This window comes from Camelus bactrianus, chromosome 2 (genome assembly GCF_048773025.1).
Source record: "Camelus bactrianus isolate YW-2024 breed Bactrian camel chromosome 2, ASM4877302v1, whole genome shotgun sequence".
Taxonomy (NCBI): Eukaryota; Metazoa; Chordata; class Mammalia; order Artiodactyla; family Camelidae; genus Camelus; species Camelus bactrianus.
The window spans coordinates 17,366,745-17,655,102 of record NC_133540.1 but is presented as its reverse complement, the minus strand read 5'-3'; the positions used below and the strand labels follow the sequence as shown (position 1 = coordinate 17,655,102).

The 288,358-nt window shown below is 43.1% G+C and overlaps 3 protein-coding genes across 9 annotated transcripts; 1 reads left to right on the top strand and 2 right to left on the bottom strand.

Moving 5' to 3' along the window:
• The first annotated feature begins 5,873 nt into the window (after positions 1-5,873).
• Positions 5,874-29,728, top strand: ASIC5 (acid sensing ion channel subunit family member 5). The gene is made up of 10 exons (XM_010955483.3): positions 5,874-5,913; positions 8,146-8,452; positions 13,608-13,845; positions 14,470-14,595; positions 17,032-17,181; positions 18,100-18,247; positions 19,903-19,959; positions 21,500-21,668; positions 27,879-27,970; positions 29,411-29,728. The coding sequence occupies exons 1-10, from the start codon at positions 5,874-5,876 to the stop codon at positions 29,599-29,601; spliced, it is 1,518 nt and encodes a 505-aa protein (XP_010953785.2). The 3' UTR covers positions 29,602-29,728.
• An 18,135-nt stretch (positions 29,729-47,863) lies between these two features.
• On the bottom strand, positions 47,864-94,233 carry GUCY1B1 (guanylate cyclase 1 soluble subunit beta 1). Of its 3 annotated transcripts, none has more exons than XM_074376529.1 (14): positions 94,075-94,233; positions 93,531-93,604; positions 78,211-78,311; positions 76,622-76,740; positions 64,381-64,578; positions 61,291-61,521; positions 59,417-59,533; positions 57,546-57,679; positions 54,811-55,008; positions 52,259-52,496; positions 51,103-51,243; positions 50,462-50,616; positions 50,002-50,128; positions 47,864-49,024 (listed from the first exon to the last, which is right to left on the bottom strand). In XM_074376529.1, the coding sequence occupies exons 1-14, from the start codon at positions 94,075-94,077 to the stop codon at positions 49,001-49,003; spliced, it is 1,860 nt and encodes a 619-aa protein (XP_074232630.1). In that variant the 5' UTR covers positions 94,078-94,233; the 3' UTR covers positions 47,864-49,000. The 3 variants fall into 3 exon arrangements, with proteins under 3 accessions (XP_074232630.1, XP_074232636.1, XP_074232638.1); XM_074376535.1 differs by lacking the exon at positions 94,075-94,233 and adding an exon at positions 93,821-94,045; XM_074376537.1 differs by lacking the exon at positions 93,531-93,604 and having other exon boundaries at positions 94,075-94,093.
• A 19,979-nt stretch (positions 94,234-114,212) lies between these two features.
• GUCY1A1 (guanylate cyclase 1 soluble subunit alpha 1) lies at positions 114,213-169,325 on the bottom strand. 5 transcript variants are annotated; one of them, XM_074376514.1, is made up of 10 exons: positions 169,109-169,325; positions 145,709-145,807; positions 143,937-144,343; positions 137,846-137,907; positions 134,454-134,512; positions 132,133-132,848; positions 130,098-130,583; positions 126,579-126,722; positions 121,858-122,012; positions 114,213-116,138 (listed from the first exon to the last, which is right to left on the bottom strand). In XM_074376514.1, the coding sequence occupies exons 3-10, from the start codon at positions 144,195-144,197 to the stop codon at positions 115,937-115,939; spliced, it is 2,085 nt and encodes a 694-aa protein (XP_074232615.1). In that variant the 5' UTR covers positions 144,198-144,343; positions 145,709-145,807; positions 169,109-169,325; the 3' UTR covers positions 114,213-115,936. The 5 variants fall into 5 exon arrangements, with proteins under 5 accessions (XP_074232615.1, XP_074232606.1, XP_074232610.1 ...); XM_074376505.1 differs by lacking the exon at positions 169,109-169,325 and adding an exon at positions 168,330-168,999; XM_074376509.1 differs by lacking the exon at positions 169,109-169,325 and adding an exon at positions 167,901-168,195.
• Positions 169,326-288,358: the final 119,033 nt, after the last annotated feature.

Below are 288,358 nucleotides of genomic sequence, written 5' to 3'. Positions count from 1 at the left end.
CCTGCTATACCGATTTACCCCAAGTGTGACGGCTTACAACAATAGAAATAAATGTATTCTCCTCCAGTTCTCCCAAAGTCCTAAATGCGGGCGCTGCCGGGACCACACTCCCCCAGGCTCCAGGGAAGGTTCTCCCAGCTTCTCCCAGCATCTGGTGGCTCGCGGAGCTCCCTGACTAATGAGAGCATCACTCCAGTCGCTCCTCCATCTCCACACAGCTGTGTTCTCTGCAAGTCCGTGTCCAAATCTCCTTCTCTGTTCTCTGTAAAGACAGCAGTCACTGGACTTGGGACCCACCCCAAATCCAAGACTACTTCACCTTGAGATACTTCACTAATCACGTTGCCAGAGACTCTGCTTCCAAATAAGGTCACATCTGAGGTCCTGTGGGGGGACCTGAGTGTGGGGGAACACTGCTCATCCCACTGCAGCGTGTGAAATCCACATGGGAAAACTCAGTCATTTACGTTACATGATCTCTGACGGTCTGTGCCTCTGGAATGTTCCACCTTAAACATGTGCCACCTTGGAGTTCACTTCGCTTTCTTTTTGGAAGATGCACTGAGCACACAACTTCTAATCCTTCTTTAGTGTAGTCCCCAGAGGTAGGAAAATGATGGCAAATCAAGTTCTAAGTAGTTGGAAGGCAGGCCCATTTCCCCCAAATGTCCTGTGGCACAAACAGGTAAGAGTTCAGAGCTGAGAAAACAGACAGGAACATAAAAGTGCCAGTAGAATGTTTGGGTAACTTGACCCTTTCCCGGCAACCTTGACCCACTGTGTCATGTACGGTGCAGACACAGGATTTTGCAACCTCCGGGGCCTGCAGGTTAAGCATTAGTGGAGTCCTTCCCCCTACCTAGGCCAATTACAGGAACATTTTCAATACCATGAGGAATACCGCAGAGGTGTTTAAACAGAGGCTGTTTCCCTGATGGCGTGGCAGCAGGAGGGCAAACAGAAACCTCCCACAGCCCCGGCCAATAGCCGGTTCCAGCAGAGACTGGAGCGGGGAGCGCGCAGGCAGGATCCCCAGGGCTTTCATTCTCAGAAGGCTGAACACACCAGCTGGGGTGGGCTTTTTGAATGTGTAAACAGTTAGGCTATATCCGATGTTCATTTAATATACGTCCGCTAATGAGGGTGTTACAGATATGTACATTTTCCTGTGTATATTTCTCCCATATGTGTTACCAGACAGTTGCTTCCTGTACTTAAAGGTCCAAGGATGAACATTCATTCAGTCAGCCCATGAAAACACAAATCAGAGCGATTCTGTTTGGCTAACAAGTCCAACACCTTATTGAAGACACTCAGAAACAGGATAAACAGAAAGTCTGGGGGTCACCTTCGTGTTGACTCAAGAAGTTTTGTTTCTAGATTATCTGCTAAAAAAGTATGAAATAAACATAGTGAAGGAAATTGAGTTACTTAAAGGGAAAATCCAAAAGTTAGCATGTCTGCATGTTGTTTTACCCCACTTTTTATAAATAGCCACCCAAATAACTGATCGCTAAAATGATCGTAAACCAGACCTTCTCTTCCACAGCTGAGTATTTTGGTGATTGGAACTGAATGATTCGAGTGGAAAGCATCGCAAGTTTATATCATCAAAGTAACAATGCTTTTCCTCTAAGATTCATGTTTTGAGTTACGAACTTTTAATAGCTAACTGTGAAAAATCTGACAGTAGTAGAAACAGTAAACTTATTTCCGTTAGTCCCTCCAGAAAGGGTGCCAATTTAAAGAACTGTTTAAAATAGCAATCACGGGGATAAGTTTTAATGTACAGATTAATAAAATAATTCATTAATTTAAAAAATAAGAGAGATCAGAAGTTAAGCTCTTTTTTTATAACATTTTTTATTGATTTATAATCATTTTACAATGTTGTGTCAAATTCTAGTGTTCAGCACAATTTTTCAGTCATTCGTGGACATATACACACTCATTGTCACATTTTTTTCTCTCTGAGTTATCATAACATTTTGTGTATATTTCCCTGTACAGACGAGTGCCAACAAAAATACAGAAGGAAGATGGAGAATAGCATGCTTTTGTGAAGGTCATAACAATTACTGATTCAGATAGGATTCAGTGATTTACGCTAAAATCACTGGGTGAAAGGTTGGGAAAAAGATACTCTAATCACAATGATTACTTATTAATTACAAAAGGGAAAAGGCACATTTACAAAGGAGAACTCAGACTGACCACCTACGCCAGGAGATAAGACTTAACTGTTACCAACAGTAGGGGAAAGTGAGGTCACAGCCTCTTGAGGACACACGTCGCCTGCATGGTTCTCCAGGGACCTCAGACACTTGACCTGAGCCTGATTATGACGCAGGAACCGGACAACCCCGAATCAAGGAGCATTCTGCAAAACGCCTGACAGGGAGTCTTCAAAAATAGCAGTGTAATGAGAAGACAAAAAAACAAGAATAAATTAATGGCTAGGGAACCGTTCTGGATTTAAAGTGAATAAACAGAAATGACAGGGGTGTGTAGTCCACATCCTTGATGGGATTTTGGATTGGGACATAAAACATAAGGTTTGATTGAGGAGAATCTGGAAATATTCAGTACGGAATATATGCTAAATAATGGTGCTGTATCAAAACTAAGTTTTCTGAGTGAGATTTTTATATATTTCCATAAGAGGACAACCTTTTCCTTAAGCAATACGAGGATGGTTCATTTAGACGTGAAGACAAAGGAAATGTGGGAAAACAATAAAAATTAGACAATCACAGTATGGCATATATAGGGGTTCATCACTCAGTTTTGTCAACTTTCTGTAAGTTTGCACTTTTCAAAATACAAGTTTGGAAAAATTACAGTAATTTTATTACGTCATGATAGAGTGTGCATAATGAAAAAATACAAGGTTAGGACAAACTTTTCATTCAATCAACAAATATTTATTGACTGCCTCCAATCTGCCAAATATTTTTCTACCCAGTTGGGTAGATCAACCAAAAACAGGCAGAGCCCTGCCTTCGTGGACTCTATGTTTTCTCCTCCTGTCTGAGCCTCCTCTGCTGTTAAATGTGTGAAGTGGGGGTGGCAGAAGGGCCGGACTTCTAGTAACACAAGCTCCCTTTCTGCACTAAATGCTGTCATTTCAGATCTGTGAACCATTTGCCTCGTATAGATATGATGCAGTGGCTAATTTCTTCCACTTAGTATTTTATTAAAAAGTATTTTATATATTGTCATGAACACACGACACTAATCCACAAAGCATAACAGAAAATCGTTATGACATAACAGAAAAAGTTCTGATTTTGTGTTCTTACAAACCCAAAGTAAGACAGCACTGAATTATTTATTAAGAGCACTGAATTATTTATTATTTATTACTAATTATTTATTTATTAAGTTGTGAGTTTGCTTTGTTTTTCTTTCCAAGATGATTAAGAAAAATGTCTACCTCCAATAAAAGCAGAAGTATCCTCTACCCTGTCTTCTTTGCAGACCCTGTACTCTCTATCAAATCTGTCTAAATCAAAAAGAAATTGCATCACTATTAACAGTTAATGCATTGCCCCAAATAGAAAGAATTTATTAATTTTAATTCAGAGCTGAATTTAAAAGTCGTAGCTAAAGAGGACCTTTTTTATATCTTTAGATATATGCTAATTCAATCAGATCAAAATTTTTATAAAAAAATAAGATTTTTTGAAGAACAGAATAAAAATGTGTTTGTACAACGGACACTGGACCAGAATATATGTCTCTAGATACTACATAAAATTCTTAATGTTGCTCATGCTCTGGATTCAAAAGCAAAGTCAGAGAAAGTGTTTTCCCCATCTGCTCTCTTTCCTTCATCTTTTACATTTAATCAGGACTCATGAGTGGCTTTCTGTGGTGGGTGCTACTTGGGCAAGGGTGGTAGGTGACAATTGTCCAGAACTCTCTAGATGCTCACTGGATTTGGTTTTGTCACGGAGTCCCCAGCCTTTATGTTTGCGTGCACGTTAAGGAGTGGTGAAGGGAGAAATCTGATGATCTGTCTTTTGCCAAGTGCACTCACTGTGCAAATCCAGGGCTGTGGGTGGGGGAGGCACAAGGAAGAGGTGGGAGGTTGTGGTCCTTAATGAGAAATCTTAGGGGCCTGAGATGACAAGGATGCAGGGCTCTGAGTCCCAGCGGGGACGAGGAAGGCAAACGCGGGGCGGGGCGTCCTCGCTAGACAAAAATGCGGCTTGAATTTACTAAAAGTCGCCAATGGGGTGGAGCTGACCGGGAAGCATGCTTGAAACTGAGGAGAGAAGGAGAAAAAGAAGAGATGTCGGGACATTCATTCCAAAGTAGAAGAGAGGTGGTGGGTATCAGAGCAGGGCCAGCACCGGGCTGCAAGCACCATGTTTGAAAGTCACAGAAGAGAGGACAACTGAGCAAAGACAAGGTGCTCTTTAATACCATTCTCTGTCTAGCAGAGGCCAACAAGGAAGGAGCGGTCTTTCCTTTCTACCTGTTCCACTCTTTCCCCTCTTTGCACTAATACGGAAGTAATAGAGTCAAGAAGAGAGAAGCGAAAACATGACGTCATTGGTAAGAAAATTTCTACTTACGCCTGAGCCTCGGTTAAATTGGGATGTGGATAAAATACAGCTTTCGAGGCTCTCTGTCTTTGTCTTGATTTCCCTCCCCGGATGTCGCCCCCAGGGCACCCCTGTCCCCACCTGCCCTGCTCTGAACTCTGCTAAGGACTCCACCCAAGAAGTTCTAATAGTGAGTAAGTGACGGGACAGGACACTGTTGTGTCACCTGCACAATGCTGCAGAAAGATGCTGAGAAGAAGGAAGGGAGGACCAGCAAGGGAAGGGAGGGAGGACAGATGAGTGAGAGGATGCCGGGTTTTCAGACTGTTACCAAGGTCATAATTAACCCTGAAGAAGAGATCTTTATTAAGGGAGAAATTCATCCATCGTAGGATTGAAATCTGTAACTTGATGGTTGGGGACGTCTTTCCAGACCTTCACTTACATCCCTTGAAGTCTCTTAGTTTGCTTCCATATAAGACTAGTTTTAACTCAGAGTCCTGAGTTTCCAAGAAAATATACGCAACACACATAACCATGTTACTAGTTAGTAGCGATGTTATCTATAAAACATGACCACAGCAACTCTAAAAGGCTCCAAGCAGAGATACATGTAATTCCTTAATCGAGTCAAGAGGTGGCGCCCTTCAGACACCATAATGTACATTCTCCAGTTTATTCGTTAATACAATGAGTTCTAGTAATTTCTCAAAAGTTGTTCCTGTGAATAAATGGTTAGCATTGGTGCTTTATTGAATTTGAATCCTTGCAGCACTCATTTCTTCACCAGGAGATATTTTCTGGTATTTTATTTTGTCATTTTCATCGATTATCATTTCTGTTTAAAACAGCTTCATCTGCCATTTATAAACTTCAACAAAGACAAGACGTCTCTACCTCCCAAATCCCATTCCAACTGCATTTTGATTCAAAGTGATACAAAGCGAGAGGAGAGATAAGAACCAAGGAGACTTTCTGCCAGGTGAGTTAGCTGAGTGTCAATTAGAGGTGATTCTAGAACCACAATTATTTGTAAGAATCGTCCCTTTAATTCTGAGAAACCAATTTCCTTAATTACGTTTTTTTGATTTCCCTCCGTGAGAGCTTCTCCTTGGTCAATAAATGCCCATAGCTGGTTTGGCCCGCATTTTTGGTTTGCCGATTATGCGTTTTATGAGGTAAAACACAGCAACACAAACATTTAAATTGCCCCAGTTTTACAACCTCAACTGCTGTCTTTTATATAAAGGTCACAAAATGAATACAGTTACTGGTGAAAATTGGTTACACCACCAGGACTCCCGCTTGCTGAAACTGGAAATGGAGCATACTGAGAAATCAAAAGCTCATGTTGGAAAAGGTGGGTAAAAGGTAAAATCCCCAGAACAGTTACAATTTGCATCCCTAAAAGCTAGAAATTAGCAACAGAAAGGGGACTTCTATTTGTCACTGTGGAAATTTGATCTCCGATATTGCTCGGGTATATTATGAGTAACAGCAGGAGAGTAATGTGTACGAGGGAGTTGCGTGTATGTAGTTTCACAGTGTTACTCCATGCTAGGCTGCCTTTTGGTTTTATTTTGTTGCATTTTGTTGGTTTCTATTTATCATGTGCCTACAGTTTTCGGTTTAAAATACAGCAAAACTTGTTTCATGTTCCTCGAAGTGCTTCTGTGAAGAAGAGGGTTCGGTTCCAGAGCACTGGCTGTGATTGCATAGTACACACTTCCAGCCGGGAGGGTGAGGCGTCGCCGGCTCGCAGGCTGGCAGGCTCTGCGTTACACCAATCCTGATCTCCCCAACAGCACATCACCTTGTCTCTTTACCTTCCACCTAAAACAATATTGTTTTAAGAACTCTTTCGAAACCCTTAGCAAGTGATTGAGAACATGCCGGGAAAGCCAAGGTAATTGTCAAGGAGTAAATTTATATTCAAGGAGCTGGGTCTTGACAGATCAACTTGAAATTTATATTTTCAGGTTAATGCTTCCAACCAGCCATACTTTGGCTGATCAATTACTGATGACTCAGTTACTCTTCCCCTGTGGTGGGAAGGGTGTCAGATACCGAGAGGCCGGGTTGGCCTTCTGTCAGACTCAGTTCTTCACAGGTCTTTGTAGCCAGTGGCTAAATTATACATAAAAGAGCATTATTAAATTTATTTTGCTTATGGATAATAACCATAACTTTTCTTACATTTCTGATTTTGCTCTGGGACTGTGCAGTTACTTTATACATATATATCTCTTAATTCATTTTTTTTTTAAAATCAGTATATGCAAATTTTATTTACAAACCAGAACCAGACTCACAGAAAAAGAAGAAAAACTGTGGTTCCCAAGAGGGAAAGGAGCTGAGAGGGATGGGTTAGGAGTTTGCGATTAGCAGACACACACTACTGTATATAAAATAGATAAACAACAAGGGCCTATTTTATAGCACAGGAAACTGTATTCAGTTTTTTGTAATAACATGTAATACAAAAGAATATGAAAAATACATATGTATGTACATGTATAACTGAGTCGCTTTGCTGTACACCTGAAGCTAGCATTGTAAATTGACTACACTTCAATAAAAAATAAAAATTAAATTTTTAAGAACCCAGTATGGGGAGAAAGTATAAAATCTTAGTTCAAAGTCAAGCTAACCAGATTAACACACAATTTCCTGCTTGGTATACAGCCTCTATAAAATAATCAGAATATAATTTGTAACTGCGTCCTAGCACTTTGCAGATGAAACGGAGTCCCTTAGGAAACGTATATATCTTGTATGTATCACTATATACCTCATGACTTAACTTTAGCTAATTGACTAGACTTATGAAATATTAGATGATGATTTAATGAAACCCTTTAGAAGTGCATTCATGCTGAGCAGTTGACAGAAACAATACTTTCTGAATTGAAGTAAAGGATATACAAGTTAATTCACCAAGTTACCAGCATTTGTGAGACCATTAAGAACTCAACTCTTAGATGAGAATTTTAGACAGTGTTTAAAAATCCTTGAGTATTTTGCCATTTATCACATCACTACTAAATGAGCAGAGTGACAAAAATATCTAATAGGAATTGAGGATCTGTCCTGGCCCGGGTAACATGCTAAGCCACCCACCCATTCATTTAATATTCACAACAAACTCGTGAGGCAGAGGCTGTTACTTCCATCTGACAGAAGAGAAACGGAGTCTTAGGAAGATTGAAAAATTGGCTAAAGTAGCACATGTCACTGTGCCTGGGCCAGAAGCTAAGTTTTTAAAGATTAAGAGTTGTCGAAAGCAACCCATTCAGGGTGGATTGATTGAAACCGAAAACACCAGCACATTAAGACGATGGCGCCAAGAGGTTTGCATCAGCAAGAAGCATCCTCTGAAGAGCATCGGCATGTTCTCATTAGACCCCTGCAGTCAGCACTTCTATTTTTTGACCCCAAATGAGCCATGCAACTCAAGGTGAATTCTGAGTCCTCATGCAGGCACATAAAAGGATAACGTGTTTAAACTTACGTGGGTCTTGTTTTTCACATGTAGCATTAGGGTTTCCTAACTCATTACCTTTTTGTTTGTTTTATTATTTTTAAATCTCAGGACTCTTGCAAAAGATAAGGCTCTACCTTTCAGAGAAATCTCTACCATCTCCCAGTGACCGAGAGAAGCTGGACCACGACTTTGCCACCTCCACTTCCTTCCACGGTGTACACAATGTTGTCCGCAACCGGAGCAGAATTCGCAAGGTGGTCTGGTTGGCGGTGGTCCTGGGCTCGGTCTTGCTGCTGGTCTGGCAGATCTACGGTCGCCTGATCCACTATTTCACCTGGCCCACCACGACGTCCGTGGAGGTTCAGTACGTGGAAAATATAGAGTTCCCGGCTGTGACGTTTTGCAATTTAAACAGGTAAAAACTACTCTTTCAATAATAACAAGTCTCCATAACTTCACTAGTATAACTTTTCTTGGATGACTGAAATAGAGTTTATTATGTGATATTTAATATACATAAGACTATTGAAGTTCTTATATTGTCCTTAAAAACACACATTCAGGGGCAAAGAAGCTGACTGATTTCTTCTTTATTTTCCCTCTTTTCCTTCTTTCTTTTCTTCCACAATTATATGCTAGGCAAAGCACCAAACCCTGTGGTTACACAGATGTATAAGTCTTCATCCTTGCATTTAAAAAGCTTGTTAATTAGTAAAAAGGAAAGAAATATCAGTAATCACAAGGCGATATGTGTGGTAACTGTTCGTTACACTCAAGGTGTGTGCAGGGGCTCTGAGAGAACAGAGGACAGGGGACAGTCTCTGTCTGTGTCCTGGAAGTCTGGGTGTCAAAGGATGGCCAGTGTGCAGGGGGGACCAAGAGGGAACCGCTGTGCAAAGGATGGAGACATGAGATCTCTGATGTGTTCGGGACAAGGTACTTACTCGAAGAGAAGCACAGCCAGCTCCCAGGGTGTGTGACCTGTGCACGCACTTGGTTCAGTGCTCTGCTGTTTGGGGGGCCTTGACCACAGCTCCCTCCAGAAGAGTGCAGTTTGCTGCCTGTGCGCCAGGTCTCCTGTGGGGAGGGCAGCCTTCCCACACGAGATCTTCCATGAAGAGCCTTGTAACCGCCTGTGGTCAACTTGAACAACCACAGGTAGGAGGTGCGCCTTGGGGCAGGGACGTGGTTTCCTTCAGATCCACCACTAATGGGCTATTTTGACCATCGGCCAGTCATTACAGCTTTTTAAGCATCAATTTGTGTAGGTAAGAAATGACATGATGTCTTCTACATTACACGTTTGCTGTTCCGTGAGATGAGGTGATACAGACACCAGTTGTGCCATCCTGGGCGTTCTTTGGACAGGTGTTCAATATGCACTAGATACTACAGCTTGTTTGTGTGGTCGTTAGATATGTATCAAGGTATATATCAAGGTCCCAAAGAGTCAATCAAATGCCTCCCTAAAGAGTTTCAATGCTATTGCCCCATGGTATTTTAAATGGTATGTGTTCTAACGAAAGCAAAGATTGGTTAGAGTGATGGAAATGCTAGCTATCTTGATTGTGGTAGTGGTTTCATTGGTGTATATACACCTATCAAAATCCATCAGATTACACATCTGAAATATGTGTAGTTTACAGGAACCATAACACAATAAAGGTGTTAAAAAAAAAAAAAGAATCCATAGCCATTAAAAAAAGCAAAGATTCGTTGAAAATATCCTTCATTAAAGGGAAAGGCCTGTGTTATTTTGTGAATGGCGGTATGAGGGCCCTCAGAGGTCTTTTCCCAGAGAAACAACCATAATTGGTGAATTTTATTTAAAAAAATCAACCATTTAGAAGTTAATCACCAAAATATAGAAGGAGTTCCTACAACTCAATAGCATAAAACAAAAACAAAACTCCTAAGAACTCAATTTAAAATGTACTCAAGACTTGAATAGACACTGTTCCAAAGAAGGCTTACAAATGGCCAGCAGGTATATGAAAAAATGCTCAGGGTCGCAAAGCGTCAGAAAAATGCAAATCAACACCACAATTAGATATCACCTCACACCTATCAGACGGCCATTATCAAAAAAACAAAAGGACAACAAATGTTGAGGAGGATGTAAAAACCTTGGAACCCTTGCACACTGTTGGTGGGAATGCAAAATGGTGCATCTGCTACGGAAAGTGGGATGGAGGTTCCTCAGGAAATTGAAAATAGATCTACCATATGATCTAGCAATCTCACTCCTAAGTCTTTATCCAAAAGAATTCAAATCAGGATCTTGAAAAGATATTAACACTCCCATAGGCATTGCCTAAGATCTAGACACAATCTACATGCACACTGGCAGACAAATGGACAAAAGAAAAGTCGAATGTGCACAAAGTGGAATAGTATTCAGCTGTTAGAACAAAGGAAATTCTGTAAAATGAGACCATGTGCATCAACCTTCAGGATGTTATGCTAAGTTAAATAAGCCAGTAACAGAAATGCACATACTGCGTGACTGCACTTATGTGAGGTGTTGGATATAGTCAAATTCATAGCGCCACAGAGTGCAATGTGGCTGCCAGGGCCTGGGGGCGAGGGTAATGGAAGCAAGGAGTTTCTGGTCAAAGGGCACGGAGTTTCAGTTAATTAGGACGCATGAGTTCTAGAGATGTGCTGTAGAGCACTGTACCCACACTCAGCTTCACTGCACTGCACACTTCCAATGTTAGGAGGACCGATCTGCTAAGTATTCTTATCACAGGAGGTAACCCTTTTTAAAATTTAGCAGAAAAAAGAGAAAATTATTATATCTACTACAATAATTAGAATATCATAAAGTGTACATATATATATGTGTGCATGTATACACAACCACTTAAAGTATCTGGAAATTGTCCTCAGGGGATACAGAGAATGCAGAAATACTTACTCAAGAAAATGCATGCAATTGCAACAAGAACATGCAGAGTCTACAGAACTTGAGTCACAAACCACTCCTTCCTTCCCCGTTTCTGTCTCAGTGTGACAGAAGCTCCACTCCAGGTGGGTTTGACCAGGAAGACGGGGCTCCTTCTCCTCCCAGTTTCCAGTCGAGGGCTCCCTGTGCCTTGGCGGATGCAGGTTGTCAACATTCCCCATCCAATCCCTCTCTGTGTCGCAGAGGCTGAATTCCAGACGAGTACAGTTAGGCGGCTGGAGGCTCCCTTCCTTAAGGGACCCCTGCTTATGAGGCAGAAGCTCTATCTAGGGTGTGGTAGGTTGAAATAATCACCCTCATCTCCACCTGCCCAAGGATGGAGGTTCTGCACTGAGAGAGACAAAGTCAGAAGACCATATGCCACACCCCTGCTCAGAACCCTCCTTGTAAATATTTTGCCTGGAGGGAAAGGCAGGCCAGGAGGCTCTCCCTAAGGGAATTCCGCTTAGAACAGAGCGTGGGGAAGTTCGCCTTGGCCTGTAACAGAGAACTTGTAAAGTTCAAGTCCAAGGGTGCTCTCAAAAACACTACAGATGTTGATGGTAAACAACCAAAATGAGGCTAGTAAGTCCATAAAAAGAACAAGATAAACCACAGCCTAGCTAGTTTTACAGTGGGAATCCAAGAAAGAGGAGTCCTCCTGGGGTCAGAAGAATGTTCGAAGACTGGTCTGAAAATCTGCTGTGAAAAGGCCCAAATTTAACTACCTTACACGCTGAAGCAACTTATGCCCCAGGATATTATTAAAGACAACAGAACTGAAGAGAATGAAAAGACAACCCACAGAATGAGAAAAACAATTGCAAAAGATGTATCTGGTAAAGAACTCATCAAGAACATACAAAGAGTGATTAAACCTTAAAAATTAGAAAAGAAGCAACTTGATTTAAAAATGGGCCTTTTTGAGTTTATTTTTGTGTATGGTGTGAGAGAGTGTTCTAACTTCATTGATTTACATAAACTCAAAATGGCTTAAAGACGTAAACATAAGGCAAGACACTAAACCTCCTAGAAGAAAATATAGGTGAAACATTTTCTGACACAAATCTTAGCAATGTTTTCCCAGGGCAGTCTATCCAGGGAATAGAAATAAAAGCAAAAATAAGCAAATGGGACCTAAATAAACTTATATGCTTTTGCTCGGCAAAGGAAACCATAAACAAAACAAAATGACAGCCTATGGAGTGGGAGAAAATGTTTGCAAATGGATAAAGAAGTTGTGGTGTATTTATACAATGGAATACTACTCAGCCATAACAAAGAATAAAATATTGCAGCAATATGGATGGAGCTGGAGATCGTCATTCTAAGTGAAGTTAAGTCGGATAGCGAAAGAAAAATATCATATGATATCACTCATATGTGAAATTTAAAATAAGAAAAAAGAGGACACTACTGAACTCATCTACAAAACAGAAACAGACTCACAGACATGGTAAACAATCTTATGGTTAGTGGGGGAAGGGGATGGGAAGGGATAAATTTGGGAGTTTGAGATTTGCAAATGTTAACCACTATATATAAAAATAGATTTAAGAAACCAAACTTCTTCTGTATAGCACAGAGAACTATATTCAATATCTTATAATAACCTATAATGAAAAAGAGTATGAAAAGGAATACAGGTATGTATATGGATGACTGAAACATTATGCTGTACACTGGAAACTGACACACTGTAACTGACTATACACGTCAATTAAAAAAATAAAAAAGAAATAAAAGAAATGTAAGTTATGAAAATAAAGAACCATACATAATGCAAGGCAGAAATTGCTCAGCAAAATAAAATAACAAAGTACTTATTAAGCAAACGGACTACTTCTACTTTAACTGCCAAGAAGTCACTTTGACAATAAAGAGGCATTTATTGAATAAATATTTGCCTTACACTCACCATATTCCAGGCACTCTTCTAAATGTTTTGGAAAAAAATAATTTGACCATACAAGTAACATTTTGAGATGGGATATATTAAAACCTACCAGTGGAATGACGTGTACCATATATTAACATACACTAGATTTACACATGAGGACCCTGAGTCACAGTGAAACGAAAATATGTACTAAGTCACCCCGTGAAGTGGCTGTAAAAATCAGGCCTTGATCAGACGAGCAGAACCACCATGAGGGACAAAGCATAAAGTATGTATCATGGGGGCTGAGCCCCACTAAATCACAGGGGCTGGAAAGAAGTCCTTGTAGGTCTGCTGCCTCTGTTTCTGGGGCTGGACCCGAAGTCAGCAGGACTGGCGATTAGAAGGAAGGTAGATGTGTGTCACCACCTTCGGTCCAGCTTGGATTTGAACCTAGAAGTCTGCTCCTAAGTCCGCATTCTTAGCAGTGACCCATTCCCACCACTCTTGATGTTGGGTCCTGAAGGTCCCTTTAGAAGTACCCAGATCAAGGGCTGGGAGGCATTCTAGGCAAATGAAACGATGTGCAGAAACACAAGGTAGTTTACAGAAGGCGACAAAGACCTCTTAGGGACCTGTTTTTTATCACAGTATTATAAATGAGGAGATAAGATGGAAGAGACGACGGGGTCCAGGCATGGTCTGCTAGAGTCCTCTAAATACCGCCTTTATCTCCACTAATAGGTTCCAGACAGAAGCTGCCACCAAATTTGGCATTATTTTTTTCTTATGGCACATTGTATCCAAAGTCCTTCATCTTCAGGAAATCAGTACCAATTCCACTGGCTCTAAAGAGGCTATTGATTTTCTCGCAAGTCACCAAAACTTCAGCATTACGGAGTTCGTCAAGAAAAAAGGTTTTTATCTCAACAGGAGCACTTTGTTAGAATGCGACTTCTTTGGAAAGCCATGTGGCCCAGAGGTAAGGATTCCATATTTCTTCAAATACCATCAATATAATAAGCTACTTCATTGCACCATTTCACACTGAGATAAAGTTTACTCCTATGGAGAATCAGTCTGCATTTGATCAACCAAAGATTATATTTCATTATATTTCATTAGTTCAGCCTTATGGTACCAGGGGCATAGCATACACGTGAGACATACTGCCTTTTTCAAGCAGTTTGAAAGGGAAAAATAGGGAACAGACATCTCTGGTGATAGTCCTTCTAGAAGGAAAACCTTATCCATTTGTCTATATCCTGCCAAGGAGTCAACCAACCCCGGATCGGGGAGTACTTAGTGCACATTTATTGAAAACAAGGGACCCATGCAGGTCACTCCCCTGTTGCTCAGGAGCCATCTGTGCATGAAAATGTCTCAGTTAGATACTCCTGCACAGATTGACAAGTGTGGCTTACGAAACCCAACAACTGTTACTGGATACAAACCCAAAGGGCCAGGTGAGCCGTGCTTTCTGCTGTTTCTGCATTCTCACTTCAGGCCCTGTGATTAAGAAAAGAATTTTAGAGCAATGCAAACTTCCAAAGTGGCCAGAGTACCCCGCTGATTGTAGTTTCTTCGGTTTATTTTCGTATTTGAGGACTTTGTGCACGTCTTCACTGAATATGGAAACTGTTTTACTTTTAATCATGGCGACAACCTCCAAGCAAAGGGAAAAGTGGGTGTTTCTGGAAGAGGCTTAAGCTTGCTCTTCAACATCAATCAGGTATTGAATTTTCTTAAACTGAACCAGGGTTCAGGACAGGAACAATGTGTGGGAGTTTCAGAACCGTTTGTCTTGGGAGATGTTCTCATGAGTTCATTTTTTGTTAGTTTAGCCAAGAGTCTTATGGATGAACAAACTACTGGCTTAGAGATTAAAAAGGCACAACTGAGAGGCAGAACCTGGATAGTTTTAGCTGTACTACTTACTATCATCATTAGGACTCTGGAAATGTTCATGCCACAAAACAAGGAAACTAGAGATTTCTAAATCAGAATGCACATAGTTCATTTAAGACAACCCTATGCATTTTAAAAATAATTCTTAGGTTTTAGGTAATATGTTTAGAAAGAAGCCATACACAGACATTTGGCAAGTCCTAGGATCCATACTCCAAAACGCTGATGACAAACTTGCTTTGCAAAAGTGTTGTGTTACTGGACTTTGCCTAGCTCTGTGTGTCGTTGGTCCAAGAAGTTCTAAGGAAGCATGTGTCCAGACACCTGAGAATGCAGTGGTGTTCACTTCAGGAGTTCCTGGTAGAGCTCTCACCCAAGGTTATTTCTTACCTTCTGTCTTGCACAATCATTTCTAGCATTACACACTTAGAGGTATTCGGTTTTGTAAACAAAAAGTCTGAAATGCTGTTGAATGAAGTATCCAAAATCACAAGAAATTGATGGCAAAGATGAGAAATAAAACTAGCCTCCCTGAATTCCAGCAAGGTACCCACCTCCCCAATCCTAGTGAACAAAGCCACTGGTTACATGCCAGGAACCTCTCTTAAGGTGTGCTTCGTAACTCACCTGCGTCCATTCAAGACACTTTCCTTCATGTTCAGAAGCAGTGCAGGTACCCTGCTCCTGTGTCTACTTCATCAATATTTTCATGTTATTTAAGAATTAGCCAGATGGTCACTTTGAATTTTATATGATTAATTTTACAAGCTGAAGTTTCTCAAATATTTTTAGAATACAATTAAAATCTGCAAATTCAACGCAACATTCCACAAGTAAATAGAACTGAAATATTTCTCCAGACTAGCCAGTTAAGTGTTCCTTGGAGGGTCATGACAGGACCAGGGGAAACAGGGTCCGGAGTTTCAGATGCAAGATGAAGCATATTTATTAAATGCAATCTCATGTGCAGTTGACTCATTGACAAGAAAAACCACCCCATTCGCAAGGCCACTCCCCCTCCTTGTGGCCTGAAATCACAGCTAATAGCAAAGGCACCAGAAGTTTAGTCTTAAATTGGCTCATCTGACAGAAGGTTTATAGAAAATCTTGGTATATGTAAATAGTAAATTGGTGTAGCCACTGTGGAGGACAGTATGGAGGTTCCTTAAAAAACTGAAAATAGACCTACCATGTGATCCAGCAATCCCACTCCTGGGCATAAAAGGAATGGAAACAACCCAAATGTCCATCAACAGATGACTGGATAAAGAAGATGTGACATACATACATATATATATATATGTATGTAATGGAATACTACTCAATCATAAAAAGAATGAAATAATGCTATTTGTAGCAGTGTGGATGGACCTAGAGATTATCATACTACATGAAGTTAAGTCAGAGAAAAAAACATCAAATAATATCACCTATATGTGGAGTCTGAAAAATGGCACAAATGAATTTATTTACAAAACAGAGACAGATACGCAGACATAGAAAACAAACTTGTGGCTCCCCAGGGGAAATGGGAGGGGAGGGAGAGATTAGGACTTTGGGGTTTGCAGACACACTACTGTATATAAACTAGATAAACTACAAGACCCTACTGTAGAGCACAGGGAACTACATTCAGTAACTTGTAATAACATATAATGGAAAAGAAACTGAAAAAGAATTGATATGTATGTATGACTGAATCACTGTGCTGTACATCAGAAACTAACAACATTGTAAATCAACTAAAAAATGATTTAAAAAATTGTTTTGTAAAACTTAAATTCATTTTCCCATAAAAGCATTAAGGAAGTAGTGTGAGTCTTCACTTTTGTGGGAAAATGAATTGCCTTTTAAGTAAGACCAGATATTTTTGTTGCAAAGAGAAGAAGTGGGGTGAATAATTTTGTAAAGCAAATGAAGCAAAGAGAACAGCCAAGGAGGAAGCAACTGCAGGCAAGCAGGGGAGGAGAGGCCCGGGGACATCAGGCGAGGAGCAGTCATGATGTGCATTGTGACTGTCCCCTAAGGTGACAAACATCCGTGTGAAACCTTCCAAGCTTAGAAGTGGGAATCAGCCTTGAAAAGTATGTCTTAGGTGTTTAACTTTCGCCGCTTTCCTATAAAAAGAGATGGCATCCTGATACGAGATACCTGATTTTAAGCAAGGCAAGTGCTCTCCTGAGATGACCACATGCAATCTTAAACTCATGCAGCGTTGACGTCTACTTGCAGTTTGACAAGAAGCGCATTTTGGTTTCAGGAGGAATTCACGGATGACCCCACCCTTGGTTTTGTGGATGCTGGGATCGTCTTTGCAATCCATTCGCCCGTGAAGGTGCCACAGCTGGACGGCTTAGGCTTGTTGTCGCCAGTGGGGACGCACGCGCGGGTGACCATCCGCCAGGTGAAGGTGAGCGTCTGCAGACGCAGTGCCCGAGGGACATCCCTAATGCCTCTGCGTGGACACACCCTTCTCCCAGGCCTTCTGACACCCCAGAAATTCCATAGTTCCATTCAGATCCCTTACAGGGAGGCTCACATGTCATGAAACAGTGAATTCACATGCACAATATAACTGAACGCTGGCAGCCTCACCAAGTCCAGCTACACTTTGACTGTCATTCCAGTTGGAAGGGACAGTGTCTGAGGAAATGCCAAGGGGGCTGAACTGTGCGTTTTCTCAGAGGGGCATTCGAGAAGGAGAAAGTCTGCAGGAGGAGCAGGGTTTCTGGGGTCAGAAGTGTCTGGCTGGTTTCCACTTGCCAGATCCCTGCCCTGTAACTTCCTCGATTCACCTCCCGAATTTCCATCTCCTCTCTGCACACTGGGGGCTGCGGAGCAGGGGACGTTTATTTGCACACTGGGAGGTGGGGGGTACTTCCTTTCACAGCTATCAGGAAATTCAAGTGAAATGACACGAAGAAAGCGCTAAGCATCCTGCCTGGCACACAGTAGGTCCTCAGTGCAGGGTTTTCTCTGTGATTTTGGTTGCTGGTTTGTGCGTGGGTTGAGTGAGATGCTAAAATATCATTTCCATAAAGGATACCACTTTTCCTTGTGGGAGTTAATTTTTAGAGCAGTCGGTCTGATTTTATCGACTCACTGCAGGCACAGAGCAGTTGGGATGTGTGTTAAAGGCCAACGATTAGACTCACTTCCAGGGATTTTCAGGTTAACAGAGTAGGCAAAATACACAAATGCAGTCAACTGGAAAAAAAAAATCAGTGACCTTCGAGAGAAAAGTGAAGATGTGTATCTCTTCTTGGGGTGGAGGTGCGTGAGTGAGCTCAGAAAAATCTCCTCAACCATGTGTTGACTTTGTCTTAAGACAGTGCATCAAGAATACCCTTGGGGAGAATGCAACCCTCACATCCAGCTGCAGAATTTCAGGACATACAGCACCTGTGGGTGCCTGAAGGAATGCAAAGCTCGGCACATAGAGCAGCTGTGTGGATGCGTCCCCTTCCTGCTTCCTGGTAAATAGACAACGGCTGCGTCCCCTCTTGACTTCTAGGTGGTTAACCCGAGACACGGAGATAAACGTGTCATGGAACTCTTTTCCATGCTTAAGAAAGTCTACGCTGCAAAGTCAATCATTTGACAAATGGCAGCTGGCAGACTGTACATCATGGACTCATAGTAGAGATTTCTGGAAAAGGAAAGAGCCCTGTGTTGTCTGAGCTGGTCCCCAGGTCTCATTTTCCACATTTTCAGCTGGGTGCTCTCGAGTAGCTAAAGCTGCTTATCAGGGTTTCCTCAGTGTGACCTCATTCCTAATTATCTTTCCAAAGTTACTGGGGAAAAGTCTGAACTGGTAGATGGAAAATGATATTATATTTTTAAAATGTCTCCTTTCTTACAAAACAAAAGCTGAGTAATATGGACCAGAAACTAGGCAAGAGGAAGTATGAAACACAGGCATGACATTTGCACAAACTTCAGGGTCGATCAAGTGTTTTCAGGACAATGTGTCATTTGGTTTGGTCCTCACGCATCCGTCTAAGTCAACTTACCGGTGAGGAAACTGAGATTTACAGCTATTACACGGACTAGCTACAGAATCTCCACCAACACGTTGTAGAGGACGTTGTCAAAGCCAGCCTCTCAGCTATGGGCCATTTCCTGAATTCCATCCTTCTTTGTAGTGGGGGAAATACCATTGCAAGAAAGAAGGAACATTTTGGAAAAGAGAGCTATTTACCAACAATGGTGGAGGTAGTTTTTTTCATTTTTCACTTCTTCACAAAGCACACTTCCTCTTAGTCCACTGAACTTACCCACAAGTTGTAGGTGGACGATCTCTTTTGGTCATTTTCAGGGCCATTAACTACACACTGAGGCTAACCTGTGATACATGGGTTATAGCAATGGACAAATACTGTATGAAGATGCAGCGGGCGGGTATAGTTCAGAGGTAGAGCGTGTGCTTAGTATGCACGAGGTCCTGGGTTCAGTCCCCAGTACCTCCACTGAAAAATAAGTAAACCTAATTACCTCCTCTCTCCCACCCCACCCCCAAAATCAATAAAAAGATGCAGAGGCTAAGTCTTTAAAGTCAGCCCGGGATTAAACCCAGCTCTGGTACATACTGATTTTGTCTCAAGGTCCACAGCAGGTGCTTAACAACTGTTGGCACTTCCCCGGCCCACCCTGCCACTGGAAATGCAGCCGACTGGGTGTGCGAGTGCGTATCAATTTAAATCAGTGAGCAGAGGGCGTGGGGTGGAAGGTGAACAGAATGAACAGGACATTTGTCCCTAACTGCTCAGGCCACTTTCTGAACCTGGGTTTCTTCATTTGTAAAACGATGATTTCCACATCATTGGACTACAGTAGAAAAAGAATGGGATGATAAATTCAAAAGCAATTTTAAATTTCAGAACTAGGGGCAGTTTAAAATTATTATTACTGCTTAAGAAGATTTTAGAATGATACAGATGGAAAGAAACGTGGAAGTAAAAAAAAAAACACGGTTATCCTTCCTCTCAGTGTGGATTTCCGCGGGGTGTTATGTTTTCACGGGTTTTTTTTTTGCAAAAGAATAAATGGATGGATGGATGGAAGGTATTTTGTCATTATGCCACTTATTTCATAAAATGTAAAGTCTATATTTACACTTATTATTTTTAAGGAAACGGGGTAGAGTGTGACCTGCAAAAGTTTTACAACTGTGTGTCTCCCGTACTCGGTAAGTGGCTTCATTTCTTCCTTTATTTTCAGGATTTATATGAAAGTTGCTCAGAGCAATACAAGACTCTACATCATACTGTGGATAGTTCAGAAATGAAACAGGAGAGGCTATAAGGGGTAATTTTTCAACGTCCTTAAAATTAGCAACTATAGCTTACATAGACACAGACAGTAAAACGAAACAGGAAGCCCTGTGATTTCAAGATACATCTGAATTAAAGGTACGCAGTGACAAAGTAACAGCAAGAGACCTCTGGGTTTTATTTCTAATTTTTTTAATTTAAACTTTACAGTCAAAATAGCTTCATTGATTTTTCTCATCACATAAATAAAGCATGCTTGTTGTGACTAGTGCAGACGTCACAAATAGGAAAGAGTCACATGGGAGTCAGCAGACGTAGCACAGCTTTGAGAGTTACTGTCACAGCTTAGGTGACTGTTCTTTTACTCTTCATTTCATTACATGTGCTTCATAATTAGGTGCACAGATATAATTTTACATAAGTGGAGTCACAACCATACATGCCACCTTTACCTTCTTAAACAGCATTTTTTTGCTTATATCTCTCTTAACTTTCAACCAGTGTTAACACTCTAGAATACTCAGCCCTAATTTTCTCCACAAATGCAGCTTCATATTTATGACTTTAGGTCCCTGGTTATTTCATTGAGATGGAATCATATTATATCCCCTTCTATGAAACCTGCTGCTCTAACGCACCGTGAAAACGTCTCCAGGGCCACAGGAATAGACTTACAGGCTCTTTTCAAGGGTGGTAACATATTTCATGGAACGGGTGTGGGTGGGAGAGATCTTATGGTTTTAATAGCTCGCAAGCTGAATACGTGTAAGTCCTATCACCGACCACTGATGTAAAGTTACGTTGTCAATTTCTTGTAATTTCACACCCCTGCCGGGGGCTGTGGGGGAAGTTTGGGGAAACAAATCATGCACGTATTATGGAATAGTGGGCTCAGGAAAGTGTGTATGTGTGTACATGTGTATACGTGTATGTGTGTATATGTATGTGTATTGTGTACTGGGTATGTGTGTACATGTATGTACGTTTGTGTGTGTACATGTATATCGTGTATTGTGTACATATGTGTGTACACGTGTGTGCGTGTATGTGTGTGCATGTGTGTGCATGTATACATGTATGTGTGCATCCGTGCGTGTATATGTGTGTGTACGTGTGTGTGTGTACGTGTGTGTGTACGTGTGTGTGTGTGTAGTAAAGTGTGGTGGGTTTTGCCAGTAGTCTAACTAGAGGATACATACAAAAGTCAGGGCCTGAAGGGGAAGCAATGTTATAGAGTCTGGAAAACAAGCCTGAAGTTGGTCATTAATCAGGTTTTGCTGTATTAAGTTAAAATATAAATAAAATATGAATATCATTTGTTAAAGTAGTGATAGAACTTGTTAACCACAGTTTTAAGCATTGAAAGTGAAATGACAAAATATTAAAAAGCTCTTTCCGCCCACTGTGAATAGAGTAGTCCTCTTCTCTGAGTTCCTGGGTTAATTTTCATTTCAGACCACATTGAAGTTAAGGGACTGTGTACAAAGGGAACACATAATTCCAGCTGCCCTGTCCCTTGTGAAGAAACGGAGTACCCTGCTACTGTTTCTTACTCAATGTTTCCAAGTCACCAAGCTTTGAAACATCTTTCCAGGAAGTTGAATCGAAGCTGGGACTACATCAGGTAACCTTTTTCAGTCTGGTAAATTATTTGTAATTAACATATTTTCTTTATTTTCAAAGACTTGGGACATGAAATCCTGATCAACCGAAGGAAGCTATGACTTACATTAATGAATGATCGGTGGAAGCCTAGAATTCTAAAAGTAGAAAATTGAATTAATTGAATTGAGCGAAAGGTAAAATGAGGCCAGCCTGAGTAATTTGCTTATGATCTTACCTTTTTTTGGCCCAACCGGGAATAATGCTGACTAATATCAGTTCACTTGTGTAAACATGAAATCTCTTTCTTGTCTATTATTATAGTTGAGTCTTCTAAGAACTGTTTAAGGTAGACGGAGCACGGAGTAGCCTCATTTTACAGACGAGGGGACTGAGGACCCTGGCATTTTGAGAAACCATCCTGTGAAGGTAGTTCACACAAGGAATTTATGCCCAAAGCCCACGACTCAATATATTTCCACCGAGACATATGGCAGTTTTGATGAACTGAGGACTCTGTTAGGTTTCTTTCTGCTACACCATGCCTCTTAGAAATTACAAACCAAACGTCATAAAGAACTCTCTATTTTTAAGTCAGGGAGCAACCTTAACATTTCTCTTTGTATTTTATTTATATTTTCAAGCTGAAAACCTGAAATAGCAGCACAGTACATTTGGTGTTTGTACTTACAGCTATTATAATAAAGTATATTAACTAATTAAAAGCTGATTTACTTTTATGCAGTCAAGGCTCTAACTCTGAAAGCATGCTTTGATTCCAGTGTTAAGCTGGTATTTATTTTAATGAGACAAACAAACAAACTAAAAACGCTCTCCTGCGTAAATGCCTAGACAGTAAAGCATTCTTTCAAATCAGGAAGAAAAAGTATTTTCATCAAGACAAGGTTGCTAAGGTATCATTTCAAACACTTAGCAGATAAAAAGATGTAAAGTAGAAAAATCACAATTATATCTTTGTTAACACTTTGATCTCCAGTACAGATATCTATTTGTATTTCACTTTAATATGGAAACTGGTGTACTTAGAGTATTGTTGCCAAGTCCAAACTCGTTCTGCTCGCTGCACGACAGGCCAATAAATCAGGAGACGAGGTGTCGGGGCAAGGACTAGTGAGTTTATTCGGAAAGCTTACAGACTGACAGGATGGCAGACTAATGTCTTGGAGAACCATCCTGCTCCAGTCAGAATATGGGCTCCTTCTATACAAAAATACAAGTGGTTGGTTGTTGCAAACTTCTTGCTGCAGGCATTCTTTGTTCTTGCAGCCGTCCACGTGGGCCAGATCATGATGTCCCTGTAAACTTCTAACAAAACAGAGGTTATTCTCTATTTTGCAACTTGCCATTGCTACATAAGTGCTTAAGACCTAACATCCTTAAAGCTCAGAGCCCTGAGAATAGGCTCTCCTGGACATTTCAGGCTAAAGGCAACATTGTTTTACAGAAGGTACAGAGCTAAGCCTAGAAAGCAGGGCACAGTGGTTAAAGCTAAAGGAACAGATCCAATATAGTCAGGTTTGTTCTCTATTACAGTATGACTCCTTATTTAACTGTGACTGAGAAGAGCACATTGTGTGATTTTTGGCTGAGAGAGCCCCTGAGTTTCCTATTTAGCATGCAGAGAATGTAGGCGTGATGTTGGAGACGTTTTGGTGAATCAGAAAAGAAATCCATTGTGAAACAAGATGGTCCTAGAGAACATAGCTTGTTTTTTCCTAAAACTTTTATTAGAAGTAGTTATCTGGTTAATCTCATCATGTAACTGACATGTGTGGCCCATACATGGTTGGGATAGGGGAAGCCACTAGGCAGGTGGTGGATCGGCGCAGCTGGACTCAAGGGTGACCAGATCCTAGTCAGAGCCGGTGGTTAGAAGTCACACATAAATTAAAACACCAGTTTGTACACGGGGACCAGAAATCAAAGAGTGGTAAATCAGAAAATACAAGTAGTTTGTCAGGAAAGCAGATATAAAATCTTAGCATTGCGAACATTTGAAACAAAGCAACACCAGACCAGGACCAGTCCGGAGCCCCACACAGCGGTGACTGAATTCCATTAAGACGAAGATAAGAATTTAGCCTGACAGAAGCAGGCCACGTGGGAGTGAATGGACCGGTCAGTTGTGGCTGAATTTAGGTCAATTTCATTAGCAAAACAAATGAACTTTAAAAAATTTTTGGCCTTAATTTAACACATTCTTAGGTAAAATTTGTATAAAATTATTTACTTTATGCAAAACAAATTTATTCCCCTAAATACAGCAGTTACATTCAAGCACCCAGAAGTATTTTTGTTTTGTAAACGCAGTGAACTATTTTTCTTTGATTTTCTCATCCTTATTAAAATCCAGATTTATTTCATAATTGTGCCTCTCCTGACATAAACAAATATTCTTGGGCTAAAACCCTGAACAGTTTCACTATCACCATGAGGTGTAGACGGGACAAGTAACCTGCCTGAGAAAATACACGTCACAGTGTTTTTGTAGAGAATGAAATTCTCTTCTCTCAAAAACACAAATGACTAATGCTTGGAAATGGCTACAAGTTTTGTGCTAGGGAAATCAAACAGAATTATCAGTTTACATGCAAATTGGGAGCACCGTGGAGGACAAAAAGATCGCAATATTACTAAAATTTCTGGGCTCCTAAGACAACTTTATTAGTTCTTCCACTTTGGCAAACTGTTTTATTATTTGCAAATATTACAATACCCTCCAATTATCTACTTAAAGACAGGACATTTTCCTGTTGCCCAGGGTTAAACCAATAGAAATTAAGTAAACACATTAATGATAAATTTTGAATTAATTCTATTTGGGGATATTGATTTCTGAAATGGTAAATAATCAAGACAGTGATTTGCAGCCATGCTTCTGAGATGTATTTTGACACCACCTAATTCCAGGAAACTTTGCTAATAGGATCTATTCGTAATGATAATTATTGTTGCCTCTGAAAGTCATCAGCTGGTTGGTTTCCACCTCGGCTTATAAGACAGATTAATATTTATCTGTTCATTCATTGGTTTCATCTTCAACATGTTCCCTTACTTGTCCATTTTACAAATATGCAGGGAGGGCCTACTGTGTGTCAGGGCTCCAGGGTGTTCTCAAAGCTAGAGACATGTCAGCGTAAAACACAAGCCCTGCCCTGATACATTTCCCCCCCGGGTGAGGATGGACGGTGAGCGTGTACAGGCGGGTCAGGCGGAGGTGGTCCTCGGCACCAAGGAGCATGATCCAGCGAGGTCTTCCTGGGAGGTGACAGCCGAGCAAAGCCCTAAACCAGGTGCCTGAGGGGGAAGCCCTAGGCTTTCTTATCGGCCTAACTCTTCGGGGATGAGGAGAGGGAAATGTGGCATTTGAAAGCTGTCAGCCCTGGAACGTCAAAACACGTCAGTGAATTGTTCAGACTCAACTGTATTTATACTCTCACACTTTTTAGCTTCAAGGTCACTTTGTACTCTTAAAAAATCACTGAGTCCAACTGAGCTTTTCTTCGTGTGAGACGTAAGTGGCAGTAATTGCCATTTTCGAAATTTAAGCTGTGAAATTCTTTTCTTGACTAATTCACTGAAAATAGCAATAATACTTGTACTGCATGGTAATGTAAGTGAAAGCTTTTTACAAACAGTAACATTTTCCAAGGCAAAATCAATGTTGGAAGAGAAGGGGTATTGGTTCAGAAGGTTGTTGACTGCTTCAGAGTCTGGCTTAATTAGTAGAAGCAAGCTGGATTCTCATTTGTGCATTTAACCTGTTGGTTTATGTTGCTTGGTTGGAGAACAGTTGCTTGTGTCAAACAGATGTGTAGCTGGAAAGGGGGGGTATGTTTTAATAGCCTTTACGGATAACTGTGATTTTTTTCCTTGATGACACATCCAACCTTGAGTGTGCTCTCTTCAGTGTTCATTGCAGTTTGTTTCTTACAGTTATCCCACAGGGACTGGGACCAACTATCCACTCAAAATTTGATTAGACTAGTGAGATTTATGATGCCAAAGGTGCATCAAGAGGATATGAAAATTTTATTTATTGCTCCCGTAATGACACTTTCTGGGAAGAGTAGGGCACGCTCCCAAGTAGAACCTCTGTGGGTCTGACAGAAGGGGATGATGGCTTTGCCTTCCCATGTGGTTATAAGGCAGGGCTTGGGTGAGTGGTCCCGGATGAGGACCAGAGTTCGTGTGGTTGGAATCTTCCCAGGTATCAAAGGAGAAACCCTGTACTTTCTTATCAGCCAAACTCTTTGGGGAACGAGGAGAGGGAAGGGGAGCATTTGCAAGCTGTCCACCCTGGAACGTCAAAGCCTATCAGTGAACTGTTCAGACGCAACTGTATTTGTATTGATTGATCTTGCACTTCGAACATGTGATGCAGAGCATCATTTACCGGAAGTTCGAAAAATTCTCCGAGCTATGGCACATTTTCCAAATATCAGTCCACTTTGTTATATAATATACACTTCATTTTAATAGCATTACTTATCCTATCATAAAAGTCCTTAAAAAGTGGGGAGCTGAGCTCATTATAGCAGACACAAATTTTCCAAAATTCTAAATGCAGTGTAAAATCAAAGCTTGACATTTATCATTGACTACAAGTCTTATCTGTTGTTTTCCTCAATGCCACAGAGCTGTTTTGCTCATTTTTGCTGCAAATGTCTGCCAGATACCAAAGTCTGAATAACCACAGTTTGTCATTCATTCATTCTTGTGGAAAGGCTATTCCGTCTAACAAGTGGCTACTGCAGCTTCCGTGAAACAACAAGCCTAGTGAAAATCTCAAATAACGTGTTAGTATTTTATGAGAATGACGTTGACCCTGTGACCCTCCAGAAAGGATGATGGGGCCCCTAGGGTCCTGCGACCACACTGTGAACGCTGCTTCCCTAAAGGGGGCCTCAGCACTCCACGAGGAAAGAACATTTCAGAAGGAGGGAAAACCAAACACAGAAGGAGGTCATAGGCCAACAGCACGCCCCGTGCATGGCTAGAGGAACACTGAAGCTGCCATTCTGCCTTCTTCATTGAGGATGAGGTTGGTGTGTCAGGAGGCAGAGGAAGTGATGGCCAAGACTGCCTGGGTGTGAGTCACTGGGAAGAGGTGGTGGCCGATGGAAACCCCATAAGGGCCATGGAGGGGTTTCACTGGCAAATAATGGGAAGTCTCTGGGGAGTTCTGAGCAGGTGAGTAAGGTGATTTGCAAGTTGTATGAGTATTATTTTGCTTTTTGTGTGAAGAACAAAGGGTGTGTATCCGTGGGGTGGATTACCTTAAAGTCAGAAGCAGGAAGACCAGCTGGAAAGCTACTGCGGAATCCAGTGAGAGGTGATGGAAGCTTAGGCAAAGGTGGTAGCGGTGGGTGGGGTGAGAGGAGCTTGGATTCTAGTTTATTTTGAAGGTAAAGCAAATATTTACTGATGGATGGGTTGGCTGTGCAGTGTTATTGTATTATAAGTCGGGAAATGTCAAGAGTTTGACTTGGAATATGTTCGATTTGAAATACCTATTGAACATCCAAGTAGCACTAACCAGAGGCAATTCAGTATATCAGTGAAGTTCAAGGTGGAACTCTGGGCTCCTGTGAGGGTGCATGAGATGGCACAGAGAGTTATCATTTTAAAACAGTGGTTAGCTCTTCTGGTCACAGTAAGAAAGCAGACTCTGCCCTAAATAATATATTAATGATTTGAGATAAATGACTACCATTTATTGAACACCCAATATTTGCCAGGCACTATGCCAGTTCTTTTCATATATTATTTAATTTCGTCTTGGAGAGCTCTAAAATCCTGACTACAGATAAGACAGCTGATACCCAGGAGATCCCCCTGGTTTCTGCAAGAGTCACAGAAGTAACACGGGACAGGACCAAGATTTGAATTAAAATGAGACACACACTCAGATGCTTGTAAATATTCTAATATACTCAGGAGATATTTACATTTAATGTCTTTTTCCAGTTTCTCAGGAATGAGGCATAGAAAAATGATTGGATCAGAGGAAAAATTCTTTTCCCTAAATACCAACATAACACGAACGCCTTCCAAACGAAGCTCTTGTGATTAGTACTGAATACAAGGATGTTTCTCAAATCTGATGTTAAACAGCATCTGAACCAAAAATAAATGCTACTTTTGCCAAAGAGGAATTGAAAGGAGTGCTGACAATCTTGAGCTAGACTAACTCTGTTTTTACCCCCAGGGAGAATCTTGTGAACATTGAAATAAACTATGGTGACTTAAACTATAAGATTACCCAACAGCAGAAAGCAGTCAGTGTGTCTGAGCTACTTGGTAAGTCGTTCCTCAATTTAAAAAATATTCTATCAGATTTTTTATTTTCATCTTTAAGGTTTAGCTTATCAGTGGAGGAAAAGAATCAATAGAGATTGTCATCCACCTGCCATTTAAATCTGACACTTTTCCACTCCCTGGGCACCCTCCAGCAAACTTGCAGAAGCGCTCACAGAGAACAGGCTGTGTCTGTCACACTCACACTCAGCATTCCGCCTCCCCTCCGACACCGCCCCGGCAAGGGACTATTGTCGCGTGTTGCACTTTCTGGGTCGAAGTTCTGGCGTAGGTTTCTCAGACTCCACCCAGAGCTCCACCCAGATGGGTTGAAAGAGACCAGGCAAGCAAAATCTGGCACTGCCGACGCGACCACTGCCTGCTAGCGCTCCTCCGTCACTCGGTCCTTAGCAAACGTCACCGCCGATTTCCCAGTTCTGACTGCATCTTAGAGCAGGGCATGTCAGGGACAGGAGCAGGTACCAGAGTCAGGCAACCGCCATCATACGCTGGCAGCTGAGCCCTTGATCAGGGAGGAAACACACACATTCCTCAAAGTTCTTGCAGAAGCCTGAACTCCGTCGCCATGAGTTACAAAAATAGCATCGTCCTAAGAATGGCCTTGATGGGGAGAAAAGGATTAATAACATTATCTATTTACAGAGGGAGTGATTCAGGAGTCAAATTGATAGAGACAAAAAGTAGGATAGAGGTTGCAAGGGGAGGGGGCAGTAAAGGGTTAGTGTTTGATGGGGACAGAGTTTCAGTTTGGGAAGATGAGAAAGTTCTGGGCACGGGAGGTGGTGGTGACGGTTGCACAACAACGTAATGTACGTAATGCCGCAGAACGACACGCTTAAAATTGGTGAAAATGGGAAATGTTATGTTATGTACATTTTACCACAAAAAGGCGCAAACAATAAAGGCATGTAGATTTTTAAAACTTCTTTTTAAAAAAAAAGGCAGTGCTATATTTTAGTTTAATGAAATACTGCAAATGCTTAAAAAAGATATGGTTTGGACACCTGAAGCCACAAATTGCTTGGAAATTCGTTTGTGGAAAACATAATTACCTAATAATGCCATCCTGTTGTACAATTTCTGATCTACATGCAACACTTAGAAATGAATTTATAGGATGTTTTATGATGTTGCCTAGATTTAATATCCCCCAAAGTCTTTGAGGTACATTTTTGAAAATAAATGTTACGTTTTTTGCCTCTCTTTTTTTGAGATAATTTATGTGAATATTATTTTAAGATATTTAAGGTATTAATTGCTGTCACACCGTTATACCAAACTTAAAATAATGCCATTAACTCATATTCGTATAATACCCATTGTTATTAACTTATTAGCTTACAGTTTAAAATCTAATAACATTTAATTTCCTTTTTAGGAAAAAACACGATTTATTCACTTTCTGTATTGGCTTTATTACAGCAGATGTCGGTGGCCAGCTGGGGCTATTTTGTGGGGCCAGTGTGATTACGATCATAGAAATTATCGAGTATATATTCACCAATGTCTACTGGCTTTGCATTTTGTTCCTCCTGAAGATACTGGACATGACCCAGGGGACTTCTCCACCTCAGAATTGTCTGGGAAATAAAAATGGCATAGAGGAATGCTGAGGTCCACTAGGGACAAAGGCTTCTGATTTTCTCTGCACAATACCCACAGATTTACTCATGACTAACTCACTGTTAAGTAACTTTACATTGTAGCTTTGGGGACTCAATAAAATCCATTGTGGATATATATCTCTTCATAGGTATCTTGTCTGTGTCTGTACCAAGTGTATATATATATATATTAATTTATATATAAAAAAGAAAAAAACACCATCTTGTGTTTTTTTTTCACCATGGAATTCCCAGCCCCTAAGACAGTAGAGGCTCACACAGAAGGCATTTCAGAACTATTCTTTAATAAATGAATATTTGCATAATAGTAAAAGATATTCTTTATGACTAACTGTATAAATTAGACCTGATCAATGAACTGTATTTGAGGAGACAAGATACTGTTCTATGCAGGAAATAATACATAGAATTTGTGCTTTAGAAAATTTCTGAGAATTTTTATTTCCAGGAAAATTCAACGTGACTTATTTTCTTTTGTCTAGAGAGTTCTAGAAGGGAAGGGTAGGATCTGTATCCATTTCCTAGACAGGTGGATACTTAAAATAAATCAATGTGAAAGCAAAGATAAATCTGTGCTATACTGAGAGTACACAGCGTTTATCATTTTTCCTCTTATTTAATCCAGAGAGGAAATTCCAGACTTGAAATGTTCTCATTGCCCCTCATGCAATCAGCCTACTTTCAGTCTCTGAGAATACTCAATCAAGGATGAATTGTCCAGAAATTCTGTCAAACACATTGAAGAAATAACCATCAAGTCACAGAATTCTAACCCCAAATTCATTCTGTCTAGCATCACTGGGTCTCATTCCCTTCTCGGCCACATGAGACTAACTTCTGAAAATCTAAAGATGTTGTTTTCAAGCTTAATTATGCACAAGTGCTAGTGACACTTCCAGGAAAGAAAACGAAACACAAAACAAGGTAAAATTGAGACAAATGTGAAACAGACAAAATGGATGTCTTTTCACCAAAAGTTCTCTTGGGAACTTGGAAAGATAGCGTGTTCCCTCACGAGGCTACTTCTTTTGATTCTTTATTACTAAATGCACCGTCTAAATACCACAGATGGTGACAGACAGACCAGGGAAGAGTTGGACTTGGCTGAAAAGACCATCAACTGCCTGTGAATCTTTGTCCTCGTTTCTTTGCATAAACGATCAAAGGGCGGAAAATTGGATGGTAAACACAAGGCAATGGAGAAGATGCTCAGGATGAGCATTAATCTTCACTTCGTTGCCATATTCAGCATCCAATTCTCCAGAATGTTAAAGGTAGGCATGCTACTTCATTTGGGATAGACCAAGGTAGGAAGACAGCGAGTTTCTGTCACCTGCAGAAAAATGGAATCATCCTTCTGAGGGATTTGAATCTTGAGGGTCCAAGCAGCCCTAGGCTTGTGACATGAAAGCCAGCAGTGGGTCACTCTCAAGTGACACGACACTGAGGCAAGTCACGGCAGGTGCCAATAAAGGTTTGGGTCTCTGGTATAAATCTCCTGTTGCGGAGGGATGGGGCCATATGAGAACCAGGAGCTGCGGAAGGCCATGTCGGACAACCAGACGGACAACTGGGGGGCTACAGCCCGGCTGCAGGGGAGCCATTAGGGTTAGCAAGGAGCTGCAGATGGGAGAGAAAGCAGGGAAGGCCTGTTGTCGTGACCCCACGTGCACCTGAGCCCGTAAGTGCAGTGCATTTATGGCTTTGGCTGATAGCCATCATTGGCTGATAGCTTTCTAGGGCAGTTTCACCTTTCACTCAATTGTAATTTGTCCTGCTAAATGAGAACCTCTAGGATTGCCCACTTTCCACCCACGCTGAATATTTTAACTTTAATTAAAGCACAAATCATTTTGGATAGATAGATCATCAAGTGGACGTATGCAGATTAGAGTGTCTGGCAGAAACCTAACATTGCACCTCGGCACAAAGCACTGGACACTGAGGACTGGGAGTCACTGGGGGCAGCAACTACATCTAATCCTTTAAGGAATTAATTATTTGTTACCGAGCTTCTATGAAGACAGATCCTGTCGCTAAGACATCAAATAATTCAAACTCCCCAAAATAACTGCAGTACCAGAGAGACTTTCCAGCAAAGACAGAGCAACTCAGTAGAAATCCTGAGAAAACTGAGAAAATGGAAGTGGTTCTTATGGGAGCATACTTGATGGCAGCTCTGGAGGAGGAGAAGGGAGGAAGAAAATTAAATCCAAAAACAGGTGGTAGCTGTTCATTTAAAACCAATGACAAAATCGCTGATCAGTCTAAATGCCACGGCTCTCTCTGCTGTAGCAAAGCAAGTTGCTGATACACTGAAAGGTGTAAGTCATATCCTGTGACCCAGCAAGCCCACTCCTGGGCATATATCCAGAGGGGACTCTAATTCAAAAAGACACATGCACCCCAATGGTCACAGCAGCACTATTTACAATAGCCAAGACATGGAAGCAACCTAACTGTCCATCAACAGATGACTGGATAAAGAAGTTGTGGTATATTTATACAATGGAATAGTACTCAGCCATAAAAAAGAATAAAACAATGCCATTTGCAGCAATGTGGCTGAACCTGAAGATCATCATACTAAGTGAAGTCAGTCATAAAGAGAAAGAAAAATGCCATATGATATCACTTATATGTGGAATCTAAAAAAAAAAAAAGACACAAATGAACTTATTTACAAAACAGAAACAGACTCACAGACACAGAAAACAGACTTATGGTTATGGGGGTAGGAGGTGGGAAGGGATAAATTGGGAATTTGAGGTGTGCAGATACCATCTAATACATATAAAACAGATAAACAACAAGGTCCTATTGTGTAGCACAGGGAACTATATTCAATATCTTGTAGTAGCTTGTAATGAAAAATAATATAAAAACGAGTGTATGTATGTATATGTATGACTGAAACATGATGCTGTACACCAGAAACTGACACAACATTGAAACTATGTACTTCAATAAACAGAGAAAAAAGAAAGAAAAAGAAATTAAAGATGAGTCAGTTTGGAAACCAGCCACCCTTCACCCTGCAAATGGTAACACTTTGGTTGCACAGGTAAGAGTGAGTTCACACAATGGCCATTCTAGAGGGCATGTCTGGGAACACTGATGCTTGGAAATCCACCTCCAGAATAATGTTTGGAAATTTATGGACTAATGGGATTCGCCAAAGGCCTTGCTCTATGGCCAATCAAATGGGCTGCCAATAACTGGACAGTCACAATATCTCTCTATGGGGAATGCAATTTTAGAAATCTCTGTAGGAATTCTGACAAAGAATGAATAAGGACTCAGTCTTGGTTTCATACCCTCTCCTCCAGCCTCAGGGACACATTACTTTGAAAACTCAAGAAGTATATGGGAGTATCCTTAGCGCAGACCCAAGGTAACTGAGAATTATGGCAAGTACTGTGAATCATAGCAAGCACCTGCACCTCCATTTGGGATGGTTTTTTGAGCAACGAGAAACAGTGTATAAGGCAGAGCTGCACCAGAAGTAGGGCCAGGAACTCACTCACCTGAGACCCTCCATGACCCGTGAAGTGTAAATGTGGGCAAAACCACAGAACTGTCCTGTGTGACTGCACATCCTGAGTGCAGAGAGACTGGGGCACGTGAGAAACTATTCCTGGCAGTCACGAGATGTCTTCAATGCCGTTAGCATGAACACTGTTAAAATTAAATACAAGATGGAAACTAAACTGGAAAATTCACTGAACAGACAAAACCATTTAAACTAGGTAACCAAAACTCAGCTGGTTTATTTCATGAACAAAAGTGAAACTTTCCTTATTTCTTGTAAAGCTCCCAGTTCTTTTTTTTTAGGCAGGGGTGGGGCAGGTCATCAGGTTTATTTGTTTAACCTTTTTTTAATGGAGGCACATGAACCCATGACCTTGTGCATGCTAAGCACACACTCTACCACGGAGCTGTACCCTCCCCCCAGGCTCCTTGTTCTTGACCTGTCCTTCTCTGTACACTGAATACTCACTAAATACTATTTATTGTGTTGGTGGTTTTAATTTTGCTATTTCTGGATTTCTGACAATGCTGTTGCTGCCAAGTAAGTGTTCCACCTCTAACCACAGAATCCTGGCATTTCTCCTCGGATATTTGCTCTCCTTTCTCACTTTCTGTCATTTGTCCCCAAACCCTGCCTTCATTCCTGAAACTGGACAAGCGTCTCCTGGAACTCATCTCTCAACAACTTACAGCACAATGATGTTTCTTACCTATTTCTTATATTGTGACATTCTCTTATCCCAAATGATTTCAGAGTTTCTATTTTCCCCTCGCCTTCTGTAAGCTATCCACTCATCTTACAAATTCAGCATCAATTTTAAACTTCCTTCCCTCGGCTAATCCGGGCAGTTCTTTCTCTGACCCACAGCTTTGCCATGAGGATTTGTTCCTCAGTAACGCCCCACCGCCTTCTCCTCTTTAACAGCAATATCCTTCCTTTTCAGGGAGATTCTGAAACCTTTCCCATTCTTCAAGGTTATGCCTTCTTTGTTTAGTTTTCTCCCAGATTTTTCAATCTCTACTTAGTTCCTTTTTGTCTAAACACAGTAAAACGTTTATTCAGCACACATTTTTAATTACTTAAACATTACAATAAATCAGTAGCGAAAGAAGATAATTAAACACTTTACACAGAAGTTAACATAGAAAATGAGGTACATGCAATTGACACTTTTCTTTTTGTCTGATTATTAAGTATAATTAAAAATTGAAATTTAAGAAAATAAGAAAATAGTCATATGTCTACCATTCATATTTACCTAATATTATATTTCGTCCTATTTCCCTCATATTTTACATGTATTTAATCATGCTATATATGTTAATCTAAAACCTGCTTTTTTATGTCACATGTTTACTGTGTATTCATGTTAAAACATGAAGATCCAGCTGATCTGTTACACAAAATTACATCAATAAATGCACCATGACTGACTGATTTTTTTCCCCAAATTTGTGTTTACATAATTTCAATATTTTATCTATAGCAAAGATATTGCAGTGAAACTCTGTGTACATTTCCTTTGGTTATTAGAAGTGAAACTCATGGAATTGTTTGGAATATGCTTTCCCCCTTGACTATTGCCAAATTGATCTCTGACATAAACTAGCATTTTATACAGAAAACAGTAGCAAGAGAATTGAGTTCCCCATTATACTGTATTTCCCATCAAATTATAATGTGAGATTTTTGTGGGGTTTTTTTTGACCAATTTGACATATATGCATAGGTATCTCATTTTCGTAGGATGGAAGTTGAGACGCACCAGAGAACAGGAAATTATGGAACAGCAAGGAGAGGTGGCAGCAGAAATGGAATTAGGTGCCTGTGCAGCTTTGATTGGACCTGAGAATTAAAGTCAGCTGCTGGGGAGCTAGTGATGCCCAAAGAGTCAGCAGGATGGGCGGGAGTCCTACCTAAGCTCCGCGCCGCTCCACACGATGGAGCACGTGCTGCTCGGTGCTCAGGTTAAAGTCAGTACGCCTACTGGCCAATGTTGGGTTGTTCCGGCGTGGTGAGTAATCAGGGTGAGTGTGACACTTCCTGGGGGAAAACCAGTTCTAAATGAGAATTTACTCCCCCACATTGTTGGCCAATGTTTCATGTTCTGACCATTCTTCTGTGAGCAGTCACCCCCCCAAGGTTAATTACAATTTTTCTTGTCATGAAGAAAGTAAATGAAAAACTCTGTCTAGAAAAAAAAAAAAAGAAAGAAAGAAAAGTTATTTTAAATCATTCAGAAAACGAGTAAATTCATTTAGCCAGCAAGAAATGAACGGTTGGTTGACTTTGGAAAAATGTATCTACTGTAAGGACTTTGTTACTTCTGCTAAGTCATCTCATTACTAAAATTGTGAAAGCTTCCTGCAGCTTTTGTAGCTCTGATGGCAAAGTGATTGTCGGCATGTGAGTAATTACTTTTAGATTTGAGGTGCTAGAAAATTTTCTTCTAAGACTTAGCAAGAATGAAAGTGGTCTTAATGGAACGCCTGTATCCAAAATCAGAATAAAAACTGGAGAATGGCAGGAATCACAAGTCACACAAAAAGGGATTCAAATCTGCAAATCCAATTAGAATCAACTGAGACAGATTTTTCCCAGAATTTGAGGTTATGAGAAAATCAGAAAGAAGATTAAGCCCCACAAAAGTTGCTCAAAAATTTCTACAATATGGTCAGTTACTATCCATACAATAATATCTGGCAACTTTTATGCAAATCCATTATTCTAACTAAGAGTTCTTACGCATCTGCATTAAGTAAATACCCCATAGGAAGAGGAAGGAGCAGCTTGGATGATTCAAAGGTCAACTTTAAATGACATTCAGATTTTTCATATGCTAACAAACCATAGTACACCATGCAATTAAACATGACTTTTGTCAGTGACCATTCCAATGGTCTGAATAAATCAGTACATCTTTCTAAAGCCCTGGCAAGGTTTCTGCCTCTATTAAGAGCAAATCAAAATCACCTTGAAGCTAGTCCCCTTAACCTCCTGAGTCCAAAAAGGAGCTTTCTTAAATAAAATGCACTTTATTGTTCTTGTTTTGAGACAGAGAGAGAAAGAGGAAGGAAAGAAAGAGGTAACTACCCCCCACTACGTGGGAGCAGCACGATCGTCACTGCATGCATGACTCATTTAAAGATGTGTACAACAGGCATATTTAAACATGACTCAGAGAAAGAAAGGACACGCAGCTGCATGCTGTACAGGGGATGCATGTTCTTACAGGTATGATGCAGGCAGCTGTAAAAGAAAGAAATCTCTGTGACCTGGGCATCCCGGTCAAATAAAATAAAATAAAAATGCACATAAAATACTTCTGTACAGATGTATGACTCTCCATGGTCAGAGGTTGTTGGAAGGTCTGAAAACAAGAAAGAGAAATCCACCTCTTGGGTTCCTATACTAACAGTAAATGTTCAACCAAAATAAACATTACAAAAGGAATGGAAATAAAAATTAGGGGGGGAAACACTGCATAGTAATTAATATGTATTAATTAATATTTTTACCAAATATTAAAAAATTATTATAAAGAATATATTATAATAAAAAACACCTCAGTTCTAGGTCAACAAATGGCCAACAGGCACACGGTACAGCTAGATAACCCTAAAACAAACCCCACTATGTGTGAAAAATCAACATGGAATAAATTAGCCTTACAAAGCATTGGGAGAGTAAATGCTCTTTGATTTTAAAGGCAGTTATTTGGATTTTACAAGCTCATTTTTTATTTCTCACCACAAACCATTATAAACTCAGCATGAATTAAGATGAATAGAAGAGCAGAAACCATGAAACGTAAAAGGCAATACAGGAAAATATGTCTATAGTCCTCAGATGCTTAAAAGCTTTTTATATAGAGAGGCAAAGAAGAAATCATAATAGAGGTAAAAATAATATATTTCACAACATAAAAATTGTGTAGGTCAAAAATATGATAAAGATCATTCAATAACAAGCAAGAAACTGGAAAAAAATCTGCCACAAATACGACAAAGACAATAATTTATAAGCAAGGACTGCAGCATTATTTATAATGGAAATTGGAATTAAACTGTATGTCCGGCAAGAGAAGGATTATGAATAAATTGCGGATCAGCTACATAATGAAATAATAATTAATCTTTAAAGACCATGCCTAGGAAATTGGGAACAGGCAGCTGCAGAAAGCACCCAAAGTTCATGCTTGAGGGTAGCAGTGTATGCTGGGTGCTTCACGTTTCTGTCCATCACGTTGACCTAAGGGGTAATTACGAACCGTCTCAGACTTCCTGGGACAGACAGTTCTTTCTCTAAAGAAACGAGGCCGTGTCCGAAGGCTTGGTTGCTCGGGGCACAGCATCCTTCCGGTTTCTGAAACGCATGTCACGTGAACCCGCCCAGGGTTCAGGCCTGTCGGTGCCCTCCCTGGGCTGCACTCCCCTAAATATGTGCACTGATCACCTGGCACCATTCACGGATTTGCTCACTCACCTCTCACTGACCCATTTTCAGACTGCAAGCAACACCACCCCCATTTCTGCACACCAGTTCCTCCTCCTTCTGTTGTTTGTTTGTTTGTCTTTTCCCCCACAGAACGCATCACCTTCTATCATTTCACTTACTTTCATCTTAAATGTGGGGTTTACCGTCTCCCTCGGCTGGACTGCGGGCTCCCAGGGCGTGCATGAGCCGGTCCCCGCGGAAGCAGGGCTGCCCCCGCAGGTGCGCACACCCCCCCAGGCCCCGGGGGCCGGGTCTCCGCTCAGCCCGCCCCCGCGTCTAACTGAGTGGGGCTCCCGGCCCTGCTAACCTGGATGAGAACAACACGGGCGTACCCACCAGATGACATTTCCCACCAGTTCGACAGCCACTCGGTGAAGCCTTCAAAGACTCGGAAAAATGCTTACATATGAATATTGAGCCAAAAGGGGAGAATACAAAATTGTGTACAATCTAATACAACAAAGTCAATAAACGGGGAAATATACTATGAATACACGTGTAGTGTAGGGTTGTTCCCTGAGCATATTTTGAGAAAAAGTAACTTTCCTGTTATACTAAACAGAGTGTAGCACAGTGTTATTCTGAAGTGCTCCAGCTACTTTATACAGCAAACAAATCTCCTAGCCGAAAATATGCAATAGGTTAGTTTCAGGTACTTGTTAGTTAATTTGATTTCATTTTAGATCTATTACTCCGACTCTCCAGATTTCTCCCTTTTATCCCCAAGGAGTTAATTCATTCATAATTATTCCTGTCAAAATTATTCCATAAGGAAGACTTGTCCTAAATCCCTCATATATTTAATAATTTTTAACCATTTATTTAAATCAACATGGATTCAGAAAGGTTTTTGTTTTGTTTTGTTTTGTTTTTGATACTTTGGGTTATAATCTAATATTATCATTATTTATTTTGTTGCTCAAATCAGTTTCATAATAAGAAACACTGGAGAAGTCAGGGCCCTCCTTTTCTTGGAAAACACCCCAAGGATGAGTGAAGATTTTATATTTTGGTGTCATGGAGATATTTGTTTTTAGTCCAGTTTGGCAGTATAAATAACTTATGGTGAAAAAAATAGAACTTTCGTGTTATGGAAATAATATTATTCAAGGTAGAAATGTTTAAAAGTTGATACTTTTGTTTTTATTGTTATCTAGATTAACTCATGATTTAATTTGAAATGTAGCAAAACTTTAAAAATGATTTTTAACAATTTGATGATTTTTTGAACAATTAACATAATACAGTAGATAGTCATCTAATAATTGATTTAAGTCAGTAATTAAGATGTAGATAAAGATCAACAGTGCCATGTAAATAACATGTAATTTCTAAACTACTCAGTGAGACCTGGGAGGGTGACAGGCTTTATCTTTTCACTTAAACTGATGGTTGCTTGTGGCAAAAATCTGTAAAAATTCCCAAGGAAAGACAAAGTAAATTGGCAAACTCAGTTCATCACATTTTTAAATTTTGAGATCATGGATAACTTAAATGTCTGAGATATTTTAATATACACTTTAGTTTCAGAATGAAAATCAGCATAATTTGGGGTTTTGGCTTTTTTGGATTGGTTTCTGTTTGGTTGGTGTTTTGCTTTGGACAAAAAGAAGAGGCTGAATAGTATAAAATATTCAACATACACAAAATATTCATTGAACTGCCAACCAGGTAGCAGAGAGCCTAGTGAATCTCGTATTTTTAAAGGTAATGAAATGCTGGGGACAAGACATCACTTTGCCTTTTAGTCCCTTGGTCTCTATGTTAAATACAGATTTCTGATGCAGTGCAAATTGTTCCTAATCAAGTACCTTTAAAACGAAGAGGGAAAATATAGCAACAAAAACTGAGCAAGCCTTTAACTCGGCACCACAGCAGGTGCTGAGCAGTGAGGTCTGTGTTCACGCCCACGAGTTTACTGGGGGTCCCAAGGGTGTCACCAAGAACTTGTGACCCCGGGGTCAGCACCAGACAGCAGTATGTGCAGGACTGCCTTGCACTTGCTTATTTGGAGCCCAGAGATCAAGGAACGTTAGCATCTCTTTTTCAACTTTTATAACTCTATGAAAAAGTAAAGTCCAGTCCATATATTATCACTTAGTTAACAGTCAAACAAATCAGGTTTTTATTAATTTTAGTTCTATTTAAGGAAAAATAAAAAGTAAAGGAAAATCCAGCTTTTGAGTCTCCTTAAATTTTCAAGACTTTCAAATTCAGATCTCTGTATCTAAGTGTGATTTGGGTTTCTTCATGTACACACAGTTGTCATCTTGAATCTGGTTAGTAACATCGTATAAGTTCTCTAAAATACATTCACTCATACATCGGCACACTTTCATACACACTTGTGCTGGTGGGTGGGTGGGTGAAGGTATTTATGGGGAAGTCCAGGTGAATTTAAATTTAAAAAACATTGTAAAATTATGCTCAAATGACGGCATTTTACTACAGCAGGCAAACTGAGTACATATATTGAACCTATATAAAGATGAACGCATCATATATATATATATATATGTGTGTGTGTGTGTGTATTTTGCTAATCAAGTTCTTTTTTGAGAACACCATTTAAAAGAAAGTGCACACATGCTCCTGAGTGCTGAAGTCTGTTCACATGCATACAGAGTATTTGATCTGATTTTAAGAATAATTGCTAACAGTTTAAAACTTCTTCAAGTTCATGATAAATTGTCGTTTTTCTTCTGGAGACCATGGTTAAGGGAAACTGATGGCCCCAGCAGGTGGGCCAGGAGGGATCTGGGGGCCCGGGGCTCGCTGCGGTGGAGTATTGCCAGTGGAATGTGGAACCTTGAGGACAATAAGCTTTAATCTTTCTTTTTATATATATATATATTTGGTACAGCTATGCCTCTGGGAACAGAACTATGACTTTCTTTTTCTACTTTACCAGCCCATCAGAGGTCACTCTGGGATTAAGCAAACTCACAACCTGAAACCCTAAGGCCAATTTGGTTTTCTGCATAGTGGGGCCAATTACCAGTAGGACATGCCTCCACGTGGGTGCCATCCTCACGACTGCTGCCTTATGTCCTTCTCTAGACCTACTCTGGTCCCTGCCTGTGCCCCAGGCCTCCAAACCCTATTCTCCAGCGTTGGTCATAAGATTCGGGGCCAAAACCACCTGTCATATCCCCCTCCCTCACTCCTTCTCCACCTGTCCAGCTAAAACTGACAGTCTTCTGGTGTCAAGACACACAGCAGAAGTTCCTCACTGGCCGATCGCTCTGTGTACGTACCTGTAATCTGAGAGGCTGCCGAGCAGGCTGGTTGGAAGTGCAGACCTTTGCATCCGGTTACCACATATAATCACTGGCTGTTCCACTCGGCCCCTGTTTGACCTTAGGAAAGTAACCCAAACTTTCTGTGCTCCAGTTTCCTTTTAAATAAAATGTAGGTGATAAGAATATCTTCTCAATGGGTTACTACAAGGTTTAAACACATGCAGAATGTTTCAAATAATGCTGGGCAATGGGGGCATGCTGTAGTGACTGTAGTATTGCCCCCTGTTGCCGCCTGGAGGTGTGGGTTTTGGCATAAGCTTCAGGGAAAGCGGGGGTTCTGATCACCCCTTATCTGAACCTGTTCACATTAGCAGTTACAGCACAGACAGCATTTAAAGAAGTGTACATTTTTCAAAAGGGGTTTGTAACTTTTATTGTAGCGTTAACACCGTTTTTAAAAAGAACTCCTTTTTAAAAAGGCTTTGTGTGTTAAGAAATGAAAGGACCTGGGTTTAAAGAGTTTCAAATCTCAGAAATTCATACATCAGGAGCAACTTTTTGGTAAAATCACAGAGAAAGTCTTGTGGCTAGTCTGAAGAGTTCCTGCAGTTCTGGGACATTTTGTTGAGCACAAATTTTTTAAAAATTAAGACTTTTTAAATTATTATTTTTATTTTGGTGGGACCAGTAATTAGTTTTATTTATTTATTTATTTTTAATGGGGGTACCGTGGGTTGAACCCAGGACCTCATGCATGCTAAGCACTGAACTATACCCTCCCCCTCCAGAATCCTGCATGTATATACGTGTGCAAAACTTCTAGTGGTAGTCATCTGCAGTATTCACTTTTAGTTAATGCTTTGGTAATATTCTTGTCAAAGTACAAAAATAGCAGGTTGGGTCGAGGGGGAAAGAACAAGCTTCAGCAAGAATACAGATGAAAAGGAGAAAGGAGCGTGGGTGGTGATGACGAGCAAGATCTTTAGAAAGGGTCTTGCTTTGTCAGAAGATAATCAGTGCTGCTGGTGCTTTGTAATTGCTTCTTATGCAGAAATTGCAAAAGAACTGCCAAGTGAAAATGTAAGGTCCTGTGTCATCTCAAAACCTTAGGCTGCTAATGTTAGCGACTTACAAAAAGGTCCAATTTCTTCTTCCTTAAATATTTTTCTAAAAATCTCTCAGATAGAACTCATTTTTCTTTATTACTCTGCTGATCACCATTTAAATTGTGTTTAAGTTCAAAAGAAATGCTCTTTTCAAAACTGCATGTTATAAATTAAAATTGGAAAGTATAATGTTGAAAAATGAAAAAATACACTTTTTTCCTTTATTCAATGACCACTTTCAACTATTCATCTACTTTTCTTGTTTTGTTTTTATAAATAACGAAGTAGGACTCAATGTGCTGGCAAGGAGGAAACAAAACAAATACCTAAAATGGTGATTCGCTTTTTACAGTTTTTTTCCAGTTGTATCCATGAGCATCCTGTGTATCAACGACAACCACTGACTTCCCGTAATCAGCCAGCACTTGAGAAGTGGCTGGTGTTACATTAATTAAACAAGGAGGTGGTCGACATAAACAACCCAAACTCTGACACTGCAAATCCTCATGGTTAGAACACTGAAATATGAGGACAGCCAGTCACAGTCGGCCAACTAGCCTTTAGCCTGCAGCCTATCAACAATTTCTCTACTTTGCTTCCACCTTTTCTCCATGAAATTCTCTCCCGAGCTAGGAAGAGGTCTTCTAACTACTTCCGGTCGGTGCTGCATTTTTGCTCAAATAAACCTTAGAATTTTTGACAGGCCTCAGTTTATCTTTTACATTAGTCTACACTGAGATGTGCTGCAGATAGAAAATGCATATCTTAGGATGAAACACAGAATACAAATGTTTCATTAATAATTTTTTGTATGAACTACCTGATGAAATGATAGTATTTTGGATATATTGTGTTAAATGAAATATATAATTAAAACCAATGTCCCCGTTTCTTTCTACTTTTTAAAGTGTGGCTACTAGACATTTTTAAATTTAAAAGTTCACCTCCTAGGTGACTTGCATCTCTGTCGGACAATTCTACTGCTGCTCCATGCTGCTGAGAAAGCCCACCCTTGCTGTTTTCTAAAGAGGCTTAAAAAATTGTGCTTTGGAGGAAAAAACAGCTGTATTAGTCCATCCAGGAATTGCAACCACTCGCCTATGTAAATCTTGTTCTGTACTTGAAATTGAAGATATAAAACTATTAAACAGGTATGTTGCAAAACGTCATTGCACACACACTGGGCACCAGCAAGAGGCCTTGGGCTCCAGACACATCTCCCTCCCAGTCTGTCCCGCACAGAGCTCGTTCCCCACGGGGCTCCTTTGACAGCCCTCCAGACTTTCTGCTCAGACCTCAATCTGAATTCTGCCTGCTTTGGGAGACTGGCACTTTCCTGTGTCTCTGCTTCCAGGACACAGACCCCGCCTACCCCACTCAGGGCCCCTGCCTGTGCAGAAGCAGAGGAATCAGTCTCCGACTCATCCTGGGCCTTCACTGTAATGGTCTTTGCATCAAGACAACGGAAACGTCTTTGGTGACGTTATTTGTTCTAATACAGTCAAAGCTATGTGAGCTCACAGTGTCAAGTTGCGGTGCTATGGTTGCCAGAACTTTATGATTGTATTATAATCATGGGTCTATACAAATTATATTGAAGGTTATTCATGTGATGTGGAGAACCACAAAAGGGAAAGTATTTAGGGATTTTTAAAATTTTATTTTTAAAGTTGGTAAAAATATTTTTCTCAGCTTTATTAGGTATAAATGACAAATAAAAATTGCCTGTGAATGTGTGTGGCTGGTGTGTGTGTGTGTGTGTGTCTGTTGTGTGTGTGTGCCCACGGGTCGGTATTTCTCAGGAATCCTAACTTGATTCAAATTACAGTTGTGATTATATAATGAGTCTCCGTACAGAGGAACAAACGCGTGCATTCACTCTTAGTTACAATGGTCTCCGTGTCATTTCAAAGGAGAGGATCAGATTATCTGTTTATACACAATTTGATGTTAATATATTGTAAGTACACCATGATTTTGATTGTCCTAAAGAATTCTACCTCTGTTAATACAGTGTTAAAAGTTTTAAAAATTTGCAACAAGATTGTAGCAAATTATTGTTTAAGGAAAATAAATCATGTAAAAATTCTTTTTTAAAAGGTATTTAAACATAAATGTTACATTGAAGTTTATTCATGTGATGCAGAAAACCACGAAAGGGAAATTTTATACCTATTTGAGGTGTACACTGGGCTGCTTTGGTGTATGTACACCTTGTGAAATGAGCACCACGATCAAGCTAATTAGCAAGTCAGTTTGCACACTGTTATTTCTAGTATACGTCATTCACTGGGGACATCGTGCTGTATATTCGTCTCCGGAACGTATTCATCCTATGACTGAAAACCTGTACCCTTCTTCCAACTCCTGTCCCCTGGCGACCACCCTTCCACTCTATTTCTGTGAGTCCAACTTTCTTAGATTCTACCTCGAAGTGAGATCATGCAGCAGCTGTCTTTCTGTGTCTGGCTAATTTCACTTCACGTAAGGTCCTCAAGGTCCGTTGCTATTGTTGGAAATGGCAGGGTTTCCTTCTTTTTATAAACTACGTAACATTTCATTATATATATATATATATATAATACATATATATTATATATATATATTCTTTTCTTTTTTTAAACGGAGGTACTGGGGGTTGAACCCAGGACCTTGTGCATGCTAAGCCCACGCTCTACCCCTGAGCTATCCCCTCCCGCAATGCCATGTTTACTTTGTCCATTTATCCACTGATGGATACCTAGGTTGTTTCCATGTCTTGGTATGGAATTCTTTATTTCATGGGAAATATTTTGTAAGTTGACACAAAGTGGGCAATACGTTTTATTAGTAATAATAAAAGCATTAGGGGAGACATTATAGCTCAAGTGGTAGAGCATATGCTCAGCACGCACAAGGTCCTGGGTTCAACCCCCAGCATCTCCTCCAGAAACAAATAAACTCAATTACCTCCCTGCTCCCCCTTCCGCCAAATTTTTTTTTAATTGAATAATAAAAGCATTTACATGTCACACTCACTGATACTTGCTGTCTTCAGTGTTTAAGGGGTTATTTTCACTTCAAAAGGATTACTGCTTGAAAGAGAGGTACATTTTCTCCCCTTTTTTTTGTGCATCGAAAACACAGCTCTTTATTCGAGGATTTGAACGTGAGTAACGTACTTAGATAAATGTTATAGGGCTGATGTTGAATAGAAACACATACAGCAAGACTCTTACATCCTAATACGACCTAGTCATTCTGATTTTAGCTTAAGTCAAAAGTCCTCACCAGGTGTCTGCCTCAGAGTGGTGTATTTCGTAGGCGTTCGCTTTAAAATCTCTCAGCTCATCCACTCATTGTTCCTCGACTGTTAAAAAGAGTCCAGCCGAGACTTCAGAGTGTCTCAGAATTCCCAAAGGTCCAATCCAAAGTCATAGTATCCCTGCCCTGAAATGCTCACCCAAGGAATGATGGAATTTGAGGGCAAGGATTAACTTTAGATAATCGTCTGGTCCTGCTCCTTTTCACTGGTTAGGAAACTGGATCCTAAAGGGTCCAATGACTTGTCAGGACGCAAGTTTGGGTTTTTGGCCGGGACTGGATTCCAGTTCCCGACTGTACAGTGATTTTTTTTGTTTTGTTAATTTATCCTATACTATTTCCTCTCTTCGATAGAGTAGAAGTCGCAAGAACGAATCATTCAAGTGCATTTTTTATTAATGCAAAACATGGGGCTTTCCAGTTTTCTCCTTGTGAATAAGCAGTGCTTTCTCACGTGTATTTGACAGCTTTCAGCAAGAGCTAGATGCAACTTAGTTTGTCTATAATAGTTCTGTACAGAATTACAGCTTCTGTTACCAATTATCTGTTTTAACCAATGTACACAGCTTCCTCCAGAATTAGCAGGAAAAATCTGGGTGACATTTCTGAACAGGATATGTGTGAACAGATTTTGCAGTATGCAAATGTTTAATGTCTATCAGGTTAGAAACAACTATTTTCCTGACAGTTCTTCGAACATAGGGGAGAGTGGAGGGATAAACTCAAGACTGCACACAGGAAGGACAGGAAGGGTCTTCAGCTGACAGCCAGGGTGCTGAGCTGCACCTCCAGGGTAGACCCTGTTCCCCGTTCCCCCGCTCCCCCCACCCCTTAGATAGTAAGCAGCGTTCTCTGCTGCCCTCTAGAGGCTCCCAGAGCCACTCATCGGGGCAGCAAAGAGACCTCTAAAGGGAAGCAGGTAAGGGATTATTTTTCCCCTTTAAGAATTCTGCACCCATGTATTATGTAGAGTGTTCCCCCCCCAACCACAAAGCAATTCTCAGGACCCCACCTGGTGTCCTCCAGTTCAGCTCCATTCTGACACCATCTATGCAAAGCTAGCTCCTGATTCCTCAGGGTGGGGCTCAGTCCTACAAGGCTGTCAGAGCTCAGTGGCAAGGCCAGGTTGTCACCTGTGCTTCTGACCAGCTGGCAATAGAGCTAAGGTTCCCCCAACTCCCTGTTTGGGGCCGATTAAATTGCTAGAGCGGATCACCAACGCAAAGAGCCCTTTGGCTTACTAGATGATCAGCTTGTCATGAAAGGAAAGCCAGAGGGAGGAAGCTCGCGGCCCCGCCCCCTGGGCACACCTCTGTCCCTGCATCTCCACGTGTTCCCCACCCCGAAAGCTCTCCCAACCTTCCAGGGTTTATGGAAGCCTCACTACAGAAGCCCGTTTGATTAAATCATTGGCTATTGGCAACAATTTGACCTCCAGACCCTCTTCCCTCCCAGAGGTCAGAGGTCAGGGTGGGACTGAAAGTTCCAACCCTCTAATCTCAAGGTGGGTTCTCCTGGGAACCCGCACCCCCAAGTGCAGCCCCCGAACCACCTCATCAACGCAAAAGACACTGTCATTTTCATCACTGAGGAAATTCCTAGGGTTTTAGGAGCCCTGAGCTAGAACTGAAGATGCAGACTAAGACCAAATCTATGTATTTCTCATTCTAAATCGCATCACACCTTTCAGTGGCCAACAGAACATGTCATCTGGTGAAACAATCACAGATTCTAATAAGATGAAATAAGAAATTGGTTCCAAAATATACCTGTGTTCGTGTATAAATTGCTATTCTACTGTAAAATCTAAAAAACATGTACATGTATCAATTCAACCTGATAAACTCCTACCTGTGAGATAAAACCCGTATTTTATGGCAAGACATGAAAAATTTAACCGTGAAAAGCTTTCTCTGCCCTTTGGCCTCCTCTCCCGGCAATGAGCACCGTGTATCCACATTAGGCACCACTAAACCTGCCCCATTGGCAGAAATGTTGCCAGAGAGTAGCTTCTTGACGGAACGAATTCAAGAGTCAGGCACAGGAAAGGGAAAGCAAGTTTATTTAGAGCGATGCACACTCCCCAGACAGACACGGAGTGCAGGCTTCTAGACTGCTTCCGCTCCATTAATTCACCTTTAAACTAAACCATCATAAAATCCAGGGGACCCCTGCCGCCTCCTTCCCATCCCACCTGGTTCTCATTCTCTACATCTTTTTTCTGTGTCTGGAGAATGTTTTATCACCATATCAGACACTTTAGTTATCTCTATACAGGTCTTCCACCCCTAAAAGACTAGGCACTTTTCAGGAGCTGGCATCACTTTACGTTTATCCGCGTGTCCATCCCTCCAGGTCCAGTCTCCTCCTGTCACTTTGTTGGTACCAAAGAAAAACGCTTCAGAAGATGCTCGGTGAAGAGGTGGCGTTCAACTGTATCAACAGCAGTGGGGAAGCAACATTCAAGTTGACACTTGCTAAAATTATAAAGTGGACTTACAAAAATGGCACTGATCAAATGCTCAATGAGAACTTGAATATCATTTGTATTGAATTAAAAACCATCCAGAGACAAGTGGAAAAAATAATTTATTGCAGGTTCTCTTACGCATGAACACGGAACATGTACACACATGTCAGTGTGCTGATGGGAGATACTCAAATTCAAGACAGACATCTTTACACAAAAGTAGCTGTACTTGATTTCAGAAGGATGGCTATGAATAAATTATCAGAGAGAGAAAGGACAATGGGCCAATGAATCCAACAGGAATGCATTCTAGGTCAAAATTAAAGTCACTTTTCTGAACCTGATGCCCTGGATATAATCACATTCTTGTAAGCGAAGGGAAAGGAGCTCATTTCTGGAAATAAAAGGCCAGGGAAACCCAGCATTCTTCCCAGAGCTATCCCTGGCTGTGGTTGGAGCCCTAAAACGTATCCCAAACCGCCGTAACAGCTCATTGTGAAACAGCACCGCTCCCTGTAACAGCTGTGTGTGGTTTACTGAGAGTCGTAATACAAGGAACACGATGCAAATGACAGCATTCTAGAGCGATGATAATCACCACGTGATCTGAGTGAGTAACCAAACATCTTAGTCCCAGAGAAGTGTGCTGTCTCTGTCTGAAGCAAAGTCTGCACAATTCAAAACAGTCCCCATGTTCTCAGCACGGTTACATTCATTCTTATTTGAGGAGTCTGAAAATAAACCACTTTTTTTCTCTAAAACTGTGAATTCATTCTTTTAGAAAATGACTTCTCTAATGATATACACCGACATGATAGAACTTTTTTATATGTTATTGTCATTAAAATTTACATACACATATCTAGAGACAGCACTCAACAGATTTGGAAAAACCACGGTGTAACTACTCATGGCCAAATACTGTTCAGTTTCACGTCATTAAATTCATCGAGTATCTATTGGGTGCCTACGACTTGCAAATCACCACGGCAGGTGATGCCTGTAGTAGATTTTAAGACACGTGAAGCTCACATCGTCCACATCTAAAGGCGTAATATACTAAACCTTGAAAATTATCAAAAGCAGAGCTGAAATTGAATAATGAACAGTGAAAGATACACCCAGGAGAAAGGCTTGGGAAAACTGAGAAGGACAGAGGGGACGGCTGTCCCTAGGACTGGCGTGTGTCATGTGGGGATAACCCCACCTCTGTCCTCTTCGCCCCGTGGTCCAAGATTCAGTCATCATCCTGCTCTGTCTCCTTTAAAAAGTGGAAGAAACACGCGATTAATTTCTAGTGATGATAAAGCTTCTCGAACTCCCCAAAAATATTTCCTTTCTAAACAAGCGCGATCTGCATTCCTATCTACGGTTCTTCTAGGTCATTCCCACCCTGACGCTGGAGGAAACAGGCACCAAGTGAAGGAGCAGCACTTGAGGTGGGGTTTAACCTAGAAGGACACCAGTAAGCATGCCAGGACTGCTATTTAAAGGGAAAACAGCGCAAAGAAGATAAAGATAAATATTTTAAAACTTGGCATTCCATTCCTTTTAGGACTTCTACCCTGAAAGCATTTTGAGGGAATGCATATATCCAGGAAAAGAGAGAAAACCAAGCAGCCCCACTGCCTCTACGGAACCAATACATCAATCCGGGGACAAAGTATCAAACTTGTTTCTGACCCAACCCAGGGTGATGGGAACCAGGCGGGGCAGGACCTCAGGGTCCGGAGCCACCCACTGTGGTCCCAGGACTCCAGGGGGAGCCCCAGTGTTCCCAGCCCCTCGAGCACACGCGTTCTGGCTGGGGTCAGCTCTAGCACGAACCGAGAGCTTCCCTAAGGAAATCACATGGACTCTGGAACAGTACACATCACTTGTCTCTCGAGGAAAAACACACGAGGGACTAGCATGTCCAAGACCCCCAAACATTCCACCGGGGGACAGCATGGCCCTTGGAAGGATCTGAGTCTTCAGAACAGAAGACAGGTCTTCTCCATCTAGTGCTCTGGGTTCTAATTCATTAGCGGACAAAAGACGGCAACCACCAAGAATCCCCTGGGATCTCTGCATTGTTCTCACCAGCTCGTTAATGAATCAGTGCTTCCGCTGCTTCACTTAAGGGTTCGTGGAAGCAAGAACTCTTTTCAAAGGCAACATATTTTCAGTGATTAAGATTTAGCCACCCATATTTATACTCTGCCCTCAAAGAAGGAATTACCCTCTGATTAGTCATACCTTTGGTCCTGTGTTTTTTCTCGAAAGAAACCAAACTTGCATTGGCTCCTTTTTGCCCTTCATGGACACTGGGCCTCTGTGCTCCAAGTGGAACTGTGGGTCTGAATTCTCTGGTGTCATAAGACATCTGAAAGACAGGGGACAGGGGCAGGGAGAGGTGGGTGGAGTGTGGCTTATGGGGAAGTGACATCTACCGAAGTTATAAACTGAGACGGTCAGGACACCCACTGAAGTTATCTGAAGGGACCTCAAGTTTTGAGTAACAATGATCATATCAGAGATTCCTAAGACAATGTAGAACCATTTAAAATGGAAGTAATGGCACAATCTTCTCAAATAAGAAATGTCATCCTAGGAGCAGAGGTGATCACTGTTAGAGGAAATAAAACCCCTCAGGGAGTCAAACCATGGGCAACGGGGCATTTCTCAAGTCAGTAAATCCGAGGATGTGTTCTCTTACCTGTATGTATATTCAGACACATTTATTTTTCCTTTTTCTCCAGTGGTTTCTGTTCTGCTCGTGAGGTTGACAGTATTTCCGAAAAGACAGTACCGTGGCATCCTCTGCCCAATGACACCAGTAACCACCTCCCCCGTATGAATCCCGATTGTTATCTGTCGAGACCAAAGCTTTGCTTCAGTGACGCCAGCGACACAAATTCTTTGCTTACTTTATATTATGGAACAATGTCATCATATGAAAACCGCAAGAATTCCACATATATTAGACAGAATCAAAGACCCTCACGAAATCTGTCTTTCAAGACTTTCTGTAAAGTTTGAAGCTTTCAAAGATAAGAATCTGGTAACTTAATATGAGATACAGAGAAGAAATTAAAAAAAAAAAAAAACCAGAAGCGATAGGAGGTTTTATCTCATCCTCATGACTTTCAGCACATGAAATAAACTAGGTAATTTCAAATAGGCGGAAAGATTTTCCATTTCTATGGAAGAACACAATACAGTGGGTTCAATAAAACATCAGTCTTCATTGGCAAGATGCTCTTCCTTGTACATCATTAACGATTATCTGATCAAGGATATAAATCAGTTGTCTGACAAGGTCTACCACCACCGTTATGATGTCTATTTTGTACTAACCTGAACAGATTCACCATCTACTTGAACCTGGCCAGCGATTTCCATCATGTCCAAGGCCAGGTGGCAGATGGACCTAGCGTGGTGTATGCAGGGCTCTGGTAAACCACTCACCGTCATGTACTTGTCACCAACGGTCTCCACCTAAGAGCACAGACACTTACACGTGCATCAGGTAGTTATCAACAGGACGGCTTCATTTGCTATCCTGATACACAGAGCATCTTTCCAATGCTATCCGTAACTTTATAAACTCCCCTCCCGTGAATCTGATACATTCAGCTCCAACAGGAAGCAACCTCCTCCTTATTTGAAATTTCACACCTGGCACTCGAGATCCTTGATTACAGGCAGGTGCAGACGCAGCATTACTTCTCCTCCAGGAAGCCCTGGTTTCTCACCTCAGATACCCTTCCAATCCAGTAGAACAATTTATGATCCTATTTCCCCCTAAAACAGGGATGGTTTGAAGGGCCCAAGAGGCACTGCCTGAAGTTCAGTGATTTATCCTGGTCATTAGCCGTTTATTTATATGATGTGCTCACCAAGTGTGACACTGGAGCTCAGAAGAGGTCTATGAAATAAATACGCCCCGCGGCGCTCACATGCCTCCAGATGCCTGGGGGTGTTGCAGCATGCACTCTTGCCTTTATGAGGCAATATTCCACTGACTTCATTTTTCCAAGATCATATTTGTTTCCAATTGAAACAAAGGGCAGAGAGGCCTTAGAACTGTTTGTCTTCAAGCTGATGCTACGTGAAAGCAGGTCTGAGTCCCCAGGACCCTCCTCAGGCTCCCCGACTTCTTTACCGTCCAAATCATTTATAGATTTCAGTAAAAACGTCTCTCGCAGAGCACCGAAGCCAGTGCTATGTTTACGTTACGCGGGATAAACCACCTGCATGGACTTACTCGTGTCATCGCACGTAAGCTGCTGAACATTTTATTTTAACTAGGGAAGCGTCTGCGCCATCCGTCTTGGTTACGAGGAAGGGAGTGTTTTAGAACAAGAGGTAATTATTTAAGAAAATGGTAAATAGCCACGGCCTGCGAGCTGACTGCAGCGAGACTGCGGGGCTCCGGGCAGCGCCTGGGAGCCGGGCCTGGAAACCCAGAATCCAGAAGGGCGCCCAGAGGGCGGGCGGGGACCCCACTTGCCTTGTAAACAAAGGGGTTTTTCCGGGAATCCGTCAGGGTGTCGAAGCGGGTGTAGAGGTCGTTGAGAAGGTTGACGATCTTCATGGCGCCTTCCCCGGACGCGTGCTTGCTGCAGAAGGCGTTGAAGCCCACGATGCCGCTGAAGAGGATGGTCACGTTGTCGTACCTCTTGGCAGGCACGGGGCGCTTGTGTCGCAGCTCGTTGGCCACGGACGGAGGGAGGACGGAGTACAGCAGCCTGTTGGGGGCAGGACAGGCCGTGAGGGGGCCGAGGGCCGGCCCACGCCCTGCGCCCCGAGGACGCCCGAGCAGCCACACGTGTGAGTCGGGGACAGACAATGTAAAAAAGAATACTTGGTTTGAATCACAGGAAACGGCCCCAAATCCAAATGCATTCAAGCCGAATCAGAATAAGCCAACAAGCAGAGAGACGAGATAAAGGACGGACAGCAGAAGTCAAAGCTGCGTCTGCGGTCCCGGACTTGGGCCCTCCCACCGCGACACTCGCGGGCGAGAGCATCTTTGTTCGCCCAGCCCCGTGTGGGCTGTGGGAACCACCAGCCGGAGCACGCGGCCTCTCAGGTGCCAGGATCCTTCACGTGTCCTTCATTCAACACTAATAGAAGCAGGTCCCCTCCCCACCCCCTGGCTCCCTCGTGCCTCAACCCCAGGCAGGACACAGAGAAAGCAGGTGCAAACAGTCTAGGCAAGACAGTCGTTTCCACTGACAACCCGGGACCACACTGATGGCACCAGGGCTGTGCCAAGGGGACCAGAGAGGAAGCACCGCAGGGCAAGGGTGGGCGCTGGACAGAAACCACCGGCTTCAGACGACGACCCCGGACCAGACGATCCCGAGGGACAAATGACACCCCTCGGCCCCTGCCTCCCTGCGCCTCTTCCCTTCTCCGCGCCTCTCCCTCCTCGAGCCCCCTCCCTCCCACAACCTCTCCCTCACTGCGCCTCCTCCCCCCAGTCCCATCCCACCCTGCGCCCCCTCCCTTGCCGCAGCCCCTCCCTCCCCGAGGCCCCTCCCTCCCTGAGCCCAAGCATCCAGTGCCGGTTTTCAATGTGCCCAACGGAGCTGAGCGCCTGTGGTTCCTAGATTCAGTGGCTTGTCTCCAGTCCATTTCTAACTTTCAAACAGAGAACATTTTATGAAAGATTTGGGAGCTGTATTTGAATATTAAATGTGGGCAGTAGAACAATTCCGTTTCAACAAAAATGATGAGTCAGTGTTTAGAATTAAATCACCTTGAACAAAAAATGAAACCGAGGTGGTTTTTAATATAACAGCCCGAGCAGGGCCCTGAGTAACTCAGCCTTCCAAATCCATGTGCCTGTGAGCCTTAGTCCTACACACTACCTGATGAGCTCCATATATGTGTTATTCTTGACGGATGGAGCTATACCACGTACTAATATAACACACATTTTGTGTTGTTTTTCACAAGTAGGAGGAATGTGAGTTGCCCGCCCCCATCCCATATCCTTTTGGAAATTTGCAAAACACCTGGAAAGATGAAGGAGTTCGGTTCAGGTCATGAGGAAAAATCAAGTGGCCTCAGAAGAACCACAGCTTCCAGCTGCATTATACAAAGGCAGGGCAAGCCAGGTAAGGTTTCATCCAGGCTCCCGATAACAGCTGACAGGTATATGTTCCCCCACCCATGGGCAACAACACACGTATCTAAGCAAGAACAGCGCAGAAAATGAAGCTGGTTCCGAAGTTCTGGTGTTCAAGCAGCGACACAGTTCTTAAAGGAAGAGACATCAGCTCACCTCGCCAACAAGGTGACTTCCTATTACAGAAATGTTAGAAATGAACACACAAGGCCCTAGGTAAGATCCTCCCATCAAAGTCAGAGATTCAGTGCCTTTACTTAATATACTCAAGGCGGCCAAGGATGTGAACTTGTTTAAATGAGTTACTTGAAAATAAAATGTTGTCTTAAATGTTCCTTGACCGATATTTCACAATTGACTCCACCATTCAGAGACAAACAATAGCTCTGTATCTTGGTACTTTTGTTCCTTTAGCACATTACAAATGGAGTTGTTGTCATCCCAGGTGACATTACAGCCTGTCAGATTCACATCTGCCAAACCCTAAAATGGTCTGCAAGTCCAGGAAAATCAATCTTTTATAATATAACGGCCAATCCGAACTAAGCTCCGTGTTCAGTGCCCCCCTCAGCACTGGCCAGCCCCGGGCACAGAGAGGATGCTCAGGACACCCCACCCCGCTCGTGTGAGACGCGAGTGCACGGAGAGCTGGACTTGATCTATGCATCTGAACTGTCCCAGTGGCTTTCAGAGGGATGCTTTGGTGTACGTTCTTTCCACTTGGTTTGTCACACTAGAAGCCTTGCCCCTTTATCACTGAGACTGACTTATCCTTGTGGACAAAATCCCTGTTAAGTGATGTGGAAGAGACCCCTGCTGCCCAGACCCACAGGGTTAAGAGTCTGACCCTGCGCTCGCCAGCAGCAGAGCCGGTGGCTATGGGGGTTAGAGCCACGCACTTCCTCCCCGCGAGGGGACATTCTTACGTGTCTGTCTTCTTCTTCTCGTCCTCCAGGGCCCGCAAGGTGAGCTGCAGCCTGTCTGTGAGGATCTCCAGCTCCTGGGTCAGCTTGTACTCCTCTCGGAACTGCTCCCCCAGCAGCACGAGGTCCCGCGTGGCATCGTGCAGGGGGATGTCGCTCAGGTACAGCCCCCTCCGTGTCAGGTCGTCCAGGTTCATCACGCTGTCCGCAGAGAAGCAGGCAGAGTCAGTCCCTGGTGTCCCCGGGCAGCACCGACCCCTGCCCGCCGCTGTGGAGCCTAGCCCTGTCCCCCACCCGTCAAAGGGCGGGGCTGAAGGGGAGCCAAACACTGGAGGGAAGCAGCAGGAATGTGACGCCCTTCTTTTGAATGTCTAAATAGAGCAGTGAACTTGACCTGCACCCTGGCCAAGCTGCACTTTCTGATGCCCTCAGCCGAAACTGAAAGATGCTGTGAGAAACTGACTGTAAGCTGACTACTTCAATCCAAAAGAAAAAAAGAAAAGAAAAGATACTGTGAAAAACTGCCCTGTGGAATCTGCTCAGGTTTCATTTAACACAAGGCTGTCATTTGATGTTGCCACATTTTCCCCTCATTACAGAGAGATGGAGGAAAAGCCATCTTTACTCTCTTTAACAGGGACAATAACAGTTTGTTTTGAGAAACTCGTTCACTGTTGCCTCGTGGGTTCTGTGACTCTTTTCTCCTTCAGACACAGTGATTAAAACGTTGCGATCTGTGGCCCATCTCCCACGGGACGTTACATAGGACTTCCTAACATGTATTTTTCTGTGTTTCTCATTTCAGGCTCTGATGTCTTCTGCTACTCTCTTTATTTATTTTTTTTTTGACTAATTTTTCTCATTTATTGGAAAGATTATTTGTTCTGGCTGAGCTGTATGTGTTTTTGCAACTTATGTCATTTTTAGAACATGGTATTTATTGATTCAGTGAAGATCTGGCAAGGGAAAAGTTAACTGCTTTCTAAAAATGTATTCTTTGGCTAAAATGGCTTCCGGTTACATGATTGGCTTGAATTCGTTAAATGCAAAGTCATTACGTCTGGTCATTAGCAATAATCATTTCTCTAAAGCAACATAATGGAGTTGTGACTTCACTGAAGAATTTTGGATTAATAAAATGTCTCCATGTGATGCATTCTCAGCAGGAATGTGCATAAATCAAGGCAAAAATTAGCATGCCAATGAAGAAAAATAAAATGAGCCAAGAGTTTATAATTGACACACACCCCTCGGGAAAGAGGCCAGATCACCCACCAAATGGTACACAAGACCTGACAGCAGCAGAGGAAAAATGATTATAAGCTTAAAATGAAAATGAATGGTTAAATATGCTCATATGGAGACAGAAAACTTAATCAAATTATAAGTCTCATTGTTCTAAAAATTTATGTATTATTTATTATTTAAATGAGCTATTAACTTTTCTCCTATATTTAAACTATCACCTTGGAATTATTTATTTTATAAGTAAAACTGCTTTTAGCGGCTGTCTTAGTTAATTTGAGTATAAATTTTCTATACACATGAGCAGGCCCCATGCATGTATCAAGCTGTGAGTGTGTCTCTATGAAATCGATTTCTGCATGTGGTGATTAGCAGACAGACTCCAGATTCCCTGCTTATGTTTCTAAAGAAATCATTTTTCTCCATGAACAGAAATTGTCCCTGTTGAGAAGCTGTCATTCTGCTGATGCTCAACTAAGAAAGAGGCAGAAGGAAAAAACACAGCAGATGAAGATGTAGTGACAGCCACGTAGGTTATTGCTTAAAAACCATAAAGAGTTTGGGTCCCCTAATTTTGTCTCTTTTATTTCCATAATATATATTCTCAGGGGGGAAGAAACCCATCATTAGTCTAATCTTTAATACTATATTTATAATTTTAAAGAAGGTTGCTTCAAAATTTATTAGATTTTTCAGAAATTTTAAGACAGTATCTTCAAATAAAAAGTGATCATTTGGACTTTAAATTTTTAATCACTAGCCCACCAAAACATGCTTTCTCGAGTGTTTACTGAACAATGTGCCCAGATTTCGGTTATACAAAGTAATAAATTCACAAAATATCACCTAACACTGAGTTTTACAATTATGTATTGCTGCTGTCCTAAAGCGAATTTCGATACAGGTTTCTAACTCTGAATTCTTATGCATCTTTCAATAAAACGCTTTGTCAAATTGGGAAACTACCAACTTACAGTTTTATTTCCCTCTGGAGTTTACCATAAATAATATAATTTAAATAAATTTCAACTTAATAGTGTATTTTGCATAGTGTATCTCTGTTAAAGTAGCTAAATATTTTTAATATAAAAGTTTAAATCCAGAAATAATTAGAAAAGTAATCTCTTGGGTGCCAAATATACCCACATATTCACCTATCGTACGAGATGCTTTATAGAATCAGTTGTCTATGTGACATCTCTCTGGGAGGTACGGAGCCACAGAATTAACTAACTTCAGATCAGGCATCCCCTGATCTAATAGCATAAACACTCCGCAAATTGCTAAGACATGGCAGATAAAACAGAATTCACGATTTCTTCTGAGTTTATCACAAACGTTAAATGAAAGTACCTTCATTATGGAGAGAAGTTTAACAGAGCTGTAAAATCTAGTTACACTTTGTGCACCCGACTGAATAAAATGTCACCGAATTCCTTTGTTAGCTAACGGTGGGTACTTGCAACCATTATAATTAATCTAAAAAGGATTACCTTGGTGAACACAGGAAGAGAATGCTGTCCGCTTCAGGCAGGTAGATCATCTGACCCTTGAGACGTAAGCAGCTGATCTCGGTGCCGGTCAGCTCATCCTCACACTCTAATTTCTCTACATCCAGCAATCCTTCCTTGAAAGGGCAAGACACAGCCATTAACTCCTGCCCTTCTCCCCACCTGACAGATCAGCAAAGGACATGCCGAGCCCGCTTCCCACCAAACCCAGGGCACCAGTTAGAACAGGACAGGCAGGCCACCAGCCTTCTGCCAGGCAGCAGGCACCCTCATGTTACTGAGAAAGGCCAGCTGACCTCCTCCTCTGAACCCAGAAGAGCTACTTTCACACTTGTTTTTAGAGTAAATGGAAGAGCCAGGGTTTGGACCTGGGCACTTTTCCTCCAGAATTCCAGCTCCATCATTTGAAAGCTACAATACTGGTAACATCAACCAGAAATACCAAATAATGAATTCAAGACCGATTTATTGAGAAGTAGTTCTTTAACAATACAAAAGCTTTCTTCGGGGTGAGGGGTGGGAAGGGACAGACTGGGATTTCCAAATTTGTAGATACTGACAGGCATATGCAGAACAGGTAGACAAGATTACACTGTACAGCACAGGGAAATATATACAAGGTCTTATGGCAGCTCATAGCAAAAACAAAAATGTGACAATGAATATATGTATGTTCATGTATAACTGAAAACTTGTGCTCTACACTGGAATTTGACACAACATTGTAAAATGACTATAACTCAATAAAAAATGTAAAAAAAATTAAAAAACAAAACTGCTTGGCACAGAGATCAAAGACGGGGATCATCCATACAGCGTGGAATCTCAAAATTACCGAGTCACTATGCTGCACACCTGAAACTAACACAACACTGCAAGCCAAGTATCCTTCAATACATGTTTTATAATTTTTTTAATTGAAGTCTAGTTGATTCACAGGGTTGTGTTAGTTTCGGGTGTACTGCAAAGTGATTTAGTTACACATGTATTATCTTTTTTTGATTATTTTCCGTTATATGTTACTATAAGATATTGAATATAGTTCCCTGTGTTGTACAGTAGGACCTTGTTGTTTATCTATTTTATATACAGTAGTGTGTATCTGCTAATCCCAGATGCCTACATTCAAATTTTTATTTAAAGCATCTATGAATCTTACTTCTGATTTTCCAGTCTGGCTCCAGCACCTAATCCCAGGCAGGCTCCAGCAAAGACCCGACCAAGCCTCTCCACTCCCCACCCCCGCATTCACAGAGCAGCTGGAAGCAGTTAGTTCCAAATGCGTGAAGCGTGTGGGTATGACTCTGGGAGGCAGGAGGAAGGATGAAATGCATCCTCAGGGGCACTTCTGCTGTATCAGTACCAAGAACAGAAACTATGAGATCTGGGTGCTACCTACATTATCAATTGAATGAAAATGTTACCACTTTTATTCCCTCCCCCCTCAAAGTGGTAGAAAGAATAAAAGACAATTTAAGGAACAATAAACCAGTGGCTTTGAGTAAAGTTAAAAAAAAAATCTTTATTAGTTCTGATTTCTAAAATAGGACACTGTGGCTGTACCAGGAGTAAAAGATGTTGGTTTTCATATGTGCAACTGGGCTGTTCCGGCAAGATGTTCTCAGAATTTACTTTTGTTAATTCTAATCAGCTGACTGAGCTCCATGGCCCCTCAGGCAACCCCAAATCAATAAGGTTGATTTATTTCAACCCCTTGAAATAGGGTCCTTCAGGGCTGGCTCTGATCTCCCTGCCTTACCATCTCACAGAATGTTACTAACTACCCCTCTGGAACACGTCTCATCTGTGACATACCTTACTTTCCACGTTTAGAGAAACAGTATCTTGATTACCTTGCTTCTCAAGACGAAGACCGTGTTAATGTGTGAGAGGATGCCATGGAAACTAGTGTCAATGTGAGGGCGGACCAGGGAGAAGACAGACAGGAGGCTGCAGGTCCCCGGCTGGAGCTAAAGTGCAGATGAAAAGAAAAAGACACTTTTGAGTCAGAAGAATTCTTGCAATTTGGCATTAATTATTAGATTAAACCAGCTCAATAATACTTAAATGTAGAAAATCATAATTATTTGCAGAAAAATTACCTCCACTATGAACTCACACCTGCACTTACGCAACTCAGTGACTAAACGAACATCGTGTGGTTGTGTGAACAAAAAATCAGACAGAAAAAGAGAAATACTGTATGTTGTCACTCGTACGTGGAATCTAAAAAAAATGACACAAATGAACTTATTTACATAACAGAAACAGACTCACAGACACAGAGAATAAACGCATGGTTGCTGGAACGGGGAAGGGGGTGGTGGTGGAGGATAAATTGGGAGTTTGAGATTTGCAGACACACAATACTATATATAAAATACATAAACAACAAGTTTCTACTGTATAGCACAGGGAACTATATTCAATATCTTACAGTAAGTGATAATGAAAAAGAATATGAAAACAAATATATGTATGTCTATGTATGACTGAGACATTATCCTGTACACCAGAAATTGACACAGCATTGTAAACTAACTATACTCCAATAAAAAAAAAATGAATATACTAAACTAAAAAAACAAAACACATAAAACCGAATATGGCTTCAGACAACTAATATTCAAATCTAAAGCTAAGCTAAATGAGAAAAGACTTTTTAAAGAAAAAAGAAGAGAATCTGACTTTCAAAATATAGCATGAAGTGTTGAACATGTATGGCTTAACATGAAACTTAAATACCACAATCCCCCAGAAACACTCAGTTTATCAAGAGATGGCTGATCCAACAGTAACAGGTAACACTTAACAACTGCTCACGGGACCAGGCGCTGGACTAAATGTCCTTCCTGCACCCTCTCTCCTCACGTCACAGCAAAGGGAAAAGCGGGGGGAGGGCAGAGCTCCGTGGTAGAGCACGTGCTTAGCATGTAGGAGGTCCTGGGTTGGACACCCAGTACCTGCATGTACATACGTAAGTACATTCATACACACATACATACCTAAATAAACAAAACAAACAAATTAAATTACCCCTTCCAAAACCAAAAATATTCAAAACAAAGGGAAAACAGGCAAAGAGAGGGAAGAAACACGTTGTCGGTCATGCCTGGGGGAGAGAGCCCCACCCACACACTATTCTGCTTCCAGACTTACAGGTTTATGTCAAATTCCATTGCAGTTAATCCTGAACTATTACGTCTCCTTAATTACAAGCAAAAAGTATCTCTAGACATACGTTAGAAGGTGAGAGAAAAGAGGAAGTGGAAAGAAAGGAGTTTGCAAATGGGTCTGAATGAATCAAGCCAAATGTGCACTCAGCATCACCCGGTGCTGTCCTTTGATGCGTTTTCTACTAAACTTCATGGTAATCTCTTCCCCTTTCCTCTTCGGTATATTTTACATTTCCTTTTCCTTGCAAATGTCATTAGTTGACTTTGAAAGCTATACTCAGGTAGTAGATATCCAATGAATATTTGCTCAATGGTGAATAAATTCAGTGAAAGCTGACTGCTACTAGAAAGTCACTCACTTTCTCACTAAAACAAGTATACAGTTCCCACATAATTTTCCCACTGTCCTTTTCCTTGGGATTAAAACAGGAAAAAAAGCAGCTGTCTTAGGGCACAAGTGCACTCAGCTTCCATTACACAACTTGTGTGGTGCCCAGTGTGCTCCACACGGCCTGGCGTGTAACCGAGGGGCTAGATGAGTGAGGGGCTACCTGCGGGAGCACGCGGTATATGGCGTTGCCACACTGGGTGACCACCAGGTTCCGGTCAAATATGATGTGAAAAGGGAAAGCTTTGCAGAAGGTGTATGGGCTGATACGTGACTCCTGGGTGCCATTTTCTTCAAATCTGTCAAGATCTTCATAAAAATCCTCTTCCTTGGACTCCTTTTCTTCAATTAAAAATTGAGTGTGATCACATTCTTCATTTCTTTGCTGAATAACCTGATGCCAAAGGGGGAAATGATGTTAAATGTCTGTATTTCCACTTAGTTGAAACACTTAAATATCTAAGAAATTGGTTAGGAGAGTTGCATTTCTAGAAAGTTAACTTCAAATTTTTAATATGTGCAAATACTATACAAGCCTAAAATGGAAAACTATTTCTGGACATTGATCTATGAAATTTAAAGACCGAATAATAAATTGCAATAAAATTGCAAATCTGGTCCGAGTTCACTAGTCGTCCGTGCAGCCTCTTTGGTGGACTTTGGAGAAAAGCACCCCCTTGTCCCGGTGGGCTCGGCGCCCCCAGCCCAGCACACTCATCAAGTGAACTACGTGGTACAAAGTGGGGCTCTATAATATGATCAAACCTGACATGTACCGACAGAGGGAAATGAAATGGGGGAAATGCAAATTTTAAAATATACGCAATGTCATTTTTTACCCATCACTTGGCAAGTATATAAAATTACAGCACCAAACTGGGTAGGACACAGAAAGAGTCCTTTCACATTACCACTAACTTCAGAAAGGTTCATTCTGATGAACCTTTCTGAAGGACAGAGTGACAGAATGCACAACTGCCCCTTCCAAATTATATTCTTAGATTTAATTCCAAATCTGGGAATTCATTCCATGGAAGTAATCATAATTGTGAGTGAAGTTCTATAACTGAAAGAAATAACTACGTTTCTAAGATAATATTCACAGGCAAATGCATTACTAAGGTATAAAAGATTTTTTCCTTCTGAATTTAAGAAATGCAACCAACACGTCCTCTTACAAAGGGAAAACCTGTATTTCAACTGCAGTCAGATCAAAATACAAAACAGTGGGGACAACATTTCTTCAGTTACAGCTAAATGACAAAATGTTCCTCTTTTTCATTTTTTTTTCAGGAGTTCACTGCAGCGTTCTCTGACGCTTAAGAACAAATTGCAATTAATACCGCTGTTGTATGTATTCTCCCAGATACAGTTTCATGGTGAAATTAGAATCTTACTACTAAAACTGTCACATTCATCTCCTAAACTGGTTAAAGATTAGTATTCTTATTTATGATGTGAAAATTGTGCCTCATGAAGACTGATTTCCCCTAAAGTCTCATGAACAAATCAAACCAGAATCCATCCTGGAAGTCTGACATTCTGCTGTGCTTCCATTTCAGCTAGAGGAACAGAATTATATGCAACCTAAATTTACTAGTTAACTCCTCAATTCTGCTCTTCTGCTTTGGTTAAATTAGCAGAACGAACAGCTTTTCTGATCATATTTTTAACTTCTCCATAAATCACTTCCTGACATGGTCTGATAGTTCTTGCGCAGTTAAATTGTCTGGTAGCTCTGGACCTATTAAACTTATGGCTTCAACATAAGGATTCCTCAGGAAATTAAAATAGGGCCTTTGAAAAAAAATTAAAATACAAAATATAATTGCCAAATGCAAGTATTTCAGAAGTCTGTACTGGCATAGCTGGTAAGTGAAGTCCACGAGACAACCCAAATTATATAAAGGGAACTACACAATTAGGTAAAAACTTGAATTTTCCACAGCCCATGCTACTGCCGTCAATCTTCCACACCAAAGCTCTGGTAACCATGGCAACTGCAGCTTCCAAGGGAGCCCTCATTTATGCTTCTTTCCCGAAGTTTCTATGTACCTGCGTCCTGCTCGGCTTGGCTAAGTAAAAAGCAGGCCAGGAGTCGAGCCAGGATGCACAGACCCCTGGACACAGGCTCCCCACTAAACTTGTGGTGTCAGCTGGGTGTCAGGGTAAAAAATTGGAAGTGAAAAGCACAGATCATTGTAACTGAAATTCAGTCAGACTCCTAACCATGGAAGAATTTCAATCCTTTACCCAAGTTTTTAATTTTTAAATGTCTCTGGATTTGACAATGTCATATTACACAGAAAAACTAAGGATAAGCCTGGGGGTCAAGGAAGAATGGACACCAACTCCTGAAAGAAAACAAAAACGTCAAATCCAATGGGACCAACTGGATTAAATACATGGGATACTTTTGTAATAGAATCAATTTAAATGTTACAGTTTTTATTTCTATAAAATTGTACTTCGAGTTTGGGCTTCCCGTATGTGTTAGAATGTAACTATGGCATCTAAAAAAGCACTGCACTAGTTTTCTCATAAGGAAAGAAAACTGAAATAGGGCATCCCTCTGTCCACTTTTTTTAAATTTAGGGCCACTGAGAACGGCTCTGGGGGGCTGATACCCTGAGCACACAAACAGCAGCTCAGGGGAGAGGCCATCGGGGTCAGAAATACAGAAAAACGAGGGTTCTCCATGGCACAGCTGTGCTATCAATACCTTGAAATCATCACTCAAAACTAACATTTTTTTCAAGTATGAGGCTTGGCTTCTTTTACCAAGCAATCTAATTTTTTTTTTTTTAAAAAAGAAAAACTTAGCTCGTAAAATGAGATATTCTATCTACATCTCAGGGACGGACAGAAAAAAAAAAACCCACAAGGAAACAATGAACAGTAAGATAATACCTCGGTTCACATTATTTTAGCATGTGCTGTGTCACGGGTTTTCCTGTATTCTGAGGGCCACCACTTCCCAGCGAGTGTGTGCTCACAGGGAGTGCAAACCAAATTTCACGGTGCCTCGAGCAATGTATAATTAGAAAGCAAAATCTGCTCCCACCAGGAAAAAAATCTTGTATGTTGCATTCCAGGGCCAACTATAGAAGCCTGAGGGTGTTGCTGCCGTCACGGCTTACGTGGACCTCTGCTGAGGTCCAGCAGCAGCACTGACAGCTGAAGTAGACTCGCCGAGCATCCTTAACCCTCCGCAGGGGGTCTGGGCTCAGGCGTCCCCGAGACGGACCGTTACCTTCATGTCTATTTCAGTGCCGTGTATCTGCTGGGCGACCGTCTTGATGATCCCGATGACGATGTCCTGGAGCCCCTCTCTCTCTGAGTAGTAGTGCAGAATAAGCCCTTTGCCCTTTTCTGCATCAGTGCACCTGAAGGAAGGCGCCCGCATCCCCGGATAGATGGTGGCCAGGTGGTCATGCAGGGCGTCGAGATTCTGCAGTGAAGAGGAGACGGTGCCGAGTGAATGAGGCAGCCACATGGGCCGACCTGGGGAGACCAAGCTCAGGGAACAAGCCTCCGGCCTGCGCTTCGGGGGCTGACGGGCCAATACTCCCACCGCACACCCTTTCCCAGCTGCACCCAGACGTCTGCAAGGCAAGAACCTTGGGGAGATTGCAGCAAAAATGATGTGATTAAGAAAAACATTGGGGGGAGGGTGTAGCTCAGTGGTAGGGTGGTGCTCAGCATGCATGAGGTCCTGGGTTCAATCCCCGGTATCCCCGTATTCGATAAACCAATAATACCTAATTACCCTCCCCCCAAAATATAGAAATAAAGTAAAATGTAAAAAGAGAAACATCTGTAACTATTTAAACAGTTGAAACATTTTAAGGAAGGTAAACGAGCAAGTGGGATGTAAAATGGTTGCCTGAAATAGAAAGAGACACGCAGTTATGAGTGGAAAGCCGAGATGTGCATCATTACGGGAGTTTGGGGGCAGTTGTGTGTTTGTTACGATAAACAGTGAGGAGTGATCAAAGTGCACACATGTTACCCTGTGTTTACACTGCAACCCTCAAAGTGTGTTCCTGATGAAAAAAAAGACTCCATCAGAGCTATAAGCATATGAAAATATAAGCATTTTCTTTAGTGAAGTAATATTTTAGAAATTAAAATCACTTCAGGAATTAAATAATCATCATTTCTTCATGGTCATTCGTAGTCTCCCATCAAGGGACAGCTTCACACTCACCTGTGAGACGGAAACTTCTGAAACTGAAGTCTTGGAAAACCAATAAATATGCCAGTAAGTATTTTCTGTTCTTATAGCCTGGTTATTAATTTAGAACATACCAAACTCCCCACCACCTTGTATTACTAATATTAAAAAAAAATGAAAATGAATGTATGCGTGTATATTGTGCTGTACACCAGAAACTGACATATTGTAACTGACAGTACTTTAATTAAAAACAAAGGAAAAAAACAGATTTGTTTCAAGATTCCCAGAAGACATGGTGCAAGCTCTACTTTCACTGGGTCCTCCATGGGATGAAGAACAAGGTGGCTTTAGCACCAGGTAGACTTGAGTATAAATGATGACACTGTCATTTCATGATCACGTAGCCAATTCGCTCAACTCTTCCAAGACTTGATTTCTTCTGATAGGATGGAAATAAGTGAAATGCTGTCTATCAAGCACTGAGCACCTCAGGGGCAGGAAGCAGAATCGTGGTGTCCCCCAGGTTCCCAGGCCCCGGTCCCTTTGACTAGGTTAGCCCAGATGGCAGAAGAGAATTCGCAGATGGGGTTAAGGTCATGGTTCTCGAGTTGGAAAGATTACCCTGCAGGAGTGGCGGACCCCCTGATCACAGGACTGACTGAGTCCTTAAAAGCCAAGAACCTTTCCTGGTTACAGGGGAAGGGGGGTACAGTGACAGAAGACTGGAGGGACAGGAGCATGAGAAGGACCTGGAAAGAGGTCTCTAGGGCATGACCCAGCCCCAGCTGACGGCCAGGAAGGACACAGGATCCAAAGCCCCATGGCCTCATGGAACTGAATTCTGCCTACACCTGTCTGGTTACCCACCCCCAGAGCCAAAGGAAAGGGGTTCAGCCCTGCTGGTTCTGGTCCAGTGAGACCAGAAATGGACCTGCAACCTACAAAACTGTAGGATAATAAATCTGTGTTGTTTTAAGCCCTATGTTTGTGGTAACTGGTTCCCATAGCAATAAAAAAAATTCACTGATCAAATAGTAATCTGTCAATACTGATACCTGGTGATGATTGCCAGAGAGAATGGGGAAAGCAAACCGGTCTCAGAGCGCTGTGGGCCTCAAAGAACCCGCCTTAACAGGGGGCGCTGTGGGCCCAAAGGAACCACAGTTCTTGTTCAAACGTCTCAGGGAGGCCAGTTAGGGAAACAGAAGGATCCAGTAAGACATCGGGAAGGAGCTGGAGGGAGCATGGGTCCCAAATTCAGGAACCGCTCCATTAGGGCCCCTGCAGCCAGCAGTTTCATCCTCTGTCCCACCGTCCAGTCATCCACACACTGTGTGAAGCCATTGCAGGAGGGTGACATGTCCTGCGGTGTGCGGTGCAGGCTGGGACAGGGCAGGGCACAGGCTGATGACACAGACCCTGCCTGTAAGCTGATCACAGCTTAAATCACAAACGAACGTGCAGAGTGGCTTCTGACGCGTAAAGGGACAGGAAGACAGGTCCGGAGATGTCAGTGTGCAGCCAGGATCTGTGCGAGGCCACAAGAGGTGACACTGATTTAGATAAATGTTTCGACAGCTTCCTCAACGAGGTGAATGTGGCTTCTTTGAGAGATGCCTTCGTGCCTGGTGCTGAAATTTTGTTTTCTTTCCCCGAATTACACCTCTTATGCTCAAGTCGGGCCAGTTCTTTATTAAAATATCAAGTGGTCCTGAGAGTCTCGAGAGGCCGCCGTCAGCGGGTACAAGGACTCCCACATGGCGGACACTGAGAATGGACCATCCGGAGAAATATGTAAACAACCAGAGGCCTAGAAGTGTCCAGGGTAAGGGGTGCCAAGGGCTCTCCTATGACAAGTTCTCCTCCCGGGAACTCTTTCCCGGGAAAGGAAGACAACAAAGGTGGCTCCCCAGCCCTCCTGGATCCCTTCACACTTCTGCTGATGTTGTAAAAGGAGTAAGAGAAAATCCGGTGAGAAAAAAAAAATCACTAAAAGAGATTCACATGTGTCTCCATCTCCCCTGAAGCCAAAATTCAGCTCGGTGCTGCATTTAGGAAATTTCCTAACATGCTCAGACCCAGGTACTGCGTTGTGGCTCATTTTCAAGAAAAAATGTAAACCTGAGTTTAACAATAACTTGAAATATGTATTTTAAAGTTTTTTTTTTTCTATTTGTCTTCTATAACGTGTTCAAATGCAGGATGGCGTAAGTCAGCATGCCAACGTCATTTCCACACGCGTCTTTTCCATCCTGGGTGGTGTTACATCGGCGCATTTCCACGAGCAGCTAAACGGACGGCGGGAGGCAGTGACAATAGCATCGTCCCCCTGATCTGCACCACCGACGCTGACGAGGACGAGACGGGCCAGGATGCCGAAGACCACCACATCACACACCACCTGGAGACAGCCCTGCACCCTAAACGTGGAGCCACTTTAAATAAAAGTATTGCCAGTACATAAGTATTCATAGCAGTAATAAAGTGCTGCTGAATTCACCAAGTCAAGGCGAGTGGGAAACCAAACACACGAAGTCAGATGCTAATCCTTTAAGTCTTAGTGGTCATCAGCTCCCCAGAGACTGACTGTTTTATTGGGTCTGCTATTAATTAAGTGGACAAGTAAAGTGCTTTCCTGGAGCAGAAAAGATGTAACACCACTTAATGTAATATTGATTTTCTTTAGATGGTATCTAACCATAAAAACCACTCTTGGGATTTCTTTAGTTCCAGCTTTCTCTCCTTGGTTTTATACTCTCAAAATCAAAATGATCACCACAGCTTGTCTACCATGAGACATGGAATTCATGATTGAAAATTAAATTATTTTCATTGGAGTACATTTAGACTGCTCGAAAGGTGCCTTCTTCATGAACTAGAACTGTTTGCAGCAACCTCAAAGGCCACAAAAAAGATTCTCAAAAGAGCCAAGAGAAAACCTTGTCTGCATTTTATAAAACCATCTATACAAAATCAATTATTCATCCACGTGGTTGTAGCAATATCTTCTGGAGAACAAGAGTTTCATGTTAAAGCTGGTATTCTGTTCTGTTTCTAAATAGACCCCTGGAGATTGGTACTCAGAGAGAAGAGCTAATGGACGATGACAAACATCAGAGAAACAGAACACATGTAAACACATATAGATTGAACACTTTTAAACACAAGTAGATTCCCGGGAAACAGTAAATTAACAGTCAAGCAAAGCTCAGAGATGCTTTCGCTTTATTCTTCTTGGCTTTACGGACACTAGAACACAGGCAAGTCCACTCATCCATTTTGCCTCAAGACGCCAAAAGGTTAGTCTGAGGTTTTCATTTCATTCCTTTCATTGTTCTGATGTCATTTTACCACTTTGTCTACAAGCAAGATGAATGTGCTTTTTCTCAGGAATTCTGCTGTCTGTAGCCCAGTTCACCCTTCCCCCAGGCGTTACCATTCACAGAAGAAACACTAGCGCTGGCATCTCAGGAAACTAAAGTTCGAGATTTAGCACACACAGATTTGGGAAACAAAAGAGAATTTGTTAATCCTGTGAGAAATACTCTGAAGTTCCATGTTTTTCAAGATCTTGAAAGACTGCAAAACAAATGCAGAATCTCTCTTAAGATGTGTAGCAAAAAAAAGGCTTAAACGAAATTACAGAGGCAAAGTTTCCAGGAATGAACCACCTCATTTCTCTGCTCCCAGAGCATCTAATTAAAAATTCCCAAACGGTCCATATAAATAGGTAAAAGTAAGACCTTGCATCGAAAGTTTTGAGAGAGATTTTTCAGTCTTCAAGAATCTTTTCGCAGTGGACGGCATGAAGGGAGCTGTGTGTGTTATTTGAGAACGTTACTGAAGTTCAGATCAGGAAAACATCCTAAGTCAGTCATTGTAAACCTCTCTCTTTTAAGCAAAGAGGACAAATCGCCACATTTCCTTTCTTTTTATTGGTCAGGTTTCTGAAAAGCAAGACCGACACTAGCATTCACAGATGGAGTCATGTGATTTGAAAACCCTTTTTAAGTCTTACAAGAAAGAAGTCACTGTAGAATTTGAATATGAAAAAATTTAAACAAGTAAGACCTAAAGTGGAAAACTCCGCCCCATCTAACGAGAAACGCCAGGGCCAGGGCGTGAGGAGCTGGGGGTTCAGAGGAAGTAAGAGCTGGTGTTTAGCGGTGCTTGTCCAGCCTTTCCTTCTTCAAGCTGCTCCTTGGGGAACAGCCTTCCAACTGAAGAGATACAGCATGTCCCTTTTAAAAGAACTACTGTAAGGCCTCATTTAAAAAGAAAGTGTACAAGAGTCACTAAAATTATTTAAATGGTGGTATTTTTAAAACTGCTTATAGTTATTACCAGCCTCTCAAGAGAAATTTTAAAAAAAGTCATAGGAATACCTGTGTAAAGAGTTTCACTCGTCATACTGCTTTTACATTTGTGTTTTAAAAAATCTCATTTATATACATGTGCCAACCAATATTTTGTAAAAATTGTGAAAATATATACGAGCTATTTTTTTTTAAAGTCTTAAATTCTAAAATACTTATCTTCCTTTAAAAGTTCTCACATGTCAATTTTAAAATTGCAGGTGCCAACTAAGGGACGTTTCTTGCCACCCGGTTCTACAAGAAGTTAGTCATTTGGCCACTGGAGCCCTTGACCTGCAGGACACCCAGGAAGGAATTCAGGGTGAAGGTCAGGAATGAGGGAAAACTGTTACAGCTGGCCCTCAGGGAGTTAGATATTTTCAGGAGAAATGTTTCATGAACCCGGATTCTTGCATCTTCCCACACTTAGAAAAGCAATAAAACCATTAACTAAGATGTCTGTTCCTCGTGCTGACAGCAACCAAGCCGTGTCCTTGAGTGCACACACCCCCTTAGTCAGTGTCACACATACACTGACCCCCCCAACTGAACTGACCTCCTCAGAACAGTCCTCAGGGTCATCTGAGAGGCTGTACCCACCCCCACCCCCCCGGCTACAGTCCTCAGTAAGATCCTGAATAAACCCAACTCATAGCTCTGATGCTGTGCGTTTTTTTTTTCCCCCAAGTAGACACAGGTTATAGAAATTGGCGTTTTAGAGGTTGAGAAAAGTTCCTTCTGAAATTTAAAAGTTAAACACAAAAAGAATGGTACATTTTTTTCTAAGAAATATTATAAATAATTTAGAGAAGTATTAGAATGTCCCAGCTGTTCAGGAAAATCCTCATTATTTCCCAAAATAACACTTTGCACAAACATTGAAGAATTTTAGTTCAGTCATCAATCCCAGATTGCTCCTGGTGGGCTGGCCAAGCTACAATGCTGCCAAAACCGGGAGCCAACACGAACTGAAGAAAGTCTCATTGCAGGCTGAGCAGGGACCCCAGTAGAGGACTCAGTCCATGAACTGACAGGGTGAGTGAGATTCCACCAAACCAAAGTCAGTGGAAGAAGCCAGAGCTTCCAGCAAACTTGAGAGAGTATCAGGTTTGATCACTGCCCTGACATTTCTCTGCGTATTTAAGCAGGTGCCTCATTAAATCCTGACTGGTCTCTAAGGTTGCATATTACTCCTTTATTTTTCAGTAATACCTCCCATGCTCGTTCAGGTTTTATTTCACCTTTGTACAATTACTGGGGAGGTAAGAAATATATAGTGTAAGAATAACATATACCGCTGAAAATGAACTCAGAACCCTGCTGCGCACTGATTTGGGTTCCATTTGCAAAGGTTATATATCATCTCCCCTTTGCAACACGGACTCCTCAAAGCTCCCGACTCACCCATAAATACGTGAACACATGTGCACATACTAACGCAGATCAAAAAACAGGAAAACAGTACACAAAGTGCTGTTCCCATGATCCACTGCTGCATAACAAGGTGCCCCAAACTTACTGGCTTAACACAAAATGTTGGGTGGGAAGAGACAGACTGGGATTTCAAAATTGTAGAATAGATAAACAAGATTACACTGTATAGCACAGGGAAATATATACAAGATCTTATGGTAGCTCACAGAGAAAGGAATGTGACAATGAATATATATATGTTCATGTATAACTGAAAAATTGTGCTCTACACTGGAATTTGACACAACATTGTAAAATGATTATAATCAACAAAAAATGTTTAAAAAAAACCAGAAAATGCTATTCCGCATGGTTTTGGGGGCTGCCTGGACTCAGGCAGGGGGTTCTCCTGTTGGAGTCAGAAGCTGGGAATGGAGTCACCATCATTCTTTGACTTCCCAGGCTGACTTCCCAGGATGGTCACCCTAACGGCAGAGAGCTCAGCCGGCCCAGCTAAGTCTTCTGAGAGCCCACACATGACCTCTCCGGGCACCATGGGCTCCTCAGTCCACATGACGGGGTGCCTGGAGGGACCGTCCCAAGAGTAAGTGCTCTCAGATACTCGGGTGGAAAACTCAAGACCTCTTAGGAACCAGCCTAGGAAGGATCAAAATGTTACTCCTGCCACACTCTGTTGGTCAAGTAATCAGCAAAGCCATCCCAGATGCAAGGGTCAGGGGGGACTCCAGCCCTCGACAGAGAACAGGGAAACTCACACTGCAGAAGAGGGTTGAGATGGGGGACGCAAGTGCAGCGACTCTGGGAAAAACCCACCTGCAGGGACGCAAGAGGACACCGGAGAGCAGAGGTGAGCGGCGTCTACGGAGGACATCCCGTCAGACCACACGCTCCTCACCAGCTGTACTTTTAATGAGTTTTCAAACCCTACACATTCTCTGCTCTGTTTTAATCACTATACTGGATGCTTCAGACAGAAATTAGCTACAGCAGCAGCATGGTACCACATTTTATCCCTAATTTAAGAGTAAGAAAATGACTGAAATATGGTCTTATCTTGAAGACAATAAATACAGATAAAATGTATAAAATCCAAAAATCTACATCAAAATGTCTTCCTACTTTTTGTAAATCTCTTTTTGATAAACCACGTTTCTGCTTACTAAATCAGCTAAAGGATAATAATAAATTTCAAGGATTATCTACTTTTATCAATAATCCACAAGCTGATGGTTTTACAGGAGATTTAAGAAAAATCAATTCCAAACTGTGTACTATCTAGAGAGAGTAATATTTCTAAAAGGCTTCCTCTAAAAATGTTTCTTATATTTTGTTACTTCACCAACTTAGGATTTTTGGCTACTTTTTGTGGGAGTCTAGAGGTAGATTAATAATAGGCATGATGTAAACAATTTTAAATCCACTTTTGAAAAAATGAAAGCGATTGGCTACTCAGAGCCAGAAATTTAATACTGGCAGCAAAGCCTTTCAAAGGGACATTGTCCATTTTTTAAGCTGTTTGAATTGTTAAATTGTTTAAATTCACTAATCAAAGGAAATGACAAAAATCCACTTGAGAAACAAGTATTTTTCTGAAACTAAACTACAGGTACGATCTATGCAGCATCTCTTTAATATAAAATGTCTACAAAGAAACACAAGTATTATCTGGATAAAATAGCTTGGGCCAAAACAAATATATATACATACAACTCAGAATTAACTAATTCTATCATTCAAAGACTATTGATTGATTGCCTGTTACATGCCGCGCCTGGTTCTTAAAAAACTTTCAAAAATTACTTCAAGAAAAGTAAAAACAGAAAAATGTATTTTCAACAGAGAGCCATTCTTGATCATGTATCCAGTGAGAGGCTGGGAGAGACACATGTCCCCTCCCCCAGGAAGTCCTCCCTGGAAGGACGGCGAGCGATGGGAGGCGCCCAGGCTCCGGCTCCTGTGTCACCATTTCAGCAGCTATGTGGTTGCTGCCTGAGAGCTTCAAGTGGAAACATTAGGGTAAACATTTTAAAAGTTTCAAGTACTGTCACTTGTATACGAATCAATAAACAGTACTTTGCCATGTCTGCATGAAAAGGAAATTGGTCCAGTGTGTGTCTATTCTACATTTCAACCTATAACTCAGCTCTAAATATATATCTCACTCCAAATGGATTTTTGTTGGCCTTAATAAAAGGATTAATCTTGAGCTACTGGAGTATTTGCTTCCTATTTTTGTATGAACAGCAAATCTTCATTTACAAGAAAAATGTTCATTCATTTCCAGACACACATTGTATCTGTGCCGATAGCATCATTAAGAAATGACATGTGATCTCTGCCCTCTTGAAACTTACAGCCCAGCCCAACAAACAAGCAATGAACACAGCGTGAGAACTACTGTGTCTGGGGAAATAGGATGTCCTCTGAAAACACGAGACGTATCAGTCCCCAGACTCAAACGGGGCTGAGAACAGAGAGAGGGGTGGAGCCTTCCTGGAAGAAGCAATTTGACCAGCAGGATGACGAGGACTGATCTAGATGAAAAGGAGCAGGAACAGTGTTCCAAAAAAGGGAAGAGCAGGTGCAGAAGCTCAGAGGAGAGAGAGAGAGAGCATGCAAGACTGGAAAAAAAAAAAGATTCTAAAGCAGTTCTGTTCGGCTGGGCTGGAGGAGAGAAAGATGGAGACATAAGTAGTTTCAATTATTTTAAATACTTTTTACAATTTCAGTGAGCAATTGGGAATCACTGAAGGGTTTAGGCAAGTGATATGATGAGATATATTTACATTTCAGAAAAATCTCTAGTTCTAGAATGAAGAAGTCATTGGAGGGATTCGAAGAGAGGTGGGGAAACCCATCCTTTCTGTAGATACTGGAAGACTCTCCCACAGAAGTGCAGGGAAAATGAAGAAAAATGGTAGAATTCTGAAAATTCAGTATTTAGGGAACAGACTCTAAGGATTTCATGACTGGGTAAAATCAGGTGGTGTGAGAGAAAAAAAGTGAAACATCTTTACAATAAGGCCCAGTTTATCCTACTTTTTAATGAAAGGCTGAAGTTCACCATTAAGAGTATTTGATTAATGTATGGAATGAAAAATGTCTATTTTAAAATGTGAGCCAGGATCTTAAAACAATTTATGAAGATCAGTTGCTTAAGTCAGAGTCACTTATACAGGATAAAAGTCCATTTAATATATTTGTAATTAGCCTAATCCTAACATAAATATGTACTTTTAAGAAAAGCAGTATTTTAATACATTCAGTTTGCCATTAATATATGCAATTTCAAAACCAGGAAAAAAAAAACTCGATTAAAAATATACAGTATTGATGAAAACTTTACAGTTTCCTCATTGTTCACACTCACATGAAAAGACAAATAAAATAAAATCGTGTATAATTTAAAGCCATATTAGCTAAAACTGCCTGCTGACCTTGAGGAAAACAGACTTAAGAACTATTTAAGATAATGCTGGCATTAAAGCAAGTCACAAATGTCAGTCACATACACACTGTTAAACTTTCTAGCAGTCATGTTTTAAAAAAGGAAAAACAAACAGCTGAAATTACTGTTAATGATATATTTGCTATAACTCCGTATTTCCAAAATAATATCTTTTCAACACATGATCAATACGGAATCTGCATGAACAACCCCGCATTCTGTTTGAAACCTGGTGTGTATTTCATGCCCGCGGCACCACCTTTCAAACGCTGGGCTGTTATGTGGAGGCCACCCCCCTGGGCAGCCGGCTCTAGAACCTGGAGCCACACACACCAGGAGGCTGCCTGCTCGGTCACCCCTCTGTGCCTTTGCAAACTTAGCCGATGATCACAATGAGTAAAGGTTAAAAACATTTTAAAGCATTTGTACTGACTGTTTTGGTTACATAGATGTGACCATCAAGAGAATGTTAAAATTAAAAGAGAGGAACTGTGGGTTGACACGTTGCTGAGAAGGTGACAAGAGTCAACAAAGCTACTTAATAATAGAACATGTAATCAAAAACCAAATCCCCAAATACTTTTAAATCTCAAACTTAATTCATTTAAAATAACTAATGTCAGAGAAAGGCAAATATCCTATGATATCACTTACATGTGGAATCTAAGGAATAAAAATAATAAATGTTATTCACAAACCAAAAACAGACTCAGACATAGAAAACAAGCTATGGTTACCAAAGGGGAAAGGCTTAGGGAGGGGTAAATTAGGAGTTGGGATTAACAGATACACACTACGGTATATAAAATAGATAAACAACAAGGACCTACTGTATAGCACAGGGAACTATATTCAATAGCTTGTAATAACATATAATGAAAAAGAATCTGAAAAGAAAATGTATATATGTATGTGTATGTGTAACTGAATCACTTTGCTGTACACCTGAAACTAACATTGTAAATCAACTACACTTCAGTAAATTTTTTTTAATTCATTTAAATGCAACCAGTTAAAGGTTAATTTGAATATCTCCTGGGGGTTACTTCCTTTGGAAGTGACCGCTCTTTTGGAGACCAGGAGTTTGGTCAACTGCTAGCGGGGACTGCAAACCAGCTTCCCTCTTGATTTAACGCCATTTTAAGTTTATAAGAAAAAATGTCACTATGTAAACAACAGACATTTTGATTAAACACCATAGTTCTTATTTTGGCTGTTAAATCAATAATGCAGCTGGACTGAAAGTAGTTTACATTCCATCCAAACTGGGCCCCAGTTCAGCTAGTATTGTTCCGACATCATTTTCCAGCAAGATTTGGTTCTTCTCAGTGGCCAGTTTAGAAATACCCTTCACATAATGTTCAGTGTGAACACGTTTCCAGAAGAGGGTCTAACAAATGCCTGTGCTTAAAATAGCACAGTCGATCCAAAAATAGTCTCCCATCTAATGTGCAATTTACTAGTTAAAAAAAAAAAAAGGCAAGATAATTTTAACAAGACAAGAAGACAAAGGCCTTTGGCAACATTATTTATCTTTGACTTCACCTGAGACTAACTTTGGAGAATTTCCTGTTTTCCTTTCCTGAGTAGATGAACTAATACAGAACTCGGAGCAATGATCTCCAAATTTGAACTCTAGGTGCTTTAGCCAAAACAACGAGCTTCGGGCAGGACATCACAGACACTGCTACACGATTTAATTACACAACACAAATTCAGATGACTTACAAATAGAAAGTACGCCCATATTATATACATAAAAGCCAATGACCAGCAGAAAGCAGCATTTAGAAAAAGGCAGTTGAACAGATCACAACAGGCCAGGTCGAGTTTTTCAGAGAACACAACAACTTGCGTATTCAGAGTCAGGAACCAAAAATTAAAGAAAACAATGCCAAAATGTATTCAAGACCATCCAAAAACTATTATTATTTTATGTGAATTAGAAAAAAATGTCACTGTGATTCCATTTCAGCAGAAAGACACTCATGCAGCTGGCTGGGCAAAAGTATTCCAGCATCTACAGGTAAGAATCCAAGACTCAGAATTTTTAGCCACAGGACCTCAAATTGCTCACCTGGAGAAACTCTCTGACATTGGATCCCAGGACTCGCAGGATTGTATCGTAACCAGATTCTTGACAGAAGACAAAAAACATCTTCCCAAACATTTGGAGGATTTCTCCAGCATTGAGATCTATTTTATAGATTTGAGAGACAACAACAAAAACAAAACATATTAGAGGTGGAAAATTGTTAATGAGAGGAATGAAGGTATGTATATAATTTAAAAATGTTAAATACCCTGTTTTTGTGCAGAGTGACATCTAGCCAAGAACGTCCAATGAAGGTTTGTACTTACAAACAAAGCAATCAGTTTCTTAGCTCCTGTGACAAAATTTTGAGCTTTTTTTTAAACTTATATTTAAGGTAGAACTTATTTTTTCTGAAAATTACATAAAGATCTTGAAAATCATCAAGAACACACATGCTATTTTGGTACAGAATGGCTTTTCCTTATGCATATGTAATAACTTGGTTGCATACAGTAAGTACCCAAAGATCCTGCTTTTTCCTTAATATTCAATTATTATGTCCCAAAATTAAAATTTTTTTTCTGTAATATCAATTTTAATCACTATCTTATTCAACACAGGTATGCAACAATTTATTTCACAAATGTCAGCTTACTCAAAATAGAGGCTCTTTCTAATTCTTTAAAATGTAAGTTACTCTGAAATGGAAACACTCATACATCTTAATGCACATAAATCTAATAATTTCTTTAGGAAAAATTTCTAAAGGATTTCAACATTTTTAAAAAAGATTTTGACTGATGATGCAAAATTATTCTCCAAAAAAGTTGTCTTATTTTGCCATCAGATTTTAAAGTGTGAGTTTCCCCTTTAACTCTCCCCTTGACTATTTCATTTTTTAATTGCCAAATTTATATAAAATTATTTTACATTTGTGTCAATGTTGAGTACTAATGAGGCTGGATGTTTTTCTTATTATTAACAATTTACCATACTCTTCCATAATTCTTGTAGTTTAGTCTGCAAAAGGTGGTGTTCACTCTTCCAAGTGTATCTGAGAAAGCTGAAAAGCTGCTTTCTATTCTATCCAAACTGTAGCCCAGTTATAAATGAAGCACTATGAGAATAAGAGATATTACCTTAAGAACAACTTTTTTCCATAAAGCTTTTTTTTTTTTTTTTGCAGGGTGGGCGACTTGCCTTCTTTGCATGAGTTTTGACTGATATAGATCTCTGTTCTTGTTTTTCTTACCAATACCCAAGAAAACTTGTGATTACAGAAAAGATTTGGAGAAAATATTTTCTGTATACTACACTTGTAATTCCTAGGCCGTTGACACTGCAATATTAAGTTATTACCACATTATTAGCTCATTACATTAAGTAACAACATTTTTTTCCTTCCTCAACACATGGCTTTTTGTAGGGAGGGGCAGAGAGCTCCTCTATTCTCCAAAGAGTTTGTAAGAGGAAAGATAGAACTCAGGGTAGCCTAGGCCTAACATTATATGTGAATATCCCCCACAACCAGGGTTGTGCAGTGCATAGCCTGCACAACCATACAACATTACCCTTTGTCTTGGACACCTACTTGTAGCTCAACCAGAGAAGGAAAGTCACGTTCAACTTACTGAGGACTTTGCTTGCAGCAGCAACCAAATCATAAGTTTTAGAATCATCATATATGATTCGGACAAGAAACTGTCCTTCTTCGTCTAACTGTGCCTCTTTTCTAGAAAAACAAAAACAGCAGAGACAGGGGAAAGAGTTGAGATAAAAGAGCAGGGACTACAGCTCCAAGGATCACATAAAAATGGTTTTATATCTGAAACAGAATATGCTTTTGGCACATTTGTTCACATCGATGACATGTACCTAAAAGTCTGGTGACTAAGAACATCTTATTTCACATCCCCGTCCCCAAACTAAAATGATACATTTAAGTATGTCTTAGGAAGACTAACATGTGTGTGGTACTCTAATGCCCAGCACAATACCTGATAACAGCTGTAATCAAGAAATAACGTTTGGTAAATGAATAGTCAGCAAACATTTGTTGAGTCCCTATGTGCGCCAGGTCCTCTTCTAGGCATGAGGGTTCCAGCCTTTAGTAAGATTAAGTGCCCGACCTCTTGGAACAAATGCATTCTAGGAGGGGAGGCCGAAGAGGCATGAAACTAAGTCATATACACACAGATATAAGGGTGGGTGGTCTGGAGAAAAATTAAGCTGGGGAGGGGGAGGGATCTCATGTACAGGAGCAGGAAGCATCACTGAGAAGTTGCCAGTTGAGTCAAGTCTGAAGCCGCTCTGCGGGACCCGAGCCACCCGGACGGGCAGGACAGGCAGGTGTGTTCCGGGCGGAGGAAGAGCAGGTGCAGGAGGTCAGCCCGGGTGTTGGAGGAACAGAGGAGGAAGCAGAGGAGCCACAAGAGGAAGGATCAGAGGTAACCAGGGCCTGGTGCGAACGGGGTGATGCTTTCATGTACTTGGAAGAGATGAAGGTCCTGACACTTGTGATAGAAGCGGTGAGATGAACCGACCTCAGTGAAGGACGGACCTGCGGCTGCGCTGAGAATGGACCAGAGGCGCACAGGATGGAGCAGGGACGGAGCGAGGACAGAGCGAGGGCAGAGCAGGGAGACCAGCGGGGAGGCTACTGCGACATCCAGGAGAGAAATGTCGGTGATGGACTCCGGGTGGAGGCAGTTGGAGGGAGGGAGTGGCCCGGGTCCGGATGTTTCCTGAAGGCAAGTTCAGCACGGTTTGCTGATGAACTGGACACAGGATGTGGGAGGAGGGAAGGACGCAAGGATGACACTGCAGTTCTGGCCTGAGCAGCTGAAGGATGCTGTCACCGGGAGCTGAACTGGCAAAGAGGGTCAGCCCCAGAGCTGTGGTTTACATGTCCTAAGTGTGAGGCGCGAGTGGACTGGTAAAATCTTGCAGCACATCCTCAGCGTATTAAAGGCTCAGAACGCACACAGGATTAAAGAGGGGCAATCACAGTTCTCATTTCAGTAGCTGCCACGATTACATGAGTATGTTTACTTTGGTGGGATCTGGATTCTTTTTCTCCAACAAGTGTCTGTGTTGTTCAAAGTACCGTCTGCTTCGGAAGAGCACTGACGGGCAGGGTCCCAGAGAGCTTGTCCAGCTTGAGACCCACGAATTCAGGAGCATCCATCTCCACCTCTGACTCCAAACCCAGCCATCCAAGCCCCTGGAGGCTCCAGGAGAACAAACACAAGTGACGGAAAAGCCCCCACCCGCCACCCAGGCGGACACAACCACCTTCTCCCCTCGGAGGCGCTGCTGTCACAGCTGCTGGGACACCCGGGGCTGGGACACCGGCGTCTGCTCGAGGGAACAACTCCAGGCGGCAGCACAGCTTAGGTGCAGGCGGGATGGAGACTTCTCCCAGACAGCCTGTGTCCTTCAGGACAGGCCACCTGTCTGCCTGCCAGGACGCGCCAGCGTGCACGTTGGGGGAAGAGGAGCGTGATTTTGGCGGGCACGGAGATGTGACCTTCAGAGCCCAGAATGTACCAGCCGATGAACTTGGGCAAGTCACACAGAGCCTGTGAGCATTAAAATCCCTCTTTTCTAAAATGGGAGCAGTCGCATAATCCAGCTCCCACAGCTGTAAAGAGGTGAAGCACATACTAAGCGCGACGGGTATTACCAAAGCCCACAGCACTTATGTTCACAGACTCAGAAACGCAAAGGGTGCATGTAGGTGTGAGGTTCTCGCTCTGGCTGAACAGACACAGCTGTTAAACGAAAGGAACACATCTCTAAGACTTCAAGTCTTTTTAAAGCCAAAAGTCAGTGAAATAGCCCCAAATTATGAAGACAGAATGTACAAACACTGACTTGCCTTAAGACAAATGCTAGTGTGTATCTTACACGTTCTAATTTCTAACTGTATAAAAATATACAGTGTGGGAAAAGAAAACCTTTACAAAACCCTCCAGTGTCCTGAGATGACCACTGCTAATGTTATATTCAGGTTGCTCATACTTGAAATACTTGGATACGTTACACACACCAGATCATACTCCTATGAAACCTCCTTTCTTGACTTCCTATTGGAAGTAAATGTCAGTAAATCGATTTCTATGCCTGGACTACATAGAATTGCCTCGGTTACACACATTGAAGTTTCAACAGGTATTAAATTGCTCTTACTTTTTCACAAGCACAAACAAAAGGTTGTGATGAATACCTCTGTAACTAATATTTATATTTCTACGTAAAAAATAGGACACATTCCTAGAAATGGAATCGTTGAGTTGCAGGATTTGGAGGGCTTCATTTTTTTCTCCTTTTTGTCACTAACATTTTATTAGGAAACAGCAATGGTCTACAGATTGGGATTTCGAAGCCTCTGATTTAGGGCATTCTCATAAAACATAAACCAATCTTAATTAAAGATATAATGAAGTACAAATTAATTCATTGCTCTCACTGTGTCCTATCCTTTTTCTTCCAACTGGGGTAAATCAAACAACATAAATTTGTGTAACAGACTCAGTTTCTCAGAAACAGTCACCAATGAGCTACAAACAGAATACACAGTTCTTCTGCATGAAATAGAGAAATGGCCATCTCCCTAGGGACTCCCCCCCAACCATAAGTCAGTGCGTCCCTCTCTTCTGTCTCCTGCTTTAATAAAATAAGCTCCCTTATCTTTTAAGCTTTACTTCCTGAAGTGTTCAGCCCAACATACCTCCTGGAGGGAGGCTGAAACAGAAATTAAACAGCACTACATGAAAGGAAATAACCATCTTCTCTTAAAAATTTCACACTGAAAACCAATGAATTATTCAAAAGACTTAGAATTCCTTATTTACAGTTGTCTTGGGAAACTTTGAGTCACCTTTTAATTATCCTTCTTTTCCTCCTGGCGGGAGGGGGATGTTTTGCCGCAAATACTTGAACAGCTATTATGCCCCAAGCACTTTTCAAAGCACTTTTACTGTATCAGTGAACAAAATAAAGATCTCTGCCTTCATAGAACTTACACTTCAGCTGGCAGAAATAAGCGACAGCATATATATATATAATTATATTTATGAATCATTATGTTTACATAACATACGTGCAAATTGCATAATTTACTCCAAGATGATAAATGCTACAAAAGACAGCAGGGGAGGATACACGGTGAGACGAGGGGGTTGGAGGAGGAGGCGGGACACAAGGTTAAAGGCAGTGACAGCCGGCGGCTTCCTGAAGGAGTTAATGTTTGAGCAAAGACTCCAGGAGGCAAAATGACCCAATCTCTCTGGACCCACTTCACTTCTTTCTGTAGCCCATTCCTCCAATTCTTCCCTTTTCAGAGTGAAAGCTAATTGGAGATATTACACTTTATTGATGATCAGCTCACTCCATTCAGCTGAGCAGGGGAACTTACAGTGCAGAGAAGTAATAGCCAAAAAATTAATTTCAGGCAGTATTATTGTGATTAATGCCAGTAGACATTTTGAGCTAATAAACGCTTTCTTGGGGTCTCTTGATTCTCAATACAGCTTTTCTTCCAGCTTCCAGGAAAATTTAGGTTTGTTCAGACTTTGCGCTGGTTCAGCCTCCAGAGAGCACGGACACGTGATGACAGTAATCTCTCGGATATATTTTTAACATACATCTGCCTCCATCCTTTCAGGGAAGCTCTACAGCCTTCCTTCCAACGTGACACAATTTCTTCTCTCCTTAGTGTTAAAAATGTCTCTCACCAGCGACCTGAAGTCACAGAGGGTGACCACCACATGTAAGAGAGGTTGGGAAGGGAGCTGGTATTCTGGTTACATAAACAATGTCCACAGCTCACGCACTCTGACCGCGTAATTCTCCATCCCTCATCTTCCCAACCCATAACTTTCAAGGACTTTTTCTTCTTAAAAGCAAAGTAAAGGATGAATCCAACATACAGATATAACACTTGTAACAATACTTGACTTATTTTCTTGATGTGTAGAATGCCTTTTGTGCTTAGACCATCCCAATTCAGTCAGGCACATGAACCAAGTCTTCTAGACTCATTCATTATTCAGAACATATTTTTGAGCATCAATTTTGTCTAAATTGTTGTACTACACCAGGAAATTATGTAATTTCCTGTAATTTAAATTATATTTACATAGGAGGAGAACACAGGCTTCTCCAAGAAACATAGTTTAAAATTTCCCTGAAAAGAAAAAAACGACTTTGGACATAGGTTTGGTTTTCTTTCCAATACTTTTTCGGTGACAAAAAATACCGTATCAAGCCATAGGCAAAACGGAGCACAGTGTATTCAACACTGTTCATCTACCAAATGGTAACCAATGGAACAGCCATCACCATATATTTGGCTGGTGTGACTGCATTCCATTGTTTCCCATTATTATTATAAAAATCCCTTGGAAAACCCCAAACAGACATAGTGTTGCACTATTTCCAGATAGTATGACATACAGTAGTTTGTGTTATCTTCCCCTGTATACTTAATAACTGTGGTTTGGCAGGGGGGAGGCTAAGCATTAGAGTTTTCTACTTGGCGCATCACTCAGTGATTCGAGGGGGAGGTGTGGGGGGAGGACCAGGAAGCAAGTGGAGGAAGAGGGGGAGGGGGACAACACAGCCTTGGTGGCTTTCACTTAGCATCAGAATAATTAACCTAAAGTTGCTCTCAATTTGTGGATTCGCTGATAGGATTCATTCAGATAGCCAAAATCAAACAACTTCTAGCCCTCCTGGGAGCTTTAAAAACAAAGTCCAAACCTTCACCTGGAGACAGAACCAGAAATAATCCTATTCTATATATCTGTAGCCAGAATAAGTGTTAAAAATTGAGGAGGCAGATGTGGACAATTTTCCCACTGACAATTCATCTCCCACTTGCTCTTAGAAATGGTTACTTGCTGGAATTGAAACTGATCATTTCTTTACACTAATTACCTTTCCCCAAAAGGACAGTTGGCATTTTTCTCAGGGTGGGATTTTCTGGTTTTGTGGTTTCGCCATTTGTGTTTTTGATCACTGGTGCCTCACCTGGGTGCCCGGAATGGAGCCTGCACTCAGTGGATGTGTGCAAGTTTTAAAAGACATAAATGGATTAATTAAGTGTATTTCCTCACTAAAAATCAAACACTCAAACATCACTGGCAAAAAAAAAAACATAGTTTGTTTTCAAACTTAGGAATTTTTAAACTTACACCTAGATTTTAAAGTAGGTATACAAGTTGTCCGAAATACCCAGGCAGCATTCTTTATAACTCCACATTGGGGAGATATCTTCCTTAGCTGCAAAATGTGAGCGTACAAAAACTGAATTCACGTTCTGACACTGAGCTCCTGCTACTGTGCGCCCCTCAAGTAAGCTTAGTACATGGCAAAGGCGCTGGCTGTGAGGTAAAGAAGCTTCCCGGGGAGGTAGGAAAACCGGTATCCTAGGATGGGAGAGTCTGAATACAAGCATCCTGAAAATGGAGCCTCAGAATAATGTCTGGTCTCAGGCAGACGAGGTCAGCGCAAATCAAACCACCACCCTGACCAGTGACAGCTGCTCCTGCGAAAACCGCACTCACAGCCCAGGCTGTTTCAGAGACAGGATGCAGATGTCGCCTTGACGATAAATCCTAGGACAGTTCGTTTTAGTGAGGTCAGGACGGCACAGTCGTGGGGTGTGTCCAACCACTATTAAAGTTAAAACCTCCAACTGCAGTCTAAACACAGGTAACATATACACATAGTATCAATATATATAAACATATATATTATATATATTATATATATAATGTGTATATAATATGAACATATACATAGTATGAACACAGGTAACAATTATAAGTAACATCTAAAGATTAAAAATGTATATTGCTTTTTTTGGAGTAGTTGGGAAGCATTAATGGGCTCTCAGTTTTCAAGATCCCAACTCAAGGATTCCCCAGAAGTCTGAACCCGGAAGCAGGGAGCCGTCGAGGGGAGGAGCCTCTTCCAGGTGGTTCAGGTGCGTCTTCCTGGGTCCATGTCGTCACTCGTCCCAGCACTGTACACAGTGACAGTGAATGCTCTCCCAAGCGAGCTGCATTTATGAAGAGTATCACTCTTGATACATAACTGCATTTTTTTCTGACTGTGTCCAACTTGTCTTACTAATGAGACAGTCTCATTAGTAAATCGCCCCAGTTCTGGACACACAACCACCACAAACATCTCCAATGAGCCCTTTGCAGTCTCTTCATCGGACAAATGATGTCCCTCTGCCTGGGGTGTGGGTCCACCTCTGTTAACTCGCCTCCCCAGCACATCGGCCACAGCGCCTCCAGAAATAAACACACTGCTCTTAATTTCTGAGGCTCTGATTCTCTTTAGTAGACGTTCTGTTTCTGAATAAAGCCACCTTTAAAGACGTAACAGCCACAAGCACCTGGACAAGAGCTTGAAAAGCACCGGAAAACCAAAGCAAAGAGCACGGTACTAACACACCTGTACGAAGCCCGCTTCCAGGCTACGCTGTCTTTGGAAAGGAGACAGTTATAAGTCCTTCTCGTGTGGGGATATCACATAACATCCATGTCCAAACCTCTGCTCTGATGATTAATAAATGAGTGGTTTGAGGCAGGGATTTAAAGTCTTGAAGCCCCAAGGAGGGTATAGCTCAGTGGCAGAGAATGTGTTCAGCAATGCACGAGGTCCTGGGTTCAATCCCCAGTACCTCCACTAAAAAATAAGTAAATCTAATTACCTCCTCCCCAAAACAAACAAAAAGAGGTGGAATAAAATCTTGAAGCCTCAGTTCCCTTACTTAATGAACAAATCTATTTTCTACAGTGGATTTGAGGACTCGGGGAGTTGGTGACTGTGGGACCACACGGTAAGTGTCAATTTCTACAACCTGCTACATTCAAAACAGAGAGGCCAGGTGAGCATTCTCATCTAGTTTTCAAATTGAAGTTCAGCATTTTACAAACCTTTATCTGCAGTCTGTGACGCTGACCTTAAACAGCACCACAGATAGCTGCCTTGCAGACACCTGCTAAAGGAGCCAGTCTTCTCCTGAATCCAATCCAGTAAGTGTCTTTGAGTGTATGAGATCAGGGGTCTGACAGCAGCATTCTGAATCCTTTTCTTACAACTACGTATGCACTCTGACCCTTCCAAAAAGAGATGCTGTAACTTATTGCCATATCATCTGCCTTTGTTCATGTAAGAAATGCCCATTTCAATGGGGTTTCTAGTTTATTACATAGTAGTTGAAGATGTCACCGTTCTGACATAACAAATCCTGGCTACAGAAAAAAAAATATGTGTGGTGAATATATCTGTGCTCTATTCTCCAGAAACTAAAATGTGAAAGATAATTCACTTATACATATATGAATACGCAGAGGGGGGCTTTGTGCTGGTTGCAGAAGCTGCAGTTAAGGGAGACAAGACAGGCATTAATCACGCAATAAAATAGTTATAAACGCATGCATGTACTGTGAGGAAACAGCATAGTTCTGGAGGCGACAGAAGCCTTCCGTTAAGAAGTAAGACCTGTCCTGCCAGCTCAAAGCTGAGAACTGTTTCCACTGGAGGAAGGGTGGGGAGCATGGGGGAGAGGCCCTTCTGAGCACAGGTGTCACCCCCACGGGGAAGCTCAGCCTGGCCCAGGACCTGAAAACCTGCCCGCGAGGCTGGGTGCTGGGCACCGGTGGGGGTGTGGACGAAAGCTTCCTGTGTCTGGCTGATATGAAGACTGACCACAAAGAATTTCAACAAAGGAACAATTTACTATTTCGCGATCCAACACTAAGTGGCAAGTCGGTCAGAGTGTTCAGTACAACCAAGGACACGGTAACGAAAAGGAAGGATAAATCCATGGGAACGTTTATGTGTCCCCTGGAGAAGACACCGCTAACCTCATAGCTCTTGATATAGAAAAGATGCCCCACTTGCTGGACTTAAACAAAGACATGTTCCCCCCACTGTTTCCTGGTTAATGAGCCGAGAGGCAGAGCAGCGAATAGAAAAGCTGCAAGTCCTCACTCAGGTCCTGGCTGTCAGCCTCCCAGCCGGGCGGGGCAATAGATTTCCCTAACGCGCTTTCCCAGTGATGTCTGCATGGTCTCGACTCCTAACTGGCTTTCCAACACACAGGAGAGAAGGATGCACTTGAGTTTCCCATCCTGGAGAGAAGTGACAGGGTCAGAAGGACACTGTCCGCTGTGAGCAGGACGAGAGAACGGTCGGCGTTCGCCCTAAGGGGGTCTGGGAGTGAGGGAGGGAGAATGAGGATTTTCTGATTCCTCCTCCATCCCTGGTGCCCATTTTAACCTACAAAGCTTCTTTGACACCTGATTACATAATATGCTTCTGTGAGCTTTCTCCTTTTTTTTTAACTTCAAAAGATGACAGAATTCAGTTAAAACAAAGACCACGCTTGGCTTCTGGGTGATATTTCGATCATCAAAACAAGCCCTGAGACAAGGCTGCGAGCTGGCTCCCCACCTCAGCCACTGCTCATCACACGGCCGCGTTCTGTGTCCTATGTTCTGCACACAGAGCGCCCCGCGGGTCATGGGAAGGGGTCTGCTCTGGACACCAAGCCCCACCTGCACAGGTAACGTCGACCCTCAGTGAGCTTGTCAGCCCACACACTGTGCCTCCCGTCCTTCACGCTAACTGGCAGGTCTTCCTAGAGAAAAAGGTCCTGATCCTCACAATTATCTCATTTACTGACTTTTTTAACCTGTGTCTTCATTTGTTTGTTTTCTGAGGAAGTTTCTGGGAATGAAAATTAATACGGTTTCATTTTTGTATGTAAACTACATTGGCTCCTATTTCTTTCTCAAAAGTAGCAGCAACCCTGGCATCAGAAGAACAGGGTTGGATCACAAAAAGAATACATATGTATAACTGAATCACTTGGCTGTACACCTGAAACCAATATAACACTGTAAATCAACTATGCCTCAATTAAAAAAAAAAAAAATAAAGAGCAGAATTGGAGGTCTGATTCAACTTCCTGATATAATTCCTTAGAACAGTCCTTTAGCCTCTCGGGAACACAATTTCATCATTAAAGAAAAAAAAAAAGCATTGAGCTCCCTTATATATGAAAACTGAAAAGGAAAAACTCAGAACCACAGGACAGTGGCGGGTACCAGGGGCTGGGAGTATGTTGCTCGGAGGGTACAGATCACCAGCTACAAGACTAACAAGTTTGGGGACCAATGTTCTGCACGGCAATTATAGAGAACACGGGACCACATACTTAAAACTAGGAGAGTGGCTAGGAGAGCAGGTCTTCAGTGTTCTCACCACACACACATAAATTGTAACAGTGTGACGGGACGGAGGTGGTAGCTGATAATGTAATGGTACTCAGTTTGCAATGTACAAAAGTATCTCATCCACACATCAGACACCTTAAACTCACACAATGTTATGTGCCAATTCTAACTCAACAAAGTTGGGACAAAATGAGCTGGAAAGGCCTGTCCTGTTGCACGTGGATGCTGTGGCACTCGTGAAATTTCAGAGAGGAAGGGACTTTGGAAATTTTAGACAGCTTTTAAAATAAAAAAGTGCTGTTAATATTTTAAAACCTACTTGAGCAAGAATACAGGAAGGCATAGAAATGTAATGATATATATATATATGATACATATGTGACAATATAGCTTCATGAATATAAATATGAAAATTTGATTAAAACATGGCAAAATGTGGAACATAATTTGGTTTTAAGTTGTTTTGATAAAATGAATATTAAGAGCATATGGGAGCAGGGGGGATGGTATAGCTCAGTGGCAGAGTACATGCCTAGCATGCAGGAGGTCCTGGGTTCAATCCCTAGTACCTCCACTAAAAAAATAAATAAAACCCTAATTACCTACCCCTCAAAAAAAGAACTTAAAAAAAAGAGCATATGGGAGCAACCTAAATGTCCATCTACATGACTAGATAAAGAAGAGGTGATGTGTGTGTGTGTGTGTGTGTGTGTTTTCCACACAATGGAATACTACTCAGTCATGAAAAAGAATAAAATTCTGCCATTTGCCACAACATAGAATGGCCAGGAGGGTATTAAGCTTAGTGAAATATGTCTGATAGAGAAAGACAAATACTGTATGTTATCACATATATATGGGATCTGAAAAAAATCAAACTAATGAATTTTTTTTTTAAAAAAAAGCATATGCTGCACCTTCGAATAACAAATGGGGATGGGTAAGGGGGGATGCAATGAGGGCACACTTAGATGGGTGTAGCACCCAGACTTCCAAGAGTGACTATCATGTAAAGGAGCCTTTCCTATCTTTCAGGGGAGCTGGCAAAGGGAAAAGCTGAGAAACTTTGGTTTGGAGTAAAACTAGTAACAGCTACCATTTATGAGGCAGTTCTCTTTCACAACCTGTGTGAAGCACTTTACAGACATCATCCACCATCTCACAATCCTGGGGAGGTCACATATCTAGCTTATATTACAGCCAAGCATTTGATGAATACTGGAGTAAGAACCTCTTTTATAGGTTCCTCGTTATAGGAACCGTAATGATTAATTCCTTTTTTTAATTGAAGTATAGTCCGTTTACAACATTGTGTCAATTTCTGGAGTACTGCATATAATGATTAATTCATGATAAACAAATTCAACCAGATGCGTTACTTTCAAAACTGGAAAATAAGAGTATACTGCCCAACAGCCCAATGTTCCCATGTGTAAGTTACAGGCAGAAAAACCCAGACATAGTGAGAGTAGAAATAGCCCGACGTCTCTAGACTTTATCTGAAAGCGAGTATTGTTATTACATGCTTTCCTATCCTCTGTGCCTGAATACCGGACTATGCTCATTAAAAACAAGCTTAATGAGAGAATGAAAGAATGTTTAGGTCAATGAGTGAAAAAGCTTGCTGCCCTGCTAGAGGAAGTCAGATAAAACCATGCTGAACAATTATGCCTTCTCTGCACAGGGGAGATTACGGACAGCCTCCTAGAGGAACTTACTCCAGTATTTACCAACTAACAGTGTCATTAGTTCATCTTCAAATCTCATACCAAGATTTTGATCCAAATTTTTCTCTCAGTTCTCTGTAAAGCAGAGAAGAGCTAACCCGTACACCATGTCGCACTCTGGACTCTGGACTCTTCTTTTTATGTCATCCCTTGTCCTGCTCAACTCTAGGCAAGAGAGTTTTCAGGAAGGTGTTTTTTGTTTCTAATAGACTCTTTTTAACTGAAATATAGTCAACTTACAATGTTGTGTTAGTTTCTGGTGTACAGCATAGGGATTCATTTATACATGTATATATACATACATATATTCCTTTTCACATTCTTTCCCATATGGTTTACCCCAAGATACTGAATATAGTTCCCTGTGCTGTACAGCAGGACCTCGCTGTTTATCTATTTCATATATAATAGGTAGTATCTGCAATAAGATTTTTAATCATCTTAGATTTTTTTCATTTTTTGAATCCATCTTAACGTCCTAGTGAAGTTAGAAAATCTAAAACTGAGCCCAGTAATTTGATGTGAAGTTGCTTTAGTCAGGGCCACTGGGTAAGGAGGTGATTAAACCAAGGATTTAGGAGCTTTCTGAATATGTATGTCCTGACCTCATTTTTTTTTTTCCTGAAATGGTTGCTGTTTATCCTCACTTAGGACCCAGGACATCTAGAAAGGGCCACCTGAAAACAGAAAGGAAACCAACAAGGCAGGATCTGAAGTCGATTCAGACGGCTCTCTGGCTTTTTGATACATGTTTATGGCCACAATCAGTTCAGAGGGACAGAGGACAGCCCAGGCATCAGAAGATCCCACCCACCACCTCTTTTTGCTATTTGGGAGCTAAGAATGGCTTCTGCATTTTTGACATTTGACTGCTGTACAGGTACGCGTACAATCCTCGATACTGAATCCTGGCCTGCAGCACCAAAAATACTTACTGACCCTTTAAAGGAAACTGTCCCTCTTGACAATTTTTTTTCTTAAAAAGAGGAATTTAAAGCTCTTGGGAAATGGTTATACTATTGGTAGGAGGGAACGTGGGTACGGAGTTTACAGTGAAGCATTTCTGGCTTTAACCAGTCAGAATCTTCCATCTGGAATCTGTTACTTAGGACTGTCTTTGTCACTAAATGTGTGGCTTCCTTTCTCATGAACCATGGATGGCCGTTTCCTCCCAAACCAAAACAGTAGTATACGATGTTTTATAAACAGCAACAATTCAGATAGTTTCTCACAGAGCAAAAAGGAAGATAACAGGAGTTTGGTATGTACTGAGACAAAAAAAAAATGTTTTTTATATATTCAGTTTTCATAAAAAGGCAGAACTGAGAGTATCTTGGAGCAGTGTTCGCTGTGCTCCACCTCGGAGGAGATGGGGAGGTCAGAGGAGGGGTCAGGATCTCCCCAGGAACACTTTAACATGAGACCTTTCCAACTTCTCCCCTCCTGCCCCCAGGCACTGAGACTCTGCCACGCTAAGCAAATGCTCTTCCAGGGAACACACAGGCATCCCTCTGGGACGCTGACCGGGGAAAACCAAGGAGCTGTTATAACACCCTCAGTGCAGAAAGCTGAGCATCTCTCCTCCAGATGATAAACTGGGTCCGAGACAAGATGGGCTCCAGCAAGACAGATGCTTAGACAAAAACGAATCAGACCAACACCTGGACTGCAAACCCTGCTATAACTAATAGCATTTCCCTTGCAGGAGCACATAATCCCCGTGGTAATTCTGTAGGAAAAAGATTCATGTGATTTGCTTCATTTTACCGGAAGAAAAAGTGTGTTGTATGATTTAAATTATTAGCACCTAAATGAATTAAGAACATCGCCTGAGGCTACTTAAAGATATATTCATGAATTAGAAGATGTTGATATTTAATTAAAAATTAATAAATTATTTTAAAGTAAAATGCAACAGTATCCTTAGTGTGGTTTGGTAAAGTTCTCACCTCAGAGGAATTTGTAAAATTTTTAGATATTTTGATCTTCTGTGTGGAATAGCTGGCCAATGTAAACAAATCATTTGATAATTTAATTTTTTACATTTCTGAAACATTTCTCTATGATATGTCACTTTTCACCTCTGTATCTGACAACGATCTAAACTCATAATGGGTAAGACACGTTCTAAATCCGAGTAATATATATAAGACCGTTTAATCATAACAGCCATCTTTTATTGTGCTCTCAAAACTCATATTCACTGTCATCGCTTATCCACCAGGAAATCTGGGAATTTCTATCTTACCAATGAGAAAATATTATGTGGGAGATATATATGATGCTTTCATAAATTCACAAAGAAAGTGGTTTAAAAGCGAACTCATCTACAAAACAGAAACAGACTCACAGATAAAGTAAACAATCTTAGTTACCAGTGGGAAAGACGGTGCGAAGGGATAACCTGGGAGTTTGAGATTTGCATATACTAACTACTGTATACAAAACAGATAAACAAGTGTCTTCTGTACAGCACAGGGAACTATATTCAATACAATCTGTAATGAAAAAGACTATGAAAAGGAATATATGTATGTACATGTATGACTGAGACATTATGCTGTAACCAGAAACCGACATTGTAACTGACTACACTTCAATAAAAAAAGATAAACAAAAGTGGTTTAAAATCTTGCTCTTGATGCCTGCTTTCTCTGTGACACAGTCTACCAAGCAAAATAAAAACTGTAATTAATAAAGTTAACTAATAAACAGAAAATTCCAATTCCAAAGTAAGCTTTAGTGCCTAGGTTTTCACTTCACTGAACTGCATAAATGCCCAATCTCCATTTCTCTTTAGAATATGCAGATGTGCCCCTGGGGGGTAAAGTAAACCTCTTATGGAACAAGAAACAGTGCTCAATAATACAGACCCAAAGGAAGGAAAAGCTGCATTCCACTGCTTAATATTTAACCCTGGTCATTTCCATGGAAACAGATTTGTGTAAGAAATCACTGTCATGTAACTGCATAATAAAGCCTGCTAGAATTGACTGCTAATAATTGTAGTCTATTTAGGAAAAACAGCATGAGATCATCACCTACTTGATATAAGAAAATGAAATCAGTGAGTACAGGAAATCAGAGTAAATAACAATGTGGTCTCAGTCCCTCTGCCTCTCTTTGAAGGTGGCAGTTACACTGCCCCAATATGAAAATCCACACGGTACAGGGTTTTGGTGTAGCTACTTCGCTGTGGTCATCTAAACAAGTTAACGCGCAAATTTCACTAGAGTGGGAGAGAAAGAAAGAGATTTAAACTATGAGATTTCAACTTTGTTAAACCTCTAACTTTGCAAGATTGAGATGCTCAGTGTGTTCGCAGGGAGAGTGGCCCATCACTGCAGCACGTTCGGACTCTCAGGTGGGTGGGCTTTTCTGCGCACACCCAGAGCACGCGGCTCACAGCTCTGGACTGAAACCAGGACGCCCTCCCACAAGTGGCAGGCTTCACCACAACAGAAACAAAAAAAGGGGGGGGGCATTTTATTCAGATGAATAAATGCACTCAACCAACAGTCTCGGGCAAAGTGGGTTTCAGCATCCCCAAAGGGCCGCACGGTGTTTGCTGATGTGGGCAAGGTGTGTAAACGACAAACGAGCTGGTTTCCAAGGCCTCTGGAAGCCCGAGCACGGCCGAGGCCTCTTGGTCCCCCGGTCCCTCCGCGTGGGAGCCGCCGGCCCCCAGGCCCGGGAGCGGCGGGCGGGCGGCGCGTTCCCACGCCCGGGCCGGGTCTGGAGGCCGCGGTGACCCCGGCCCCCCCCCGCCCCCACCCTCGCCGCCCCGCCCGCCGCCCCTCCTCCGGGTCCGCTCCGGGGCGTGGGAGCGCGGCTGCGGCGGGAGTGGCGGGCGGAGCAGCGCCAAGGATGCGCGCCCCGCCACCCGGCAGGAAGCGGAGGATGCGGCGAGGCGCAGGGGCTGTAGCGGGCCGGGCGAGGCCGGGGCAGCCGGTCACTTACTTGATGTCCTCCCACACCTCCAGGCCGTAATTGCGGATCACCAGCAGCTCCAGCGCGTGATTCACGAATCCGTACTGCGGGGGCAGGAAACCGGGTGTCAGGGGCCAGCTGCGGGTGGGAAGGGGCGGGGGCCCTGCGCTGGACACTGGGGCCCGCGCCCTGCTTGCGCTCCGTTCCTGCGGGCGGACGGGTCCTCGGTGGTAAGGCCGGGCAGCCCAGGGGCGCCACCCCTGCCCCAGTCAGGGGCAGACCCTCCCGGTCTCTTCCGCCCCACCCCAGGACCCGCTCACCTGTCACCGCGTGGAGGTCGGCCGGGCATCCGGAAAGCGTGGCGGAGGGGACCGAACCCGACGCCTCCCCGGCCGCTCGGCCGCCCTGAACCGGGAGACACGCGCCTCGGCCGCACGTCCCCTCCCCAGCTCCGGAAGCAAAGGCACCGGCCGCCCCCGCCGCGACCCCCGACGTCCCCGTCTCCCCACTCCGGATGCAGGCCGACGGCGGGAAGGCCCGGCGAGCGTCTCCGAACCCAGCCGGGAGCACTCACCATGGTGTCCGCCCCCGGGCTGGGGACGCCGCCCCGCGCCGAGGCTCGGCGGAGGGACCAGGAGGCGGCTGCGGCGGCGACCGCGCAACGAGCCCGCGGCGCAGCGTCGAGCGGCCCCGGCGCCCAGCCCCGCGCGCCCTGATTGCCAGCGACGCGCAGCGAACCGCCGGGCGAGCCGCAGGCCTGGCCGCCGCCCCCCGGGCTTCCACCAATCGGCGCAGCGGAGCGAATTCGGATGCGCGCGGGGCCCGCGCTCGGGCCTTCCCACCCCCGCCCCGGTGACCCACCCGGCTGGTGCTGGAGGCCGCGACAGGGACCGCGGAGGAGCCACCGCGGAGCTCCCCGCACGGCCCGGGGCAAGGAGAAGGCAGTGCCGGGGACTCATCAATGTGCTCTTATCCAGAGGGTGCCCTTGGGTAGCGAAACCAGGGAGGGGAGTGTGTGTGTGTGTGTGTGTGTGTGTGTGTGTGTCTTTTGCAACGCACAAGCCTTAAAAGGAATCCGCCCTCCCTCGTGGTCAGCATCCTCATGTTCACAGTCGTGGTGCAGATAAACATTTCCTTTGTGGCTTGGTCCCTCCACAGTTTAAGGCAAACTGAAAGCTATTAATACAGCGCTCCACACGCTCCACTCTTAGTCACTGAGCCCAGTGGGTGAGCCAGCTGGAGCTGTCAGTGGTAGAGTTTTGGTGTGGGTCCTGTCAAAACCAGCTCTGCCCGTGACCAGCCTGCCCAGCAAGATCTAGTGAGGTTCTGGGCTTGATCCTGGGGGGACCCCGACCCTGCGCCCGGGCTGGGAGCCACCTCTCGCTGCAGGAGGGCATCTCCGACTGTCCACAATTTGGCCTCTGTTGCTGTGTTTCAGAGGTAACTGCTGAACTGGAAAAGGCCTGTACAAAACGAGCAGACTTTAATTACTCTACCTCCCAGTCTACTTTCTACCAGGCTCTTAGGATGGTTAATGCCCTGAGCCCCACCACCGGGACCCGATGGGAGAGCAGGGCCTGTCTGTTGACTAAAACTCCAGTGCCTGGGGTGTGTGGATACCTGGACTGTTGTAGGTCAACAGTGAGGACGGAAAGGCAAGTTTCGCTTCTAGGTCACCGGCTCAGAGCAACTGAGAAGCCACGATGGTCTTCCACGATGGGCGGGTCAGATCAAATGTCAAAGCAATAAAACTCTAGGTTGTTCTGATGACATGTACAGATTTAAAAGATGTGGTTATCACAAGTCTGTTGAGGGGGAAAACTGCTGAGTAAAATAAGCAACTTGGAAAAAAGTAAAATAAAACCATACAGGCTTCTGTACGCAGGCACTTCTGTTGAAACATGATTGATACAGAAATATTATATAGCAAACAAACAAAACAATTTCTATTACTAATGGTGGAATTTTTAAATAAATTTGAGGCTTTCATACAATGAAACACTTTGTATAATTATTAAAATATTAAGCCATTCTCGAACGTTAACAATTAATTTTGTTAGAACAGCCCATTACTCTAAACAGCCATGAAAAAGCTGGACGCATAGTGATGAGGAAGATAGCGTTAAATGGACAAGTGGCATGTGTATGTAATCACCTCCAGTGTTTTGTCTGTAAAGTGCTTGTGTAGAGTAAGGTGCTAATTGGATAACAACACAACCGTTGTTATAAACGTAAGCTTTTGGGAAGATGCAGAGGAGAGTTCTGAGATGCCTACTGTCTCTCATTAGAACAAGTGGCTGGAGGAACCAACATTTTTACTTTTTGATTTTTTTCTACACAGATGTAATTTTTTTTAAACTTGTGAAAAGACTTTTTGATGTATCTCGACCTGTCTTCCTTTGAACGGCAGTAGGACCCATGGTATGTCTCAGTCCAGAGTGTGCCACTGTGCCCCACACTCAGATTCTCTAAGTAAAGGGAGAGAATGTTGCTCTCTGGTGATGGAAATGGAGGGAAGTCCACCAGGAGAAGGATGTGAAAGGAAAGGAAGGATGCTGAGCATCTTTTCCTGTGCCCGTCGGCCAACTGTATGTCTTTTCCTCATTGGAGAAACGTCCATTTTCTGTCTTGTGCCTGTTTTTCACTGGGTTGTTCAGGGTTTTTTGCTATTGAGTTGTATGAGCCGTTTGTATATTCTGGAAATTAAGCCTTTGTCAGCTGCATAACCTATAATGAAAAAGAATATATATGTGTAAGTATGACTGAATCACTACACTGTCCACAAGGACCTAACACAACACTGTAAATTAACTTCAATAGAACAAGGAAAAAAATGGTGGGCTTCCCTGCCAGCTTTGTTTCTCTCTCTGAAATTCAAACTTCTGCTCTCATAGTCCATTTTGTCCAAGAATGTTTGCATTTGTCAATATATTACACTGTTTTGTTTGTTAATTACCTGACCGTCCCCTGAATCTAAAGGAAGTTCTGTTCACTGAAACTTTGCCAACATTCATTGGCCCACAGATACTTTAAGGGATTTGATGTTTAGGGAGAGAGGATGCCACCAGCCCTGAGGGCCCCAAAGTGCATCTCTTTGCTTCTGCAAGAGTCCTACCTGTTATCAGCAGGACAGCCAGTTCATAAGCAGATGACGTGGTGTTCCTGGAAACCGTGTAATGGTGGCCTCTCCGAGGAGGAGGACCAGGGCTAGAGGAAAGAGAGCCCCTGGGGAAGGGCTTAGCCAGCCGCAGAGTCAACGCCAACTATTTGAAGATCAGCCTACTGTGTGAAAAATAAATAAGTAGAAAGGTACTATGTGGCTTTCCCAAATGCCAGCTGAAATGACTCACATTTTCAGCTAATAAGAGGAAATTTGTTGGGTACGTTAAACATTAAGCGCAGAGTAAGCATTGTTTTCAAGGCTTTTCCAGCGACGGGAAGATAACAGACCCAAGGTTGGGTTAAAGAGGAAACATTCGGGGACTGTCCTCAGGTCTGCACGTTGCTTTTCAAAGCTTTGGTGTTTTGCCAGATTCTTCCTACCGCGGAATTAGGGCTTCTATTTTTGGATCACGTCACAGAGCATCGTGTCCTTTAATTTCAGCAGTTCCTTATACAATGTTTTGCTTGATAGTCATACGCTTCTTTAATCTGCGTGGCTCAGAGCCCGATTATTGTTTCTTCGTGAAGCTTCTGTTGCCAGTGCTGGATAAGCACAGACAGTCACACCTCCTGTGAGATTGTCGCTGCTACAGTCCCTCCGTCCTGACAACAGCAGAGAATTCCGAGTGCTCGTGAGCAAGGAGAAGAGTACGTTCCAAGTGTCATGTTACGTGATGTGGTTCTGATCGATGGCAAAGGAGATTCAATAATTCAGATTCCTAAAGAGGTGACATTCAGATTTCCTTTTAATTTGCAAATTAACTCTAAGTCACAGGGAAAAGGTATTACTGAAACAACAAAGTCCTATTTTATAACACAGAGAACTATATTCAATACCTTGTAGTAACCTATAATGAAAAAGAATATATATGTGTATGTATAACTGAATCCCTATGCTGTACATCAGAAACTAACACAACGTTGTAAATCAACTATACATCTATGTATATATGCAGAAGGTATTACTGAATATTAGGAGAAGCACTTTCTAAAGTTACTCTTCTGTACCAAATTCCTTTCAATGTTTATCTTGCCATCAGAATTTATAAACAAACCAAAAATACACATACATATATATGTTCAAGCATATATATATGTATAATGCTTGGACTCTATAAGTGAATTGAAAGAAATTAAAAAGAATTTAAAATGATACTTAGTGTCATGTTATAATAATTAGAAGCTTTAAGATAAATCAACTCATCACGAAGATGTATATTGGAATATATGCAATTAAGGAAAAATATGTTTTATTGCTGAGAAAAAGCTTATGAAAACCAGACTCAGCTCTAATGCTATGCTTCTGGAGTCAAACTGATTAAAATAAAAACTAACAAGTTTCTTACTTTGGCCACAGCCTACACTTACATGTGGCTGAGAGAGATAATGAGACTTAAAAAAAAAATAAGAATAGATCTACCATGAATATGTCAAAGATTCAAAGATTTATCTACTTTGAGCTCTGAAAGGTATTTTTACAGGTCATTTAGTAAAAACCTTTTTCTATATCAGGAAATTATGCACTTTGCTTTGCTGGGGAACAATGAACATTTAAAATATTAGCCAAGAAGTATTAATTAGTAAAGTAATGAATTATTGTCCTTAGAAGCCCTGGAAGATTTTAAGATTCCTAGGAAGACAGGGCTAAATATACCTTCCTCTTTTCTCACGTAGCGGTGGTTGGAATCGAGCCCTTGCATCACATATGTCGGTTTCAAAGTGGTCCACGACTCTTAAGAGCCTCTAGGTACTGCATTGAAGTGTGACTCCGTTCAATTACACACTGAGTGTCACCGGTGAGAAGGAAATAGAGGACCATGAGAACCACACATTCAACTGTCTGAATGCCTCTCTTTTTATCTTTCCCTGGTTGAAAAAGCAAAGGGCAAAGTTAGCTACGGGGACAGTCCAGTGTAGGAGTTAACCTATAGACTCCTGAGTCAGACTGCCTCTTTTTCACCATTGGGTAGAGGACTGATGTTGAACAAGTTTCCCAATTTTTCTCACTTATCACATGGGGAAAATAACAGATCAATACACTCCAGGGTTAAGGAGATTAAACACATTACCTCCCTCGCAGGTTTGTTGTGAGCAGCACGTGGTTTTGTGCGAGTGTGATCCTCCAGCAGTGGAAGGCGCACTCTGAATGCTCAGAAACTGATCACTTATGTTATTTTTCAGGTTGTCGCTGTGATTGCTGTTTTCAGAATCAACCACTAACCTGACGAAACTCCTTGTGCCCCTCTTCCAGAAATGCGATATGTCCCCCTCGTGGCGAGAGCACGGTGAAAAGAGCTAACATTTGTAAATCCCAAACTCCCAAACTTATCCCCTCCCACCCCGTTTCCCTAGTAACCATAAGATTGTACAGCAGAGACTGACACATTGTAATTGATTGCACTTCAATTTTTTTTTTTATTAAAGAGAGAGTGAAAAAGAAAAAAAGAGCTTAGAGGCGGCAGTTAGATGGTCCAGCTCAGCCTTGTCAGTTTCTTGCTGGGCAACTTCCCTGGAGCCTCTGACTCCCCATTTTATGACCGGGATGGCAGTGCCTGGCCCACTGTGCTCAGCCAAGGTACCAGGAGCATCACGTGAGATGTGTTTGAAAGCATAGCATCAGCTTTAAAGAGCCACCCGACTGTTACTTACAGCCTGGAATTAGGAGCTCCGGCGAGGACTCACGTAGGAAGCCCTGAGTGACACGTGACAACCTGACAACTCCTCGGCTGCGTCTACCTTGCATGTTCAGAATTCTGTACTTTTCTTTTTGTTAAAAATAAAATCCAGGGGAAAGGGGAAGGTGGAGGGATAAATTGGGAGTTTGGGATTTGCAGATACACACTACTGTATATAAAATAGATAAACAGCCAGGTCCTACTGTGTAGCACAGGGAACTACATACAGTATCTTGTAATGACCTGTAATGAGTCATAATATGAATCACTATGCTGTACACCAGAAATTAACACAACATGGCAAATAGACTATACTTCAATGAAAACATAAAATAAAATTCAAACCTAACTAAATTTTACAATAATATTATCAATTTTCTAACAAATATGAGTTAAAAATAATGAAAAGAAAACTGCCCTTCAATGCATTTACATAGAGTGTGAGCTTTTATTCTGAAGGGGTGCTTTATGAGCAACATAAAAAGTTGAAATTCTAGGCTGACGCGGTAAAATCTTACTCATTTTCATTGACATTTGAAGCAAAACAATTGCATTGAATGTACCCACTAGTATGTTTATCAAGTGTACATATTTATTAAAATGCCCTTTAGAATGCATTTTGAAGGCTCTTTCCTTCGCATGACAAAGAACATCAAGCTGAAATACAGAAACAAAAAGCCCTAAACCGGTTTGGCCAGATGCAAAGAGCCCTTAACGCAGCTTCCCTTGTGAAGCATCAGTGCCGTTTTGAAAAGATCAGAGTGTGGAACAGTATTTGCTCCACTGGAATGAGTCTAATGCTCTTCGGTTTAAAAAGAAAGTCTTACCTCTGGGTAACTTTTGCCGTTTACCAAGTGTTTGCACACACGTTGTCTGCGGTGTAGACGTCTCACTGTCTGTGAGGGAAGATACCGCTTTGCTGATTATGGATGTGAGCACGTGAGGCTGGAGGAGAGAGGAGCTCATAAGCTGGTAAGAGGCATCCTTCCACTGTGTGACCTGACCCTGCTGAAGGTGGTTGGTCCCAAACCCATAGTTCTTTCCTTCTGATGTAACCCTCTACGCGTCTGAAGAATCAACAGTTTGTGTTTGTTTGTTATGATGACTGAATAGGTAGAAATCAAAAAAGGAGTCGTCTGCAACTTGATCACCATGTACATAGGGGAGTTCACATGACTTCCCTTCTCTTTTCATGTCTGTAAAACAAGGACATTATAAATAGTCATGAGATAATAACAATGACAGTAATGATAAAATGATTTTATGCCTTCTGTAGTTTTGATAAGGATCAAATGAATTAACATCCATGAATGCATCTTGCATATAGTACAATTTAATGCACTTTGGGCTTGCTGACTTTATCACATGATTCTCTGTCTGAATTATATAAATTTTGAACATTCGTGGTGTAAGAAAACGCCGTGAAGAGGATAAGAGAATGGGGTTCCTAAGGCTTCTGGCCTTTGGCCCTGCTGTGGACAGCTTACTAATCTCTCCAAACCTCTGAAAGTAAGGCCGTCGTGGAGATGAAAGGACATATGACAGCACCTGATACGCAGTGAATACTCATCGAACGTGACCTGGATAATGCAGATCAGAAATGTGCTTCTAAAACAGTCCCAGTCCATTTTGACCTGCGCTGTGCTGGTGACAGTGCTGGTCCCTGGTCATCAGCTCAGCGCCGCGGCCCGGAGCCCGAGTCAGCTCCAGGTCTGCTCTGCTCTATTGTCCTGAGTGAAGGAAAGTCAAGCCACCCCGGGGTACGTTTTTCTGTTCTCTCCACCAGAAATCTGCCTTCATGTTATTGAAAAGCTCTTATTTCTTCCTTCTTGGACTCTGTTTTTTCATTTGCATCCTTGCCAAGAAACCAATAAAAAAGACCACAAGTAACTGGCCATAGTTTCCAAGGCTGCTCAGACCTACTTTTTTGGCCTGCTATGGAAACCTGTGGATTTTTTCCAATCTGATCTAGGTAAAGGTGATTTTAGTGAAACCAAGAGTTTTTTTTCACATTAAAACAATAGTACAGTGGTGTGAGCTGTGAGCTAGTTAAGGAGTCCTGAGCTGTGATGTGGGTGATCAGGTGTGCTGTAGTGACAGAATCCAGACCCCCACCCACCCTCACCCCCACCCCAAGATGTCCGTGTCCTCATCACCAGAGCCTGTGAGTGTGTTACCATATATAACAAAAGAGACTTTGCACATGTGAGTAAATCAGGAATTTTGAGAGTATCCTGGATTTTCTGAGGGACCCTGTGTCATCACAAAGGTCCTTATAAGAGAGGCAGGGGTGTCCAAGTCACGGTCAGAGATGTCAACAAAAGTAGAGCCTCCCACTCTACTCCACCCACCCTGTTACTCTGTGTGGCCCTCTCCCTGTTCTCCTGCTGGCTGTGTTGTGTTTCACACGTACATCACACTGATGTACCTTACGTACAGTATAGGAACCCACACACACACGATGGAGGGCCACGGCTATCTTTGAAGGAAGGATGTTTCCCCAGGATTAACCGTCACAAGAATGGTTTGTCCCACCATCCGTCAGAGTTCTACCCTGCAAGCAGTAGAAACTAGCTGTGGCTGACTTACACAGAAAAGAATCTTAGGAATATTTTTTTGTGTTGTCTTCATATTCGTTTGCCTTGTAGGCTAGTACAAGATATGGAATATAGTTCTCTGTGAATGATAGACATCCCTGTGAACAAGAAGAAACGTGCTGCTTATCAGGTTTTGTGAGGATTTTCTTGTATTTCCAAAGTGAAAGATATTCTGCCACAGTTCAGTAGGTATCTGTGCGGATTGTTCCATATTTAGCTGTAATTTTTGGGGTGTTCGTGGGAGAGGGTGAGCTATGCGCCCTTCTACTCCACCACCTTGGAACATCGAGGAACTCACAGAACCGTGAGGAAGACCAGCAAAGTCCTGGGAAAATCATAAATTATGTGGAATTTCACTAACTTCCTCCATAAAAAGTGACCCCAAAAAGAGACTCTATGAGTTACATTGCATGTATTATATAAGTATGTGGATGAGGGTGGTGGTGGGGCTTTTTACAAGGAGGTAACATTATTTAATAGTTTTTGATATGAGGAGCTAGAAAAGGTGTCTTTGCTCTGTGTTGGTAGGTGCGTTACAGGGTCTAAAGTTTTTCCTGCTTGTCTTTCACAGTTCGAAGCCCTCCTTCCACCCCCGTCAAAAGCCTTGGTCTGTTTCCCAACACTAACAAATTTTTTTCCTTTTTATCCGTCACATTTGAACATCAGGAATCTGTAAAGCTTCGCCCTGAGAGCTGAGAATGAGGTTTCAGAAAGAGCCAGCAGGGAAGCCAGAGGCTGGGAAAAAGGATGGGGACCAACAGATGAAACCGCTCATCTTGCGGGTAGAGAAAACTCCAGAGGAAGTGAGTCACGTTGCACGATGCGCCTGTGAGCACAAATCACAGTGGTGACTTCTCATGGTTTTGCGCTGAAGACACTGATCACATAAATGGAGAGTAAATGCAGGAACAGCCCTACCGGCCAACTGGCTGGCACTTCTCCATCCCAGTCCGACGATTTCACCTTCTGGTCTGCGGCCCAGAGGCTGCTCCTTGGCTGGGACTCTTAGTGACTGTCACTTACTCCTGGGCTCGGAAGTACTCCGATCACGTTTGGTCTGGCACGCTGGGTCTGTCTGTCCTTCTGCTCCAGGCTCCGTGTGCTGGACCACGCCCATCACCCCCCACCCCGACCCTGCTGAGCCTGGGAGAGCCAGGGATGTGCTGGAAGGAATCCAGGGAAGTTTGGTGTTTCTCTGCCTCCCTAAACGCGTCCGCCGGCTGTGGTCTGGGAATCTGGGGGACTGCGGGCTGCAACGCTGACTCAGCAATCCGCGGGTTAGAGAGGTGTTCCCGGCTGGCAGACTCTGCCGTCCAGCGGATGAACACTCAGACAGTGACCCAGCCCTTGGAGAGGGACTGTATATAGTAGGCATCTGGAATTGAGAATTCTGATTTTAAAAAAGACAAAATCTGTTGAAGCATTTGTTTACCCTGCAGACTCCTGGGTTGCGACCCTGCCATTCTACCTGACAAGCCTGTGGCTGTTTCCAGGGACCTGCAGCTTTAACAAGCTCCCCTTTCTCCCGCGGTTCTGAAGCAGGCGGCCCACTCTTAGAGGCCCCCGTGGTCAGGATGACCACGGACAGTGCCCTCTGGACCGTGTCCATTGTCTGCTGAGCCTCCTGGACCAGGGCTCCCGGTTACACCTCACACATGGTACCCCTGCCTCCTCTACCTTGATGCCAAGTTTGCAGGATGAGTGGCAGGAACTCCCTGTGAAGACAAGACTCCTAATCAGGCTGCACCAGCTCCAAGGAAGCTCTGTGCACACTGCAGCCCCTGGCAGGGAGGAGATCCCGGGCTCAGTGCAAAATCATCCTGGAGGGAAGCTGCCCCCGGGTGCAACTGGCCAGGTGGGAGGAACCGCCCTGCAGGACCTGCCTGCCAGCCCCTGGTGGAGCCATGAGCCCATCCAGGGCCCTTTTCAGCCTGCACAGCCAGCCAGAGAGGGGACATCCCCACCCACAGCAAGCAGCTGTCAGTAACACACACTTCCATGCCTTTGCCAGGTGATGGCAGCCTCTCTGTTGGATGTGTCCTTGTGGGGGGGGGAGTGGCGATCTCCCCGTCCCTCCCTCTACCCAGAACCTCCAGGTTTATAACAGGGAAGATGCATTTGCTCTTAATTCAGGTGTGTTTCATTCCCCCTGGAGAGAAGGGCTCTGGGCCTTGGTCCAGTAGGCTCGGTGGACCATGGACACAGTCAGAGAGCGCCGTCCATGGTCGTCCTGACCTGGAGACAGTAGGGGTGTCAGACATCAGAGGATGCGACAGGAGCCATGTTGGGATGCCCCCTTCGCTGCAGTCACCCCCAGGCCTCACCACCCACCCATGCCGAGCCCTCAAACCCTTGAATATCTCCTATTTCCTCCCTCCTCCTCCTGCTTCTACAGGACAGGTCTCTGTGTTTTCAGAGGAAAGGAAAATCCGGGCTGGGCTGGCACACAAGTGCAGTCCCAGATTGCACACGGTGCCCCTGGAAAGTGCTGTGGCCTCCCACGTGGAAGTCCCTGCAGGCAGGGCGCACAGGCTGATGGTGCCCCCTCCACTGCCTCCCATCCAGCTGGTAGACGTGAGGGGTCCCACCTGTATGCATAAACCAGTCTAGTCTTTGCTCATGAAGGTGTCAGGCCCCCGAGAGACCGAGTGGCTGCTGCTCCGGGGGGAGGGGAGGGGAAGGGAAGCCTGCAGTTTGTGCAGGAGATGCTGGTGCTGGACCTCTACCCGCTGTGTCTGAAAAAGTCAGTAAGTGTCAGCGGGGCGCAGAGGACCCTGTTCCTTGTAACCTGGCAAGAAATGACAGGGCCTTCAGTATTTAAGGCCAAAAAAAAAAAAAAAGATTAAAACACAAAGCATGTACAACAGTTTGCGGAGATGCAGAGGACATTTTCTTTTGTGACGAAGGTCTGGCTTGGGGAGGGGGCTTTGAATGATGACCATCACTGATTCTCTTCACTCCGCCCTCCCTCCGGGGGTCAGGGAGCCACCCCCACCACCCACCGAGGTGGGGGACTTCCGCTCCTCCTCCCCCACGAATCTGCGTCTTATTTCAGCAGCTATGACCTCAGCTTCTTTCCAATTCTCCGCTTATTTCACCTAAATCCCTCATCTGGAACAGTCAGGTGCATTTTAAATAAAACTTAGAGAAACGAATTACAGTAACTATAATAATAATTATTAATTATGTTCATCGATTCTATTCCCCACCTATATGGAGACTCAGTAAGAGGAGACGCTCCACCAGTAGGTCTTCATCCTTACGAGCTGGAGCCGCGTCCTCCAGCAGGGAGGTGACAGGTCCACAGCTCAAGCAGGACTTCTGGGGAAGGCTGACTCCCTTCCCCATGGGCTCCCACCAGCAAAACGATCCGACCAGAGACTTGCAGCTCAAAGGCATCCTGAGGGCTGGGGGCCCCAGGGGAGCTAGCACTGGTCTGACTGCGAGAACCCCCTGAGGCATTCGTAGCTCAAGGCAGCAAGAGCACAGAGCTGGTCAGTTCCAAATACATGTCCAGATGTAGATGTAACGACACTACTTATGTAGTTAGCTTACAAAGCCCCTAACACAAGATACACTTCCTTCTTTCTTCCACTGTGATTTTTACTTACATCCCACTAATTTAATTCACATGCCACATCCCTCCAAGGAACCAGGTGGGATGGTGACTTGTCAACAACAGAGTCATAAAATTTTTCTCTCTTTCCCTCCCCCTTCCCAAACACCCCCCGCCCCACAATATTCAGACAGGTGCTTGTGACCTGTGATTCCACGTGGGGGCAGGGAGACCTTGACCTCACCCATGTCTGCTTTAAGCAGCTGAGGTCAGAGTAGGACGGGTCAAGGAGTGTGGAGGGGATGGTGGCTTCAGGCCACTAAGCAAGGAGTGTCACTGTCACTTTTGAGGGTGTGGAGGTGGCTCCATCAAATGGGCTTCCAGTGTCTTCGATCTGCCCAGCACGCTCGAGCTGGTGGCAAGGTCCTCATCACTGTCCCCGTCTGTCAGACTTGGGGACACTGGACTCTGCAGAATCACAAGGCAGATTCCAACAGGGGCGTGGGTTTTGCTCAGGTCAGTTGACAAGGGGTTGACTTAAAAGTCTACAGAGCGGCAACTTCTTTTTAAGGAGCTTGCTTTAATCTGGGGCATCTGTTGCCCTCCTACCCAGAAAATATCCTTAAATTCTTGCCCAATTTACATGCAAGTTCTAGATAGTTTTCCAGGGCTGTGGGTCTGACTTCAGCACTTTGTCTATGTGAGTCTTACATTCTCCAGTGAGTCATTTTAATCAGCACTGTAAATCCAATTCAGGGCATTAAAGGTCCAAATATAGGTCAATGCCTACATTAGTTTACTTGAGTTGCCAAAACAAAGTATCCTGGTGATTAAACAGCAAGACATTTATTGTCTCCTGGTACAGAAGACTAAGAGTCCAAAACCAAGGTGTTGGCAGGTCTGGTTCCTTCTGAGGAATGTGAGGAAAAAAATCTGCCCATGCCTCCCACGGGAATTCTGGCTGATTCTGGCATTAATTCTTGTTCTTTGACTTGTAGAAGCATCACGGCTCTGCCTTCATCTTTACATAGTGTCCTCCCTGTGTGTGTCTTGTGTCCAAACGTCCCCTTTCTGTAGGTGTACCAGCCACACTGGATGAGGGGTGGAGTCTGTCTACTCCATAAGGCCTCATCTCATCTCAGCTTCATGAATTACATCTTCTAGGATCTTATTCCCAAATAAGGTCACATTCGGAGGTACCCGGACCAGCGCTTCAACAGATGAACCTAGGGGTAACACAGTTCAGCCCATGACAGTGCCCTCTCTACAGGTCCCATGGGAGTTGGTCTGCCTCATGGAAATCTCCCCCAAAGAACCCAGCTCCCTCGTGGCAGCCAGGGCCACTGAACAAACTCCCACACCTCTGACCGTCATCTCTGGACAGATTGAAGGCTGAATGAGGTCTTCAGAAGAGCTAAGCCTTTGATGCCCCCGCTGCTGCCATTCTTCCCGAACAAGTGCTCTGCCCTCAGCGGGCTCAGGGCACCCGTGAACCAGCTGGGGCCTTAGCAATTCACCTGTTCTGCTCAGAGGGTGTGCAGGTTGTCTTCCTCTGCAGTGAGGATGAACGCAGGCTTCTGGAACTGTCGCATGAAGAGGGCTGGGACTTTCCTCTGGTCCAGGGCTGTGCTTCGTACTAGTTATGACAATGAGATGGAATTGAGGCTGGCAGCCTGATTGGGAAGAAAGTCTTCTCACCCAGAGGGGTGTTAGCAACAGTTACCAAGCCACTATTCAGATGGCTGAACTTGAACCTCCTACCTGGTGCTTAACATACCCTTCACTCCCCAGTTCTTCCTCACCAGCATGTAACAGAGGAGAACAGATCTGACTCTATGTTGGATCTGTTCCTTTAGCTTTAACCACTGTGCCCTGTTCTCTAGGCTCAGTCTTGCCAGCTCTGCACCTTTTGGGAAACAATGTTGCCTTTAGTCTGAAATCTATAGGAGAGCCTATTGTCCTGGCCTGACCTTTAAGGATGGTAGCTCTTCTGCACTCATGTAGATGAAGGCAAGTTGCAAAATAGAGAATAACCTTTGCTTTGTTGGAAGTTTACAGGGACACCATGGCCTGACCCACATGGACAGCTGCAAGAACAAAGGATTCCTGCCACAAGAAGTTTGCAACAACCAACCACACCCCCTCTCCTGTTTTGTTTTGTTTTGTTTTGTTTTGTTTTGTTTTGTTTTGTTTTGTTTGTATAAAAGGAGCCTGCATTCTGACTGGAGCAGGGTGGTTCTCCAAGACATTAGTCTGCCATCTTCTTGGTCTGCCGGCTTTCCAAATAAAGTCGCTATTCCTTGCCCTAGCACCTCGTCTCCAGTTTTATTGGCCTGTTGTGCAGTGAGCAGAACGAGTTTGGACTCGGTAACAAGCAGATAATAAAGTGGAAGTTCGTTACCACACTGCTGGCCATACAATTTGGTCACCATGTTTGCAACCACATCCCATGGACTTTTCCTCTAGATCATGATTAGCCCACAAGACCCTGGTCCATCCTCTTCCAGGAAGCCAAGTCTCCATCCGTCAGCATCCCACCCTCACTGTCAAACTGTCAACAACTATGAAGACATCTTTTGCTCCACCTGCAAGTTAACAAGTTAAACCGTCACAGTTTTGTGAAGTGCTGGCAGAAGACACAAGACCCTCGGGTCAGAGACAAGAGACTTCATGACTCACAGCTGAGCGAGCAGACACACAGAGTCAGCCTTATCTTGCACCAGCTTCCACAGGACAGTGTGATCTCCACACACACAGTGGGCTGCATTCTAGGTCAAGCCCTGAGCTTAGGGACACAGATCTTTTACAATGGGTGGTAAACATGCTGCCCTTCGCTCTGCTGGAAGGCATTACCTCTGTTTCTAAGGCTGCTGGCTATGCATACATTCTTGGAAAATTGTGTAAAACAAAGGCCACTGGTACTCCTGTTTCTCTACAAAATGCAAGAGAGTGGTGGAGACAATGTCTTCTGGTAGCATGCAGCCAACAGATTGACCCCAGAGCTACTCACCGTTACTCCTGGATAAGCTGAGGACAGTTTTACTCTTAAATTTAGGGTTTTAAATTTTTTTTGATGTTATTTGTGATTTGAAAAACTTGAATGTGAGTTGTATTGGAAAAAGGAGTTTTACAGACCTAAAGAAATGTATTTTGGTGATCTGAGTACTGTATTTAAGGGATTTTGGATATCTGTACACAGCAAAAGCCTGAATTAACTGGTGTTGGTCTTTTTTCTCCCACAGCTGTGCTAAGTTTCCTCCATGGAAAACAGCAAGACCTACAACAGAACAAATGTATTTGTACAACTTGGAAAAATACTGTTTTTACCTAACTCAATGGTTCACCTGTCTTTTTCAACAGAACAAATTTTAAATGTAAAGATTTTTAAAAATATATTTTATTGAAGTACAAGGAAGACTTTTATTTAACACTTTTATTGCAATATTTATGTGGCAGCAATATCTAACAAGATTCTGAGACACAGGATGTATTTCTGATAGACTTTGCAACTCTGCCAGAAGCTGAACTCAAAATCAACGTGTTACTTAAAGCAACTGGGAAAGTCATCATAAAAGAAGCATTGTTAATATCCAGAAGGTTTTCAATGCAAGGTCCAATAGCTATCCTATTTTACAAAGAGGAAAAATGAAAAGAAATACTTAAATTAGAAGAAAGAATTGAGATATCTGGAGCAATGCACATTTACCCAAAGCTTGAGAAAATACATTAAGACATATGTTCAATATTTGCTGAAAAGAACACGTCAGTTATCTGTATATGGAACTCCGTGAATTATTCCACAGAACAAGGCGAAAAGAACGAGCTGCCTTTGTTCCCAGAAATCAGCAGTGATCACAGCTGAACCAAAATGCACGGACCTCTTCTAGTTATTTGTTCTTTTCTCATTTTGAATGTGATTTGCTGGTTCTTCCAGTTAGTTCCAAGTCTGACGGTCCCTGCTACCTCCCTAGGGTGGCCCAGGAGTCGATTCCAGGAAACCCCCAGTCTCTGGAGGTCCACGTCAGCCTTGGGGTATTGCCCGTGTTTAGAAGGGTGCTGGTCTGTGTCTCTCCTGCCTTCATCCATTCTCAAAGTGATATGTGACTAATGAAATGAAGACCCACTGGCCTTGTTGTAATAGTTTTCAGAGTAAAGTATAAACATGACTCGCTGGGGAAGTAAAGAAAATACTACAATTTCTGTTCATTTTCATGCTCACTTAAAGATAAGCCTTATTCCTATATTGCAGTATATCAGATTGAAAGCAGCTTATTACATTAATTAATAATGTTTATGTGATAAAATTTATTTTATATATTTATAATATATTGTTGGTGTACTAAATATCTTACTAATGGTTTGCAGAATCCAAAAGGCTGGAGAACACTGCCCCAGATGAGTGATTATCAAGTTGTGTCATAAGACTTTGCAGGACGTCTTTAATTTATGTGTGGGAGGAAGTGAAGAAACAGTACATCCTCAAACACTAAGGTATTTGTATCCACTTCCATTTTCCAAGATACAAATTATCTGGGAAGAAGGCAGCTGACTGTGACTGGACAGGGTGCAGAAGCTGCGTCACTGAACATCGCTGTTTTCACAGCCGCAGAATTCTCTGACCATTGTCACCGTAACTTCCCAAAAGGCTCCGCTTTTCCCTTCCTATTCCAGGCGTGCAATACACAAGATTTTCCAACTTCGGTAACAACATTTTTGTTTCTCTTTGTTTTGTTTTATTTTTCTCTGAGACTACTTCACGGTTCTTTCTTCAATTCAGATGGGTTTGGCAAGACCAAACATCTTCGCTGATAGTTTAAGATTTGGGCATGCTGCAAAGTCATTTTCTGCCGAGTTCTCTTCTTCCTAATCTGCAAGGTTTACTTGCAATTTAATATTTTGACATTAAATACTTGAAAAAAAGTTGAAAGGCAGCACAACCTTATCTAAAAATCTTCTACCAAAATATCTGAGATTAAGTCCCAGGTCTGTGATTTAAATTTTGTCCTGATTTCTATCCCAATACTCAAATCTTAAATATTACCATTTTCCTGAAACCAAGTTTATTATGATGGAAAAGAATTTGCTGATAATAAAAGAAGCATGGCTTTAAGAATATCACCTTTTTTCCCCTTTTGCTTAGTTTTTTAAAACTTGCAATTTATGCATTTATGAAACCTCTTTTTTTGTTTTTGGTTTTCTGGTTTTTGGTTTTGGGGTTTTTTGGCAGACACTGAAAACAGGAAAAATGAGCGTAGTCATGAAGGAATCTTTTTCAAGGTAAAAGAGTGAGGATTGTGTGAGCTGGTCACAATACTTGCAGGTGTGAAGACAGGTCAAAAACAAAGCTGCCTCAGGAGAAATCCAGGCAGCAATAAAGTGTAAAATGTTTGAAGTGGCTTGAAGTGGGAGCACGGGCGGGTGCCCATCCCCAGCACCCTAAAAGGTGCCTTTGCGAGGAGCCACCCAGTCATCTGGGAGCAGACACGCCCAGAGCAGAAGGGAATGACGAAGGACGGGTCACTCCCAGGCGCTCCTGGCTCTCACAGCAGGAGTGACTCCCCCACCTCAGGAGAGAATCCGGAGATTTCCCAGGACTGGAGAAGAATTCCCGCGGAAGGTGCGCATCAGCGCTGTTAACGTCAGTGCCCGCCTCTAGCCAGTGCTCAGACAAGGAGACTGGGCTTTTCCACCGCCTCCGCAGCAAAGAGGTTGGTTTTCTGGAGACGGTGAGTCCTTCCTTCCAGGAACTGCACCACCGCTGGGCTCCCCCTCTCCTGATTGCCCCCCACCTCTCCCGTGCCCTGTCCCCCACCCTTCCATCTTTCAGTCTGCTTCACTGAACTGCCCAAGCACAGCCATTCACAGGCTGAAAGAGGGCCGAAGTCCAGCCAGGCCAGACCAGCTTTGTCGTTCAGGGAAGGGCGGTGGTCTCCCCGCGCCACCCACCCCAGCAGACACACTTCAGAGTCCTTTCCGCTGATGGGTAGCGAGTTGTCCAGGTAAGGCCCACGTACTTACAACGATCACAGTACTCCAATAGCCATCTCTCTGGGATGCTAACGGTTGCGTTAGCAGGGACTGGGGTGTGGCTTGCAAGCTCAACGCAGCCCAGACTGCGCCGGGGCTTTGCAGGCAGAGCCCAGTGCGGGCAGGCACTTCCCCAGCTGGGTGACCCCTGGGGGGCCCGAGTCTGTCCCCTGCCCCCCAGCCGCTCTCCTCTTCCCTCCTGTCTCACTTGCTCACCCACCGGAGACCCTCCTGTTCTGTCTCTACAGCGGCTCCTAACCTCCCTGAACAAGGGTCTGGCTTGGAGTGACCGTCAGGGAGGAGTAACTTGGAGGAAAAGTTAGTAAAACGCTGAAGCAATCCTTCCTCCCTTCCCACCAAAGGCTCTGAGACCAACGGCTTGGAGAGCAACGTGAAATTCCCAGGCCAGGCGTCTCAGCTTTATAGTCCTCCTCGTGGGAAGGTCCCCAGGAGAGAGCAGGAACCATTATGCTCTGAGACACAGCCGTCTGTGCAAGTAAACGTCCCCCCTCACCCAGGCTGCGCTGGACGGGACAGGGCTTCTCAGAGTCACACATGTGACCCCACCAGTCCCTCCTCGGCACTTGCCGGCTTCCTTCCCCGGCAGTTTGAAAACTTTGGGGAGGGAGGCTGAAGCCAGTGGTCTGCTTTTTCCCCTTTGCTTCCTGTTTTTCCTTCTGTAGACTTATTTTGAGCGAGGGCTCCGTGGAGATTAATCATAACGGTGCTTAATGGCGAGTCACACCCTGACAAGTGGCCTTTCTGTCCTGACTCTCCTCACCCGACTCGTCCCAGGCACCTGGTTGTCTGGAAATCTCTGTCCATCTCCAAGACGCCGTCTCTGCCGGTGCCTGGTTCGCCTGCCTGGACCGCGTCCCCCCTCCTGCCCGATGGGCTCGTCACAGCCTAGATACTTCTCCAGACCCCGAGCCTCCGCAGTGTCTTCCCACAGCATCTTGTCACTCTTTTCTCTTATGTTCACCATTCAGTTTTCTTTCTGATGGAATGGGCCAGACTCTATCTTCAGAGTTCCCAAAACAGCATTATTCCTGGCACACCAGAGACATTCAATAAGTGATGAATAAATACATGAAAAGCAAGTAAATGAATCTGTTTGATATTGGTTCAAACTTTGTGTTTTTTCTCCAAAGTCTAGATGGAAATAGATAAGGCAAAACGGGAAGAGACACTTGAAATCGATACATTTCTCTTTCGAAGACTCTGCTGTAACTCAGTGCTTGCTTACTGGACACAAAACAATGGGACGAAAAGTCATGGAAACAGTAGAACTGTTAGGTAGTTAGGTAAGCGGGGCACCGGGCAGCTAAGGGGGAGGGGAGGAGGGGCTGGAAGATGGTGGTGTGCCCGCCTCCAGCATAAAAAGGCTTCACTTCTTCTAAATGAGCACCAGTAAGAAACCAGTTAGAACCTAACAGCCACTACTACACAGTAGTGACAAGGACCTAACAGGACACGACCCAGTGCTCACTGTAATATAATTAACATTGTGGTTTAGCCTCCCACCCACGGGTCTCTCTGTGTGCACCACGTTATGTAAGGACATGTGCAAAGGGGCCAAACATGACTGAGCACTCCAGGGACGAGCTGTCAATCAAGAGACCACCACCAAGCGAGGGTGTAAGAGAAGAGGAGACAGAAACAGCCAGTTTCCCTCCCTTGGATCAGCCCACCTCCCGTTCCTGGGGTTGTACTTTCCCTTTTCTAAGTAAATCTTTTAAAATCTTCAGCTACACAACGCACCATCTCCTGACTATAATCTTGCCTTCCAGGTGTGACAAGAACTGGGATCTTTACCTTTTGGGGTAACAGAACCAGTACAGAGCAGCTCTTGGATTCTTAGGAGGAACGGGCGTCTTGGGACCCCACGTGGTGATTTAGGACGATGAACCAGCACTAGGATTCAGAACCCTCGGCCCACAGCCGGCCATAGACCCTCTCGTCCATTCTTTTCTCCATCCTTGATTGCAGGGCCAACCTCGGACCCTATCTTGGTCCCTTCCTCTCCCTGTGAACCTGCCTTCTGGGAGTCCTGTCCCTGGCTGGGTACCATCAGCACTCTCGATCTGAGATGTCTCCAAAGTGGATGAGACACAGATGGAGAAGGGAGTCCTTGGTGCTTTTAGCACCCAAGCTGCAGATCTCGAATGCAGTCCGTCATGGCGACGTGGCTATGCCTGCCTGGCTTAAGGTCTGTGGTCTATTCCGTGATTCTTGAGCCTCTGTAGGCTGGCCCATGAGAGCCTCTGTAGGCTGGCCTCTGGGAGAATACATTTTTTTGGTTAACTTTTCATTCAGATAAAATATCAAACTTATAGAAAAGGTGCAAGAATAGTGCAAAAAATTCCGTGTAGCTTTTACTCAAAAAAATTTTTTAATGGAGATATTGGGGATTGAACCCAGGACCTCATGCATGCTAAGCATGTGCTCTACCACTGATCTCTACCCTCCCTACCCCAAGATTGTTTACATTTTCCTCCATTGGTTTTGTGTGTGTGTTTACATAGACATCCACTAGAAAATACTTTTTGAATTCTAATTAATTTACAACTTTTAGAGCATAAGTTATTACCAAATTTGGGTCTGCTTAAATATTTGATAAATATTTTATGCTTTTAAATTTCATTTAATTCCTAATATTTTCCCTGCAATAAAGGTGCAGTTCCAGAAAGAAACATGTACTTAAGTCTTTATTTCCCTTTTAAATACTTTTATTAACATCATATAATTGTGAGATTATAACTATATTTTCCCAAGGCCTATAGCACTCTCCAGTAATAAGACTGGTATTTAAGGAGACACATTCAGCACTTTAAGACATGGGAGCATCATTCTGTAAAGAGTAATCATGGTAGAATTCATAGAAGCACTCTAGGGGATCCTGGAGGCCAACCAGTGAGGACTTTTTACTCCTGAGGTCACCAGGGACCAGCCTGGACACCGATGGAGATAATTAAAGAAATTTTAAACTGAGTTACTTCTCAGAACTCCAAACAAGAGTTCTACGAATACTGATTTAAAACTGTAATGTTCACCTTTTTCTCGCTCTGAAGTTGAGTCTGTTTTTTTTTTAAATCTCCTTGTCTCAAACCAGGCTCCTGGCTGTCACTGAGTTCACCAGGGGTCTTAGACTAACATTGTGAAGAATGAAAGTTCAGGCTCCAGAAGCATGTTTAGAAATCTCCATAATTGAAATCACAGCATCGTCCGCTTCATCAATACTACCATTCTCTTTGAAAAGTATCATTGAGTTATCTCAACCAGAATAAAACCTTCACAGATGCATACTTAAGACTAAAAATTTGATGATTCTCAGGGCACGTACACACACCAAAATGTTCAGCACAACTACTTGGAAAAAAGCTATCAGCAGAAAGAACAAGTCTTCTTTCCCTCTTCTGTACTTAGATGTTCTTACTGGAACTGTACTGGGCTCAGCACGGCAATGGACGATGTCTGCTGAAACAGGTCCAAATTGCTCTTTTGTGTGTGTGTGTGTGTGTGTGTGTGTACGTGTACGTGTGTGTCAGCGTTTCACTTCTGCGTTTACGGTGTGTTCCCTGAAAACTTCCTTTGCTCCCATGTTGCTTCTGGTTCAGCTAAATTAGAACGATATTATTGCATTTTAATATGGGCTATAATCCTCTTTTATCCTGAACATTATGACGCAAATATGAATTAACAAAAATGAAATTGCTGTAGCCTTTACCATGTGTAGAATTTTTAAAATATCAAAAAAGGAAACATTTATTATGACACATGATATTACGGCGAATATTCTTATAAAATAATCTTTGATATTTACAGAAGAACTACTTTATAGTCTTATTGCAGCTAACCCATAATTGCTTACTTTCTTTAAAAAAAGAGAAAATGGAACAGAAAAGTGCAGCAGAAAAAACCCTCAATCTATTTTGTTATATATGCCAACAGTGAAATGAGGAAAAGTAACAAAATGCAGAGTTGACAGGTTCAAAGAGCTTAAGGTATTGAAGACTATCATTTCTATTCAAAATGCTGTTTTGAGACAATACTATCACAAGCACACCTTAACAACCATGGTGTCCCACCCGGGGCGCGACTGCGGGTCACTCAGCAGGCTGCCCGGTCCCTGCAATCACCTGACATACAGGCGCTGAACTTTGAGTACAGGTAATAACTGATTGTTATGTAACAGAAACACCTCCCCTCCCAAAGTCACTGTTTGAGGTTTCTTTCTTTCTTTTTTTCACTGAAGACTTGAAGTACTGAAGTGAATGTATTTCTGTCCCATTAAGAGGAAGGAAAAGTAGATGGTCTCTTAGTCCCTCCGCCCCCCCGCAAGCGCAAAGTGCTTTCAGAGGTTCCACGCACGCTCCAAGGAGTCAAACCCCAAAGCCTGACCGTTGGGGATGCATTTTGCTAATCTATCCCCGAGGCTTTGCCTAAAAAGTTGGCACTGCCTTCTTCAACATCCCTCTTTTGAAACCACAGTTTTGAATTGGTTCCTTGTTGATAAGCTTCCAGAAAATGACAGATTCCGGGAATTTCACTGGGGAAGTTTGGTGGAAGTTCCTCCCTGGATCGAGGTGTAAACACAAAACCAGGACAGTCTTTGAGTAGTCTGAAAAGATGAAAATAAAAATGTTAATCCTGAAATTGGATACTGACACAACTGCCTGTTCAAGAAAAGACGATCTAACTCAATGAAAGTTCCTGAGAACGTTAATAAGCCAGCCATTTTCAGTCTGATTGACCCCAAGCCCCTAATAATGTTTACAAACACCTTCACCCAAGGACAATTCACAACAGCAGAAAATTCTACCAAATAATGTATTTCACTCATCTTAGGAAAAATAACTATAAAATTTTTTTTGTAAAGATATAGTCTACAGCCTACATAAGAGCACAAGTCACAACAGTGGGGAAAGAAACTCAAAACAATCCGAAAGTTCAGTAACAGCAAAAAAAAAAAAGTATATGAAAATAATGTTACAGAATTGAAAAAGTTGAAGGAGATAAAGACATTGTCTATCAGTGCATTCATTTTGTAACTAGTACTAGGAAGTAAGCATGGACAAGAAGTTGTGACAGGAAAGGTCTATATATAAGACATTTGTATATAAAATAATATGAGAACGAGTTCTGGGTCTGTCACTAGAACTTTTCTGAATTCTAGGTTACAGGACTAAGGTGAGATTTAGCTGGATATGCAACACTCTACTATCTGACATTTGCAATAATTTTCTTCTCAAATTCTTCTTAAGAATTAAATGTCTTCAGTTCAGACCTTTGACCAGCTTTAATTACCGGCTGCATTTGTCCACTATGATAAACTCATTTTAAAGTCTAACCACACTGATTACATTTCTGGTTCCTCTCCCTGCTCTCTCGCTCTCTGTCAGATGCAAACTTAATAAGCATCTCTCTGACCTATTACTCAGGCCATGGAAGAAATGGGCTTGAGACCTCCCTCGGCAGAAAATCGCCCATCATATCTTCCCAGTCAGGGCGTGGGCATCCCCTCCCCAGTCTGCAGGGTCACGTCTCAGTGACAAGAGTGATGCTGCTACGTTTGAGGTCGGAACCATGACACCCTCCCTGGTCCAGACAAAACTGCTGGGTGGGAACGCAGGTCTCAGGAATTACAGAACTCGAGTAGCGTACAACACGTGAGTATTCGATGGACTAATTTTTATCTGTGCGCCAGCAAAATGTGTACCCTGCAAAATAATAAAACTAACAAAAGGACGTTTTAGTCCTGGATTCATAGGCATCTTAGAGTACCTATTATTTACAAGGCACAGTACTTGGTAACATATAATGAAAAATTACAGAATTCCACAATATTGGAAGTATAAGCTTCAACATCTGGTGGATCTAAGTTTGAATAGAGATGTCAGCTTTCTAGCCTTTAAAATGGGGATGACAATAATACGTACCGTCTCTTAGGGAAGTAATGAAGATTAAATACATTGATTAAACAAGCCTTATTAAAAGCATCAATTGGATACCACATAACACCCATCACAGGGGAACAATTAGTAAGTCTGACAACAGCAGGCACTGGGAAACAGAACTCAGACGGTGGAGTGCAGGCTGGTAAAACCTGTTCGGACAGCTAACTGATGGCTGGTAAAGCTGAAACTGGGGACAGCCCAGGACCTGGGACACCATTTATAGGTGTATTATCTAGAGACGTATGTATATTTACCCAATCATGTTTTGTAACAACTAATAGCCGGATATCCTCCAGTAAGCATGGACTGAAGACAGTCTTATTTATACCCTGGAATACACCTTACCTGGCATGCACATGTGACTTGCTGGATTTGTCTCATATGGCCCGTGACAACTGTCAAACACTGGTAATCTGTCAAGCCACAAAAACCATCGGGAGCCTGTAACCTGCCATGGTGAGTGTATCTACACTTTAAAAATCGGTAAACGCGAGAAATTGGAGATTATCCACTTCACTCCCCAAAGCTGCCTTCCCAGCATACCACTGCACTCAGAATAGTTTAAATAAATAAATAAGATTTACATTTCATTAAGAAAAAAAAAATCTCAAAACCATAATATCGGGTGGATTCAAGGCAAGTTGCAAAAGGATGCAGAAAGGCTGAGTGGGCATCTATTTTTCTCTGGTTTTATTTTTCTACCTGGAGATCTTACCAGTGGCTTTAAAACTACCCTCTGAATTTATTAAATGCCTTGCTTGGAACTGCACATCTGGTAAGCCCTGTATTTCACATTGCAGGACACACTTCTGACTATAAATCCCATGCTTTTATTTTTTAATTTTTAAAAATATTTATTTATTTGCCATTGTATTATTTAACTCTTGTATTTTGGTGAGAGTAGGTGGGGATAATTAGGTTCATTTATTTTTAGTGGAGGCACTGGGGGTTGAACACAGCACCTCACGCATGCTAAGCAGGCACTCTACCACTCAGCTACACCCTTCACCACAAAGCCTGTGCTTTTAAACATAACTGGAGTGTCACGGAGTTAGAAATGTTCATTAAATCAGCTTCTAAAGAAGATGCGGATTTGGAAGAGACACAGGTCAGAAAAATGAAACCATTTCGACAAAAGCCTGACGGCAATCCCGGTGCAAATGCTCACGTGTGGTGGGGCGGTTTCTCCTTACCCGCTCATGACCGGGCACCATTTTCCCCAAACGCCTGCACCTGCTCTCCTATGGGCCCTTCATTCTCCTTGTTCCCCTAAGGAATCCACGCCCTGCCTCTGGGGGCTATGTCCTCAGAGAGAGGAGTTCTAGGTCAGCGCCCCCCCCCCCCGCCCACCAGGCAGCCTCCATTTACACCTCCACCTGCCAATGTTGTCTCTCCTGATCGCTCACCACCCAAACCTCTCGTTAACCCACTGACTCGAAACTCACGCAACATAGAACCTAGTCTCTTGTGAGTTTTCCGTCCCTCAGTAACAAAAATGCAGAAAACTGTCCCCTAAACTAAAACCCCTCATGACACTGAAAAGAAAGGAATGTGTAGCTGTCATTACACCTGCTATGTTCTAAATTACCGATGAGAATTTGGACGTGGACTTTGAAGGTCTGGGTATTTTTTGGTGTGGGTACCCGTCCTAAATTTACACGTGTCTCACTGTAACAGAGCAGAACAGATCTGACTCTATTGGACCTGTTCCTTTGATTTTAACCACTGAGCCCTTTTTTCTGGGTTTAGTCTTGCTAGCTCGGCACCTTTTGTAAAAGAATGTTGCCTTTAGTCTGTCTGGTAAACAGGAGAGCATGTTCTCAAGGCTCTGACCTTTCAGGGTATTAACACTTTCTACACTTATATAAGGATAACAAGTTGCAGAATAGAGGGTGGCCTTTGTTTTGCTGGAGGTTTTGCAGGAGCACCATGGCCTGACCCCCCCCAGGATGGCTGCAGGAACAAAGAATTCCCACACCAAGAGGTTTCCAACAACCAACCACACCCCTTCCCGTTTTTTTGCTTTTGTTTTTGTTTTTGTTTTTTTAATAAAAGGAGCCCATATTCTGGCTGTAGCAGGATGGTTCTGCAAGACACTAGTCTGCCATCCTCTCGGTCTGCCGGCTTTCTGAATGAAGTCGCTATTCCTTGCCCCAACACCTTGTCTCCTAATTTACTGGCCTGCCGTGCAGTGAGCAGAACGAGTTTGGACTCGGCAACATCAAAAAAGTATGAGGGGAGTGACGCTTCCTAATGTCATGTTACTGAGAAATGCCATCCCAGGATTCAGCGTATTACCCATAAAGCTGTCCAGAGAAAGAATTCCCTTTAGTATTTGTACAACGTCTCACGGGATTCTGAACTTGCTCTGACTTGACGAACCATTTCGACTCAGGTACGAGTGGAGAGGGTGACAAAGGGAAACAGGTAAAGAGACAGCAAGTATCTCTGATTCAGGAACCGGTTTACCAAGTCTGATGGGAAAACTAAGGCCAGGGTTGCAGGACATCAGAGGGTCGCGGGATCCTGATCAAAGCAGACTCTTCGGTCTGTGGTTACAGGTTTAATTTCATTCTGGTGGCAATGGGACGCCATTGGAGGGCTATTACTGCGGGGTTGACGAGATCTGACATCCTTTAGGAAGCTCCCCTGGCTCTTGGGTGGAGGGTGAACGGCGGGGACGAGGCTTCTGAGGAAGCAAGCGGGGCTCAGACTGAGGTGAGGCTGAGAGGCTTAGGCTGGAGAGCGAAGGGTGGCTTGGGTGTGGCACCGAGGGAGGTGGGAAAAGCTGCATGCAGGGTATCAGTTGTAAGTGGAGGGGGTTGGACGTGACATGGAGGAAGGGATGATGGCGCCGAGGTTTACCGTCTGAGACTGATGCTGGAGACGGATGAAGTTTGGCTGGTGGGAAGTAGATTCTGTCAGGGTGAGTGTGGGAATCACTTGTTCTAACATGGTCACATTGATTGTAACTCATCAATTAGTCACCAGAGCACAAGGACAGAACAGAAAATATGAGTCTGAAACTCAGTGGAGAATTACAGAATGGGCTAGAGATAAAAACTGAACCATCAAAAAGTTAGGACCCAGGTAGAACAGGGACTGAGCTCTCGACAGCACAACCTTCAAAGGTCTAGTGTGGACAGAGAACCAACAGGAGACACCGAGAAGGTGCAGCCACGGGGTAACTAGGAAACCAGGTGAAGTGGTCACGAAAGCCCAGAGAAGAAAATGTTTGCAGGAGGGAACTTCACATCAAGTCAACAGATTCCGAGATGCTGAGGAAGATGGGAACAGAGAACTGCCCAGATTTCAGCAAGGAACATGGATGATCCTGGTAGGAACCATGTCAGTGAAGTGTAGGGACCTCCGAGTGGGGTGCACAGAAGAGGGAATGAGGGTGAGCAAGGAGAAGCACTGAGCGTAGACAAACCTTAGAAGGAGTTTTGCTGGGAAAGGAGTGGGCACATAGGGAGATGCCTGAGACAGAGTTGGAGACAAGGAAGACACCGTCTTTAAGGAGGTGTAATAGTCAGATGCGTCCGTAGTTTGATGGGAATAATCATTTCATTGGAGAAACTGGTCATGGAGAAGGCTGATACTTTCAAGAGAACAGGTTTTCAAGGAGGTGAGAGGAAATGGTACTTGGAGCAAAACCAGGGGGCCGCAGCCCCCGTAACAGGTACCAGGACCTAAGACAGTGCAGGCAGCTCTGTCTATGGGATCTGAGGGTGAAGGTGGCGTGGTTCTTAGCAGATGGTAATCTCTTTTTGCTGAGGAATAGAAAGTGAGATCTTCAACTTACAGTCGGGGCCGGACAGGAAAGGACAGGAAAGGTGGTTGGGGCTTTAATGAGAAAGAAGATGCTCTAGGACTGTCACCTCTGAGAACAGAAAGGTGAACTTGCCTGAGGTAAGTCAGTGACCATATCGATCTGGAACAGTTTTTTTGCCCTTCAAGGATTTCCATGACAGTTGGATTTTTAAAACCAAAGTTTCCACAGCAGGCACCTGAATTAAGGGCATTCTTGTGGGGGACCACGCCCTCTAACGGGTGGGTGCTAACTCTGGGAAGTGAGTGCCAGAGTTGTACTGCAGGACACCTGTCCGGGCAGTGTGAGAAGTAACACGCCTTGAAACGGGGAAGGCAGGATGCGCATCAGGGGTCACAGCCTGGCGACAGACACCTCAGGAGAGGCGTTCTCCCGAGGCAAATGAATAGTTGACAGAAGGTTAAAGCCAGGATGATAAGAGTTACTGCTTCTCTTTTCCTTTAAGGTTACCTAAGCGAGAGGAAGGTACGAAGAGTGAAACAAACCGATGGGACAGGGACAAGCGGAGGTAAATGAGATGAGCAGACCTCGGGCGCTGGGGGCTGCAGTACCTGTACGTGGTGGGGCTCACGTTGATTTTCCGCGGCACACTGCACGACTCGAATTTGTTCGCCAAGGTGACATTGTTCCCGAAGAGACAGTAACGGGGCATTTTAACCCCAACAACTCCAGCAAAAACTGACCCGGAATGCAGTCCAATTCGCATCTGAAAGCAAAAAAGGAGCACAGTGTTCCTGGTCACTGGTAACACAACGCCCCCTCGTCGCAGCTGTGTGAGTGCCCTGTCTGACTGACTGACTCCTCGCTCGCACCTCCGCTCCTCCTCACTTCCGATCAGCAGCGACTAGTGAGGGTCAGTCACACCTGTAACCCTTCTCCATGTATGTCCTTAGGGCTGTTACCCAGGGCAGCTTTCTCTCCACTGTCTTCAGCATCTGAACCAAAATCCCACACACCCATCACAGTCACCATAGCAACCAGACACCGCGTCCATGGACCGTTTCTGTAAACTCTTCTGTTCCTCAGGTGAGGGAGACAAGACTTCTGGAGCCCAGAAGTTATTCCTGAAACACTGTCAGAGGCGGGTAACGAGCTAGCTCTGGGGATACAGAGAACGGGGCTCTTAGGTATCTTGCTTTCAAAGAACTTTATGCCAAACTTCCTCCCTATTTAAATGACCAACAAGCGGAGAAAGCGTATTGTAATATTTCAGGAAGCAGCAGAAAGCTGGGGTTGCCGAGGCCTGGCCTTCAGTGACTGTGTACATGTGAGCTAAGAAAGTCCAGACCCACGGAAAGCACAGTCGGGCCGGGTCTGGGTGCGAGAGGCAGCCAGGATACACTGCGGTGTAGGGATCCTGGAAGTTATCAACGATCTGCAGAGCAATCAAGGCGGACTGTTTTCAACCGGGATCTCCTAGAAGATCTGAGCGCTTGAGGATCCCAGAGGATGCACTAGCTGCTAAATTCCTGCTACAACAAAGCAAGTGAAAGCGGGACGTTTTAAACAACAATCGGACACCATGTGCATTATTTCCGAGTTCCATGTTCAGTTGACCATTTTTTTAAAGTCTTATTAGAGATGCGTATTTTGAACAAAGGCTAAGTACTCAGGAGCTTAGATATAATTTAGAAATCCGAAAACTGCAGTCTCCTTAGTTTTTCAGTTGATTTCAGAGCTCTTCTAGAAACTTTTGAGAATCATTTGCTTGTAACATGTCAAATCATGAATTCTGCGAAACTTTCCAACAGAAGCACTAGGCAGTGAATCAGGAGAGTTGTATTAGGAATAACCAGCAGTCTGCCTTTTTTTAAGTGGAAGTACACTTGACTTACAATGTTATATGAGTTTCAGGTGTACAGCATAGCTATTCAATAGTTTATATTCTGTACTCCACCTACAGTCCTTATAGAACATTAGCTATTTCCTGTGCTGTGCATCACATCCCTGTAACTTACTTATATTTCATACCTAGTGGTTTGGGCCTCTTACCCGCCTACCCCAACTTCTCCCCCGTCACCCCTTCCCTCTGGCGGGCACTGACTTGTTCTCTGCATCTGTGAGTCTGACTGTCTGTACGTTCCTTCATTTCCCTAGCGCTCTTTCCTCGTCTATAAAGCGCAGGATTGGATAATTTCCATCTCCCTCCTTCACCAAAGCTTTACGCCAAGCACAAAAACACAGCTGTTTTATGACATCTGGCTTCTTCCTTAGGAGAATATGGTTTTACATGTAAACAATACAACAAACAATAGAAACAAATGAACAAGAATGATGACCCGAGGCTGTCTTCTGCTTATAAACATCTGGCACAATTTTAGATTTTACTCTCTTTGGCACCAGCTTCTCTCTTCACACTTAGCTATTCCACCTTTGAATTTGACAAATTTGTCATAAAATTTTAATGTTTCTACTGCATGATTAATATAGAAATACATCCTCCTTGTAAACATATGAACAACAATGCAGATAAAGCCAGTGCCCCTCTGGTTCCTCTCATCCCCACCCCGCCATCCTTTCCCAGTCTTGAGGTTCACTCTCAACTCAAAGTGTTCTTGTCAGGGAACCATTCAGATTTACAAGCATGAAAATGGTACAACGTTTAAGATACACATCATGCCTCGAATGGACACTTGCTGGGAGTACCTCCCACTTGGGGGCCACTTTCGACGTAACCCCCTCCTCATGGCAGGCTTTAGGGAACGGGAGGAGGGCCCCGAGTGCCTTTCCAAGCTCCCTGACTCGCTCTGCTGTCCTCGCCCCCTGGTCTCCAGCACGAGTCCCCCCGGGGGTTTCTAAGCCTCAGGGGGGATGTGAGTGAGGGATCAGCCGGAGTAAGTGGGCAGATGGTCTGTACAGATGACAGGCTGGGAAACCAGAGTTTGAAAAGAAAAAACGGAAATATTTCCTAGTCTTTCACCTTGACTCCATTCCATGGGGCAGGAGGGTAAAAAGTAGTGAAAGGCTGGGCTTTGAACCTGGAAACACACGGCCCCAAGTCTGGATTCAGGAGGGACGTGGCTACTCTCGTCTGAACTGTGGGTTCCTCTTTTAATGTTGTTATAAAGATTTTAAAGAAGACAACATTTAAGTCACAATCTGCTCCCCACAATACACATTAGTGTTTCTCTCTCTCCTAAAAGTACTCTGCACTTCTGTCTCTGTGACATGTCAGGGACAGCCCCCCAAGGATCTCAGAGATGCCCTAGGACTGCAGGGCAGAACAAATAAAAAGGTGTATTTAGTGGGGAAAGGGTATAGCTCAAGTGGTAGAGCGCATGCTTAGCATGCACAAGGTCCTGGGTTCAATCCCCAGTACTCCCTCTAAAAATACACTTAATTTTACCTGCCCCCCCCCGACAAAATAAAATAATTAAATAATATGACAATAAATAAAAATTTTAAAAAGGTATGTTTAACGTCTCCCTTTACAGGTCAGTAAAGCTGAACTATTATCACCCAGGTAATTATCTCGGAAACTCGCTATGAATAATTCTTGCAATTGCCAAACTCTAAAAGTACATTTCTGCAAACATCAAAAATCATGTCACTAATCCCCCTGCCCCAAACGTACACATCTTAGTAACGAAACCCATTTATGTGGAAATCCCTGGCTTGATTCTTAATCTGGATACTTTAAGCATTTACTTTGATGTTATGAGTCTCCTCACCAAAAAACAAACAAACGAACATAATTCTCCTCTAAAAAAATTACAGAAATTAAGCATCTGGACAAGTCAGATGCTGTGATGCTTTTAAAACAGTTGAGAATTATTTCACACTCTTCCTGTTGGGCAAGTGTGTGACTGCTCTGACCAACAGAATATAATGGACGTGTCACTGGGTATCTCCTAGGCGAGGTCATAAAAGATCGTGTGGCTGACACCAACCTGGTTCCCTGGGACGTGAGTCACCAGGTAAGGAGTGTGACTGCTCTGAGGTTGCAGGGCCTGAGCACACGTGTAAGGACCTAGGCCGACAGTCCAGCTGAGCCCGTCCTCAGCCACCCCTAGCTCTGGCCCCAGGCAGGTGAGTGAAGCAGGCACCTTGGAAGGGGTCCCTGGTCCAAGGGGTACCATCCAGCCATGCCACATGGCCTCACCCATCTGACTGCTGTCAGCCCGGGTACCAGGTCTCGTGAGGAATGAAAAGGCATCCCCGCTGGGCTTCATCCAAATTCCAAAGCACAGAATCAGTGCACAGTGATAGGCCTGCGGTCGCAGACCTCGAAATGCAGGGGAGTGTGTCACACATCAGCACACAGTGGGACGACAGCTGACTTAGAAACCAGTCCTGAAGGCTCAAACACGTGGCTTCTACTAACACTGGAGAGCACCAGGACTAAACGTCTCATTTTCCCTTCTTCTCTATGTTTTACAGCACCCCAGATAGGATTCCACATCACTCCCAAGGCCCATTTCTGAAGGTTTATCAATAGAGGCTACGCTATAAAAATTAAGTGGCAGATTCACTACATGTGGGACGGATCGAAATACTCTGCACATGTAATACCTAGCAGACCAACGGCCGGCATGTGAGTTTGACTTTCTCGTCTGCAGGAGACACCATTATTCTGGGATCCGGCTCATCTAGAAATTGTGGAATTTTATGTGCCCTAGAAAACACTGGGTTAGCAGTCACCTCTGTCCTACTGTGATTCCTCCCCTGCTGGGATTGGAAAACTAAAAACTATATTTTCCCAACTCCCTCGAGGCTGCTGCATGTACTCAGGGTTGGAGACTCAGATACCCTGTGTGATATCTGGGAGCTAGATTTCTGCCGTGCCTGCCCTTCCGCTGGTTACACATGTGAGCCCAGCTGCGGAAGCCTCTGGGTTTTCTCTCGCAAGCTTAGAGGCAGCCCATACTCCAGTCACTCATCTTGTGAGAGTCATGATGCAGGATCTCTGTGTTGCTGGTTGAAATCATAGGAGAGGCCCTTCTGTCCTGGAAACCAGCAGCACAGACAGCAACCTTCTGAGCACAAGGGTTTCCCTACTGTGGCTGTGGAGCTGTGGAGCCAGCTACCAGATCACAGAGAAAGCAGTGGTTCTGAAGTGTCACTCTGGGACCCATTTTTTGAGCGAGCGAGGTGTAGACAGACTCTTGGTCCTCTCCGCGATTCTGTAAGCCACTAAATACCACGTGGTAAACACCTTCCTGCTTGACCTAGCCGGAGACGCTGCTCTCTGCCACCAAGCCCGCGCTGGGCACCGCCCGTCTGATCACTGACCAACCACGTGGACTCTCACGACAGGACGAGGCTGCCTCACCTTGATGGGCTCCCCGTGGGGCGACATGACTTCGTCAGAGAGCTCCATCATCTTCAGGGCCATCAGCGCGATCTGGACGGCGTGAGTGTCGCTTTCTTTGTGTAACCCCCCAGCCACACAGTACGCGTCGCCAATGGTCTCCACCTGCACATGAGAGATTTTCCACGTTAAAACAGGCACTTGGGAAGCACCACCGTGCACATCAGAGAGCGGGCACTCAGAAGCACACAGCAGAAATCTCAGGGTTCGGGCCAATGGAACATCAGAGTAAATCATATCCTCCAAGAACAGGCTTTCCTCTTCAGGAAAGTCACAGGTCTCTGAGCCTTGCATCATGGGCTGCGCTGAGAGGGACCACAGCCCCATGAACTCAGGATCAGGAGGGGTTCCAGCTCCCAGACCTGCCACTCACTCACCATGCCATTTCACCTTTCTTTCCCCGCCATGTAAAATGGCTTTGTAGAAACAAATGATGTACTTTGGATTAATAATAAATTGCTTAAAGTTATTGGATGATTTTACAGCATCTCAGCATAAAATACAGTGTTTTGAACAAAGCCACTACTCAGTCAATGTCAGATAAATTTAGTAAAGATGTGCAAGGTTAACAAGGTTAGAGGTTTTCAAAAGGATTTTGGGGGGTCCTCACAGCCATGATAAATTGTTTACATGAGTATTAATCACAAAGTATGGAAACCAAAATGTCAAACCAGGAGGCAGAAACCATGGTGTTTGGAAAGCTACTGGAAGTCAAGCTGTTACACAAATTCATGTACATTAGTATTATGTCATGTTACCAGCGATTTTTATCTGGGACTCTAAGTACAAAGCTAATGGTTAATTTAAACCCACAAATAGGCCACCGAATAGTGACAGGTGAGATTTTCTTCCCCTCTAAATATTTACTGTAACTTATCAGATCACATCGCCACTCTTATCCTAAGCCCCCAGTATGGAAAGATGGAGGTGAGAAAGGGAGGCTAAGTTGGCGATTCCCTATTTCACTTGGAATAAATGCTGCAGCCGTTAAAATGCCCTGAAGTTCTTGCCCGCCTTTCTGCTGCTCCCTGACTCGGCCTCCTGATCCTCCCTCTTGTTCCCTCTGTCCCAGCATCTCTGATTGTCCCTCAAACGTACCACACGTGCCCCCACCTGCTCTCCCCTCCCTCTGCCGGGAGCACCCCTCCTGGTCCCTCACTTCCCCAGGCCAACGGCGTCTGTGAACAGTGCTCGCCCCTGACCTTCCGCTGTCTCCCCCGACACCTGCCCCATTTCCCCGCCAGAGCAGCCCAGCGACGGGAACACTGTAACCTTACACACTTGTTCTCTGTCCTTCTTTGCCCCGTGAAGCGCAAGCTCTCTGCTTATCACCTCCTGTCTCCCCCGTGCCCAGAACAGCCACCCATGGAGGAACCAGGCAGCAGTGCCTCCAGAAGCTTTTCCTCCAGTGCAGACGGAAGGAGCGCTCAGCACAACAGCTGACACATCACAGGTGCTCAGTGGGTGGAACTAGTCAGGAGAGGGGCGCCCTCACCCCTCCGTGGTGCTGGGAGTCTGTTCCCTGTGCTGCTGTACCCCCCCACACACACCGGAGAGGAATCGCATGTCCACCATGTCACAGGAAACTGTCCTGTGCCCCTATCCAGGTGCCGCCCCTCCCCTGACATGTGGACATGTGAACCCCCCTCACAGGGACTGTACCCACCATGTGGGCAAATGCTGGACGACCGGTAGGTATTTGCTAAAACAACAGATATGTAAATACGGAAATAAGCAGAAAAAATGACCAAAAGATTGAAAGACAGAAAAAAAAATGAAACGGAACAAAGTCCCGGTACCACCAGGTACTGGAAGAAACAAGAAACTGACTGCTCCTGGAAGCCATCACCCCCACAGGTCAGCCTATGGTGAACATTCCTTGTATCTTGAGTTTGCTTATTCCAAGGTCAAGACCCATCCTTGTTTACCTACAACCGCTCCAGGTGTTCTGCAAAGTCAGAGAGCAGAGGAGGTGAGATGCGGACAGACAGACGCACCCGCTCCGGATGCCGAGCCAACCAGCGGATTCTGGGGCTTCCAGCCTTGCAGCAAGGACAGATTCCAAACACTTGAGAGGAATGACCGCGTTTTTTAAAGTGTCAGCAAGGTGAAACTTCTAGAAGTGGCTGCTTGTGCTGGCAATCATAGCAGTCTGCCAAAGACAGTAAGACTTCCTAACCACAGTTCCCAGAGAGGAGACATCCTCAAGGCGTAAACTGTCTACAGATAAATACAGCAAATTCCACAAGAGGCCACCAAGCTGAACCTAACTGAAGCCAATTATTTTATCTGTAATTATACAAGGCCCTCTTTTTTTTCCCCCCAAGAGAATCATAGCTCTGCCTGGAATTTCCTGTTAGAAATTTTTAAAAAGGAAAGTTTTACTTTGAGCATCTAGATTGGGGCTTATATATTCCCATAAATAATTTTTGTTTGTTCTTCAATAATCTATTTATTTCATGTTGGCTTAAGCTCTGAAATGCCAGATTTTTATGTGGCCAATTAAAAGATGATTCAAACCACATATATGAGAAGCATGCTTTATTCTCAACACCAATATTGAGAATAATGCAAAATACTTTTAAATCAGTAAAAAAAAAAAAAAAAAAAGTTTCACTTCTAAAGAAACAGGAAGAACATGAGATCTCTTCATTAGCTCTCTGTACATCCCAAGTGCCTAGAATGATGGCTGGTACCTCGAAGGCACTCAACAAACCCTGCTGACTGATGGACCACAGATACAAATTCTGTGGGTGTATATTATTTTCTCTGCTCTAGAAATGAGAAAGGTTACTTAACGTTCTCCACTTACAAGGCAAGTAAGGTAGAAGAAATGATTTGAAGACAGACCTCCCTGTCCCGATGTCTCTGCCCTTGGCCTCTGTACAAGAACACCTTAAGCAGGTGGCCTGGTGTCTGTTACTGGCCATGAAAAGTATCACACTGACTCTGTACTGAATTCACTTGGCACAAGGCAATTTGTATACTCCTCACACTCCTTTGCTTTTACAGATGAGGGAGGGTAGAGCTCAGTGGCAGAGCACCTGCCTATCAGGCACAAGGTCCTGGGTTCAATCCCCGGTACCTCCATTAAATAAATAAACAAACCTAATTACCTCCCCCCTCCAATAAACAAAACCAAACATTCAGATGGAAGGATACATCCTCCCCAGACGAGTTACACTTTGGTCCGTCTCATGCTGAATCTACTCAGTGTTCATGGTCAAGTGTCAGTTCACTGACTTCGAAACGCCCCTTTTCCCCGGGGCCCCACCCCCACCCACTTACTCTCTGGGGAGGGCGCGGTGGCGGTCCTTGCACGGAATCATCGGTTTCTGCACAGATTCCGAGCGATTCCAGGCTGGACAGCGGGCAGCCACGCGCTGAGGTCGCGACGGCCCGCCCCCCACCCAGACCTGACAGGGCGCGCGGGCGGGGAAAGCGGCTCCCCCGCCCAGGGAAGACTCCCTCCCCCGCTACCTTGTAGACGTCCAGCTCCCCGCACTGCCGGTCGAAGCGCGTGTAGAGCGCGTTGAGCATGGTGATGACCTGCAGCGGCGAGCACTGGGAGCAGATGGCCGTGAAGCCCACGATGTCCGAGAAGAGCATGGTGACGTCGCTGAACTTCTTGGCCTGCACCACCTGGCCCTGCCACAGCTGCTGCGCCACCTCGCCGGGGAAGATGGAGCAGAGCAGGTCCACCGTCTTCCTCTTCTCCTCCTCCAGCGCCTGGTGTGCCTGCTCCAGCGTGGCCTTCAGCTTGCCCAGCCGCTTCTTCAGGCCGTCCTGCGCGCGCGCCTGCTCCCCGATCAGGACCACGTCCCTCAACGCGTTGTGGATCGGGATGTCCGACAGGTAGAGCCCGCGCCCCGTGAAGTCCTCCAGCCGGTCCACGCAGGGCGACCCCAGGAACAGGACGGCGCTGGACTCCACCACGTAGATCATCTGGCCCTTGAGGTCCATGACCTGTGGAGCCAAGGAGAACCGCGTGGCGGTTTATTCAGGTCTCCAGCACCTTCTGGAGACAAAGTGAGGACGTGGATACAGAGATAATCCCTTAGTTTTTCAGCTTAATGTTTTTCTACTTGCTGCCAGCAAATGATACACTTTCTCACAATGTAATTTACTATGCGTTCTAAGATGCACGCAGACACTTGGAGAATATTTAGGGATAAACTCTACATGGAAATCATAATTTTCCATCAGCAATGCAAAAAATACTTGCTTCGGGCCTTCTCACTACGAGGCAGGCTGATGCTTCCGTTTCTACAGCTGCAGAAGGGGCTGCCCCAAGGGAGCCCCAAGCCAGGGGAGGGTTCATGCGATCACCCAGCATCACAAGGTCTACTCGTGTGAGTGGGACAGACCTGCGCGTGTGTGTTTACCACAGCAAAGGGTTGACAGCCGCCCAGACGTCCTTCCACAGTGGGCAGTTAAATAAAGTGAAGGACAGGGAACTATACTCAGTTTCTTGTAATAACATGTAATGGAAAAGAATCTGAAAAGAAAATATACGTATGTATGTATATGTGTAACTGAATCACTTTGCTGTACACCTGAAACTAACACTGTAAATCAACTACACTTCAATAAAAAATAAAATAAAATAAAATGGAAGACAACGGTACAATGAGATATTACCCAGCCCTGGAAAAAAGTGAAACAGATGGGGATATAATGGCATGGAAAGATGCTCAAAATATACTGTTTAGTGATTTAAAAAAATAAGTTGCAAATAGTACTTTTTGTTTCAAACAGAAATGTATATAATTAATGCTTTTTGATTTTGCAATAAACACCTTTAAATATTACCTATTTTTTAAACACTTGGCTATATTATTTTTATGATAAAAAAAGCAGCAAAGCTGTCTTCCTGTGGGAACAGACAGTGTGTCTGCCAGGTTACGCGTGTCTAAAAGCCAGATGTGTCCTGAGCCTCTCTGTGAGCTCTGCCTGTACCGTCAGCTACCACTTCACAAACGTCCTTTCTAAATAATCACCGTGGTTCTCTATCATGAGATGTAAGCAAAGCAGTTTTTCCCACATTTTCTAACAATTAATGCAATACATTATTATTGATTTTTTTCCATGTCTATTAAATACTGATTTAAAATCCATTTGGCTGCCTTCTGTAAGAAAGAAGCCGTTTTTGTTGGCTGTCGAAAAATACCTCTTATTATTCTAAATTAAGTCAGCTATTTGTGATGATTGAAAATGTATTTTATATAAACACGTTTCTACTTCAGTTATAAAATACTCCATAAGGATTTTAAAAGCTAGACTGCATGCGACGTGCATCTGTGAAGTGAGGGGTTAGGTAAGCAAGAAATGAATGCAGCAAGATCTTATTTTCAACTGATTCCATCCAGCCTGAAAAGTATTTGAGAATCATTCTAAACAGAAATGTTTAATTGACATCTGAAGCGAAGCATCTCTTTTTTACCTTTTTCGCTTCCTATACTTTAAAGGTGAAATCGCTGATTTCGTATTAGCAGCAGTATTAGGTTCTCCTTACCCTGGAAGCCTTCTTCACGGAGCTGTCCCACCGCCTCACTCGCACCACGAACTGCATGTTCAGCATGGTCAGGATTCCGCTGAACGTCTGGCTGATTTTGGGAGTCAGGATCTCGAAGTACTCCTCGAAGCGGGGCTTCGCCTGGAAGTCCCTCCTGCTCATCAGCCTCCGGATGCCGTTGCCGAACTGCAGAATCGCCATGTCTCTGTCAAACATGAAGTGGAACGGGAAGGTCTTGCAGAAGAGCGACACGGGGATCACCAGCGAGGACGGCGGCTTGCCCGGGGCCGGCGACGGGGCGGGCCTGGCTCTGGTGACGCGGACGGAGTAGAGCAGGCAGGGCTGCTGCAGGACGTCGCCGCCCTCCGCGTGGAAGCAGGGGGGCATGGAGGACACCTCCACCTCGGTCTCGTACAGCGTGTGGGCCGCCGCCTTAATGATGCCGGGCAGAATCAGGGACGTGGTTCTCTTGGGGAAGAAGTAGTAGACACTGAGGAAGTCCTCGTCCTTATCCAGGCAGAGGATGGACCCGTCCTCAATCCCGCCCCGCTTTTCTGCTTCTTGGCAGTGGCTGCTCTGTTTCAGGAGCGTGCTGAAGCTATTCAGGAAATCTTTGAGGGTTCCTCCGACCACACCTAGGATGTATTCATCCTCCTCGTAACATATTTTAAAAAGCTCTTCACCCAGGGACTCTCTGATGATCTCCACCGGAACTCCTGAAAGCACATAGCACACTGTCTGCCGCAGCAAACGCGTCATCTTGGCAGATGGCGCTGGTTCTACTGTTTCTAATATTGTTTTATCTGATGATTGAGTTTGCCTTGTATCTGCTAGTCATAAGAGTTCCCACCAAAGTTAACCACCTATATTCAAAGTGTCTACATAGATTAGCCTCCAAAATTCTGAGAACTCTCAATACAAATCCCAAATCAACTGATTACAACAGAATGATCAACTGAGTATAATGTATGACTTTTTATCTTCCTGAAACTTAACTATAAAAGAACACTTATGGTTACCAGAGGGGAAAGGGGGTGGGAAGGGATAAATCAGGAGTTTGAAATTTGCAGACGTTAACTACTATATATACAAGTTTCTTCTGTAGAGCACAGGGAACTATATTCAATATCTTGCAGTAACCCATAATGAAAAAATATGAAAACGCATCTATGTATGTGTTTGTATGGCTGAAATATTATGCTGTCCACCAGATACTGACACGACATTGCAAACTGGCTAGACTTCAAAAATAAATAAATAAATACAAGCTTAAAAAAAAAACAATTGGAAATATAGGATCAAGTCCATTTTAGAAGAAGCTCTCCCACCTTGTTAACAACAAAAACTGTAGTACATGTTGGTGAAGGGGTACTGTACCCCCTCAGAGGACCTCCCAGAAAATAAGCATCAGATACAGGAATTATTTTGAAATCACCTGTGGTGAAACACAATTTTGTCATTCTTTCTTAGAGATAATATAAAGTAATTTTTTTTTCTGAGTAAAATAGTATTCTTGTTGTTCAAATGCTACTGAATGAATGTGTGTTGGGAACATACTATTTAATTTCTATAGCTTCTCCTTCTCTAGTCTCCTTTAGTCTTTAAATTCTGAGTACCACATTTTTCTCATGTGAAACTCAGGGAAAACAAGAGTGCCCTGTTGCCAGACTGCTGTGGTGCTGGGGACTATACTAAAATAGTCCCAGACTCGGAGGCAGGACTCAGTGTGAGCCAGCCTTCATCATCATCATCATCATCATCATTAAATTCTTAATATCTTGTACTTTTAGAAAAATTTAACCTGTTAGTCCATGGACTCATGGTCCTTGAAAGGGACAGTGTGACAGTTACCCATCTCCTTGTTTCCCTCAAACCAAGTATTACTGAGATCACTGCTCTCCTTTTTCCCCATGATTGCTTCCAATGTTTAAAAAAATTATTCATTTTACATTGCTGAGTAGAATTTTTTATGTGTAAATGAGGAACACTTAGTTGAGTTGAAGATGGAAGCATGTGAATGTCTATAAGTCAGCCTCACAGGCAGCTTTAGCTGCTTCTCAGCAAGTAACCTTGAAAGAAGACGAAATGTTACAGGTCAAACAAAGATATTTATGTAGTTTGAAAAAGACATTCTTTATGTTAACACAAAACATGATGTTGAACATTTCACACTGGAAGTTACCAACAAATAAACAGGAATATTTTAGACAAAAATACTAGTTCTACAGGTAAATATTTTCTAGGAATGGACAATCTTAGTCTACAGGCAAAATATTAGTTCCACAAGTATAATTATTTCCTAATTGCTCATATTTTATTACCTGCTGCAATTGCTTGGTCCCCAATTATTTTTTCAAAGTCTTCTCTTTCCAAAGATTTCCTGAAATGATTTCAATATTTTAAATTATAAACTGACGAATGAATGATAAAATTTCAGGCTATAACATACAGAAATGATGACAGAAAGTAATTTAAATTACCTTTTCTTTGAGGCAAAACTTCATTGTTAAGTTTGCAGGAAAGGAGCAGAGACATGTACAGACCTCAAATAATGTTGGGAAAAAAAATCCCAAAATGTACCTGATCTAGAGTGTTTCACCATATTTTATGAAGTATATTTACCTTTTAATCTAACTTTACATAGGCTAAGAGTGTGGGTGTTTGCACTGGTGGAAAACCAGTGGTATGAAATTTCCAGAAAGGATGGTAATGAATCAGACTGGGGTTTTCTGAACACACAATCAAGAAGAAACATCCACGTACTGATGGATTCCACTTTAAAGTATCCTTATTTATTTGCTAAAGCAAGTAACATGGTATATACCCTGCTTTCAAGTTTTAGGCTCTATGTATTTAACTCTCAGATTTCACTACATTAAACTTTCATCCTTGGTCTTACATAAGAATTCGTGACTACAGAAGTCTATTCCTTATTCAATTACTGCACATAGCACAGAAGCCAATAACGTAATAGCATATATTTTGATGGCTAGAAGGTGTTAGTAATTTCAGCTGGACAACTTGCTAAAATACAAACATGCTATTGTGTTTGCTTATTTGTTTTTTTAATGATTTCCAAGAGTGATGACTAATTATGACCAAATGTGCCACACTGCTAAAGTGTTTTAAAAGACACCCAAGTTCTATTTGTGGTTCAGCTTGCCAAGATGGCAAACACACAAATTTCAACTACTAGACAGACTTCAGTAAAGCACCCTACATGGAGAGAAGTTTCAAAGGGAAACATTTTTGAGCCGGAAAACTGCTCAGCTGGCTACTTTATCACATACAGGTGCACTGCTTACACTTATTTTAAAACGCTAGGTAGAAAATTATTCTTATCTAAATAGATTAAGGGCCACTATATGATATCTAATTTGAATCAAGAGATCCCCACCTCCTTGTCACATATGTTATATTAATCCGTCTTTAGATCCACATCTTTTTTCTCATTTAAGCAATGTCTATTTTTTTTCTGAAGAATGAGAGCAAATCTGCCTGGAGAACTCGACTCCTGCCAATTCCCAGCAAAGCTCAGCCAATCCAAACAACACACGGTGCAATTCAAAATACGTTCCCTATCTTCACCTTCAAAAAAAAAAAATTCAGAAAGAAGAAAGTGTAAGCCTGCATTACACCAGCAAGCGTGTGTGTTGTACACACATGGCCACACACCCCAGCCATGAGTTCATACGTGAGATGCCGTGATGTGAACAAAGGTCCTGGAAAAAGAAATGAAGCAGAAGCTCTCTGTGCAAACAGCTGAGAGGAGCATCGTAAGGACTGGGCTGGGACTCACTCACTTAGAAAGGGGGTCCAGCGCTTTGTTTAGAAGCAGTGTACTGTTTTATATATAGAGAGAGAGATTTTGCTTTTCAAGTCACATAAGGTAATAAGCAGTGCACAAAACAGAGTTATTAAGGTATGTTCAGCAGTTGGCAAACTGACAGCAGTAGAAACGGAGGCTGACCCACCAAACACACGGGGGATGAACCCAGTACCCCAAGGGCCTAAAAAGCACAAAGAAGCCACTTAGGATAATCAGCAGGCCGTCTTCTAAGAAAAAAAGTTCCCTGATCTTATTTCAACAACAGAATAATCATTGGGACAATTTAAAACTATGATCCACTCTTTCAGACATCAGGGAAGTGGTAAAAGATGTTTCAAGCTTTCCAAATAAAATAATTTTTGTAAGTTTTGAGATTTTTAAAAAAGATACTTCTCTGGGAACTCATCCTGCCAGCATAGCTGCAGGCAGCTTAGGAATACTTGCGTGCACAAGCCCTGAGCACGCACTCGGAGTAGGGGAGCTGCCTGCCAAGGGCTCAGGCAGACAGACAGACAGACGGACGGACGGTAGCAGCTCCAGGACTTGTCAGATATCTTATCAGCTTGACTGAGGAGGAAGGGCCGAGGTCTCTGGCATGCTCTCCATATCACTCTGTAAACACAGCTCCGTCAGACTCAGAGCTTCACACTCTCTCCCTCTGGACTCGCCTGTGACCCCTTCTTGGCGCGCCTGCCGCCTGCAGTGGGGGACCAGTTCGCCAGCAAGGGAGACCAGCACAGATAATCCCCAGAGCAGATTACCCACTCTCCAGCAGTGGACAGATGGATGGATTTATGGACCATTCCCGATAACGGCGCTGGTTTGCAAAACATCAAAGTCTGATTCTGAAAATTGGAACTCAAGTGTTTGTGTTATGATTCACCAGTGAAATAGCCCTTTGATTGCAGGGAAACAAACATGAGGCCAAATCAAGCTCCCCATCAGCAGTCAGGTGCCAAGATATCTTTAAAAATTAACTGTAGAAGTCAGGTTGTTTTTTTTTAAATCACCTTACATATTAATTAAACCTCTACAGAAAACTCTCTTCAAGAAAATTTCAAACACAGAGTAGAAGGAAAAGTGTGAATAGAACTGCTACTCAGCCAGTGCACACCAGTATAACCAAACTAGCCGTGGAAATACCAAAACACCTCCCTACAGAGTGGCAACTGCTGCTGCCCCACCCCCCGAGCTGCCCTCCTCTCGCTCCCCCAGCCCTCCTCCTCCTCCTGATGCAGCAGCTAAGTGTTTTTCTCTTAATAATTTTTATTTATTCTTTGGGGGGGAGGGGAGGTCATTAGGTTTATTTCATTATGTATTCATTTAATGGCGGTACCAGGGACTGAACCCAGGACCTCCCGCATGCTAAGCACATGCTCCACCACTGAGCCACCCCCACTAAAAAGTTTAACCTGTGGTTGAAGTTGGGAGAAGGTTGACAATAGGAGGAGGCAGGCGGCCCTGGGACCCTGCCCTAATCTTCGAGCAAGGAGTCTGCTCCGATCCACGCTGCACCTTTGTTAAATATTTCAGGAATTGCCCCTTCGTAGGAAAGAACAGGCCTTCTGGGAGCTTATCAAAAGCAGCAGCACAGGCAAGGTGGTTCACATCAGGGGCTCTGAAGAACCCCAGCTTGAAACCCAGTTCTGCCTTTTCCTCAACAGCTGCAGAATCCTAAACATTTTATATACACCCGAGCTTGCCTGGCGATAGAGACAGCGTGGAACATGAGTGTGCCGCGTGCAGACTCGCGACAGCTGAGACCCGCAGCCCGGTGCCAGGTGTGCCAAAGTGATGCCCACACGCTGACGCATCACTGAGCGCCAGTTCCCGGCAATGGTGACTGGACCAGGACACTCACACAACGGAACTGGGTCAACTTACCTGCTTTCCTGTATTTGGAGTTTTGCCAGTGTTCTCTGGAGGGCAAGGTTCAGCCGCTCAAACTGAAGATGGAAAAGAAAAGTTTCAAACATCCCCTTAAGTAATCATTTTCTTGAAGATACATATGTAAAAATTCTCTTAGGAAAAAGCGGAAACGTTCCTTTAATGGTTTAAGTGTGGGGAACTCACAGTTTCCTGTGCACTTTGTAAACTTGGGAAGCAGCAAGGAGCTCAGGCTAATTGGAGTCTGGCCTGGGCTGTGGCCCTCAGGCCCTGCCCTGGGTGGGTGTCCCCTGCAGCCACAGAACAAGCGCCAGTCCCCACCAGAGACTCCAGTTTGGTAAAGTTGGGTCTTCCTGGAGAAATCTCAGGAATCTGCAAACTCACATTCCCGGCACAGACACTACCCCAGCCCCAGCAGGGACCTCCCCGCTTCGCTCCGAATACACATTCATGTCTCATGCATCACTTACTTCTGCTCCAGAAAACTCCAGACCTCCTGTCTTTCCTCTCTGAGCCCTTAAACCCACCCTTGTCATCAAGGTCAGTTGATCATTGATTTGGAACAAATCTTGGATTTCCTGTAACTTGTACTCATTTCCTCTCTTTGAACTAATAATCTTCACCAAATACTTACAGGTTTCTTCCTTTATTGATTTCTGAGTGTGTCACAGTTTTTCCTCTATGGCAAAGTATTTGTACATAAGCCTCCGGAGTTTTAGATACTGGTCGACTATCTCTTCATCTCTTGTAACAGCTCCTTCTCCCTAACTAGTTGCTAAGTGCAAAGTAAAACCCTGGTAACCAGTGCTGCCAATTTTTCTGCATCCCTCCCTCCTCCCCCTCAAAAAATCATATGTGTGTATATAGCCGTGGACTCTCTCTGTGGTTTACCCAGAGGACAGTGAACGATTCTCTGGCTATGTCCCAAGTTGTGAAATTCCTTTTTCCTTAGGAACTATTTATATCTCTCCCGGAGTTTCCACTGGTCAAGTGGGACAGCAGAGTTAAGCAAAACACACCAAGCTTCTGTTTCAAGGAAATGAGTTATGAAAAGAACTTTTGGTTTTTAAAGTGCATAGAGCTGAGAAAAGAAATGTGAAGTTCACTGAAAGAAAATGCAAGAGATGAGAAGAAATAAAAGAAAACTTCAGTTCACCCTGTAGAGCAGTTTTTCTGACTGTTCAGGTGAGAAGAGGGGGCACACCTGCCTTGGGAGGAGAGCAGGGGCTGGAAGGAGATGGAGCCCTGGGCAGATTCGGAGCAAGGGCCCGGCGATCTCTGTGATGCCTGGCAGGCGACGACCGTGTTTGGGAAGGGAAACGTGGGCCTGTTTCTTGGCCGTCTTTGATATTAGGGAAAGAGGAAGGGAACATTAAATTGGAGACTGTAAATAGGCAGATCAGCCCGGGGTCCTTAAGAAGCTTCCATTTCTCAAGTTACTCTGGTATTCCTAACGCCAGCATGTTAGTGTGGATTAAAACCCATAAAACCACGCTCCATCTTTCTGGGTGTTCTTGGGGAAGAGAGTCATGAGTGAAACGAGGGCACTGCCTCTGCGCATGCTCTCAATCGTCTTTCAGGCATTTGCTACCCGACTTTTTTTCTTACTACCTGTCCTCTCCTCTAGAACAGAGGCTCCGACAGGGCAGGGACGACCTGCTTCGCTCACCAAGCCACGTCCGGCACCGAGACAGTGCCTGGCCAGAGGGATGCTCGCTACGTAATGATGGAGTGAACAAACGAATGAACGAACACCATGTGCCCCCATCAGTTAATTCAAGTCTTGAGGGCTTCGTCTGTAATTATCGCATCTGTGAAGCAACACAGCCCAGGACAGAGCTGCTGCCCTTTCAGCTTGCTCATGAGTCCCTTCAGATTGCTTCCAATTTAAAACGATTTGAATTATATTTGTTTATATACGAATCACTGCTGTGACTAGGAACTTCTGACGGGCGATGAGGAAAGACAACCCATCCAACCCTGCCTCTGAAGCCGTTTTTCCTTCCTCGCCCCGGTCAGGTGGGGATATCACCATTCTCTCTCCTCTCAACCTTCTGGTTAAACCGTCACATGCACGTTCATACCCTTTTCAATCAGTATCCTCCTTGGTCCTTCACTTCCTTCCCGCTGCCACCAGGAGCTTCTCTTTCTAGTCTTTCCCCCCTAACACATGCGCTGCCACGGTAACGGAGGAGAAACGTTCCCTCCCGGTGCTGGGGCCCGCGGAGCAGAGGTCTTCCTGACTTTCCACATTGCATCGAAACTTTTTTTTTTCTAAAGAACTTTTTTTCCTGGCCACGTTTTAACAGCATACTTTAGTGATAATACAGGTTAACAGGCTTTTGCACCTGCTTTCATTATATACCACTGCTCCCCTGGAAAATTGTTACAAATTCAAAACAAGACAAGGCAAAAGCCACAAGCTTCCCAAGCAAAACATTTACTGCTAAAGGCTGCTGGGGTGCAGGATTTCCTACCACGGCGCCCACAGTCCTCCTGAGCCTGGATCGCGAGATGACACCGTTCACAGGGAAGCCATTAAGCAGGACTGAGCTTGAAGTGAGACCTGAGATTCAGAGCCAACTGCTGTGGAAGGTCAGGTACTCCACATCCTGACAGCTATATACAGTGACTTTCAGTTTACTACGGTATTTGAGGACCAAGTCCAGTATTTCCTTCTAAATTAAGTCCCTGCAATTCAATGCACATCAATACTGCACCACAGTCTTCTGAAGATTCTCAGTTCCTGGCCCTCAATCTCCCTTTTACCCAGGAAGCATCTGTTTTGAGTTTTGGAGGAACAGGCTCACTCATACCCCCAAGCCTTGGACCCTGAAGTGCTGTGGATCATGGGATTTCTGATGGACAGAGAGGATTGCCCATCCCCAAAAGTAAATAGAGTGCTGCTCTCAAGTTGTTTCTCTTTACTTAACAGCTCTCTTTTGACTTGATAAAGATAGATATGCATTCTGTTGTTAAAACGAGCATTTTCTCACAAACACAGCACACAGCAGTACTTAGGTACAACTGCTGTTCAATGCACTTTTGCTGTCAACACTCTGGATGGAATTTCATTGGTAGGGTTTCTGGATAAGCTGTGCTATTTCAGTTGATTTTCAACTTTTCTACAGTTTTTAATGTTTTTCTAGACCAAGGATATTTCAATTCATAAGGATAAATTGTGACACTGCTTCTTTTCTTCCTTCTTGCAACGCAGTATTTTGGAGCACATTTAGAGACTTCAGGAGTTCCCTCGGACCCTCCTTAGTCTCATGAGGTCTTTGGTTTGGGAGAGTATTGTTTACACAAGCAGATCTGACTCAGCTGATTCAATTCAATAAGTGGGTTCTGATTTGCTACAAGGGTGGTTGATACTGTATTGCAAGTTTCTTAAAGACACTATGTCTGAGGGGCTTCCAAGATTACTGGGGTGCACAGCCATGAAAAATGACCTAACGATGTTACATCAGAAAGAGCAATGTGTTATGAGTGAGAGGCAGAGACCTTTTCACCTCCCCCCGTTATCTCTTACTTAAAGCAAGCGTCCTGACTTTATGTGCTTCAATCTTTCCAGACAAATGAAAAGTTTGCATTAGATAAGCCATAAGCCTTTTCTAAGTCCTACTATTCCATGGCTCTGGAATGCCAGCTCCCACTCTAAATTTGCTCAGCATAATGAACTATAATTCTTGCCCCCCCCCAATAAAACATAATTGGGGAATTAAATCTGATTCTCTAAAACAAGAACTATGATGTTGTCAAATGCTGTCTGGAGTCTCCTCCTTTGAGTTACTGATAGAACCAAAAGTGAACAGTAGGAGAAGTGCTACCTCTGACCACTCAAAAAGAAGCAGTTTAAAAGAAAAAAAACCTTCTTTAATCAAAGACATTCAGATGTTTGGACAGTTGATGATGTAACCTAGGCTGGTTACTATACAGTCCAGTTATACCAACACTGGATAGTCACTGTTCTAAAGCCAATGGCCTCAGTTGTGGGAAAGGAGACCTAGTCATTGACTCCCACTGTACCCTCCCTCACCCCTGCCTCCCAGACCCAACAGTCTTGCCTTCTCTGCTGCATAACCCTGTAGTCAAATCCTGATCCTTATTCCTGGGAGTTTGCAAGCAAATGACAGGTTATTCTAAATACAGAAAAAGAAAAAAGGCAAACGTCATTTTTAGTTGGAATTCAGAATGTTTTTTAAAGAGATTCCAACATGTACATGACTTCTATCAGAGGGACTCAAAATTTATCAGACAAAATAATGACGCCAACGGGACAGTGACAGGCTGGACTCGAGGAAGCAGGGATGCTCTCCAGCTTCCCCTCCCCCACCCTCTGTTCCTCTGTGTGTCTCCCTCTGTCCTTGAACCTGAGAGCGCCACCTGCTTCCCAGGCTGTGACGCCAACCAGCTGCCTGAGAAGGGCCACACTAGGGGAGAGTAAGTCAGTATTTCCATCTCAAAGGCCACTACCCAAAGGGCTACTGTTCTAGCATTACATCTGAAATAAGTTCCCTCGACTTCCAGCTAATTCTAACCCATCCATCCTCCGAGCTTCAGGTCTCTTCTTTCTCACTGGAGACCATATTGTCGAGAGCAGTAACTGCTCTCCCCCTCGAAAGCTGTGTGACTTTGGTCAAGTCACTTAACCTCTCTAGTCCTTCTTGGGAGTGAATCAAGATGGCCTCTGAAGCTCCCTCAGTCCTAGAAGTCAGCAGTCTGGTTCCGCAGTGCTTCGCACAACGCACAGGGTCGGTGCTGAGTCACTGACAAGCCATCAGTGGATCATGACGGCTGAAGTCTGATGACATCAGTGCCCGATCTCCCAGCTTAGTGAATTTATATAAGCCTGCGAACTCTGACAGACAGAGGAAGACACACCGTGAAGACACTCAGCCTCTCTTTTCTTCCACCCCACGACAGAGAGGAGCTCCTCGCATGTCTTCTATTCCAAAGATACTTGACTTAATTAGGTACATACCTTGTCCCCAGAGCTCTCCCTTCCCTGCAGTTTTATTGAGAAATAATTGACATCCATCACTGCAGCATGATGGCTTGATTTACACAGAATGTGAAATGATGACCACAATAGCTTGGGTTCGGCTAACACCCATCTTCTTATGTAGGTACAATAAAAAGTAAAGAGAAGACATTTCTCGCTGCGATGAGAACTCATAGGCTTTCCTCACGGAGGCTTTCCCATACATCATCCAGCGGTGCTGGCTACAGCCATCTCGCTGTCCTTGCGTCCCTGGTACCCAAGCATCTCCGAACTGAAGGTGGGTCTCTTCTGACCACCTTGGCCACCTTCCTCTAATTCCCCTCCCCCACCCTCTGCCTCTGGGAACCACCAGTCTGATCTCTTTCTCTTTGGGACTTGGTGGTGTTGTTTAAGATGCCATATGTAAATGAGATGACACAGTAGCTGTCTTTCCAGAGGTCTCTTAAGGGAGGGGCTCCAGATCTCAGCGCGGCTCTAGGCTGCTCACTATAACAAGGCATGTCCCAGCTGCCGGCAGGTAGGTACTGGCAGGTGCGGGTCCCTGACCCCAACTTAGGGATGAGGTCGAGCCTGGCGTGAGCGGAGACTTCAAACTCAGAGCCAGCAGGACACCTCAGCAAATTGGCAGGGAATGTGTGATACTCTTTGGACACAGACCAGGACAGCCCAGCAGAAAATAAGTTATTCTTTGAGGAATTTAGCTCTAAAAACCAGCTAACAATGGATGGGTCCTTATGGATGGCTGGAGCTATGGATTGTTTTACTTCATGCACATTGAGGCTCTATGGAGTGGGTGGTGTCACCATTCCCATTTTACAGGTAAGGATGCTGAGGCCAACAGACTAAGCAAGTCATCAAGCTCACCAGAGTGCAGGACAGAGTGCAAGATCTTAAACATTTTAAGATGAAACACAATTCAAGAACACGATGCCTGTAGAGGAATGTTTTTATATGTTTCTGGAAAATACTCTACATCCACCACAGCCCTGAAAGTGAGAAAGCAAGTGTTCGCATTTTCCTTAGAAAAACATTCTTTTAGCATCTTCAAAATATCAGTGCCATCTCGAAAGGGCAAGCGCTCACCTCCGGGAAAATCAGTTTGCAAATGCTCTCGGCCAAAGTCTGAAGATAGACGCGACTGCGGCTGGTCTTCCTGGGGGGAAGCCCCCCGTGCGCGCGCCCCTCGGGGACGCCCCTGCTCGCGCGCGGGGCTGCGGTCCCGGCCTCCGAGCATCCGGCCGCCGCCGCCGCCTCCGCCGGCTCCTTGGCCGCGGGTCCCGGCGCCAGCAGAGAGAAGGGGCAGTCCCCCGTGATCTGCAGGTCCTTCAGCTTCGTGCAGAACATGGTGTTGGCGGCCCCACCTGGGTGGCCCCCCAGGGAGCTGCTCTCAGGTGGGACAGACACACAGAAGCCACGACAGACCAGGGACCCTCGTGACCCGCGCGTCTACAGGCAGGAGCAGCTCAGAACAGAGGAGGCACCTCCTGTTCCTGCGAATACAGAAAAAGCCAGGCATGAGAAAGCAAAGACCCTACTGTCGTCGGTCATTTCCAAGCAAAACAAAAATTCTGGTGGAGATGTCAATCCTAAAATGGATGGAACACTGGTGAGCATTCTGGTAAAATACCTGCGTACCCAGGAACCACAAAGGACCCCTGGCTGGGACCCTGCACGTTCACTGTTAAACTGCACAGGATGAGGCTGTACATGAATTAATTACAAAAGAGTCATATTTACCAACATCTGCACACACATTTGAGAAACTCCCAAAATTATCTATGTCTCACAAGTTGCTAGACCAACTATTAGTATTTTAGTATTTTCCAGTGGAATATAATTTTCTCCAAAATGCCTTTAGAACAAACTACTGATTTCCCCTTTTTTCCCCAGTCCATTTGGCCTAGTTTGATTCCCCAAGAGTGGAAGACGATGGTTTTAGGACAGAAGTCAAGTCTCAGTCTAGGTCATACTAGTGTGGGAACTACTACACCCTCACTATGATCTCTTCTGAAAAGTCAGAACAGCATAACTAACGTCTCCTCAACACACCTGAAGAAAAAAAATACATTATGATGCCCAAGTGTATGTTGTTAGATCTGAAACACTGACTTTCACGTGAAAAAATTAATTGAAATGATTACTGCAAAAGATTTTTTTTCTATCAATAGTGCAGTAATTTTAAAATAGCATCAAAATGAAAAGCAAATAGTATTTTTTTCAAAGAACTCCTGATTCCTTGAGAACATGCCATTGGATTTGCAGGGGTGTGTGGATCTGACTCTGGAAGACACTGGAGTAAACCCAGAAGGCCTCTCTCCCTGGGGGTCCACGAACATCACGCGCTGGGCTGTCCTGGCCTGCGCTCCCTCCTGCTTTTGTTTGTGTTGATGCTGTGACCATGCTTCTCCACACAATCCACCACCCGTTTCTCACCAGCTACTTTTCAGCCGAACTGTCTGCTTGTAAATTCTGCTGATCAGCAGTACCAACGATCTTGACTACCTGGGTCCACCAACTTTCCAAGCTTGTAAAGTCAAAAGGCACGAAAGTGTGAAAAAGAGGCCGTGTCGTGCCTGGAACAGTGCCGGGAACTCTGTGTTTACAGTTGGGCCTTGCGGCGAGCTTCTTTGAAACAGGCATTATTATCCCCAGTGGGCCAGAGGCTCCAAGTTGAGGACATTTTCTTCCATCTGAAATGCTAGAAAGTGACAGAGCTCGGGCTGAAACGCAGGTCCAGCTGACCCCACAGCGAGTGCATTTTCTGTGAACCCAAACTCATTACCTAATGAGTTTCTAAATAATCAGGTTTATACAGTTGGATTAGTTTATCTTAAAGATACGGTTTATAAGTTTACCTTAGAAAGCGAACAAGAACATAAAAACCTCCTTAGCTGATGGAACTTCAATCGTCCAGGCTAAAGTCTAACATTTCACATATCACTTATATGTGGAATCTAAAAAAAGAAAGAAAGAAAAAAGAGGACACTATGAACTCATCTACAAATAAGGAACAGACACACTGACATAGTAAACAATCTTACGGTTTCTGGCGGCAGGGGGTGGGAAGGGATGAATTTGAGAGTTTGAGATTTGCAAATGTTAGCCACTGTATATAAAAATGGATAAGTAACAGATTTCTTCTGTATAGCACAGGGAACCATATTCAATATCCTATAGTTACCTTTAATGAAAAAGAATATGAAAATGTATATGCATGTATATGCATGTACATGCATGCCTGGGACATTGGGCTGTACACCAGAAATTGACACATTGTAACTGACTATGCTTCAGTTAAAGAAAAAAAGGCAAGAAAAAGAAAATAATTAACTTACAAAAAAAATTAGTGTATTTAATAATAAAAAATCATTTATTATTTTCTTTTCTATGCACCTCAGTGCTCTCCATGTATTCCTAATATGTATAAGCAACAGCTTGTAATTTGTCACAACTTATCTAGTACGTCGAGAACAATGGCCTACTCATTTCCCAAACTGGGACAAACAAGGCAGGTGAAGTCGCATTTGCCAGCCCTCTGGGTGTTCAGGGTGCCCAGGGTTGGGGAAGGGATGAGGACGGGCCAGAAGCAGCAGCCCGGCCCTGGGCCCTGAGCTACTCAAAGCCACACCCACACCTGTGGTCAGGTGGAATTTAGGAATCTTCGGGAAGGTACAGGGAGATCGCAGACCCAGCAGGGAGATGATCAGTGGTGAGAAACCTGTGTCTACAGGGCCGGAGTGGGTCACTCCCACTCTGCAGTCGGAGACTCAGCTCCGCCACTCCCCAGCCCACACACGCAGAGGGATGAGAGATGGGTCTGGAGAAAACTTGCAAAACCAGACTGGATTTGGCCTGTGGGTCAGGGGTTAGAGTTCCTTCCTCATCTCTTCCACCTCAAAGTGAGCCTGTGTGGGTTCAGTTCTGCAGAATTTCAAAGTAATAAAGGGGGAGTGTATCAGATAACCTTACATAAATATTTATTTATAAAAATTAAATCACCATTATTTTATATGAATTTTTAGGAAGAAGAACTGTCTTAATTGAATGTCATGATTTCAGTTATATCAAAATATAAGCCAATAACTAGAAAAGAGTTCACTCAAAAAAAAGGAAGGCTATACAATAGATTACATATAAAATTGATATAGGACAGGGAACTATATTCAATATCTTGTAATATCCTATAATGAAAAAATATGAGAAGAAATATACATATGTATAACTGAATCACTATGCTGTACATGAGAAATTAACACAACATTGGAAACTGACTATACTTCAATAAAAAAAAAGATTTTATGGTGGAGCCCATTCAGGTCTAGAACTTCCTAAAATAAGTTATTCTGGGACATACTCTAATCTTAGCATTGGACCAAAGAGTCTGCCATGACATACTTCATGAAAAATTCCTTCACTACACCTAATCTTGTCAGTTAAGCCAGATTTTAGCCCTTGTCCCCAAACCCAACACTGTATTCTCATCTTCCTCTTCAGTCCCACAACTGAACAGCCAACCCTTCCTGGAAATCTCCTCTGTCACAGTGCTGTAATTCCCAGAAAATGTGCCCAACATTGTTTTTAATTAAAGCAAAAACAGCAGCAGGAAACAAGGCTGACTTCACGATCAGTTAAGTGTTTAGTCTCATTAAATCACACATGTGTAAACAAACTCATTAGCAGTCGCCGTCTGTTCCGCGGAAGAATTTGCACCGAGAACAGATGCGTGCAGATTGGGCACCTTGGAAGTCCGTGTTTGCCTGGCGTGGTCCTGCCGGGAAGACAGAACGCGCCCTTGGGCTGCACGAGGGATGATCTGTAGGTGCAGCCTTAGCAGTGACTTCAGGAATGGTTTGATCGCTTCCGAATTCAGTCCAGAGTGGGGTGTAGAGATGGCAGTAAAAAACATGGCAAGGAAAAAACAAATTAATTAAAGTGATGCATTTCGTGACCAGGCCTTGGCAGGCAGTGGGATATATATTCTCAGAAACTCGGAGAGGTGCTTGTCATCCACAGTTGATGATTAAACAGCCTCCAAATGTTCTGACTGCTCTCTCCTTTCACTGGTAAGTGATTAACTCTGCTGCGCTGAGAATAAGGGCCCATCTACCGGCCTCAAATTAACAACCAGGATACCCTACTGCTCAGGAAATGTGGCTCCATCATTAAACTCCAGGAGGGAATTAAGCACAAAAGCCTTGTTTTTCATATGTTTAAAAAAAACCAAACCTGAGAGAAGCACCCACTAGGTCCTCTGTCTGTTTCACAACAGAGGTCCTTACACCAGACCCAGCACCCAGCCAGGCCGAAATCTGTGACTAAAGAAGTATGAGTGTTTTAAGATTCAATTCCAAAGTGCAGATTTTTTAAGAGGGAACTTCAAAACAGACAGCCTCAGGAAAGGCAGAGTGTCCACACTCCAGCACACACCTACCGACCATTTTCAGAAACAGATGTCAAGAGGACAGCTTGACGTCCCTGGTAGACTGCAAGCTGAACGCTTTCATTCCTCAAAGGCTGCACAAATGTTCAGTACAAGTCCCTAAGTCACGCTTGTAAACTGTGTTCTTTTCACTTGGCAGTAAAGGGCACTTACAGAACTTGCCCCTTCGATATATCAGGAAAGCGGGATGAAGCAGTGGAGGAGCTTGTGCGAAGGTCCAAGTCTCTCCAGCACTAAGTGGAGGGAAAGGACGTGGTTCCAGCGCCTCCAGGCATCACTCCTCCCTGCTTTCCCTTCTGTGCTGTGTTCAAGTCCTCGGACAAGATTTATTCCTGCGTCTCCAAGGCTCTGGTTTTTGCTTCCCCGGTGTCACCCCCAACCTCCTTGGTAAATTCCAGGATGAGCTCCTGGAAGTTAAAGCTCAAGAATCCTTCGGCACTGAACACACTCGATGTCATTCATTCCTTTGCTTGTTCACGTTTCACTCTGTTCAGTAGGTATCTAGGATGGTCTGCAACGTGTGGGCCATCCTTCCAGACGCCAAGGGCAGAGCAGCACGCAACGGGCATCACATCCCTCGTGGAGAGGACAGTCCAACAGGAAAGCTATTTCCGACGCACAGTTCACGGTGTGACATGTGCGATAGCAGTGGCGCGTAGCTCTGGGAGGGCAAGTAGGGGCTGAAATCAGTCCCAGGAGGAAGAGACATCCAGCTGCATGGTGGCTGGGAGCCTCAGAAGACAGTCCCAGAGAGGCCGACGTGCTCGGAGGTGGGGACAGACCAGTCGTGGTCCAGGGGGTGGAATTCCCCGGGCCTGGCTGGGGCGTGTGGACAGTGGTGAGGGGCGGCACGGGCAGAGGCCAGGGCGTCCCTGGCAGGAGGGCCCTGCAGACCAGGTTCAACAAGCCTAAGCTCTAGGCCACGGGCCACCAACTGAGTGATGAAGAAGTGGGTCTGAGTAGAGCAGACTGGGACGCAGAATGAGAGGTGGTTGGCGCTGGACAGGGGGCTGGCCTTGGATGGGTGAGAACAGTGACCCAGGGGATGACAGAGTGGGTCATTTCTGGCTCTCTTCCCAGGGAGAAGCCACAGGCTTTGGCTCCTGAGGGGACCCGAGGGGACTTGAGGACTCTCCGTCTCAACACCAAAGCCAAGGCACAAGTCTGGGGCCATGGAGGGCAATTGAAATGGTCCAGGGTGCACCCCCCAGGCCTGGGGCTATTCGTGGTCACTCAGCCCAGATGCAGGCTCTCAGTGTGACCTGACACCTTGCAGGAGGGGACGCTTCACCTCTCCTACTGAAATCTCCTTCGGGAAGGCGTTTCTCATCCTCCCAAAGCCCAGACACGGGAACACTGATTGCAATTTACATCAATATATAAAAAACAAATTTCTTCTGTACAGCACAGGAAACTATATTCAGTATCTTGTAATGGCCTTTAATGAAAAAGAATAGGAAAACAAATATATGTATGCATATGCGTGACTGGGACACTGCTGTACACCAGAAAGTGACACACTGTAACTGACTGTACTGCAATTTAAAAAAAAAATGTACATCACCAATTCGCAACAGACTGCGCTTGTACATGAGTGTCAGTGTCTCCAGCTCTCTTCAAGAACAGTGGGGGGGGGTGCTTACTTTTTGTTACTAAGAGCCTAGACTGATAATCCTCCCAAAACAAGGAGGTCACCTCTAAAGCAGTGGAAACCTCAGATCTACGGACCAGAATGCCAGGAACCCCCATTCCCCTGAAAACAACTGCCTCACTGAAGCCACGGGATCAGACACGAATTACGTCTAACACATGACACTAAGTCATTGAAAATGAGGTGGTGTGATCCACGCCTTTCTTGTGGGATTTAGGGGGCAATTCAGGGACAACTTTGTCATAGTAGCAAAGTTTAGTACACTCCATGGTAGGGAGATTTTAACTCTTAAGGATTATCATTTGTTTGATTGTCAAATTGTACAGCAAAATGTTTGCAGAATGTCTTGTAACTCATTAAGGAGCAAAACCTTTGAGACTATAAATCCTAACCATCTATGTTTTTAAAACTCTCCAATAGGATTATCAGTGAAATTTGAATACATGCAGTTACTATCTCTTCAAATTACGTATCATGACCACTTAGAGCAGGTCATGGAGATCATGAGGAAACCGGACCAATGTCTCAATATTTTGCTCCTGAAATGTATGAAATAACTTCCTGGGCTTTTCCTACCATCCCCGTCACAGTATACAGCTGAAATAGTTCCTTCCAGAGACCAAGCCATTTACAAATATATGTACTGAAAATGTAATAATTACTATGAAAAGGGTGAAGGGAGAAATTACCTCTGTTACCCTATAAAAAGCCATTCCGTTTTTCCTGTTTTCCGGTGAATACTGGGTATTTCTGTAATGGGATGTGGCTCGTACTCAATTACAAATAGGGGGATATTTCGGGATAAAGTAGCAGTCACGCTAGGTCCCCGCCCCACACTCTCCCTCAGTCTGCACGTACACCGTGTCCTGGGAGGATTTATCACACACTTTTATCTATTGCGTCTCCACAACTCAGCAGGTCCAGCACTGTCCTCAAGTCTCTTCCAATCAAGCCACCTTTTCCCCCTACATCAGTCCCATAATTACTGTAGTGCCGTATTCCCTACAATACAGCCTATCTTTTTATAACTAAGCGTGTATATTTTTTAGGATTGTTACAACTTTTGTTACTGCTCGTGTTGACTGGTTTCACCCCAACACACTTTCTTCCCATAAGTCCTTTTATTTCTAGTAGAGTTGAGCAGCAGAGCACACGTGGCTTTTAAGGGACACGTATATCGTGCTGTATCAGAAATGCCTGTATCACAATGATGTTTGATTTAAATTTACAAGTAAGGTTAAAAACCTACTTAACTATCTGGAAAAACACCCAAGAAGGTCACATTATCTTAGACTTCACGGCTTTTATTACGACTTAGTTAGTATACTCCGATGAGACTTGCAAAATGCAAGCAAATCCATGATGGGGAAACAACTGGGCTGGTAGATTTCAGGTAAGTGGCATAATGACACCGTAACCTTTTCGTTTTCTCTTCTTTTTCATTTTAGCCAGCCACAAAGTCCCGGAAGCACATCCCTGACTTGATGTGCCCACAGCCACGCGTCCCCACTTCCTTCCCTCTTCTGCAAGGATGCATCTGGCAGACACGTGACGGTTGGCGCAGTACGATGGAGCCCTCGTGGTCTGCGGGGACCAGCTCACGCAAACGCAGCTGCGCTCTGAGGTCGTGGAGTCGGACCAGCAGGGAAGAGCTCCGTCAGGCCCCAGGACCGCAGGTCCGTGTCTGCCTCTCGCCCCTACCGTGTCCCAGCTCTGTGACGTCTCAGCCTGACTTCACCTGAACTTTCCGCACCTGGGAACAGGGATGCCAACAGCAACTATTTCATGTACGTGTTGTGATGGGAAACGTCGATAAACGTAAAACACTTAGGAAAGCAGCTGTTGCCCGTCTGCAGTGAGTAAATGTCAGCCATTACAGTCCCTCCTCAGCAGTTCAGGGATGTCGACCAGGCTCCTACACTTCATTAAGCTTCTGTTTCCTCACCCACGAAAGGGGAAAACGGTGGTGAAATGGGGATACATGAAGGATCAGAGAAAATAATATGCAAAGGCCATCACGCTCACAGAAGTCACTAAATAAATGACTGACAAGATTATTCTGCCTTCCCAGGAAGATCTGGGAACATCTGAAACCTGTGACACTCTCTTTCCATCACTTTTCAAAGCCAAGGGAGCTCATACATGGCAGGTGCTTGGTGCCCTGCAAATACAGAAAATGTTCTCCACCTGAAGAGCATGACAACACATCCAGAAAGGAATGCTTGTCAATAGTTAGGGTTCCTTTTATTGAATTATGAAATAATAGTGTTTACAGCCCAGCCCAGAGCACTGACGTTCTATTTTGGTTTCATCTTGTGTAATTCGATTAGCTAATAAGCTGCATGCCAAATTTCTTTAATAAAATATTAGAATAAAAAATTGAAGAACTATTCTAGATTCTAAATCTCTTTTTCCACTCATTAAACCAAACGTGTTATATCAAGCAAGTCTTTTGTCACCTGAATGCATACTGTTTTCTATAAATCCACATTATCCCCAATGTGGAAAATTTTTTGAACCAAATAAACTCTTAACAACCAAGCTGAAAGAGAAATTCTTTGCTATCTGATTTTCTTTTCCTAAAATGAGAGATTGACAAATAATTAGTATGTGTTATACAAAGACTCTTACCTCTAGTCACTGCTTTTGTAATTACCTGTTCTCCTCAAGGTCAAGTCAGTGTTAACCCTTCCATGGACTCACTTTCTCAAAGTTTATTGATCTTTGTAGAAGGGTTTAAGTGATGAGGAGGGAGAGGTGAGACACTTACTGGAATGTTAATTTCAGGATATTTGTGCAATCCAGGTGAAGCACCCAGAGTCTGAGTAGAATCGGGTTTCTAACAAGAGTAATTAAGGTAGGTTCTGGGACTGACTGTCACATCCGTGCAGTACCTGAAGTCACATGCTGAACACTGAGGAGACTGGTGGAGGAAAGCCAAATGATCTGGGCTCTAATCTGTCATATTTGGAAAGAAGATTCTAGAAGAAGATGCAAGAGTGACCCTGGAGTCTCCTAATCCAGCCCTTGGAGCTTTTCCCAAGATCCTTGAGGGAAAAAAAATGACCCCCAACTAAGAATCATGAAGGTTTGTCACCACTGCTGGAGACGGAACCTCATCCAACCTGCTCAAGAACAAATGAATCAAGACACGTTGGCCTGGCCACACAGAAAGACAGAGGAAGCCCAGGAGAGCGGTGAGAAATGTGCCAATGGTGGAGGCCCGGGCGGGGAGGAGCTGGGCACCGGGCCAACGGGGAGGCTCAGACGAAGCCACACCACCCCTAGAAGGACACTGGACACGCATGGGTGGGCAAACCATGGCCTGTGGGCCAAAGCCCGCCTCATGCCTGCTTCCTTCCAGCCCTTGTGCTAAGAATGGTCTTTCCAGGATGAAAGGCTGGAGAAAAATGTGAAGAATGTTTCCCAATGCAGGAGCACCGCATGAAACTCGAGTTTCAGTGCCCACAAATAAGGCCTCACTGGGACACAGCCAAGTTGCACCACAATAAGAAATGTGTGTATATATATATATATATATATATATATATATATATATATATATATATATATATATATATATATATATTTGGTCTCTGCCCGCCCGCTCCCTTTCCTAGTTGCCTAGCACCCTGGGAGTCTCCAGTGACGTGTCTTTTTGTGTGCCATTGAGGGGGCTGGGGGCTGGGGTCTCCCTGATGGCCCGAGCTGGGGTTAGAGGGTCGGAATCCTGTGTCCCAGCAAGTCTCCGGGGAGGGAAGGGGCTGGAGTTGCCCTGAACACTAATGGTCAAAATTTAATCAGTAGTGCTGACCTAATGAGGCCTCTATAGAAAACCCTGACCGGAGGGATTTCAGGGACCTCCTAGGGTGCTGAACACACGAAGGTGCCAGGAGGGTGGTGCACCCAGAGCGGGCTTGGGGGCTGGCGTGGGGGCTGCATCCTTCCCCCTAGTCCTTGCCCCCTGCGTCTCTTCCATCTGGCTGTTCTCGAATTGCATCCTTTTGTAATAAACAGGTAGGATGGTAAGTAAACTGTTTTCCTGAGTTCTGTGAGCTCCTCTGGCACATCCCTGAGCCCAGGGAGGGGCCATGGGCACCTTCAGCTCACAGCTTGTTGTGGGAAGGACCAGGCATGGACCTGGGATTAGGATCCGAGGTGGGGGGCTGTCCTGTGGGACTGACCCATTCATCTGTGACTCTAGGAATATGGTCTCAGAACTGAACTCAGTGGTAGATGCCCGGCTAGAGGCGGGGAGCTGCTTGGTGAGGGAAACCACACGTCTGGTGTCAGGTGTTAAATGCTGACATAGAGGGAAACCGGGTTTTTACGTTTCCAGGCTCGTTCACTTACAGAAGGCTGCTGAGTTGGAAGGCCAACGAGACAGACCAGGCCAGCAAAGCCGAAATCACTTACTGTCTTGTCCTTCACAGACTCAGCTTGCTGACCTTCTAAGACGGCACATACATTACCTCACTTAATCTTTGCAGCAATCCTACAGGGAGTCTGCGTGTGTGTGTTTTACACAAGAAGAATCTAAAACACAGATTCAGAAACTTGTCTGCAGTCACTGCTTACGAGTGGCAGAAACAGGCAATGAACCCAGGCTTATCTGGCTATAAAGCCAGTGTTCTGGGGCGACTCTGAGAAATGGGGGGCCTTGTACATACCATCGTGATTACTCCTGAAATTCCTCTACCAATAAATACAACCTGGGAAAACAAAGATTAAATTTATCAGCTAAAATAGAAGGTCAGACTGTCGGGCCTGGGGGCTGAGGGAAAGTCCAGACGTTCCCGAAACACAGGTGTGGGAGACCCTCTCGGGAACCCCTTCTGCAAAATTTTACTTTGAGCCAAGGCCAGCCAAAAAAAAAAGCAAATTCCAAGACAATGCGTTCTGATTTTTCACATTACAAGTAGTTCAGGAGACGCCACGACCAGAAACGAGATTTGGCCTCTAAACGTGGACTTCACGGGTGTGTATTTGGATCTGCACAAAGCATGGGCTGAGAAGGCTGAGTTCGTCCCCGTTAGACCTGAGACCACAACCATATCCTTCCAGTGCCGCCTCATCTCTGACTGGCTGAAAACAGACAAGGTTAAAGAAATGTGCCTGCTCACAGTAAACGCAAACACGTTTTCTTCTTCGCTTCTGCATCTCTCATGTAAACGTCAACGCTAAGGCTCAGGCGTTTACAAGCAGGAGAGATGTCAGAGCTTATTTACAGCTGGTGGAACAAAAATCCAGATTTTTGTGACTTGGCCCAAGCCCCAGAGCTCCTGTGGCGTGGCGGTCAACGTGGGCAACTTGACCTTGGCCCAGAGCTCACCCCTACACTCTCATCACCCCCTCACCCGAAACGCAGGGAAACCTCTCTCCTTCTGTGGGCCCACCCCCCAAACTGCTGACTCTGCTTTGACCAGCAGGTCACAACTAGTTCCCCGAATTCCAGGTCCGCACGTGATCAGTTGGGAGTTATCACACACACTGGGTTTCAGTCCGATCAGAGGCTTACGTTCCATGGACGTATCACACCAACACTAACACACACGGCAAAACTGCTTTAGCCATCTTCAGTTTCCAGACTATTTCCCCAGGCTCTTTTGCATGATTTGCTCATCGCCTTTTGTACTTTCTCAAGGAGTTATCTTTAGTCCTTTCTTAATTCTCTAAACATCTTTTCTGAATAGCCTTATTCATCAGCCTGTCTTTGCCACTTAATCGAAAAGTTATGGACGTTTCCAGCCTTAACCTAACCAACCACACAGATTACAAGCTATCCGACTTTAGACTTCCGGTGTGCAGTTTTACACTGAAATGGAAAGACAGGACTACCGGCTTGCAGCCATCTGGTGCAAACGCAGGCGATGTAGAGGTATTAAGTCCTCACCACACAGTTCACTCTTACGCCTTTATCTCCTCTGAAGCTTCTGCACGTGCAGCCCAGACACAGATGCAAACAGCACAGAGCTGGAGAACGAAGTCATTTCCAAAACGTTTTCCCATATAGTTTCCTCTTTTCTGTTTTATTATTTCGTATTGGCTGTCCCACTTTTATTATTTTTGTCAATTATTTTTTTCCCTTCCTGTTTTATCATTCTTCGGCCTTTTTTGGAAGGGAAAACTCTCACTTGACCCAGAAATGGACGAGGTTCCCCAAGGTCATCTGAAAATGGCTAAGACTGGACGTGAAGTCTTCGGCACAAGGTCCTGCCCGAGGGGAAGAGCCGTGCGAGCGGATGGAGGGATGGAAAGTTGTGGGGCAGGCAGGAAAGGGTGGTGCCTGAGATATTCCAGAATTACAGCCGGCATCACGGACAACTGACCGGGCATCGGGAGCAAGAGAGATTTTGCTGAGCTCTGCCTGGAAGGATAACATGGCCTCGCTGGGAAGATGTGAGTCTGGGGAAGGACGCTGACTTCTGTGCTGTGTACACATCTCTGGGACTGCTGGCCGGACAGCCAGGCAGGGACACATCTGACCACTGGAGTCCGCAATGCAGGAGCATAAAGCAGACAAGAGACGTGAACTCCTGGGCCCCCACACCGCGAGCCATTAAATCCAGGAGCTTAATTCAAGCTGCCTGGTGTTGAAGGGCTGGAGCCGAGAGGGAAGATGGCCCGACCAAGCGCCCCGGGAGGACGTCCTTCACTGAGACTGAAGAAGGGCCGCATGACTCAGATGGAGAGGCAGACATCAGGAAAACACAAGGGGAATGCAAACAGAAGTGGGCGTGTGCTCAAAAGCAGGTTTTTTTTCTGGGGGCCTGAAGAGGGTACGGGGGTGTGCCTGTCGGCTGGGGCTGCCGCCACGCTGCACCAGAAACCGGGGGCCTAATGGCAGGGGCTCGTTTTCTCCCGGCCCTGGAGCTGCAGGTGGGCAGCACGAGCGAGTTTTGGTGAAAGCTCGCTCTCTCTCTCTTTTTATTTGTAACACCTTCATTGTGGCATGGCTCCTGTACAGTAAACTACACGTATTTCAGATGTACCATTTGATGGATTCTGATAGATGTCTGCACCCATGAAATCACCACCACAATGAAGATAGCCAACATTTCCATCACTTCCCAAGAGGTGCAAATTTAGAATTCCCAATTTATCCCTTTCCACCCCCTTTACCCCCTGGTAACCATAACTTTGTTTTCTATGTCTGTAAGTCTGTTTCTGTTTTGTAAAAAAGTTCACTTGTGTCATTTTTTAGATTCACATTTAAATAGTATCATAGGTTTGCAGATGGCTACCTTCTCCTGGTGCCCTCACATTGCAGAGAGAGAGAGAGAGACAGCCTTTAGCTTTCTGCTGTCTCCTTCCATAAGGGCCCTAATCCCATCCTGAGGGCCCCACCCTTGTGACCTCACCTAAACAGAATATTTCCTAAAAAAGTCCCTTTGTGTTCTATAGCATTAGTCATGAGACATTAGAATGCCTAAAATTTAAGTCCAACAATGCTGAGACTTGATGAGGATGGGGAACAACCAGAATTTTCCATAAACTGTTGGTGAGAAAGTAAAAAGGAACAACCCCTTCTGGAAAGCAGTCTGGTGGTTTCTTAAAATGTGAACGCATCCTGCTATGCTGCCCAGCGTTCCACTTCTAGGTAAATACCCAAGAGAAAGGTCAGACAAAGACCTGAATGCAAACACGCATAGCAGCTTTACTTGTAATTACTGAAACCTGGAAACTATTCAGATGTCTTTGATCATGTGAATGAATGAAAAAGAAGTTGTTTTAGCCTTACATGGAAGGACCGTTATCCAGCAGGTGTGGGCAACCAAGAGGATAACCCCTCAAAGTCATCATCGGAGTGAACGGGACCACATACAAGCATCCACACCGTGACATTACTTTTATCTAAAGCCTAGACACAAGTCTGCGAGTCCAGATGGCAGAATGGCAACCGCCCGGGGACAGAAGAGGGACACTGACTGGAAATGGACATAGGAAAACTTCTAGGGGAGATAGGGATGGTCTTTCTCTCGACCATGGTGGTGGTTTCACAGGTGAACACACCTGTCACATCTTCTCCAACTGCATATTTTATGTATTTGAGGTTTATTGTACACAACATTATACCTTAGCCAAGTCATTAAAAAAAACCCTCAGTGGAAGGCTAAAGAACCCTAAATTCCAAAAGAGACAAATAATGAGCCCTAGGAGGGAAGAGATGTGGGCATTTGCATCCCAGATGAAGCGGAGGCAGGAGACAGTCGCCCACAGTCAGGTCACGAGAGGCCGGATGAGCGTGCGTCGAACTTCTAGCTGCTGCGTGACAGAGGAGAACCCCCCGGGGAGCCCCTCGGCTGAGACTGACTCACCTTCCAGGCTTGCAGCCCAATGTAGGGGTGTGCTCCACAACACACACCTGACAGGTGACACGTGAAAGGGAACAAGAAAGGGACCCAGGGGCAAGAGAGAACCGTCAACAGAAACAGACCAAGGAATGGCCCAGATGTTGCTATCAGACAGGAATGTGAAAACAGCTGTGGTTAAACACAGTAAAGAAACCAGTGCATAGTTGAATAGCAGGCCTAAGTAGTAAGCTTCCATGATGAAATAGCATGTAAAAAAAAAAAAAAAAAAGGAACCACTGGAGACACAGAAAATGCAATATCAGAAATAAGAAAGGAACTCCATTTAACATCAGAGGAAAGGATCAGTGAACATTAAGTCAGGTTAACCGAAATAACCCCAGCAAAAACACAAAGAGAATAAAAAGTGATAAATAGAAAAGCATCTGAAAACTGCAGAACATCAAAAGGTCTCACATACACGTATTTAGAGTTCAGAAAAAAAGGAGGAAATGGAAGCAGAAAAACATTTGAACTGATAATGGCTCTGAAGATTCCATATTTGATGAGAGCATTGCACACATATCCAAGAAGTTCCTTAAACCCCACCCATGATAAATGCAAAGAAAACATTCCTAAACATTACAATCATGACAACTTTAGACTGGCGGAAAATTTAAAGATACTTTGTTTATTTTAATTTAACTGAGTATCTATCATCTGTATTAAAAGTATTAATTTTTTCTTGCTTTATGTATTTTATTTGGAAGCTTATAGACCACTGAAACCTAACTCTAAAAACTCATTATGCTCTAGAGTCTAATTTGACTGTTGTAAAAACAAACGCTATGAGTCACATGCAAAGTCTTTTACAAACCATCAGAAAAATGTGTATATAAGCCAAAAAAGCAGTAAAGCACAGTTTTTAAGAAGATGGACCCTGCGGGCTCAGAACACTGGTTCCTCCAATAACTCAGTGGATGACAATAAGGCAGATTACTTTTCCACCCTTGACTTTGTTTCTCATCTTCAGATTAAATGACAAGGGCGTGACACTTCTCAAGTTGTTCAGTAGAGGCAGCTCAGTTTTAACAAGGCTTGGAACACAGTATGTCCTGAATGGATGCTATCATTACCTGAAACTGGGTGTAAATTATTCCAGCATCTTAATGTTGTTTTGCTCAAAGCTTGGTCAGCAAAACAGTAGGTGTCTAAGTGCGCAAAGGCCCACACACTCCTGGGGATGTGCCCTGAGACCCTTCCACAGGACGAGCAGGTAAGAACCATTTTCCTAACGGTACTCAGATGTGATGTGTGCTGTGTGCACTCATGCTCTGGGAACCACGCAGTGCGGCTGTCCACCTGCAGCAACGCAGACGGACCTGGAGGTGATCACGCTAAGCGAGGGGGGTCAGGCACAGAAAGCCAAGTATCATATGACATCACTCATGTGTAGAATCTAAAATATGACACAAATGAACTTATTTACAAAACAGAAATAGACTCACAGACACAGAAAACAACCTTATGGTTACCAAGGGGAAGGGGAGGGGGAGGGATAAATTAGAAGTTTGGAATTAGCAGATACAAACTACTGTATATAAAATAAATAAACTAGGTCCTACTGTAGAGCAGAGGGAACTAAATTCAATCTCTTATAATAGCCTGTAATGAAAAAGAATTTATCTGTATAACTGGATCATTATGCTGTACACCAGAAGCTAATACAACATTGTCAGTCAACTAGACTTCAATTTTTAAAAGTAATTATCGATAAAAATAAGTAAGTAACTAAACAGATTTTGCTCGGGTTTGACAGCCTAAGATAATGAAGGCCACAACACGCTGGTGAGGGAAAATGGTCTGACCACCCGAGTTTCTCCTTTAGCGATGAAGAAAACTAACCAGGCACAGAAAGTGCGAACAAACAGCTCTGTCTGGGACCTTCTCTCTCTTCTTTTGACCCTCGTCTTCCTCTCTGAGCATGACGTTGCTGCCCAGGGCACCCTGCTTGTAGCACTGAAAACAGAGGCAACCTAATAAAAGTGACTTTCGCCATTGGACACACAGGCCGTGCTGTGATTCTGGGTGAAACAGTTATTCCGTGGCCTCCCAGAGATACCGTCCAGAGGGCTGCCCCCAAAATGGGGGCAGGACCCCCTGGGGGGCAGGACCAGGGGAGAGGAACTTTAATGGATGGCGTCCTTGCGATGGCCGTGATGTATGACCTCCCTGCTCCTGGGCAAGCCAGCAGGTGAGCTGCAGGTGACACCCCGGCCTAAGCCAGGGGAAGGTCTGACAGCCTCAAAGGGCAAGGGGAAAAGGTGGGGGGAGACAGCACTTCCGGTCGGGTGACATGCTACCCAACAGACTATCAAGAAACAGCACGGCTCTCACATACCGCCACTGAAAACCTCTTAGCATGAGACGACACATCAGGGGCTTAAGAATATTACTCTGAGCAGTCACCACCGAAAAGAACCAGAAATAGATCCTGCAGCACATTAAATTGTTCCTTGGAGTAGAGATGAACAAAGAGGAAAGTTAATTAATCATCATTAGGGGCTGCAAATATTTTAAGACATAGGAAAAAATGAAATTTTACCCAGAGTGTTCACTGGGAAGACAGCTTTTGCTAACCACATTTGGAAATGTGCACTGAGAATCCAGGGCAAGAGGATCCTGCTTCAACTGTGGACACATCAAGTCTTGACAGTGTTAGTGTTTATCCAAGTATTTCCCACGTGACATTTGTAATTCTCTGAATGCTGTACTGATTAAGTTTTAAATTCACAAATACACAACCTAAAAGTTCATATTATACTAATGAAACATTGGAATGTTTTGTCCTATGTTTAATTGACTTAATACAAACTTTAAAAAATAATTTAACTACTTAGAGCACACATTAAGCTGCAAAATGACTAAACATTGAGCATAAGCAGCTAACAATTTCAGTGTAGACATATAAAATTAGACCAGCAACATAACAAAACTCCTCTAATGAAAATGCACGGTATTAACGTTCCAGGGTTTGTCAACAGCATGGATGGAAACACCAGCCCTAAAGTAAGGAGTCAAACGATGTCCTTGTTGAGTCTGGAAATGCACGTGTAACTCTGAGTGGTCTGAACTGACCCACGAAGGTCTTATTAAAAGTGATGCAGACCCCACACAGCCTTTCCCCCAAACTCAAAAAATCAAAAGGGCTGCTCATCACCTGATAAAGAAAGGCTCAGCTGACGCCCTGGCCTTGTGATCTAACCCCTTTTACCTTAAATCTTTTTATAAACGCTCCCTCCCCACCACCGCCGGCTGCTCCGAGCGGCTGGATCACGTGACACGGGTCCTGCGCGCTCACGACCGGAGGAGCAGTTCTGGTGAACAGACTGGGGGCTGAACAGGAACAGAATGTCGTCCCCAGGGGACAGCAGACAATTCAGAGAGCAGGGACAGCGGAGGAGTACGGGGAGGGTTCTGAGAAGTGGAGCCCAGTGTGCTGCTGTGAGGAGGCGCAGGTTCGCGCCTCGCAAGGATGGAGATGGGGGGGGGTCGTCAGGACAAGGGGGGGGCCTGGTGATCCCAGAAAGAACAGAGCAAACCGCGGCTGGCGGGGAACTGGTGCTGCACTTTGAGCTCCATGTGCTAGTCGTGCGCACACACTCAGACACACTTACATACTCATACACACACACCCACAAATACACACTCACACACTGACACATGCACAATCACGTACATGCATACACACTCACGCACTCACAATACATTCACACTCATAGACTCACTAACACACATACACACTCACACACTCACTGACACATGCACACACATACACCCATATGCACTACACACATGCACACACACACACTCAAACTCATACACACTCAAACTCATACACACTCACATACACTTATACACACATACACACTCACAATATACACATATACACTCACACTCATACACACTCACACACTCACCTGCTTCCTACCCTGCCCCTTACCTTCTCTCTGCCTAGAACATTCTTTCCAGTATTCTCTGTATTTAAATGCTACAGCTTCTGCAAAGTCCAGCATTCTGGTGCTGTCTCAGACCTGAGCTCAGTGCTAAGAAAGCCTTCTCCAACGCGGCCCTCCTGTGGCCCTGGCCTCAGGCTCTTGAGAACTTAGTAAACCTGCACCACGGGTATTAAGCTCATTGTTAAGGGCTGGCGTGTGTAACTCTGAGACTATTTCTGGGTCCTGCTATCTCCACACACAGGCTTTAAACTCCCCCGAGGGAGGGAATGCCATGAACTTGTTGTCTCTTCCTCCGTGACTAGCATGATTCATGATAAACCTCGCTGTGAGAACTAGAAAAACTGAGCACCCTCTGAAAAGAGTCTCATAGAATATAAAGTCACCCGAAGCTTTCAAAAATCACAAATTCCAAAACATGTTCCTGTAATTCTTGGTATTATTGCCAGACACAGCGGCGATAACAGCATTTTTATTCGGTGTGGGAACAGCACACTGACTGCTGGGGGAGGAAGAAGTTCAATGGCAAGTACGTGGCTGGACCCGCAGAACCACCCTGCTCCTGCCCTGTTTCTTCTCAGCTCCTCAGGAAAATAGGACTAAACTGGCAAAAGCAAGACGAACATCAAAACAGCAAATTTAAGGCCCACGGTAAAGTATGAGGTTAAATCTTTTAAATGAGTTTAAATCCATCAATTTGGCTAAATTTCACCACCAACGACTGAAAGCATTTCTGGATGAGATAAAGGCAGAGGTAAAATCATTAAAATACTGCAATGAAGAGAGGTGTTGATAGAGAACAAGGAATCCCACCATGGTCTCAATTTTTCAAAAAAGAGAAGGTGGATTCCACCAGCTTCAGCCTAGACAGCTTGACACTGATTCCAGGCACGGTCCCCAAGAGACTGCCACAGTGATGGTACCCAAGCTCTAACATGCGACATGCTGCTGCCTCCAAGCTATGCAAGGTCACCAGGAACCGACCCCTCCAATCTAACCTACTGTTACTTCCTTCTGTTTTTGCAGGGTTCCTGATAGCCATTCTGCAGAAAGCGGAAATGCATTTCAGCAAGGAATGTGACCAAGCCTGTCACAGTATCCTCCCGGGCCACACGGAGGAATGTAAACTCTGAGGAAAGAGAGCTACCTGGCTAGGAACAGCCCTGGAAAGAGGACTAACTCATGGGCTCGGGCAGAGCAAGGGCAAGGCGTCTAGGGTGACGCTAGACGTCCCTCTGGTTCACAATTCTGCACTGCGATCTGGATGAAGATAGTGACTGTATCCTGATCCAATCCGCTAATGCCCCTCGATGGGGAAAAATGCCTAATCCGTATCAGGAAATCAGAATCCCAAAATACCCTGACCTTCTGGAACAGCAGGCGAGCTAAAGGTAAAAATTAAACTTAATGGCAGTAAGTATTTTTTAAAAGTCCCGAATCTAGTGATCCAGTGCACAAATAGAGGAGTGTATTTGCAGAAGAGTATGCAAAAAGGTGCGTGTTCAATGGATGCGAAAAGCAGTGGGGGGACAGGTTAGATTTCAGGATGACTCACCACCTCACACCCAGAGGAGCTCACGCGGCCTGTCCAGTGACCTGCGCCCACCCATCTTTGCTCAGCCCTGAGGACCACACTTTCAGAAACCCGGGAGGGCATCCACGGGAGAAATGCCCTGCTGAGAGAGTTTCAAACTATGTCAACAAAGGATGGGTTAAAAGGACTGGAATATGACCACAAAGACCATAGGCATACTGCTGTCCTATAATAAAAAGCCTTCTGTATACATCCCTTAAGAGGTAAAAATTGGGATATGAATATTCTAGAAACAAATAGCATAGTTCAATATGAGAAAAGATTCTTATGCTCAGATCAGGTCAAATCAACAAATGTCTCCTACATTCAAGCTGAATCTTGATAAATAACTTGCCTAAACTGACCTCAATATTCTCCTTGAATCGGACATAAGGTCATCTGCTAGGAATGAAAAGGAGAAAGATAATGTGGACTGGAAAATCCGGAAAAATCTGGAACGTGGACTGCGGAGAATTTGAGAGAGATTATCCAAGAGGAAATAAGTAGCCTCGGAGCCCTGTTCACGTCCCTGGAGCTGAAGCAGAGTGCATCAGGTTCTGGGAAGAGATGGAGGGCTTGGAGCAGAGCCGGCGCCGCCCTGCAGAGTAAGCGTGGCGAGCAAGAGAGGGAGACAGAGAAAGTCCGGGCCCAGGAGCAACAGCAGGAGAGGCGGGGTGCGGTGGCGCCCAGGGAGGGGCTTACCGGCAGGACAGGAGGTTGGGGTCAGAAAGGGAACATGCAAGTCTCAGCTTTTCAGAAGGCCAGCTGAGTGAATGGCAGTGGATTCCCCGAGGGGAGAAGGCAGGCTGAGGTCCTGGGGGAGCCCACGGGCTGATGCTGAATGAGGTCCCAAACAGTGACAGCTGATCAAAGTGCAGACAGAAAGTCCTCCACCCGGTCACACTCCCAGGGAAAGTGGACTATTCAGGAGGTGGACGGGGACGGGGAATGTGAGTGCAGGGTGTAGACCTAGAAAGACAAAGGGTCACAGGGTGATGCTGAAGGAAGCAACAGTTGGAAGCAGCTCTGAACAGGCTGCAAGCCTTATGGGAAAAGGCACAGAAGTGTCTGTGTGCGACAAAGGCTGCAGCTGTCCCCGGAGGCTCACGGCAGGCCCATCACTGGAGATGGTGTTCTTGAACAGAATAACCTGCAGCACCAAGACATCCAAACTTAAGTCAAGGAGGGAGGGCGGGGCTTGCTGGAAGAGCATGTGCTTAGCATGCATGAAGTCCTGGGTTCAATCCCCGGTACCTCCAGTAAGTAAATAAACAAACAAACTTAACTACTTCACCCATCAAAAAAAGGAAAAAAATTAATTTTTTTAATTTTAAAAATATAAGCCATTTTTTTAAAAAAAGGAAAACATTTTTTTTAAAAAAACATGTCAATAATTCCAGAGACAGCACAGTGAGGCTCCCCAGAAGCCCACGAGGCCCCAGGCCCCAGCAGCCGAGGCTGCCCTGCCCCCCCAGGGACAGCTGAGTGTGGTGGCAGCACAGACACCGGAGCATGTGTTTCTAACTGCAGTGAAAGGGGACACGCAGTTACGTCACACCTGCAAAAAGTTCAGGACTAGGAAGCTCTCCTTGGTTCCAAAGGCCTGAGTCCCTTCCCAGGGTGCTCCCTCCCAAAGGCCGGGTGTTCTGTGTCTTCTTGCCGATTCCTCCTGGGGTGAGGAGGGGGCGGGATGTGCCACTTAACCTGAGTAGCGCTGATTTTTCTGAGGGAGGGTTCATTTTAATGCAGAGATTGCGGATGGCCAGCAAGCATTCCAGGTAGGCAAGTCCGAGCAGCAGAGAATCACACTGTCATGGTGGGGAGTCAGGCCCCAGGGCCCCCTCGGGGTGTGTAAGGTGGTCCCTCTCTCCCGCTGCTGTCCCGGCCTGAAGCTCCTCACTCCCGGTGAATGATTCCAATCAGACCCTGTAAGCCTCAAGGCTTATGTAAGGAGGATGAGCCTGCAGGCCTGCACTCAGGGGAGAGAAACATGAAATAGGTCAGACACGTCCAAACTGCTTGAGAAAAACAAAAGCAAATGGAATTCGGGATAGCCCCAAAATGACTCCAGTGCCAAAGAAGTCAACTAATCTATGGGCAACAAATATATCATCTAAAGACCTAACAACTGCCAGAAGCTCCTCCTGTATCAAGATGGAGGTACCCAACCAAAACAGACACCTAACGAATGCTTAGCATATAGTTCTAGATGGCCTAGAAACTAAAAAACCATTGGAATTACTGATATTTTAGAAGGAAGCGTATCTGCTTCTACAAATATGCAGAGAAGGAATCAAGAGCAATGTTCAAGGTTAAATCACCTGGGTAAATATTTCTAATTAAGTGGGATAAAAAAATCAATGACATAAAAGTTATACATCCTAGCAAATAAGAGAAAACTGAGCAACTTCCTGGCAAATCTGACATTTATAATGAAAATAACAATTCGAGTTATCACTTCCTTAGTTTTTATTAGTACGATGATAATTTTAAAAGTTTTTTTTCCAAATAATGCCTTACAGCGTTATCACTTAATAAGCCATAGTTATAAGAAATATGAGGACCAAATCTTGTGAAGCTACAGTACCCCCTGCATTCTCATAAATGTCAGAAACCTATCTTGGACATGTTATTTTATACCTGGATATCTAGAAAGAGGGCCTTTGAGGGGCCATTTATATTCATACACTGTGAAACATCACACAAAGCATAAGTACTTTCTGTTTGTGTTGGGTTTCAAAGAGAGAAAGGTAAAATCCTTATTTTGTATGCCATAGATCTTACGGCGCAAGAAGAGAAAGAAGGTACCCATCTATTCATTACAGATTTCTATTAAATAAACTTCAGCATCTTGAGTTTCCTGACATACATTTAAAAACATACAAGTGGGTCTGTTTTATGTGAGATGTTTAATTACTGTAACAGTATTTAATCATTTTAGAATTTTTTCTAGTATTTATGTAAAAAGCTTACTTGTTTTGACTTGGAAAAGGATATATTTTAACTCTGCAGTTCTTATTTTTCTGTTGGGTCAAAAATATTGGATATCTGAGGACCCTGGGCTATCTCCTTAAAAATGCAGTGACTCAAATGTTTAGACACAATTTCAGGGACCCCCTGAAGCAATCCACAGACAGCTGTTCAATCTGAACAGAGAGTACAGACTACTGCCATTGAAAAGCATAAAATTTACTTGCCTTTTTGACAAATTAATGTTTGCTTTGAAATTTTAGACATTCATATTTTGTTACATTGCTGCTATTGATTTTTACCACTCTTCATAATATACCTTCATAAAGTACCTGAAATGACTTCTGCAGAAAAAAAAATAGCATAGCCATTTTAAGAAAAGCAACAGATTATTTCTACACTAGGAACCAAGATGTGAAAATCTATACCATTACTGAACGCTCCAGCGTCTACCTACGCCTAACCAGAGGGTTAAAGATATTCTTGTCAAGACCAGCTCCAGTAAGTAGGCAAACCTTCAGTGAAATCACCTTAGGACTGACCTTGAAAAATCACTACCAATATGTTTTAAGTGAAGGTCTAATTTAAAACTATATATATGACCTGTGCTATTTAAAATTCAGAGGGATTTGCAGTCTGTTGGAAACCAAGATGCCTCAGCCACAATTGACGCCTTCCACCTTCTGGTTTACTTCAGAAGATATAAACTGTTTATCAAGTGCAAAATGAAGGAACCACCGTGTGAAACAAGCGAGCAAAAGAAAGACTCCTGAAATCGCACGACCGCATGGCAACGCAGCCCCCACACAGAGGCCACCGCGAGGCTGCCGAGCCCTCGCAGGGCGGCTCCGGGCACCGACCTGGCCCGCAGAGACCGCGGCGACCCCCGGCTCACCGATCCTCAAAGTGCTGCAGTCCTCGGGGGACGGAAGTCAGACCGCCAATCGGTAATTAACGCGCGCGCACACCCGCCTGCACACCCGCACACGCGTGCACACTCACTCTCACGCCTCGGGCAAACCCCGGGCGGCGCCCCCGGAAGGCTGCCCGCGCTGAGCGACCCTGTGATCGCAGCCCTCTGCTCCCGAGGAGGGAGAATCGCTCACCCAAGCAGCCGCCGGCGGCACGAAGTTGCGGAGGAGCCGGAGCGGCCTCAGTCCCCGCGGGCTCTGAGGTCCAGGCGACCCCGGCGCCCCGACTTCCCGAGGAGGCGATGCTGCCCGGCGCCCCGGCCGTGGGAGAGCAGCGCGCGGCGCCCCCCGCGTCCTCACGCTCGCGCCCCGCGAGCGCAGACGCCAGCGCGGCCAGCCCTCCGCCCTCGGCCGCCGCGGGGCCCCCGGGCCGTGAGCTGCCCCGGGCGCCGTCTGCTTTGCTCCCTCGCTCCTCCCCGGCGTGGGAACCGGGCCCGGCCCCCGGGGCTGGGCAGCTGGGAGCGCAAGAAGGCTTCCGGTGCGGGGAGGGAGGAGGACCGGCCCAGGACTGGGGGCGCTCACCCGGGAGACACGACCCGGGGCGGGGACACGGCGACCACTTACTCGGTGGCTTCCCGGACCTCGGGGCTTCGTTCCCGGATCGCCGGCAGCTCCGGGGGCGCGCCTCGCACAGCCGCACCGAGAGCGCACAAAGAGTGGGCTTCGGGGGCGGGAGAGGAGACCCTGCCGTGGCACCTGCGGGTCCCTGCGCAGGTGCACCCACCGCCCGCGAGGCCGCGGCGCTTAAGTCCGGTCTCCTGGCTCAACAGGCGGGGCGGGGCGCACAGCAAACCGGATTCCCCGCTCTGCGTCCCAGCGCTCAATCAGCTCTGCCCGGGCTCTGCCTGTGCCTCCGGATCTCTCTCTCTCTCTCATGGCCCGGAGGATCCCTTGCAGCGCCTCTCCCAGATGCCTTCGACTTCTCCTCGGAACCCCTCCCCTCCCGTGCAACAAAGACTGAAAAAGAAAGTAGCTGCTGAAGCGCACCGTGGGGAGGTCACTGGGGGCAGCTCGCAGCGCGCCTTCCCCAGCAGGTGTCGGTCTCCCGGGGCGGCTCCCCGCTTTCTGGCGCAGCCAGAGTGGAAACCTGCGCGTGGAAAAGCAGCTCGGCGCCGAGTCCCCGCCACTACGACCGGACCAGGGCAGGGTACCCAGTCCTCCAAACGCCCGCCCGACCGCCGTGACTGGGTGCAGTCAGAGGGGAGACGGGGACAAAGGAAGAGAAAGCGGAAAAAAAAAAAAAGGGAGGGAACTCAACGAAAATTTGACCCACTTAAAAAAAAAAAAGTTTTCCAGTATACACTGGTCCGGAAAAGCTAGTTTTCCGTGGTTAAAAACTTCACCTGGGAGAAACGGGAAACTGATGTCTGCATGGATGGTTTTCTTCTCCTGGTTTCCAATCTACTCCTTTGCAAATGCAGTTGTGTGGTTGCAGGGCAGTTACATCTTTCCAGTAAGATCCTGATTCTGTCACTTGGTTCAGTGCATTTAGTTCTGTGGTTGGGTGTGCGGGGTGTGTGTGTGTGTGTGTGTGTGTGTGTGTGTGTGTGTGTGTAGAAACAGAGAAGTAAGTTCTGATATGTTTGGAAGCACCTTCCTGACTTAAAAGAAAAAAACACATGCGTTACTCTCTTTCATTGTGAATTCATAACTAATCATGAGTGTTATGTGCTCTCTCTTCAAGCCCAGGGACTTTGAGACAAAATGTTCATGGTTATCTCCAATTCTTGTATTTCTCCCTAAACCTTCCACATAATCCCATCCTATTTTGGAATCATCACATCTGCACATTTTTCTCCCAGCCTTGACAACTAATGCTCTGCACATGTCAGAAGAAGCAGAAAAAAAAGACATTTAAGTTTAAAAAAAAAAAGGTGTTTAACTAAACATTGCCTTAGTATTAGGCAAAAGCGCAGAGCTACGAATTTGCATTTTTGGTTCTGCCCTCTCAGGAACCTTCTCTTTCTCTACTCCCAGCACTTGATAATCTGTTAGATCAAAAGGTCGTTTGTCCTCAGAGTACTTAGAATTTAAGGCCTCAAAAAAAAAAAAAAAAAAAAGGAAGAAAGAAAAGAAAAAGAAACTGCCAGTAATGCATAATTGGAAGAGAATCTTACACTATAAAAAAAATATAGTGTTATGAAATTGCAGAGAAAGAAGAGGTATCCTCAGACACAGGAGAAATACTTCATAAGGGAACAGCATGAGAGTTAGGCCTTAAAAGGTAGTTCAGATTTTAGAAAAGATAAAATAAGGAAGTTTTTATCTTTTCTTTTGTGTTGTGCTTTTCAGGCAGAGGCAAACTTGTGAGCAAAGGCCTGGAGGTGGTGTCCTTTGCAAAGGGCACCAATAAAAGTCCAGGAAGCTGAGCTAGGAAGGTAATTTGAGTGGCCTCACTTGGCCTGTCCTCCAGCTGCCACACATCGTAGGTTTGTATCAAACCCGGTTTTTTGGCTTTGGCATTACTCTGGTCAATATCGCTCTTGGCTTCGATGGCGACCTGTTTAACTGGTTCATCTCTGCCTTCACCATCCTCAAATTCTGAGGCACGCCAAACTCCTCGATAAGGACCACTTTTTTTTAATTGAAGTATAGTCAGTTTACAATGTCATGTCAATTTCTGGTGTACGGCACAAGGCTTCAGTCATACATGAACATACATATATTCATTTTCATATTCAATAAGGACGGCTTTTAACCTCAGTAATTTCTTCCAGGGCTTGCTCAGCTTTACCAAGGGTAAGCCCTCAGCTGCAGTCTTGTACAGGCAGTCCTCAGAGATACTGCGGGTTCGGTTCCAGACCACCAAGATAAAGCAAGTATCACAATAAATCGAGTCACATGAATTTTTTGTTCCCAGCTCGTGTAAAACTTATGTTTACACCATGCTGCAGCCTAAGTGTGCAGTAGCATTTGTCTTAAAAAAAAAAATGTATCTACTTTGGCTGAAAACTACGTTGTTGCTAAAAAGTCCTAAGCATCATGTGAGCCTTTGGCGAGTCTCAGTAGTAACATCAAAGATCACTGATCCCAGATCACCGTAACTAATTTAATAATAATGAAAATGTTTGAAATATTTCACGAATTAGCAAAATGTGACACAGACATGAAGTGAGAAAATGCCGTTGGAAAAACGGTGCCGATAGACTTGCTTGACGCAGGGGTTGTCACAAACGTTCAATTTGTAAAAAATACAGGAAGAGGAAGTACAGTGAAAAGAGGTCTGCCTGTATGCTTCTCCCATTCTTTGTGGGGTGTGTGGGAAAAGCAGCCAGTCTAGGATGCTGGGGCCACCAGAAGGTGATTGTGAAAAACTTCTCTTACCTGGATGATTGATATGCCCTGGAAAGGTAGTGAGAGTTCCTTGTGGGGAGGGTGGAGCTCAGTGGTAGATTGCATGCTTAGCAAGCACAAGGTCCTGGGTTCAATCCCCAGTACCTCCATTAAATAAATAAGTAAATAAACCTAATCCCCACCACCACCTCCCAAAAAAAAAAAAAAAAAAACGTTAAAAAAAATGGCCACAGGAAAAGAATTAAAAAAAAAAAGTTCCTTGATGTTAGGGAAATCATTTTTCCAGCCTTAGTGTCTAGCCATGGGTATGTCCCACAGAAGGGATTCAGTAAAATGATCATTAAGTGGATACATGAGCACCTGAATATCTCATTATCTTTGAGGTCTGTTCTGACTTATAGATGGTGTGGTTAAACCTACCTGCCTCCACTTTATTGAGAATAGGGAAGTTGTCAGGGCAACTTAATGAAAATGTCAACAAGGGCAAGTATTCAGTTTAAAGCAGTCTCTGTGTCTCTGTCTCTGAGGTAGAAAGGTTCGAGTTTTTCTCAGGATTCTTTGTTTTTCCTTTTGCATGATGGACAACAGCACAAAAGCATTCAAATGTGCATTCTTTTCACACTTGCAAATGACAGTGGTAATCATAGATGCCATCCACCACCTTGCTGCTCAGAGTGCGGTCTCTGTATCGGCAGCAAGGCCAAGACCTGTGATCCTGTCAGAAATGCCTCCTCCAAACCTCCTGAACCAGAATTTTCGTTTAGCAAAATCCTCAGTTAACTCACATGCATATGGAAGTTTTCCAAGCACAGATCTGCAGTCAGCTCATTAAGGATGCTGGACCTGGAAATGGGCTTCAGGAATCTGTTCATTCCTGGGGAGCTGGAGAACCAGCTGGGATATTAGCACCATATCAGTTCAAATAAAGTAATGGGACTAATGGATTCATCTTTATTGGCCTCTTGGTCAAGTTCATAGACTAAAACCACAAGTTCCCAAACCAAGGGGAATTCAGAGGGAAGAGGGGAGGGGAGCAGTTAGGCAGGAAGGGAGAAACGTGAGGAACGTTGCACAATACTGCATCCATACTTTTTTTCTGTGTCCAAAGCAGAACTTTAGTATTTTAGCAAGCAAACCGCTGCCTGTCCTGTCTATCAAATCAAAGTAACTTGTCAAACACAAGAAACATAAGAGTAAACTTCTGTATCTTTTTTTTCTTTTTATTATTGTTTCCCCTCCTTAAGATCATTGGTTTTCCATTTGTCTTAAACACACGCAGTTAAGATACATTTTACACTGGCAACTTGCGATTGCTGAGACCATGTTAGCATCCAGATGTCCCATTTCAGTTGAGGAAAAGAGAACGTTGAGGTCGGAGTCCCTAAATTCCTGGTCCCAGCATTCATGAAGCACCTTGGACTTTAAGAGAGGCTAACAGTGACAGAAATGTTTGTCATTATGTCTTCTCAGAACAGATGGTGTTTGTCAGCATTAAATAGAGTGGTTGACAGAATGATGCACCAGACCCCTGACTTCAACCCCAGGAGAAGATGTCCTTATCCAGAGACCTGTGACCAGGTTATGTTACCTGGCACGTGGCAAGGGGTCGTTCAGTCTGCACACAGAAGCAAGGTTGTAACCAACTGACCTTGAGATAACCATGATCCCTGGTTACCTGTGTGGCCCAGTGTAATCACAAGGGTCCTGATAAGTGGAAGATGCAGGTAAGAGAGTCAAGGTCAGAGTCAGAGACAGTCAGACTGATGCAGTGTGAGAAAGACTGACGAACTGTGGTTACCCAAGAGGAAAGGATGGGGAGGGATAAACTAGGAGTTTGGGATTAGCAGATACACATGACTCTATAAAAGTGATAAACAACAAGGACCTACTGTCTATTACAGAGAACTATATTCAATATCTTGTAGTAAACTATAATGGAAAAGAATCTGAGGAAATATATGTACGTGTATAACTGAATCACTTTGCTGTACTCCAGAAACTAACATTGTAAGTCAACTACACTTCAATGAAAAATGCAATTTAAAAAGCACATAAAAAAAAAAGAAAGACTGGGCGAGCAGTCACTGGTTTTGCAGACGGGAAGGCGTCAGTAGCCAAGGGATGTGTGCAGCCGCTGGACCTGGACAAGGCTGGAAAACCCATCCCCCGGATCCTCTGGGAGAGAAGCAGCCTCATGGACACTTGGGTTCCAGGCCAGTGAGGCTCATTCAAACCTCCAACGCTTAGAATGGAAGGTGGTTCACCTGCATTGCTTTAAGGAGCAGCTTTGTGGTTATTTATTGTGGCAGCAATGGAAAGGATTCCGACTTCAGTCCTGGGAAGCAGGGTGCTGTTGGAACAGAGACCCCAAACTGGAGTGGGGCACTGGCAAAGGCAGGAAGAATTTCGCGGGGCCTGATTTTTCAAAAAGCCTTGGTTGCATGTACTATTAGTGAAAACATAGCTGTTAGATCTGCTAGTGAGGACCCGGACCCGCAGCAGGAAAAACCTTGTCAATCAAAAACAAATGCACTACTTGAAAGTTGATAATTATGTTTCATTTGCTGGACTTCCTGAGAACATCAAGCCTGGGAGGTGGCCTCCCAGATCGCTCAGCTCCGAAGAGGGAAGGGAGGAGCCAGCATTTATAGGAGTTTTTGCAGCAAAGACCAGGTAGTGGGAATATCTGTAATTAAAGATTACTGTTAATGAAAGAAAGCCAGATGTCTCAAGTTAATGAATTTAGCGCTTTTCTATGTGTGGGAAGATGCTAGGGTCTGGGTTCATTGAAATCATTCCTTGGATGTGCACCATAGCTGTCTAGGGTCAGTGTCCTGTGCTTTCCCATCCTGAGTCCCCTCAGGGGGCACTGTTGGGGGTGGCAGCAGAGGCCGGGCTGCCTGCTTGTCTGCATCCTGAGCCCCCTCAGCTCACCATCAGGGGTGGCGGCAGCGGCTGATGACTTGATGGCCACAGCATCCTTTGTTTACTGATACGGCTGCAATGTTTCATTCACAGCCTCCATCATCTTAGAGACTCCTGACATGTGGCCTGTGCTCTGCCAGCGAAGTGTGGATGGGAAACTCCTGCCGGTGGAGGCACAGATGGAAATGAGGCGGCTGTTAAGGGAAAACCGGGGAAGGGCAGGAACTGAACAGAACCGTAGTCTGCGGGTATCTGGAAATGGTGAATTGGGACATTTAGCCAAGGCAATTTCTAAGCAAAGTGTCGCAGGCACGGGCTGGTTTCTTTTTGATGCTTATTGTAAAATGTGAGGGGAAAGGGGTGGGTTGAAGGAGGAACTGCGAAGCACGGAGGAACCAGGACTGGTGACATGGGGGATCTTCAGCTTCTCCGGATGCTTGAGTGAGTGTGCCCTGCCGAACTTTTCTGGGTAAAAGTGATGTTCTTGGACTTTGGCCATCCTGAGAGGTTTTGTTAATGCTCATATTTGAAAAATCTGCTGAGTGTATTTATACAGTAGACCCCTGTGAATGAAAACATTGCAGCCGTATCAGTAAACAAAGGATGCTGTGACCATCAAGTCATCAGACGCTACCGCCACCCCTGACGGTGAACGGAGGGGGCTCAGGATGCAGACAAGCAGGCAGCGTGGCCTCTGCTGCACCCCCAACAGTGCCCCCTGAGGGGACTCAGGATGGGAAAGCACAGGACACTGGCCCAAGACAGCCAGCACATCAAAGGAATGATTTCAATGGACCCAGACCTTTGCACCTTCCCACATATAGAAAAGTGCTAAATTCCTTAACTTGAGATGTCTGGTTTTCTTTCATTAACAGTAATCTTTTGATGTTCTGACTACCTGGTCTTTGCTGCAAAATCTCCTGTAAATCCTGGCCCCTATCCAGCCTCAGTGGAACAGTCTCTTAGAGCATCTGAGAGGCTGCCTTCCAGGCTTAAGTCCTCAGAAAGTCCGCCAAGTAAAACATAACTCTCAACTTTTAGGCTGTGCATTTTATTTCAGGTGACACCCCCATATTTTAATCTTATGTCCTAAAGTAATAATTATATTCACTCTTTCTGCCCTGATAACAACACTGGTACTTATAAATTGTGTTTCAGAAAAAAAGGTCAAAATAATATCTATATATCTCAATGTATTTAATGCTGCTTTTAAAATGCTCCCCCACAGAAATAGCTTACAATTGCATTGAGTTCAGGAAACTGAAAGAAAAACATAAGGTAGAAACAGTGATGTGAAAAGTTCCTAAGATGAAGGGGTTAATGGATACTGCAAAATAAACGTCTGACACACTTGTTCTAAGGTATTTATTGAATGTAACTATGTTTACTCCATCTAGTAAAAGATTATTTCACATGAATAAAAGTTGACAAGTCTAAAAAGAACAGTTCAGCCATACAAAGCTATGTTGCCTGTAAGGAAAAGGATCCACAGCTGAGATTAAGCTCTCTTTCTAACTTAGTTAAAACACACAGTTCTTGACGCTGCTTTTTCTCCAGCTTAGCCTCCCCGCTCCCCACTCTTACTCCTTGGCTTTTCAAAATAATTGATCATAGAAAGAGAGAGTCTATTTTCTGAGTCCTTGACTTCACTCTTTTTTTAAATAGGAAAACTAATGCTAGCTGCCAACAAAGACATTATTTGAGTTATTTATAACAGCCCCAAGTTGGAAACAACCCAAATGTCCACCAACAGATGAGCAAATTACGGTAGAACCGTAGGACGGAATACTGCTCCGCATTGGAAAAGGGGAAATTACTGACACACAGCCACATAGGTGGAGCTAAGAACCACTAAGCTGAGGAAAAAGAAAAACAAGACACACAAAAGATTACATAGTGCACGTCTTCATTTATATGAACCTCTAGAGAGGGCAAGACTGATCTGTAATGACAGAGGACAGATCAGTGGTTGCCTGGACCAGGGTGGGGAACTGCTGGGAAAGGGTACCAGGGACTTTCTGGCTGATGGAAATACTCTATCTCATGCTCGTGGTGGTGGTGACGAGGGTATATGCGTTTATCAAAACTCATAGAATTGTACACTTAAAATGGGTATATTTTACTGTATGTACATTTATCTCAATAAAGTTGTCTTTAAAACGAGAGCTGGAAACAACAAAGTTATTAAAAGAAGGACAAATGAAATCTCTTCTGGGGTTCCAAAATGTTAATTGTCAAAAAAGGATCATAGTATAGTTTGCACTGTGCGATGTAAACTGTGCGTCAGACGCTCTTCTCAGCGCCACATGCATTAGGTCATTTCTTTCTTCCAGTGACCCTTTCAGGTGAGCACTGAGATTATGTCTGTTTTACAAACAAGAAAAATGAGGTATAAGGAAATTAAGCAACTTTCCCCAAGCCACACAGCGAGCAAGCAGCAGAAGCAGGACTCAGACTCAGGTGGTCTGGCTCCGGACCCTGCGGTGTGAATCCCTCTGGTCTCCCTGCCAATAGCTTGTTAATTATGCAAAACAAAGAGCTCCACTCACCCTGATTATATCCACATCTTTGGGCACTGCCAGGTCCCAGGAATTTACATTTTAACAAGCATCCGTAGCTCATTCTGGTGGTTGAAGATGGACTCAGAGACACTAAATATTTCACAGTAGTAAAGTTGTCTTATTGCAGAAGTCTCTGGGCTGGTACACATTCCGGATGCCATTAAGTCATAGGGTTTTCAACACTTGTACTTCAAACTGTTTGGACGTTCTTTAAATTTCTTTGTTTGGCATTAGTTTCAGTTCCACGTGAACAGCAGAGAACACGAGTTTCAACAGCTTTATTTCCTAACAGGAATGGTTAACTACATCGCAGCAAGTGCGTTTCCATTTATTTATGCATTTATAGAAGGAAAGAGAGGGAGAGAGACTGAGGCAGAGACAGAGACAGAGGAGGAAGAAAGGAAGGAAAGAAGAAGGTCACTGAACAGGCAGGCAAAGCACTGGAAGTATAGTCAATAAAGCTGCTTATGAAAGAAACTACTGAGAAAATCACACTCAGGTAACTTCAGCCAATTCTTGTCATAAAGATTGACTTGTTCCTGCTTCTTCTCATGGTAAGGCACACTTAAAAATAAGCATTGGCACTACTTCAATTAAAAAAATAAAAATAAATTAAAAAGCCCTTCATAAAGAATAAATGCCGGAAAGAGTGTGGAGAAAAGGGAACCCCCTACACTGTTGGTGGGAATGCAGTTTGGTGCAGCCACTGTGGAAAACAGCATGGAGAGTCCTCAAAAAACTAAAACTAGACTTACCCTATGATCCAGCAATCCCACTCCTAGGTATATAGCTGGAAGGAACTCTAATTGGAAATGACACATGCACCCCAATGTTCACAGCAGCACTATTTACGATAGCCAAGACATGGAAACAACCTAAATGTCAATCGACAGATGACTGAATAAAGAAGTTGTGGTATATTTGTACAATGTAATACTACTCAGCCAAAAAAAAAAAAAAAGAAAAAGAAAAAAAAAAAAGAAAGAGAGAAAATAATGCCATTTTCAGCAACATGGCTTAGAGATGGTAATTCTAAGTGAAGTGAGCCAGACAGAGAAAGAAAAATACCATATGATATCACTCATATGTGGAATCTTAAAAAAAATAAAATAAAGGAAAGGAAAAAGGACACTATGAACTCATCTACAAAACAGAACAGAAACAGACTCACAGACATAGTAAACAATTTATTTTGTTATTTTATTTTGTTTATTTTATTTCCCTGTAACCACTGGGGAAAGCGGGTGGGAAGGGATAAATTTGGGAGTTTAAGATTTACAAATGTTAGCAATTATGTATAAAAATAGATTTTAAAAAAAAGTTTCTTCTGTATAACACAGGGAACTATGTTCAGTATCTTGTAATAACCTTTAATGAAAAAGAATATGAAATTGAATATATGTAAATGCATGACTGGGACATTGTGCAGTACACCAGAAATTGACACATTGTAACTGACTGTACTTCAGTTAAAAAAACAGAAAAGAAAAAGAAGCATTGATTAAATGTGTCTCTTTTATAAAGAGTTGAAACTTCTTTATCACCTTCCATTTCTAGTCGCTGGACTTTAAACAATCCCAGAGTCCCCACAGGTGAAGCCCCAGGCACCTTCCTCAGCAGGGGGCCAGTCCACTATTTCAGGGCCACTTCACGGGAAGAGGCAAAAAATCACAGCCTTAAAAGAGTATCTATTCTAGGAGAATGCATTTAATCCAAATGAGAAGAGTTTTTTACATGTGAACATAAATATGGGAAGATTTATGAGCCCTTAAGTTTTAAGAGAAACATTCCAAAGCAACACGACCTACTGACCTGACCCATAGCAAAGGGAGCCATCTGTGTGGAGAGACATGTTTGTAACTTCTCCAGTCCCGGTGACAGGCTTGAAAAGTCAGTGAACTGCCTTCTCCCCTTTTAGCTATTGTAGCAGATAAAACTTGTTCTGCTTCTTATAATTATACTTTTATAATTTAATGCTGCAAAATATGGTATGAGAAAAATAATATGTCTCTCAGTGGACAGTCCAATGGGAGAAAGGTCTATGTCATGTTCATTATTTTAACACAGGATACTCACCAAATGGGGACGGGGTGCACAGAGCCAGGGCGTCTTCATCAGAAACGTCTAACAAGCGGTGGTCAGTGTTGCCTTTGGTTTTCACTTTACTTCCAAAGACAAGATGTTTTCTTTGAGTCTTGCTGGTAAGTGTTTCAAGTATGCATCTCCTTCTGAGAAACAGGAGGCACTTAGCTCCCAAAACTACAAAACGCCACCAAGGACACTGGGATGCTCTTAAGTGGTGGTCTCGCCAGTCGGGGCCAAAAAGCATATTCTGAGCCTTCATTTAAAAAAAAGAAAGAAAGAAAGAAACTGATTCAAGTCTCCAAGTAAAGAGAACTCTGTTTTGACATAAAGAAAAGGCAAATTATGCTGGAGCAGACTTGCAGAAATCTCATTTTCTGAAAATGACAGTTACGGCTGCTGCTCTTAATATTTATAAAATACTTGGTTTTAAATGGTTGAGACTATTACCTAGGGGAAGTAGCATCTTACCAAACTCTTCTTATTCTTGAGAGTACTCTATTTTGGCTTGATTATAAAATAATGCAAGCAATAAAAGGGGCCGTCCCGTCCCAACACCGTGGTGGATACGCAGAGGAACCCTTCCCAGCACCGGACACCTGACAACACTGGATAAACTGTAAACACAATTCTAGTGCTTAATCAGGCTGGCTGCCCAGAAAGGGGAACAAGCTAAAACCAGGAAGAATGAGGAGGAAGGGCTTCATTGGCACTGGCAGGGACTGGGAGGCCATCCACCTGTAACTGGTGGGCGGGAGCCAGGGACACTGGGAACACGGCAAGGAGGCAGAAGACAGAGCAAACAGATAGGAAGTGATAACACGACAGAAATCCTGGAGGAAGGGCTGTCACACCAGGGACCTTCTCTCTTTAGGACCGGGCTCAGCATGGGGAGAATGGTCTCTCCTGATTATCCCTGCCCTCAAGCCCTCACTGCCACAGGTTTGGCTCAGAAGTTATTGCAAATTCAGTGGCTTGAAAATCCGCAGGCAGATACTTGATTTGAACATGCTCTTGGAGGGAGGGTGGAGCTCAGTGGTAAAGTGCGTGCTTAGCATGCGCGAGGTACCGGGTTCGATCCCCAGCACCTCCATTAAATAAAATAATAATAGTAAAACAAATAAATCTAATGACTCCTCCTTCCCACCAAAATACATAAAATTAAATTTAAAAAGTAAATAAAGTGGTCTTGTGTTGGGGACGCTGCAGGAGACTGGCAGAAACAAACATAAATTCTCAGCAGAAAAACACAATTTCCTGAGATTCACTCATTCATGAAAATACTTGTATTGAATGATATGCACTCACTTGTTACTGTTTGGAGACTCAAAAGTGTGATAAAACAAAAGACCTTTGTTGCTATGCTACTTCCATTCTGATGGACAATCAAAAATAGGAACAAATAAAAGTACAGGATGTCAGAGGGTGTGGTGTGGAGAAAACTGAAGCAGGACGTGATGGACATGGGTGGAAAGGAAGACAGGAGGGCGTTCCCTGTGTCTCCCTTTAATCAACATGGTGTTGTTTTTAGTTCCTAAGGTGGACAATATTTGTTCTATTAGGACCACTCATCAGCTTGTATTTCCCCCTAGTGAAACAGAAATCACTTCTGCATTTTTAAGAAAAAGAGGGGTTCACAAAACCGTTGGAGGACCTTGGGGAGGGAGGCGGGAGGAGCAGAGAAATGTTACTGATGATGCCAGCTGCCTGCAGGGTGCACCTGGGTGACACAAACCCCCATCCAGGCAGGTGTCAGCCCCTGCGAGGGGTTAGTGCTTCTCCTTGTCTGCCATCCACACCTCAAGTGATTCAGAATCCAGTCTAAACCCCATTGGTGAAGGGTGCCAGGAGCTGCAGTTTCCATGCTCCCTTGCTCGGGATGCAACAGAGACCACAGAACGGGGCAGGGATGATGCTCAGGTGATAACAGACAACCCGGGATGGCAACAAGGCTTGAAAATTATTGCAGATACTGCAAAAGCATGTTTTTGGCCAATCAGCACATACAATGTAATTATTACAGGATATTGAACTTGCTCCTCTAAATTGTAAATAAACTCACCAGTTTTGAGTTAATGGGACAGAAATTTGGTGCACAGAGAGACAGGATTAGAAAGAGCAGGTCAGAGAAGGATGTTGTGGGGGGGGCGTAGAGGCTGAGAGGAGAGGCAGCTCCGTGGCTGCCCCTTTGTGAGCTGTTTGGTAGACAAAGTGTAAGGGGTCAAGAGGGATAGGAACGTTAATCAATTATTTTCCTATTTATTAACTAATTCCACACATTTAAACAATCACTCTAGCATTTCATGAGACCACCGTAGGCCATTTATAATGCTAATACTTCAGTTAATTAATTCCCTTGATTTGATAACATTTTATTAGTTGCCTCCCCCATCTTTGCAATGTCAGAGTCGTGTAAACCGTTAGTCATAGTTCTGTTCCTGGGTTCTGCTGCCCAATGTGCTACCTGAGTCTGGGCACAGCGGTTTGGGGCTTGGGGGTCCCGGGGTCTGAGCAAAGGGAATGAGGAGGGACAGGGAACAATCACCTTCAGAGAACAGGGTTTTCTGTTTGAAGCCACAGCTGTGAGTCAGTGAGAGAGACTGACAGCATATTGGATTTTCCCTGGTTATTAAGGAAGGCAAGGTGTCGATATTAGTTATCTCTGTAGATACAAGAGGAACAATATAAGACAAAGTGAAGGGCTAAATGTCCTCATGGTTGTGTGAGTGGAACAGGAGACTCTGACGTAAGGACTTCTTTCCAGTCCAGGAGAATCACAATGCAGGAGGCCAACTGTCAACACATCATCGATATTTCTAGTTTACATCTTTTATTTGATTGCAAGTTTTACCTTCCGCTGCTTCATAGTGAGACTGCTCTAATCTAGAATGCTGCTGGATGTGATCTTCCTCAGATACTCATTTATTTCCAAGAAATAATGTGTGCTTTTTGTTGAGCTGATCAGTTACTTTTCAAACGCTTTTACATTTTCCTCATCAGCCTTTATTGAAACTATTTTGTCTTTAGCAGCTTGACAGAGGGCAGTCAAATCAATTTGCCAAGGAGACTAACTACTGGCAAATTAGAAGCTTTCCAGCACTCAGTGGTTTAACTCTCCTTTCAAAGGAGGAGAGGGTAGGACTGCATCACCACTGCAGTTCTCGCAGTTACAGCCTTTACTCATGTGAGTTTTGAGGGGATGTCAAGGGGGTGGCATTGTTACCAAGTCCAGTCTCGTCCTGCTCACCACACGACAGGCCAATAAATCGGGATATGAGGTGTTGGGGCAAGGAATAGCGACTTTATTCAGAAAGCTGGCAGACCGAGAGGATGGCAGACTAGTGTCTTGGAAAACCATCCTACTCAAGTCAGAATTCAGGTTCCTTTGATTCTAAAAAGGGGAGGGGGTGTGGTTGGTTGTTGCAAACTTCTTGCTGCAGGCATTCTTTGTTCTTGCAGCCGTCCATGGGGGCCAGCTCATGGTGCCCCTGTAAAACCTCCAACAAAACAAATGTTATTCTCTAATTTGCAACTTGCCATCTCTACAGATGTGCAGAAGAGCTAACATCCTTAAAGGTCAGAGCCTGAGAATAGGCTCTCCTGTAGATTTCAGGCTAAAGGCAACATTGTTTTACAAAAGGTGCAGAGCTAGCAAGACTAAGCCTAGAAAGCAGGGCACAGTGGTTAAAACTAAAGGAACAGATCCAATATAGAGTCAGATTTGTTCTCTATTACAGCATAAGATTCGGATAAAGAACACCGTCTTTCATTTCTCCATTGTGTACGGGAAATATGCTTGCATAAGCCTAAAGAAGGAATCATCTATTAAGTAGAAATTTAAAATTCTAGGTTCAAATACCTGTAGTTTAACCCTGATTAAAGTTAGGTTGAAATAAGAAGATAAAGCTTCAAAAACAGGCACTTTTAACAGAAGATCAGAGTTATTGGTGCTAGTTCTTTGAGAACACGTAAAGAAAGCACTGCATAAACATTGCCTTTAGTTTAGAAAAGACTATGTAATATACCTGTGTGCATAGAACAAGTTTAATTTATATTTATTCTGTATTTAATATCAAAAAGCTGTTTTATTTTCACTGTTTCCTAAAAGAGGCAAAGGACATTCCTACCGTATGAGTTATTTTTTTTCAATATTCTCAAGGGTTTTGAGTTCCGCTGCCCTGTTTTTTAGCTCACCGACCCTTCCTTCTGTTTCACGCAGTCTGCTGCTGGACCCTCTACTGTACTTCTAAGTTCAGCTCTGGGACTTCAGTTTGGTACTGTCTTCTATTATTTACCTCTGCTGAAATGCTCACTTTGTTCATCCATTGTCCTCCTGAACTTGGTGAGAATCTGTATAACTACTACATTGAACTTTTTAATTATTCAATTGAGATGTAACTGACATACAGCAGTATATCTGTTTCAGGTGCACAACATGATGTTTTGATACTTTGCATGTTATGAAATGAACATCATAATAAGTCTAGTTAACATCCATCAAAACACATAATTACATTTTTTTCTTGTGATGAGAACTTTTAAATTCTACTCCCTTAGCACCTTACAAATATAAAATACAGCATTATTAACTATAATCACCATGCTGTACATTGTGACTTGAGTTGTTTATTTCATAACTACTACATGCTGGTACCTTTTGAGCTCTTTATCAGATAAATCATTTATCTCCACTTTACTAATGTCTTTTTCTGAGGTTTTATCTTGATCTTTCATTTGAAACATATTTCTCTGTTTTTCCATTTTCCTGGACTCTCTGTGGTGAATATAATTTTTTTCAGAAAAGTTTGCTTATTCACTTACAGTTATAAACCATGTTTGGCATAAGAAGTAAATTTTACTCACCAACTTTGTGACAATTAACGTACTGATTGTTAACTCACTGATCCCATTTTAATTAACTCAACCAGCATAAAAAGACTGTGCAGAGTTCTTTAGAAGGAAGACAATATTGAGCACTAATTTTCTTAGTTAAAAAGGAGTTTTATTAGAAAATAAATGTGACTCTGTCCCATGAACCTTAGAAGAGACTATGGGATCTCAAACTTCTGTGACAGGTTGGTAGCGGGGTACCAGGATGGTTAAGGTGGTTGGTGTGAAACTTGCTCTGTGGTCCAGTCACTTCAGGTATAGGTAATCCTTCCATCAGCTACTCTCTCAACAGTCCAGGAGAGCATTTTTACACCTTCTCGAATGCTCCTCTTTCAGAGGGGAAAGCAATTCAAATAACAGCAATTATTATGAACATTAGGTAATTCAAAAGGGACATGTTTTAAATTCCCTTCTTGAATTTTATGTAACAATGCAATACTCCAGTAAAAGAACAAGGGTCAACTATTACTTGAATTAGTAAGACATTAACTCAAAGAAGACTAGATTTAGTTCTAAATTTCTTTTCCAGCTTTCAGTATAAACTTTATTTTTAGAACTTGCTTTATTTAAGTTTTGGTTTATTTTGGTTTATTTTGGCTTACTTTATTTTGGTTTTTGTTCATAAACAAGTGAAATGAACTTTTAAAGTCATCACATTTTCTTATAGCTGGACTCTCTTAGGGATAATTTAAATTTGAGTAAATTGAATAGTCATACAAAGCATTGAAATTTATCTTCCAGTGATGTCTAACTGCTATAAGGAAAGAAAGAAGGTTTTCTGTTATTTTCAGGAAGACACTGCTCAGGTTTTCTAGTGTTTTCTTCCAAATTTCCAGTCCCCTCAAGTTTCCCTTCCTACAGTCAGAAATTTACTAGTAAAAATATACAAGTATATGAATGCCCATGATTATTGTGGAAGATTTGGGTGAGTGCTTGGCACTGAGTATACTTTTATGGTGATAAAACAATGATCAGGATGCTCTAACTCTTCTTTTAATTTAATGAGACCCAAATTTTATCATAATGAGAGGCAAAGTTTACTCAAAATTAATGAAGGGGGAGGTGTCACAATTACACAAAGGCTGCCCAGGTGCAAAACAGAGCCACACTGATCTCCTCCATCCATCCTTGTCAACCAAATTTAATCAGACGAGCATTAGCCTTAAGATAATTGGAAATCTTCTTTAAAACATCCTCTTGCTTTAGATATTTGAAAGGAGAACAAGAAGCTAAATGCCTCTTTTTATATAATGATCCTTCAACCTCGCAGTCCATGGACCAGTCACCGCTGAGCCTCTGTTTCTCCATATAGAAAGTGAAGACCATCATGGCATCTATTTCAAAGGATAAAAATCAAATGTGTTCCACTGTAGTTAGTGCAAAAAAAATGAGTTGCACATTTACATTGTAAGTAAAGTGTAAGTGCTTTATTGGGATTTGAGACACTACATTCTGAGTAGGTGAGATTATATTCCAATGATATTTTTCATTCTATTACTGAAACTCTATATAATGCACTTTAACAGCACTAGCACTCAGGTTCAGCCTATGAATATTCAGATGTATTGATATGTTAATTTATGTAGATGGGAAATGCCATTAAAAAGCATTGTTGTAAACCACCTAAGCCACCTTGATCATGAACACCCTGCAGGTTCTTTTTTGAAGTAGGTGGAGGTTGGCCATTTTCCACAACCTTACCACAGATTATAATGAAGTCAGATCTCATCCAAATTCTGTTACATAAATGTATACTTATTAAACAAATAGTTATTAGCTAACAAGCTAAAAAGTAGTGGGTTTTTTTAAATGGACCAGTATATAAGCTTGATGAAGTTTAGCCTCTCTTCCTTCTTAGGGGCTATTACCACATGGTGCAAGAATATTTCCCTAGAGGCATTTGTAAAATATTCTACAGGCAGAATTCCCTTCCCCGTACAGCCGGCATCAGGCAACCAGAACACCCCCCTGTGCTGGAAACAAGACCATTTAGAGATCAAGCCCTCAGCACCACCCCCACAGAATCTAGGGTTTGCTCAGGCAGGAGTGAAAAATGTCCCTGTAACTGTTTGGGCATCTCCCTCATCCGGTGCCAGTGAGAGTCCACTTCCAGCACTACTTATGCTAATTAAGAAGTAGGGAGACCACAAGTACATGTTTACCCCATGACTTATGACCTTTGTTGTTTATGCCTATAATCCCTCTGTCACAACTGGATTGGCATTAGTCTGGCTTTCTCATGTTTTAAAGTGCAATATTCTTGTTAATAACTGCATTGTAACGATCAGGAGTGGGTTTGCTAGGCATGACTTTGTGTTGACAGTTTCTTCTGCACTGTCCTATAATACCGTGTGTCCTATTCAGTAAACTTTAACATGTGGGGAATCTGAATGACCATCAGTGATCGTTCATCTCCCTTTTCAGGTGCATACCACTGGAGTCTTCCCACTAAGGAGAGCACCAAGGGACCACTAGCTGCTAGAGACCTGTGCCCAGACTATAAATTGCTACTTTAGAAAAGGTTGGTGACAATTTTATAAAGAATCAAATGTAATAACAGCATATTGGAAAGACAAATTATTCAAGAACCATTCAATAACATGACAATAGAAACAGAGATGAACAAAAGATTAACTAAAGCTTGTGAATTTATGTTATATTTATATTGCATATTGCTTATGTTATTCTTCTAAATAAACTTTTTATTTTAATACAATTCTAGATTTCCAGAAAGTAGCAAAAGTAACAGAGTTCTGATATACCCCACATCACATTTCCCCATTACTAACATCCTATATTAATATAGTATCTTTGACACAATTGATTAATATTGATACATGCTTATTATTAAGTAAAATTTGCACATTATTAGGAGTTTATTGGCTTTTTACTGTCCTTTTGTTTCTGTTTAAGTCTTCTAAGTGGCTGTATCATTTTGAATTCCAATCAGCAATAAATAAGAATTTATATTGCTCTCCGTTCTTGCCAGAAACTGGTATTGGCAGATTTTTGGATTTTACCCTTTATAATACGTGTCATAGTATCCTGTTGTTGTTTTAACTTTCAATTCCTTAATGACAAACCATGTTTAGCATCTTTTCATATGATCATTTGTCTTCCGCATATCTTCTTTGATAAAGTGCTTACTCAAATATTTTACCTTTTTAAAATTAGGTTATGTGTTTTCTTATTGTTGGGTTTTAAGGGTTCTTATGTATTTTGGGTACAGTTGTTTATCCTATATATGATTTGCAAGTAATTTCTTCGAGTTTGATTCATCTGCTTCTTCAGTTAATAGTGTTTTTGTAGAGCTAAACTTCATTTTTAAATAAACTTTATTTTTAAAAAGTTCTATAATTATTAAAAAAAATGAGTACAGAGAGTTCCCATATACCCCACATTCAGTTTTTCCTATTACTAACATCTTACATTAATATTGTACATTTGTTACAATGAATAAGCCAGTGTTGATCAATTATTAACTAAATTCCATAATGTATTCATATTCCCTTAGTTTTTACGAGATATCCTATTTTTTTCCCCCTAGAATTCCATTGTCCGGCATGTCCCTGTCCATTTTATACACTTTGGTCTGTAGTTTTTCTTGTAATGTCTACCCAGTTTCAATATTAGGGTGATGTTGGCTTCATAGGATGAGTTAGGAGGTGTTCCTTCTGCTTCTATTTACTGAGAGATACTGCGGAGAATTGCTGTCATGTATTCCTAAGTGTTTGGTGGGATTCACCACTGAAACCATCTGGGCCTGGTGACTTCTTTTCCAGAAGGTTGTTGATTTTTTTATTTAACTTCTTTGATAGGTATAAGTCTTTTCAAATTGTCTATTTTTTTTCTTGTGTGAGTTTCAGTAATTTGTATCTTTCAAAGAGTTGGTCCATTTCATCTGTTACCAAATTTGTGGGCATAGAGTTGTTCGTAATAATATTTTGTCATTCTTTAGTGTCCATGAGATCAGTAATGAGCCCTGCTCTCATTTCTGATAACAGTGCTTTGTACATTCTCTATTTTTCTTCTTCATTAGGTTGGCTGAGAGATTTATCATTTTTATTTATCTTTTTAAATGACCAGCTTCTGGCTTGGTTTTCTCTACTTTTCCTGCTTTCAAGTTCATTGCAGTCTGCACTGATTTTTGAAATTTCTTTTCTTCTGCTTGCCAAAGGCGCCTCTATATACCTGATAATTTTCCTCATGCTGAAGCCCCTTGGTCTGAGATTCACTCAGCTGCTACAGCTTTCTTCTCATTAGCATTACCAGGGTATCTCTATCCCCACTGCTTTGCATTTGACAACTGCCTCTTTATATTTAAAATGGCTTTCTTGTAGACAACATATAATTGAGTTTTTTTTTTTATCCACTCATGCAATCTCTTTCTTTCAATTAGTATACTTAAGGTGTTTATAGATATAGTTGGATTAATTAATATCCACCATATCTGTTAACTGGCTTCTAGTCATTGCATTTATTCGTTATTTCTTTCGCCCTCCTGTTTTCCATCTTCTCTGGTTTTAATGGGCATTTATGTGATTGCCTTTTATCTCCTATCTTGGCGTATCTGTTGCACTTGTCTTAAAAAAATTAGTGCTTGTCCTAGAGTTATTTTAAACTAATTTTTAACTAATCTGTTATCCTTCAAGTAACACTGCACTGTTTCCCATGCAGTGTAGGTGACTTATAACAAATATTTCCAACCACCCCCATCTGTCACTTATTCATGTGCTATGATTACTCAGTATATTATTTCACTATTATTACTTTAAAAACTTATAGTTTAAATAAATTAAAATAAGAAAAAGAAAAAGATACTTTTATTCTTTCTCCAGCACTTCCTTTATTTATGTAGTCAAGTTTATTTATGGAATCTAGATTATTTTCTTTCTTTCTGAAAAACTTCTTTTCCTGTTTCTTACTGGATGAGTCAATTGGCAGTGAATCTCTTAAGTTTCAGTTTGTCTGAGAATGTCTTTATTTCTCCTTCAGTGATGAAGATCATTTTTGCTGGATATATAACTGTAGGTTGGTGGATTTTTCCTGTGAACACATTTGCTATTTTACTCCATGCTCTTCTTGCACAGTTTCTGATGAGAAGTCCAGTGTGATTCTTCTACAGACGGCATCTCTTCCTCCCTCCCTCCAGTTTCTTTAAAGATTTTCTCTTTGTCTTTGTATTTTTGGAGCTTGATTATTATATGCCTAGGTGTCAGATTTTTGGAATTTATTCTGCTTGATGTTCCCCAAACTTCCTGTATCAGTGGTTTGGTATCTGTCATTAGTTTTCAAAAGTTCTCAACCATTATTACAGCAAATATTTCTTCTGCTCTGTTCTCTCTTTCTTCTCTTTCTGGTGTTCCCAATTACACATATGTTGTACATTTTGAAATTTCCCCATAGTTCTTAAATGATCTACTCTTTTTGTTTATTCTTTTTTGTCTTTAAATTTCTGCTTGTAAAGATTCCATTGACCTGTCTTCAAGTTCCCAGATTCTTTCTTTGGTTGAGTCATATTCTACCAATAAGTCAGTCCAAAGCATTCTTCATTCTGTTACACTGTTTTTTATTTGTATCACTTTCTTTTGATTCTTTCTTAGACTTCCCATCTCTTAGCTTTCCAGTAAAGGCCTTAACATACTAATTTTGGTCATTTTAAATTCCTAGTCTGATGATTCCAAGATCTGTGTCATATCTGAGTCTGGTTCTGATCTTCTTTTGTTTCTTCAGACTATGTTTTTCCTTGCCTTTGGCATGCCCTATAAATTTTTGGAGAAAGCTGGACATGTTGTATTGAGAAACAGAACCTGAAGAAAGTAGGTCTTTACTGTGAGGATTTGTGTTATGCTAAGTATTGGACTGTTCTGACATTTGCTTTAGCTGAAGGTGCCAGAGGTCTCACAGTCCTCTAGCTTTCTTGTCCTTGTTAGTGTTAACTCCCCACTGGATTCTGGGCTTCCCTAGGTGTAACTCTTTAGGAAGAGTCTGCATTTTGCAGAAAATTTCAGCTGTGATCCACTCTTGCTGCACAAGAGCCCTGCTGGTGTGGTGGCAGGTGTATGGGAGGAGATGTGTTCTGTATCTTATGATCACATCTCAGCCGTTCATTGGGTGTTTCACAAGTGTTTCTCCCATAGCCTAGCTTTTGTTCCTCCCTCGGTTATGCAGGAAGATTGGAGTCCAAGGAATGCCCTTCCTCCAGGTAAGATAAGGTGCTGGAAAAAACTGTTTCCCTGGAGAATAAGCTTTTGTTGTGGGGAAGACACTGCAGTTGTATCACGTGGTTTCTCTGTCCCTGCCCCACCACAGCTTAGAGGGCATTTTTCTTGGATCTTCACCATAAGAAACTGACAGGATTCTCTAGGTAAAATCTACAAAAGTGTGGGGATCCTTTGAAAATTGTGGACTCACCCCAGATCAGCTGATTTTCAGTTTGTTCAGTATTTTCTTCTTGAAAAGGGGGGGGTGACAACTTTCAAGTTCTTTACATGTCAGAGCTGAACCTGAAAGTTCTGCTTATTGAAGAGTCAATATAAAAAAAGAGCAAAATAATATTTTTCTTTAATTTGTCCAGATAGGTTACTTTTTATGTAAGAAGAAATGCTTTTGAAAATGGACACAGTTTAAAATATATTATATATATATAATCTCCATTATGTAGTAAAGCTGCCTTATTAGAAAAAATACATATTTCAAAGGTTATATAACTTCAATTACTTTAGTATCCTCTTGCAGTCTCTAAAGTGCTTGATTTGGATCACAAGTAATATGGGAAGGCTCAGCCTACTAGAGTTATAAAGCCCCAGACAAGTGTTTAACTTTAATGCCTTTATTTCATCAACAGAGACTCGCTCTCCAGTTACTGTTCCATGATTCACATATTTGATGAACATAAAATCATGGCCTTGCATTATCAGCAAATGGTGATAACTAACTTGTCAGTAACTAACGTACATGCATCTGTTTCATGTACAAACTGTAGATGCTCCAGTGAAGTTGATGGGAATGTGGTTTAACATCTGTTTCTCAAGATGCAGCAAGTTAGTTTCTGTGATGAGGAATTTTCTTGGATGTGTATTAAATTGCTTTTGTTCCTAGAAGGAAATAGATGTTAGCAACAATAATTTTCTTAGAAGTTATGGAAAAGGAACTGCCTGACTTCCTCTGTTTATAACAGAAATTTCCTACGCCCCACATTTGAAGGGCCTGTGGCTCAGAGGTCTTCTCTTTCTCAGGAGAAAATTGTCACACCTGTCAAGTTAGATATGTCAAAAGAACAGCAAAGATGAAAAAGTGGACACTAAGGATTTTTCCCTTAAGTCTTACTCCCAAAAAAGCAAAAATCATTTTCCCCTGGGTATTTGAGATTTTAGAATACAGGATATAATGGAAAAGGACCAGAACATCTGGTTTGAGTATTCCGTGTTGAGATTCAGAAATGGATGGCGTCACTGAGATAGACACAAAGGAGTGTGTCAAAGGTAACCTTTTCAGAGTGATTTAATGATAACTTTTATTGATTAAGTAAATGAAGACTGAATACACACTAATAAAATACAGTGGCGAGCGAAGAGCTACTGTCTTGCCCACCGCTCCATAGTCAGTGAGATGGGTAACAGGAGCCGGACAATTGAAAGCAGCCTAAGTGCCCTGGAAGGACAGCACAGAGACGTCAGAGCACTGACAAGGAGAGTCTGATCTTTGCAGGTGGAGGGGAGATGTGGTCAGGGAACATCCCAGAGCGAGTGACGCTGAAGCTGAGATGTGCGATGTGCGGTATGCATGACTGGAATGGTGTGTTGGGAAGGAAGAATGTTTCTGGCAGAAGGAGCAGTCTGTGCGGGAGCCCTGAGGACAGGAAATACAGCGTGTTGGAAGAAAAATGTACAAGAACAACTTCCTCTGACTTTGATCTGTGTTTAAAAGCTCCATTGCCCAGAGAGAAATCTGAGACCATATTCTGTTACCACCTCATCCATCTGGAGCCCGGTAGAACTCTGCCCTCTTATCCATCCTTACTTCTTCCCAGAAGTCATTGCCACCTCTGGATGCAGGTCACAGTGCCGCTGCTGTGAGCAAGCCCCAGCCTCAGCGCCGCGCAGAGCCTTCTAGGGGGGTTTCTCCTTCCCCTCCAAGGACTAGAGAGGCCAAGAGTGGTGTTGATGTCATTCTGGACCCTACTCCCCTTGCCTGCTCTAACTTCCTCTCGTGTGTGAGGTCTTCCGTTTTGATGCCCAAACCCTGAACAAAAGTTGAGCGTGTCTCTTGCCTGTTTTGTTCATGTGTGCATCTAGGACTTACGTAGTATATTGCAGCATTTTCTTTACATCTGTCTGCACTACTTGACTACAGGTTTCTTGAGGTCTGAACTCCAGTGACTAGTCTGTATTTGAGAGTCCAGTTCATTCTTCAGAGTGGAGGTGCTTTTCCTTTGTCTGCCTAGCACAGAAGACAATGTGCTAACCCCAAGCCACACACCCCCACGGGTCTGTTAAGGAAGGCAGCACTGACAAGAGAGGTCACAGGCTCAGGGAGCCTTCAGGGTGCTTCCTGTGGGGTCGTTCTTTATCTCCTACTCAAGAAAACACTTTGTGATGCAAATGAAAGGAACACTGTTGTAGGGAGAACCTTGACTCTTGAACTCTGGAACTTGCTTTTCAAGCAAATCTTGCACATACTTGAGTGTTTTGCTGAAAAGTAAAATTCTGAACACATTTCCAAACTGATCTTGACAAAGCACAATTTAGAGGTCCTGTCTCATTTAATGCAGTCACTTTGCATAGGACAGACATGGGACAGAGACCGTCTTCTCTTAGCAAACTTAGGGACATCTTACTCTAGGGCCAGTCTTGACATAAAGTTCAGAGTCATAGCATGGTCATACTGCCCCATTCTCTATCATCAAAACTATTGATCAAAACAATATCAAGCCACTTCCAGGCTATCAGGGCTGCCAAGTAAAGTGCATGTCACGTTGCACAGTCCAGGGCCACAGGTCATGTGCACCACTCAAGGTACAGTTTACCGCATAGTTGTAAACAGAGGCTCTGTGGGCCCTTCTGGGGTGTTATGTGGAATGTCAACACCATGTTATCATTGACTTACCAACATTGGATTCCAGATGGTTCTAAGTTCATTCATTACATTAGTGTTCTATGACTTTTTTGGTGACAGTATTATTTGAGAAGAATCAAGTTATTGACTGCAGTCTACTCGTGTGTTTCTGTGAACATATTAAAACATTTCACTTACATCCTAAATAGTTCTTTGTTTAAATGATTGCTATGGACTGACTTTTCACCAGTTCTATTGTTGTCAAATCTTAACAGCATGTCCTGGGATTAATTTAGAAAATCTCAAATCATTGATTTGTGGTTCTAGGAGACAGAATAGAGATTTCTCCCACTAAAATGCTTGAATCACAGAAATTAGACCTCTTTAGTTCTCTGGTGATTATCAAGGCCACACAAATGTAGCATAAGGCATTTTAATTCTCATTTGAGATTGCGATTATTCAAGAGAGATTTAAAGTTCTACGATGTAGCCCCTGGATTAATGAGCCTTTCTGGGGTAGCAGACTCTTTCCTATAGTAAAATCTGTCAGATTATCTCTGCTCAACTGCTTTACAGTGGGTTGATTTATTCAATTGTTTTGTCAACAAACAACTCCTTGAAAATAGGAACTGTGCATCTTACTGTCTTTGCATCTCTGAGTCTGGCGGGAGATGAGGTAGGTCCAGTGGTTCCAGTGTTGGGTATATGTGAGAGCAGGCACGTGTGTTTTCGAGAAATGTTGTTAACAGAAATCACTTAATATTGAGTAAATTAGTGAATGTATCAGTCTTTCCAAGATGTGTAAGTAGTGATTTGTGTAAACAGTCTAATAGATATTGATGATTATACTATCACAGTTATGCCACATGCACAATAAAAAATCAACAAAAAACAATTTATGGTAGCTTTTTTTTTTTTTTTTTTTACATAAAGAGCCTTTTATAAGTAACCATAAAAGACTTATTAAGTTGACTGAAAGCGAGTTTTAAATGTGGACTCTCTGCAGAGACAAGTCGTGGACGGGCACCAAACACAATTCTGAAGCCAATGTTTTCAGACATGTTTTTACAGGAACGGTGTTTTTAAGACCTCACATTGTAGTGCTATACACAATGAGCTGTTACTGCATTTTCCCACAGCAGTTAGGAATTGATTTCATGCTGTCAATTAAGAACACCCAGCCACGTGTCCAGTATAATAGCCATCAACCAGCTTATGACAAATATCAGAACTGTCTCCTACCAGACATTTACTGTTAAGTGAGTGACTTGGACAAATCTGTTGCAGATTTGACTTGAAAAGGGAACAGATAATGCGGTCCAACAGATGGAAGGTTTACAACAGAAACAACTGCTTACCATCAGCTTGTCTTCTTGAACAAATCTCCTTTCCTAGGCATTAAAACACTTTTTTCAAGACCATGCACAAAGTTTGGAAGAGTTCTTTTGTCAACACACACCTGCATGATCTCAGCAGCTACGTGGTGAAATTTTTACAATGCAGTTAGTAGAATTTCATTCAGAAGAGTGCAAAAGAATGCGAAAAAGAGGCAAAGGACATGTTCTGGGAGAATAATGGTAACTTTCCACATTAGTGCACAATAAATGTCCATTTTGTTATTGCTGTACAGACTATAATAAAAGGATTAGCTGAGATGTGGAAAAACAGACTATAGTCATGGAAGTGGTAAAACCAAGCCTGCATGAGAATTAAAGTCAACTTACTCTTTCCTTTCTAAATTAACAGTTTATTTGAAATGAGTCTAGGAATACTTGTTAAATAGCATTTAGTGATTAACAGTTAGCAAGCATTTCATTATTTTGGGATGGGAGGGAAGGGGGCCAGAGTGCTGGTGGGGACAATAGTAACGTATTACTCTGTAAGTGGTGTTAATATCTGTAAAAAATGGGTCTTTGTCTGTGACTTTAGTGCTTGTAGCATAAATTAAGTTCCAAGGAAGATTTGTTGACATTCAAAGATAAAATTTGCTGACAAGATCTAGCTACTGTGGATAAAGTAGGAAGAAGGACATTTGAGTGTCAGTATTTATCACCCACGTAAACTGTTGGCCTCGGGGAGGCAGACAGGTAAGTGATTGGAAGTGGCTCCCGGGGGCATTGTGTTGAGAAAGATTCTGAGGACTAACTGAGAAAGCATGCGGTGATAAACGTGTCATTGTGGGTGATGCTGGGGGTGAAGAGGGTGAGCGATGGCCCATATACCTAATATTTCTTATCGCTAGAGCATATATAGCTTAGAAATTAACTCAAAGACAAAGAAAATTCTATTATTTATGGAGCCCTGAATATATATTTAACATTTTATTCTACAAAACTCAAAGAAATTTAATGACGTGGGTAGTGAAGGTTTGGTTTCTTTCCCCTCTGAGTCACAGTTAGCGCTTTCTCTGACGGATGATGAATTTCACCATGTTTTGATGTTTACGGCATCAATAAAGTAAAATGAAAATTAAGTGAAAAGATTACAGTAAGAAAGCCCCAGTCCTCCTCCTGCCAGAGCACTTAAACTAACACTTGAAACCAACCAAGAGTCTGAAGTCTCCCATAAACTGCTTGGATAGTGGGCACTGGTGTGTTTTTGAACTGGAGTTTGTAAGACCAAAACACATAAGCAATGATCGTGAAGGCTGGCTCTAATCTAAATAAGTAAAAATTGTTGGAAAGGAGATCATAATTGTTGCTTGAGAATGTTAAGTTATAGAAAACACATTCAGGGGGGTGGGTGTGGCTCTGTGGTAGAGCTGGGTTCAAGCCCCAGCACCTCCATTAAATAAATAGATAAAACCTAATTACCTCCCTCCACCCCTCAAAAAAAGTATACGGTGCCGTATGTCAATTGCATCTTAATAAAACTGGAAGAAAAAATTGTAAAAAAACAAAACAAAACAAAAAACACCACACTCACTGGATCGTTGGTGGTGTTAAGTCTAATTTTTCGCTTCTCGTGTCTAGACAAGTCTTCCAGAATTAATGTTTTTGTAAGTATAAGGATGCTCAAAGCTTTTGGTTAACACCGAGAGCGCCATTAGAAAGATCACTGACAATCTGGTGACATAATTGGGCAATTTAACGATTTTGCCACTAGTGAAATGTACCTGCGTGAAGGAAAAACATGAATATTAGGGTCAGGGTTAGGACCGCAGGCTAACTCACGTATAAATAATAGATGCCTCCACAATTAGCCACGTGAAAAACAATGGTCTCACTCCACCAAGACTTCTTAAAGGTTTTATTTTCCTTAAGTTGCTATTTAAAAGGAGCTGACCCTTATCTAACAGATGGTGTTCAAAGGAAGAATGAGTCATGTCAAAAAATGTTGTCGATTTTGCTTTTATGAGATTTGGCAGAGGCCTTTCTCTTTTCCTTATATTTTATGAGACCTCAAAATAGCTTTTGGAATCGCCCCTCACAGAGTGAAGGCTACACTACCAGCTTGTGCTGGAAAGACACTTGCAGGCCTCAGAGGGCTCCCACCTCCGCCTGCAGGCCTGCAGCCCCTCCGGGCTCACTGGGGATGAAGCCGCGGTGTCAGCCCCACCCTGTTTCACAACAAGAATGTTAAGACGTGGCTGATTGACAGCTTTGCCACGGACGCAGGGCTGCTCTGAGCCAAGCTGGCAACTGAAACCCAAACTTGCCTGATCCGTGGGTTTAATGTTCTGACCTTGTTAGGTTGAGGGCTGTGGGCCATCCGAGGAGGGCCAGGAGTGACCTCTCCCGGGACAGAAGCCCTTCCTCCACCGCAGAGTGACACACGTGTGGGGGGATGTGCTCCAGGGACGGCAGGGATGGCCCTCAGGAAGGACGGCCGGGTGATGCTGCCGTGTCTTCTGAGCCGTCCCCTCGGCCCCTCTGGTCCTTTCCCTCCATCACCCGGATGACGTCGGCCTTTCAGCTTAGTTTCCACCTTAGTCCTGAGGAACCCATGCATCTCTCTTCAGCTCACATTCCCCTGTTCCATAAATTTAGACCTAGACGTACACTTACTGAATGGAAGCCTTGGCTGGAATGGACCCCCTGAGAGCCAGACTCCAAATCCCCAAATGGAACTTACTGCCTTGTTCCTGAGCCTGATCCTGTCGGCATGTCCATGCTGGGGCCGATGCGGTACCTCCTCACTCCTTCCCCTGTCAGCCCTCCTCTGCAGGGCTCCTCCCCCCACCACTGACTGGATTTTCCAAACACCCCTTACATCCTACTGTCCTTTCCAGTCCTACTGTCCTTATTTGGGTCTCAGAAATTGTCACCTGCATTAAGGTCGACACTTTCCTATCGCTCCTCTTTCAATCTGGCTTCTCTCCAATCCAGTTTCCACACTGCATTTGGCCTTCAAGTCTTCCCAAAACATTTCTGATAAAAATCTCAGTCCTTAACGGGGCCTGGAGAGCCTGCCTGGTCCAGCTGGTGCTAACTGACACAGCTTCAGGCCTTATCACCTTCCGTTTCTTCATCTAAGGTCCTTCAGCATTGATTGGTGTAAGTCTGATTTCACAACCTACACCACCACCACCCCAAGTCTACACCAGCTTCTATGATAGCTCCGTCCTCTTGTTCACAACATCAGCAGATCATTGATGGATGGGTTCTTTCTTCTGCCATTCGGTGCAGTTCACAGCCTGATGCCCCTCCTGCCCGCTGGGAGGTTATACACCCTTGCCCTGTGGACTTGGCCACGTGATTTGCTTTGCCCAGTGACGTGTGAGCAGAAGTGGCATGTGTCACTCTTGGGCAATAGCTCTGAGAGCCAGGATGTGCTCGCACGTGACATCTGCCTTCTGCCGCAAGACCAGCAACGTCCCCAGTGAAGAGTGAGGATCACCTTGTGTCCCAGAGAAAAGAAAAGAAGACACGGGGCACAGCAGAGCTGTAGCCAACCCATGATGGACACCCAGGTGCAAGGGAAGGGGGACTTTGTTGTTACACTCCCACTGAGACTGGAGGACCTTTCTTGTGATCCTGGCGTGACTTGGCTCCAGAAGACTCTTGGAAGATCTTGCTCTTGGCTCAGCGAACCCCTATTCATTGTCTCATCTGCAGTTCCATTCTCTTCATAATCTCCTTCCAGTTCCTTGGCTGGATGCAGCTCCTGCCTTCCTGCATCACCCCGTGCTTCCCGTAACACTCCCCACACTGCCCCGCAGTGACTGGCTGCTGTTTGTGCCCCACCAGATGGTCACCTCTGTGGGCACCACCTCCTTCCTCTGCTTCACCCGTCACTTCTGTCTCTGAGGACCAAATGCACACATGTTACACAACAGCTATGCCGTGTGAATGAATGACAAAGGCACAAATGCAGAAAAGTAGTCGAGAGTAAACCGGCTCTCACATCCAAATATTGTGGGAGGTTTTCAGCTTCAGAGCTTCCCAAGTGACAGTGACACTGGGAGGTTTCTTGTGGTGGCGACAGATGGAACTCTAAATGGAAAGTGGGTCATGGTTGACCCCTGCCATGTACTGGTCTCACTTTGTGTTCTCACTCATGTGCAAACTACAACCTCTGAGAAAAGTCAGAGTCATAAATTACTGGCTCGGTTCCACTCTCGTCCTATGAGTCTCTTGAATGTATCCAGTGTCCTCGGTGCAGTCATGACTGCCCTCAGCACAGCAGCCCTGACGGGCAGCTTACCCTCCCATCGCAAGTGAGGGGGTCGTCCAACCCCAGGCCAGCGACTCGCACAAGTTTCACAAGGGGGCTTGGCAAATCCATCCTCCTTGATTTCGGCGATGTACACACTTCCCTCTTTATCACGTGTGTTTCATCAAAGATGTGTGGCAGTGTAATTTTAGTCTAGAAATGTGCTATTTTAGTTTTACATTTAAAATCACTGCATGGTTTTATTTTTTAATTGAGTTATAGTCAGTTTACAATGTTGTGTCAAATTCCAGTGTACAGCACAATTTTTCAGTTATGCATGAACATACATATATTCTTTGTCACTTTTTTTTTAGACTGGGAGTTCAAGATTTGTAGATACTGACAGGTTTATGCAGAATAGATAAACAAGATTATACTGTATAGCACAGGGAAATGTATTACAAGATCTTGTGGTATAGCTCACTGCATGGTTTTAGGTCCAAGTTTGTATTCTATGTTGCTGACTAGGTTAGTGACATCCATGCAGTAGGTTCTCAATAAATATGAATTTCCAACCTATACCCTTTTCATCCTGTTACTTATATTTTTCCTTCTCTAACAAAGAATAATTTATATATGTTCACATTCATTTTCTAACATCTCACTCACATTTTAGCCCATTACTCTTTTTCTTTACCTTCAACCCTCCCTTCAAAGTGACATACCCACCCAGACACACTGAGACAGACAGACAGACAGACACACATGCACACACACAAGGAGCCAGGTCAAAAATGTTAGCCTGAGGCCATGATGATCCTACGACAAATTTCTACTAAGAAGAATTTTCTAGAACCTCTCTGCTGAAGCCCTTCAGATGGTCGATTTGCTTGATTTGATTCAGATTCTTGCAAATGATGTCTCGGGCTACCTCTCTGTCCCACCCCTCGTGGCGCATGGGCGAGAGGTACCCTAGCCTGTGACTGACCCCGGCTCCCGGATAATGCACCCGATCCTGGCCCAGCACTTCAGACCCCGATTTCTTAGTTAGGAAGGGACATTGGAGAATCGTGCTCCGTGGTTCTCCTCCAGCAAACTTGAGGGCCTCTCAAGACCTGCTGGGAACTCTCCTTGACTCTGGGGAGTCTCTGACAACTTAGCTTGAATGTTACAATCTGGAAAACAGGCATTTCTGAAGGAAAGTCTTAAAGTCTTAGAACTAGAGCAGATCCCATGCCACACAGACTAATACCTCACCTTACAGATGAAGACCCTGGAAGCCAAGGCATGTTGAGGGGTTTAATAGCGCTAATTAGTGAAAGGGATAGACGTAGAACCTAGGTCTCCTAGATTTTGTATTGCATTCTCTCTTATTGACACCATCTCATCTTTCCTTCCCTCCCTCCCTCCCTTCCATCTTTCCTTCCCTCCTCCTTTCTTTTCTATTAACAGTGACTATTTCTCAAATAGTCTCTGGACCTCACTGGACTGACTCACTGTTGTTGACATTTTAAGTGGAGCCTGGCAGTGGACCTGTCGCAGGGCCCAGCATTCTGGACACAGGGTCACTAATGGACAGTAAATTAAATAAACTGGTATCTCGGATGGACAAGTTGGAAGGTTACATAGGGACCAGAGCAGCAGTTAAAAATAACTCAAGGTTTTCAGCCTGCTAAAAGGCTGCCAGTATGTGTGTGGCTGGGATAATGCAGCAAGAAGGTTTTTTTAGGAAAGAGGAGAGAGAAGAGGGTACACTGGGGTTGAAACTTTGAATTTGGGAAGGCAGTAATTCATCCAAGTGGAAATATGCAGCAGGCCGTGGAGAGGGGAAAAAAAAAAGATGAAGAAGAGGAAGATATGTCAAGGTCGGTAAAAGTTGTGGAGTGGGAGAGGGTCACTCTTATTTGAAGAAGTCGGACTTTGACCTTTTCAGGAAGATGCTCAGAGTCTGAACTGGGCAAAGTGCCCTGAGTGTGAGGACACCCACTGCTCCAGCCGTGAGAATGTGCAGCGTGGGGACCCTTTGTCCCCATCAGCTTCCTGGCCAGTCCTCAGATTCTCATTGCCCCTGAGACACCCCCCCCCACCCATCTCATCAGCTAAAAGTTCTCTTTATTTTTGTTTTTTAGAGTAAATTTTTTTCCTTAGGGTAAGACTAATAATAATCTGAGTTTGGTATTAACTAGTTCTCCATTTCCTTCTGTGCTACTTAATACTCTGGTTTTTCTCTGTAAGTTCTGAGGTGGATTACAAATAGTGAATATGAATGATTTATCTGTTCAACTCATTATTATTTTAATAATATGAGTTTTGACCCCCTTCACCTCCTTCTCCCACCCCCAACTAGGTGTGCCCATCTAGTATTTGAAAATTATTACTTCATCTACTCATTAGATTTCTTGACATATTTTAGCTGACCTCATTCATTTGTCCATCAGAAACCATATTTTGTCACATATAGTGTTAGAGGCAATATGATTAAATCCAGAACAGCTTTACTTTTCTCCCTTTGCCATGACTGCAGAGAAACCAGCCATATTGTGTGGGGGATGGTGGGCAAACTTCATGGTTGTCAACAAATTTATAAACCGTTGCCTTTAGCAATTCCATAAAAAGGCTGGTTGATTGTTTTTATGTTTCAAATGTATTTTGATTTAATTTGAAGTAAGGAAATGCTAAAGTCCAAAGAATATAAAAATGAAAGTCATCAAATTGTAGAATCGAAAATAAAGCAAACAGTAAAAGGGAGCATTAATTCTTTTAGTTAGTTTCTTGATGGGAATGGTCAACCTATGTGGACATATACACAGAGTAGATTTCATGGCTTCATGGCACCCCCAGTCTGTCTGATGGTCTCACTGTTCCATCCTCAGCACATGTCAAGTACTCAGTAAGTATTGGGGAGTAAGCCAATAAATGAAGGGATGGATGGTAGCTTTAGAAAGTATCTTGATTATATGACTTGTATGTATGTAAATAGTTTCCGTTAAAAATTTCTTTAATTTATTTTTTATTGAAGTATAGTCAGTTTACCATGTTGTGTCAATTTCTGGTGTACAGCATCGTGTTTGAGTCATCCATATACATACATAGATTCATTTTCGTATTTTTGTTCATTATAGGTTGCCACAAGGTATTGAATATAGTTTCCTGAGCTATACAGTGTAAACTTATTATTTATCTATTTTATTAGTTTCTGTAATTTCAACTTACTACACAAAAATTCCAGGGTTGGAGTAAGTAGTCATCTTTTTATCTCTACAAAATTATGAAATTTGTTTACCAAACAGACTAACATTAAGAATCTCTGCATCTAGCGTGGAATGCTAACCTTTTAGCTGGACACTTTTTGGCAATAGGTTAGTGTGTGTGTGTGAGATATACACACACATACACATTAACTAGTTAATTACTAATCTATTATATATATTATGTGAATATATTTGTATATACACACACCAATTATAAATATATTTGCAGCCAAAGAAACTTGCTTAAGAATCTTGTAAGCTCATACTAAGACTAGCCATGCTTTTTTTTTTTCTGATAGCCTAGAATAAGTCTAATTTTTATAATAGCAAATTATTTTTGTACATGACAATTACCATCTAATGACTCAGGACACTATATGTATAGGAACATGTGACTTTGAAGACTTTTGAGACTGAACACATTTCTTTAGCTCCTTTAAAAGGGTTTTTTTCCCCTGAGAACTGAATATTTTTAAAATTGTGCTATTATTTGACCAAACTAAGTCAAGGGGATACAATGAGGGGAAAAAGGAAAACGTGCCATTTCATGTGGTTGTAAACTGGTGAACGAGCTATGGTTTTACACTATCTTAAGAAATGCAGAAACTTGCATTTTTCAAGGTATGTTCCATCATGACAAAATTTCCACAAAACCACATGTCATAAGAGGGGAAGTGTTCTCTCTAGCCTCCAGAGGAACTATCAGAATGTCAAAAGGATGAACGCCCTGACATCGCAGGTGCAGAGCTAATGAAACAACAGGGGCTAGTTCTCAGGACTCCTCCGAAGGGAATGCTCATTATACGCACCGTATGTTCTTCTTTTATACTGTGTGGGCTCTTAGCATCTTCCAGCCATGCGGGTGAGGATTCTCCTGTTTGACGTGAATGTAATTTTAACAGCATCGTTAAATGCTGCACTCAGGTCATGATGTTAAGTGTAGAAAGGCATTATTTAAATATGTTTCTCCTGGTTTCCCCAACAGCAACAGAAAGTGGATATTTTTGTTACTAACAGGATTGTCTCTCTCCCAGACACACTGGGTCTTCAGAGTATAGGGATAACGTAAAAAATAAAATGACCCCAAAATAAAATAGCTTTGGAGAATGCTCTTTTATAACTGTTGGAAGTTACAGAATTGGGCAATAAAATACTTCAATTTCAAGTTCAGAGGAGTCTTTCAAAAGATTTTTGAGGGTTACACTTTTCCCTACATGTTGTCTCTAATACCCTTCCAAGTCTTCCCCCTTCGGACATTTATTCTATCGTACAGCGCACTGGGAGAGGCGAGGCTGACCAAAGAACCTTTCTAGGGTCTGGTTTTCATTTTTATGTACTATATTAAACAAAAATGCCACTTACATCAGTTGCATTCAAGAATATTCATGACTGAAATAAAGGTCACGTGTTTTGCTCTTATGATCCTATCTGAATTGGAAAAAAATAATTTTCTATGGGAAAGAAGGGGAAACTACAGTTTTAGAAAAATACCGAATACCCTGGAGGATCTCTTAAAGTCAATTAACTATAAAAACAGAAAGGAAGGAAAGCCTTTAAATACTGGTCCCTATGTCTACTCAACCTCAAGTAAGAATGTTAGGTCCCGCACTGGATACACTGAACGATGGAAAGGATTCCACTGTTCTGCCAGTCAGCACAGAGCACTCAAAATGGTTGGATGTTAAGCCCTTACACAGTTCATTTTTAGGTCCTTTGAGCTTTCCTTAGCCTTCATCAATAATACTAGACCATTGAATACAGTCCCTCGGTAAGCATGGGGGATTGATTCCAGGACCCCCTGAGATACCAAATCCTTGGATGCTCAAGTCCCTCATATGAAGTGATGTCATATCTGCATATAACCCACACACGCCCTCCTGTGTATTTCAACCATCTCTAGATCACCTATAACACCAAACACAATGCAATGCTATGTAAGTAGCTGCCGAGTGCAAGGTCAATTCAAGTTTTGCTTGTTGGAACTTTCTGGAATTTGTTTTCAAATCTTTTCCATCCACAGCTGGTTGGATCTGTGGATGAGGAACCTGTGGTCAGGAGGTCTGACTGTAGACCCTGGGAGTTCCAAAGTCCTGGGTGTTTTCCCCCTTTTTCACCAATGCACCCAGTCCCTGGTCCAGACACCTGGCCAGCATGGAGATCGTCATTTACCAAAATACATTTTTGCAGGACACCTCTGTCCTATAAGCTGTTAAAGATTTGATGGGTGTGTGCGTGTGTATATGTGGGGAAGGGCAGAGAGGAAAGCTCCTTGTTGAAATAAACATGGGAAGCATTGGACTAAACAAAAGTTAAGGCATTGGTTTTACACTAGATTTTCAAACCACTGAAAAATTAATAGCATTTTGCAATCATATGGAATCACTACCAGTTACCCCGAACTCCCACTCACATCACTATGGACATTGTGTAAATGCTTGTGGGACTCGAGGGTTCTGCTGACCCCCCAACCTAAAAAATGCTGATGCAGAGAGCAGCCAGCTGCTTGCCTAGTGGGGGGTTCACAGCCCTGCAGCCCTGAGCCCCCTGCGCCTCGTGAAGGGAGACTTTTGACATATTTCCTGGTTTCTGCTATTCTGTCATATGAACTAAGCAAGCCCAGAACAAAGCTGAAATAGTCTACTCCTGATCGTGTCACATCGGCACGTGCAGCCACTCACACAGGATTCAACTGTCTTCTTCTTCAACCTCTAGTTACATAATTTCTGTCAAAAGCATCACAGACATGATTTTCACTGTGTTCTCTCCTGATTGAGGAAGCATTATTTCTCAAACCCAGATACTTCTCTCTGAGGCCTACAAAAAAGCAACAAGACATTTGACCCTCTCAGGTTTACCCTGGAAAAATGACAGTTTCAAAGCTTTGTCTGTGGCCCATTTTCTAGCATTCTGTTACTTACTTGTTACCCACGTAGGGAAAAGGTACTTTTTTCTAGATTATTTGATATTATCTCTCTTTTTTTTTTTTTCTTTTTGTTAAGATCTCTCCGTGACTGGAAATTTTTGTTCAAGAGCACTGAAAGGGGAAAAAAAAAAACATAAAAGGAAATTCACTAATAAGAATGCAAGTCAATCTTAGGTTGAAATTCCTAATTATTTTCTCACCTAAAAAGGAAACCATCTAATGTTGGCCTTTTATCAGGTTAACTGGCAAAATGACCAAATTAGCCACGGTGAGGGTATTGTTAGCATTACAATTTGCTTGGAATTAGGCTGTGGGAAAGAGGAGTTTCTACAGAAAGTGAAGCCAAGTTAAATAGAGAAGGGAAAAAAATACTGTTATTCCCTTTACTCCAAGTCTGGGTTAAAGGGTTGATGATGTGGGAAGATGCCAAAGGGTCAGATAGTCAAAACCCATGGAATCTGGCTTCTTGACAAATCTCTAAATATAACTTATGGCTTCAAGTCTTTTTTTTTTTTTCCATTTTGTTCCATTAATTTGGATATTCTGATATAGATTATTATCCAAACACAAAGAAGTGGTCTATTCCATCTTACAAATGGTTAGATACTTAGAGAGTAAATAAAAAGTAAATGTTATCGTATATTTTCACCTACATTTGTATGGTTTCATAGACAGCATATTGTTCAGGTGAAATATAATATGCAAGTAGCCCCTAATGCATTTTTACACACACACAGTGTCAGGGTTCCATTGACTCTATAGACAAGATTCTTAGTGAAGTACACCGTATAAAAGATGTGGTGTGTTCTTCAGCTGAAATGTAAAATTACATTGATTTGATACTCTTGTGTATTAGGAAATTGACTTAAAATGGAGTCACTTAATCATGTAAATTACTGAAACCAAACTGTGGGAATGACTGCTCCATCTTAAATCGAGTGTCAGTCTGATGGCGCGAGTGCACGCTGTCATTAATGGAAGCTTACGCTGTAAAGTAGCCCCTCTGTGGCCAACCACGGGCTGTGCTGCCTTGTTTTAGCACAACTCTGGTCCCACAGATACTATATTGCAACATCAATATAAATATTATAGGATTGCTGGTACAGTAGATGTCTCAGATGTACTGACTGTTTTATTGAAAAAAGTCTTGATTCTTTTCCAAGAATCATATTATTTTTGGTTAAGCTTTAAGTTCTTTGGGTTATGATTTTTAGACTTGAAAGTAATCTCCTAAACTCTCTTGAAACACAAAACTTTTTTTTTTCTTTTCCTTTTCCTCTTTTCAACCCAGCGCCTTATGTCTGCCTGGATTTAAATCTGTTTTGAATTAATTTTTCCTTTGACCGAGAGCAAATAACTTTTCCCCACGGCCCACTCACCCTGTTTGAGGAAGTTCAGGATGTTTCTGGAAAGGGCTGGACATGTTTTCTTTCCTTGCTTAGAAGGGACTGATGTTTGTCCTCTGAAAGTGAGTGAACAGAAATGCCAGTGGACGTGGAGTTAAAATCAGACCCCCAAGTCAACAGTTTCATGACAATGAACAGGCCATACACATTTTATTACTGAAAAATCTTCCTCTAATGTATTTTATTTTGGCTTCACATGTCCCTTCTCTGGACAAGGTACAGAAGGCTGTGGTCTTTATAATATGCATTAGCCTCATTGAAACCATGCAATTTCAGGTTTGACTCATTGACTCTGGTATAAAGATGGTTTTTAGACAAAATTAATGACCTCAGTTAAGAGAAATGGAAGAAACAAAATTTCTGTTAGGTGGAGAGAAGAAAATTAATCAGTGATGGATCCTATAGTTAACTGTCTAGAATCAGCTTTTCTCTCATGAAATAAAAAACTGGATAAGTTGGGACGGTTTTCATTCTAAAAGCAGACGGCTGGGCTTCCAGCAGGTATGAAGCTCACTGGAGAGTCTGATGGGCAATTCTCTTTTTGTGTTGAATTTGTACAATTCACTTCTGTACACTTCATATATAGGGTTTAACAGATAATGGACTTCTAATTTTGTCAATTTGAAAAGATAGAAAACAGTAATAATCTCCAGTCAGTGTAGAAATTCAAGCCTCAGAAGACAAAGTGTGCTTTGAATGACAGTAAAAGAAAATCAAGTGAGTTTATATGGCTTGCATTCTTACTTCCTTCTGGTGAAGATAGAGTTTCTCTAGAAGGAAGTGTCAGCTACTCTTGTCACCTGAGTAACTGTTACTGAGTCCAAGCTCGCACTGCTTGCCACACGACAGGCCAATAAATCGAGACACGAGGCGTTGGGACAAGGAATAGCGATGTTGTCTGGAAAGCCAGCAGACTGAGAAGATGGGGGGCTACTGTCTGAAAGAACCATCTTCCCTGAGTTTGAATTCGGGCTTCTTTTATACTAAAAGGGGAGGGGTGAAGTCCTGGTTCGAGTCCGACTCTGGAAGGGAGGTGCTAACTTCTTCCTTCCTGCAGCCATTCCCAGGTGGGCCTGGGCAGGGTGTTTCCTGTGAGCTCAACAAAGGTATTTTCACGCTCATGATCTGGGAGGCAGGGTTTCCAGAGACGGGCCACTGTGTACCATTTAAGCTTGCAAGAAACAGCCCTTCAGTGATTAGTCTATAGATAGAATAGAAAGTTTCTTCCCTATTACACAGTGTCTGTTCCTCATTAAAATCCTTGCCATGAAACAGTTAGTAAACATTAACTTTAATCAAAAAACGTTATAACAACGCAAAGTGGGTGCTTATATAGAGGCAGGTAATGATACTAAAATAGAATATTCCTTAAATGGAAAATTTTAGGCTAGCATGAAGCTGTTATCTTGCCCTTCTTAAATACACAGAAGCAGATAAAGAAACTATTTAACTAGTAGCTTTGAACTGGCAGGCTCCGAGTCTCATTTCTGACTGACACACACATCCTCTTCCCAATGTCAGTGCAAGATAGAATTAACCTACAGCGGGTCCTTGAACAAAACGGGGGCTGGGAGCTCCGACCCCCTCACAGGGGAAAGTGTGCATATTGATGGCTGTGCCTCAAAAACCAAAAAGTGAATAAATGATTCACCCCAGGGCAGGAAGCTGAGACAGTCTGGAGAGAATCAGGGCTCAAAACTTAGTTCTTTTGACTCTACAGACTGTGATCTCTAATCGAACACAAACTTTTCCCAACACTTTGTTAACCTAGAGATCTGTAAGATGAAAACACAGGTAACTATATTTATTGAAAAAAATCTACATGTAAGTGGACCCCACAATTAAAGCCCATGTTATTCAAGGGTCAAATATAGTTTAATTTTCCAATGCGCTGCTGTTGGAAATACATCAACCTGTTAAGCCAAGATATCCTTGACAATGTGGAATTTAAACCTAACCATATTGTCACCTCTTCCTCCGACTGTACAGGTCTCCGGGATTGCTCTGTTGGTGGAGGGTCTCAAGTCGGTCAGATACAATCATGGCCAGTGCCCTTCAAGTTTGCTCCCACTGTGAAGTTTCCACAGCATTAGGTGGAGAGAACTTAAATTCCCTTACTGGAGAATGAAGGACTAAGCGAACTCCTAGTAGAACATAGCAGTTACCACTCAGCCCCTTCCATCCTCTGATACATCTTTAATTCTTAGTAACCACCACCGAAATGTTAGAATTCTCCAAGTACCATCTTTGGGGCACTGCGCTGCACACGAGGCAGACCCCCAGGGCTCTTGACGGCGTGTGCTTCTCTGCAGAGGTTGAAGTAAGAGGAGAAGCAGAGGAAAAGGGAAGTTGGAGGTGAAGGAGAAAGACAAGCTGGAATAGACGCAGAAAACAGAAGGAGACCTAGGGAGATGTGAGAAAAGAGAAGAAAGGAGAAAGAGAACCATTAGTGAGAAAAGAGGAAGGAAAATCGAAGAAGAAAATAGACTGAAGAAATGGGAAAAGAGAAAAGGAAGGAGAGGAAGACAAAGGATAAGAAAAGAGGCAGAGATCGGAAGAGAGCTGGGGCCGGTCCAGACACCGAAACTGCTCTCCTCTCCCCCTGGGCAGGTGCCCTTCGTGTGAGCGGCGTGGACACCCCTAGGGGAGGCTGGGGGCCGTGCCTCCTGTCCCGGCTGCTTGGGTCTGGGCACCTGCCTAACAGGTGTGCTTCACACAAAATGCTACTATGAGGTTGTGGCTCTGATGCCAGGAACATTGCTCCTCTGAGAAGGAAAGCTCCCCTACAGCTAAGGAGACCACGAGCTGAGACCTTAGCCCCTGATCTGCCTTCTGCCATCAGGCGTCCTGTTCCCAATAACGGAGAGGATAGGGATGGGGCTGGGGTGGGGGTGGGGGTAGAGTGCAGTGGTGGAGCATGTGCTCAGCATGTGCAAAGCCTGGGGTTCGATCCCCGGTACCTCCATTAAAAGTAAAGTTGAAAATAAGTAAAGTTGAAAAAAGGAGAGGGAGGCAATAGCAGATGAGCAGTGAGAAGATCTCATTTTTACTGTGGTTTGGGGTCATATTCATAACCTTCTTAGAAGGACGGAACAGTGAAAAACTAAAAGCAGAGTGTTGAAGAGCCACAGTTGTGCTAGCCTACAGGCATTGCATTGTCCATAAAAGATCTTTCTGAATTTAGGAAAACACTCAAAACAAGTCCAAAATCATCACTGACAAGTTGCCTTTATTCCTCTGTAAAGAACTTGGTCTTGATCAGTCCGAGCCAACAAATAAACAGAATATTTTCAAACTCTGGCATAAGAACATAACAGTTGTCATGTGGCCAACAAAGGGGACATTTTCTTCTAATCTGATATACTGATAAGCATTAACAAAAGCTTTCTCACATGAATTAGGTCTTATCAGGGAAAAAAATTTTTAAATGACATTAAATGATAGCCATCACACATGGGGCCTTTTTAAAATTAATCAATCTTAAGCAAATAATATGGGGAAAAATTAAAGAATGTGTATATTTAAAAAGAAAAAGGAAAGGCTTATACACGGCAGTTGAACTTGGTCTGTGCCCGCGTCCAGACTTCACGGACAACCCGTATTAGGAAGACTTTTGTCTGTGTCTCCTGCACTATGTATTTCTCCAGACATATAAGTCTCCCTGAAAGCATTTCCCTTCAAATCATTTTACTGCCCACTTTCGACTTGCTGCTCTGTCCGTCCTGCAAACATGTGCCTCCAGCATCAACACTCTTACCTGCACACACTTATGGGCACAGAAAAGTGAGGTCAGCTAATAACATGCGCTCCTTCGGTGTTTCCTATTAATGCTGAGAACAGACCACACAGGTGGGTACCCCCATTTCCTTCACAACCGCACCTGAGCCCCAATATCAGATGCAGGGTCTGGTCAGCTTTTCCTAAGACCAGACGGATCACAGAGGCATAACCACAGAGGCAAGACGTTGAGCCCGTGAAATGAGGCTGCCGTGACCCCAAGCACTGAGTGCTTAATTTTATTAAATGTTAATTAATTTAGATGTAAATCTCTACGAGTGGCTAAGGGCTAACATACTGCACAAGATAGCTTTGAAGATGGAGAAGTCTTCTTTGCCGTGACAGGGGCTGATGGCTTGGCACCTGCCCCAGAAAGGGCCCTGAGACAAGGGGAACGGAAGCCTTGGGCTGGCCCTCCACGTGGCTCTGCCTTAGGCTTGATGCTCTGGTGCTCCCCCACTGGCTCCTGAACCTCTTCCCCGCATAGCCTTGTGCCCGCCCCGTCCTCCCTCCCTCCTCGGCTAACTGCTTATTGAGGCCACACTGGAACTGGCATTGAGGATGTTAAAATCCCACCTCCATTCTTTGTTTTGTTCTTGACCAACAGTGTTGAACAGAGAGACAAGCAGGAGACCCCGGGGCACGACCGGTCCTCTCACGTTTAAGCTGTGGGAGTTCAAACACGTGACCGAAGTCCTCTGAGCTTGCGTCTGACGCTTCTCCCAGTTGCAGGGATAAATGACAGAGAACTGCAAAGCGTCTGGCATAACCCCCAGCACGCAGTGAGCACTGGAGAATGGTAAGTTTGTTACCGAGTCCAAACTCCTTCTGCTCGCCACAGGACAGGCCAATAAATCAGGGGATGAAATGTTGGGGCAAGGAATATAGTGACTTTATTTGGAAAGCTGGCAGACCGAGGGGATGGCAGACTAATGTCTTGGAGAACCATCCTCCCCCATTCAGAATACAGGCTCCTTTTATAAAAAAAAATAACAGGGGAGGGGGTGTGGTTGGTTGTGCCAACTTCTTGCTGCAGGAATCCTTTGTTCTTGCACCGTCCATGTGGGCCAGGTCACGGTGTCCCTGTAAACCTCCAACAAAACAAAGGTTATTCCCTATTTTGCAACTTGCCATCTCTGCATAAGTGCAGAAGAGCTGACATCCTTAAAGGTCAGAGCCCTGAGAATAGGCTCTCCTGTAAATTTCAGGCTAAAGGCAACGTTGTTTCACAAAAGGTGCAGCACCGGCAAGACTGAGCCTGGAAAACAGGGCACAGAAATAGGTCTAATACGGAGTCAGATTTATTCTTTCTTGTTACAGTTTCACTACCTTTCCTGCCCCCTCTGTACCTGCACCCGTGAGTCTCCCACTCCGGTTTGCATCCTTCTGCTCCCCTGGGACTTGGGGCCTGGCCCTCCCTGTCAAACCTCTGCCTGAGCTGCCCCTTTTTAATCACCCATAGCCCCTGAAGTCACCCATCAGCCAACCGAAGAAAACGCAAGAGCTAAGTAAAAGGAAAAATGGAACTTCATCCAGCTGCTCCAGTTTAGCCTCGTTAGGCAGAAAACTACCAAATGGCAGGAGGAGGATGCCTGTTTGTACCCTGGGCACTCTTTCTGAGTTTCAGTTTCCTGAAAGGTTGAAACTATAGATGTGATTAAGATACTCAATATACGTCCATAAACATAATATACTTCCAAAAATATATTTTCTTCTGTGACTTGATAACTCAATTGATTAAAGGTAGAATTTGGTTGGTTACTGGCGAGGAGGAAGGAACATTCTCACCTCTCTTGGTCCCAACCCTTTCATTCTTCCTCCTGCCTGACACTGACAGAGATCTGCAGCTCCTGAAATCTTGAACGTGTGCGAACCGTCAGATCTGGACCAGCTGGTTGTTTAAGGTTTCTCATCTTCCCTTTACTCTTGATACCGTTGGCATGATCCGTAGTTCTGAACATTTCTGAGGGTTTTGATTTCTTTCCCCGGCTGCCAGTGGGCTAGGTGGTCCCTAGGTTCTGATGAGCTTGGGGTGGGTGCTCTATGTGTCAACCCACCAGAGGAAAAGCAGAGTTTACATCTCTCCCCACTGTCCCAGGGAAGTCTTGCACACAATGACTCACGAAGGTTTCCCTGTAGGTGGCAAACTTCAGTGTCTCTGGCCCTTTTTATACCCAAAGATGAGGCATCAGGTTGGTGCAGGTGTCTGAGTGACTCTGACACCAACCAACAGAGTGACGTTGGACAGTCCATTTATACTTCTAGGACTTTCAGTTTCTAGACCAGATGTGCAACTCAGGTCTTTGATCTAGGCAAGGTCTTCCAACTCTCATGTTTTGTGACATTATCATGACTGTCTGGTCCTCCTGGAAAATACTGTGAAACAACTGAACAATGTAACACCAATAAGGGGGAGATCCTCTAGGCTGCGAGTCAGGGATGGCTTTGCTGAGAAGGTGATATCGAGTTGAAAAATATTAGAGTTTGTCTTCCACCTGACAAAGTAAGGATTCCTTGAAAACTTCAGCCCAGTTTAATACTAAAATTGGTTCTGCACCCAAATGCCAATGTGTGGTGGAGAGGTGAGGGGGTTCCCCACAGTTCCAACAAATAATGTTCTGGACACCAGCTACAATTCAGCTCAATTCTGACACTATCTACCCAGAGATGACATCAAATTCCACAGGTTAAGGGCTCAGTCCTACCAGACCACCCCCCTACTCCTGCTCCCAACACACACCCAGTTCAGACGCCGATCACAAGCCCAGGTTACCACCTGTTTTCCGCACAGCCATCTACAACAACCCCCTCAGCTCGGGTTGTCAACTGCAAGCCCACGTTGTTACCTGTTCTTCTGACTGGCTGTAAACGAGAGCTTCCTACGTCCTCTTCATTGGGTTCAGCCAGTTTCCTGGCGCAGAGCTCAGTGAAAGACTCTGCTCACTAGATAACCGGTTCGTTGTAAAAGGATACAACTCGGGGACAACCAGTGGAAAAGACGCACCAAGGCAAGGCATGGGGAAAGGGGTTGGGGCTCTCATGCCTGCTCTGGGCGCCACTTGCCTGGAATCTCCATGCATTCACCAAACTGGGAGCTCTCTGAACTCCAGCCTTTTGAGTTTTGGAGGCTTTATTAAATAGGTACAATTGATTGAATCATTTGGCCTTTGGTGATCAACCTCCATCGACAAGCCCCCTCTCCTCCCTGGAGGTCTGGGGTGGGACTGAAAGTTTCCAATCCTCTAATCACAAGATTGGTTCCCTTGGCAACCAGCCCTGACCCTTAGCTTACCTAAGGACTTTCCAAAAACCACCTCATTAACATACAAAAGGCACCTTTGTGGGGCTCATCACCTAGGAAATTCCACATGTTTTGTACCAGAAAACCAAATATCTATTTCTTATTACAAGTCACAATATCACAAATACATACCCACAAAGTAATGGGAGAGAATGCACCATGTATCCATATACATAGTAAGTACCAATATAACATGGAGTGTGGCACATTTACAAAAGCAGCTGCCGAGGTCATTGAGGTCATTATGCTTAAAGAATTCATACAAGAAAGTAAACAGATAGTGAAAATAGCTATTTTCATAAGCAGTTAGGATAAGGATGAATTTGGGCTCATGGAGATAGAGTGTTGAGGGTTCAAGACTCCCCACACCAAGAGCAGGACTGGTGCTTTAAAATTCATGAAGACAGGAATCTTACCATCTGTTGGCCAGACTGAAAGAAATGACATCCAGTGAACGTGTGTTCCTTGTTCTTGTGCAGTGTTGCAAAGCACGTGCCTTATCTTGAGGACAATGTATACACCTTGCTTTTAGTCAGTTTACTGATTAGAGGAAGGAAAGCCAAAGAGACAAATGCTCAAAGCTTGTGTCCCCAAAGGTGGTGACACATTGTGTATCACACAGATCACACTCTGCCCTGCCTCCCCCCAGTTCTGTAATCCTTACTGCTACTTCCTTCCTGGAAGAGGATTCAGTCCATGGGCCATGCTCATTTCTTTCACTATTACGAAATAAAATGCACTTGAAAAGATAATCAGGAGCAAATGTCAACAAAAACATATTACTAACCACTTATTCATTACAATAGCACATATTGACTTACATAGTTATCAAAGGCATTGGAATGGAAAACAATTTTACGTAAGGACTCAAATGTAGACATGGGTAAGATTGTCAAAGGGGAAAAAAACCCCCAAAACCAAAACAAAACCTCAAACAGGAAAAGTAGTGAATTGCAACCAGTAATTACTGGGCTTGCCTGCATTGTTAGTAACCAGACAAAATAGCAACAAGCTCGTCAAGATTTACAGCCACCAGTGCATGATGTTCCCAGGACACCACGTGGGAACCTGGAAGGCAGATTTCTCGTGAGAGAGTGTCTTCCCGTCTTACTTCACACACTCGCTATTGCGAGGCATGTGCCTCACGGCGCGCATCTCTGTCCCTTCCCCACCCTGACGGGTAAAGCCTTTTTACATTTAGCTTCCACTGCCCTCAGCCCCTGGTAAGCCTGCTATGTGCTCTCTTAAGGGACTCACTTATTTGACAGATGTTATGGGATAAGATGGGCTGGTACCGCAGGCAGTAAAAGAATTCACCAGAAACAAAGAAAAGTGAAAGAAACATTTATTAGGTGTGCTGCTACAGGCAACAGGCTAGAGGTGTCTGTGCATCCGCAGGGCAGGTGCTTAGGGTCTGTCATAAAGAAGGGCCTGACCGTCTACATGCTTTAGGGAAGGGGGTCGTGTTGAAGGTTTCCAGACGTTAGTTAATCTTTATCGAAGGGCTTAGGTTGATGATCCTGGGGCAGGTGCAGTCCATCTTTAGGAGGAGGTAGGCGGCCTGGAGTGCTTGAGGAATACTGGGGAGAGGGTTTGTTAGGCCATAACTCAGGGCTGTTAGTCGGGCTAAAACAATGACATGTTCTCTGTGTTTTCTGGTCAGTGTCTTCGTGACGTGAGTGACAAGGGCACAGGCAGGCATCCTGTGACCGGAGCCCCCTTGGCTCTCTGTGGGGCCTCTTCCTTGTCCTGGAACCCCACAATAGAGAACTTGACTTTTCCCTGAAGGAGTTTTGGCTCAATTTAGCAGGAAAGTAATGAGTCATTTCATAAGAAATGGCACAAATGATTGAGATGGTAAAACAAGATAGGTGATTCACATCATTGCAGCAAATAAACTTATACCCAATAACTTAGGGCTGGTGACAGCCATTCTCAAATCAGCACCAGCCAAGCGCAACTACTGCAGAAAACCCTGGAATGACCCCAACAGCGACCAAACATGGAATTTCTATGAAACTTATCTGTCAAGCAGGATACTGTATTTCTTGTAACCTACAGAATTCCATCATAATGTACATCTTTTTGTTAATTATGGCAAAAAGGCACAAAACATAAAAGTCATCCTTCTGACAATTTTGTAATGTGTGTTCCTAGTGTTGCTCTGAGGGTCCAGCATGGATGTGAAACGCCTTTTCTGAGTCAGCAGCGATGAAGGCATTCAGACAGCTCTAGGATGACATTATTTGCTGAAATTTACAACTTTCCACCCCAAACTTGGCCCATCTTTAGAATTGCATGGGGAAGAAGAATCTGTTACAAGTAGAGTCTTCCCTGGAGACTTGGATTCAGTGGTTCTGGGGTAGAGAGGGGTCAGAATTGTTAACAAGCACGCCAGCTGATCTTTTAGGTGCCAACTGGGAAACACAGAAGCAAACAAATGTATATTTCTATTTATTAGAATATCTCATTTTCCATCTATGTTGGAAAATATGTCATTAATGCTGCCTTCTTTTCCTGCATTATTGAGCAATGGGAGTTTTCTTCATTCTTATAAATTTGGAAAACTCACGGGTTCTGCCCGGCTGCTGCTGCCACCTTGACTCCGCCCCATCGTTGTAACATCTACCATCTGGCACCTGCTGGGAGAGAAAAGGACGTCCGGCCATTATTACGTGAGTAACACTGCTCAGGGGCTCGGCATCCCAAGCACATTACCAGTCCCTCGTGAGAAATCCAAAAGGCAACTTCCTGAAACAAAGCTTTAGAAAAATTATTCACCCCCCAAGAAGGAATTGATTAACCCAAGGTAAATGTTCCTCCTGAATGCTTTATTTGGAATACAGGCTAAAACTGTGGATATTTTTTTTTCCCTTTATAAATAAAAATTACTTTTCTACTTATTAAACTTCTGAATTGCTCCTTTTAGTGTTATGTTTATTAATATCTGCAAGTGAGGCACAACTGGCTTTTAAACAGAAGAGATGTTTACACAAGTATAATGCTAATATTAAATTACAAACAGGGAGAGCTGAAGGTGTTAGAAGCCTATGAGCCAAGTTAAAGAAAACAAACAAAAAAAGGTGTGCAAAATATGTGCAATTTAATTACATTATTTTGTAATAAAAGTAAACACGTAATGACCTACCTATATGATAGAGAAAAATAAAGACTGGAAGGAAATAGACCAAAATGTTAGTAGTAATTTTCTGATTCTGAAATTATGGGTAATTTTAGTTTCTTCTCTTTTTTATTTTGTATTTGTCTTCTTAACAAGGTGCATTATATTTATAATAATTTTTTTAATTTTGTTGAAAAAAATCACTTGCATTTCCTGAAACGCAACTGAAGATAGTATTTTTGCCAACTTACTTTTCAATTCCTCTTTTAAAATTGACCTTGGCAGTTTTGCCTGATATTTGTACATCAAACTTCACAGTAAATTTATACACCACAAATCCGCTGCAAAAAGTTCAGAGTGAGAGATGTGTTTGATAAGGTGACATTAATAATATCCTGTCAATTCTATATTCATATATCTTCCAACTCATTTGGAAATTTTTAGCTCCAGATGAAAGCAATTCAATCTTTGATATGAAAAGAAAATGGGAACTGTGTTTAGAAGAAATAATTTAACAAGAGCATTAAGGAAAAGGTTATGCAATTAATCACCTCATAAGTGATTTTTTAAAATCCCCAACAATTCACTTTCAAAGTAAAAGTGCTATTTTTGGACACAGTTGTCCAGAGAAACAACCCGTGGTTGGATGCAGGGCACTGGGCTCCGGGGCAGGAGCTTCCACCGAAGAGTCGGGGGAGCTAGGCAGGTACGGATTTCCTCAAAGGTTAAATGTGAATATAAGCATGCTCCCTTAAACACCTTACAGAGGCCTATAAGGTAAAATGTAGGGAGGTTACTTTGAAATGTTACAGACACACGCTGAGAGCCATACACGGTCTGGTCAAGCTGAAGGAAGATAGTCCTGATTCGCTCTCCCATCAGAAGCAACTAATTCACAGAACACGCCGTATGAGATACTGAGCTCAGAGACTGACGTCCGGCAGCACAAGGGACTGGTCTCTGGAGGAAGGGACACAAACGCAGTAGCCCTGTGATTGCTCCTGGAAGGGAAGTGAGTCTTGGGGTCTCCCTGAGGTGAGGAGACATGCTGTGTGTCTGGGAATGGCTAGGAAACTCTGTTCTCTTGGAGGACCTGGAAGGAGAAAATTGCACGTAGAGAGAGAATTACAGAGACTGGAGGGGGCTCCTTCTCATTGTCAGCTGAGTACTGACCAGGTTACACGTGTGAGGGCGTTACTGGATACGGGGGCATAAGCACTTCTAAGTCTTAGGGCTCTCAAAGAGCTGCGGGTCGTTTGTGTTCTCAGCAACCAGAGTGGAGAGGCTTTTGAATTCACAGAATATATTACTTGGGAGAGGACAGCCTGTCTTAGACTACAGGCTACTCTGGGCCCACCTAACAACACTGAAAGCATAAAATAATTTTCGAGTACCTTAACTGCAATACAGAATGTATCTCCAGAGTATCACTAGGAACACAACAATATCTAGCACAGAAAATGGTCTACTTAACAACTTATGGCATCAAAAAAGTAGGAGACATACAAAGTAACAGGAAAATAAGAGCCATAGCTAAGACAAAAATCAATCAATAAAAATAAACTGAGAACTGCCCAGATGATGGAATTCACAGATATGGACTCGTAATTCTATTTCATACATTCAGGAAGGTAGAGGGAACATGTTCAATCTTAAAAACCCACCCACCCACACAAAAACGAACACCCAAATAAAACTTCTAGAGAGGGAAAAAACAACATGAGAGATGAAAATACACTTGGTCTCAAATATATGTAATCACAGTCCCCAAAGGAAAGGGGAGGGGGGGTGGGGAAAGAAATAGGGACAGAACACTTTCAAAATTTAATGAAAACTATAAAAACACAGGTCTGAGAAGTTCAGAATACCAAGTACAAGAAACATGAAGAAAACTATCTCAAGGAACATCATAATCAAATGGCTTAAAACAGTCATTAAAAGAAGAACAACAGCTTTCAGTGAAAAGAGGAAATTAAATCCAGAAGGCCAGAGCACAGCAGCGCGTTCCATCGGAGACCATGTTCAGAGCAGCAGCACGGTGTCTTCAGAGTCCAAAGGGACAAAAGCCCCAAACTGTCAAACTAGCTTTCTACATCCAGCAAAAACACCTTTGGAAGACGAGTGCCCCAGAGCTGACTTTTCTGGGTGTATAAAAGTCTAACAGATATGTCACATTAGACATGCGCTATCACAAAGAGAAATGTTAAAGGAAGCCCTTCGGGCCAAAGGAAACGATAGCAGACGGAATCTTGAGCCACACTGAGGAATGAAGAGCAGAGGAGATGGTTAATATGTGGATACAAATAAAACATTTTTCTTATGTCTAAGTCTCTTTAAGATACAGTTGACTGTTCAAAGCAAAAATAATAGTTATGCATTGGGAGCTTTATAACACATGTAGAAATAAAATGTATAACACTATCAGCCCAGAGTTGGGAGGAGAAATAGAAGTTTTTTCTTGTTTTTTTTTTTTTTTTTTTTTTACAAGAGTTTACTTTAAGTGAAGGCAGACTGTGGTAAGTTAAGGGTGCACAGTATACACTAGGGTTGGACAGGCTTCTGTAAAGGGCCACTCTGCACGTCTTCTAGGCTTTCTGGCTCATGTCAGTTTCAAGCACTCAACTCTGCCAGTACATAAATGTGTCTGGCCCCACAGGAACTTTACTTACAAAAACAGAGTGAGTTAAATTAGGCCTGTGGGCTGTAGTTTGCTGACCTCTGATATAGACTCTAAAGCCCCTACTTAAAAAAAAAAAAAGAAAAAAGAGTTATAGTTAAGAAGCCAACAAAGGAGATAAAGTTTAATAATAATAATAATAATAATAATAATAATAATAATAATAATAATAATAATAATAATAATAAAATCTATCAGTCCACAGGAATGCAGAAAGAAAGGAAAGGGGAACAAAGAACAATGTGTCAAAGAGAAGCCAAATAACAAAATGGTAGATTTAGACCCAAACTCGTCAATAATAGCATTACATAGAATTGCCAGAGTGATTAAAATCTGAATTAAAATGTAGAGATTTTCAAATGGCATAAAAAAGAAAAATGCAAGTAAACACTGCCAACAAGAACTCAATTCTAATACAAAGACACAGATAAGTTCAGAATAAAAGGATGAAAAATATATGTCCTGCTAATGTAAATCCAGGGAAAGCTATATATATAGCCACTCCAGCTTTCCACACACACACACACACACACACACACACACATCAAACAAAGAAGATTTCAGTAAAAGAATTTTATCAGGAATACACTGGCTCATTCGATAATCATAAAATTGTCAGTTCATCAAGAGGACATAATCTTAAATGTTTATGTGCCTAATATTAGAGCTTCAAAATACTTGAAGCAAAACTAGATAGACTAGAATGGACAAATAAAGACACCCAAAATTTTAATCAGAGATAAAAACACCCCTCGTCTCAGTTAGTGATGAAGCAGGCAGACAGAACATCAGTAAAGACTTAAACAATACTGTTGTCCAACTTGGTCTACTTAGCACTTACAGAATTCTCCAACCAATAGTAGCAAAGGCACATTCTTCTCAAGTATACGTGGATTATTATCAATATAGATTTTATATTCTGGAACATAAAACTAGTATCAGTAAATTCTGAAAGATTCTAATCTTAAGTAAATACATGTGATCATCTTAATAAATGTGGGGAAAAAACAAATATATCACCCATCTGTGTCTCAAAGCTTTCAGAAAACTAGTAGTAGAAGGAAAGTCCTACATTTGGTAAAAGGAAGCTATGACGATCTTATAGGTCACATGATGCACGGTCGTTAAAGACAATACTTCCCACCCTGTGATCAAGAAGAAGGTAATAATGTGCTCTCTTACAGACTGTACTCAACACTGTACTGAAGTTCTAGCCGATGCCTTACGGCTAGAAAATAATTACTAACCATCTAGATTGGAAAGAAGAAAGTAAATTGTCTTTATTCATAGAAGACGTCATCATCTACATAGAATATCCTACAGAATCTACAAAAAAGCTACTAGAACTAATGAATCAGTTTATAGTAAGGTTTGCAGAATGCAAGTTTGCTGGACACAAGTCAGTATGTAATAATCAATTGCATTACTACAGAGTAGCAATGATATTCATTAAAGTTAAATAAAAAACAGCAATGCTATTTACAGTAGCACCCAAAATATAAATAATTTAGGGATAACTTTAAGAAAAGATGTAGAAGAACTAAACACTAAAACTAAAAAAATATTGCTGAAGAAAATTAAAGGTGTAAACTAATGGAGAGATACTCTGTGGACATGAGACTGAAAAATCAGTATCATTAACATGTCAATTCTCCCCAGTTATATCTGTAGGTTCATTATGATCCCAATCAAAATTATAGCAGGTTTTTTTAAAAAATAGAAATGGATAATCTGATTCTAAAGTTTATACAAATATGCAATGTGATTCCAAGGCTTATAAGCGTACAAGGATTAGGACCCTGTGGTGTCAGTGCAAGGAGAGATAATGAGACCAATGGAACAAAATAGAGGGACAACAGATCCATCTAAATGTAAGGGATTAAAACTGTAAAACTTCTAGATACTACATGAGGAAAAAAACTTTGGGTTCTGAGTTTGGCAATGATTTCTTTAAAAACACAAAACCCACAAAGTATAAAAAAGGAAACAAAAATAGTAAGGTTCTCAAAGTCATCAGTAAATGCAAAATAAAATCATACTGATTCTACCACTGCATGTAAGATACAACGTCTAAAATGGGAAAGACTTGCTATACCGAGTGTTGGCGAGGATGTGGAGTCACTGGAGCTGCCATAGTTGCTGGTGGTAACACAGAATGGTATGATTACTTACGTAATTTAGACATTTCTTACAAAGTAAAATATCATTCAACACCTAGAAATGAAGCAATTCTCACAAAGACTTCTATGTCTTTGTTTGCAATAGCCCTCAAATAGAATCAACTCAAATGGCCATCAAGTAGTGACTAGTAAAAGAAATTGTAGCTTACCCACAGAATGGAATATCATTCTGTAATACAAAGCTATAAGCTGTCATTACATATTTTGTGATCTATATAACCAAAAAGCCAAGTACCAATGTGTACTCTGGTTTATATTTACACAGGCTAGGTGAGTTAGTCTTATAAGTGAAGAACTGATAATAATTTTTTTAAAATGACTTGCTTTTAATAATATAGTTACTACGATAATATAGTTATTACTTGCTTTAAATCAAGATATTGAGATTTGAACCCAATGTCCCCAAGACTGTATCCACATTATCCTATTCACTATAATGTCTCCTGATTATGTCCGAATTTCCGTTGCTTTTGTTACAGCAAATAAATTTTCTGTCATGCAACCAGACAGGCCAAGCCTCTTTATTATATGAGTTTCTTAATGACTGTAAAAGTTCGTTAGTGTGACTAGTATTTAATTTTGGTAAGCTTGAGCAAGTTGTACACTTTGAGAATTGTTTTCACTCTCTATTTGTAGACTGACAGATAGAGACAGACATGCAAGGACCTAAAGTAACTGAAACAAGCTGGAAAAAAAGGTTTTTGGGGAAAAATGATGATGGATACGTGTCATTCAACATTTGTCCAAATCCACAGAATGTACACCACCAAAAGGGACCCTAGTACAAACTGTGGGCTTTAGAGAGAATGATGTGTCCATATACATTCTTCAGCTGTAACAAAGGTACCACTGCTGGAAGATGTTGATAATAAAAATTTATGCATGTGTGAGGGGGAGAGGTAGATGGGAAATCTCTGCACTTTACTCATTTTTACTGTGACTCTAAAATGGTTCTAAAACAGAAAGTCTCAAAAAATACTGCACACACACCAACACATATATGCCTTTTGCAGCATAGTTTAATGGTCTAAAGCAGATAAGCTGAATATTCATAGTTACCTTTATAGCTCTTATAATAATCAATTTGAAATCTTCAGAGAAATTACAGATTCTGAGCTTATTAACGTTCAATTTTAGAAAATAAACTCCTACCATAATCATTATTGTAGTCTGTAAAACCCATGTTTTTTAATAAGGGATTTGAGAGCTTATAAAAAAGGACATATCCATAGTGAGATGACTAAAATAAAGATAATGATGACTCGAAAAAATACGACATTGAAATCCATGCCAACAGAGCGACAGGCATCCATCTGGGGACCTCACAGCCCAGAGTCAGGGGTGGGAGGCAGAACCCAGCGGGGAGACACATCAGGCTGGTTCCCTGAGGCACGTCTCAGAGGAGCCATTCCCAGAGACACAATCTTGAAATAAATCCCATGCCAAGGACTGAAAGGAAAGTTTACAGTGATGAACAAAGCGGAAGATGATGATCTTGAAAAATCATGCCTTCATGATGCCAAAAAAGGCAGGAGGCCAACAATTAGAAGCAAGAGGTGAGTTCAGAACAATGAGAAACACTGACCTAAAAACATGGTTCTGCACCAAGAGCCACTTTGGGATAAACCTCACAAACACCGAGTTCTTGCGGTGGCAGACCTCTGTAGGATGAACTATTCATTCTCGCCCTTTTAGGTGAGATTCTTAAGATGGTAACCAAGACCACTCTGGATATAGTAAATCACTTAATACAGTTCTAAATCAAGGGGAAAGTGGCAACTCAATGTGTTATTTAATCTGTGTTGCTTATCTCCTTTGCAAGCTACAAAAACAGATTTTCCAGCCTCTAAATAGCATTAACCAGATGGAATCTTATGTAAAGGACATGAATATTGGACAAGGCTTTTTTGAAAGGAGATATAGACCTGTATTTCTGTGGCAAACAGTTCTTTTTCATACTTTTTAATCCTACATATTTATCCAGACTAAAAATTTGGAACAGTGTTGGTGTTCAAAATCTTTAAAATATTAAGGTTCAGAAATCACCAACTCTGTTTCAGGCTCATATACAAATGCGTCTATTCTGGGTGTCAATGATGTAACACACGTCCATTGGTAACAGCTATTCAATCTGATGGAATAAATGACCTGTAAATATTGTGAAGAGGCCATAAATCTTAGTCCTGGATACAGGTTTTCAAGAGATTTAATTTTTCTAGCATTTCTATAAGTTAACTTAATTTCTTCTTTTGAGTACTCATCCTACTATAACGAAAGACACTGAGTCCCAGAGAACTGAGACTATCTGTGCTTTACTTTCTCCGGGACCTAACCCTGGAGGAAGTGTCAATCACGGCCCTACACATGCCGATAACATATTCCATCCCTGCTCGGCCAGATCCAGCCACCAGACCATCATCAGAGTCCAATAAACCTAAATATTTCTTCTAAGATTTAAAAAGCAGCAATAATATCTACAGCCCAGATGTTTCCAAATTCCTCCTGTCTTTTAGATAACACACACACACACACACACAGGTAGGCAGGAAGGAGTTGGAGCCTTCCTTCCACATGTAGTAGGAAGCCCTGCACCTTTCCCTTTTCACAGTATCTTCAAGAATTAACTCATCAATTAGTTTATTATTTTTTTGCCTGAGTATTATATTTCTGCAGCTCACTTATCACTCCAATTTCCTGCCTTCATCAATTTTTCAACTACTAGTGACAAAATGCTCACCACAGAGCACAAACTAAATGCTTACTTGTTCTTATCTGTTAAGCAACAGATTTACTTTTAGCTGTTCGACTATTAGTAGATCACGGTAGAACAAGTGTCTCTGTGATTCCATTTATGCACAAATGGAGAAGGCTACTAGCAGCCCCCCCCCCCCTTCGTGGCTGCACACGACTCTGCACGTGCAAAGAGTCAGCAGCGCGTCTGCCGACAGCCATTTGCCACGAGGCGTTTCCTGCTGCAGCGCACCCTCGGAGGAGGAATCCCGGGTCCGCTTTTTTTTGAACTATATAAATTCACACACAGAAAAATCCATTTAAATGAAACAAATCTTGACAATAGGGATTCAGAAAAGTATGCATCTTAAACCTGAATTTGGTTTCTACACTTAAGATGGTTGGAAATTATATTGTAAGGATGGGAAATGATAATATTCTTTCACATGGACCTTCTTGATTGGGAAAAAGTGATTGTTCCCTGGTTCATAAACAATTATTTGCTTGTATATTGTGAGGGGGAAAAAAACTACCATAGAGTTGGTACAAGAATCTCTATGGGTGTGGCTGTCATTGGATCTTTTCCTTCCTTTTATCCACTAGATGTTAGGCTGGTTTTAAAAGCTTCCTATCTTATTCCATGAAACCTGAATTTTCTTCTGTGGACTCTTAAGTTCAATACATGTGAGTAAATCTTGCACGTGGCCGGGCTGCCCATTACCCGGATTGCAAGGCCAACCAACACATCCTGGATACTCACCAGTCCAAGCCTGAATTTTTAGAAAAATATGTTGGGTTTTTTTGCTTTGTTTTGTTACAGATTAATTAAAAGCTCTTCAGTGGAGAAAGCCATCCCATCCCGAGTTGGGTTCTGACTCATGGTGCAGCACACCCACCCCTGCCCCCCAAACCCTTGCTCCAGAGACATAGACCAGCCAGCTTATGTCCAAAAGGGGCCTCCCTGCTCCTCTGCGAAAGCAGCAAAATGGACAATGCTCAGTGGAGAGAAATATTTCTACCCCAAACCGACTTAACTCTGGAAGAAAGAAAAATTATCTCTATCTAGGGCTTTCTGGAAACACATATTTCATTCTAGCTGCAAATATCCAATCCATTTTCCTTTACTCAGTTTGCTAGAAGATTACATTGGACGAGAATGTTTATTCATTTTATTCTAGTAAGGACACTGTAGTTATTCAAAATGGACCTAGTATTACATGGAAATGGAAATTCTAGACATCTTTTCCCTGCAAAAATGCAGAACAGCCAGGAGAGGAGAAGAGATTCATAGAAGAGATTTAAGAAATTGAAAAAGGCCAGCAAACATTAAATAAATAAATGAATATATACACGTACATTCTGAGAATACAGTCAGGATATATCACATACAACCTTGGTATGAAAAAGCCAAGAAAATTCTGACAGTTTAACCTTATTAGAAAGGAAACCAACTCTAAGGAGAGTTGTTTTTTGCCCTGAGGTCCTTGTGCTGTTTTTGAGTCAAACTAAAGAATCATTATCTCCTCTGAAGCCTCCGGGGGCTTGGTGACACGAGATGTGCCCAGTCTGCCCCGGACGATTAAGGAGTGGCACCCGGTGTGCCTTCTGGAAGAACTCACCCAGTGGTCATGCGTCATACAGCCTGCTAAGCCATATAACATAACATAATGGAAAAATACCCCTCAAATTTAGTATATGGCAAAATCAGTCAGTAAACTGGACCGGTCCTCTTGGCTGAGACGGTTTTCATGAGCGGAGCCGAGATCAGATCGCTCTGCATCCAGCGTTAAAGTTTAGAGCAGTGCTGGTGCTGTTTGGGTGAAGACGCTTTCCTTCTCATCTTCATTTGTTCACAAGGCCAGAGCTTTGTTTCTGCGCATGGACCAAGGGTCATGAACTCGAATCCTAGCAGATGTTAGCAGGTAGCAGACTACGTTGAATTTGAGAGGCCGCAACACACTTGAACATTCTCTAATTAAAAATGGACAAACAGAAACAAGCCCCCAAATACAAACAATCCAACCAAGCCCCCATCCGCGCTTCAAACAGTGGGCACCTGCCCACAGCTACACGTGGCTCAGAAAGGCACCAGGTGGCCCCTGGGCGTGGACGGCCAGCCCCCCCCCCCCCAGGACTGCAGAGTCATGGCGCCTGTCAGAGCTTCGTGCCCAGAGAGCAAACAGTGCACTTTGTTCCAAGGAGAATTAATAAAATCCCCCAAGGTGAGGTTAAATTTAATGACGTTCCAAAATCTCTCCTACTGAGTACGGTGAAGTTTGAACAGGGCCACGTCGTCCGCTTAGTCTTTCTTATTTGCATCGAGTCCCTTCGGGCTTCTGCTGTGAGCCCCTGTCAATGCCGAAGTAGCTCTGAATTGAGAGGAAGTGCCAACTAGCCACTTAAACCTGAAAAAATGCAAATAATACTAACAGCAGCATGCCAACCACCGTGGGCGCGCTGACTGCAGGTGTTGATTGGCCGTGAATCTCCGCCTTCTGAAGGAACACACGTAAATTCGGCCACTGTGGGATTTCAGTAAGAACCCTTTCTAGTTCCCCCCGGTGGACCACCCAGCTTGCCTGCATGCCTTGGCCTGCCGTCCAGGCGGACAGTGAACTTGGTTTGGAAGTTGTGCTGGAAATGCTCCGTTTGCCCCTTTAGACCCATGCTCTATGGTCCCCGGTCTTCTCTGATGCATCAGTTTCCCTTGTCTGGTTTCTGGTGGGTTCATCAATGGGGGGCAGTGAGACTAGATCAGAGGATGGGGAAGCGTGACGTCCTGGTATTGGTCTCCTTGGGTCCTTGGTAAGGGTGGCCATGAGTGGGTTCCATCCCTCAACCAAAGACACACTCCTGTCCAGGGACCTTCCTTCTCCGCACAGCTCTCTCGCTCTCTGGGCCCCAGGGACCGCCCCCTCTCCTTGCCCTTCCAGAGTGAGAGTAACAGGGCTCCCGCTGTCATTACCATGCTGGAGTGGTCATCATGCCCGTTGCCTTCCTAAGAACTGCCCACATCTTTTGAAATAGCCCTATTAAACACTTGCTCCTTAATTAGCCAGCTTGAGGTCGCCGTCTGTTTCCAGCTGGGAGTCTGACTGACACACATGCAGAGGGAGGGATGAGGCATTTGGGTTCATGAGCAGGGAGACAGGAGGCCTGAGGCCATTTACAAGCTATTTTGTGTGTGGATCTGGGTGACCTGAGATGTGGCACACAGTTGTGTGCGTGGATGAGGTCACATATCACCAAAAAGAAAAAACTGCTCTAAAAGAGCCCTAATAATTCTCTGAAAATTTTAGTTAAATTTGAATGATTAGCAATCTAAAATCACACAGTGAAGTACAGCCTAATTTGATTACTAAGACAGTGAAACTTAACAATATTCCTTTTTTTAATTAAAAAAATTTTTTTTACTTATTTCTTTGAGGGAAGTAATTAGATTTGTTAATTTCTTTTAATTTCTTTTTTAATGGAGGCACTGAGGATTGAACCCAGGACCTCATGCATGCATGCTAAGCACGTGCTTTACCACTGAGCTACACCCTGCCCCTCCTTAAAGATATTCTTAAAGTTAAATCTTTAGTCAAAGACTTAAACTAAATCTGAGTTTAGAATGCCTTCTCATGTATATTATCTAATATAACACTGAGTAAAGAATTACCAGAGAAAGACAGTGAGACTACAGGTAAAATATGGAAAAGAAGAGGGTCCTGGAACAAAAAAAAAGCTGACATAGAATTAGTCACGAAGTTATAAATTGCTACAGCTTGCCTGCTGAACATGATTTTGCTAAACCTTCTAACAGAAAAAAAGCCTTAACAAAATGCCTTTTTGAAGAGTTTATATAGGAATCAGTGTAGCTCTGAGGGGGTGAACAGAAATAATGAAAGTGTAGATTTTCTGTAAAACGAAGTCCATGCGTATTAGGGGAATTGCGAAGTGAAGATTCCGAGATGACAGCATTAAGCCACCTCTGCCCAGGACAGGTCTAAATTGTGCATAGGCTGTGAAGGCTGCTGACTGGTCATGTCTGCAGGATGGGCTTGGAGTCCATGGTGCTGTCTGTGCATTTCCAGGGTGACATCTCTGATTGGGTCCTCGCATCGGTTGGCTTTGCATATCTTCCAGATGAGCAGCCTCACCTCATCAGAGATACAATGGTACTGAGCAGAGCCTCTGACCACTGCTCTAAGGAGCAGAAGCGTTTTCCTGACAACATATTCTCAAGTATCAGAGGACTGACCAGATGTCCGCATGTCACTGACTTCATGTTTCATTCATGTGTCATTAATTCAGAAAACAGTGTCGTGTCCAAACACGCAACATTTAGAAAACCAAAATGCACTTGGGAAGATGAAAAGGCCTTACCAGGGTGACCAGCTGGGCTCCTTCCCTGCTCCAGATGTGGTTCTCTTACGATTGCATTGGCCTTCGGGGGAGAATTTTCACAGGGGTGTGAACTCTGATTACTTAACATTACCAGTAAGGGCCGTTTGGACAAAGCGATCTGCTCCTTCGTGCTTCCCACAGAGGCGGCTTTGTGTGTGGTTTACCAGCATCTCCCGGGATTTCTCCATCTGGATGCGGTAAATCAGCAGGAAACCTTTCCTCACATTTGCATCTGCCATGAAGAGATAAGGAGAACACACTTTACTTCTCTGTGGCAAAAGTATATTCCCAGGAAATGGTGGAGAGTTCTTTCCCAGCGCTTTCTGGGAAATGGACCATTATGTTTCTGGGGGAAAACACGTCTGGGCTTCTTAAATCCAAACAGAAGAACATAGATATGTTATGATGCCTGGAGTTGCTTGCCTGCCACTCCCAACTCAGCCTTCTTCACATTTTAGGGTCTGAAGCCATAAAAGTGAAGCAATTCCTCTGGTGGTATCAACAGCCACTCTTGTTCATTTACTTCTGTCTAAGGCTGCTTTTCCTCTGCAACAGGGTTGCTTGGGACAGAAACTCCTGGCAAGAAAATCCTTAATTATTATCTGGTTTTAGTTTGCTGACCTCTGACTTACTTATTTTTATTTTTATTTTTTTAATTGAAGTGTAGTTGGTTTACAATGTTGTGTTAATTTCTGGTGTACAGCATAGTGATTCAGTTATACATATCTGTATATATGCCTATTCTTTTCCATTATAAGTTATTGCAAGCTATTGAGTATAGTTCCCTGTGCTACACAGTAGGACCTTGTTGTTTATCTGCTTTATATACAGTAGTGTGTATCTGCAAATCCCGAACTCCTAATTTATCCCCCCACCCACTTCCTCCCCAGTAACCATGTTTGTTTTATGTGTCTGCAAGTCTGTTTCTGTTTTGTCAGTTCTTTTGTGTCCTTTTTTATGAGGACCCCCAATTTAGATCAAAGTAATGGGCATAAATTCCAGCAGTTATCCAAATATGTGGATTCCCTGCTATGTGAAGAGGGTGGAAGGGATCTGGAGGAGAGAGAGGGGCTTGAAGCATCCTTGCCACCTCACCATGGCTGCCTGGGCCCCACTGTCTCTCTGACAAACCTGAGTTATTTCAACTCTCCAGTGATCTGTGGACTTCGACTGAAATTGAGATACAACAGAATTCTAAAGTCAATGACCCCCTGAAAGTCCCATCTTGACTTATTCTATTACTCAGAATCATCAATTTCCATAGTATTACTGGGTGCATTTTACATATTATGATATGCTGGGTTATTCACATACGTCCTCAGTGACCTCTTTCTATTTAAAAAACAGTTCCCTTGACGTTCTCTGAAAGGTATTCAGGCACTATTATACTCTATTTATACTTCAATAATTTTCTTGAAGGAAGATATAATTTTCCTTATCATTTAGACTAATGTAAAATGAGTCTACCTTATTTAGCAACAGCATTGTTACCCTAATTGCTGCATTATAGCTAATGGTAGAGAAGGCAGATGAAGATGACAGATTCATCTCTACGCTTAGCAAAACGTGTGATACCAGCACTTTGAGGGGACTGCGTTTAGGTGCTATTTTAAATAACACTTAATTGAATATATTCAAAGATCTTCTCTTAACAGACATTAGAGTCAACCTAAATAGAGGCAAGTCTTTGGATAATTCATGTGAAAAATTACCTTTCCTTAATTCTCTAGCTATTTATTAGGTGAGATTTTACATGTGTGATGTGTGGTAGGCTAGATCAGATGGACAGATGGATGGATAGACAGGTAGATAGATAGACAGGTAGACAGAATGCAGTCTTCTGCCTGGAGGCTGGCCTATTGAGAGGCCTTCAATAAGTGTTATTGTCCTTTTGCTGAACATTCTTTTCCTTCTCATTAACAATTATCAGAGGTCGAGAAGACCTTCAGAAAATTCACATCAATAGAATGCATGGAAATAGCTACACTGGGTAATGGTGACACTGCTGTTTTCATGATAGATCTGAATTGTACAGTTACATTTTTATTTGAAACATCAGCCAGACACCTGAGTGCTTCCTCTGGAACTCTGTAAATATGGGCTTAAGAGTGGTATTTTAGGAGCAAGTAAACCTGGGAGGATTGTTGTCCCACCACCTTACATGCTGTTCCTCCTGCCATTAGACTGTTGAAGGGTGTGTCTCACATCAGATGCACAGAGTCTTTTCAGGGGGCTCTGTGAGTTGCAGCGGTGCCCTGGTGGAGGTCTGGGGAGAGGCAGACACCGAAGTGGGATGAATTGCACAGGACTTCATGTGTGAAGGGGCCAGAGGAAGTGGGGAGAGCCCTCAGGCTGTGACGCCCACGGTCTGACTTCTGCAGGAGAGGGGAGGGAGGGCACTGGGCAGAGAGGATGCCAGACCATAGAATGGTTCCAAAGAATGTTTGACTGGGCCAGTGGGGAGTCCAGGAACAGAAGGGCCCCCTGGAAAATCTCAGGTCTCCCTGAAATGGGTCTGCCTGAGCACCCCACATGCAGCCACAGCTGGGAGCAGCCACGGTGACAGATGGCCCAGCTCTGCTTTGCAGGAGACCAGAGCAGCCCCTTGTGACAGCTGCCTTGCAGCAACACCAGGGAGAGGCTCCACCAAATGGCCTTTGGGGGTGCTCCTTTACAGAAGAGACTAAAAATACAGGGCCACAGTCAAGTTAAAGAATGATCCACTAAGTATGGTTACCAAAGGCAGGGATAAATTAGGAGTTTGGGATCAACAGATACACACTACTGTACATAAAATAGATAAACAACAGAGACCTACTGTAGAGCACAGGGAGCTATATTCAGTTTCTTATAATAACATATAATGGAAAAGAATCTGAAAGGAAAATATATATGTCTGTCTATGTATAACTGAATCACTTTCCTGTACACCTGAAACTAACACTGTAAATCTACTACGCGTCAATTAAAAAAAATGAGTTTCTCTTCTAAAGGAAAACATTGATCATTATCATATCTTTCTTGGCACGGGAATTTTAATCTAGTCATGATAAAGTTTTGCTTCTTGTTTGTACTTTTCCAAGATCAAAATAAAACAATAAAGCTGTGCAAGAAGATGTGAGAAACAGGTGAGAGTAGTGCTTATAACCGGCAGCCTATCTTAACCTGGACAGCGTGGGCCACTTACTTGAGCCACGTCAGCAGAAGCCCTTTCTTCTCATTTATCGTTGCTGATGTGTGTGGGTAGCCTGCCACGTAAGCGGCCAGGCAGAAAGTCCTGCCTGAGGCTTCTCGTGTCAGTGAGCAATCAGACCCCCAGCATCAAGATCTCCCTCAATCCCCGGGCTTGTTTGTGGGTTGCATTTTAACAATGTAGGCCACAGAAGACAGGGAGATGTATTGCCTGTGTTACTAGATTTATTTAGCAAGCAAGTTAAAGATGATTTGACTGACACAACCTTTCCCAGGGACAAAACACACACACACAAAAACCCCATAAATACAGTGTCCTTAAGAAATTGCAAAGACCTGTGGGCCATAGGCTGACAAATCTCATGCCAAGATCTTGATATCTCCGTGTAAAAGTCTGAAACCCTGGCAGTTAGGATGGGCTTGGGGGAAAGGACTAACTATGGATATTGGGTTTCTTTCCTCCTTTAGAAAGATGATATTTACAAAAAGACTTGTGGATGACATGTGGGGAGGACCCTCAAGACTAGAGTAGATAAAAATATCATTCCTGGAACCACTAAGGAATAATTTCAAGTTACTGCAAAGGGAAAAACTATAAACAAGAAAGATGCAAAGCGTGTTTTTATGAATGAGACCAATAGCTCTCTGTCACCCTATCCAGTCATCAGGTTTCCATGACTCTCTTAGCCATTTTTTTCCCATTTTTCCTTTAACTGGAGCTTGTCCTCTTCATATTGATTGAGTCCCAGCTACATGCCAAGTGCTGTGCATGGACCTGAGGATACAGGCAGGAAAACCAGTCCCTGACCTCTTGGAATCTAACTTATAGGGAGAGAGCACAGTCACTAATCAGACATACAGGTGAAGATGACGTGTGCCCCAAATTATTAACAGCTATGGGGAAAGTCACAGCTGTTAGAAAAGAAGAAACTTTCCCCCAGAGTTAAGACATCATGATGTTCACATTTTAAAAAAAGGAAAAGAAAGACTGTGGGGGAAAATAAAGCTGACAAGGGGTAGACCACGCAGAGGGAGGGGAAGGGACCATGCAACGCTGTTCCCTGGAGTGGAGGAGACAGCTCGTGGCGAGCAGACATCCCGGCAGAGACCTGACTGACGTGAGGGAGCAGCGCCTGCAAACATCTGGGAAAAGGTCCACGGGAAGAGGAGACATCACAGGCTAAATGCCTGAGGGAGGGGCCTGGCTGACAAGTTCAAGGACCACTGAGGAGGCCAGCGTGGCTAACGGGGAGCGGACAAGGGGCCAGTGGTAGAACATGCTCTTGGATAAAGCAGTTCCATGCTCTTCTTTGAACATAAATTCCTAGGCATCTTAATCAGCTTGAGCTGCAACAACAAAATACCATGCACTGGGCGGCTTCAACAACAAACATTTCTTGCAGTTGGCTGGTAGTCCAAGGTCAGACACCAGGGCAGCTGGGCTCTGGTGAGAGCCCCTCTCCTGGTTTGCAGACAGCCAACTTCGCGTCATGTCCTCACATGGCAGGGGGCAGGGAGAGGCAGCAGGTCTCTGTGTCTCTTCCTACAAGGGCACCAGTCCCAGTCCTCAGGGCTCTACCCTTATGACCTAAGCATCCCTCAAAAGCCCCCCTTCTAATTCCATTTGGACATAGGATTTCAACATAGAAACTTGGAGGGAACACAGACATTCAGTCGATAATACCAGGCATTCCTTGGTTTTATTGATCTTGTGGGACCTGGTGAGAAATCTGTCCAGGATATTTTGGAAGAATGTGAAGCGTGACTGACATCACAGACTGAGAGGTGCATGTCTGGAAGCTGGAGAAGGAAGAGGACAAGCTCCAACTCCAGCCCCTGGGAAGGGCCAGCCACGGTGGCTGCAAGGTGCTTCCATTGACTGGGGTTCGGTTGAAGGATTTCTTGTTGATTCACTGCTGTGCACACTGTTCACCACTAGAACCCTTACTGCACAACCCTGTCTGATCTCCTAAAAATCTGAAGGGTGACTTCACAATTTATGGTCCTTCAAAGTGTGGATTCTTTCAACCTTATGCACAAAACCTCCTCCAGAGTTCGGGCTTTCAGAACCCAAAAGCCTGAAAGAAAACATCTTAGGCATTTCTTATGTTTTGCTCACATCACAGTTTAGCTCTGTTATGGGAAGGGGCAAACGGTTCCTTTCTTCCCCACATTGTTTCAGGACCAGTAGGGAGGTGGTCAGAGGTACCGGGAGAGAGCCGAAGGCCAGCTTCGTTCCCGGCAAAGCTGACTGGGGAGAGTGGTTTCAGATGTGTGGTCAAGTGGGCTTATAAACACTACCTCCTGGTAATCACTGACCCACTTAGTCACTGGGAGTTGGACAACCTTGAGTCTCGTCAGCAGGGGCAGAGCCCACACAGAAAGGGCACAGCAGGAGGGAGGGGAGGATGTGACGGGCTGTTTCCAGGAGACAGAGCCCGAGAGGGGCTCGGATTCTGCGCTGCTGATAAATTCCCTCTCCGCACCACCCCCTCCGTGAGCTCGCATCCACATAGGAGGGAGGGGCCCAGAAGCATTTCTGTAGCCCAAGTCCCTGCACAGGGGAACATGGGACAGAGGAAAAGCCCCCTCCCAGCATGAGCTCTGATTTGTCTGTGGCGGCAAAGCCAAAGATAACTTAATATTTCAGTGACTCGTTCTGCCCAAACTGTAGCCTTTACAAGTACAGCAACTTAAACAAACAAACAAATAAACAAAACCTGAGCAACTCATGGGAGGTCTTCAGTAAATCCTTATGCACGCCTGCATGAACAGCTGAACTGTGACTTTCATTTCATTTTATTTATTTCCCCACACAGATGCCTGCAAATGACTCACTTTGATTCATAAGTTAAAGTGGAATTTCCTTGTCCCAGAACCCGATGCCTCACTCCATTCCAAGCAAAGGGTCCGGGGAGACCTGGTGACCTTCACGTTCATTTCTGACTGTTTGGGTTGCTTGTCTTCCTGTCCCCATCCTGCCTGTCCTTCAAAATCCAGTTCAAATTTCACTTTTCCCCCATAACTTCCTAATTAAACTGCACATGGTTTTCATCTCACCCCAGAGTGCTACAACTTATACTGACTTGTGCAACTCAATTGTTATTTTTCAAATATTGCCTGGTATGGCAGTGGAATTTTCCCACTGTCTGCGTCTTTCCTCTTAAATGAGTAAGATTCTGGAGGGTAAGAAACACCTATGTGTTCTAGCTCACCTTTTCTGCTGGCTCCCACCCTGGAGGGGCACCGAGCAGTACCAGCTGCTGCATGGTCTCGCTGACTGTCGTCTGTCAGCCAGAGCGTCCTGTGCTGGGTCCTTTCCTGCCTGTCCTGTGTGCTTGATACCCAGCGGAACGCCCTTGACAGCCATCTGCGCTTCCCACTCAAGCCGCCTTGTGATCAGACATCCTCCAAAGAAGTCGGATTTAAACTCCTGCCAGGTGTGGCCTCTTGTCCAGGCAGAGATGCCTGTTTCCCCAAGGCGATTCTGAGACATTATTTTTCCTCAATCTCAGCATGTAATTCAATGATTATTATTGTTATTAGCACATCAATGGAAATTAACACGTAATTTTAACTCAGTTTAATTTTGCACATTACAGGACATCTTCTCCTTGGCTTAGTTTCAGAATATGGTTATGTGAGTGGGTGTGAGTGAGAGCATGCATTTTTACATTTTTGGAGGGCATCCTGCAGTGGTATCACGTGCAAAAAAATGTGTAAAATCTTGGTTAATATGTTCCATTTCTGTATGGTAGAGTAGTCAGAAATACGTGCAAAATTTACTTTAGTGTTGTTTACCTTGATTTTATTTATAAGGATTAAAAGTTGAAAGCTAGTTCTAAGTGAAGAAACAGAAACTGACAAAATTCTCACAGATGTTTTATACATTGTGTATGTGTGTTCTGTATAAATTATGTGGTTATGTATGTTTTTATGTACTTAAAATAACACAAAATAATTTTATCTACATGTGGATAAGTTATACTTAAAAATGGCTGATGAACACCATGGATGGCATACCACAATAAAAAAAATGTGAAATACATAAACATGCAAACAAAATGAAGCAAAGTCTAAAACATGCCCTCAAAGGTAACACTGCGTTTATCCCTTGGTGAGTGGGCTGACAATGCATTTTTCTTTTCTTTTATTCAATTACTATCATCCTGTGTTTACTTTTGCTAGCTTGGGTTGCTTTGGAAATGATTTTAAATTTAAAACATAAGTATTAAAGTATGTTATTATCAAGAGAGTTTGAAAAAGATTTGTACATTCAATCAATTTACTTACAGCTGTGAATACTCAATTAACTGTGGGTGGTGGGGCTGTGACATGGGGCTGCCATACCTTTGTGTACGTGGGCTCTAGATTGTAAGAAAGAAAAAGATTACCAGGATTTGAGAAATATCCTCTTCCTGCATCCACTGGGGCAAGTCCACCCTTTCCTAGAAGCTAACACTCCATGCCCAGGGATCGGCTGCATGGTCTGTGCAATTTTATTTGCCTCCTCCAAGTGACAGGCATCCTAATTTGTCATGAGGATGCCCTCTGTGCTGTAGGGGGTCATAGAGTTATGAAGGCATGGTTTACAGGAAGTTTTCTCCCCTTTTACAAACAATGATAAACTGTCATATTTTGCTTATTATAAAGAAGTTTGAAATAACAATGGAAAAATAAATATTTTAACAAGAGAATTAAGGCCTTCAGAGCAAGAGACTGGATATGTGTTTACAGAAATCTGTAGACATTGTAACAAGGGTTACTATTTTCATGGAATCTTTCTTCCTGGCTTCATGAAGTCATTTTAAACAATAATCAGTTCAGAGTTGCGGTGGATTTGGTAAACAGCTTCCTGTTCTGCCATTCTTTAGTGCCTCAGCCATTCATTTATTCATGTCCTACAGATTTTTACGCATATTTAATGAGCACCTACTGTATGTTCCCAACACCGTGTTGAGGTTTAGCAGGAAACAGTTACTCGTAAGCCAGGCTCTTAAGGACTTGAGGATTCCGATTCATATTCACATGGTTTACACTGCAAGCGAGCATCCTTGGTGTTTAGCACATCCATGCACACACCTGTGGGGCTTTACACGGGTTGCTCTGGAAAGAAATAGAAAGTACAGGATCCCCCAGGGTGGTCCTGCCCATCACAGCCGTCTCCAGACAGGCCAGGGCTTCAGAGATCTGAGCTGCCCCAGCTCCACTCACAGCGAGGACTCCTGGGACTCGGTGTCTGGGGGTCCTCAGCCGGCTGAGTCTTCCACATCTCGCTGTTTTCCCTGCAATCTGCCCAATATGGAAATCCCTGGAGGCACATCCTCATCCCACCTCTTGCTTTAATGCGCCCCACGACTCTGGCTTCTCTGCAGCGCAGAGCCTCTTCTTGGAAGGCAGCTTGGGCCCTCACCTTCAACGTCCCTTCTTCAGGAAACCGCCTCTGGTTTCACCACCCGAGTCTGGTCTCTAACCTCCTCCACCCTCCCTGTCGGCGCCACTCCTGACAGCGGTCCAGCCATGAACATCTTGTTACTCCTCGTGAGTTGTCCTCAGTCCCATCAGACCGGAAACTGCTTGTTCTTCACTATTTAATCCCACTGCCCAGCAAAACTGACAGACCACAACAATGCGCTCTGTAACTTTTTTGAATGAAAAAAATGAATCAACTAATTGGCTAACTACGGACACCCTCCCCCCTTTTCCAAAAGTTCGCTTTATGCCACCTTGCTTTTAGGAAAGATCTGCATTAGCACGTGCTTTTGCATGGAAAGATATCTGAAAAGGAATTTTGCTTTTATGAAAAAAAGAGCAGGATGTGAAAACAGTGTTCAGTGTTTGTTTGGCAGTGAACTGAGCTGTTACAGACTCACAGCCCACGCAGTCAGAGGGACCCGCCAACCTCCTTCCCGGGAATGACCTCAGCATCTCGGCGTCAAGCCCCACAGCTGTGACCTGTGTTGCGAGCAGTGTGATCTGTCTTGTGCCTCCGTTAGCAAGAGGTGTCCTGGGGTAACTGCTCCTTCACTGTATGCCATTTCAGCTTGCACAAGATTTCCTGGGGTATGACCAACTTCAGGACAGCAAGGGAAACCTGCATTCAGTTTAAAGCAAACTCAAAGAGGTTAATGATCTTTTCCAAGGTCAACGTTTGAATTTGGATTTGCCTGACATTAAAGCTCAGGCTGTGTCCACAGAAAACAAGCCCTGACTGATGTAATGAAATTGAATTTCTTATCTGCTGACTTCAATCCTGAGTGGCATTGTATTCTGCACCTCTGGAAGGGAGAAAATTGGGAGGAGAATGGTTGCCAGGCAACCGAGGCACCAGGATGTCCTGATTGCAGCATAATCAGCTGGAATCTGGCAAACCTCCCAGGATTAGAGTAACAGGAGTAATTATTCATCTGTCCTCTAATATCTGTCAGGGTTGCCCTGACTTAAGGTCCCACATGCTAAAATTGTAAACACTATTTCCAATTTCACATCATCCAAAACGTAATTATGTTCTTTAGGACAATTTAAAAACCTGTGTGCTAATGAGTTAATCTATTGATGAATTTACCCCCAATTATAATATCAGTCCTGGGAGAGTTTCTACATGAACCAAGACTTTTTTAAAAGGAAGTTTTCCTGGTCTTAAGACAATTATATTTCACCTGTATAAAGTCACATATCTAGACAAATTATCTAAATATAACTAGTAATTCCGATTTGGTTTAGTAGTGGGTTTAAGATTATAACTGTTCCACCAGTCTGACATCCCGTGTAAGGTACGACGCCAGCCATGCAGAGCACACAGAGGGGTTCCAGAACCTCTGTGTAAGCTGAGGTGCTCTTTGGAAGTGCATGCGGCTTGAAACTGAAGTGGCTGGGGAAGGTGAGGCCGGTGAGAGTTGTGCCCTGTGCCCACCTCCCAGCACACCCTGCAGCAGCGGGAAGGGATCAGAGCTCCGTGTTCATGTCAAGACTGGTGAGGAGTCTCTATTGACCCCCGAGAACTTACTCTGGGCCCTGCACTTGAGGGGCGATGTGAGCTGGTGGCTGATACCCAAGGATCTCAATTGTCCGAAGCTCCTGGAAGTGACCTTTCATAGCAGTGCTGGTGTTGTATTTTGGAGAGAAGCTGCACTGAATCTGAGAACACTTCTAAGATGTGTGTGCTCCTGCGGGCCTGTGGGCCGCACTCGATGGGGGCGGGAGGGGTTCTGTGATGGACGTCTTGTGTTGGAGGGTCACAGGAAGGGGCAGAAAGCCCCCCTGAGAAGGATGGTCAGAATGTATGGCCGTGAGACAGGAGGGAAGGGGTGGGGCACAGCCATTCAAGGACTGACGTGGCCAGTGGCACCAAGATGGCTGAAGAGTCAACTCCCAGTAGGCCTTGAGCTTCAGTTACACCCCATGTGATATAGTAACGTGGTAAATGGTCCTCTCACAGTTTCAAGGTTGATCATAAAATGTCAAAAGTGGGGAGTGGCCCACGTCCTGGGAACCCCCCCACCCCTTCCCAAAAGTAGTTGGAAAAATCCTTCCACCTGTTGGCACATGAAGTTATCAAGCCCATAAAAACTAACAACCCTGCACCTCGTGGCCGATCCCATCTTCCTTGCTGACCCCGTGCTCGGAGGCCGCATCTCTTTGTTCCAGGAAGACAGCCCATGTTCTGTCTCTGGGGTGCACATCTCTGAATAAATCTACCTTCACTCAACTGTGGCTCACTCTTGAAGTCTTTTCTTTGTGAAGCCAAGGACCCACACTTGTCAGGGGATGTCCCAGGGACTCGGCTGGGACCTGGGACACAGCCATCCTCCACCCCACATTGTCCCTGTGTCAGTAGGGGCTGGAAAAGGGGTCACAAATGCCAGCTGGAAACCACAGCTCATAGTCACAGGAGGTGGGGGGATGTCTGTAACGGCTCCAGGGAGAAGGCGCCTGGATTCACCGAATCAAAGGAGAAGGCAATGGCAGCCCCTCCCCACTGCAGGTGTCTGGAGCAGCGCCGGGATTGAGAGAGGAGACCTTCACCTGTCAGTCATCCCTCGAGCTGAGACCGTCACACCTGGCAGACACTGTCATTGCTAAACAGAGCCCAGGAAAGGTCAGGAGCACCTTGGGTGCCTGGGAGAAGGACCCATGGGGGGCTTTGTGTCTTGTGATTCCTGCCCCTCAGACCACTGTTTCCTGTGTCTTCCTGATGGAAGCGCTCCAGACTTAGCCTGACTTGATTTTTGACATAATTTCACACCCTCCGTAAGTGGATTTCCTGGCGACAGAAAAATAAAAGGTGGGTGGGAGGGAGGTAATGGGGTAAAGAGTCATGTCACAAGGAAACACAGGGATAAAAGTCACCCACAGCGGACACCACCCGAGCTCTCTAACAGTCATGAGCTTTCATCAGATGCAATCAGTCTCATTAATCTGAGCTAACCAAGTGGAACTAACGAAGGGTCTTCTGTGCGCAGGGCTTCCTGGCGTCCAGGACACAGCCAGTGCCTCCCCCAGGGGCTGGGAGGGGGCTGGGCGGGGGCTCGCGGTTGAGGCAGCCTTGCCTCTTCCCCCGGTGAGCTGCTCAGACCTGATTGCTCACCACGCTAGTCCTGATTTGTAAAAGGTTGAGATGGAATCTTCTAGGCAATCCTTTGAGCTGAGTATTAATAGTCCCATTTTATTCAGTCCCGCTCAGACTGACTTCGGAACCAGTGCACTTAACAAGGACCGGACATTGCCTTTTTTCACTGAATAAATATTGAATTAATACTTAATAATTTAATGAATTAATAAATGGCAAAAGCCATGGGAGAAAAGGAAGATTGTTAAAGTTAAGAGCAATGAATTGTTTGAAAGATGTTTGGTCACAAATTAGAATGCATTTAAGCTAATATGGGTAAGAAAAAGCTCTTGAAGTGAAGACCGGGAAGGGCAAGCACTTAGCGACAGGTGAGGCTGTATTTACACACAATAAACCCACAGAGTCGGAGCCACACTGCAAACTGCTGCCTGCCGGCACGTGATCTGGGCAAATTCTCCTTAACATACATATCAGTGTTCATGGTGCCCTAGGAGTGTTGAATGAGATTATGCAGGTAAAATGCTTAGTGTTTTAATAAGCGTTCAATGGTAGTTATTATTACCGTCATGTCCACATTTTTTCAAATGCTATAATAATAGCAAATAGTTTGCATTTCAAAACATTATCAAGATAAATTTCTATAAAGATCAAGATTATAATCAATATATGAAAAATGTCTACATGTGAATCATTTTTCTGTCCTTCTATAGGATGACAATACAGGGGAAAAGAAGACTGATCAAAAGCCAACTGACTAAGCTCTGTGACTTTGGGCAGCTAACAACCTCTCTAATCTGTATTTTCTTCATATAGTAAATGGAATAATAACTACTGTACCTGGGAAGGTTGTGAAAAAAAAAATGGGAGTGAGACCATAAATGTTAATGTATTTTGTAAACTGTGAAGGAACACACAAACTACTTTAGTCTACAGAAGAAACGTACCTGCGTGGTAGAAAAGACCTTATGCTTCTCATCCTGTGAAAGGTTAGTGGTCCAGTCACTGCATGCAGCATCACCAAGGAGATGCCGTCTCTGTGTGAAGATGGAGTGGGTAGCGTACAGGGTGTCAGGGTGCGGGGTCAGGCCAATGGTGTGCCAGTAAATCATCAACAACAGACTGTGGTAGGGAGGGATGATTTAAGTGTTTGCCAGTTTCTGCAGCATAACTGCTCCTCCACCTTGGCTGATTTAAGGGACCGATGTGATGGAACTGAAAAGGCAGTCTGTGGTACATGCACTTAATGGGTGATCTTGAATCAGTGTAGTTGAGTCCCAGTAAAACATCGGTTTGGGGCACAACACTTAGAAGGAAAAATCACTATTATTTTCCTGTCCAAAAAAGAACACAAGGGAGATTCTCCTTGTAGGAAGAAATGGTCAGAACCCAAACCACATTTGCTATCTTTCCACCTCAAAACTAGAGGATCTTGGAAAATGATAGTGAAGCTTTATCCCTCCATAGTGCCACGTGTTATTTAGGAAAATCTCAGTGGCAAAAAGTCTCCCTGCCCTCCTCCAGGGAATGTTTCTTCACATTCTGGCAGTAATGAGCTCTGTTTCCATTGTCTTGATGTTAGTCAGCAATTCCTTTTCCACTTCGTGTTTTTTGACAAGGATGCAATTGTTGCCATTGTCCCTACATTTCCTTCTTTTTCTGGGTGGATGTAATTGTTTTGCTGGCTCTAACAATGTTTCTTTGACTTTTTGAGTATGAAGGGACACAGGAAATTTAAAGCTTTGGCTGAAGTTATTTTTTTCCAAATATAAGATTGTTCTTCTTGTATAGCATGCTTCTCACACAGACAGTGAGGTTGGGAGCCGTGACATCGTGATGCACGTGTTCATAGAACATCCTGGTCACACCTGTGAGTCTTGGCAGTGAAAAGGAGACACAAATCTAGGAGGGAAGATTAAAACACATGGATGCTATACAATACTGAAGATTTGACCCAAGAACAAAATCATCCATAAGCTGGACTTCATTAAAGTTAAAAACCCTGCTCAGTGAAAGACAACATCAAGACAATTAGAAGAGTAGACTGGGAGAAAATATTTGCAAAAGACACATCTGATAAATAAGTGTTGTCCCAACTCTATACAAAAAACTCTTAAAAATCAACAAGAAAACAAACAATGCAAGTAAAACATGGGCCCCAAATTGTAGAAGACACCTCACCAGAAAAGATGTACAGATGGCAAAAAGTGCACGTGGAAAGATGCTCCAGATCGTGTGTCATCAGTGGGATGCAAATGAAAACAACGAGATGCCACGATATACTTATTAGGATGGCCAAAATCCAGAACACTGACAGCACAAAGTGCTGGCAAGGATGGGGAGCAACAGGAACCCTCAAGGCTGGTCCAGCCACTTGGAAGACATTGGGGCAGTTTCTTACAAAACTAGTAATTCTTCAACACATGACTCAGCAATTACATTCCTTGGTGTTTACTCAAAGGAGTTGAAAGCTGATGTCCACACAAAAACCTGCACACACATGTTCATCATGTGAATATTTTAAATGTTTATAGAACATTTATTCATAATTGCCAAAACTTGGAAGCAACTTAGATGTCCTTCAGTGGGACAATGGATGAATAAATTGGCACATCCAGGCAATGGAATATTATTCAGCACTAAAAAGAAATGAGCTAATGAGCTATCGAGCCACGAAAAGAAAGGGAGGAGCCCTAAACGTGTATTACACCGTGAAGAAGCCCAACAGAAGGGGCGAAGTGTTAATGATTCTAAATGTAGAACGTTGCGGAAAAGGCAAAGCTACAGAGGTAATGGAAAGGGCAGTGGTCCCCAGGGGTGGTGGAGGGGAGAGCTGAATGGGCAAAATTCAGGGGACTTTTAGGGCAGTGAAAATACCTTGTGTGATTATGATGTTGGACACATATCACGGTACATTGTCTAACCCCAAAGAAGATTCAGCACCACGAGCGGATCCTAAGATCAACTAGGGGTTTGGGGTGACTGTAATGTATCAGTGTAGGTTCATTCGTGGTTGCATTCTGGTGAGGGATGCTGGGCTGGGGCAGGCTATGCGTGAGAGGGAGCAGGGGCTGTAGGGAACATCTCTGTACCCCCCCCTTCAGCTTTGCGGTGATCCTAAACCTGACTTAAACATAAAGTTTAAAAGAGAAAGAGAAAAAGATTAATATCATAGAAGACCCTGGAACACAATGCATTCCCTTTATAATAGTATCTTTATCTGGTAAGGTTGCTACCGAAAAATCAGCAGACTCACCTAAGAATGCCTTTGGGGCCCTCTCATTGAGGAGGTGCTGCTCCCTCCAGTGAGGAATTGCCTTCCCAGGTAACGGCAGAGCTGGGATCTCTGGACACGCAGTCCAGTGATGTTCTTTACATCCTCCCACAGCGGACACAAACGTGGGTTCTAGCAAAGTTGTGCCAACTAAGATCTAACCAGCCCTATTCAAGAAGCTGCCACATGGTTCTCAAGAGTGTGCTAAGCTGAGCTGCATTAACAGGCTAACATGACCTCGTGCTCTGAGCAAGGAGTGATCCAGAAGCACCTGAAACTTCACAGAGGTGCATGCGGCTTCCCTTACTGGGCTGTGCGTAAGGCCCGCCGAGTGCTGCGTGCAGACCGCCCCGTCGTGCCACAGCTGCAGAGCTCCGGGCACAGGTGGGCATCGGGGCTTCTAAGAGCAGCATTTCCCGTGCGGGAGAGTTCGTGCCGCCCCCACGTGCAGAGATAAGAGATGGCTTTGCCTGTGGGGAAAGAAAATAGCTCTTATTTTCCAAACTGACACCTACAAAACGTTAAGGCATGTAAAGTGAGTCAAATAAGTAACGCAGGCCGACACAAGCAAGCGTGCCTTGAAGTGTCTGAGAATGATTTCCATGGCTCTCCAAGGAGGCACAGTGAATTGTCTTTATGAAGAACAAAGAAAACAGCGTTCAAAATAGAGACACTGTGAAAGGATAAGCGATAACCTTATATTCACTAAATTCTGGAAGATTCATATATTTCCCCCTTAACTAATTTTTCTTTTCTTTTTTTTTTTTAACAGTCCCGGGAGTCTAAGAAAAAGAGACTCAGCTTCTCACTAATGAATCAATCATCAACCACTTAACATCCGTTTATTTATTTTTAATAAGCATTTCACATATTCCACCATTTATGAGGATGTCAGATAAAACCTTTAGGGACTGAAAAAGATTTGTTGCAGAATTATCTTTCTGACAAGTAGAACCTAAGAGGATAAAACGGCTCCGGGTCTGCCTTCAAGCAATTAGGTAACAATACCCACTGTCACACGCGGGTGCAGAGAGGAGCAGAGGGAGGCACGCTCTTGGATGGTTAAAAGAAAAGAAAGTGACAGTAAAATAAAAGCCTCACCTCACATCCTGAGTCACAGTGAGCCACACCTGCAGTGATGACAAGCTTTTGACATGAAAAAGAAATGGAAGTAATTTTCTCTTGACAGTCATGTGAAATTCCTCTTAAGACAGCTTCGCGGAGATGGCAAGGAAGAATCAGAAGTCACAGGTTTGGAAATCCCAAGGTCAAGAGCCAGCAGAAGTTCAGTTAATGAAACCATGAAATGCCACTTGGACCCAGGTTGATGGAAATGAAATCAACTGACTGCATCCAGGTCCGGAGGGCAGAGCGCAGGGCGGGGCGGGCAAGCCCGCCGGGCGCCCAAGGCTTCCCAGCAGAGCCCGCTCTCCTCCCCAGCAGAGCCCGCTCTCCTCCCAGCAGAGCCCGCTCTCCGCAAGACTCACAGTGTAACTTTGTGGAAAATGTGTTAACAAAGCTTTCACTTCTCTCACAGGTAATTTCAGTATGTACAATTCAACAGAAAGAATAAACTCAGAGCAAACAAAAGTGTATATGATTTTACCTTTAACAATGGAACGCTTCCCTTAATAATAATTTTCTGTGACACAAGCATGAGCTTCTGTCTCGTCATGTCCCACACACATCTGTCAGAATGCCTGTTGATTCCAGGATCATCACACATCCAGCCACCTCTGACCACCCCCGCTGTGACAACCTCCTTGGAGCCCCCAGAATCTCATCTGGAAAATCCCCTCCCAACTGGTCTCTGCTTTGCCCTCCATCTTCCTAACATGCCCCCTCAACACAGCAGATAGGCTGATCCTCTGATCCTTTTAAAATCTGAAATGCATTTTTAAAAAAGCAGGGCGTTACATCGTGTGACTCGGGGTCTTAAACAGGGCTCTTCACTGGGAGCGAGCCAGAGTCCTGGGTGATCTGCCCTCTGTCCCACCTCATACAGCCTCCTTCCATGCACTCTGGCCTTTGCCCTGGCTGTTCCCTCTGCTTGGAATGCTCTTCCAGGGCTAAATCTCTAACCTGCTTCAAGTGTCAAATGTCGCTTTCTCGATGAGACCTACTCCCCCCACTCCAACTCCCCCTTACCCAGCTCCGTTGTAGTCTCATAACACATCGCCAACCACTCCACTGAACTATTTATTACAGTTACTGTGCATTTTCGGTCTCCCTGCCATTATATAAACTTTATGAGGGATGAGGTCTTGCTCACTCTTATTCTGGGCACGTAGAACAATCTGGCACACAGTTATTACTCAAAAACATTTGTTGAGTGAATGGGTTATAGACCACAGCATAAAAGGTCAAATCACTTGCAGGGCTGGGAGAATATTTACTTTTAAAGGAACTGACGTAGGAAAATAGGGCTACATCGTAATGCTATATTGAATCATTTGAACATTTAGACTAGTGATGAGAAACAATGTCAACAGCATTTCACGGATCCCACAAATTAGGATGTGATAAAGACATTTCGTATTTCCCACACTACTATGTACAAAGTAGATAAACAGCAAGGACCTACTGTACAGCACAGGGAGGTATATTCAATATCCTGTAATAACATATAATGGAAAAGAACCTGAAAAAATATATATATATGTATGCACATGCATAAGTGAATTGCTTTTGCTGTACACCTGAAACTAACATTGTAAATCAACTACACTTCAATAAAAAATAAAATTTAAAAAATTAAAATTCATTTAATTAATGGGATAGTTTGATATACATAATTTTAAAGTTCACTATAAGATCTGCTGCCAGATCTTTCCAGACCTTTCTATTGTAAAAGAAAAGTTTGGAGGGGGCAGGGGCTATACAGGAAGTCTACTAATACTTTGCTGTGAAGCAAAACCTGCTCTAAATAATAAAGTCTATTTTTAAAAAGTTGGGAAAAAAAAAGTCATGTTAGTAAATAAGAAATCATGGACATGAGTTAAAATGATCCATCTGCTTAGAATGGTTTCTTACTTATCTATTTAAATAAAACGAGGATAATAAACAACATTTGGACAGCAGTTATGCTTTGTCAAGGGCTCGTCTCTCATCCTGCGACCTCTTGTCCCTCGTACTGCCATGAGTTTGTAGGACGGCTGTCTGCCAGGTGTACTATATACACTTTCTCTAATCCCGAACAAACCAGAGGCTACTATTAGGATCCCCATTCCACAGACAATGAAATTGAGGCTTAGGGAATACTGGGAGCCTTCCCGAGCTAACTCAGTTAATTTAAGACTCTGCTCACCTGGCATCTTCCCCGACGAGGCTGAAGCCCAGTGGATGATTCTATGCCCTGTGTCCAAGGTGCCCAGTCCTTGGGACAGAAGGCATCTGACACCTTTGGGACTATTCCCATTGCTTTATTCTTGCCCTCCCTACTCCTAGAAGAGGTGTCTTTGATTCTTTTTTGTTTCTGCCCTGTCTGAAGCAGTTTGGGGATACTAATTTTGCACATCAAAAACCATTTTGCTGATACTTTGTCAATATCTTCTGTTGTTTTGATGTTACATGATATGATTATTTTATTTGCATTTAATAATTTCACATTGGAAAGGAAACATGAGTCCCAAGACTGTGGCAAATCTAGTTCTATGAATTCTGCCAACTTCAGAGGCATTTAAAATAAGATTTTTTGAAATCTATTTGAATGAATTGACAACATGATCTTGGCATTCTTTTGGTGTTTGTGGGATATTTTCCCCCAAACATACAAAGCTTATATCTAACAAGGTTTTATCAACATTCACCAGAGCACTTGGGCTTCACAGTGATTAAAATGGAGCAAACGAAGCCTATAAAATAACTGTATGTTTTCTATTGGTTTTAAAAAAGTTATTCCTAAGAAAACATTAGGCTGCAAATAGAACAAATAATTAGTTTTTGTGGAGCCTAGAGCAATGTTCAGGTGACTATCACTGCATAAAACTTGTGGCACAATTAGAAGAGTGAGAAGGTTGCTGCATTTTCATAAACTAGCACACCTGTGTGACTGACATCCGGACAAAGAAACAGAAAGAACAGAACTCCAAAAGATATCCTTGCGTTCCCCTCCTTTCACCCTCTACACACCACACACAACTCCCATCCGCAAGGGTCCCCATCGTGCATGGTGAAGTCCTTGATTCTTCATTTTTTGTTTTATCATTTGTTCCAGTTTTATGGCGGTATGACTGGCAAGTGAAAATCACATATATTTAGGTTTCACAATGGATTTTTAGGTGTATATTGTGATGATGTAAGTGCGTACGCAGCATCAAATGATTACAACAGTCAAGTTAATTGAAGCATCCATCACATGACATAGTAACTCATGTGTGTGTGTGTGTGTGTGTGTGTGTATGTGTGTTTGCTGAGAATATTTAAGATCTACTCTCCTAAGAAATTGCAAGCAAACAACAGTGTTGTTTACTCTAGTCACCATGCTGTTCCTGGCTCAGAAATTATTCATCTTATAACTGTAAGTCTGTACCATGGGACCAACAGTTTCCCATTCCCCACCCCCAGCCCTTGGCAAGCACCGTCTGCTATCTGGCTCTATGAGTTTGACGTATCAGTGAGATCACACGGCATCGGCCCTTCTGGGTCTGGCTTGTTTCACTCAGCAGAACATTTTCCAGGTTCATCTGTGTTGTTGCAAATGGAGTCTTCATTTCTTCACGGCACTTCTAAACATTTGGAGAGAAAGTCATCTTGAAGCAGCTGTGGAGGCTGCCACTGTACAGATGGAAGGAGAGAAGTTGTCAAGCTGGGACACCGTGAGCTGTCGTGAAAGCAGGGTGGCGCCACGCACCTCTGTACCCCCGTCTTCTCACCCTAATGAGTGGGATTCAAGTCCAGATTTGACGTCTTCATGGTCATCTGGGTTTTCTGGAGTGTGTATGTCACTGAGAAAAGGGGGAGGGAGGATCTAAAGAACTCTCTGTTTACAGTCTCATAAATAAACCAAAATGGAATTATTTCAACATGTAAACATGGTGCTAATCTAAAAAACCCTTTAGAAGAGGATCTTGAGTCAGCCAAGAATATTAGTTAATATTCAGTGCTCATTTTTTTATATTAAATGCCTTATCAACAACCATCTTGTAATTTTATTTTTATATCTCATGAACTGACCTTTTACATATTGAATAATTTTTTAAATGTCCATATGAGATTAATATTTTGTTCAAGGAGGGATATAGTAGTATATATGGCTGGGGCTGGAGTTTTCTTAAAGGCAAATCACACTGGCAAAGTAGTGATCTTGAAGCCAGTCTGCTTAGAGTCACAAAGAGGAATCTGTAAGTAGCGACATCTGTTGACCTATCACATTGAAAGTGCAAATATCCCCACCATGTGAATTACAGCCCGTTCTTCTTGCTGCCAAAACCTCAGTTACTTTGTCCAAGAGCAAATCAGAAAAAAAATATTTATTTTGTGTTGTTTTATTTTTATAAATATAAAATAAAATTACATTAATGAGAGAACTTTATAAAGTAAACAAAAAGATGGAAAAATCATCCACAATTCTGCCATTCACAAATAACTCATAAAATGCTACTCAATATGATTCATCTATTTTTTTCTTGCACATATACGTACCCGTATTCATTAATAAGATAAGATAATATTGTATATACTGTTTTGTATTCTGGTTTTGGCATTTACTGATGCATTTTAAACATATGGTCACATCATTAATTACTTACACAATGCATTTTATTTCCAAGATGTATCTCACTAAACACACTAGTGAAATAGACTCACAAGTATTTCATCTGTTTCATGTACATAAATATAGACACACGTACACACATAAAACACACACACACACACACACACACAGAGCTGGCCCCACCTTACGATGGTTGAAAACTACACTGTTACACTGTAGACACCCCGGCACAAGGTTGTCGTGAGGGTCTGGGTGGGATACATGATTTTTTAAAAAATGCCATTTAAACATAAACCAGCAAAGCACATCAAAGACTCTTACCATGGCAGTGTTGTCAGACTTCACAGTGGTCTTGGAAGTTTTTTGACAATTTATTTTTAAACTTTTAAAATTAAAGTAGAGTCAGTTTACAATGTTGCAGCCATTTCTGGTGCACAGCTTTATACATACATACATATACACACATATATTCCTTTTCATATTCTTTTTCATTATAGGTTATTACAGGATATTGAATACAGTTTCCTGTGCTCTATAGAAGAGATTTGATTTTTTATCTATTTTATGTATAGTAGTTAATAATAACAAGTCTCAAAATCCCAGTGTATCCTGTTCCATCCCCTTCCCTTTGGTAACCGTAAGTTTGTTCTCTATGTGAGTCTGTTTCCATTTTGTAAATAAGTTCATTGGTGTCTTCTTTTTCCTTTCTTTCCTTTTTTTTAGATTCCACATATGAGTGATATCATCTTGTAAGTCTTAAAATTTAAATATGCACATAAACTTAAGTGGAAGTACTCAGAGAGAGGAAAAGTGGGAGAAAGCAGTGGAAATCAATTTATTAATTTCCTAAGAAAATTGGAATAATTGTTTTGACTTAAGTGGCCTTCATTTTAATTGGAGAAATAAAGACATAAATTCAGACACTGTACACCCACATGTGCTAGCTCATGCAACATGCAAATGCCGGTACAGAAACGCATACACCACACACTTTATAAATGCAACAGAAAATAACACACAGTAAAGAAGACATTGAGAACCTGGCCTCAGTCATGAAAACGAACAGCTCTCCTTAGAATGTCCATCCCCTGTAATTTCTCAGAAACTCCTGCAACATTCTGCTTAGCTGTCATTGCCTTCAGAACAACAGTGGCAGTTTGTCAAACTGGGAGCTAGATAGGATTAAGGAAAGCTGTTTTTCTCTGCTGTCCGGTGATCTGAGTCATCTGTGGATCCCTACCAGTGGCTTCCCCATTGTGGTTAATGTTCCTAATTCCACAGTGAGGACCCACGTCAGGACCCCGTGCACATGTGGATGAGCTGGAGACCAGACAGCACATGGGGGGCCCGGTGGCGCTTGGTCAGTGACAGTGTGAGGAAGATGTAAGTTCCAGCGCTCAGAATCATTAACGCAAGGTGACAATGTGCCCCACCCTCAAAAGCAAAAAGGATGCTCTTCCCTTTCCTCTATGGTCCACAGAGAGCTCCCCACCTGTTGGCGTGGGTTTCATTGGCTCTTTAATGTCCCATTCCTGGGGTGTGAATGCCGGCGGGGCCCTCACGTGCCTGACCTGAGCCTGTGCTGTGCCTGGGCTCAGTCCCCTCTGGGGCCAGAGGGCAGCAGCAGGTGGCCGGACAGGGTGGCCCGAGACCCTTCTGGGTGAGTGGGAAGGCAGCATCGTGGGAGCCAGTCAGTGGTGGGATCCTGTGTGAGCTGAGGACTTAAGCCCCTGACCCCATCAAGTTGTCACTTACAAACACAAATTCAAAACTAAATCTCTAAGAATTTCAAGGAGGCAACAGTAGGGCGTTAAATCCCAAGGCAGGTGGATGGCAAGGTAGAGCTCAGTGGCTGAGGCTGTGCTTAGCATGCATGAGGTCCCGGGTTCAATCACCGGTACCTCCATTAAATAAACAAGCCTAATTGCCTGTCTCCCAAAATAAATAAATTAAACCAAATAAATTGTACTAAACTAAATGTTCTAATTTTTCAATCCCAAGAGAGGGTCTAATTCCAAGTGTGGGGCCAGGTGCTCCACTCCGGCCCCTCACCCCATGATGCTGGCCCTGTGACTGCAGTTGCCCCGTGGATACGACACACCCGGAGCCTCTGTAGGGAAGGCCCTAGACGTTGGTGCCGTCCTGCAGCGTGGCAGTGTCCCGCCCTTGGTTACTCTGCGGCGGCTGCTAGATATAGGGTACACGCTCCCCACCCCCACCCCCCACAGGACCTCTGCAGGTTGTGAGCATCCAGCTTCCCACTCCTGAGCTCCTTGTCTGCAGCTGGAGGAGGTGGAGTTTGTCCCGAATCCCAGGCATCCAGCACCCCTCACTGTGCCCCTGTTCCCAGCTGCTCTTTTGAACCGCTCCCCATCACAGAGTGAAATAAAGTTCAGAGGCCTGCTGGCTCCCGAGAGAGTAACTGTGTCTGAGATTCCCAGGCTCACAGGGACACACCCGCCTCTACCATGCACTGCGGGGGTGACAGGGAGCTAACGATACCTACTTCTTCAGCAAGCAGTCCTGCCAAGCCCAGTGAGCCCCGTTTCTCAGAGAGAGAGTCTCATCATCAAGGTCGCCTACCTACCTGGTACCCTTTCCCTGGGGAGGGGCTTGAATTCATGACTCTCTCCAAGAGTCACATCCCGAAGCAGCAACAGAGGCAGGCGTGGAAGCGCAGTGCAGGCAGGTTGACGGGCTGCTTTGTTAGAGTGCATTTACTCTGCAAGCCCCATCTCCCAGGTGGTGGGCTGTAAGTGCTGGGTTGACCCCTGATAGCTGAGTTTCAGGGGACAGAGTGAAGCGGGTACCTGAGAATTCTGCTTCTCAGGGCCACTGAGACCATCCAGCTAGGAAAGGCCAACTGGGAGCAGGGGTGGATGCTGGAGCTGAGATTCAGTCCGAGGTTCCAGAGCGACAGCCTGAGACGTCCTGTCCACAGCAGGGGCTTGGAAGCCATTTATCTCATTAAGAGAGTCTTCAGCAATGTGCGCTGCTATGCCAACACTCCATCATAGCCGGCCACTCCCCTCCTTTTCAAAACACTGAGTCATCTCATGAAGATTTTTGGTAACGGTATTCCAAGTTTGCACCTTAAGGCTTCAAGCACAACATCATTTTTGACCTTGGTGTCCAGGCAGAGACAGATCTGAGGGGTCTGATTGTCACAATGCCCCTTTGGGACACTGTCTTTGATTACTTTCCACAGTAGAACATTACTTCACTATTCACGATACATGTAAAGGATACATTTTGTTTCCTGCACAGCATTGTCCCCAACTCATGTCGACAACATACACCCTTCATCAACAAGATGCTCACCTTCTGTAGATCATCAAACTCCCTGGTAGTAAAATGCAGTCTGGCGTCTTTATCCTGGGCTTGGAGAACCTTTTCTAGGGCTTTACATCTGTCACCTACCGTCAAAGACCAAGGCCACATGTAGGGGATGAATAATAAAAATTGCAAAACAGATTTTTTTATGGGACTAAAATGTACCAGATTTGATTTTAATCAGTCATTTTCATATAATAACTCAATAAATTTGCCCCAAAACTCTCAATGAAAAATGCTGCTGGGATGGGTGTTGTCCAAGTGTAAATGGAACTGTCCCGGGCTTGTTAGAAAACAGTGCTTTTTACGGCATCAGCATACATCCATTCCTGTTTCATGCAGCAGGACTGTGAATTCTATGCCCACTGTCCCGCACCGTTCACAGTCCATGTTGGCCGAGACTGGGGAAAGCGCGAAGGGTCTATGACAGCATTGCCCATTACTTCGAGTTCTGGTTATGCAAGTGTGCAAAGTTCAGCACAGAAAGAATGCCGACCAGGGCTGTGCCTGGAGGAGGTACGAGTCTGAGTCAGTGTCCTCAACAGGACTGTCCTCTGCCTTATAGGATGCTTAATGTGCGGAGACCCCGCCCACTAAGTGCCTGCCATCTCTCTCCTCCCAGCCTCACTGCGAGGCCCTTCCTGCAGGCACTTTTTTCCTCCAGAATATTCCTGGGCCAGCACTGCCCTGGTTGAGAAGCACAGGTTTGTTATGATGCCTGACTCCCTCCCTGACATAAACATCGTGCATGACCTTGGGTGAGGTTGTGGTCCTATGTAGAGCTCTATAAAGGGACAGCAATCAGGTGAACACTCTAAACAAAACTCTAATTTCTGTAATTTTCCAAGGGATCCACATACCTTTTTTCTTATCAAATGTAATGTCAAAAAATTTCTAGATAAACAAGTTTATACTATATTGTACAGGAAAATATGTACAAGGTCTTGTGGTAGCTCATGGGGGGAAAAGAATATGAAAATGAATATATGTATATTTGTGTATGGCTTCAAAATTGTGCTGTACACCAGAAATTGACATAGCATTGTACGCCAACCATAACTCAATAAAAAGAAAAAGAAAAAAAATCTAGATGTTACTCGCACTTCCTCCACCTTCTGCCTGGAGAGGGGAGCATCAGTACATGGGAAGTCACGAGCCCAGAGCAGACAGCACTTCTCGTTTGGGGAGACGCCCAAGAACGGGGGTCCCACAGGACTGCTCACCCCTTCAGGGGCTACCAGAGACACCTCCAGTGATGCAAAAACATGTGATGCTTTTATTAATTTGCTCAGATGAGAAATTATTGGCTTGCGGTGAAACCAAATTACGCGTTCTTTTTTGATGACATAAGCAAACGTGTATACTAGTATAAAAAGGGCCACTAACATTAAAAGGGGAAGAAATCAGGAAACCTAAAGGGAGAGATATGAGGCAGGACAGTCTTGGATGCCACTCATTGCTTTCTGAAGGCATAGATGCATTTTATTTGTCAGAGAAGTTTGTACCAACCTTGACACACGTTCCTTAAGAACGGTGATGCTAACTGTATCAGCGGTAGGGCTGCCCTAAGACAGTGCCCCAAACTTGGTGGCCCCAACAACGGAAGTGTCCTGTGTTACTGTTCTGGAGGTTTGGCTCCTTATGAGGGCTCAGGCTAAGGTTTTTACAATATTCAAGAAAAGGGAAACAAAGGCTGTTTTGGGGAATCAGAGTTCCTTGGAACAGCCCCAAAGGGACAGAGTTCCACCAACGACTGTTGAACACCATTACCGCCCTGTTAGACTGAGTGGTTGGTGTTTCCTGAGTTACAGAATAAAAGACCCTAATGTCTCCCAGTCATGCTTCAGCTGGAGTCCTAAGGAAACCCAGGAAAACCTTCTAAATGGGATCTGAAATCACTGGTACCATCACTTAAATGGCGCATCTTCTCCTGGGAGAGGAGGGGTCAAATATATTAGATTGAATTGTGCCCCCCCCAATTCATATGTGGGAGGCCTAATCCCCAAGACCTCAGACTGTGACGTGATTTGGAACCAGAGTTGCTGCAGAGGTAATTAGCTTAGATAAGGTTATAGTGGAGCAGGCAGGGGCCCAAATTTCCTAGGGATGGAGGAATGGCATCCTTGTACAGAGCAGGGTGTGAATACAGACACACACCAGGTGGGGGTGAAGGCAGGGACTGGGCGGTGTGGCAGCAGGAACCGAAGCTCAAAGATTGTCAAGGAACCACCAGGAGCTGGGAGAGGGGCCGAGGGCAGGCACTTCCTCAGAGCTCTCAGAAGGAGCCAGACCTGCAGGTGAACACATGTGGGTGAAAAAATGATCTAAGTCAGCCAGCCTGGCACATGGCAGCTGAACGGTCTGTTAGTCAATCATGAGCTCATGGTAGTGGGTGTGTCTTCACAAATTATTAAGTACACTAAGATGTTCTCCTGTTAATGCTAATTCCTAAATGTAGAAGCCGATTTGGGTTAGGTGTATATTATTTGTAATGCACGTGTCACCCCCAAAGCTCTGCCCACGTCCCTGCTGTGTCTCTCAGATAGTCCGCCCCAGCTGTGTGCCATTAAGGTCGTCTCTCTCCGTTGCTGTTTGAGTTTCCATCAGCTTGACATGACCGAGCCCCACCTTCAGGTTTAGAAGCTGGATTTATTTTCAAAGCTCTTCAAGTAAAGTGGCTTTGTAATAGAAGAGAACAAATCTGACTCTGTGTTGGATCTATTCCTGTGGCTTTAACCCTGTGCCTTGTTTTCCAGGCTCAGTCTTGCCAGCGCTGCACCTTTTGGGAAACAATGTTGCCTTTAGCCTAAAATCCACAGGAGAGCCTATTATTCAGGCTCTGACCTTTAAGGATATTAACACTTTGCACTCCTGTAGAGATAACAAGTTGCAGAATAGAGAATAACCTTTGTTTTGTTGGAGGTTTACAGGGACACCACAGCCTGACCCACATGGACGGCTGCAAGAACAAAGAATGCCTGCAGCAAGAAGTTTGCAAAAACCAACCACACCCCCTCCCCTTTTTAGAATTAAAGGAGCCTGAATTCTGACTTGAATAGGATGGTTCTCCAAGACATCAGTCTGCCAGCCTCTCAGTCTGCCCGCTTTCTGAATAAAGTCGCCATTCCTTGCCCCACCACCTCGTCTCCCGATTTATTGGCCTGTCGAGGGGCGAGCAGAATGAGTTTGGTCTCGGTAACAGTTTTACTTCCCTCTTGCTTCTGGGAGGTCTGTGCCCCACCACTGCCTTCATGTCTGCCCCCTTTCACTGTGACAAAGTCATTTGCTTGTGTCACTTCTCATTTGTCTCTCAAATCCCAACCTCCGGAGCCGGGTCCTCACACTCAGTCTCAGAAGGAAGGCTTGACTCAAGTCTCCTATGTTGTGACACTTGGTTGGTGCCTTTGGGTTTGTACCAACCTTGACACACGTTCCTTAAGAACGGTGATGCTAACTGTATCTGCGGTCTGTGGTGGGTGTCTGCACAACCATCTCCTTAGTTTTTTTTTATTTTGACTCTGCCTTCTCTAGCCTTTTCTGAACGTGAACTCCTGCTGGCACTTTCTGCAGACCTAAGGCTTTACTCCCAAGTCTGTCACCCACGGTTCCAGGGATGAGTGTCTGTGTCCCCTCACTTCCTACTCTCACATGGGCTCCGCTAACCCTTGGGTCCTGCTTTAAACTCCAGTCCCACACTCAGGTCACAGTCCGCCCAGTTACTTTTCTGACAACGCAGATGGATTTCAGCAGGAAGCCCGTGGCGGAGGTATTCTGTTTATGCTGTTCCTTTCAAGCTCCTAAATAATCCACCTGTACTCACTCGATAAATACAAAACACTACTAGGTATGAGGCACCCCTTTTGATGATACAGTGATAAGCAAAGCATGCATTACACACGTGAGATCAAAGTGTGGGCTGTCCGTCTGTCTGTCCGCTACCAGTATGGGTTCTACACTAACTGACCCCAGAGGCAGCACAATTTGTCTATACTTCTGATTTTTATAAACATTGTGTATTTTGGTTGCTTTATGTTCTGAATAGTATGAAGTTTACAGGTGACCTCTTCCATTTAGAACTTCATACTTGAATACTCCAGATCTCTTGTGAATTAATAAAAATGCATTTTACCTCTACTCTTGTCTCTGTGTGCAGCCTATGAAGCAAAGAGAATCAGCATCCCTTAATCCGAGTGGAATATTTTAGATGATTTCAAGGAAAGAACAGAGTTAATCAAGTAAAACATTTTTCCACAGGAGTGGTTATAAATCTTTATTTTACAGATGCAAGATTGAGTTTGATAAAGACAGCACAGAGAGAAATTAATGGGAGAAGACATAGTATATAAAAAGAAATCAGTTTTCTAAGTGGAATAGCTGAAATTTTCTCAGGAACTGTAAAGTAACCTGTGACTCTAACTTTTATAGAAGTAAGACCCAGAAAATTCTATACCAGAAGAATCCTGATAACCAAGCATCATGAGAATTTGTTAATCTGTTTTTAGAGAGGATGCCACCACTGGCATATAACTTCTGATTACCAAGTGAAATAACCCTAAAGGTAACAGCATTCTACCCACTGAGTTTAAATTAATCTAAAATGTGAATTTTCTTCCCAGGGATTAGAAAGTGTTATGTCAGAATTGTGAAGCAATTGCTGGATAAACCAAATGGTGTGATTGGGTCAGTGTGCAGCTAATATTTACCACACTTTGCAGCCAGAAAGGGTTATAATTGCTGACACCTTTAGGGCACTTTCTGAAGTCCGTTCCGGGTGCCTGCTCACTTGGAACCTGCCTCTTCTCCGCAGGTCAGTGAATGCTTTGGGGCGCAGCTGTCCTGTTTGCTGTTTGGACACGGTGGCCATCTGGTCCTTGAGCTGAGCTATTCAGATGGACTCTCTCAGGAACTGGACCAGGAGGCATGGAGCTTAGCATCAGTCCAGTGGTCTGTGGGAATAGGAAGTCAGGAATAAGGGAAGTCATTTGGGGTTTGTGTGGTGTAGGAGCACAGAGGATGGTCTGCAGGGAAAAAGCAGGTGGGCAGGGAGGAGGGGAGGGGCTTATGCTCCTTCTGGACCATCTCCAGGCCCTGCCCTTGAGGTCTGGGAGGGTCAGCCAGCCCCACCCACCGCCCACTGACTCTTTACAGAATAAGCATGTGTAAGATTCCCTTTCTTGCGAATATCCCCAGGTTAGCTTTTGATAACTGAAACAGTAATGTCACCCCCAGAGCAGCCGGAGGGCACCTGGGACACCAGGAGATTAGTCAGTACTCAAAAAAAAAAAAAAAAAAAAAAAGGCATTTTTAGCTGCTGCCAAGGTAAATCTTCCCAAATCCTGATTATGTTTATTGAAGCAAAACTCCTGCCAATGAAAAGGAGATGTGTTTCTGGCGAAGGCAGCACCCTGCTCTGTCCTCTGGACGATGGTGACGCTGACACTGACCGGCTGGATGGCCTGGCCCCGGGGGTTCCTTTTGTTGTCACCAGTGGGTAGTAAGCTCTGCAGGGCGATCCTCTTGCACCACCGAGCCTGCTAACAGCTCCAGCACTGAAGGAGCTGCTTGGTGCCTTTTCTGTTGAAAGGTGGCCCGTGGGGAGAGGGAGGTGCTTGGGAAGCACTGGGTTTGCTGACATGAACCAGACGTGGACGGTCCCTTCCAGAGTTTACACACTGACCGGTGACCCCCTGGCCGAGGACTGTGGGAATGCTGCGTGTTCTCACAGATACGAGCAGCCCACGTGTGAACTGTCCTATTTTCGTCAATATTCTGGGGACAGTAATAAATGCCGAATCGCCCACTCTCTGTGGGTGGAACCACAGGGGATTGTGCAAACAGACTGCAGGGGCTTCCTGGGTGTGACAGCTTCCATTTTCCCACCCACACTTTATTTGGGGGAAAAAATGGACTGTTACCAAAACATAAAATTTGAGACCCTGTGTGTTTCTATTCAGCAAGCATTTCAGGACCCCTTTGGGGAATGGGGTGGCTTTCTTTCTCCAGGGGCGACTAAGATGAATCACGCACAGCCTCTGGCCTCATGGGGCTTACAATCTGTTGGAAGTGAGAGAAAGACAGCTGTGTTTACTGGTCAGCCCTGAGTGCCACGCTTCACTCGTCACGAGGCTGGGCAGTGGGGGTACGAGGGCAGCTGGGGTCATGTGCCCCTTGCTCTTAGGACTGGATCTGCTTCCTAGGGCAGCCAAGCACTGCACATGGAGGGCCACATCCTTTCCAAAACACGTGGTGGAGGGTACTTCTATCCAAAATAGGGTATGGTGGCCCCAGGCATGCCTGACTCACAGCAGCACCACTCCACCCTCTGCCTCCCATCTCCAGTGGGCACCTTCCTCCCGTGTCAGTGTGTTCACACCATCTTCTTACACAGACACCGGCCACTTTGAATTAAGGGTCCACCTGACTTCAGTACGACCTCTCCTCAGCTGATTACATCGACAGGGAACTGTACAGCACAGGGACCTATATTCAAATCTTGTAGTCATCAATAATGAAAAGGAATCTGAAAAGGAATGTATGTATGTACACATATAACTGAAACCTGATACTGTACACCAGAAATTGATGCAACACTGTAAGCTGACTAGACTTTGATACTTTTTTTCAAAAAAAGAAAAGAAATATACTAGTAATTACATTGACTGTGACCCTGTTTCCAACTAATGTCGTATTCTGAGGTCCTGGGGACTAGGACCCTGACATCGCTTTTTGCAGGACACAATTTGACCCGTGACACGAAGCACTTAGGAAAAAGGATACTTATCAAAGTGGAGTAATTCACACACCTGTCGAAAATCATGAGACATGAAGGTAAAGGTAGAACTGGTAGAGAATTCGTGTGTGATTTGAGCTTGAGGAGGACAAAGGAGATGAAGAGGTTTACAGTCCCAGTTCTCTGCTTGGTTGCCGGGGTCCTCGTCGAAGCAGTCTTGTTCTGAGCTGGCTGCCCTCCCCTCCCGCACCAGACACCGCTGTGCCCGCAACGCAGTTTCTGTGCCTTCTCTCCTGTGAGTCCACTGTCACAGGACCTGGGCCTTGGAGACGATTATCCAGATCTCCCAAATCACAGAGCTCCTCTGTCACCAGGATTCCCCAGCTGGCTACTTCAGCAGGGACAAAACTGAAGTCCAGCTGGTAAGTGTGCCCTGATCGCAGCTTAAAGTCCAGAAATGCCATTGGTCTCAGACTTGTTTCTGAGTCCTGCGTCCTCCTGTGACAGTCACTTGAAAGCCTTCCTGTGACAGGGTCTGCATGCTGTTTCTTCAGCTTCTGCCATCTGTGTGGGTGACAACGCCCAGTCCTTCCTTCTGCCACTGAGCCCTGGTTACAGCACAGAGATGGGTGGAAGGAGCCAAGAGCATCTGGCAGGAGTGGAGACACAGGTCGTGGGGATGTGGGTGGAGAGTGGTGGGCAGCCCCCTGACCCTGGGCGCAGTTGGGCCACACCGAGGCAGTTCCATGGAGAATTATCAAAATAATCAATCCATCTAAATGTTAGGGTTGCTTAGGAAGTTTCAGTTTCCAAGAAATAGGAACCAAATATGGAACAAACAGTACCAAGCTATTTGCACAGTCCATCAGCGCAGGTTTATCTTTCCCATTTTTAAAAGAATGCATATCCTCTGTTCAAATTTCCTAACAGTGTTACTTACAGTTTTTTAGAACAAGGAGCTAGTTATTTTGTCTATCTTTTGAAGTTATTACATCAGCCAAGATTCAATCAGAGAAACAAAGTTACTGGGAGCGATTGTATAGGATAAAGCTGTATCATGGGGATAATTGCCAGAGTTGTTGATTGCAGAAGATTGCTGGTGCTTTTTTTTTCTTTTGAGTTAGATTATTTTGAAAATGTAGCATATTGTTGCTTTTCTGGCAGCTTTATCTAGACGTTGTTTTCAGGGAAATGAGTGCACATAAACACCAACAATGGGCCATTCAACTCACACCCTGCCCCAGAACAGGTCTTTCCAGTGGTGTTCCTCCATGAGCAAATACAATGCCCCAAAAGACAAGGCTTGCATGGGTGACACACTGCAAACAGAGAGATTTCAATAGCACCGAAAAGGTTCAGAGTCACTGTGACATTGTTCTGCAGAAAGAATAGTCTTGGCAAAGGCAGCTCTGTGCGGTGTAGCTGAGTGGTTTGTGGCTATCCCCCTCAGTTTCTGTTTTTAAAAGACACACACACACACACACACACTTCTTACCCTATTAAATTCTCCAAAAAATTCTTAACTTCTGTTTCTGAAAATAGTACAATTCTCCTGCCCCACAGGAGCATCTATCAAGTTTATTTCCATAAATAAAGGAAAGCTTTTAATGGAATTAGTTCTTTTTGACTCAGCTTGCTTAATTTTTCATTCCCTTCTCTAATTTTGAAACACTGAGTGGCTGGACAGAATGACAGAAGGACTGTGGTCAGCTGTTTTCTGTGGCGACTTTCCAGATTAAAGACTACATATGGAAGTTTGTGTAATAAAGCACATTGTCTAGAATTGTTGCATTTCTTACTAAGAACAGCATTTACTCAGCTGCTTCCATATTCTTTTACTGCTAATGAAAATATACTGGCTGTGATCAGAAAACATTTTCCCACCCCTAAAAATTGACCAAATGTCCTCAAGTTTCCCTGTATTTGCTTTTCAAAAAGTCTGCCTGGAGAAAATAAATGTCCAGAATTACCAGAGATAGAATAAAAACATCTTTGGGGAGTAGATTAGGGAAGATTGCTCCAGGTAGGAGGAGAAGCTGGGAGGTCTGCGTGATTCATGGAGCCAAGAATAAATAAATCCATCTCAGATGCAGGTAGGATACTAAGAAGAATTCAGGAAATAGGAATCCCCAAACAGTAGCTGACACTTACTGAGAGGTTCCTCTATACCAAATTCTGTGCATGAATTATTTGATTTAATGTCCCTCCAGTTTTGTAACGTGGACACCTTTACTGCACTTACTTCATAGCGATTAAATTACAGAATAGTCATTTGTCTAAATGACCACAGCTACCCCAGATCCAGATGCAGATCCAAAGGGCTGTAACACCGTTGAAAATGTTGCAGCATTGGCTGTGTATGGAAAATTACCAGTTCACATAGAGATAAGTAGTTTATTTCTTTTTCCTGGAGAAACACAGAGGCAATACAATGAAATAAAATTGTCATTCCTTTGATTTCTCTCTAAACATACATTGCGCCTGTGATAAGGTAAATGCTGGGTAACAAATCTGGAGGTGACACCTTTTCCTCTCTGCTCGCGCCTTCCTGCCCTGCAGCCCAGGTGGAGACAGCGGGGCCCGCTGCTTGTGCTGGTCCGTGCACGGTGCACAGGTGTCAGGTCTTTGCAAGGCCCCCCTCTTTCATTTCCCCTTCATCCCCGCCATCAGCCCCATTCTATGGCCAACATGCTAATGGACGTCCTAGGACACAGACACATCCTGAAGAGTTCTGTGGGGTGTTTTCCAGAAGGATTTGTTATTGGGTTGGTCCCATTTCTTTTTCCCTAAGTAAGGCTGATTGGGCTCCAGAATGTGCTCTCCATATGCACCCCCACGGCAGGGACACGAAGATGCTGGTGTTCTTCCGTCCTCACCAAATCCCACTATTATAACTTCCACCTGGGTCTCCTTTGGTGAGTCAGCAGGACTCCTTTCATTGCTCAGCTTCCTGAAGTTAGCGCCCCCTACTCCATACAACAGGGAGCCATTCAGTGTCCCCTCTGAAACCGTCTATGCAGCGAACTTGCTCATGTTTCTACTGGGCATCCTCTTTTTCCCAACGAAACATTTCCCAACTGTAATGTCATAAATATATTCTCCTTTATTCTCTTCTAGTATTCTTTCATTTTAGCAGCCAGATTTAGGACTTTGATTCATTTAGAGATTATTTTTGTTTCTATTGCCTGTAATTTTATTTTTCTCCATATAATCAAGCCTCATAAAATTCTCTACAAAGTACTCTTGTTGTTGTTATTGACAGTAGGGCTTGATTTCATAAAACTTTCTAAACAAAGTGGACTCTGGTGTTTATATTGCATTCCATTGGTCTGTTTGTTCCCATGCCAAAACTACACTATTTAATTTTAATTTAATTTAATTTTATTTTATCTTATTTTATTATAATGGCATTGTGAAATGTCTTCATACATCCTTGGCTGAGTCTCCCTCTTTGCTCTTCTTATTCATAGTCTGTATTATTCATGGATTCTTTTTTATCCATATGATTTCTTAATCAATCTGTTCAATTCTTTAAAGAATTATGCTGAAATATTACCAGGAAATACACTGAATTTATAACCTGGTTTGAGAAGAATGACAATGAATACTCATGTTTCAATAGAGTAACAATTTTAAAGGTTTCATTTATAATTTCTAAATTTGAATGAAAGGGACTAAATTCAAATTTGAAATGTGTTTTGGATTCCTTGAAGGATGCAGTTCTTAGAAATTTGCTCCATTCTTTTTTAATAAGTTTAAAATGAAATACTCATGAAAATCCAAATGGGTAAAATACGTTTATTTTCTTTTCTACCACATTCCAATTCATACGGATGATAGGATCACTGTGCAGGGGCTGCGGGGCTCATCGTGTGATCTGTCACCCACCAGAAGCTGCTCCCATCTCAGTGCAGGTCTGAAAGCATGTCCACATTTGTGAACTTTCTCATCCCCTGCCCTACTGCTTTTACCTGAAGCTGGTACTCCTCCTTTTCTTGGTTCATGAGATTCGCACAGTGTGTTTGCTAAAATTACATATTCTTGGTACCTGCTTTCATATATTCTGATCCTTTGCATCTTGGACAGTGTTCAGGAATTAGCATTAAAAACAAACAAAACCCAAGAAAGGTCTAAAGCGGATGGTTGGGGCACCACATTTGAGAAACATAATGTCCCCTCTCATTCTGATCTTCACCCTAATACTGCTGTGTCTACCCTTCTTGGACTCTTGGCCAGTTTGCACCAAGGGGTCAGCTGCTGGAACAGAAGTACCCTGACTCATGGGAGCACGAGTGGTTATTTGACTGCAATCCCAAATCTTAAAATTTGAATATAAATTCACTTAGGCATTTTCCTTGACTTGGGCTTAAAAATGATAACTGGCTAGATAATCTAACAATCAGAAATTCCAAAGCATATTGTTCACAATGCAATACATTATTTAAAGGAAAGGAAGATCTACCAGACCAGGAAATAAAGAATATTCTGAATCTAGGTGCCCTATCAGGTGGCTGGCTGTGCGGTACATCATATAAATGACCAAAGACAGGAGTGACATGGGGCCACCCTGCTGAGCTGTCTTCCGTGTGGTGGGGAGGATGGCAGAGCCCATGTGAAGGCATCTTCTCCCCTTTGCAAGAGAAATCAATATTCTCATACATGCCAGCTAAAAAGAGTGAAATTGTCTGTTTTTCTAGTTCTTCATAAAACTTTTAATTTTTTACCCAACTCTTTCGGTTGCCATGGAAATTTATTTCTGTAATAAACTGCACCGGCCTTTCGAAGAGCAGCCGTTTCCTCTCCAGCACAGCATTGTATTAATAGCTCTGTTTTAATTGGATAGAACTTTCATTTTTTTTCTTTTGAGAAAAACCAATCTGTGCTAGTTGTGGAAACAATTATTCAACATGCAGCTTTTAAAAAATCTATTAGAACAATCTCCTGGGAAAGTCGAAAGCCAGGCAGGATTAGCTTTCCAAGCGGGAAGACACTTGTACACACTCGATGTCGTGCAATCCAGCAAATCTGTGTGGTTTATTTTTAGCATAAATTCAGCTATTTCATTTTCCCCTACAGCTGAGTGAGAAAATTAAATGATTAAAGTGGTCTTAAATCTCTGCACACGCTCAAGTTAGAAAGACAGGAATTAGGCTACATACATAATGGAACAGCAACAGGCTGTGAAATTCTCATTTCACCTCATTTTTCTTTGAGTACTTTTCCAAACAATTCTTTTCTCTAATATTTTATGTGATCTAATAGTGAAAAATAGAGTAGACAATTTCAGAGAAGGTTAAAATCAACGCTGCCTTTGGAGAAATCAATCTGAAGGCTTTATTGTCTCTTTAAATTCTTTATTATAAAATAAACTTACAAATGTAACAATGATCATTGTTATACTAATGAACACCTGCTTAAGTTGCAAGATCATTGAAACACAAAGGGCAAAGTAATAAAAGAGACTATTTGATTGTAGATACTGACAGGTATATATAGAATAGATAAACAAGATTATACTGTATAGCACAGGGAAATGCATACAAGATCTTGTGGTAGCTCACGGTGAAAAAGGATGTGACAATGCATATGTGTATGTCCATGTATAACTGAAAAATTGTGCTGTACACTGGAAATTGACACAACATTGTAAACTGACTATAATTCAATAGAACAAAATCTTTTTAAAAAAAGAGACTATTTGAAAAATACTCTGACTATTTCTCCATAGGTAACTGACTTTTAGAAGACCCGTTAACCTCTGGGGACACAGTTTCTTTAACCATAAAGTGATTGATTTAATGTTACATATGTGTTCATTGAAAAAAGAAGCAGAAGGAATATTCAAACATATTCTTTAAAGAAGAAAACACAATCTGCTAGTGGAAGGAAATAATTGTTCTGTTAATAGATAACATGATTTCTAGGCTTTTGAACCTGGATCAGAAACACCAATAGTGCATTCAGGACGTAGGCTTAAATAACTAAAATGTTAAATAAATAAGTTAGCTTCTATGAGCTCCAGTTTGGGATTAACAGACACACACTACTATATATAAAATAGATAAACAACAATGACCTAATGTATAGCACAGGGAACTATATTCAATTTCCTTTAATGAGCTGTAATGGAGAAGAATCTGAAAAAAAAATATGTATGTATATGTATAACTGAATTGCTTTGTTGTACACATGAAACTAACATTGTAAATCAACTACACTTCAATCAAAAAAAAGAATTTTAAAAATACTCAGGAGAGACCCAATTAAAATCAATTAATTTAAAAAAAAAAAAAAGAAAAGAGTTGTATTAAACCAAGTGTTCTTTACTGGGGTTGTAATTCGTGGCCTCAGAGGACACCAGAAACCCTGCCACAGTACGAAGACTTTGGGATGCATGTGCGTTTGCTAGGAAGAGGGTCTGCAGCTTTTTCCCCAAGAACTTCAAAGGGACGGGCTCCTAGAACACCAGACAATACCAACATCCTGTTGCTCTAACATCTTTACGAGCTCTCTGACTTCCAACCCCTTCTTTGTTGACCTTCCAGTCCCAGTGATAACATATCATAAAATGTAAATTGCCCATCAGAAATATTTCCTTATAAATAACACAGATAGAATAATTATCCTTTTATAACAAGGATATTCTGTGAATCAGTTGTCATGAGGTTCCTGAAACACTTTGTCTAAAAAGATGGCCCCAATTGATCACAAATTCCACTAACGTGGAGACATAGTGTCCACAAAAAGGAAACAAGTTGTTTCTTATGCAACAGGGTTTGTCTTGAGGAACAGATGGAAGGTAACCTAGAGCAGGTGGGCTGTGTACACATGTGTTATGTAAGAAGAGGCAGAAACTTTGCCTAATGAGAAAGTCATCTTCAGTTAAAGCGTGGGAGGACATTTTTCCATTGAAACAAAGGCATAGTGATGAAATACTAAAGCTGTCAATATAAAAATTGCTTTAGCAACTCTGTTGAGTATTGTCTTGGTGTCTAAAGAAGTGAGGAGTGAAGAAATGAGGCAGATAGAAAACAAGGAGACCCCAAGCTGGGTACTGACAGAATGGGGTAGTGTGTTGGCATCTGGTGGAAGTTTCTGGCTTGATTAATTCTATTCTTTCAAATTTCTCTTCTCCTTGTGGAATGTCTCATGTGACAAGACGGAGACCATCGACATATAATACATTCAACTGCTGATTTTTAATTCCCAGAGGATAAGATGTTTGTTAGAACACCCTGGGGCTAATCTCTTTGAGTTTCATAGGACACTGCTACAGTTCTTTAGACTCCTGATGGAAAACATCACTTTAATATGTGATTTTTTTCCCTGGTCTTTCAATAGTTTTGACTTTGGGACTGTGTGCACGATAAGGTTGACAGGGTGTAGGGGAAAGAGAATGAAGGGGAGGGATTCCCTCTGGCTGGCTCTAAATGATCTGAGTTATTAATGAAGTAGAGATGTGTTGGTGTGAGCGGATCACATCAAACCAGACAAGACATAGACTACTGATGATTGGTGTGCATGCTTGGACCTTGCTATGAATGCATGTATCTTCCAGAAGAGAGAGGCTGGAAGGGTCCCTAGGGTGATGTTGGAAGAAGACGTTGATTCCAGCAGGTGCAGATGCCACTGTACATCAATTGAGAGCTTTTAGAAGTGTGTTCATTCCCTTTCTCCCCATGCTGCATGTTGGAATTCAAAGATAATAAAACAAAATCACTGCCCCAAAGAGCTAGTGTTTTGTGGCAAAGAAAGGTGGGGAAAAGGATGGAAATAAAATACCAGACAGAAGAATGTTCAGAATGTGATGAATGAGATTTGAAATACTTCACCAACTAGACTGATTAGAATGTTATGTTCTCAAGGCAGAGAGAAGATTAATAGCAAAATTGCCAGAGGCAAGATTTCAGGGGGTCTCCCCTCCCTCACTATGAAGTGACTGTGGGGAGCAGTTTTACTGTGATGTCAGGGGCTGCCCTGGGGTTCAAGACCCCTGACAGAACTCTGCTCTTCCAGGGACTTCAGGAGACCAAGAAAGAAAATCGAGTCTTGTGCTTACAGGGTGAAAAGTTCAAATGAACTAGCAAGGAAGTAAAATCAAGGAATTGACAATCAGGTGGCAGGAGAGAAAGCCTAGAAGAGATTCTTTAACATATGTAAGCCTTCCACGCAGAGTGAGTGACTGGAGGCTGGGTGCCGGTGTTCATCTCTTGTGTGAATTGTACCCTGAGACTCATGTGAGCCCCGTAAGGAGGGACACCATCAGAGAAGAGAGGGGGACTCCCAACACCTGGGCCCCAACCCTGCAAGGGACAGAGGTCACCTTGACACTCTAGCCTCAACAAATGACCCAGCAATGGAATATGGGGAGAGAGGTACAGAGGTCTGCCTTCTCAAAGGAAAGCTACTCAGAAGCTACGTTGAAGGAACTCACAGAGCACATTTCTTAGGGAACTTCTTTGGGACACCGATCAGAGACAACTGAGGCTCAAGGTGGGAGGACTCCAAACTGTAGGAAGCGGACACACTACACGGTAATTTGTTTTCTGCACAAGAGAGCTGGCGTGAAAGGTATCACAAATTTCCCTCAGAAGGAGTTGAAGTGTTGTGCTTCTCCCTTCATCCTTCAGCAATTCTTGGAAGCCCCTCTCCTTTCAGAGGTAGCAGTCCTGTTTATCCCAGAATTCTCAGTGGGAAATAACTGACATGAGTAGGCAGGTGAGGAAAGACAGCAGAGGCTCCCTGCTCACTGCTCTCTGACATTAGTGACCTTGTGGGAGTTTCTTGTTCTTGCTTATGTAGGCTTATCCCTTACCTCTCCGTCCCCTGCCTTTATCTCCTTATGATCTTATCCCCGTTATAAATTTATCCTGTTCATACTTAACCACACAGCCAGATGGTCAGCATGTGACAAGCATTTATTCCATGTGATCTAAAAGGCAGAATTAGAATCATTCTGTAGAGGTTTCCAGGAAACAGTTGGAGATGAATATACAGGAGGCGTCTCTGGGAAGTCTTAGAGTTCAGTGACGTTGTGATGGCTTGGCTGCTGAGATGGTGACCTTCGTATCACCAGGGCTGTTTTGCAAAGAAGCTGGAAGGCCACTTAGCAGGAAGTGACAGAGACATTTGTTGCACTGAGTAGGAAGTTCATTAGGGGACACCTGAGGCTTTGTCTCACCCCGTGTCCTGGCTGAGGAGCTGGAGGGCAGGGCTCAGAGTGGGGTGAAGGGCAAGATGCGAGTTGTTGGAGCTGTGGCCCCAGCCTGACTTCTCACAGCAACCAAGTCAACAGACCCACGCAGTGTTTATAAACAAAGTCATTTAGAATCCAAGAAAACTGTCCAGATGGTGAAGCTGAGGAACTTAATTTACAAAGCCAAGAAAGAGTGAAAAAAATCAAGACAAGCCCAAATACAGGAAGAAGAAGGGAAAAAAAAAAAAAAAGCTAGGTTGTCATTTTCAGAATTCTAAGAAAGGAGCAAGCCACACAAAAAACTTTTCAAAGCGAGTATCAGGCCTGCCTCTGATTTATGTGACAAAGTGACAGTGGAGCTGAAGGGGGATGGGAGCCACTCTACCTGCAGAGGTCAGAGGAGGCAAGAGCTGGGGTCTGGATGTTTAGAAGAGATAGCCACGTGGAAACCTGAAAATCAAGCATCTCCAAAAGGAGACACTGAATGTAGAATCGTAAAACTGAGAACAAGCGGGTGTGTGCCGGCAGCAGGAAAGGAGGTCAGGGTGGCTGGAGCACAGGGAGGAAGGGGAAGGACGGGCACCGTGTGGGGTTCTGTAGAGTTTACTAAGTGGTTCGGAGCTTACTTTGTTTCTAAAGGAAGCCACAGACTTTTTGGCCTAAGTGACCAGCAGTGACTGAGGGGAAGACAGTGCAGATGATACGAGACACACACTCTTGACCTCAAACCATCATGGAACAGAGAGAGAGATGGGCAAAGGTGAGACAAGGGCTTCAGTCATGTTTCTAATAATAAATGCCATTAGGGTTTTGAGTCATGTGATGAGCGTTCATCCTGGGTGAAGGAACAGAGCTCTGGGATTCAGGAGGGCACTGCCATGAACAGCATGGGCAACAGAACCCTTATTCAGAGAGAGGCCAAGTATTTCAGATCCAGAGGGGGCACAGAAAGTTGTAAGTTTTAGAAATAGGGACTAACATGATGCTTAATCCCGTGAATAAGTCAACATTTGGGAGGGAAGAAATAACTGTAAATGCAGACCACATGCCTCTTGGTGGCTAACTCTGAAATCCAGGGTCCCGGGTGAGATCAACTCTGAAAGAGAAAAGGTGAGGAGAGGAGGGTAGACCGGTGGTAGCTTGAAGTCCTCACCAGTCTGATGTGAGGGCTCTTACAGAACTGCCCATGTCGGCCAGTAACCGGGACAGAGTGAAGGGCACAGGCAGGAGAGTCTTTAAAGCTTGGGGACCGATGGAGAGAGAGACATGGAAATAGGGCAGAAGAAAAAGCTGTACTATAAAGCACTGTTTTAAAGAAATGAAACTTACTCAACCACCATATTTGTAAGTTATACAACCAAATACATATTTCTGCAAAAGAATATTCCTAGGAGCCAGACACTAATTCCAAAAAATGCTTTCGTTTCTCATAGCATCTTCAGAGATCCATTACAAGACACAATCATGTCCACACTGACATGAACAGACCTGTCTGGTTTCTTAAGTAGCATTTCTCTTTCTTTGATCTATGACTGAAGACGGGTTCTCAAACCGAACTTACTCAAAAGAATAAATATTTGATGCCACTTTTAATTTTTGAAAAAAAAAAAAAAGTTCTTTTAAGTTTCAAGACATTTTCAAAATTGTTTGGGCATGACACAATCTCAAAGCATGGGGTTCCAAAGAACTACAGAAAACTTTTCTTCTGTTCATCTATGAAGCTTCTTGACAATGCATCTGAAAAATGTAATATACAAATTCAAACACTAACCAGTTCCTTACAAGCTGGTTTGAAATCAATATTCATTAGTATGTTGAAATACTGTGAACATATTTATATTTGCATATTTACACATATCTTGTTTTTTCATAATTAAGCAGTTGAGTGAAATTAATCTAACTAGTAGACAGTTAAAGCTAAGGATTTCCTTATTTCTAGAATTGTCTTGATTGTATTAAGTTTTATCATTTGTATCACATTTCCACTTACCCATGTGTTAGTCCTTCTTAAGTAAGGAAAGTAGAAAATGCGTAAGTAATGGTATGAACACGGCCGTGCAGGTTAGGATGGCAGACTGCAGCACAGTGAGCCTGCAGACAGGCTGTCCAGAGCCAGTACATCAGTGCCACCCATGGTTCCTACTGTCCTGCCACAGAGCTCCCACCCTCCCTGCCCTCTCCCAGTCCAGGATGGCCGCAGGGACTGGAGCTCCCTGTCAGAGCTGCAGATCAGGTGGAAGGGGAAAGCCAGGAGAACCAAGCAAGTACCCCTTTTAGAAGTAGATTCTCTATAAGCAGGTTTTCCAGAAATCTTCTGTTTGTCTCTTTATGTCTCCAGGCCAGAACTTAGCCATATGATTACAAGCTGAAAAGGAGTCCAGTTAGAAATTGATTTGTCAAACTAAGGAAGAAGATGGTGGTAGTGGAGCATGGATATTGGCGGGGGGGCAACCAGAAGCCTCTGCCAAAACTGGTTTTATCTCCTTAGGGTACTTTTGTGCCACGGCCTCCATCTTCAATTTTCTTAGACCATCCAGACAGAACCAGTAATTTTCTCCATGACATGGTTAGTTCTCTCATTTTTGAACAGAACCTGAGGATGATTTAGGACATTGTCATTTAATTTGCAAAATTATGATATTGGGAGCTTGATCTTCAAGTAAACAACAGCTATTTAAATATTTTGTAGGACTTTTCTTACTGAAGGAGCTCTTTGTATAATGCAACCAAACACCTGGCTCACTAGAAAGGACACTGAAGAAGGCACCCAAAAATGATGCTTTGGAGTTAAAGTTGGTTAAATCCCAGTCAAATCAGTTTGCTCTCATACATCTGTTTAACATGTTCATGCTGGAGAAATTCCAAAGCTTTTATACTAGTAAACATTGGTGGAAATAACTTGGGAAGCACAACTTCCTTTTGTTATGTCATTACTTAGCAAAGATGCTTTTGTAGAATTTGCTTGACACACTGATAACTTTGCAAACCCACCTCTTGGCTGTGTGAACAGTGCTGCAAGGAACATGAGAGGGCAGATATCTCTTCAAGATCCTGGTTTCAATTCTTTCAGATAAATACCCAGAAATGGAATTACTTGACTATATGGTAGTTTTATTTTCAATTTTTTTTTAAAGAAAACTTTGTACCGTTTCCAACAGCAGCTGCACCATTTTACATTCCCACCACCAGTGCACCTGCTCCCATTTCTCCACAGCCTCACCCATACCTGTTAGATCTGTTTTTCAGATTTTGCTTGTTCGGTTTTTCTGTGTTTGTTTCTTTTTGTCACGGCCATTCTAACAAGCACGAAGTGATATTTCATTGTACTTTTAAGTTACACTTTTTGATGATTAATGTTGTTGAGCATATTTCATATGCCTTTTGGCCATTTTTATGACTTCTTTGGAGAAATGTCTACCCAAATCCTCTGCCCATTTAAAAAAATGAGATTATTAGAGTTTTTTATTTGTGTTTTGTTTTTACTGTTGAGTTGCAGAAGTTCCTTACATACTTTGGGGATTAACATCTTATCGGATTTATTGTTTGGAAATATGTTTTCTACTTTGTAGGTTTCCTTTGCTGTGCAGAAGTTGCTCTTGTTGTTGTCAGCTTGATATAGACCCACGGGTCTATTTTGCTTTTGATGCCTGAGCTTTTGGTGTCATATTCGTGAAGTCATTGTCAAGGCCATGAAACTTCCCCTCTGTTTTCCTCTAGAAGTTGCATGGTTTCAGGTTTTATGATTGAGCCTTGAATTAATTTTGAGTTGATTTTTGTGTATAGTGTAAGATGAGGGTCCCCGTCATTGTCTTGCACACAGACATCAGTTTTCACAGCACCACGTGCTGAAGAGACCATCCTGTACCCAGCAAGCACTCTTGTCAGAGGTGAATTGACCGTATACGCATGGGTTTATTTCAGGACTCCATCCTGTTCCTTTGCAGAATTATGCACAGTAGCTGTGATGTGGAAACAACCTAAATGTCCATCAGAAGATGAGTGGATAAAGAAAATGTGATATATACATCCCATAGAATATCATTGAGTCATAAAAAAGAAGGAAATCTTACCATACACAACATCCTGAAAGAAACTCGAGGACAATATGTTAAGTGAAATAAGCCCATTACAGAAGGACAAATACTGCATGATTCCATTTATATGAGGCATACGTTTAAAATAGTCAAACCTGTAGAAGCAGAATGTGGAATGATGGCTGCCAGGGGCTGGGGAGAGGGTGAAGTGGGCAGGTGCTTTCCAATGGGCATAAACTTTCAATTACATCAGATACATATAAGCTTTAGAGATCCGGTGAGCAATACTGTGATATTGTCAGCAATACTGTTTTATGTACTTGTTAAGATGGTAGATTTCATGTTATTTATTCTTACCTCAATCAGGAAAAGAAAAAGAAATTGCAAAATACACACATTAATATTTGAATTTAGAACTTACTCAGATTAGTTTCCAATCATTGTGTTTTACTTCCAGAGAGCCAGTTACCTACAGATAGCAGGACTCTCTGAAATTACAATCTGAGAACAGAAAACATCAAACAAGAAAGATATTAGAGCAACCATAAAAGAATGTTTCTAAAGCTAATAAAAATTAGTCAAAACAAAATATACGATTACATGAAATCTTAGGTACAATTTTTGATCATGAAATTAAGACTGCTTGCTAAGAGATACATAAAAAAAAATGACATTGTAAAGGAGTTTTTAATCTAAAATTTTAGTTGTCTGAAACCTGAATCTAAGTTCCTATTCCTATAGTTTTCCTTGTGGTTCAGGTTTTAAGACTCCTTATACCTAAAGAAAGTTAGCTTAAGTTACAGTGTTTTGAGCTGAGTGCTGAACTGTGTTTTCAGTGGAATTCAAATGCTAATGTGAACTGAAAATGTTGAAGTATAATGTCTGGCAAGTAACACAATTAGCGCAACTCCCAGAGGAAAGTCGTCAAACCAACATGACATCATGCATTTCAAGGTGTCATTAGAAAAAGATTTCATATGCTTGTTGTCTCAAGAGTTTTGCCCTCATCACACAAAACGGCCCTGAGATATCAAAAGGGCACTGAAATCTCAAGAGTACATAGTCACAAGCAGTAACATTTTAACTGCAAATCACATCTAGTAGCAATAAGTTACATGTCTAATAATAAAAGAAAGCGATAGAATAAAAAATACGATTTGAATGATTGCCTAAAAAATATTCTCTTCAAATAGAACCAGAGCAAAAAATAGTCATGCCCTGCTCAAAGTCTATAACACAGATGAGAAATTTGGGCCAAGAACGGCTTTCACCTTCCAGGACCTAGACAAAAGCGGCATGATGGTTAATTTTATGTGCCAACTCCACTGGCTGAGAGATGCCCCAGGAGCTGGTGCAACATTGTTTCCGGGTGTGAAGGTGAGGGTGCTCCCAGAGGAGGTGAGCCTTTCAACAGAGGACTGAGAAAAGCTCGCTGTCACCAATGCGAGGGGATGTCATCCAACCCACTGAGGGCTTGAGGAGAAGGAGGTGGACGAAGGGCAAATTGTCTCTCTGCCTGAGCTGAGGCGTCTGTCTTCTCCTGCCCTGGGACTCAGGCCCCCTGGGTCTCTGGCTTTTGGACTGGACTGAATTGCACCAAAGGCCCTCCTGCTTCTCCAGCTCGCAGACAGCAGATCTCGCAGCATTTGGCCTCCATAATCATGCACACAAATTTCTATAATAGATCTCCTGTTGCACGTAGCTCTGTATCGCCCATCGGCTCTGTTTCTCTGCAGAGGCCTGAATAATACCCTTAATAAACCAGATTTACTATTTGTTGTTGTCTTCATGTTAACTACAACTACATACAAAGCAATAGTTTAGCGTACTTGTTACCAAGTCCAAACTCATTCCATTCGCCACACAGCAGGCCAATAAATCAGGAGACAAGGTGTTGGGGCAAGAAACACTGACTTTATTTGGAAAGCTGGCAGACCGAGAGGATGGCAGACTAATGTCCTGGAGAACCATCCTGCTGCAGTCAGAATACAGGCTCCTTTATGCAAACAAACAAACAAAGAACACCCACAAAAACAGGGGAGGGGGTGTAGTTGGTTGTTGCAAACTTCTTGCTGCAGGCATTCTGTGTCCTTGCAGCCGTCCATGTGGGCCAGGCCATGGTGTCCCTGTAAGCCTCCAACAAAACAAAGGTTATTCTCTGTTCTGCAACTTTGTTATCTTTACATCAGTGCAGCACTGGCAAGACCAAGCCTAGGAAACAGGGCCCAGGGTTAGAGCCAGAGGAGCAGGTCTCACCGTCAGATTGGTTCTCCTCTATTACATACTCATCGTTTGTGCCATTTTAATGCTTACAAATGAACTTACTTATATATTTATGAAGTCCACAACAGCTATGAACCAAGGCATCCTCCTTTTTTAAGTGTTAGCAGGGTGGGGGAGCAGCTCGGATGGGCACACATGCTTCCTGCGGATACAAGGCAACTCAAGGCCTCCACGTTCCTTCTCCCATTCTCATATTTACAAAAGAACACTTAGGACAACTAAAAGAAAATAAACGTCATTTTAAAATGAATGTAGGTGTGCTTAATGGAAGCTGAGCTCTGTGTGTTTGTGTGTGTGCTGTGTATTTACCACTTCTACCTAATGAGAGCTGAGTGATAAATCGAGCTATCCTGAAGCATTTACTTCTGCAGATGGAAGAAAAAACCCTCAAGCTAATTTAAGAGGAGTTAGCCTTATTGTTTACAATGAGACAGAACTCTCAAAGTTCTTAACAGCATTGGTTTCTCCATGACTCCTTGTATGAGGCAATCAAATCATCATCAACGGAATGTCTCCAATGAGGAAACCAGATCAAAGAGGTCAAATAGCTCCTCTCGAACCACATGGCTCCGAAGCAGAGCATCGGCTCCAAGGCCAGAGAGCCTGGCCCCGAGTCATTCCAGACTTTCCACCCAGAGTTCTGTGTTTTGGAAGAAACGACGTTTGACCTCATATGAATCACCAGCAAAGTGCTTAAAACCTGGAAGAAGGTAAGGGCCAACAAAATTTAAATAAATCATAGCCCAGAAATATAGCAAGAACTTTGTCAAAGCATCAAATACTTGGTGGCTCTTTCTTTCCTCTAGGGCTTCTCCTGGAGGAGTTCGTGTTCAGGTGACGAGGAAGGCTTCGAAATAGCTTAAACTTGTCCAGCTTTGCTCCCACCCAGAACAACTGTCAACAGAATCATTCCTACCATGCCAGTTGGTACAGTTCTGCTCGGGGAGAGAGGACACACAAATGTGTGAAGTGTGACAATTGGTTTCAGTAAATGAGGACGTTGGGCCTGAAGTGGACTGGAGCCCCAGTCCCACCAGCAGATAACCCAGAACTAGCCATGCTCCCCACGGCGCCCTCACAGTCCAGGGTGAGTCCCACATAGCAGTCTGTGTGGCTGCTCTGCTGGAGCGCGCCACGCCTGCAGCTGCTTCTCAGGAGAATATTCCCAGCTTTCCATCTTACATGATTGTAACATCAAGACTTCTGGGGAAATGAGTCCGTTTTAAGATCTTCTTTGTGTGTTTAGATCCATATCCAGCTAGCCTGTGTGTACGCGCTGACAAATTCTGTCATAATGTGACCAGTAAGCCCCAGGGGCACACGCCACAGTAAACCTTCATTTGGGGTCGTGTATCCACAAGTTGTCTGGCTGGTTCTAGGGGTCTAGTAGATCCAGCAATGCTCAGTCACTTGGCCATAGTCAGCGTCAGTTAGCCGGGGAGCTTTCCAGATCTCAGGTAGACGTTCTTTCATACTGAGGGTCTGGGATGTCTGACCAGGTCTCATCCTCCAGCCGGCTGGTCGGAGGATATTTTCTCGGCAAGGATGGAAGAAAGAAAGAGAAAATGAGCATGGGAGATGGGGAGACCTCTTGAGGCTGAGTCTCAAAGCTGCCACGTTGTCACTTCCGCCACTTGTACTTGGCCAAAGCAAGTCATACATTCAGGCCAAATTCAAGGAACATAAAAACAGATTCCATTTCATGACGGGAAATCAGAAAAATCCCATTGCTGAGAACTGGGAGCTGGCCAGGAGTGGGATGGCATCGGAAATTGGGACCATTTTCACAATCTATCTAGCACACCTGGGGACCTGAAGCCCAGCACTCAATGCGTGTTCCTTCTGAAGGTGTCACAGCTCCAAGTCCCAGCTGGCCCAGAGTAGTGCCCTGCTCTCCATTCCTCTCCATCCCTCATGGTACCCACCACCATGCTCATCTTTGGCCTTTCTCCCTGACATCCTTCATCCAAAGATGTTTCCTGTGTCCAACATCAAAATTAACATATCTCAAAACAGAAGGGCACTGGCACTGTCAGAACGGATGCCTGGCAATCAAAACAGACACCGCTGGTGAGCAGCCCTCCCTGCTTTATGTCTGCACATCAGGCCACAGTTTCCCCCAGCAAAGCTCATCAGAGCTGCCTGTCCTGGACACAAGCCCACAACGTCTCTGAAATATTTGAGGCACCATTTATTTTGCCTCACGTGGACATGCTCCAGTTAGCCCACTGATGATGTGAAATTCAGCACTATATTGTCTATGTGCACCAGTGCATTTTTCTAAAGAAAAGGTCTATAATTTCCCCTGTATCCTTGAAAAAGAGACTGTGACTCAGAAAAGGTAAGAGCCACCACTTACTTGGGTTAAGCTGATAAATAAGTCATCATACTAAAATGCTAGAGAGCAGAGTACACTTCACTTTTCAAAAGAGCACTCTCAGGTTCTGTGACAGGTTATATAATTGATGTCACTTAGGGGCATTTTAAGGACCAAAGGGTGGCAGCTGCTAGACAGGTAAATTTGCAGGACTGAATCTGACATTTCTGGAGCTCTGTTTTTCCAGAAATGTCGCTGGTGAGAGGGAGAGCCAGTATTAGCCTTAAAAATATTTCCAACCTGGTAACTCACAAGGAGTTAAATTTCATAGGAATTTGATGATAGAAAAGTACAAACCTACTCCACGCCTCAGAGATTTATTGGTCACTGAAAATGAATTTACTAAGTTGTTCCTGAGAGGTTTGCATCGGGACAGGGTAACCTGAACAGGAGGCTCACTGAGGACCAGCAAAGAAGAGAAAGGACCTCACGGGACTTGAATCCACCAGCCAGACATCATCACTTCCCTTCCATACAGAGAACGTGCGCAATGATTAAGCTCAAACCCACCGTGATCATGCCAACCACAGTCCTTGCGTGCCTTTTACTAATCACATCATGACAAAGGCAAAACTTGGATTCCATGAAGAACTTCATTTACTTCTTAGTCAAGGACAGACACTTTCCAGGAACCTGGAGGGGGCAAGTCTGAACAGACTGAGATCAGAACAGACACATTGCTGCCTGGTCTTGCTTTTGGACAGAAAAATAGAGTGAGGGAAGAAGCATTTTTGGTGATGAAAAACATCAGAAGAATAGAGGTGCCTTGGAAATTAGTCTTAGAACTTATACCATTATAATTAAGTAGCTTTCACAAAATGTCACTTGTCACCAGTGTCTAATTTTATCTTTATATCATAAGACTCAGAAGTAACTTTTAGCTTAGTTTTATACTTTTTTGTAGCTGCCTCATGGTGAAGTCGATATCTGGGTCTGCCATTTCTGGACTTCAACCCAACAATATTACCAGCCTGGTGGGCAGCTGTTCTCTCTTCTTTCTCCCACGAAACGGTGTCAGAAGGTCATGATCATTTCTCTTTCCCAAGAAGCCATATCAATGATTGGCCCACATCCTCCCCATCAACAAACAGCCATTGCCTTTGTTATTAATCCCTTTGGTTAACCCTGTTGTTTCCCTCCTTCCAAGGAGAAGATACAGGCTTGTAGACATCCTAACCCACTATCTACATCACTTCAGTATAAGTAGATCTCTAGTCAAACAAAACGGTCTTTTAGCTCAGAGTGAAAAAGAAAATGTGACAATGAATATACGTATGTTCATATATAACTGAAAAATTGTGCGCTACACTGGAATTGGACACAACATTGTAAAATGACTATTACTCAATTGAAAATGTTAAAAAAAACTTTTAAAGGGGGCAGCTTAATTTTCTTCCTACTATGGAGAAACAAAATCATGCAAAAACATTGCAGTAATAACAAACAAAGAAAAATATCTAACAAATATGGACCAGAATGCAGTCGCTACTTTAAACTGAGTCTTCCCTGATATTATAGAAAGGCTGCTAACATTTTTCAACCACCTCTTTTAAATAAATCTCTTGTATTCATCTGTGTGTGTGTGTGGGGGGTGTTAAACAACAGAAGAGAGTATTGTGAAATTGCTTGAAACTAGAAAAGAAGGACAAAAAGTACACAAATACTTGCAATGAACAAGACATCAGGTGCGTCATATATGTTATTTTATTTTCTACGCAGAAAAACTGATTTTACATAGGACTACATTTCCAAGACTAAATTTAACAACCCGCTCAAAGTCTCCATTGCTGGATTTTAAAGAAAGGATTTAAACACAGAGATGCTTGACTATAAAAACAGCATGCCAAACCTCTGCTCTCACATGGTAGCTTTTGAATTCTCAGACAAAAGCAGAGGAAAGGAAATCAAAACTATAGGCAAGATGCTTTAATGAACATGACTAAAATCAGGACCATAAAATATTTTTAAAATGCTGAAAGTGAGGTTTAAAAAAAAAACAAAAACTATAGCTTTCCCCAGGGTCTGTTTGAATCCCAGAGGATTTTTTCCTGTCCTTTTTCCCTGCGAAGGAAAAACAGTCTGTGAGCCAGTATTTACCTCTCATTTTGAATCTATCAGCAACAGCTTGTCTTTTTACACTTGTGTCCTTGAAAATGTTCTTCAAGCCTTACCATCTTTTTCAAAGTCTGTCTCTTAATTTGTGGCTCAAATGCAGAAGCAGAACTTACCCTTGAGAAAACATTCAGAGCCATCTCTTAATTTAGGGCATAAATCAGAACCCAGCAGAGCTACCCATGACTGTCCAGCGTACAACTCAGCTTTGCGTATCGGGCCAGCAAGCTGAATTCATAATAATAATGAGAAATAATAATTCTCCTAAAATCTCATAAAAGTGAAAGAGAAGACTTGAAAAGTCAAAAATTCTTCTTATGTTTAGAGGCATCAATGGATTCAATTTACAACACTGCAAGAAATTTTTAGTATGTATCCAAACATTTTAAATAATTAAATCATGGTTTTTCATGTTGCCTAACACTTGGCTGGTGCCCACAGTGCACTAATCTCCTTAGAGGGCCAAGGAAACCAAGGGCAATGGTCTCCTACCACTAATCCACAGGGAAGGTTTCCATTTTTACCGTAATACACTGTGAGGAGTAAATTGCAGATTCGCCATCACTGAGCAAACAACGTGAAATGATGTGTTCAAACAAAGAAGATGAAATTAGGGAGAAACGCATGAGTGAGTATATAGCCCTAAATTTAGGTCACAGAACCTCCTGGATAAATCTAGAGTGAGGAACAGTAGTCTAAGAGTAGGGCTTGTGACAAAGAATTAGAGAGGTTTTATTTTAGGTTTACAGTAAGTCCCTGTAGTGAATAAGCTCTCAGAAAAGGAAATGAAATTTCAGGCCTTATTAATAAAGGTACAGGATGAGTGTAAGCCACACCCCGCCTGTGGCTGAGGACCCCGCCTGCTAGATGTGCTGTTCTCTGGAAGGACACAGTGACCACTCAGAAAATTCCCATATGGAGAATGAGCAAAGGACACGAGAATTAAGCTAATCTATACGAGTGTCCATAACATGAAAATAAGGACCACTGCCCTCAAACATTTGAAGGACCTCCACCTAGAAGAAGAAGTAAAATTACTTTCTATGGGCAAGAGAAACAAACCTCAGGGTGGAAATCGTAGCCAGGCTAATTCTGACTTAAAATATGCAAAAATCTCTTATGTTAGTCATACAAGAGACCCAATTGCCCACAGGTTATTGTCTTAGACTTCAGGGGCTGCAGGAAGAGAGACAGTGCTTACATCTGATGGGGGAGCATGTCTCCCTGGCTCTGCTGTGGCTGCAGAAAGGGCTGAGCCAGGTGTCCTAGAAGAATAAAGCAAAGGGAGAAGAGGACGCCAACTTGCAAATGTGACTTAAAAACAAGAATGTGTATAGGAGTAAGTTCTTAATCATAATAACACAAATCCCCTAGGACACATGTTTTAAGGGCACAGTGAACATTCTCTTTGGTTCCGTGTTTGTGCCTGCACAGTCTTTGTGAACACAGAAATTCTGAAATCACAAAGTGAAGCTTCTGTTCATTGCCTTTTTGCTTCGAAAGTTTCTACAATACAGTGATTAGGGTTCATTGAACAACCACGGTCTCCCTTTTGACACATATAATGACACCAAACCCTTTCTAAGCAAGAAGTCCCAAATCACCCTGGATTTTCATCTCTGATAAAAGACTGCATGACGCCCCCGAGCCAGCCTTCTCATTCCCCCCAGCCTAGGGCACTGGGCTGACTTTATAGGAATAGAGCTAAGGGTGTTACTTTCTCACCTCTAAGAGGCTAACTGGTATCAACACAATACCATCAAAATGGCCTTTGGGGGAAAGCTAAATGTCCATCTAAATTAAATCGTGCAATTCTGCATTACCTAAAAGTTTGCTATGGGGATCCACCTTGTGAACTTAATAACAAATCTTTATTTTGAGCAGTGTCAGAAGAGTTGGAGTTGTACGTGCACCCATGAAAGAGCGTGATTATAAACATCACCAGCTGAAAATACATGTACAAACACTGTAAGACATTTACACATAAGGACATTTTCAGAAAGTAGTAGCTTCCTGCAGTTATTTCCCTAAGATTGAAGAAGATAAACATATGCCTACTCATTACTGAGACTCCCAGAAGGCGGTCATTCCCCCAGGCCTCTGTCTCCCTTGCTTCCCTCTTACCATCCATCTGGACATATTTATAAATCCTTCCCTTCTTTCCTCACGTCCTTGTCTCTCTTCTCCTCTTTTCCCGTCCTTCCTTCAGCCACCATTTCCCTCAGGGTCAATTAAGGACAATTTCTTGGGCTTCTCTGTAGGCAATCACTGTAGAAAAAATAAAAGAAAAAATAAAAAGATCTCTAGAAAATCAGTGACATTTTATGGGGTTCAGGGAAGACCACCCCTTTGGCATACTGATTATTTTTGAACTACTTAAGAAACAGCCAGTGAAAGAAGATCATTCTGACCTTCCTCTGTCCCCCTGAGAGAAGGAAATAAATCCAGGTGAAAGGTGCCCTCCCTGCCCCAGGAGGTGCACAGGTATCCTGACTGCCAGGGAGGGAATTCAAGGCCGGGAAGGCTGTGTAAACAAACTCAGCTTGGTGTCTTCACTCATTAGTACCCAAGCCTCAGTCTCTTGTCTTGTCAGTTCTTTACACATGTGTTGTTTGTCTGAAAAGGTACAATTGTCCCTTGCCATTTACATAGGGATGGGCTCTAGGCATTGCTGTGTATGCCAACATCCATGGGTGCTTAGTCCCTTAGTGCTGTCAGCCCTCTGTACCTACAGGTTTCCCATCTCAGCCTGCAAACATGGAGGGCCAACGGTACATTTACTGAAACAACACCGCATATAAGTTGACCCATAGAGTTAAAACTTGTGATGTTAGGGGGTCAATGGTATAAAAGCTGCCTGCTTCGATCTCTTCTTTGCATCTCATCTTTCCACAAACACCTGGAAGCACAAAATTAAAATTTGATTTTCCTCTGTTGATCTGTCTCATGTCAACCTAGTTATTAGAACAGCCAGAAGAACCTAGAAGAGTAGAGAAAAAAAATTTCCATCCCCAAGAGTTGGCATCGTCACCTTCACTGGCTGAACACTGTCACCCCTGAGGCTGACGCAGCTGGAGGATCGGGGCCTTGTGACAAGCACTGGCAGAAAGTAAGAATTCTCGCCAAATCCATCTCCTGAATCTGTGCCTGCGGGACCTGATGGAAATCAGAGTAGTGAGAACCTTTTTTTCCCCCCCTCTTTTTCTAAATTTAGATTAGCAGGAGAAAAATATTCGCGGAACAAGTTTCTTTGGCACAGCAACTCCAGTGAAAATTTGGTTTTGGTTTGAGGACTCTTATTTTCAATTGATCATTTTCTTCCCAGAGATAGTCACTGTTTTGCTTTGTTGTGTCATTTGTCATAAGGAGGGAAACCATAGGATGAGGTTTTCCTTTTGCCTTATTCTTTGTCTCGAGAGCCTGGCTCTGTGACCGGTGAGAAGACTCTCTCCGTTCCCAGCGAGCCCGGAGCCGCACACGCCGGTGTTAAGTAGGCTGGAGTTCAGGGACACAGGGTTACACACAGCTCTCTCTTTGTCTGGGCATGCCAGCTCTCCCGGGAGTTTGTCACGTAGGGTCCCAGTCCATGGGGGACCTCTGTAGACTTCACTGCTTTGTTACTGCCAGAAAGGTCCCGTTCCAGTAACCGCTGCCCAGGGTCAGGGAGGAGCGGGTGTGCGCATTTCACGTTCCCATGGGAGATGGGGACCTTTCCACTACACTATTTTTACCACCTGTCTAACAAAGGCGTTTGATTTCTTCAGCTATTTTGGGAGTGAAATCTATGGGTCTTGCGTTGCGGTCTCTTGCGACCCCCTCTTGGGTCCGCGGTAAAGCCATAAAAAGGCTTATTAGTTTCAGCCGCTATTGAGACTAGCAGATCCTACTTGTCAGTGGCCAGATGACAGACCCTTTGAGCTGACTATATTTCAAAGAAGGAAAACAAAAATTTTAGAGAGTTTTCATCCTCAAAAATTATCTTATTGGAAGGAAAGACCAAATTAAAAAGAGGACAGAAAGAAATGTAACAGCTTAGCCTCAGGAAACCTCTTAACAAGATGAAACAACAGAAATAAAACTCAGAATAAAATTAAAGTCCGCATCCAACATAAATTCCTCTTCTTCAAATCTGAGCCCATCTTGTAAGCAAATTCCTTGAAGTCCTTCATGTTCCCTGAAAAATACAGCAAACTCCCAGCTGCTTATTTTAACTTGCCTTTCCCTACAAGATTTACAGAGAGCACTGCAGCCTAGCCTTCAGACCTAGGATATATGGGTCACTCATGTAAACACTAGAAGCCGGAAAATAAATTGAACAGAAGCACTCAGAACAGACGATCAGTCTCAAACATAAGGCTTGCTTTTCTGGCCTCTGTAATCAGGTGCTGCCAGCATCAGGCCTTCGTACGCACTGTCCTTCGTGGATGTGTCTTAGACCCCACCACGAAGGATCTGTGTCCCCTGGACAGCAACAGATCCTTTCAATTATAAAGCCCCTTTACTTCCACTTTCAGGAGAGTCTGCCAAATATAGAGAGGTCAAGAAAAAATAACCCACAAAATTTCATCCTTTCTCTGTCCCTTGAAGTTGTGAGATTTACCATATTTTTGAAATATAATTATATATATAAACACTGTGGCTCACATTTGCCTGAGACTGATCCTGGCTAGCTCAATCAGTGAAGCTGGAGGCAAAAAAAAAAAAAAAAAAAAAAAGGAAAAGTGGCTTTGTAAGAATACAAACTGCTGGAAAAGCTCTTTTCCCCAAAACCTAGTTAACAGCCTCCTTTAGGTTACATTTCAAAGACGAATGCAAATCTTGAAAGTATTCTCCACCAACAGTAAAACCCTTTAGCCATCTGAATGGGTAAACTTAACTTATTCCAACTGTTACTTATAAATGAGTGAGTTTTATATTGTTATACTTTGTGTCTGTCTGTCTGTCTGTATGTCTGTGTGTGGACATCATAGTTATGGTACTTTTCTACCTCTGGACTTTATTGCCAATATTAATTTATCAAAGAGCTCTATTTAATTCACTTAAAAATAAGCACTTAGGAATTAAGTATTTCTAACTTTCAGAAATATAATAGAAACAAACTCAAATGTTTTTGAAATTCACATTGTGTGATCATTTTCAGTAAATAAAAAGTAATTTAAGTTTGTTGGTTTAATTAATACAGGCATGCCTTTACAGTAACTGACACGAAGTATAATTCTTTCTACCTCGATTTACTAAAAGTCAAATAAAATTTGTTACTTCTGTTACAAAATTTGTCTGTAAGAAAATAATATGATGGGCTAACTGCTTTAGTACTTCATAAAATGCTCATGAGTATGAGTGTTAAAAATAAATGAATTACCTAGATGCAAGTAAGATATGAGTTTTAAGGTAAATTTTTTAGCAATGATTGTTTTATGATATATCTGCTTAGTTTCCCAAACCTCTTTGGTAACTTCCACTTTTAGAATTTTGCTGATTAAGTTAAATGATAGGAATGAACTGAAAGTCTAGATTATTTCCAAATAAGATAAGAGACTGAAATCTTAATTGTTAAAAAGTCTAAGTTTACCAACTTTTGACCTCTTGTTACAGAGACTACAATGGTTGGGTCTCTTAGTAAACACAGCTTATGCCACGTTGAAAAATTGCTCTATGAGGAAGTATATGTATCTAAAAGTTATAAAATATAACCATAAATTTGCTAATATAAAGAATGCTGGTATAGAAAGAATTGTGAGTTTAAACTGCTTACTTCTTAGATTTCACTAGAAATTAAACTTTTAAGGGTTAAAGAATTCTGATTAATATATGGAATTATAATTATTAGAACTAATCAGAGAAACTTAACTGTGTACACAAAAAGAAAAGTAGAATACATATTTTTGACAAGAAAAGGTAGAATGGAGATGCATGTTTGTTGAGGAAAGAGAAAGTAATTTTGTCCTAAAGTAGAGTTTACTATTTCTGAATAAGCGAAAAACAAGGGACACACCAAAATGGACAGAAACATGTATAGAAGGCTTGTGAAAAAGAAGTCTTGGGAAAATCATTTCACATGTGATCAAGCTGGGCAAGATTGAATAAATGTATTATAAAGGTTTTAAAAATAAGCTTTAATATTGATAGTGTACTTACATGAGTACTTAATTTTCTTTCATCTGCTAAAAGAACAAAATTTTCTTGGACTACTGGTCTGCTGCTGTCACTCATTTGCCTCAACTTGCCATCGAAGCTGTTGATAAAGTTATGCCCAAGCACAAACTGGAAGTTGAAGACATATTATCTGGTCCCTTCAGATGAGTTTTGCTGCAGTATTGGCTCTTGGGGCCTCAAACATAGCAATCAGATTGAGTTATTGGTATAATGATACCTTAAAATGTGCCATGTTATCAGGTAATTAATTAGGTTGGTTGGCTCAGGAGTTAACCTGCCATGAATAAATGTTATGAATCACGACCATTTAACTAAACTGACCTATTCTCAGGACCAAGAGGCTGGCTCAGTGAGATACAGGACAATCTATTAACCCATCTGCTAATCTAATTCTTGCTTCACAGCCACCAGTCCAACATGTAATCATGAAACTCAGGGAAGTTCCAAAAGAGGAAACTGATGAGGTTCAGCAAATGCCAACGCAAAGTACTCCACTTTGGCAAATTGATTATTTTGGATTCAAGTTACTCAAGAATCACTCAGTGTAAGGAGAAGAATCTGCCCCTCACTTGTGCCCCCCTGAAAGCAGGAAATACATCTCCCATGTGGAAGACAGACTCCCTGCACCAGGAGGAGGCAGAGCAACATCCTTATTGCTGGAGGTGGGAAGTCAGGGCCAGGAGGCTATGCAGACAAATTCTGTTTAGTTTCCTCACTCATTGGTGCCCAAGCCTGATTCTTTTTGTTTCGTCAGTTCTTCACAAATTTATTGTTTCTTTAACTAAAAGTTATAAAAAGCTGCCTGCTTTGGTCATTTCTTTGAGTCTCATATTTCTGTAAACTCCTTTAGTGAAGAAAATAAATTTGATTTTCTCCTCTTAACCTATGCCATGTCAATTTAATTATCAGCCAGAAAAATCTAGAAGAGTAGAGGAAAGTTTTTTTCTTCCCAAAGCATTTAAAGGTCCTGGAGAAGATGGTGAAGTATACATACACATAGATACAGGTATCTTTAGTATAATTCAAAATGATTGTATTTTTTAATAGTAGGCTAATGGTTTCAATAATTTACATACATTTTATAGCAAAAGGTGAAATGAGTTAGGGAATACTGTTTGTGCAAAACAGGTTTTGCTTTCTCCAGGTTAGAAAGCACTGTTTATTTTTCATCAGTGAGAAGTCTGGTGGCAGTTTCCAGTCCTAGCGTCCTCTGGCTGTAGAGGTCCACTGCACGGCTGGTCATGGTACCAGCTGGAAATGTGTGGTTACCAGTTCAGGGAGCCTCCCATGGATCGCATCCTTCTCACTGTCAATTTGAGCATTAAAATGTCTCTGAGGACAGCAACCTTCTAAAATGAAGTCTGTGATAAAGGAGAGGAACTGCTCTCAGAAACGCTGCCATCTGAAATACTAAATTCTCCTGGGGGCAAGCTAGAGAAACCTTCCCTTAGTTAAAAAAAATAAAATAAAAATAAAGAGGTAGCTAACAAATTAGATGTTCAAGGCAACTAACACTCATACTTATAGGTGCATGAATGCTAGGCTGTGAATGAAAGCTTATAATTTTGGTACCAGCTCTCCAGAGGAGAGACTAAACACAGACAATTACAAATGAAAAAAATATATACAGAGAATCCATTTCTGGATTTAAAGATATGTGCATTCAAAGCAGTGGGAAAGCTAGCAAGAGAAATAGTCTGTCCAGAAAGGCTCCTAGAAGAATGCAAACACTTGTTGAGAAAGGGCTTCAAATTTAGAACCTAAACGTATCTTAAAAATATTTAGTCCACACTTCCATGTTTTAGATATGGAACTAAAGAAGTGATGTGAATTTAACAAAGACACAAAATTCGAACAGGGGAGAACTGCACTGAAACTTGGATCTCCAAGGATGTATTCAGAGGTCTTTCCACACAACAAACATTCTTTTCTGCAGGCACTTAATGAGGGCGTAAAATATGGATGGCAATCGATGACTGGGGCATGTAAAGATGGATCTTCACCCAAACAGCTTCTGTTACAGGAAGAAGATGCCATCTGAAGAGATTTCCTAGCACAGTATCAATGGTGTGTGTCATAAAGGGAGAAAAATGGAAGTTCCAGTACATTAAACACAGCCTTCGAGAACTGGCAAGTGGTCAGCGAGTTTATGACCTGAGAGTTTTGTTGCTGATGATGAGGATGAAGTTTAAAAATATAAAAAGTCAACGTTCTTTGGTTCTGACCACATCTGACTACAAATTATTCAGCCATATGTTTCCTTTATCTTTCGTGAATTATTTGTTTCTCCTTTACCTTATTAACTTATAATACGTTAATGTTCTAATTATGAATTTAATTTATACAATGACTTTTGTATTTCTTGATACTGCCCTGATATATTCCCACTGAAAAGTGAATCTAGTAAAACAATTATGAGAGGTTTTTTACATGAAGTACTCTGATACTGGGATTTATAATGAGAAATGTATATTTGGTCTTCTTGATTCTGACACAGAGCTTCTAAAACCCTTGGAGTTTACTAAGTGATGAAATTGAAAAAGGTGTCTTTTGTTATGTTAGTGGGGTGGTGACTTGAATCTCACCTAAACATGGGGTCTGGGGCCAGGAGACCCAACCAAGCGATTAGAGGATTGAAATTTTCAGTCCATCCCTCCAAGCTCCAGGGTGGAAGAAGGGCTGGAGGTTGAATTAATCACCAATGTCCAAAGATCAAATCATTTCCCCTATGTAACAGAGCCTCCATAAAACCCCGAAAGGACAGCACTTGGAGAGCTTTGGCTGGTGAACGGGTGTGGGATTGGGAAGGCTGGTGAGCTCAGAAACGGCATTAAAAACTCTATACCATTTCCAATGTTGTGTCACATTCCAGCGTAGAGCACAATTTTTCAGTTATACGTGAACATAAATATATTCATTGACACAACATTGTAAAATGATTATAAATCAATAAAAAATGTTAAAAAATTAAGTGATTAAACAGTGAAAAAACAAAAACAAACAAACAAACAAATTCTACACCATTTCCCCACACTTTGCTCTAGACATCTCTTCCATCTGGCTGTCCCTGAGGCATGTGTTTTTTTTTGTTTTGTTTGTTTGTTTGTTTGTTTTGTTTTTAATAACAAACCAGAAATCTTGGAAGTAAAACGTTTCTCTGAGTTCTGTGAGCTGCTCTGTAAGCCAAACCAAAGGAGGGGATTGTTGGAACCTCCAATCTTTATAGCCAATTGATTAGAAGCACAGGAGAAAACCTGGGCTTGTGATTGACATATGAAGTGGGGGAGGATAAGCAGTCATGGGGACTGGTGTCAGAGAATCGCTTGGTGGTGGCCTCCCCACTCAGTTTGGATTTGGGTGCAAAAGTTTAAATACTGTCACTGAAACCCAAGCACATGCAGTGTGTTGTTCCTAACTGAAAATTAGCTGTCAACAATATGATAAATTCTAAATTTGTTTAGTAGA

What these genes read in the sequence shown, in the direction of transcription:
- GUCY1B1 (XM_074376529.1), bottom strand. An exon ending in GCACTGAAATAGACATGAAG is followed by an intron (nt 61,522 to 64,380) that starts GTAACGGTCCGT and finishes CTTTGGCATCAG; the next exon opens with GTTATTCAGCAAAGAAATGA. An exon ending in GAGAAGAAGAAGACAGACAC is followed by an intron (nt 52,497 to 54,810) that starts GTAAGAATGTCC and finishes TGCCCCCAACAG; the next exon opens with GCTGCTGTACTCCGTCCTCC.
- ASIC5 (XM_010955483.3), top strand. Translation starts at nt 5,874, where the DNA reads ATGGAGCATACTGAGAAATCAAAAGCTCATGTTGGAAAAG. An exon ending in TGCTCTTCAACATCAATCAG is followed by an intron (nt 14,596 to 17,031) that starts GTATTGAATTTT and finishes TTTTGGTTTCAG; the next exon opens with GAGGAATTCACGGATGACCC. An exon ending in CGTCCCCTTCCTGCTTCCTG is followed by an intron (nt 18,248 to 19,902) that starts GTAAATAGACAA and finishes ATTATTTTTAAG; the next exon opens with GAAACGGGGTAGAGTGTGAC.
- GUCY1A1 (XM_074376514.1), bottom strand. Translation starts at nt 144,197, where the DNA reads ATGTTCTGCACGAAGCTGAAGGACCTGCAGATCACGGGGGACTGCCCC. An exon ending in CCGTGAAGAAGGCTTCCAGG is followed by an intron (nt 130,584 to 132,132) that starts GTAAGGAGAACC and finishes TTGGCTCCACAG; the next exon opens with GTCATGGACCTCAAGGGCCA. An exon ending in CCCACGGGGAGCCCATCAAG is followed by an intron (nt 122,013 to 126,578) that starts GTGAGGCAGCCT and finishes TTTTGCTTTCAG; the next exon opens with ATGCGAATTGGACTGCATTC.